General features: G+C 34.7%; 1 pseudogene; it reads left to right on the forward strand.

Annotated features, from left to right (window-relative positions):
• The first annotated feature begins 24,397 nt into the window (after window positions 1–24,397).
• On the forward strand, window positions 24,398–204,134 carry LOC149532372 (GPN-loop GTPase QQT2 pseudogene; annotated as a pseudogene).
• Window positions 204,135–288,358: the final 84,224 nt, after the last annotated feature.

A 288,358-nucleotide genomic window follows, 5' to 3' on the forward strand; every position in this document is an offset into this window, starting at 1 on the left:
ATTCCGAGCTATTTTGTAAGATCGCGTTTTGAGCAATTGTTAAATCTGCATTTTTACCCTAAATGTCAAACAGCTACAAGAGGCTATGTTTGCCATTGAATATCTTGCACCTAGAAATGTTTCATGACTTATTGCTTTGAGAATGTCTAGTGTCCATACCTAAGAATCTATGTTTAAAATTTTGAGTCATTTTGAGTCCGTTTGACTAGGCTTTAACTCCCTCAAAGTTGGTCATTTAATATTGTCATGCTGATGCAATTAGTTCAACATTCTGGGAAGCCTTGTTTGATGTGTTATAACTTTTGAACAATTGACTAAAATGCTAAAATTCCTTTGCATTGTAGACGTCAGAGACTTGTTATGTTTCAAGTTTCATCTTCTAAAAAATTCATTTGATCAGTTTTCAAACGTGATTCCAAACACATTTTCTATCTTTTACTGGTGTCACTATTTGTAGATTGTTTGGTACCCCTGTTCAGGATGTCATAACTTGAGATCCATGATTGGTAAGATCAAATGGATTGTACCCCTATGTTTTCCTTTGAAAATACTGTAAGTGTGTCAGTTTGCAAGTCATGATGAATCCATTTGCATGCTTTTCTAGGTCAATTCCATTTGCAAAAATTGATTTCTTGTCATTCTTTCTAGTCAACAAATCCAAGTAGCTCACTTTGACCGTCTGCCATTTGTGCCTAGTTATTAATCATGAGCCCAAATCAAAGATCCATAATGTCCTCATGATAGGGAATGAGTGTCCCAGTTTTCATCTCCCCATGTGCTCATTTGCCTAGTTTTCAAAGCCAAATTCGAACCTGATTTGTTGTTTTCTGACATGTTTTTGTGCAGGTAGTTCTGAAAGGTCAACTTTGATGGTCAATATCTTTTGACCTCAAATTCATCATGAGATGAGATTTGACAGGGTGCAAGAATGCAGAGCAAAGAATCAATAGGTTAGATTCTAGAGCCTGATCAGGTGTTTGGGTCAATTTTTAAGGCCAGTTAACAGACCTCCTGACGTGAAAGTGACAATTTTTAGATCAGTGGTAAAATGAGTTTCAGTTGATTAATCAGTGGTTGAACTTGGTTTTAATCAGTTTAAGGTGGTCGATGGATTAGTTTTGCAGTTCAGTTGTTTAGAAATGAATTTTTTTTTAGCCGGACCCATTTTGGGGCCCAACTAATTCATCCAAAATTGATAGGTTTTGAGACAAATAGAGGATGTTTTAAAATGGAAAATTTATTTACAATCAGATAAGAGGAAAATGCATGTAATTAGAGAAGCAATATAAAACATCCATGTCCCAAGTATCATGAGACTTTAAGATGCTTTAAATGGGAAAGTTTGAAGGCATGAAAGATGTGATAGAGCAAGTCAACAAGTAGTTTCAAGATCTAGATTTAACAAAATTTGTTGCATTTGCACTCCAGAGTTCCTTTCCCTTTATGAGATAGAGAGACTAGTACAAAAACTCACAAAGTTTGAGATTGAAACACATAATGTAATCATCAATCAAATTCTTTATCATGAAGAGGTATGTGGAGTGGAGGCTTTGAAGGAATTTTCAATTAATCTTCTTACTCCATACAAATCATGTTCAAATACAACCAATCTAGTAGAAAGTTTAGAGGAATTAGAACATAGAGTATCTAATTTGCAACTTGAATTGAAGGAAGTTGAGAGCAATCTAGGCAATACGTGGCATGAAGAAGAAACTGCAAGGGAAAAAAGAAGGGTTCCAATGCTCCTATTTTGGATTTCAATAGGAATTCAAATAGTTCTACTGGCTTCATATAGGATTAGGTTCTTGACAATATCGTGATCCCAGTTGCAAATGGATATGGACTTAAAGGTGAGTATGCATACTTGAAAACCTCAATTTCTACATATCCCACAGGTTACAGGTCTTGACTTTGCAGATGAATAACTGATAATTTCATCACAACGACAGAGAGATAACTGGAAGTCCTGCTACACAAACATTGAGTGGATTCAAGGTAATGTCTATTGTGTTGTGCATTTGACCATAAATAAACAATTGAATAAGAATCCAGTCAAATGCGCATCCATTTTACTGGCAATTGTAGTAGGATTTCCCTACCATGGTCGAGTCAAATCAATGGGAAAAGCTTTTCATTTCAAGTTGAGGAGTGTCAAATGAGAGCGTAATAGAGGAACATAGGGAAGTCAGTGCATAATAGAAAATATCACAAAAATAGCAGTCAGTCCACACCAAATGTGGAGAAGTTAAACACGCAGGAAACCAAACACATTTTGCAGAGGGCGCATCACGTTGAAAGAAGACAATGGCATAAAAGGAGAAATAAGGCATCCCATACTGCCAAATCAATGTCATGTTAGAAAGCTCCAAGCTACTAGTATAGAAAATAAAGCGCACGCAGTCCAAAAAAGTCAATGCTATTAGCAGAGAAAGGGCGCCAAAGACATAGAAGTGCAATGGAAAGAGGATTCACGCCGAACGAAGGTGTCTTGTGGGTTGTTAATAGGGGACATCCATTGTATAGGGAATATGCCATTAAATAGGGAGTCAAGGCGAAAATAAAAATAGCAGCCTCGTGTGCAAACAGAGCAGGGGCTGGGGTTTTAAAGAAGTCCACAGGTTGGAGGTAGCAGTAACAGTGAACGAGGAACCCACGCCATTCAAGAAGCCAGCTGGGAGTGAAGCTCCACACACACCATTTTAAAATGCATCCAAGCAATGAACCCACATCCAAGATAAAAAAAAAATGCAGTCAAAAGGGAAAGCAAAGAAAGCAATTTAATCCGACATTGCTTATATATACAGGTTTTGTATTGTTTAAATACTACTCATCTGCAGGTTTAATGTCTTAAGAGACAACCCTCCTTTGGAAGGGCAGTGCTCATGCCCTATGGGCCCTTGTAGCTGACCTACTTGATGACGACAGCTGGAGGGTCACGTGGAAAGAAATTTTAAATGAAAATGCATTGACGATGACATGGTGCGCAAAGTGGAGATTGTGACACGTGGCTTCATCCTGCGGTGGGCGCACGCCCGCATATCCAAGATGCTCGCCAGTTAAAGATTGCGAGAAATCAAGATTTTGCCACGTGGTAATGGGTCCCGCTCAAAGATGATGTGGCACCACAAGTTCAAATCAAGGCGGATGTATGAGATTGCACCACGTGGCCTGGATTGACGGTCAACGCATGCCCGCTTTCCAAAGTTGCATGAGATTTAAAAATTGTGGGTTTGCAAGATACTGCCACATGCTAGTGGGTCCTGTTTGTGGTGAGTTGGCACTTGATGGAAGGCCTGGCCAATCAAACAATGCCATGTGGCAGTCGATTAACAAAGAGTTGACCCGAAGTCAGAGGGTAGGGAAAATATAAAATCTTTGAAAAGATAAAATTTTAAATAAGTTTTCTCAAAAATGCACGTTCAGTTTCATTTTAAATCAAAAGGGGTCATTTTATAAAGTTTCGACTTTAGGGACATTTTAAATTTTGAAAAATTTAAAATCAGAGTTGCAGACTTCGCTGAATTTTCTAGCAAAGGGACATTTTTCAAATTAGCTTTTAGAGGGTTTTTGGTAAGTGAACTATCCGATATTATATATCGCTGGAATCGTGAGAATTTGAATTTTCTGATTCTGGAGTTAGTTTTTCACATAGGAATTCATTTGTTTGACTTATAACCAAAAACATGAATTTTGGGGCCTTCTCAGTGGAATGGGTTAAAATTCAAAATATAGTTACAAGATCAGTAACATATAGTGAGGATTTAATTTGGGGCAAATTTCGATCACATTCACTTAGTCAAAACTTAGATTTCACCAGAATCTTCATGGCAGATCAGATATTTTGATAACTCAACAAGTTTTCATCATTTCAACAAAGATATTTTCTATTTAGTTACACGATAATGATGAAACAAAATAAGATCAAAATGGTAGAGAGAAGAGAGAGGTGATTCAGTTGCTAGAAATGGAATTCTAAGTGGACACATGTCATCTTCAGATCAGATCTAGGAACTCATCTTGGTCTATATCTTTCTTTCTTTCATCCATTGTAAGGGTTCTAGTTTTTGTCACTGAGAAACTAGTTGGTTCCAATTTTTGGAGAAAAAACCACTCACTACTGTGATACCAAGTCTTGGTTCTAGTTTTTGATGTGTTCCCATGACTGTGACACCATATTTTTTTAGCATAATTCTCTCATGTGAACAACAATAGGAAGGAATATACAAATAGTTCATATTTGTTAGGTGTTTTCATGTTTTCATTTCATGCTTTTGATTGTATTGTTTCAAGAAAATTAATACAAAGAACAGAACAATTTCATTAGTTTCATTTTGATTCTCCTCTCCAGTCTCAGTGAATTTTCAATGTTTTATGATCTTTGAACAAAGAGCTTAGGTCATAGTTGTAGTCCCTTAAGGCTGTATGTTGTTTTGTTGTTGCTTATGACTCAAGGAGTTATGTAAATGCTTCAGGGAATCAACAGGGTTGCAGGTTCATTGAGAAGGATATCATGTAAGAATGAGGTTTGGATTGAGCACTGATGTTTATTTACAAGGTAAATAGATAGATTGTATATCTAAATATATACATGAGTATCAGATATCCATATGTATGCATTTGATTCATGGATTTGCCCAATGGATTAGGCACTAGTTAGTTACAGGATCATTAAAGTCTTACTGTTGCATATCTGAGGGTTTGTTGAATTCAACATTATTAATCAAATGTTCTTTCCCTTTCATGTTGAAGGACCTAAATGTTTAATGCTCACTTAGCTTTTGAGATTCATAGATCTGCATTTAGCTACTGTAGATTGATGTTATTTCATGAGTTATTAGGAGATATAAGGGTTAAAATCTGCTTAATGGATTCAAGGATATGTTTTTGCACTAGTACGGTATCATTTAAATCTGAGGTCTACCCGCCTAGGTACAATAGAGCCTGAAGTAGAAGAAGGGTTATGCCTTATAGATGGCCTATTGTCAAAAATGGCATGTTGAAAATGGGAGTTAGCTGCCCCTAGATATGTCAATTTCTCAGTGGGATAATTGAAAACACTCCAGCGTTTTCAAACACCAACAAAAGGCTTGCTATTTGGGAGAGTATACTTACACATTTGTTTGAGGGCATGCCTCACCAAATTATTTGGGTCATAGGTTCTAGGAGGGGCTATGAGAAAGATGAACTCACTAATACATGCATCTATTTCTTCTGTTGCATCTTTTCCTATCACAAAATCCTCAATTTTTCTATTCCTAGCAACAAAGGAACCTTTCTTTATTGCAGGGCCTAGATACTCCTATTTATCATAATAAATTGGTAAAAGAATTCTAATTTTCCTAATCTTTCTAGTATATATGGAGGTAATACATGAGGGGTTGAGGGCATCCATAAACCCTTATTATTAACAAATTATAAAAAAGAAATAGACTAGCCCAATCATGACTAAGTCTCCTATCCCCATTTGGGCAATCAAAAGGTCTTATCAACATTTTTACCCTCCTAGGAACCCTTTTAGTTATATCAACCAACATATTCAAAATATGAAAAATAAAATTATTATAAAAGGCAATGACATTTGAGTAAGGATAAAACCTCTTCTAGAGTCAAGTCCACAGCTGCATAGGATCATTTTCTCCATTCTCTTCAGTTGCTTCAATAAAGTTTGGACTGGTGTGTCCTATGTTCTTATACAAAATAATGTGCATCAGTAATGGATAGTGATAGAACTTGAAATTCCCCATTTCTCCTTTCTAGGCAGCAACAATCTCATTTTGCATCACATTTATTATCTGTGTTACAAAATCATATCCAATTTTGTGGTGTGAGTCTTGGATGTCTAAGGCCATGATGTAGATGTATCCAGGAGCATTCATGGTGCCATCCAATCCAATTATCTTTTCTACACTGAACATAGTGTATTGGAAATACCTATAGAAAAATTCTAGTGGCATGAAGCCTCTTACCTTCTTTGGTAGTTCACCCTTTTCCTTCTTAGCCTTAGGGATATGCATTCTCATTGCCCTACTAGTAAAAAACTTTTTTGATTGTTGAATGTCTCATTCATATTTTCTTTCTTGATAGACCTTGTCATGGGTCCCCCAAGGCCAAAAACTTCAATGAAGGTTTCCCTGTCCAACTTGCATAGGATACTCATATCCTTCCTATGGAAACCATGGGTGGTAGGATTATAAGATTTTATTAGTGCTTATATCAAGTCTACATCCACTATCACTTCTGGCATGATCAATTTTTCTATCTTCCTTATCCAAGGGTTGCATATTAGGGGCTTCTCGAACATATTGTTGTAGAAATACCAAAAAAACTTGTTCCCATTTGTATCAGCTATAGTGGCATCCCTACATAAGTTGTATGTATCCTTAAAAATATGAGAGTTCATGGTCTGTGCATGGGATAACCTTGGGAGGAAATATACCCATTCTTCAACATACAAGCTGGCTAGGTTAGGTTTGGATATCTTAGCACTCTGTGAAGCTTCTTCTACGTCAACCTGAGCAATTATCTTTCCTTCTTCCTATGCTATTGTTATGAATTCAACTTCTCTATAATCCCTACAACTAAAACTCTACAAACTCTTCACACTCAATCTCTTGGCTCTGACTTCTATGAATGTTGTAATTAGAAATCTGTTACATCATCTCTTTAATATAAATTTGACCAATAGAACAACATTTATGGTGTCTTTATGTCAACATGCATGAGAATTCTCAAAATCTTCAAAAGTATGTTGCCCCACTTTTTAGTCCCATAGTAATTTGGCAGAGTAGATGTTTCGTCATATTTGGTCTTGACAAGTCAATAAGTCTTTCCTCTTTAGGTGATGATTATCTCCATCGGGTTTCCATATTTTCCCCTTCTCGCACATTGTATAGCCGGGTGGGTTTTCCTCATGGTCATAGTTCATTTGGGTAGTCTAGATCCTTACTCGATGGAGATTCTCAAAGGATACTACCTCAGAAAAATTTACTTGCAGATTATACGAATTGAATATGAAGAAAGATGAAGGGGCAGAAATTTAGGTTTTGCCTTCTCCTTTTGTGGACTTTTGCACCTTGAAGGTAAAATTCCTCAATAAGTTTTAACTACAATTTGCAAATTTCAAAATAGAAAGGTGAGTGAAGTTATAGACAAGTTAGTTGATTATCATCATATTCTAGCACGGGAATCATTCAAAAATTGCCCAAAGTGTTCAGAAAAGGCATTGGCGGAAAACTTAGAATTGACTTCTCCTCCTGCGGACTTTCATAGTCGGAAGGTGAAACTCCGCCAGAAATGTAAATGCAGTCTACAGGATGAATTCAAAAAGAAGAGTTATGTTTTCTTAAGATCATCTAAAGTTTAGGATGTTTCAATGACGTGAATGATTTAAAACCTATTGAGATGAGTAAAAGGAAGATTTGCGAAAAACTGAAAAATAGCTTCTCCTTTCACAAGCTTTCGCACCAAGAAGTCAATTTTCCGAACAGGCATAACTAAAGAAAGTAAAGGAAGTCAGTGGGCCCCACTTCCGTTGGCGAAGTACTTTTTCTATTCTCCGAAGGCTTAAAGAAAAATAGTTAAGACAGAAAAGACTAAACGGAGGCTTCGCGAAAAATTGGAAATTGCCTTCTCCTTTGCGGAGTTTCTACCTTCAGAGGCGATTTTCTGCATTGTCTAGAAAATTAATCTTGCAGGCCTAGTTATGTAACAAATTGATCACAAGAAGCCTAAAGGATACAAGGGAAGTGAATAGTCACATTTGAAAAGGAGTCTAAATGCAGAATTGACCTGAGCGGATTTCCACCAATAGAGTACTCCATCTTGGTTTTCCGAAAACTTAAAGTGAAGGTAAAGCGGAGAAATGGAAACTAATTTCTCCTTGGTAGGTTTTCTACCCTTGAAATCTATTTTTTGCATCTGACTGAAAATCATAACTGTGAGCATGATCACAAAGTATAGAATTATAAGATTGTTTCAAGTGAAATTTAGCTAAGCAGATATTGCCCTAGGGAGTATTTCGTTTTGGTTTTTCCAAAACAGGGTTAAAACGGGAAAGTAAGTTAGTAATAAAGGAAGTTACTGTTAAGCCAATGGAAAAGTGAAAAGGCATGGAGGAACCCGTTATAATCATCAATCTAACAGATTGATCATTTATTTCGCTTGTGTGGTGCAGATCCTGAAAACCTAACGGGTAAATTGAGGTTTCTATATAAAGAACAGTATAACCGATTTTTAAATTACCATTTTCTTGCTTTGAATCGTTATGCTGTTAAATTGAACATTGCTAATATAGTACTTGCAAAGCTATTTCTCACAATCATTTACATTCTCAAGTTTCATAGTCTACATCTGTTTGATTAAATGGCTCGTTTCTCTGGATTTGATGGTTTGGGTGGAGTCCGATCAACAAGGCAGAACATCACAGATACTTCACTCCGATTTTATGATATTCTAGGTTTTCAGAGAAGGATAAGGATTGAACCAATTCATCCTATTATTGAGAAGCTCCGTGGGAGTGGACTGGTGGAGGCAGCTGGATTTCCTGTGGCAGTTCAAGCTCAGGAGTTGATTGTAGAATGTATCAATCATTACAATCCAGACACTAAGCAGATTCTGTTGCCTGATCAGAGTGTATTAATTTCAGTCGATAGGCAAACAGTGGTGAACTATTTGCAAATCCCAGAATGTGAGGAGTTCTCCACACTGACAGTTGGAGGAGCCATATCAGAATTCTCTTTGAAAAAGATGGTATGGAGGAAAGAAATCATGAAGTCTTGGTTCCAAAAATCGAGGGGAATCAAGAGTAAGGTCCCTAAAATCCTTTTTGGCACTAATCTCAAGCCAGAGATTGTGGATATTATGGTTCTTTTGCATCGACTCAAAGGTGAGGCAGATGCCTTTAATTTTGTAGAGCAATATTTTTTCTTGGTGCAAATTATTTGCTCGGATTCGCAGTATATTGACTGGGCATTTGAGGTCAGTGAGCAATTATCTAGGGCTCTCAGTGTAGCCAAGTTTTATAATTCATTTTATATGTCTTCCTTCCTGATATATATGCTGGCTTCCTTATAGTTATGGCCAGGCCTCCCTAGAATTGAGGATGCGCCAGAAAATGTTAAAAGTTATGAATTTTATCCATGCTTGCAACTACAAAATAGCTATGTAGATTTTATCAGAGTTAATGATGCATTCACTATGAGAATTTGCAGGGAACTCCAAGGGTGTTTGGAGCAGAGATTCAACCCAGAAGCAATGGCGGTAATCAGTCAGTTTGGTTGCTTTTTTATACAATTCTCATCCTTCTCCTATTTGCGTCTTGCAGCATTTGATGGGTTTCCCTTGAAGATGCCGAGATACCTGGATGACATGATCGTGTTGATGGAGATCGTGAGACAGGCTCTCCAGGTGAACGCGTTAAGTGCTGGACTGTGAAAGAAGGGATATGAATTCACTATGAAGGTTGGAGCTTACAGTTGCGAATCCAGGTCAGATGCTAAGAACATGGTGAAAACATTTGAAGGAAGGTTCAAATTACAAGAGTATGAAGTTTTGAGACCCATGTTTGATTCAAATGGGTATGCTTGAGATGTGCTTCAAATTGGAGGCACGATCAAACATATCACCACCATAGAAGACTACTGGGAAAATTGTAAAGATGAGCTGGAGAGTAGAGATCGTGCCTTTGCTAGATTCATGGTGGATCAAGTAAAAACTTATGGTATCAATTTGGATGTAGAAAGGCTAGAGGATGATGGCCAGAATATGTATAGCAATACATATTTAATGAGGTTGAGAAATACCCCAATCAGTTCATATCCCTACACTAATATAGATGATGATCTTGATGTTATGGTAGCTAGGATCGTCAAAAGAACAGGAAAATGGGTAGAGTGGACAACCAAGAATGGCCAAAGTAAGGGAAAAGCTTCTCAACAATCTCCAGCTGCTGCCACTCCCACTTCTTCTCATAGTGCCACACCTAATGTATCAATATCAGGTACTCAAGGACTAGCTATGCCTACAGGAGGAGGAGATCAACCACCTGAAAAGAACATTCCCATATCTCTGACATGTCAAGGTGGCTCTCTGCCAGTTATTGGGACCCAGTCTACTTTTGAAGAAAAAGAGACTGATAAGGAAAAAGATAGTGGTGCTCCTCCAATCTTCATTCCTCACGTTTCCCCATCTCCATCTGCACAGAATACACCTGTCCCTTCTCCTCATACTACACCACTTCCATCTCCTCATCATAGTCCTATTCTATCTGAGAAGACTCCCATTTTGTAGCCACCTAGTTCTCCAAATCAGGTAGTAGAGGTTGGAGATGGAGACTCTAGTAGCAGTGAATCCACTGAATTGTACAAGGCTGAAGGAGGAACACAAGGGGAGGAAAAAGCTCCAAGCTCATCTAGATTTCTTTCTAGAGATTCAAAGAATCCTTTCTCCGCAGAAACAATGGTGAAGACTCCAGTGAAGAAGAAGATGTTTAGCATCGAATCATTAGGAGCAGCTTCTAAGGTAATTGGAACAAAGTCCTGGCTTGAAGACTCACTGGAAAGAAAAAAGAAAAGGAAAGATGAACATGTTCTTGCAAAGGACATTGTATCTCAGGCAGTTTGTTCTGGTTCTGCCATGGTGAAGGTCAAGAAGCAGAAAACTTTGTCAATTCTTGGGCAAGATCCAGAAATAGGACATCTGACCATGGAGATTGCCAAACCCAGTAAGGCAGGGCAAATTGAAGACCTGACTCCTAGAGATTTTACTCTACATTCTATTGATGTTGGAGAAGCCAGGCACGATACAAAGGTGGGCCTATGGAGATCGGGTAATGAGATCATAGAAAATCAATTGGAGGATCTCAAGTTGTCAAAGATCAGAATGAAATCTAAGATAGAAGAGCTTAAGAGGTTCATTAGGCAGTTAGTTGTCCCATTGGCAACTATTACTGGTGTACCTGCTGCTGAAAATCCTACGGCAGAGGAAGTACAAGCCTTCATCTCCCAACTGCAAAAAGATTGACATTTCGGTCAGATCGGGAAGGAATGGATTGACAAGCTCAATTCGGATGGAGTTACATTGATTGATCAAATTGGAAATGTTATCATTCAACTAGAGACTGAGAAAGATAACCTCATATCTAATCAACATACTCTGGCCACAGAGAGAGGAAGATGTGAAGAGTTTGTTTCGCTTCTGAAGATGATTATTCAGATGAAGGAAAAAGAAGCAGTTGAAGTGAAGATTCTGAAGAAAGGTAATGAAACCCTATTTGAATGGCTTCAAGGTATGCAATTCAAATAGGAGATGATTCAAGAAGCAGAAAAGGGGCTTAAGGAAACAGAAGATAAAGTAAAGAAGACTCAGGACAAAGCTTTCGAGTTGATGAAAGGACTGCATTCTGAACCATAGACTAGTGGTCAAGGAAAGGCTTTGATTGGAATAGAAGTGATGAAAAATAACTTCTCTGTATATTTGAGTAACCTATCAAGCATCACTCCTAATAGTCAAAACAGAATAACAGATTTACAGACATTGAGCGGATGCATACATGTGGCAGCTGAAGAATTAAAAAGTCAGATGAATTCTGTAAAGGAATTAGCTCGAGATCATTCAAAATGGCTCTTAAGATTCACCAATGTACACATGTCTAGCAATGATGAGCTAATTCCTATTATAGTTGCTACCAGGGCATATAGAGTGAAAATGGAAAAGGAGAAGAGGTCAAAATAATGTCTCTTTTTCATTTTCTTTTGATTTTGTAAATGATAAATTAACTTCTTGTCATTTGTCTTCTGAGTAGATGAACCGATTGGTATTCCTATTGTAACGGTCATCTCTCATCTCTATATGTATAGGACTGAATGATTAATGAAGGGTCGGCAAATTTTTGGTGTGAATCTTGTTGCAGAGACAACTGAGTTTTGTGCCATTCCTTTACTGTCCACTTTCTTCTTCTGTATGTTATATTTCCATAAATGTTAAGTTGAAGTAATTAAGTGAACAGAGTTTCATTTTGTTATTTCATTTTAATAGAACTGGTAAATCAATCAGAGAGTTGAAACTAGTTGTGTGAAATATTTCCGTTAAGTGTTTCATTTGTATGCATTCTATCCTATTTCTTCTTAATCGTTGTGATATTCTGTTGTGTGTCAAAAGTCATAAGATTGTGAGGGTTCAAACACAACAATTATCTATTAGTTGTTTCATCTGCATAGTTAAGCTTGCATTGCATTTCATATTTACATCTATCATGATTGCTTTGTTGAGAAATTCATAAGAGTGTGAAGATCACAGAACAACATTTTTGCATCTAATTTTTGCCCGAGATTTCACTTGTCTGGGTGGTGTATATGAGCAATGTTAGTATGCTAATAGAAACCAAATTTAAATAAAGATTCTACAAACTAAAAAAAATTCATAAACTTCAAGATAGACTAAGATGAGCTCTCAATTGAGAATATGAGCCATTAATGGGCTCTCTTAATGAGAAGCTCTCTTGTTGAGTAGCTTTGTCTAAATAGATAGGATGTATGCTCAAGCTTATGCTTCAAAAAGGGCTTCAAATGGAGTTGGAATTTGGGTGTGAGTGTATGGTTTTGATGTAAAATGGCTTCTTAAAATGCCATTATGACTTTACTTCATGGATTGTGTTATTTTGCAAAGGAGAAGGATCCAATTTATAGGCAAGAGGCTTGAGGGATTGAGGGCTAAGATGCAAGGATGGGAAAAAGCTTATGGAAGGCTTAGATTGCATGAGAGGAGAGCACATGGATTGTGCTTCCTTACAACCAATCAAGGAGTGACACATGTCACAGGGTGAGAGGATGGAGGAAAGGGGAAGGATGAGTAAAAAAAGGAGGCTCAAGGGATAAAATCTTCATAAAGAACCTCATAATGGCTTGCAAGAGCAATAAAAGGGCTTGGAAGAGTCATTTATGGCCTAGTGGGCTTCATAAAGTTTTATGGTTGAGATATTTTGAAGGAGATGAGAGGAATTTCAACTTGGGCTTAATTAAGAAGGTTTTAAGCTTGCTTAAGATTGTGCAAATGATTAGAGGATGGATTAGGATGTTTTAGGATTAGCTTAGGGATAGGCAAGTGGATGGCATTTAATGAGGGTGGGTGAAGGAGGAGATATTTGTTAACTTTGTCTTGGGTTAGTAAGTTTTAACCCATGTTTAGGGAATGTGACAAGGTTAGGAGGGGATTAGGATTAGGTTTAAAGACATATTCTAGAAGAGTCTAGATTTTGGATGAGGATAAAGACTTTCTAGAATAGTCTAGAACTTCCTAGGATGAGGATGAAGACTTTCTAGAAGAGTCTAGAACTTCTTAGGATGAGGATAAATTAGATTTTTAGGAAATAAATAAAGTTTTATTTATTTCAAGGGTTTGGGTTGAGGAGATATTTATTAAAACTTTTTTAATAAACATGAGGATTAATATTTAATCTTAATTAAATATTTTGAGTTGGGATTAGGGGTAGGAAATGATGGGATTAGCCTTTAATTAAAATTAAAGAAGGATTAGAAGATTTTGGAAGAGGTTAGTGGTCTTAAGGAAATTGGCCAAGTTTTGGGCAAAAAATAAATTTTTTATTTATTTTGGGTTTTTTGGTCAATTTATTAATTAAATAATTAATAAATAAGGAAATAATGTTTAAATAAGATTTAAACATTTTTGGGAGGGATTCCTTAATTAAATATTTTTAATTAAGATAAAGGGATTTAATGGCATAAAAATAAATAAATAAATTAAATAAATAATTAATTAATAAATGATGATGTCATCAGGATCTTTTCAAAAAATAAAAATACTTTATTTTCTAAAGGTTTTTAGGTGTCTACAGGTGGAACTCGATTTTCCTCTACTGTTCTCCAGTTAAGAACATACCCCGCAGTAGGAATTAGAGATAAAACAAATTCATTGCATATCATTTCATAAGGGAGCTGTACCTTCCAATTCAAAGGAAATCTATCAATCTCATGATAGATTATCCAACTGTTGGCATCTAATTGTTCTTTCAGAATTGGGCATTTGGAGAGTTTATTTAAAAGGACAATCTGTTTACCAACAGATTTTTGGCGACTCTGCTGGGGAGATGAACAGTCACTTGATCAAAAAAACCTATGTCATGAGGAAAAATGGTACTACCTCACGAAAACATAGTTCCAGTACTCTAACCTAACCTTGGTTTTCAAGATGACCAAGAGGACATTATTTCATCCTTGAATACTTTTGTTTGGAGACACAGAAGAAATATTGAACACTATCAGAATGTTAGCTAGGTATTAGAGGAAGAAGAAAGAAGAGCTAAAGACTTGGAATGAGCTATTCAAAGGAGAGATATCTGGAGAGCAGAAAGATAACTCAGACAATAGGCTCAGAGATAAACTAAACCCAGCATCCTGGAAAGATTCTTAAGAAGTACCAAGGAACAAGGTGGGCAAGACCCCATTTTTTATAAGCTTATAGAACTTGGCTTTCCCATCCTAGAAGTTCCAAAGCAGAAAGGTGAATAGAAGAGTCAAAGTAGACCACCTTCCCCTGTTCGGAATTAGAACACTAGTGCTTCTCAGTCTACCTGTCAGGTATTGGCCTTACACAAAATCACCACTCCTTCTGTTATTAATTTTCCTCTGTTCGTTGCCAGAACAATCATGGCTACTCCATGGGCCACAGCGATAAGACCATTAGCATTAAATGCTTATCAACCACTTCCGTAAGGTTCAAGGAAGAATTTTCCTAAATTCTCAGGTGACGGGAAAGTTACTACAGATGAACACATTAAAGCCTTCTTTGTAGCTACCCATATATTAGGGGCGGGACATGAAGATGTTGCTGTGAGATTATTCGTAGAGACCATCATGAAGAATGTAGCAGAATGGTTCTACCATTTACCTAATAATTCCATAATTGACTGGGACTCGATGAGAACCGAATTTGAGGCAAGGTTCAAAACTGCAGAAGATGAACATGCCTTACTGACACAATTGACTTCGATTAAGAAGCAACCAGCTATAAGCATGAGGGATTTTGTGGCTAAGTTTAATAAGATTAATAGTAGAATTCCCGCTGCTGATAGACCCACGGCTGGTAACCTGAAGACTTTCTTCATTAGTGCTATGCCTCCGGATATCAATTATGATCTAAGAAGAGCTCATCCCACAGATTTAGCAGATGCACAAAGGAAGGCCATAGAATTCGAAGATGATCTTATTTTCGCGAGAAAATGGAAGTGAGAAATTCAAACGAAAGGAAGCTCCAACAATACTACTTCATCTAAGGAAATGATACAAAAATTATCAAATGAATTGACAGCCATGAAGAGACAATTGCCTGGGTTTAACTAGTCTTATCATAGGAATTATCAGAATCCACCAGGAAGGAACAACAATGGAAAATTCCCATAGCTCTAAGGTGCACAACCTAGGTTACAAATTGAGGCCGCGACCAAAAAGGGAAATATGTGTGTTTTTCATCTGACTACATACCATGATAGTACTAGTTGTCCAGAAACTGCACACATGAATGCAGTTGTTATCCACTGAGGAATTGAATAGTGCAAGTCCTAGTTTAGAGCCTGATCCATACTCAAATGGCGACTCTGGAAATTTATTTTTAGAATATGAATCAAATTATGAATCTAAGGCTGAGTGTTATGCAACCATTGATGGGACTTCATACACAGTGCTGACTGGCGAGCAGAGGATGAAGAATCAGTCCGCTACTCACCCTCACAAAGATAATTCCAATCCTTCTTTGAGCAAGGCACATAATGATCAAGGGACGTCCTCCACTTTAATGGGTAAAGAAAAGACATCTTTTGATTTTATTCAATTTTGTGAAGAATCAAAGGTTCAAATTTCTACTATCGATTATTTGAAATCTCACCCTGTTGAGTTAAAAAAGCTAGTAGATAGATGTAAAAATGATGTCCCAAATCTTAATCATAATGTGATAGTTGAGAAAGAAGAGGAGACCTTAACATCTGACCTATTCAATCAGGAAGATTCTACCATCTTAGCAACATTTTTGGGACAAAAACCTGAACCTTTTTATATCTCACTATATATCAATGGGTGCAAGCTAAGTAACTGCATAATAGATTCAGGTGCCTCAGATAACGTTATGCCTCAGTCTGTAGCCAAAGCCTTAGGACTCAATCTCACTAAGGTACATGGTAGGTGTTACTCCATGGATGCCAAATAGGTTCCCTTAGTTGGGCAAATTAAAGATGCTCAAGTAGCCTTAGCTGCACATCCCGAGAAGAAGCTCTTATTGACTATCCTGGTAGCTGATATCCCAGCTAGTTATGGACTATTATTAGTAGAAGTTTTTGTTGAGATTTGGGAGGTGAAATAAAGCTAGATTGGTCTCAAGCTGTGATACCCATTGGAAATAAGAAAATCAAATTGGAACCTGAAGAAAAGGCTAAATTCACAGTGTTAAAGTCAGATGATCCTAAAGCCCTGATTTTGTACCAAGAGCTTGAATTTGGTAATTACATGCTCTTTACTGAAAGAGACCTAGATGAACAAACAAATGAAGAGCAAATTGCGAAGGTTTTTGATGAAAGTAAAGATGTGTTAGGCATTTGGACACTGGAATTCGATGGAAGCTGTGCTTTTGCAGGATCTGGAGCGGGTGTGGTATTGATATCCCCAGAAGGAGAAATTGAACCTTTAGCTTTCAAATTAGAGTTTGGGAATACAAATAACACTGCAGAATATGAGGCCTTACTTCTGGGAATCATGTCAGCAAAGGACAGAGGAGTAAAGATTTTAAAAGCTTGAGGTGATGCAGAGCTTATTGTGAAACAGATAAAAAGACAATACTTTGTTAAAAATCACAAATTGAAAAATTATAGAAACAGAGTATGGGACAAAATTGAAGGTCTGGAGGCTTTTTCTATTGAAGTGGTACTGAGAGAAATGAATGCTAAAGCTGATTCATTAGCGATCTCAGCTTCTCTATTACTTCCTCATCCAGATTTCAAAGACAAAAAGTATCAGATTGAAATTGTGTATCGGTCTGCTATCCCAGATAACACGGAATCATGGCAAGTCTTCAGTGATGATAAAAGTTTGCAATTGTTCCTTGAGAATGATGAACTCAGCTTTGAACATGAAAATACGAAACGTCATCAAAACGGTGAAGTTCAGTTGAAAGGTAATATCATTCCCCCATATTTTGTGGCTTTGGAAAAACTGTTCAATAGACATGATGCTTATATAAAACAAAAGAGAATAGAAAAAGGACCTACTACAGGTGAATACGAGGGAGTGAACATTGGAGAGGTTGATGATCCTAAAATGATTAATCTTGGAAAATTTTGTACTCCTAAAGAAAGAGAAGTTGCAAAGCAACTATTTGAAGAATACAAAGATGTCTTTGCATGGAGTTATGAAGACTTAAAGAGTTATAGAGATGGGAAAGTAAAACATCAAATCCCACTTAAGCCAGATGCAGTCCCATTTAGATAGAAACAAAGGAATTATAACCCCAAGGTTGCAGATGCCATTTTTCGGGAGGTAGATAAAATGTTGAAATCAAGAATAATATATCCCATCCATCACTCCACTTGGATAGCTAATATAGTGCCCGTCAGGAAGAAGAATGGAGAGATAAGGATATGTGTTGATTTTCGCAATTTGAACCAAGCGTCTCTTAAAGATAATTTTACTCTTCCTAATATGGACTATTTACTGCAAATGGTAGTAGGCTCAGAAATGATGTCAATGCTTGATGGTTTTTTGGGTTATAACCAGGTTGAAGTGGAAGAGAAAGATCAACATAAAACAACATTTACTACTCCTTGGGGTACATTCGCATATCACAGGATGCCTTTTACGTTGATCAATGCTGGAGAAACTTTTCAAAGATGTATGAGTAAAACCTTTGCGGATATGAAAGATCGGATCATAGTTATATATTTAGATGATCTCACTATGTTTTCAAAGAAAAGGAAAAATCATATGGAAGATCTAAGGAAGGTGTTACAGAGATGCAAAGAACATAGGATATCCCTTAATCCTAAGAAGTTAGTTTTCTATGTGACAGAAGGAAAACTCCTTGGTCATATAGTTTCTCAGAAAGGTATTAAGATTGACCCTGAAAGAGTGAAAGCTATTCAGAGATTAAGCCTACCCTTAAGTAAAACAGGGGTTAAATCTTTCTTTGGTCAAGTGAATTTTCTCAGAAGATTCGTACCTGATTTTGCGGAAACCACTAAACACATAGTGGATATGATGAAAGGAAATTCAAACTTCAAATGGAATGAGGCGAGAAAACAAGTGTTCCAAGATATAAAAACTGCTATTGCCAGTGCCCCTGTATTGTGTCATCCAAGTTATAAAAGAGACTTTATTATTTATTGCTATGCTTTCAAACATTCATTGTCAGCTATCCTTGTACAGGAAAATGAGGAAGGAATACAAGCTCCCATTGCTTTCATGAGCATTCCCCTAAAGAAACATGAACTCAAATATTCCCAGATCGAAAAACATGCTTTTTCAATGGTTAAAGCCCTTAAATTTTTTTGGTTCTATATCCTGCATTCATGTTCAATAGTTTTTGTCCCAGACATAGTAGTTAAGAGTGTATTGACTCAACAAGATATAGGTTGCAATGTCAGGGGAGCATGGATAGCAAAGATACAAGAATATGAGATAGAGATTAAGCCTACTAAGCTGGTAAGAGGGAATGCTTTATGTAAAGCAATTGCAGAAAATAAAATTGCCGAGGAACCAAGTGAAAAATAACTAGTGTTAGCTGTAAGTCTCTATAACCCATGGTTTAAAAAAATCTCCTATTTCTTAACATATGGTGAATGTCCCGAAGGCCTCAATGCAAAACAAAGGAGAGACCTTAAGCTGAAGGCAGCCAAATATGTAATCTGGGATGGTAAACTTTTCAAAAGAGCTATTGATGGCACCTTTCTTAGATGCGTGGATAAACAACAACAACAAAAGCTGTTGAAGACCTTTCATGATGAGGCTTGTGGTGGACATTTTTCTTCTTCAGTCATAGCTTTTAAGATATTAAGACAATGTTACTATTGGCCCAAAATGTTTAAAGATGCATATGCTTGGGTTTCAAAGTGTGAAAAATGTCAAATGTTCTCTGGGCGTCCTCAGCTAGCAGCCCCACCGTTGAGGCCTGTTGTAATTGAAGGACCTTTTTAGCAATGGGGCCTTGATTTTATTGTTCCTATCAATCCAACATCCAGTGCTGGTCACCAATACATAATAACTGCGACTGACTACTTCACTAAGTGGGTGGAGGCCAAAGCTACAAAGAACACCACTTCTAAAGTTGTAAGTGAATTCATAAAGGAGAATATTTTAGTTAGGTTTGGGGTTCCTATCAAATTAGTAACAGATAATGCTTCCTATTTTTCTTCAATTGAAATTACAGATTTCTGTTTCAAGTATGGAATAAGTGTTGGTCATTCATCAGATTATTTTCCTCAAGGGAATGGCCAAGCTGAGTCTAGCAACAAAAACTTAGTAAATATCGTTAAGAAGCTAGTTTTAGATAATCAAAAGAACTGGCACAAGAAATTTTTTGAAGCACTTTGGGCGGATAGGGTGACACCCAAGAGAGCAATTGGTGTATCTCCTTTCGAATTGGTGTATGGAATTGAAGCAAATTTGCCTCTACCTCTAGACCTGACCACAAACAAACTCAGAACAGTGATTGAAGATGATATTTATAAAGATGGCCTGGAAAAGAGAATGCTGTATTTAAGTAAACTTGAAGAGGAAAGAGAAGAAATTGTTGACCATATTACGCAACACCAGAGGTGAGTGAAAGAACTATTTGATAAAAGAACAAGACAACAGAAATTTATGGTGGGAGACAGTGTATTGCTCTGGGATAAGAGAAATGCTCCTAAAGGAATGCATAAAAAGTTTGAAACTCTATGGAAAGGTCCTTTCACAATTCATAAAGCATTTGAGAACAATTCCTTCAAATTGGCCTATGAAGATGGTGAAGTACTACCCCTGACCTACAATGGTCAGGATTTGAAGCTTTATCAAATTTCGAATTGAAAACAGATAACCCCTGTATTGTAATATATTAGGTTTAGTGTTTTGTGTGTGCTTTAGTTAGTCTTCCCCTTTTTTTCTTTTCCTTTCCTTTGTTCTTTGTTTTTCTTTAAGTTTTGTTGTGTTGCCGCCTTTTATTTCCTTTTGCGAAACAAGAGATTTTGAGTCCCTCGCTTGGGTATTCTCTACCCAAGTCCCCAATCAGAGCCAGCTGTTGCCCCACTTTTTAGTCCCGTAGTAATTTGGCAAAGTAGATGTTTCGTCATATTTGGTCTTGTCAAGTCAATAAGTCTTTCCTCTTTAGGTGATGATTGTCTCCATTGGGTTTCCATCTTTCCCCCTTCTCGCACATTGTATAGCCGGGTGGGTTTTCCTCATGGTCATAGTTCATTTGGGTAGTCTAGATCCTTACTCAATGGAGATTTTCAAAGGATACTACCTCAGAAAAATTTACTTGCAGATTATATGAACTGAATATGAAGAAAGATGAAGGGGCAGAAATTTAGGTTTTGCCTTCTCCTTTTGTAGACTTTCGCAACTTGAAGGTAAAATTCCGCAATGAGTTTCAAATACGATTTGCAGATTTCAAAATAGAAAGGTGAGTGAAGTTATAGACAAGTCAGTTGATTATCATCATATTCTAGCATGGGAATCATTCAAAAATTGCCCAAAGTGTTCAGAAAAGGCATTGGCGAAAAACTTAGAACTGACTTCTCCTCCTACGGACTTTTGTAGTCGAAAGGTGAAACTCCGCCAGAAATGTAAATGCAGTCTACAGGATGAATTCAGAAAGAAGAGTAATGTTTTCTTAAGATCATCTAAAGTTTGGGATGTTTCAATGACGTGAATGATTTAAAACCTATTGAGATGAGAAAAAGGAAGATTTGCAAAAAATTGAAAAATAGCTTCTCCTTTTACAAGCTTTCGCACCAAGAAGTCAATTCTCTGAACAGGCATAACTAAAGAAAGTAAAGGAAGTCAGTGGGCCCCACTTGCGTTGGTGAAGTACTTTTTCTATTCTTCGAAGGCTTAAAGTGAAATAGTTAAGACATAAAAGACTAAATGGAGGCTTCGCAAAAAATTGGAAATTGCCTTCTCCTTTGCGGAGTTTCTACCTTCAGAGGCGATTTTCTGCATTGTCTAGAAAATTAATCTTGCAGGCCTAGTTATGTAACAAATTGATCACAAGAAGCCTAAAGGATACAAGGGAAGTGAATAGTCACATTTGAAAAGGAGTCTAAATGCAGAATTGAGCTGAGCGGATTTCCACCAATAGAGTACTCCGTCTTGGTTTTTCAAAAACTTAAAGTGAAGGTAAAGCGGAGAAATGGAAACTAATTTCTCCTCGGCGGGTTTCCTACCCTTGAAATCTATTTTTCACATCTGACCGAAAATCATAACTGTGAGCATGATCACAAAGTACAAAATTATAAGATTGTTTCAAGTGAAATTTAGCTAAGCAGATTTCGCCCTAGGGAGTATTCCATTTTGGTTTTTCCAAAACAGGGTTAAAACGGGAAAGTAAGTCAGTAATAAAGGAAGTTACCGTTAAGCCAATGGAAAAGTAAAAAGACATGGAGGAACCTATTATAACCATCAGTCTAATGAATTGATCATTTATTTTGCTTGTGTGGTGCGGATCCTGGAAACCTAATGGGTAAATTGAGGTTTCTATATAAAGAACAGTATAACCGATTTTCAAATTACCATTTTCTTGCTTTGAATCGTTATGCTGTTAAATTGAACATTGCTAATACAGTACTTGCAAAGCTATTTCTCGCAATCATTTACATTCTCAAGTTTCATAGTCTACATTTGTTTGATTAAATGGCTCGTTTCTCTGGATTTGATGGTTTGGGTGGAGTCCGATCAACATGGCAAAACATCATAGATACTTCACTCTTCTTTTATGATATTCTAGATTTTCAGAGAAGGATAAGGACTGAACCAATTCATCCTATTACTGAGAAGCTCTGCGAGAGTGGACTGGTGGAGGCAGCTGGATTTCCTGTGGTAGTTCAAGCTCAGGAGTTGATTGTAGAATGTATCAATCATTACAATCCAAACACTAAGCAGATTATGTTGCCTGATCAGAGTGTATTGATTTCAGTTGATAGGCAAGCAGTGGTGAACTATTTGCGAATCCCAGAACGTGAGGAGTTCTCCACACTGACAGTTGGAGGAGCCATATCAGAATTCTCTTTGAAAAAGATGGTATGGAGGAAAGAAATCATGAAGTCTTGGTTCCAGAAATCAAGGGGAGTCAAGTGTAAGGTCCCTAAAACCCTTTTTGGCACTAATCTCATGCCAGAGATTGTGGATATTATGGTACTTTTGCATCGACTCAAAGGTGAGGCAGATGCCTTTAATTTTGTAGAGCAATATTTTTTCTTGGTGCAAATTATTTGCTCGGATTCACAGTATATTGACTGGGCATTTGAGGTCAGTGAGCAATTATCTAGGGCTCTCAGTGTAGCCAAGTTTTATAATTCATTTTATATGTCTTCCTTCCTAATATATATGCTGGTTTCCTTACAGTTATGGCCAGGCCTCCCTAGAATTGAGGATGCGCCAGAAAATGTTAAAAGTTATGAATTTTATCCGTGCTTGCAGCTACAAAATAGCTATGCAGATTTTATCAAAGTTAATGATGCATTCACTATGAGAATTTGCAGGGAACTCCAAGGGTGTCCGGAGCGGAGATTTAGCCTAGAAGCAATGATGGTAATCAGTCAGTTTGGTTGCTTTTTTATACAATTCTCATCCTTCTCCTATTTGCTTCTTGCATCATTCGATGGGTTTCCCTTGAAGATGCCTAGATACCCAGATGACATGATCATGTTGATGGAGATCGTGAGACAGGCTCTCCTGGTGAACGCGTTAAGTGCTGGACTGCGAAAGAAGGGATTTGAATTCCCTATGAAGGTTGGAGCTTACAGTTGCGAATCCAGGTCAGATGCTAAGAACATGGTGAAAGCGTTTGAAGGAAGGTTCAAATTACAAGAGTATGAAGTTTTGAGACCCATGTTTGACCAGAAGGGTATGCTCGAGATGTGCTTCAGATTGGAGGCACGATCAAACATATCACCACCATAGAAGACTACTAGGAAAATCGTAAAGATGAGCAGGAGAGTAGAGATCGTGCCTTTGCTAGATTCACGGTGGATCAAGTAAAAACTGATGGTATCAATTTGGATTTAGAAGGGCTAGAGGATGATGGCCAGAATATGTATAGCAATACATATTTAATGAGGTTGAGAAATACCCCAGTCAGTTTAGAGCCCTACACTAATATAGATGAAGATCTTGATGTTATGGTGGCTAGGATCGTTAAAAGAATAGGAAAATGGGTAGAGTGGATAGCCAAGAAGGGCCGAAGTAAGGGAAAAGATTCTCAACAATCTCTAGCTGCTGCCACTCCCACTTCTTCTCATAGTGCCATGCCCAATGTATCAATATCAGCTACTCAAGCACCAGCTATGCCTGCAGGAGGAGGAGATCAACCACCTGAAAAGAACATTCCCATATCTCTGACATTTCAAGGTGGCTCTCTGCCAGTTATCGGGACCCAGTCTATTGCTGAAGAAAAAGATACTGATAAGGAAAAAGATAGTGGTGCTCCTCCAATCTTCATTCCTCACGTTTCCCCATCTCCATCTCCACAGAATACACCTGTCCCTTCTCCTCATACTACACCACTTCCATCTCCTCATCATAGTCCTATTCTATCTAAGAAGACTCCCATTTTGCAGCCACCTGGTTCTCCAATTCAGGTAGTAGAGGTTGGAGATGGAGACTCTAGTAGCAGTGAATCCACTGAATTGGACAAGGCTGAAGGAGGAACACAAGGGGAGGAAAAAGTTCTAAGCTCATCTAGACTTCTTTCTAGAGATTCAAAGAATCCTTTCTCCACAGAAACAATGGTGAAGACTCCAGTGAAGAAGAAGATGTTTAGCATCGAATCATTAGGAGCAGCTTCTAAGGTAATTGGAACAGAATCCTGGCTTGAAGACTCACTGGAAAGAAAAAGGAAAAGGAAAGATGAACATGTTCCTGCAAAGGACATTATATCTCAGGCAGTTCATTCTGGTTTTGCCATGGTGAAGGTCAAGAAGCAGAAAACTTTGTCAATTCTGGGGCAAGATCCAAAAACAGGACATTTGACCATGGAGATTGCCAAACCTAGTAAGGCAAGGTGAATTGAAGACCTGACTCCTAGAGATTTTACTCTACATTCTATTGATCTTGGAGAATCCATGCATGATAAAAAGGTGGGCCTATGGAGATCAGGTAATGAGATCATAGAAAATCAATTGCAGTATCTCAAGTTGTCAAAGATAAGAATGAAATTTGAGATAGAAGAGCTTAAGAGGTTCATTAGGCAGTTAGTTGTCCCATTGGAACCAATTATTGGTGTTCTTGCTGCTGAAAATCCCATGGTAGAGGAAGTACAAGCCTTCATCTCCCAGCTGCAAAAGACCGACATTTCGGTTAGATAGGGAAGGAATGGATTGACAAGCTCAATTCGGATGGAGTTATGTTGATTGATCAAATTGAAAATGTTATCATTCAACTAGAGACTGAGAAAGATAACCTCATATCTAATCAACATACTCTGGCCACAGAGAGAGGAAGATGTGAAGAGTGTGTTTCCCTTCTGAAGATGATGATTCAGATCAAGGCAAAAGAAGCAGTTGAAGCGAAGATTCCAAAGAAAGGTAATGAACCCCTATTTGAATGGCTTCAATGTATGTAATTCAAATAGGAGATGATTCAAGAAGCAGAAAAGGGGCTTACAAAAATGGAAGATAAAGTAAAGAAGACTCAGGACAGAGCTTTCGAGTTGATTAAAGGACTGCATTCTGAACCGCAGACTAGTTGATGCAGGAGCATCCAGAGGTATAAGGGCAATCCTGTGTCACCCAAAAAAAAATATACTTAGACTTAGTTCCTGTTTCATGTGTTTTTCATTTTTGGATACCCATTTGGGTCAAATAAAGGTTCCAACTCTCACAATTCTGCTATCAGTGAGCCAAAAAATCTTGAAAAAATAGGAGCATGTAATTAGGCCATCATTTTGGTAAACTAGAAGGTGTGAATTGGCCAGATGAATGTAATTATGATTTAGAGCATTCCAGAAAAAGAATCAAGTCAAAAGGCCCCACGGTTTGAAAGTTATTGCAATATTTTGGGTTTTGGAGACCTCCTAAGAATGCTTCAAAGTCAGGTTAGGGGCATTAAATGACCTCAAAAAGGGCCAAAAAATGGGGGACAAGAAAAGATGGTCCATAGGGCTATAGATTGCTTTGAGAGCTTTCTGAAAATGTAAACGGTTCATCAATCGAAGCTACGGTTTAGAAGTTATGCCTCCCAAAAGTTCAGTTACCATTTCTGGATTCTTCTAGATTTGTACTGACTTCTAACACAACTTCTGGAACCTTCTATTTGGTCGGTGGATGCCTACTAGCTCTTTGTAGAATGTACTCCTAGTCCTTAACCCTCCAGGGTCTATTTAAGGAGATTCCTGGCATTGTAAAAGGCAGTTCGGAGTGGAATTTGAGAGGATGTACTGAAAGGAGAAATTATCTCCAGATTTATGCTATTGTAAGCCCTTAGGGCATGTTTTGAAGTTTATTTTCTCGATACTATTTGTACTAGCTTATTTTCTCATTTAATACAATTTTCCTTTTCTGTTGTGTCCATTCTATTCTTGGGTTGTGTCCCCATCAAGTGGTATTAGAGCAAGTTTTTCTGAGTTTGTAGACAGAGTGCCGACTGTGAGGCAGTTTGCACTAGGACTGTGTGATTATGTGTTCGAGTTAGACGATTCCTCCATGAAGAGAGCGTGGCGGAAGGGCCAGAGCTATTAATCCTAAGGAGGTTAGAGCCCTCCAAACGCAGGTACAGGCATTGCAAGAGGAGCTCCGTAGAGGAGCAAATGTTGCTACAGGTGACGACAATGAGGATGACAATGAAGAAGAAGTAATGGGACCAGAAGAGGAATTTGATGGGGAAGTTTTGAATCATGCAGAGGAAAGGCTTTTTATGGCCATTACTAAGTTTGGGAAAAGACCCACAATTGAAGTGGGTGTATTTTCAGGAAATCTGAAACCAGATGAGTTGATCGATTGGATCAATGAACTGGAAGAATACTTTGAGTATGAGAATATCAGGGACCTAGATAGGGTTAAGTTTGCAAAGGCCAAACTAAAAGGCCATGCCAAAATTTGGTGGCAAGAGGTTCAATTGGAAAGAAATAGAAGAGGAAAGGAGAAGATCACAAGATGGGATCACATGGTGGACAAATTGAAGAAGCAGTTTATTCCTGTGGACTATGAGCTTGATTTGTTTAAGAAGATGCATGGGTTAAAGCAAGTAGGAAGATTAGTCCAAGAATATACAGAGGAATTTTACTGACTCTTGATTAGAGCGGGACATGCAGAAGAAAATAAGGAGAAGGTTGCTCGTTATATCAGTGGGTTGCGACCTAGCATCCAGGAGGAATTAAGTCTGGTAAGAATGACCAGTGTTGAAGAGGCATACCAGTTTTCCCTACGAGTTGAAGAGAAGCTGAATAAAAGGTTTGAAGGAAGACAAAGAGGGCACAGTCAAGGAGGAAGGGGAAGCGGTAGATCATCTGGAGGCCGTAATGAAACCCAAAAGAAAAATGAAGATGTGGGTACTAGCAAGAACCAGAGGAATGAGGGTTTCAACCGCTCCCATGATCAAGACTTTGGAAATTAGAGAGGAAGAGGTAGAGGATGTGCACAAGGAAGAGGAGGCTTCCATGGTACCTATTTCCATTGCAATGAGGAAGGTCATTGTGCCTTTGAATGCCCTCAACGACAAGGAAGGATAGATATAAGAGCTGAGGGCCAAGCTAGGGTTGCTCATGTGGATGAAGATGCACAATAATCACATTCAGAGGATGCAGAAAGAGGAGAGACCTTGGTAAATGAAAGATTCCTACTAAGTGGTGAGATTGAACAAGGACAACGAAGGAGTTTGTTTCATACCAGATGCAAGTGTGAGGATAAATGTTGTGACATGATCATTGATGGTGGTAGCACTGATAACTTGGTATCAGAAGAGATGGTCTTTAAGATGAGGCTCAAGAGGGAGAAACATCCCCAACCCTATCAGATTGCTTGGGTAAAAGATGATCATAAGGTCCTGGTAAGTGAACAATGTTTAGTGAAATTCAAAATTGGGAGTTACCATGATGAAGTTCTCTGTGATGTTATTTCGATGGATGTTTGCCATCTATTGTTGGGTATACCATGGTAGTTTGATAGACATGTAGTACATGATGGACATGTAAACACTTACTCTCTGACAAAGGATGGAGTTCGCCACAAATTGAAGCCCATGAAAAAGGAAGGTGAAAAGGTATGTAGCAGTGCTAGGATTTGTCTTGTTGATGGAAGGAAGTTTTTAGATGGCATGAAACATCAGCATATGTGCTATTCTTTGATTCCTAGGAAAGATAAAGAAGGTAGTAGTGAAATACCACTTGAAGTTTCAGATTTACTAGGACAATTTGGAGATATTATCTCTGATAATGTTCTAGATGGATTTCCACCAATAAGGCAAATCAATCATCACATAGATCTGATTTCAGGAGCTAGTTTGCCTAACAAGGCTGCTCACAGGATGACTCCTACTAAAACAAAGGAGCTAAATAGACAGGTTCAAGAGCTGTTGAGGAAGGGCTTGCTTCGAGAGAGCCTGAGTCCATGTGTAGTACCTGTAGTACTCACACCAAAGAAGGATGGAGAGTGGAGGATGTGTACAGATTCTCGAGCTATAAATATGATAACCATCAAGTACCGGTTTCCTTTGCCAAGGATGGATGATCTTATGGACTGCTTGAGTGGAGCTTAGTACTTCAAAAAGATAGATCTGAAGAGTGGTTATCACCAGATACGGATTCGAGAAGGAGATGAGTGGAAAACAACCTTTAAGACCAAGGAGGGTTTTTATGAGTGGTTAGTCATGCCCTTTGGATTGACGAACGCCCCAAGCACCTTCAGGCGGCTCATGAATGAGGTACTTAAGAAGTTCTTGAGAAAATTTGTTATTATTTATTTGGATGATATTTTAATTTTCAAGAAGACTTTGGAAGAACATTTATTGCATATTCATAGTGTCCTTGAAAGGCTAAGGGAAGAGAAACTATTAATTAACCTGAAGAAGTGCAACTTTGCAAAAAGGGAGTTAGTCTATTTGGGGTTTGTTATATCACCTGAAGGTCTCAAAATGGATCCAGAGAAGGTAAAAGCCATCTTGGAATGGCCTACTCCAAGGTCTACTACTGAGGTAAGATCATTTCATGGTCTGGTTAGTTTTTACAGGAAGTTTATTAAGAATTTCAGTGGCATATGTGCACCCCTAACTAATACAATAAGAGGGGATAGAAAAGAGTTCAAATGGACTGTAGAAGTTTTGAATTGCTGAAGAAGAAGGTAACAAAATAGCCTGTGTTGGCACTTCTAGATTTTAGAAAGGTTTTCCAGGTGGATTGTGATGCCAGTGGCAATGCTATTGGGGCTATATTAAGCCAAGAAGGTAAGCCTATTGCATACTTTAGTGAAAAATTGAATGATGCAAAGAAGAAGTATTCTGTTTATGATCAAGAGTTCTATGCAATAGTTTAGGCCTTAAAGAAATGGAGGCATTATTTATTGCCAAAGGAATTTGTTTTGTATACTGATCATCAGGCATTACAGTACCTAAATAGCCAAGGTAAATTGAATCAGAGGTATATGAAGTGGGTAGAGTTCTTGCAGAGTTATACATTTGTGTTGAAGCATAGAAGTGGAAAATTTAATAGGGTTGCAGATGCACTAAGTAGGAGACAATTGTTGCTTACAGTAATGCAGGTTGAAGTAGTTGGGTTTGATGAACTGAAGAATTTGTACCCCAAGGTTCTTGATTTTGCTGAAGCATGGAAAGCTTGTAAAGAACCTGTTGCTGTAGATAGAACTAGGTGGTTAGACTATTTGATTCAAGATGGCATGTTGTTCAAAGGTAGTCAATTGTGCATTCCAAGGAGTTCCATGAGGGAAAATTTGATTAAGGAGAAATATAAGGGAGGGATGGCAGGACATTTTGGTCGAGCTAAGACCATTGGCATTCTTAGAGAACATTATTTTTGGCCTCAAATTTCACAGGATGTGAAGAAGTTTGTACATAGTTGCCAGGTTTGTCAAGTTGCCAAGGGGTTTAGTCACAATACTGGCCTGTATCAGCCATTGCCTGTTCCATCAAGGCCATGGGAGGACATAAGTATGGATTTTGTTCTTGGATTTCCGAGGAAACAAAGGGGTAATGACTCAATATTTGTGGTGGTTGATAGGTTCTCCAAAATGGCACATTTCATTCCATGCCACAAAACTCATGATGCTGTCCATATTGCAGACTTGTTTTTCAAAGAGGTGGTAAGACTACATGGTCTTCCAAGGAGTATAGTTTCTGACAGAGATACTAAATTTGTGGGGTATTTCTGGAGGACATTGTGGAAGAAGTTGAGAACAGACTTGAAATTCAGTTCCACACATCACCCACAAACTGACGGCCAAACAGAAGTCTAGGCAATTTGTTGAGATGTTTAGTTGGGGATAAGCCCAAGGGATGGGATTTGATTCTACCACAGGAAGAGTTTGCTTATAATAGCTCTGTAAATAGGAATACTAGAAAATCACCATTCCAAATTGTATATGGGAAGAGCCAAGAACTGCACCAGAGATGAGGAAGATAGAACAAGGGGAAAGGACAAGTGCTGAAGCTGAGGAATTTTCTGAACATATCAAGCGTCTACATGAGGAGGTTCAAGTACACATTACCAAGATGAATCAAGAGTATAAAGCTAGGTCTGATCAAAGGAGAAGACATAAGGAATTCCAAGTAGGGGATCTAGTCATGGTGCACTTATGAAAAGAAATATTTCTAGCCGGTACTTATAACAAGCTGAAAATGAAGAAATTTGGTCCCTGCAAAGTTTTGAAGAAACATGACTCAGGAAATGCATATGAGGTGGAGCTGCCAGATGGTATTCACATTTCTCCCATTTTCAACATTGCAGATTTAACAGAGTATCATGATGATGGTACAGATGAGGAGCTAGTGTTAGAGCCATGTCTGATTCTTGCTTCTAAGAAGGAGGAGATTGAAGACATTCTAGATCATCGTGTGGGTAGGAGTACCAGAAATAGGCAGTATGAAGAGTACTTGGTCAAATGGAAAGGACGATTGATCGAGGACTCAACTTGGATTTCAGTAGCTGAGGTTTCCCATTTGGGATTTCCTCTACCATTCATAAAGTGACAGGGTCACTTTTCAATCTACCCTGGGTGTCTAGTGTAGGAGCATCCAGAGGTATAAGGGCAATCCTGTGTCACCCAAAAAAATATACTTAGACTTAATTTCTGTTTCATGTGTTTTCATTTTTGGATACCCATTTGGGTCAAATAAAGGTTCCAACTCTCACAATTCCGCTATCAGTGAGCCAAAAAATCTCAAAAAAATAGGAGCAGCTAATTGGGCCATCATTTTGGTAAACTAGAAGGTGTGAATTGGCTAGATGAATGTAGTTATGATTTAGAGCATTCCTGAAAAAGAATCAGGTCAAAAGGACCCACGGTTTGAAAGGTATTGTAGTTTTTCAAGTTTTGGAGACCTCCTAAGAATGCGTGAAAGTCAAGTTAGGGGCATTAAATAACCTCAAAAAGGGCCAAAAAATGGGGGACAAGAAAATCTTGTCCATAGGCCTATAGAGCGCTTCGAGAGCTTTTCAAAAATGTAAACAGTTCGTCAATCAGAGCTACGGTTCAAAAGTTATGCCTCCCGAAAGTTTGGTTACCATTTCTAGTTTCTTCTAGATTTGCACCGACTTCTAACATAGCTTCTGGAACCTTCTATTTGGTTGGTGGATGCCTACTAGAACTTTCTAGAATGTACTCCTAGTCCTTAACCCTTCAGGGTCTATTTAAGGAGATTCCTGGCATTGTAAAAGGCAGTTCGGAGTGGAGTTTGAGAGGAGGTACTGAAAGGAGAAATTATCTCTAGATTTATGCTATTGTAAGCCTTTAGGGCATGTTTTGAAGTTTATTTTCTCTATATTATTTGTACTAGCTTATTTTCTCATTTAATACAATTTCCCTTTTCTGTTGTGTCCATTCTGTTCTTGGGTTGTGTCCCCATCACTAGTGGTCAAGGAAAGGTTTTGATTGGAATAGAAGTGATGAAAAATAACTTCTTTGTATATTTGAGTAACCTATCAAGCATCACTCCTAATAGTCAAAACAAAATAACAGATTTACAGACATTTAGCGGATGCATACATGTGGCAGCTGAATAATTAAAAAGTCAGATGAATTCTGTAAAGGAATTAGCTCGAGAGCATTCAAAATGGCTCTTAAGATTCACCAATGTACACATGTCTAGAAATGATGAGCTAATTCCTATTGTAGTTGCTGCCAGGGCATATAGAGCGAAAATGGAAAAGGGGAAGAGGTCAAAATAATTTCTCTTTTTCATTTTCTTTTGATTTTGTAAATTATAAATTAACTTCTTGTCATTTGTCTTCTGAGGAGATGAACTGATTGGAATTCCTATTGTAGCAGTCATCTCTCATCTCTATATGTATAGGGCTAAATGATTAATGAAGAGTCAGCAAATTTTTGGTGTGAATCTTGTTGCAGAGACAACTGAGTTTTGTGCCATTTCTTTACTGTCCGCTTTCTTCTTCTATATGTTATATTTCCATAAATGTTAAGTTGAAGTAGTTAAGTGAACATAGTTTCATTTTGTTATTTCATTTTAATAGAACTGGTAAGTCAATCAGAGAGTTGAAACTAGTTGTGGGAAATATTTCCGTTAAGTTTTTTGTTTGTATGCATTCCATCCTGTTTCTTCTTAATCGTTGTGATATTCTGTTGTGCGTCAGAAGTCATAAGATTGTGAGGGTTCAAACACAACAAGTATCTGTTAGTTGTTTCATCTGCATAGTTAAGCTTGCATTGCATTTCATATTTTCATCTATCATGATTGCTTTGTTGAGAAATTCATAAGAGTGTGAAGATCACAGCACAACATTTTTGCATCTAATTTCCGCCTGAGATTTCACTTGCCTAGGTGGAACTCGGTTTTCCTCTACTATTCTCCTGTTAAGAACATTACTCGCAGTAGGAATTAGAGATAAAACAAATTCATTGCATATCATTTCATAAGGGAGCTGTACCTTTAAATTTAGAGGAAATCTATCAATCTCATGATAGATTATCCAACAGTTGGCATCTAATTGTTCTTTCAGAATTAGGCATTTGGAGAGTTTATTTAAAAGGACAATTTGTTTACCAAAAAAGTATCAAAATCTTCATGTATTTCTAGCCTTTCAAAATCTTTCCTTGCACTTTTTTGACAATACATCTCTTTTTAGTCATCATGAGATTCTAACAGTCACTTTTTAAATATTAATATCCTATGTTACAACCATGTAACCAATATGTGCTAATTAGCTTATCTATGACTTTGCAAGTATTTTTATCATTTTATGTTCTGGTCCGCAAGCGTGCAACTGCCTTTGGTTACCACTTTGTGGCCTATTTCTTTTCTTAAAATTTTGATCCTATGACCCAACGATCATTACATCTAAGTCTTATAGCCACTTCAAAACTTATTCCATGCTTTAAGCACTTAACCACGTGATAGAGCACCTTTGTAAACTTTGACATCTTCTACACTACTTCGCATCATCGTGCCTTGATCTTAGCATTAGCATTTCTTACTTACAACCATGAAAAACTCTTTTGGAACAAGGAATTCACAATGTAGCCATCTTTATTCCTTTTTAATCTTTTATCTATGTGACCACATGATCATGTCACTACATGTGAGTTTTTAGCTATTTTGTTGAGTCGCGGTCTTCCACTTAGCTTAGAATTTTCCCTGTGCAACTGTCAAATCTTTTCCCTATGTCGCGGCTTCATTTAAGCCTTCAATCTGTCAATAGCTTGACTACACGACTAAGCATCTTTTGATTTCTCTTTAATTTCTTTGCTAGGTCAATGCTCAAGTTCTTCACATTCTTTCTAACTGTGTGACCATGTGAACAAACACTTACTTCACTCCTCATAACTGCATCGCCTAGTCGTGACTTATGTTTCTTGTTAGCATTTAAACCTCATGATCATGTGATTGAACAATATTCAACAAGATCTTAATCTTGTCGCTTAGTCATGGCTTATTTCCTTTATTATGTTTTCAACCTTGCAACTAAGCAATCAAAGGATTTAAGAATCTGCATTGAGAGTTTCACCCTTTCACAGTTACCTCAAGTTGTTATGTCTTTTAGGTTCTAACCATGCAATCATAGTTGGTTGCTAAGTTGCTTCATTATCTTAACCCTTTAATCTTTAAACAATGAAACAACAATTGGCTCATTATCAACGTTGGTTGCATAGTCACACTATAAAATCTCTGTCATAATCTACACACCCTTTTCAAATGCATCCATATGTCAAAATGTCTTAAGTTCGCAAAGGGTTATGACTAAGTGATAACCTCTTTTCACATGGTTACTGCTTGAACTTTTGACATTTCCTTTAACTATGCGACCATGTGATTGCTGCTTCTTAAACTGCTTCTCGCTTTTGCTATATAAAATTCCCTTAAGAAACTAACCATTATGACCAGGCGATCAAAATGATTCTTGTTGTTTTGTACAATTGCACCATAAAATGCTAAGAGTTGAAAACATGCCATGACCATGTGATTACCTTGGTCGCATGGTCATGCCTTAAGAATTTTCAAAGGCTCCTTTTGAAAGTGTGAAAACAAATTTAAAACAAGAGGAAGGTTTTTGTGGAAATAAGGGTACAAACTATAAACTAGGTTTTTTCTAGGACAATCTCACTCATAAAATTTGTAAACCCTAATTTCTTAGGATAAGAACTAGATTTTCACAACACAATTTTAGGATTTAGAACAAGGTAAAAAGATAGGCCAACAAGTACATTGGTTACAATTATCACTACTTTACAACTACAACTTGCTCAATTAACTCAATCTAAGTACAATATTCCTACATGTGATGTTTCTAATCCTCTTTCATTAGATATGCTTTGTTTTGTTACCCCATAACATGTTGAGGTACCTCATCTTGAGGCTTATAATAGTAAAGAAGATCCCATAATTCATGTTAAAACTTTCTAAACTATATGTAGTGATTTTGATTACAACTATAGGCTTATGGCTAAGTTATTCCCGTGTACTTTTAGGGACAGAGCCTTGCAATGGTATTTCTCTCTACCTCCTTGTTTTATTGATTATTTTCAAAATATTATTAATGATTTCATTTAATAGTTTCAAAATAATATTGGTACTCAAACTTATTTAACTCATTTAATGCAGTGTATGCATAATGTTAAAGAAAAAGTTACTAAATTTATTGGTAGATCTAAAAATTTGTATCCTTGGATTTCTTATCGTGAGCTTGATCATGATATTCAACATACCTTTATTTATATTTTATAAAAAGACATTAGGGATAAATTCTCCTTACTGAGTATACCTCCTTTTCACACCTATATGTAGTGCTTCACCATCACCAGTTATAAGTGAGTCAACTTGAGATCTCTACTTCAATGGCTCTTATTTCTAGTAATAAGAGTGATGGTGTCAAAAATTCAAAAAAGTTCTCTAAACATAATAATTTCATCAAAATCAAGTCTACAAATAGAGTTGATGATCAAATGGCTACGATGTTCCAAGGTACAACTACTTTTCTTCTTTGTATTTCATCCTAATTTTTAGTATACTCAACTATCTGAGCCTTTTTCTTAGATGATGAATAAGTTGATTCATGCTCATGTTCTTAATCTTCCTCCTATTCATCTTGTTGATACTAATAAACCATTTCCTAAGTCTTTTGATTCAAATGCTTTCTACCAATATCACCATCAACCAGGTTATGATACTCAAAAGTGTTATGGTTTGAAGAATGTTATTTAGGACCTTATTTATTCTAAGGAAATATCTATTGATGCTCAAGTTAATGATGTGAATAAATCTGACGTACCACCTAATCAAAATCTACAGATTTACACTAATCCTTTTCCTTCTCAGTTAATGAATGATATCAATTAACCTTATTCTTTTGATCACCATATTGATTATGATGAGAAGATACATGAAGAAAATCATGCGGTCAATCATGTTGAGTAAGCACTTCAACCTTTGATTTATGCTCCACTTGAACCTAGACAAACACCTATTATAAGCTTTAGTCAGTTGGATATGTTTAAGGCACCTAATGGTCCTCTTTATATCACTGCTAGAGTTCATCATATTCCTTCTCATAGTACTTTCGTTAATCCTTCCTCTATTGTGAATGTTATCACCAAAGAACACCTTTTTAACAAATGATTGCATAGAGATACTTATGATTCTACTCCTATATGGATTCAAACTTGTAATGATTTTCTTTATCATCTTCAATGTTCTATTACTTGAAGGTTACTTTATCAAGGAAATCTATTTTTACTAACTTTTTTATTATTCCTACTTCTGATCAATTTCAAGTTGAGCTTGATATTCCATGGCTTTCTTCCATGCAAGACACATATTTTCCTATTCATAAATATCTTAAATTTCCTTGTGATGGAAACATTATCACTATTAACCATTCTCTTTATAAACCATCACATTCTCAAAATTGTGTTGAGATTGATTTTTATTGGTCATCTCATCCTTAAAAACCACCTACTAATCATAATCATCTCTATAGAAATTATCAACAAAATAAAATAGCAAAGATTATGGAGATGAGTCTTCATAAGGGTTATTCATCTACACCTATCTTGCCTAGTACTCCTACTCCTAAACTTGTTTTAACATAGGGTAATGCAAATAAAATTATACATCATGTGGAATAAAATCAACTTCAACATTCTACACTCCCTCCTTAGAGTTACATCTAGAAGCTACACATTGATTAAAGAAACCACAAAGAAAACAAGGCCAAATGCAACATATTTATAGGTGTAATTATGTAACTTCACATATAGAAAAACCACAACATGCCCCACTGTAAGGCATTCCAGGTTGTGACCTTATAAAAAATTAGAATAATTCAATCTTAGAGCCTTAGCTTGCATCTTATATCTACTACCCTCGAAGAATACCCCTTTCCTACATCTAACCTAGCTTCTTTTATATCTAGTTAAGCCACATGTTGGTTAGTCAAGAATTTATTTACAATTTGGGTCTATACTTGGAAGAGTAAACAAAAACCCACTTTAATGGTCATATGAAGTGATGTACACTTGAAAGTAGGTCCACATGTGTGTTAGGAGTTGACTCCTAACTATGCAAGATGCCATGTAATCAATCAATACCACGCCAATCAGAACAACATGCTACACAAGGTGGAAATAGAAAGAAAACATGACTGTAAAGAACAACACAAAACTCAAGAAATATAAAACATAATAATTTGTGTAATTAGGACAATGATCAAGGGTAGGTCCTCAACATGATGAAAATTGTGCATAACATGAACAAAAGAAGCAAAGAATACTTCACAAGTAATAGACTAGTATAAAAAATTTAAATATTTTTGGTTGATGCAAGATTGCTCAAAGACCCAAGACAATCCTACATCAGACACCTGGGGTTAATAAAGAACTAATTTCAACATCAAGCATGATTGATATTCTGACCTAAATAATAGAGATCAAACACATCTTACATAATCCATGAATTGGCTTTAATTGGTTTGTCTTTCCACTACACTAGGTATTCCATGTAATCTTTTCCCCTGGTGCTTTTAATTACCTGGCTACTCAAGATCTTCTCAATGATATATGTTTTCTTCTTAGGGTAATCCAAGTTACCTTTTAGCTTTTTTCCTAATTCAACATACTCAAAGATATCTGCAATGTTGAATATAGGTGAACTATCCATTTCCTTTAGTAATTCAACTTCAAAGGCATTTCCACTATCAAACTTCCTTAGAATCCTACAAGGATCAGACTTCTTCATCTTCAACTTAACGGAGGCACCAAAAAGAAATCTATTTTTCTTCAAGTGAATCATTACCTCATGACCAACTTCAAAAGATTAATTTCTCCTTCACTTATCTATTTTCTATTTATATTCTATATTACTATCTTCCAAGTTCCTTTTAACTTCCTCATGTAAAGCCTTCATGAAATTTGCAAATTCTTTAGCTTCAAAAATTCTCTTTGTATCAAGGTTCAAATTTCTCAATTTAGTAGTTCTCTTAGGATTCATTTTGGTAAAAATCTAAAAAGGTGTCTTCTTAGTGTTCCTACTCAAAAAATTATTGTATATGAACTCTTCTTGTGCCAAAATCAAGTCCCAAATAGTAGGATTATCTCCAACCAAGCATATCAACAGGACACCCAAACTTTTGTTCACAACTTCAATTCATCCATCTATTTTTGGATGAAATGTAGAACTAAACTTCAAATCTATATTCAACTTCTTCTAAAGTGTCCTCCAGAAATACCTAGTGAATTTAGTATCTCTTTCCAAAACAATAGTTTTAGGCAATTTGTTCAATCTCACCACTTCCTTAAAGAATAATTTAGCTACATGTACATCATCAGATGTCTTCATACAAGGTATGAAATGAGACATCGTTGAAAATATGTCAACTATCACCAAATAGAATCATTCCCTCTCTTAGTTCTAGGAAAACCAAGAACAAAATCCATACTGATATCTTCCCAAGGCTTATCAAGTATAGAAAACAATGAGTACAATCCCAATTTCTGAATAGTCCCCTTTACTATTTGACAAATTCTACAACTTCTTACCATTTTTTGCACATCCTTATATATCTATGGCCAAAACTACCTTTACGAAATCAACTTCACCATTTTATCAATCCCAAAATGTCTAGCAAGTCCACCACTATGTTTTTATTTTATGATGTTCTCTCTCATAGATCCTCTAGGTATGCACAATTGAATTCCCTTAAACAACATATCTTCCTGAATAAAATAATCAGTCCACTTGTCCCTCACCATCTATTCCTTACAAGATTTCCAAGGTTATGCAAAATCAGAATTAGTTTCATACAAATACTTTAAATCATTAAAATCAAAAGAATCAATAACCTCAAGTTTGACTATCCACTCTTATGTTTAAAAGAAAAGGAAAATTTTTGCAAAAAGTCAATCCACTTCATTTGTCTTTGATTCAACTTATATTGACTTCCCAAATATTGCAAAGCTTTATGGCTAGTATACAACACAAAATCCTTAGACATCAAATAGTGTCTCCATTTCTCTAGAGCCTGAACAATAGCATAGAATTCTTGATCATAGATTGAATATTTCCTCGTAGCATCATTCAATTTCTCACTAAAGAAAGCTATAGGTCTTCCTTCTTGACTAAAAATAGCTCCAATAACACTTCCACTAGCAGTACATTCAACTTGAAATTTTTTTATTGAAATCAGACAAAGTGAGTGTAGGTAATGTTGAAATATTTTGTTTCAATGTTTCAAAAATCTTTTGTTCTTCATGTGTCCACTCTAAATCCTTTTTGTCTTCTCTCATAGTCTCAAGCTTAGCATTACAAATAGAACTATTTTTTTTTATGAACTTTCTATTAATTTCAAAATGGTTTTGACAAGTGAGTGTCTATACAATTAAGTTATTTACTTAGTTCATGCCAAAAAAAGTAACATATGCTGAGCACAACATATAAGTTAGAGCATGTCAAGTAAACAGTGAGTATCGATTCGTTCAAGTACCAAGAAAATAGTATGTGTTGAGTGATTCAGGTGTCGAGAAAGAAGTGCATGTCGAGTCATTTAGATGCTGAATGACAACATTAAAGTTATAGTTAGTGCTGAGCACCAGAGACTTCAAATGTCGAGTAACATAGTTTTGACATTGTTGTTTGTATTGACACAAACTACTATGTAAACCATTTTAAGCCAACTTAAGGATTGACTTATGATATTTTACTAATAAAGACAAATCTTAAGTGGAAATCCCTATGTATTATATGCATACAATTAGTAAAAAGGAAGGTTTAAGCAGAAATATGGGTGAATCACAATCGTTGATTCATACCTAATACTAAGTCACCTAGATCTTCTTAAGGAGGAGGAACCCTAAATGTTCTAAGTGTAGAGAAGGAGAGTTTATATGCACAAATAGGAAATTCATGGTGACCAAGGTATTATGATTTGAGTTTCATTGTAGAATCAGTTAAAGAAGAAAAAAGGAAAGGAAACAGTGGACAATAGAGAGATATCTGATCAGAAAGGATCAAGTACACATCAATATAGAGGTGATTTGACATTAAATAACAAAGTGCTAATTATAGGGTCATTGCCAAGACATTCTAAAATGTGAATCAGTTAAATCTCCTAACCGAGTAGTCTGACAGGCTTTATTGAAATCCTCTAACAAGGTGCTTGCTTAATTGTGAGTTAAAGTCCTTTAATCAGACACACTTCTAATAGGGCATTGAAATCCTTTAATAGGGTAAGACCTAATAGTCTTTGTAAGCTTTTAATAGAGAAGACCTTTCACAGGGTAAATCATATTTCATTATCAAACATTGTAACCTTCATTGGATACACTTTATTACTACAGTAGTAAAGATTTGTGAGTGTCATCCCCACCCCAGTTTTACTTTCTCATTGTAGGGTTTTTGGGTAATCATATCTTGTGTCGTACATGTGTGAGTGCTTACTTATTTACATACTTTAGATGTATATGCATTATATGGTATTTCAATTTACTTTTTGAATTGTGAGATGGATGTATGGTTATGGGTAAAAGTTTGAAGCACTGATTCACAACCCCTCCTTAGAGTTTACGTTTCCTATTATAGTTTCAACAATTGGTATCAAAGCTAATTCCTTCAAAAGTAAAGCTTTGCAGCTTTGAGCAAAGATCTTGGAAATGGAAGTCTACAAGTTGGAAAAATTTATTGAGAACCAGGAGATTGAAATACAAATCATTATACATTAGTTGAATGAAGTAAGAGATGATCTAAATAAATCATTAAGAAGAAGGAAAGAAATTTCTATTGAAGAGAATGACACACAATACAAGGAGATGGACACTACTAAACTATTTTCAAATGGAAAGTCCAATGAATTTGATGCAACACTTACAGATCTAATGGAAAAGAACAATACCCTAAATGAATAGATTAAAAATCTAAAGATAGTGCCAGAATCACAAACCATAAATCTATGTGAGGTGACCAAATAGAAAAAGAAAGCTATGGAAGAAAAAGTCACGATTGAAGATGACAAAAGAGTTTTGACCAATAGACTGGAAGAGAATCATTAGATATAAATAGGATCGCTTAGAATTAGAGACAATGAATCAAGTCATGATTGCTAATCATGAAATAAATAGTAAAGACATTGAAATCACAACACTGAAGTTATAGAATGAATAGTTGATCAATGATCTACAAAAGGAAAAAGAGTTTTCTAAAAGTTTCAATAAACCTAGTGAAGCCATCAAGTACTTTGAACAATTGATGATATCCCCTAGATCTAACAGTGATACTTCTGGATTAGGATACACTGGTATTGAAGAAGGAGAATCATCCAAAAGTGGTGAAGAAAGAAGTAACAAAGGTAAGAACTCTAAACCTACTTGTCATATTTGTGGTAAGATAGGTCATGCTACTAATTTTTGTAGGAGCAAGACTGTAAATCTAAATGTTAAGCAGAAGAACATGGGTCACTGCCACAAGTGTAACAAACAAGGTCATTAGGCACATAAATGCAAAACTAAGACCATGCAAACTCAAAGTTTTGAAGGATACTACTATAACTATTAGAAATATGGACATAGAGATTTTGAATACAAATCCAAACCCAAGTGGTCATCAAACAAGAAAACAAAGGTAAAGAACAATGACAATTCTTATAATTGGGATTATAATACAAGGTATAGTTGTCACTACTATTAAGAGTATGAGCATATTACTAAAAATTGTATTAGAACACATTTCATAAGTGATTAAAAAAGGTGGTTGAGTCAAACCACATGTTTTGGATATTTGAAAACTAGTCACATAAGTAGAAATTGTCCAACAGGGTCAAAGGCACCAAGTTGTGAGTTCAAAAAGGTAAAGGAAATGTAGATATTGAGAATGTTAGAGATGAGATGAACAAGACATGGAGGAGAAAGGAGGATTGTAGCACATCAAGTGTGGATGAGATTACTTCACCCAATGGGTCAGGTGATCACACCTCCTCAAATTAAGAAATCAAGAGGTATGTGTGACTGATACTTAAAGGGATAAACTATACATCAGTTCCAAGGATTTAGTTTTGAAAAGATTAAATATGCATAAATAAAGATACAAAGTGTTGTTAAGAATCAAAAATAAATCTTTTTGTCATTTTTCATGTTACTGCCAAGCACGAAAAATTTCACTATGGTCGCCGAGTGAAATGTTAGTGGATGTTGAGCTAGAAAATTTTTTAGTGAAGGCCAAGCTGATAGTGGTTGTCAAGCATATGGAAAAAAAAATTGATGCCGAGTGAGCTATAAATTCAATTAAAGCTGAGCTTATAGCTGTGTAAGCACTTAACATTAAATGCAGTGTTTTAAAGAGCTATTTGATCGATTTATGCTCATTTGACATCCTTCAAATTTGAAGTAGAGTATGAAGAGATAAAGAAAATTTGGAGAAATTGATTTGGGAAGTTTCAAGAGACTTAAAAGCTTGTTTGACACCATTCTAGTAGGATTCACAAGGTATTTATCATGTGCTGAGCTACGCAGTTTTAAATTTTGTAAATCCTAGTTTCATGTAATGGCGTCTAGTTCTTCAACAACCAAGGTTGTAGAATGAAAAGAGGTTTTAAATATGCAATTGATAAGAAATGAAATCAAGCAACCAAATTTTAGGGCTATACCAGATATAGCTAACAAACAGGATCCCTTTGGTGCATTATCCATGATACTACCACAATTTTTGATGATACAAGATGTTAGAAACTATTATACATGCAAAATTAGAAGTATAGGTGATATGAAAATTAGGGGGACATATGGAAAACTATGTGAGAATGGAGCATTGAAGGAATAATTTAAATTTGTTGAGAAGAAAGGGTTAACCCATGCCCTAGATTTTCCCAACGTATTCAAAATAGAGTGGATAAAAATTATTTTGAGTAGAATTCATGACAACTCTGTATGGCTAGAGAATGGACCAGTGAAAATCACCAAGAAGATTGTACACAGAGTCATAGGGTATCCAACCCTAGATCAACCCAAGACAATGAGAAATGAAGCCAAGGAAACAATTGAAAGAAACACAAGGGTTGTGTGGAATAAATGAGGGATGACAATTGATACAATCACATATCCCCTAATAGATTTTTCAGTAAGGATTATAGCACATAAGTTCTATCAATCTAGAAGATTAAATAGTGTACATTGCATTGCAGTTGATGTGGGTTACAAAATAGTGAAGAAGGATTATACTTATGATCTTGCTAAGTTGCAATCACAATAATTAATTGAGAATTTGGGAGCTATAAGGAAAACCAAAACTGCACAATATAAATTTAGATATATTATTGTATGCATTTTCTTTTATGTATAGAATACATTTTCCAAGTTTGATAAAGTTGCATGGAAAGTAAAGAAACCTATTGTAGTTCAAAAAGGTGAATTTATTGAGCAACTAGGTGATAACTTTGAATTTGTCATGACAAGTTATTTTAAAGATTTCAAACAATCAATGAAGAAAAGATTGAGGATACCATTCTCACTAGTGGAGAGACATTCTGATGATGTTTGTTTCCTTTTTGACACTGACTTCACATATGTTTAGGAAACAAATCCTAGAGTGAGATGGCTAAGGCCATTTGGATATGAAATAAATGTTGATGAGACCTCTGTAACAATCACAACATTACTTGTAGAAGAAGTGGACAAAGAAGCCACAACATTTGTAAACTATGACAGGGCCAAATCAAAGATTACAATGGAATTGAAGACTTCCTTAATGATTAGGAAGAAAAATAAACTGGTTAAGAAGTTGGAAGAAAGATTTGTTGGAGGAGATGAAGAGGAAGAGTAAGAGGATGAAGAAAAAGAGGAAACACAAGCTCAAGCACCATTAGCATTAACACGAGGTCAGGGAGAACAAGAAGAAGAAGAAGTGGAAATTGTGGAAGGTGCTGAGGAAGAAGATGCTAGTGTTGAAATTATAGTAGGAAAGATAAACTTCTAGTGGGGGTGGTGAATCAATAGTTTAAACTTCGACCAATAAAAACTTTTACCACACATCCATCAATAAGTAAACTGAAATAACATGTAAAGCATATACATATAAATCATATAAGCATGTAAGTATTCACACACATAACACTAGATATGATTATGCAGAAAATCTCCAAGTTAGAACGTAAAACTGGGGTGGGGATGACACCCACAAATATTCACTATTGTAGTAATAAAGTGTATCCAATGAAGGTTGCAATGTTTTGACCATGAAACGTGATCTATCCTATGAAAGGTCTACCCTGTTAAAGGCTTACAAAGACTACTATGTCTCACCTTATTAGAGGATTTCAACACCCTTTTAGAAGTGTGTCTTGTTAGAGGACTTCAACTTACAACTAAGTAAGCACCATGTTAAAGGATTTCATATAGCTTGTTAGGACTACTTTGTTAAGAGATTTGACTAAAATCACCTATTAAAATGTCTTAGCATAGATCCTACGATTGGGACTTGCTTTTTTGATAATAGATCACCTCTAAACAATTTCTTCTTGATACTTCTCGATTAGATGTCTTAATGCTATATCCTTTAATCTAACCTCTCTTCTTCTCTAATTGATTCTACAATTCAATTTTTCTTCATACCTTCTAAGTCACCTTGAATGTTCTACTTGCAAACTATTTTGTTCCTACTTTTAATTCCTTACACATTTTCTAAATAGTTTAGGGCTTCGTCCTCCTTAAGAAGACTCAGGTGGCTTAGGGTTAGGTATGATTCTACAGCTAAGATTCATCCATTTTTCCACTTAATTCTTCCCATTTTCTAATTGATTGCATGTAAATGCATAGGGAATCCAAATGGAGATTCGTCCTTATCTCCAAAATATCAAAATATAATCTTAAGTCAGTTAAAAAATGATTTACATAGTTGTTGGTGCCATTAAAAAAAAAAATGTCTAAATTGTCTTCCTTAGCATCTGAAGTCTTTGATGCTCGGCATGAACTATTCTTTATACTGTAACTTGACACTTGCATTACTTAGAATCCACTATTTACTTGTCTCTTGAATCACTCGACATGGTCTATCTTCTCGGCACTTGAGTGACTCATCACATGAGTGACTCGACACTCATTACAACTCGAGACGATCTAATATTTACATGTTGTGCTCAACATGTATTACTAGTTCGACATGAACTAAGTAAATGACTTAAGTGTGTTGAAATGTATGGTCAACATATGGCCAAAAGGTTGTAACCCTAAAGAGACATAAAATTAGTTGTATAAAAGGGCTTAGGGTTAGGCATTTTCATTAAGGAGTGATGTGAAAATTGGTTCTTGTGGTGGTATTAAGCTGTAAGGGATTACAGATTGTAATAAAATCAAACTTACTATTTGGTCGACGTAGCCCAAGGTTTGGGTGAACCACGTTAAATCTTGGTGTCTTGTGTTCTTTTCTGTGTGATATGTTATTTTCTAATATGGGTTGTATTTTCATGTAATTATTATTTTTGTCTGAGGTTTAATCCTAACACAATCTCCCCTTTTGACATGAATGCCAAAAACACCTGGATATACAATATTATCCTTAATCTCTCAAGCATAATATATCCATGACTCGACTTAAAATTTTTCAGTAACTTAGTTACCTCAAAATTTTACAACTCCTAAGTTAATATGTTTATTTTGTATCCAAAATTTGTGCTCCTTTCTGAGTAAATGTGTCTCTACTGATACACTTTAACTTCAATGCGCTGTGTTACTGATACTCTTTCATTTGATATGCTCTCCCTTAGTTGATATCTCTCCCTTTTTTCTTCTTTCTCCCCCAAATATATATATATATATATATATATATATATATATATATATATAGATATATATATATATATATCCCCAATGATATAGCTCCCCCTTTGTTCTTAATCTCCTTTTATTCTTCTTCCTGCTGCTATGCTCCCCCTTGTTATTTCTCTCTCCCTTTTTGACACTTATGTTAAATGGGCTATACACCTATGGTGTGTCTGCCCAGAAAAGATTTATGGACATCCATCATTATCTTGAGGGTTGCATCCTAGTTATCACATGCAACATCCAATGACTTTATTTGGATTGCAAGCTCGACATCAAGGTGGACTAGACCATCTTAAGTAGAAATATTAGGGTCTTTCTTCAATAGAGTTTTAGCATAGCCTAGCTCCTTGTGCAATATTTCCATGTATGGGGTGAGGGTAGCTTGTATACTAGTCAATTTGGCTCTAATATTAGCCTCATCCACTATTAAGATAGCTAACTGACTCTGTGTCTGAAGTAATGTCCTCAAATGCTTCCTACTTTGAGCTAGATTTGTAGATAGTCTTGCACCTGATACAAATATTTGGCTTTCCAAGCTTAGAATGTGACTTCTAGTCTCTTGGGTGAATAGTGTAGGATTGTATAGCTTTGTGTACAATGAGAATATATTCTCAAGTACCTTCTTCACATCCTCAACCTTGGTTGCTAGTGCAACTTGAGTAAGTGCTATGTCACTAGATATTTTCTCATTTACTTTTGAAACTTCTTTTCTAACCATTCTAATAGTTTCTCATTTGTATCTAGGTCTTTATTACTGACCTTCTTCACTATATCCATTGGGTTTTCTATTAGTGGCTTGGTCTCTTTAGGAGTTGGCATACTAAATGCATCTAGAAAGATGTCCTTAAAGTCTTGAAGTGCTTGCTTCTGCCTGTGTTCTCTCCTAAACATTTCTTGATGCTTCTTCCTTTTTAGGGGTGCTTGATGTAAAATGATTATTTGTTCTAATGTCATAGTATCATAATGATACTTTGGAATAACAATTTCTTCATCAAGGCTTATATATCCATAATGTATTACCTTTTCAACCTTTGATGAGCTTGGGCTTGGCACCGAGATCTGTAATGGAGTATTATCTGTGCTCGACTTCTAAAGAGTTTGTGTAGAAGGAATGCCAGATGCTAGTAAGGCTACTAGTGCTTAGATGGCCACTTGTTCCCTAACCTTTGGTGTTAGCTCACTCTCTTTAGGCTTTCCTTGGTCTATCACTATGACTTAGCTTACACCTTGTACTTGTATTGTAGGTACAAATGAATCTATTTGTCCTGTAGTGGTATCTTTCTCTTCTGCTATTTTCTTCTCAATTGTATCAACCTTGTCAATTGTATCTAGCATCATTTGGATCAAAGGTTGTACATTAGTAACTGAAGGGATAATGGAAGGTAGTTCTTGTGGATTCACCTTTTCCCTTGTAACATTAGTTACTGCCTTTTGTAATTCTTCTACACTAACCAAAAATGGATTGCCACATAGTTTTTCTTGCAATGTAGATTGATCTAAGATCTTCAAATCTTCTCCAATAAGAGGATTGATTTTCTAAGATGATATATCAGAAACATCCTTTATATCTATAGTTTTAGTAGTTTTGGTTGTCATGGGGAGGACTGACACTAAGCAATTGTGTTTCATGCCTACTCTGCTCATCTTGCTGCTCAGGCTTAGCTATTGCTGTGTCATCATCTTTTGTTTTTGTCTCTCCTCCTACTGTATTGTCTTTGTCATCATCTTCCTTATCATCATCATCTTTGTTATCATCTTTACCCTCTAAAGGGTTAGTTTCTCCTTTCTTGATAGTGGTCAAACCATAAATGAGTTTTCATATTTGAGTTGATTTCTTAACAACATCTTCAATATTATTTTGGAGAATGCTAAAAGCTCAATATTTAGGTGTGAACCTAATTGCACATTTCTTGACCACCTTAGCAATCTGTCCCTTAGTCAACTTTGGCATTACTTGAGCTAATGTTGTCTCCCTAATTTGTCTTTCCAAATTTAAACAATAATACCATTTTTGCTCAACTATGTCGTATAGACTTTTAAGTATTGAATTGGAAAATTCTAGTGATGTTGTCTTAATCTTTGACATCATGGCATATAATGCCTCTTCCACTTGACTTTTCTCTTCTTTACCCAATTTATCAAAATGAACATGACTAAAACCTGATAAATCAACATTGTTCTTGACATTTTCACAAATATTCTCAAGATCTGAGAGAGGATTGTGACTCACCACTTTGAATTTGTTGTTGTCATCTGATTCTATTCTCTCTTCATCAAAATCTGGTTGAGCCACTTACTTCCTTCTTTGTCTTTTCTACTCTTGGAATCCTTGCTCTATTTGCTTGATATTTTCCTTGGCCTTTTTGGTAGTGGCATGTATGGTGGCCCTTGTAGTAGGTGTAGTGGGCTTTGGTTGACTTATTTTCACAAATTTCTTTGCTCTTGCCATGGGTTGTGCCTTAAGGCCTTCCTCTTCTTTGACTCAGTAAGAGTAAGTGCTTCCTCAGCTTCTTCTCCCTTGGCACCTTCAATCTCTTCCTCTTCTTTGTCTTCTCCCATCCCTTGAGTTAAAAATAGATGTTCTTGAGCTTGTGTTTATTCTTCCTCTTCATCCTCTTCTTCTTCTTCCTCTTCTTCCTTGACACCCTCTCTGAATTTTATTTTCAATTTCTTTACTATCTTTTCTTTTTTCTTCATGGAAGAGGTAGTCTTTAAATCCATGGTAATCTTGGATTTTATCATCACATAGTTTCCAAAGACTTTTTCAATCTTATATACTTCTTTTGCTAGTAGAGCTATAATGGCTACAAAGACATCATCTACATTTATCTCATTTCCTAAGGGTCTCAACCATCTTACCTTTGGTGTGGCATCTTGCACAAATGTGTAATCAACATCAACAAGAAAACATCCATCATGATAATGCTTCTCAACTAAAGAAATTGGTATTCTAAGTCTCTACTTCATTAACTTCTTGAAGTCTTCAAAGTAACTAGTCATTAAGGATTCAAATTTTTGTCTTAGCTGCTCAATGTACTCACCAATCTATACTGCAAATGATCTATTAGTCTTCCATCCTAATATTCCGAATGATGGGAACATGTTTTGTACATAAAATAATATGTAGATTAATATTGAACCAAACTTGCATTGTGTAGTCTTGGTTTTCTTGATTGTTACAAGGTTCTCCATTAGTTGTTGTAGTTGAAGCTCTGCTAGATCATATGTATGATCTTTCTTAAAAATATTATAACCAACATCCATATCTATGTAGGGTATACTATTTAATCTACTAGATTAATAGAATTTATGTGAGATTACCCTTACAACAAAGTTGATAAGAGGATCTAGGATTGTATCTATAGTCATACCTCTTTTATTCCAGACTGCTCTAGTATTCTTTTCAATCACTTCCTTGGAATCACTACTAAGTGTCTTGGGCCAATCTAGGGTTGGGTAGCCTATAACTCTATCAATTATTCTCTTGATAATCTTGATTGGTCCTCCTTCTAGCCATAAGGAACCATCATGAATTTGGCTTAGCACAATTCTTATCCATTCTATTTTGAATACATTTGGAAAATCTAGGGCTTGTGTTAAACCCTTTTTCTCAACAATTTTATATTCTTCTTTCAAAACACCATTTTCACATACCCTGTCATATGCATCTCTTATTTCCATGTTACCAATGCTTCCTATCTTGCAATTGTAACATTTTCTCACATCTTGTACCATTAACACATTTGGTGGGATCATTGATAATGCACCTAAAATTCTTGTTTATAAGTGATGTCAGGAATGGCTTTACACACAGGCTGCTTAACTTCATTACTACATAGCTAAACATTTAAGACTTCCTTTCCTTCAACACTTTTTGAACTTGATGCAATTGTATCAAACTAGGGTTTATGAAAATTTAAATTGCATAGCTCAGCTCTTGATAAATACCTTGTGAGATCAGATGAAATTGCAATGAGTCATTGCACAAATCTTTTATAATCACTTCTAAAGGATTTATAAATCACCTTTAGCTCTTCTTCACTCTTCTTGAATTTGAAATGATGAAAAATGAGCCAAAATCGATCGTATACCCTTTGGAAATCTTGCATTTAATACTAAGTTCTTACATAGCTGTAAGCTCGACATCAACCAATTTTAGGCTCACTCAGCATCTATTGATATTTTCATCACTCGACAGCTACTACAAGCTCAACATCAACTAGCTAGACTGCTAGCTCGATATCATCTAACATTCCACTCAACACATATAGGAAACTTTTCATACTTGGAAACAACATGAAAAACTTAAAGATTTAACTTGAATTTGTAACAACATCTTGCATCTTTATTCATGCTAATATAGCCTTTTCAGTATTATCTCCTTTTGGAATTGATGTATGATATAGCCTTTAAATATTAGTCCCACATACCTCTTATTTTCCTAGTTTAATGAGGTGTGATCACCTGACGCATTGGGTGAAGTGATCCCTTCTCCATTTGATGTGCTGCAAGCATCTTTCTTTTCCCATGTCTTGTTCATCTCATTTTTTATTATAATTACATGTTCATATTCTTGACAATAATGATACGTATATCTTGTATTACAATCCCAATTATAAGAGTTACCATTGTTCCTTACCTTTATTTTCTTATTTGATGATCACATGGGTTTGGATCTGCATTCAAAAGCTTCATGTCTATACTTCTAACAATTTTAGCAATATCCTTCAAATTTTTGTATATGCATGGTTCTAGTTCTGCATTCATTTGCTTGATAACCTTGCTTGTTGCACTTATGACAATTAATCATTTTCTAAGGCTTGACATTCTGATTTTTAGTTTTTCTTCTGTACATATTAGCAGTATGTCCTTTATTACCACAATTATGACAAGTAGGTTCAAAGTTCTTACATTTGATGTTCCTTTTGTCTGCACCTTTGGATGATTCTCCTTCTTTAGTGCTTGTGTATCCCAATCTTGATCTATCATTCTTGGATTTAGGAGATCTCAATAGTTGTTCAAAGTATTTAATGACTTCATTTGGCTTGTTAAGACTTTTAGAAAATTATTTTTCTCTCTTTAGGTCATTCTACACTTGTTCATTCTACAACTTCAATATAGTTATCTGAATGTCCTTGACATTCAATTCATAGTTGGCATTCATCATTTGACTTAGAGTATCCAATTGCATGTTGGAAATCTTGGTTAGCTTTGTTGACTTCTCTTCCACTCTATTGGCCAAAACTCTTTTATCTTCTTCAATCATGGCTTTGTCTTCCATAGCTTTCTTCTTTTAGAGAATAAGACTCTGATACCAATTGTTGGAATTATAGTAGGAAAGGTAAACTTTTAGGAGCGGGGGGGGGTGGTTGAACTAGTAGTTTAAACTTGGACCCATAAAAACTTTCACCATACATCCATCAATAAGTAAACTGAAATAATATGTAAAGCATATACATCTAAATCATATAACCATATAAGTATTCACACAAAAAACACCAGATATGATTACCTAGAAACCCTCCAAGTGTGAAGGTAAAATTGGGGTGGGGATGACACCCACAAATCTTCACTACTATAGTAATAAAGTGTATCCAATGAAGGTTACAATGTTTTGACCATGAAACATGATCTATGCTATGAAAGGTCTGCTCTGTTAAAGGCTTAAAAAAATTGTTAGGTTTCATCCTCTTAACACCCTATTAGAAGTGTGCCTTGTTAGAGGACTTCAACTTATAACTAAGTAAGTGCCCTATTAAAGGATTTCATATAGCTTGTTAGGACTACTTTGTTAAGAGATTTGACTAAAATCACCTGTTAAAATGTCTTAGCATAGATCTTGTGATTGGCACTTGCTTCCTTGATAATAGATAATCTCTAAACAATGTGTTAGAAATGCTTTAGAATAACTGAGAGGGGGGTGAATAAGTTATTCAGGCTCCAAATGTCCAATTCAGTATTTTTATCAAGTAAAGTGTGCCCATCAAATTGTTCATTCATCCAAGCATAAAATTTCATACCTAGCAAGTTACTATAAATCAAAATGCAAGCATAAAACATGAAGAATCAACACATAACATGGTGATTTACATAGAAATCCAATTTGGAAAAAACAACTAGTAACATGCTACTAAATTCTCACTCTTCTGAAGTGATGCCCTATGAAAGGACTACCCTATTAAAGGCTAATACACACAAATATATGTGACCTGGTTAAAATATTTTTCCACCCTATTAGAAGTGGGCCTAGTTAGAGGACTTTAGAACATTCACTTGGAATGACACCCTGTTAAAGGATTTACAAATAACTATTAAACCAACCTAAGTCCATAGGATTTTACCATAACTGATACAATTGCTAGAGAGTAACAATAATGGGTTTTGACATAATTACAATTTATAACTTATCTTGCAAATTTCAGATCACTCTTTAACTCATAACACTTTGTCTGGATTTTGATCTCTTCAACTCTAATAGCTTGTCCTCCTCTCAAGCTTTGTCTCCTTGTGTCTTTATGCTCAATGTACTAGTGCAATCATCTCTCTCTGACCACTTATCAAAGTAGAGTCTCTGTGCTCTGTTCTTTCTTCTCCTTGATGTTTTCTCCTTGACACCCTTCAACCACTTCACAATTTTGGCACACTAGCAACTTTAGCTTCTTGGCCTATGACTCCTTAAATAGAAGTCTGGAATTGCTTTTCCTGCTTGATTCTTTCCTTCTTTAATTTCAGTTTGAATGAATTAGGTAGGATTCATTGAATCTAATGCACATCTTGTTTCTTCTAGAAACATCCTCTTGAAGAATCCTCTTGAATTCACTCAAAAATAGTTTACATACAAGTCTGTGCCACTAGCTCATCATCCTAATCCTCCATTTGGTTCACAAAATTCAATGTAACAACTTTGTCAGCTTAGATCTGAAAAATTTTTTACTTTTTCAATAATGCAGTAGGTCGGCACTATTGAAATTTTGGTGCTTGACACATACTATATTACTTGGCATCAACTACATTTTACTGATGCTTGACACCTACTATGGATTCACTCGACATCCACTAAGTTTTTTGTTTGCTCGGATCCTTCTATATCACTTAGCACTTGAACTTCACTCAGCACCTGAAGTTTACTCAAAACACACTAGATTTTTCATTTTCTCGACTGCAACTAAAAATTTTCTCGGCACTCACTGATGAACTTAGTTTAAGCTTTGCAGTCAACCTTGTTACAATTTATACTTCTAAAATTTCTAAGTGTGGCCAATGTCTATATCTTCAAATATACTATCAATACATCATTTAACCATTATCTCAACTGATCCTTGCACTTCATTACAAAACCATCCCTTAGGTGCTCCTGTTACATCTTGTTGATCAAATCCTCTTCATCAATCAACTAAGTGATAGTACTTGGATCTTATAAGCAATTTTCATTCTAGCAAATAGTAAATTTGACATCAATGACAAAACAATGATTGAAAAACATTCTTTATCAACAATCTCGTTCTTTGCAATCAATCTTTTTCTCACAATGATCTTTTCAATTAGATTTCCAATGATCTCCCTCTTTGGCATTGATGGCAAACCAAATTAATCAACCATCAGACCAAGCTATTCAACCAAGTTATCAAAATGCTAACTAGGTGAAAATAATAAGTCAAATGCCAAAAAGAAAAATGTGTTAACATCAGTTTTCACATCTCCTTCTCTAATCTATATCTTGATTATTTTACTTTCACTTCTCCCTCTTAGCTGCTATATCCTTTCCTCTTTTATGTGGCTTACCACTTGTTCACTTACTCCTGACTTCCTTTTACATTATTACTCCCTCTGTCCATGTGTTTTGCCATACTAGTATCAGCTACTTCTGACTTTGTCCATTAGATCCTATAGATCTGATCACTTTCTACATTTTCTCCCTCTTTGACAAAAATGCCAAAGACACATTACTTCAGCATCTTATCATGGAAGTATAGCATTTTTTAGAACTTCCAATTTCTCCCTCTATCACCTTGTTTGTGACTAATTTGGAATTTTTAGTACTTAGATCACTTTAGACAAAATCCTAAAGTAAGTATCCTCTGCATCAATTCACAATATTTTAACAATCAACTCATTGGATGCAGGGTAATCTTTGTTATAGCTTAAGTATCCTTGGCTAGGGGTATCACCCCTAACTTACCTCTAAGATATTCAAATGCATCTTTAGTTAATTTTTTTTTGAAGATGTTAGCAATATGTTCCTTTGAACTGACATATTCCATTCTCACTTGCTTGTCTTCCACCAATTCTCTTACATAATCATACTTAATTGCAATATGCTTAGTTTTGGCATACATCACAGGGTTTTTAAATATGTTGATAGCATTTGTGTTATCACAATAGAGTATCACAAGTTCAATTATCTCTTCCTTCATACCTTGCAATAGATGTTTGATCCATACAATATTGGTGTAGTTGACAGCAACTGCAACATATTCAACTTCATCTATGGATTGTGAGGTACAACTTTACCTTTTTTTGGTCCAAGTAAGCAATCTTTTCCCTAAGAAAAGTTCTCCTCGACTGGTGTTTTTTCTATCATCAATGTTACCTCCCCAATTTGCATCAGTGTAGGCTCTCAACTCAAACTTTTCACTTTTCTTATAGTACAAACCAAAGTCATCAGTTCCTTTTAGATACTTCAGTATTCTCTTTACTGCCATCAAATGATTTTCTCTTAGATTTGTAGAAAATATTGCTATTATTCCAATTGCTAATGCAATTTCTAATCTACTATGTACAACACATTGCAACTTTTCAATGATTGATCTATATAGTGTTTGATTTACTTCAACAGATTCATCATTCTTGGATAGCTTATGTCATGTTACCATTGGTGTACTGACTAGTTTTGAATCTTCTAATCCAAATGTCTTGAGTATCTCCTTGATATATTTGGATTGAGTCACAAATATGCCATGCTTTAGTTTATGTACTTGCAATCCAACAAAGAATTTGATTTCTTAAAACATTGACATCTCAAACTGAAGTTTTATTTGATCAGCAAAATCTTTGCATAGAACATTTTTTCCTCCAAATATTATATCATCAACAAAGATTTCAGATATCAAAATATTTTTACCTTTTTTAGCCTTGATATATAGGTTGTTGTTGTCATCTATTCTCTCAAATCCTATCTTTAGAAGATATTTGTGCAATCTCTCATACATAGTGTTTGATTTACTTCAATAGATTCATCATTCTTGGATAGCTTATGTCATGTTACCATTGGTGTACTGACTAGTTTTGAATCTTCTAATCCAAATGTCTTGAGTATCTCATTGATATATTTGGATTGAGTCACAAATATGCCATACTTTAGTTGATGTACTTGCAATCCAACAAAGAATTTGATTTCTTAAAACATTGACATCTCAAATTGATGTTTTATTTGATCAGCAAAATCTTTGCATAGAACATTTTTTCCTCCAAATATTATATCATCAACAAAGATTTCAAATATCAAAATTTCTTTACCTTTTTTAGCCTTGATATATAGGTTTATTTTGTCATCTATTCTCTCAAATCCTATCTTCAAAAGATATTTGTGCAATCTCTCATACCATGCTCTAGGTGCTTGCTTCAAACCATAGTGTGCTTTATGCAATTTGCAAACCATATCCTTGTTGTTGTCATCAATAAATCCCTCTGGTTGTTCTATGTAGACTTCCTTTTCCAATATACCATTAAGAAAAATAGACTTTACATCCATTTGGTAGACTTTGAAACCTTTTTAGGCAACACAAGCAAGTAATGTTCTTACTCCTTCCATTCTTGCAATAGGGGTAAATGTTTCTCCATAATCCAATCCTTCTTCTCGTGCATAACCTTTACAGACTAATCTAGCCTTATTTCCTATTATCTCACCATTCTCATCAATTTTGTTCCTAAAGACCCATTTAGTACCAATTACATTCTTATCAGCTGGTCTAGGAACTAGGGTCCAGGTTTTGTTCTTCTCAATTTAATCTATCTCCTCTTTCATAGCTTTATACTAGTCATCATATTGTAGTGCATCTTTCACTATTTTGGGTTCAATCTTGCTCATTAGACATGATTCATTCCTTATTTTGTTCCTTGTCTTTGGTCTAACATCTTTGTCACCAATGATTTGTTCTACAGGTTGATGTCTTCTCACATACTTGGCTAGTCTTGGTTCTGTCCTTCTTTCCATGTTTGGTTCTTCAGCTTCAGAGTCACTATGCACATCTCTTTCTGGTATATCATCATCTCTTTCATGAGTACTAGCTTTTGAGTTAGAATTTGCATTTATTTCATTTTGCAACTCAACTTCTAAATGCAGCTTGACATTCACTGGTTGTGACTCAGCTGATATTGAAATTTATTGCTGATTCCCAACTTGATTGGCAGCTTCATCTTCAACAAGCATTCCATCATAGAAATATACAAAAGATTTGTACTCTTCTAGTTTCTTAAGATTCATCAACTTGGACTTTTGTATGCTCATCAAAATTGACATTTGCACTCTCCACAATCTTGTTAGTGTCAGTATTCAAACACTTATATGCCTTACTTCTAGTGGAGTATCCAAGGAATATGCCTTCATCACTCTTTGCATCAAACTTGTCATTTCTAGTATCTTCAAGAATATAGAATTTACAACCAAATACTTTGAAATGTTTTACATTAGGTGAATGACCATACCATAGTTCAAAAGGTGTTGCATTTGTACTTTTCTTGACTTGAAATCGATTCAGAGTGTAAACAACAGTGCTTACAACTTCTCTCTAGTACTTCAAAACAACATTTTTCTCCATCATTAATGTCCTGGCATAGTCTATCACTGATCTATTTCTACTTTTAGCAATGCTATTCTGAGGTGGAGTTCTTGGTGCTAATGTTTGTCTCTTGATTCCTTTATCATTGCAGAATATCTCAAAATCTTTTGATGTGAACTCTCCTCCTCTGTCTGATCTTAGGCAATTTAGACTCTTTCCTGTTTCCTTCTCAACTCTGGCCAAATACCACTTTAACATTTGACATGCATCAATTTTTTTCTTCAAGAACATGGCAGTCATCATCCTAGAGTGGTCATCATCAAAGAGCGTTATGTATCTATCTCCTTGGTAGCTTTGTACTTCTATTGGACCACATAAGTCTATATGGACTAGCTCTAATACTTCTTTGGAAGTGCATGTTTTTCTTTTGAAAGTAGATTTAGTCATCTTTTCTAGTTGACATTGTTTGCACATTGTATTTTTAGGCTTCTTCAGCTTAGGCAAACCTCTGACTTTCTTCTTTTTGCTAATGCTAATTAGATTGTCAAAGTTAATATGATAGCCTTTTATGTCATAACCAAACATCATCAAGTCTAACAACAAGACAAGTTGCATCTACCATATCTAGATAAAACTAGTTACTCCTAGTTTGTTCACCTTTTCCTATCAGATTACCATCAATGTCATAGATTTTGGCAGTTTTGTTTTGAAATTCTACTTTGCAACCTACATTGTCTAATTGTGATACACTCAACAAATTATAGTTCAATCCTTCAACATAGTGTGCATTATCACATGAGATTTCCATGTAAGTTTAATGGAACCTTTTCTTTTGATTTGACATGGAGCATCATATCCAAATCTAACACTATTTCTATCATATTGAGTAAAGGTAATAAACTTACTTTTGTCTCCTATCATGTGATGTGAGCATCCACTGTCTAAGATCTACTTGTCATTTTTGTTCACACATGTTACCAGTGTTGTTGCCTCATCTCCATCTGATTCATCCTTCATGGCTACATAGACTACTTCATCATCATTCTCATCAGAATCCTCTTCAACAATGTAGCATCTTTTTCCTTTTTCCTTGTAATCTCTGCTATCATCTTCCCTTTTGTTCTTGTACTTGTTTCCTTTTTTGTAGTTCTTCTATGTACACCTTGCAGCAATATGACCTACTTCATTACAATTAAAACATATGATAAGTAGCTTACCTTTGAATTTACCTTTACCTCTGTGAAATATTCTAGCTAGTAATGCTTTCAATTGTTCCACATCTTTTTCATTAGTGCTATTGTCACTGGATGCATATTTTCCTCTACTACTCTTCTTCTTTGACTCCTCCTCCTCAGTGTCTTTCAATGTCAGCTTGGCCTTGAAAGTAGATTCAAGATGCTCAGGTCTGTAGTTATCAAAATTGGATAATTCAAATGCAGTGAGTCTTCCTACTATCCCTTCAAAGGTTAGTGTGTTTCCTGGTATACATCTTAACTCATAGATGGCTAAAACTCTAATAGCATAGATAGGGAGTAGGGTTCTTAAGTATTTTCTATTGACAATATCATCTTCCAATTTGACCACCTAGACTTCTTATTGCACTCACCACTTCTTTCATTCTGGCAACATATTGAACAACATTCTCTCCTTCCTCCATTTTCATATTATCAAACTTTTCGTTGAGGCTTTCTCTTTTTTCTCTTTGAAAATCTAATCTCCTCCATAGATATATGTTAAGGCTCTCCACATTTTGAATGCAGTGTCACATATCTTGATGTCATCAAATTTAGCATAGCTGAGTGTAGAGGAAATCTCCAACATTGCCTAATTGTGCTCCTTCCTTTTGTTCAAATCATCTACAGAAAGGAGTCCAGCTGGGTCTACATGTTCCACTCCAATTGAGGTTTTTTAATAGTCACCTATTGATCCAAGATGTAGCTTTATTAGGCTTTTCCATGTAGCAAAGTTATCTCTGTTGAGCTTGAGAACTTCTCTCTTGGACGTCTTGATCTTCCTACTTCTAGTACCTTTAAACTAAATCAACAGATGACTCTAATACCAATTGTTAGAAATGCTTTAGAATAACTAGGAGGGGGCGGGGGGGGGGGTGGTGGGTGGGTTGGGTGAATCAGTTATTCAGGGTCCAAATGTCCAATTCAAACTTTTCATCAAGTAAAGTGTGCCCATCAAATTGTTCATTCATCCAAGCTTAAACTTTCATACTTAGCAAGTTGTTGAAAATCAACATGCAAGCATAACACATGAAGAATCAACACATAACATAGTGATTTATGTGGAAACCCAATTTGGAAAAAACCACCAGTAACATGCTACTCAATTCTCACTCTTTTGAAGTGATGCCTTGTGAGGCCTACCTTGTTAAACGATACAACACACTATTAAATATGACTTGGTTAAAAGATTTATCCACCCTATTAGAAGTGGGCTTAGTTAGAGGACTTTAGATCATTCACTTGGAATGACACCCTATTAAAAGATTTACAAATGGCTATTAAACCAACCTATGTCCATAAGATTTTACCCTAACTGATACAATTTCTAGAGAGTAACAATAAGGGGTTTTGACTTGATTACAATTCACGACTTATCTTGCAGATTTCAGATCACTCTTTAGCTCATAACACTTTGCTTGGCTTTCAATCTCTTTAGCTCTAACAACTTGTCCTCCTCTCAAGCTTTGTCTCCTTGAATCTTCATGCTCAATGTACCAGTGCAATCATCTCTCTCTAACCACTTATCAAAGCAGAGTCTCTATGCTCTATTCTTCCTTCTCCTGGATATCTTCTCCTTGACACAATTCAACCACTTCACAATTTTGGCACACCAACAACTCTAGCTTCTTGGCCCGTGACTCCTTAAATAGAAGTGTGAAATTACTTTTCTCACTCAATTCTTCTTTTCTTTAATTTTAGTTTGAATGGATTAGGTAGGATTCATTGAATCTAACCCACATCTTGTTTCTTTTAGAAACATCTTGAAGAATCCTCTTGAATTCACTCAAAAATGGTTTACATAGAATTCTGTGCCACTTGCTTATAATTCTTATCCTTCATCTGGTTCACAAAATTCAATGTAACAATTTTGTTGATTTAGATCTGGCAAATCTTTGACTTTTCCAATAATGCAGCAGCTCAACACTATTGAAATTCTGATGCTTAACACATACTGTATTACTCAATATCAACTATGTTTTACTAATGCTTGACACCTATTGTGGATTCACTAGGCATTCACTAAGGTTTGTGTTTGCTTGTCTCCTTCTATATCACTCAACACTTGAACTTCACTCAACACCTGAAGTTTACTCGGCACACACTAGATTTTACATTTGCTCGGCTCCAACTAAAAATTTGCTTAGCACTCACTGATGAACTTAGTTTAAGCTTTATAGTCAACCTTGTTACAACTTATACTTCTAAAGTTTCTAAGTGTAGCCAACATCTATATCTTCAAGTATAATATCAATACATCATTTAACTATTATCTCAACTGAACCTTGCACTTCATTACAAAACCATAACACAACCTTCCCTTAGGTGCTCTTGTTACATCTTGTTCATCAAATCCTCTTCATCAATCAACTAAGTGATAGCACTTGAATCTTATAAGCAATTATCATTCTAGCAAATAGCAGGTTTGATATTAATGACAAAACAATGATTGAAAAACATTTTTATCAACAATCTCCCTCTTTGCAATCAATCTTCTTCTCACAATGATGTTTTCAATCAAATTTCCAACACAATGTCTTCTTGATCCTTTTCAATTAGATGTCTCAATGTTGTATCCTTTACTCTAACCTCTATACTTCTCTAGCTAATTCTACTTTTCACTTTTTCTTCACAACTTTTAAGTCACCTTAAATGTTTTGTATGCAAACTATTTTGTTCGCACCTTCAATTCCTTACACATTCCCTAAGAGTTTAGGGCTTTGTCTTCCTTAAAAAGACTTAGGTGGCTTAGAGTTAGGTATGAATCTATGACTAAGATTCATCCATTTTGTCTCGGAATCCTTCCTATTTTCTGATTGGATGCATGTAATTGGATAGGGAATCCAAATAGAGATTCATCCTTATCTCCAAAATATCAAAATATAATCTTAAGTCAACTCAAAAATGGTTTACATAGTTGTTTGTACCATTATAAACAAATATGTCAAAACTATCTTCCTCAACATCTGAAGTCTCTGATGCTTGACATGCACTATTCTTTATACTATGACTCGACACTTGCATTACTTGGCATCCACTATTTACTCAACTCCTGAATCACTTAGTATGGTCTATATGCTCAACACTTAAGTGACCCATCACATGAGTGACTCAACATGGTCGAATATTTACATGTTGTGCTCATCATGTATTACTAGTTTGGCATGAACTAAGTAAATGAGTTAAGTGTGTTGACACTCACTTGTCAAAAATAATCTAAGATCAATAGCCAGTGAAGCACCTATAATTACTGAGAAGAAAAAGAGAAAAGAAAATACACAAATAGTGAACAAACCAAAGAAGGTTGCTAGACCTACTAAGTCTAATCCTACAACACCTACCACAAGGGCTAGCACTAGAGTCACTGCACAAAAGGCTAAAGAAATAGCCAAGTCTAAGGAGAAGAAAGATGAAGCTCAAAAGAAACCAAAGAGGAAATATGTTGCTCAAGTTGAATCTAATGAAGAGAAGACTGAATCAGATGACAACATCTAATTTCAAGTGTAAGTCATAATCTCTCTTCAAATTTAGACAATCAATGTGAGAATGTTAGGAACAATGCTGATTTATCAAGATTCTCTCATATTAAGTTTGACAATCTTGAGAATATTGAAAAGGACCAAGTTGAAGAGGCAGTATATTCCATGATGGAAATATTCAAAAAGACTCCTTTAGAACTTGCCAAATCTGTACCTAAAAGCTTGCATGATAGAGTTGAGAAAAGTGGCATTATTGTTTAGACATTGAGAAACAAATTAGGGAGAGAACTCTTGCCCAAGTTATGCCAGAATTTAGTAAGGCTAACATGACTAAATCCATTAAGAGGTATGCTACAAGATTTGTGCCAAAATATAGGGTATTCAACATATTGTAAAACAACATTGAGGATGTTGTATAGAAGTCCAAGCAAATGTGGAAAATAACATATTGAATATCAACATTTGGGGAAGCTAAAAACACACCTATTAAGGTAGGTGAGTATGAAGAAGATGATATTGAACAAGGAATAGTTGAGGGAGGCATAAATATGAGCATTGACACCTAGGCACAAACTAAAGAAGAGCAACAAATAGAACATAGTGTACAAGATACATAAGTGCTGAGTGTTAGCCCTCTAAAAATTGAAATTGTCAAAGTTAAGGATGTCTCTGAGACTATTTCTTAGAACATCAATCCCCTTACATAGGATGATTTGAAAAAGATACTTGTTGAGACCACTATCCAGACCAAACTATGTGACAACCCTGTACTAGTGAGTGTAGATGAAATTTAGAAGATAGATACAATAACTACAAGGGAGGAAGTGCAAACACTAGATACAACTACAGTCACTCCTCAAGTCACAAGTGTACAACCTTCACTACTTATAATGGTATATCAAAGGAAGGAGACAACAAGTTCCACTATCAGTACACTTATACAAGACACTCCAGTCTCAATGAATATGCAAGAAACTGAAAAAGATAAGGATGACACAATTGGAGAAGACAAAGTAGAGACACGAGAGAATGAAGGCACTCAAGGACAAATAGGTTAGGTAGATACACTTGCATGTCAAATGCAACATCAAGGTACAAATGGAACTATAGAGGAAGAGAAGGAAAAGAATGAAGAGTTAAGTTTGATATCCAAGCCAGAGGAGAAACTAGTAATTGAAACATTGGTGACACTACCAGAATTTATTACTACTTCTAGTCAAGATCTTTAGAGGTTGAGCACAAATGCTACACCATTGCAATTTTCAAGGTTGAGTCCTCACTCATCTAAGGGAGAAGAGGTAACTACATATTGTGATGTTAGCCTAGATGAAGAGATTGTATTGCCTAAATTTGATTTGGCAGCAATCACAATTGAGTAGATGGGTATATTACAAGAGGCTGTAGCAAAGAAGAAAAATCAAGAACTGCTCAGAAGGGAGCATAGGTAGAAGAAATCTTTTATTGACATCAAAGAGCTTTTCCTAGATGCATTTAGTCTACCAACTCCAGATGAAAATAATCCTATCATTGAAAAATAAACCAATATAGTGGAAAGCATTACTGATATAGACCTAGATATAAATGTAAAACTATTTGAATGGTCTAAAAGGAAGTTCCAAAATAAGGTAAATGAGAAGATATCAAGTGCTATTACACTAAAATAGGTTGAGCTAGCAACCAAGATAGAGAGTGTGAAGAAGGTACTAGAGAACATTTTTTCTTTGTACACCAAATTGTGTAATCCTATTCTCTTCACACAAGAAATAAGGAATCACATCCTGAGTTTGGAGAGACATATACAGTCATCTAGTGCTACTTTTCCCAAGTCTCTAACTCAAAGTGAGAAATACTTCAGGTACCTCTTGCATTTCCAGAGTCAGTTAGCATCTTTACAAGCAGATGAAGCCAACATTAGGGCTAAACTAATCAACATCAGTTCAACATTGACTCCACACATGGAGATATTGCACAAGGAACTAGGCTATGTTGAAACTCTTATGAAAAAAGATCCTCATCTTTCTACACTAGAAGGCTTAGTCCACCTTGTTGCCAAGCTAACCATCCAAATCAAGTGTTTGAAGGTAGCTTGTGATAATTAGGATGCAGCCCTAAAGATTATACTTGAGGTCCATAATTTTTTTTTGGATAAATACACTATAAGTGTATAACCCATTGACATAAGTGTCAAAAAGGGGGAGTAAGAGTAATTGGGGAGCTAATGGGGGAGCAAGTAAAGTTAGACAAAGAGAAAAGAAGGAACAAAACCTAAGGGGGAGTAAGAGACAAAGAACAAAGAGGGAGTAAGTGAACAAAGCAACAAAAGACCAAAATATTAGTTTATGCAAATCTACTTAGTAGGAGAAAGATTTTGATATAGAGTACATAACAAAATAGAACAATCAACTTAGGGGGAGTTATGAAATTTTGAGGTATGACTGATAAGTCAGGTATTACAAAATTTTGATATTTTGAATTTTTTTATAGAAGCCAAATAGATATCTGTGTTATGCTCGTAAGGATAAGATCATTAATGCATGACCAAGTGTTTTTGAAATTCATGTCAAAGGGGGAGATTTTTAATCTCAGATTATTTTGACAAGTGAATGTTTATACACTTAAGTCATTTTTTTAGTTCATGCCGAACAAGTAACATATGCCAAGCACAACATATAAGTTAGAGCATGTCGAGAAAATAGTGAGTGCCGAGTCACTCATGTGCTAAGTCATTCAAGTGCCAAGAATATAGTATGTGTCAAGTGATTTAGGTGCCGAGCAAGCAATACATCTTGAGTCATTAAGATGACAAGTGAAAAAATTGAAGTTATAGTTAGTGTTGAGCACTAGGGACTTCAAATGCTAAGTAATGCAATTTTGACATAGTTGTTTGTATTGGCACAAACTACTATGTAAACTATTTTCAAGATGACTTTAGGATTGATTTATGATATTTTTTTGATAAGGATGAATCTTAAGTGTCAATCCCTATGTATTACATGCATCCAATTAGTAAAAGGGAAGTTTTAAGTGGCAATATGGCTAAATCACAATCATTGATTCATACCTAATCCTAAGTCACCTAGGTCTTCTTAACGAGGACAAACCCTAAATTTTCTAAGTGTAGAGAAGAGTTTGTATGCAAAAACAAGACATTCATGGTGACCAACATATTATGATTTGAGTTCCATTGTATAATCAGTTAAAGGAGAATAGAGGAAAGGAAACAATGGATAGTAGAGAGACATCTAATTAGAAAGGATCAAGTACACATCAGTATAGAGGTGATATGACATCAAGCAACAAAGTGTTAATCAAAAGATCATTACTAAGACATTCTAATAGGAGAATCACTTAAATATCTTAACAAAGTATTTCTAACAAGGTGCTTACTTAATTGTGAGTTAAAGTCCTTTAATTGGGCACACTTCTAATAGGGTGTTGAAATCCTTTAACAAGATAAGACCTAACAGTCTTTGTAAGATTTTAACAAGACAAATTTTTCATAGGGTAGATCATGTTTCATGATCAAACATTATAACCTTCATTAGATACACTGTATTACTGCAGTAGTGAAGATTTGTGGTTGTCATCCCCAACCTAGTTTTACCTTCTCATTGGAGGCTTTTTGGATAATCATATCTTGTGTCATAGATGTGTGAGTGCTTACTTGTTTACATACTTTAGATGTAAATGCATTATATGATATTTCAGTTTACTTGTTGAATTGTGAGATGGATGTAAGGTGAATGTTTTTATGGGTAAAAGTTTGAAGCACTGATTCACCCCTCCACAACACCCACCCCCCCCCTTAGAAATTACCTTTCCTATCCAACACTCTCTATAAAAAAATGAAAATCCATGAGAGGATCTCACCTCTCCAACATCATTTAGTGTATGCCAATCAAGAATAACTTGTACCTTCTCAAGATTGATCTTCAAACCATTACTTGAAAAAAAAAAACCAAGATACACAATCTCTTGCTTCATAAATGAACATTTATTCAGGTTAATCAGTAATTTATCCTCCTTCAATCTCTGCAACAGTTGTCTAACATACTCAAGATGCTCTTCCATAGTCTGATTGAATATCAAAATGTCACCCATATATACAATCACAAATCTACCTAAGAATCTCTTTAAAACCTCATTCATTAACCTCATAAAAGTACTAGGTGCATTAGTTAAACCAAAGGGCATAACCAATCACTCATATAATCCTTCATTAGTCTTAAAATTAATTTTCCATTCATTCCCTTCTCTAATTTTGATATGATGATAGCCACTTTTTAAATAAATCTTGGTAAAATACTTTTCTCCACTCAAACTATCCATGATGTCATCCATCCTAGGCAAATGAAATCTATATTTCATTGTTATCTTGTTTATAGCTCTAGAATTAGTGCATAGTCTCCATTCCTCATTCTTCTTAGGTGCTAATACAACATGTACAACACAAGGGCTAAAACCTTTTCTAATTTGACCCTTCTCAAAAAATTCTTGGACTTGCTTATTTAATTCAATCTTTTCATCATGTATCAATCTATGTGGTGTTTTATTAGGAAAACTAGCTCCAGGTCTCAAATCTATACAATGACTTATACTTCACACAGGTGGTAAACTATTAGGTACATTATAAAAAATTATGTCTTGAAACTTTTCTAACAAAGACTCAATCTCGCTTGCATATTCTAGTTCATCTTGTTTTTTAGTCTTTCTAAGAATCAAAGCAAACCATACATTTTGTTCCTTCATATCTCTAGAAATTTGATTACCTTCAACCAAACATACTCTAACTATGGTACAATGATTCTCTTTAGGTTTCTCTACTAAACATAAAAATATTTGTTTCTTTCCATCTACCCAAATAGTATAATGATTCAATCTGCCATCATAAAAGGCTTGTCTATCATAATCCTATGGTCTACCCAAAAGAATATGACAAAAATCCATAGGCACAATATCACATAAGACTCCATCATGATAATTCCCAATTTTAAATTTAACAAGTCATTTTTCATTACAAGTAATTTATGCTCCCTCTGGATCTAAGCAACATGATAAGGCTTAGGATGTCTCAATCTCTACAACTGTAACTTGTTAACTAGCTCCTCATATGCCAAATTGTTAGAACTTCCACTATCAATGATTAAATTACAACATTTCTAGTTATTTGACATATGGTTTTGAACAAACTTCTTCTTAAAATAGGTTCTTCTTTGGTTTCCTCATTCCACAAGATTCATCTTGGTATTAAGTTCTCACCATTCTCAAGTTCATTAGGTATTTTAACTTCTTCACAAGCCAAAGTACTCATGCTATTACCTCTAATATTCTTTCTAGAATACATTAGAAATCCCATATCCTTCTTCTCTGCATTTATAACAGTTACCTTTAAATCAAGATCTTTCTTCTCTTTTTCCACCATTATTATTCCTAGTGTAACTTGTATAGCTACCTTTAGTGTATTTACCTCTACTTCCAACATGTTCTTCCTTTCATTTTGATTTTCCTTTATCTTGCATTGTATTTTCAGATCTTCTACCTTCTCCATATGTTTTTAACCTCTACTTCTCAAAAATCCTCCACCTCTTCCTCTCTACCTTTGATCATGTTTCTTTGCTAATCTTCTTCACCCTTAAAAGTGTATTGATATGCTTCTTCCACATTGTTCATCTCAACATAGCTGATCTAATCTTGAATTCATTTCCTCATACCATTCAAGTATCTTACCACCTTCTCAACTTCATCATCTACATGCTCAGATCTGATATCTAGTCTGTAGAATTCCTCAGTTTAGTCCTTCACGCTCATGTTCTTTTGTCTCATATTTTCCATCTTTCTCAACAAGTTAACTTGATAATCACCAAGGAGAAGCTTCTTCTTCATCTTTCCAATAATATTTTCCCATGTTTTGATCTTTTCTTCTCCCCTTTTCTATCTCTTAGTTTGCAAATGATCCCACCAAAGTGAAGCATGAAGGTTCAACATTGTGACTGTTATCTTAACCTTCTTATTATCAGGAGTACCTTCCTACTCCAATTATTTATCCATCTTAGCAATCTAATATAACAAAATATTAGTTTGAATTCTTCCATCATAGAAAACAACTTCAACAATAGGTCTAGCATTCTCCCTAGCAAAAAAATCTCAAAAGTCTTTCCTCAACTTGTAAAAGTTTAGGTTTAGGATTAGGATTCAAAGCTGCCTCTTCATCATCACTAATATATTTAGGATGTACAACTCTTCTTTTTATTATTTCCACAACTTCAAGTCTCGCTGCAATCTACCTCAACATGTCCATAATTGTAATATCAACATTTCCTCTACCATGAACTATCTTCACAATAGTTCCTCTAAGATTATAACCTTCTGCAAGCTATAGGCTAGATCTCATATCTTCTACCCTACAACCAAATTCAACAAGCTCTCCATGGTCCAAGACTCAAGATAGAAATAAATTTGATACCACTAACATAGGGTAATACAAAGAAAACTATACAATATGTGGAATAAACCCAACATAAACATTTAGCACACTCTTCTTAGAGTTCCACATGAAAGCTACACATTTATTAAAGAAACCACATAGAACATAAGGCTAGATGCAACATATTTGTAGGTGTAATTATTTAACTTCACATATAGAGAAACCACAACATGCCCAGTTGTTGAAATTTCTAGGTAGTGACCTTATACAAAATCAAAATTCTTCAAAATTAGAACCTTAGCTCACATCTTATATCTTCTACCCTATAGTAATTACCCTTTCCTACATTTATCCAAGCTTCTTTAATAGCCAGCTAAGCCACAAGTTAGCTAGTTGAGCATTTATTTATAATTTGGGTCCATACTTGGAAGAGTAAACAAAAACTAATAGATATGGTCATATGAAGTAACACACACTTTAAGGTAGCTCCACACATGTGTTAGGATTTGGCTCTTAACTACACAATATGCCACATAATCAACCAAAACTATGCCAATCGAAAAAATGCTATGCGAGGTAGAAACAGGAGGAAAACTTGACCACAAAGAATGACACATAACTTGAGAAATATAGAACAAAATAATTCACATACTTAGGACAAGAATCAAGGGTAGGTCCTTGACATGATGAAAATTGTGCATAACATGAAAAAAAAAGTAGAAACAAATACTTCGCAAACAACAAACTGGTACCAAAAAAATTGAAATATTCATGGTTGATGCAAGATTACTCAAAGACCCAAGATGCTCTTGCATCATGGTCTTCCATATACATCTACTCAAACTGTTGATGTTCCTTGTCTAGAACCTATGGTATTTGATCCTAATCCTTCTATCGTGTCTCATAAGAATATTCATATTCAACATTTTTGTTAGTATCACAATAACTATCAAGCTAAAGCTAAGGCTACAACTTGTTCTCTTTCTTCTCAACCTTTACCTTCCTTTGATCAAACTATGTGTAAGTTTTTGGAGGAAGTTAAACAAGTTAATATTTTGTATTTGGATAGATGTGATGATTTTGTTCATATTTTAGATTTTGTTAATCTAGATATGGAAGATACTTTAGATGAAAGTAGTGATGAAGATTTAATTGTATGGATAGTGATTTTCCTAACATATTTTTTATGCATCTTACAATTACTCCTAGTAATTAGCTTAGTGACTTTCAAAGTCCTTTCTTAGAACTTGTTGTAATTCCTACTACAATAGATATTGTTCCTCTCACGAGTCACCACCCTTCTCCTACCATTTTAGATCAAGATGGTCAAGGGGGGCACGTAGAACACTTAGTGTGGACTTTATTTGTTATAGTAGTCTTTGTATTTTCCCCCATGTCATGTTTATGTTTTGCCTTTTGATTGCTTTAGAAAATTTGTGTTTCTTTGTTGAGCTCAAGAGGATAAAGTAATTTCTCTATCGTTCACATTCTTCTATTTGTATCTCTTTTATTTTGTGTTGTTGTGTGTTATGTCATGCTTGTTCTATTATTCATACCAGTGATCTTTTGTAGTCTTCTTGGCCACTTATGATATGATAGTACCGATTCTTTTTGTTCTCCATGTTATTGGCCCAAAAATACTTTTCTTCGTAGCTATTATGTGTATTTTCCTCCATTGTGGCATAGTTCTACCTCCTTTTTGGAATGATGGTATTTTCATACTTGATATAATATAACATGTTATCATATTATCTTACTGACCCCAAAGTTAGTAGATCCCTTTGTGCTTTTTTTTGTGTGTTCTCATTTACCTTGATATGTTTCTCTTCTTGGGGGCATGTTATAGTGAAAACATTGTTTAGTGGATGCATTCATGCTTCTATTAAAGCTATTGCTCCTATTAACATGTTTGCAATTGCATTAAGGTGGAGGCATATACTTTTCTCATCCTTTGTCTATAGAATATAAATATAGAGTCTATGTATGACATAGAGTACTTATTCCTTTATTATTTCATGTTTATCCCTTCTCTTTTCTTTTTCTTCTAGTTTCCAAGAGTTGTTCCTAGGGGCTTAGTATTTTTCTTTTTGGATCTCTCTTTAAAATATTGATAATTTGGGAGGCCTATTGGAAATTTGGATAGGGTTATAGGATGTGATGTTTTCATTTATGGTAACATATAGTTTAGATTAAGTCAACAAATCTTGGAGATAAAATTTTGGGTCAAAGACTTAGAAAATTGTCTATGTATCACATAGTGTGTCTATCAACATAGGAACATTTTTGGTCAAGGCATTTCTAGCATGTCCACACTCACCTAGAGGAAGTATAGTATGTTAGGATGATGTGGCACATGATAGTTTTGTCAGTATAGATAAATATATTTTAGTTTTATAGTGACAATGTTGAGCAAATAGAACATGGTAAAAGATATTAAATCAAATATAAAGAGATGAAGGCCAACATTTAAGGAAACAAGGTAAAAGGAAAAGATTTTGGATATGAAATTGTGTGAACTTTGAAGGAAGTATAATATTTTGTTTTTTTAGGTGAAACTTTATATTTATATTAATAATAATTGGTTCAAAAATATCTCTCAGAGAAAAGAACCAAAAAAGAAAAACTCTGGTCATTTCCTGATACAAAAAGGATGCATAAGAAGAAATATTGCATCCAAAGTGAGCATCTATCAACATAAATGATTCTTGTCATTGTGAACCCTAAATCTAGAACATTGTGATTAAAAAAGAGCCCAAAACTCACATGAAGATAATTGTTAATCTAATTATTATTTGGTCTCAGAGAAAACACCAAGAGCCAAGCCAAAAACTATCATAAAATTTTCCATCATTGATCTTCATCCAAAATTCCAATTGAGACCATGATATTGGTAAAAAGTCATTCGATGCAAGTGCAAGCTAAGACCCTAAATTGCATATAATATCTCAAAAGATGAAGTGAGATCCATAAAAGTAAAACATTTGAAATCATATAGAAGTCATCATTTACTGTCAATTAATATTTGGGAAGTTAAAGAGTTAATATAAACCCCATCAGTACTAAAATTATCCAAATAATTAGCTAATAGTTTTCCTTCTCTATAAGTATACATAATGTAACATTCAAAGATTGAATCAAGAATAGACCAAACTTGATGCAATATATATTGTATGGACCAATTATATGCACAAAATTTAATACGAGCATTAATAATAATGGTTGAATCCCCTTCAACATGTAACTTAGATATAGATAGTGATTTTGCAATTTCCAAACCAAAAGCAAGGCCAAGGCCTCAATTTTGTTATTAGTACCCGAAGGGAGAGGAGATAATTTTTCTACAATCATATGACCTTTAAAGTCTCTAATGACTATGCCATAGCCAGAGTTACTTGGATTTCCTATAGAGGCCCCATAAAAATTGAGTTTGTAATAACCCTTACTTGGGGGGATCCACGTAGGTTGTGCTCAGATGAGAGGAACCTTGGATGGACACAATGGAACATGAAGATAAGGAAAAAGTAAACCCTTCCACCATTGAATAACATAGCCATCCCAAGAGAAAAAATATGTTTACCCTTATATTTACTTATTATAGCATTAATAAGCTCAACAATTGATCTCTCCAATGCTTGAAGAAATTGAGGGATTAGAGATGACGTATGTTTAAGAATTGTCTTATTTTTCTCTCACCAAATGACCCATACTACAGATTCAGGGATGCACTTGCAAAGAGATGAAAACATTGATGTAGTATGTAAGATTGGCCATGCCTGGAATAAATCCTACAGAGAGTTAGGTAGTGATATAGATAAATTAAGCTTATTAAGAACAAAATGTCAACAATCTTGGGCCAAAGGGAAGTTTAAGAGGAGGTGATATGTTATTTTCACAAATTGTTGATAGAGCACACAATTAAAGGGATAAGAAATGTTCAATCTATGAAGTCGATCACTAGTTAAAATTTGGTTCTTTAATGCAAGTCATGCAAAGTATCCTACTTTTGGCAAGACTAAACTGTTCCAATAGGATTCAAAAGTAGGATGTGTGGTCTAATTAAACTGATTGTGTTGGAGAGCTAAGTATTCTTGTTTAACATAGTATTTATCATCTTTACCCAAAACCCAAAAGAGGAAATCTAGTTGATTAGACATAAAAACATTCCTTTTAGCTAATACTTGTTTGAAAGAAGCAACCCAATTGTGGAAGAAAGGAAGAATTAAGGAGTCTTTCCTAATGACCAAGCCTGTGAATCTATGTAAAGTTGAGAAATACTTAGAAAAAGATGTTAAAATAGATTGAATCACTATGTTTGAGAAACCCTTTAAGGAATCAATAGTGGCAAGATAGGGAGGCCATTCCATGAATCAAACCAAAAATTAACACTCTCCCCATTATTCACTTCCCAAGATATGAATGAAGTAATAACTTCCCAAGAAGCCATCATGTAATCCCAAATGACACAACCCTTTGGTGGGTCCAAGATAGTAAAAACCTTGGAAGGTTCCAATTTATCTAAATATTTATCTTGTGATAGGTGATACCATTTGCAAGAGGATTTTTCATACTCTTTCCAAACTAGTTTAGCACCAAAAGCCCTATTCCTATTAGTAATGTTGTGAAGATTAACACCTCCTGTTCTTAAAGAGGTTGACATGGCATGAATATAAATTAGAGATATTTTCTTATCATTCATATTTTCTAACCAAAGACAGGTATAGATTAAAGTTTCAATTTGAGAGATGATACATTTGGGGTCTTGTAAAATGGAAAATTAAATATTTGGAATGACATAGAAAACAATTTTGATAAGAATTTTTTTACCAGAGAGTGTTATCCAATGAACCTTCCAAGCACCAATTCTATTTTTGATACAATCTCCCATATATTTTCAATAAGAGGGTTTGTTTAATCCCATTAAAGAGGGAACACCAAGATAAGTAGAAGGCAAACGATCAAGGGGAAAACCAAGAAGATGGATTATTCTTTGAGTAACCAATTGGGATGTATTACAAACATAAATTTTATATTTAGTTGCATTGATACATTGTCCCAAAACTTGTGTATATAGATCAATGACTTTCTTCATATTTTTTGCATCTTGATATGTAGATGATCCAAAGAGTAATGTATCGTCAACAAAAAAAGAATGAGTTATGGTGGTGCAAGAGCACCTCAAGGTCTTTAATACATTTTGGCTTGTAGGTTGCTTTGGGCCAACCACTAGATAATAAGGAATAAATTGTAAAGTCTGAAGGGTTTATGTGTGCGTGTGATCAAGTAGGGTTTGAATTAAGTCAAGTGTTTTGAGTAGTTTCTAGGATCTAGGTGTTGAGAACCTAGAAAGTCAACCAAAGGTCAAATTTTGACCAAAGACCTCAACATGGAATGATTTTTGAGATTTTGATATTTTTAGGTTATTTAAGGTCTTATGGGGTGATTTGGAGTCAAGTTGAACCTTTAGGACTAGTGGTGCGACAAAATTGCCAAAATTACAAAAGATGCAAAAGTTGCTCATGGCAACTTTACAATTTTGCGAAAGTTGTCATGACAACTTTTCCTAAAAACTTGGAATTGGGCTTAGGGGTATTCTAAGCCCTACATAAGGGTCCAAACATGTGGGAATGAAATATATAAGGTCATCCAAAGCCACACCTAACAGTTAGTAGGTGGATTGTATGGATTGTGAAATTGAAAGGAGCAAGAAAAGTCCAAAATTTTGTGATAGAGATTGGATCCAATGATTAATGGATTGAAAGAACTCAGTTAATGCATTAAGAATCTAGTAATTGTTGTGTACTTACTTTATATAGCACTAGATTTGTTGATTTGTTAGCTTAGTCATCTTTTTTTTAAAATTCTTGTGTATTGATAATTCATTGCCTAGTTTAGAACCAATTGTGCAAAAATGACTCATCCTTGAGTTCTCGTGGTTGAAATTCCATGGACTCTTGGAATTAGGTAGGAGACCTTGTAAATAGTGTAAATACAAGTTTTGGGGTCATGGGTTATAGAGTATCTATTTTTAATGTTGATCCCTAGGTGAGTGTAGAGGCATTATGGCTAGGTGCTTGTTCAAAAAAATAGCAAGAGGGCTTGTTGCATGGATTGGAAGTGTCAATCTAGGAGTGTGGAAGTGAAGGGGAATTTTTGTGGGACATGTATAAGCAAGGAGGAGTGCAAGGAAGACCTTTTAAGAACTTTTTGAAGGCAAAGGAGTCAAGCTGGTTCATATGCCACTAATACATTTGGGTCCCATTTTCAACCTATATTTTCAACAACAGGCCAATTTGGCTTGTCAAATTTACTTTTTTTTTAAAGATGAGCCTGAAAACATAATTTTTTTTTGATGATACTTGAAATGTTTTTCAAAACCTTGATGAGACTTCAGTTTTCTATCGAAAGTTCGATGACACTTAAGTACTTTCATCAAAGTTTTGATGTTGTCGAGATATAAAGAAAAAAAAAGTGAATCTTCATTTCATTTTGACATAGGAAATTAGGGGTGCGGAAGGTTAAAGGGGAACCACTACTAATTAGATAAGTTTTATTTGATTATGTTAATAATTTTTCTTATATCTAGCCAAACAAAATTCCATTTTGATTCCTGCTGTTGATGATGGTTTTCACATATGATTTTTTTTGAATTAAGTGGGAACCCTTCTATTATCAAATCATCATAGATCCATGAAGCTCCATGTTCCTTATTGGTCATACTATGGATCTAATAAATAGGCATAAAGCATTGTATCTACACTTGAATTGACCGGGTATGGATTTGCCTAAAATTTTATGATAAAACCATAGATATATAGGGTTGGCTTTTGCATGCCCATAGATATAGGTGGAGCTCAGTCTAGAACTTACATTGTAATGAGCTATTGACCTACAATAATTTCCACCCACCTAGTAACCTCTTCAATCGGAACTGGATCCACTACTATATCCAATGGCAAGTTTTTCTAGTGACTAAAATGAAACCTAGGGTTCACAAAAAAAGGTTTAGCAAGCTGTACAATTTCTTGGCCTCTAAACATTTTTGTCAATCCTTTCACAAAATCACCCTCCAATAGTCAACACTGCCCTACATTCTTCTTTGCAAATCAAAATATATTATGTCCATCTTTTGTTGACCACACACTTGCAACCATCAGCACTGTGTTGAATTTTCTTATTTTGGTGAATATGTATGTGTCATAATGTCACTTGTATGTTGAAACTTTATATAATAGACATCTTGCCTCTTATTCTACCAAGATAATTTGGAGCTTTTGTATAATTATTTATTTTGTGGTCATCATCTATTATAACTTATCACTATTGCTTATTTGCCTTCAAGAGATAGTTACTATTCATTGTTGTCTCACTTCCACATATCACAATATAATGGTCATCCTCCCCTTCTTCACTATTAATTCAACAATACCTATTAGATGAAACCTATTAATGTAAGAATTTGAGCTTATGTGTCCTTAGAAAAAGAAATCCAAATGACTAGAAAATAGAGTTTTAGTTGAATTAGTTGGTGAAAATATGGATATTCCTTAATTACGCCATTCATCTAGGGTCTAAATTCAAGTGATATAAAAAATAGATGAAAAACATAAAATTTTTATAAAATATATTGAAGAAGTATTAAAGAAAACTTGTGAATGATATACATTCTTCTATTAAAAGACAATATTAAAAGTAGAACTATCAAATTTTTTGTCCTCAAAGATATGCATGTATTTCATGAATTAAAGGCTTGAAGCAATGTTTACATTGATTAAAAAATTTGCAATGATTTGAGCTGGTGTTTTTTGGTGTTTGGTAATTTTAATATATGAATGGAGTGAATATAATGATATAAGTGATTCAAAGATAAGTTGTATGCTGATTATTAATACCCTCCCCATAGTAAATCTACTATTTCATCCAATACTGCAACTCACTATGTTAAATTTCTTTGTGTAGCTCTTCAACATGACTAGCAAATCAATTTTGTACATTCCCTTTTACATGAACATATGAAGAAAGTTTAGAATTAATCAAAGTATAAGAACTATTTTTTAACAAGAAAGAAATGGTCTCAACGAAAAGAGTTGGTAAAGATTTCCAAGACATAAAATAAAGTATTATAATATAATGGCTATGAGCTATTTTCTAATTTGTGCAACTATAGCTATTAAGTTACAATATCATAATCAAGAAATAGTGGGAACAAATTTTCATCTATACATGAAGGCTATCTGATTAAATAATTTTCAATTATATTTCAAGAAGATTTCCATGGACTTGGGAATGTTCTAAGAAAATATTTTCATCTATCCATGGACTTGGTATCATCTCAGACTACTTGTGAGAAAAAATGGTATGCCATCAAGTTCTAGAAGAATTACTTCAGACCGTAGTGGTGTCCCTTATAGTTTAGTATAGATTCTCCTTTTACAGTTATCATATCACATCAATAAATACCTTTCCTCTCAGCCCATGCTAAACTAAGAGCTTTAGAGCAACATGGTGGTATTTATTTTTGATAGTGATAGTCATTTTATTTGCAAGGATTTCACCATTTGAGTGAGCATTTGTTCCAATGATTTGGAAGGCATTAGTTGTGATGGGCATTATGGTCATTTGCTTCTTTCCTATTGATATTACCATGGAATTTCTCCTTGTGTACTTGGATAGAAATTCCTATTTGTGGTAAGAAAAACCCAAGAAATTTTCCATCAAGTATCAAAGAGTACATTGTTTTCAAATTAGTATATAGGGTATTATTGCTAGGAATACTACCCATATGTCTGTTGATAAAACAATCCAGTATTTGATATTCATGAGACACTACCCATATTATTGCTAGGTTATTTAATTATATTCAAGGATTTTAATAAGATATATAATTGATTTCATATCTTATATATGTTGCTTCTAGCACTACTATATCTTACCCCATTAAAAGACCACCCAGAAGGGCAACTAAAACTAATAGAACTCACATCACTGACAAAACTATGGTAGAATTCAATGTCATTGAAGAGCAAGAAGAAGTAGTAGTGATCATATGATCAAAATGAATATCCACATTGGTAGCCATGAATTCTAATTCTACTTCTTTTCTCGTACACATCTCATGACTTGTTTATAATATGCATTGGAAATCTGAAAAGGAACAAGATGGGCTCGATTTAAAAATAGAGAAAATCCAAGGCAAAGAGAATCTAGTTAAAATTTAGGGTGGGTTTAATCAATGAATCAAAGAAAAAAAAAACCATTGACGATTATGTTGAAGAATAGTGCTTGCCCGACTTAAAATAATAAAAAGGGCAGATACAAAAAAATTATGGGCTTGCAATTTAAGCTTTGGGATACACGCATAGCTATCTGGGGAGACATTAATCCTCCCTTTCTCCTATCTTTTTCTTCTTTCTCTCACGTCAAACTAATTCAAACAGATCTTTCACTGCATTCATGAAAACTTCCTATGATTTCTGTAACTCTTTTGGGAAGCTCAACAACATGGGGAATGTATGAATCATCATATATATAATGGGAATGTATGAATTATCATAGCTTTTTAGGCACCAACTTTTCTTATTATATATATATATATATATGTATGTATATATATGTATATATATATGTATATATATATGTCTATATATATGTATATATATATATATGTATATATATATATGTATATACATATATGTATATATATATATATACATATATATATATACATATGTATACATATATGTATACATATGTATATGTATACATATATGTATACATATGTATATGTATACATATGTATACATATATGTATACATATGTATACATATATGTATACATATGTATACATATATATACTTTTCTTATTATATATATATATATATATATATATGTATGTATGTATAGTATAATTTATTTGATTTATTTAGATGCCACCCTTAATGAAGAGATAGTAATATTTAATTATCTTATTATTATAAGTTATATACAAGAAACTACTAATGCTTGTATGTTTATATTTAATATAATTTTATAGCTCGAATATTTTCCTATGAAGAAAGTTCATTCCTAACAATATGAAACTAGAACAAAATAAGGTGACAATTGCTAGATTCTAGTCTCAGTTTAAAAGAAAAGGTGATGGAAAGTGTTATTTTCCTTGCAAAAAATGCAAGGGCTTAAAGAATTGAAGAATTCTAATCACAACAACTTAGAGACATTGTAGGCAACATGATCACATTGAAGGGGAAAAGGATTTTTGTCCTTTGGTGAATGTGGATTTTGAATAGGTGGAACATGGAGGTGTGAATATTGAAGTAGAAGGTAATTATCCCATGGAAGAAGATGATCCTAAGGAAAAGAACATAATTGAAGATGTTGGTATTAGTGTAGTTGATAATGTGCCAGAAAACAGGATTAAAGAAGATGTTACTGACGCAACTGATGAAGATGATGAAGACGATGATAGTCATGCATCTAATGATGATGAAGAAGAAAGCTTTGATATACCTATCATTGAAAATACATATGATCCCCTATACCAAGGCTCCCAAATAATGCTTCTCTCTATTGTATTGCTATTGGTAAACTTCAAGGTTATGAATGGTATATCCAATGTACCAATCTCATGTATGCTAAGGTATAATGTCATTTTTTTCATCTCCTATATTAGTATCCATTAATGTTCTTTATATTAACAATGTTTTTCCATAGGTTAATAGGTGAGTTTTTGTTACCACCATCAAAGATTCTACCTTGCTCTTACCACAAATTAATGACCATTATGAAAGATATTGGAATGGAGTATCAAACAATACATGCATATTTGAATGATTATAGTATATATCATAAACAACATGAATTTGTAACATAGTGCCCTAATTGTCACATTAGTACATATTGATCAGATCAAATAACCAAAAAGGTGCCTCACAAGGTTCTTTAGTACATTCTCATTATTCCATGTTTGCAATAATTATTTAGGTGTACTAGCTTGGCGCAATTAATGGATTACCATGCATGCAATAGAAGTCAATAAGACATTATGTGAATGCATGTAGATGGTTCTGCATTTAAGGACATAAAAGATAGGTGGCCAATATTTAAAGAAAAAACTTGTAATCTAAAGCTTTCATTGGCAATAGACAGTGTCAATCCATTTGGAGAGATGATCTCTGTTTACTTGGTTTAGCCTATTTTTGTTATTAACCATAACATTCCTCCTTGGATGTCCATAAAGAGGGAGCACATAATGTTCGAAATGATTGTACCAGGTAATTTTCCATTTAATAGTCATCTAAATTAATTTATAAACACAATATCAAAATAGCCATAATAATTATGTCTTGTTTATGTTCATTCAACTAGGTAAGTACTAAGTGAAAGATATGATTGTATATATTGACCAATTGGTGAAAAACAATTTCAATTCCCTGCAATGCCTATATGGACAATACATGATGCACCTGGACTAACACATTTTTGTGGTATGTAAAACTATTAACACATATTTTTGGTATTTAATAGTGTTAATGCATTTTTGTTATATGTTTAAGTTGTGTGTGATAATTGTAAATATGAAACTTCTAGTACACATGTCATCCAATTATACATGATCTTGTCATTCAAAAAGTTAAGGAAAGAAGATGTTTGATGATAATAGACACTTTCTCCACAAAAATTTTAAGTATTGAATTATTGAAAAATATATTTTCAATGGGAAAGAAGAGACAACATCAAAGCCACAAAGAATGACACCTCACATATGAAAGTTGAAATACAATAGAATGAATCATCAAGGTAATGTCATTCCATCTGATGTAGGTTTTAGTATGAAATTAAAATTTGGATACTGTCTTTTGTTTAATAATGATATAATTGATGCTCATGAGGGTCATCAAGGAATTGTTGAGCACCTTCCAAAAGGATTTAAAATCTATCCTAGATAATTTAGTAGGTTGTTGTACTATGAGAACCTTCCAATCATCCATTTGTTTGATGCTATGCATATTAGAAGGAATGTAACATAGAAAATATGGAAAATATTGGATGGAAGGAATGACAAAGAAAAATTTGTCAAAATTTGCAATGACATTGATGAATCCAATCATGCATTGAATTTTTTCCTTGAATCAAATAGCAATGGAAACTAGATTAACACGAGTGCCATTCCTTGATTATTAACATAGTGAAAAACTGAAGCCATAAAAAAATAAAATTTCCCACAAGATTTTCTTCAAACATAAGCAATCTCATATCAGAGAAAGGTGATTTTGGGTCAGAGTTGAAAATGCATGATTGGCATACCTTCATCAAAGTAAGTCATGTTCTTCTCTATGTATAGTAAATTTGTAAAACATCATGTAATTTTGATTGTTTTATTTTATAATATATTGAAAAGATCATTTTATTATTACTGTTAGAATAAATAATAAATAATAAATTATTTACTTTAACACCCCCCCTTAAGTGCAACTTAGGGAAATGCCATAAGCTCACAAAACTAAGAAATGCAGAATGGGCCCGACAATAAGGCCATGTTAGGTACCCAAGTACAATGCAACTAAATGTAACCTCTATAAAATGGGAAAAGAGAGAAAACCACGTGCAAAAAACCCTCCCCAAAAAGAGGTAAGAATATAGTGAAGAACTTAAGAAGCCTTCAACTAAGGGAATGTCCCCTAAAATAGGAACAAGGAGTGATCATGAAGAGCATCAGTGAAGCATGTAGAAGCTGAAAATCTACCAAACTGCTGATCTGAAGTACCACCAAGGAAGAAGATGGCACAAATCGAGTGTGTCTATATGGTAGATGATCCATCTCACCAAAATGCATAGGTAGCCAGCCACTGCAATCGCCTTGTATATAGGATCAACCACTGCATACATAGCTCACACTAATAAACCATCAAACCAAGGATGCATTAGAATAGAAACATAACCCCCCCTTAATGCAGATAGGGCAAGATGTTAGGAAACTAAGAAGGTGGGCCGAAAATCTCCTACAGAAAAACCAAGAATGACGAGAGAGGAAGAGGTACAAACACCTATAAAGACATGGTCACAATGACACTGCATAGGGCTAATGTCATGGGAGGGACACTCACTTGACAAAGGGAGAAGGCCTAAAACAATAAACAACTATCCCCCCCATGGTGCTTTATAAAAATAGTGCATGTACAATTGACTCAAAAACAACATTCATGACCCCTAAAATGCAAAAGTGGCACTTTATCTCAGTGTGATACATAAAAGTGCTTTAAAATGATAGCTACAATGATCAAAACCAAAACCAGCTGCAAAAAAACATAGTACAACCTAAAACAAAAGAAACCATGCCAGGAAAATGATCTTCGAGCCTCAAACACTCAAGATATCCACCATATAGCAAAAATGCCAAAAATATGATATAAAGAGCATGGGCACAAATCTAAGGAAAAAGTCCACATTTTTGAAAAGATGACAAAACCAGCTTTCCAAAAATATAATGTTTTCAAAAAAATAACATGGGATGCAAAAGATAAGCTTGTTGGAGTCAAAAATACAACTTTGGATTTTAACTAAATAAATGGGCAATAAAAATGCACCAAAATCTAAAAATACGTACACCAATGTCTTTATCTCAGAACTAGCTTTTTGGCACTTCTTTTAGATCAAAAAAATACATCGGTATGCTCAAGTTATGGCCAAAACACTACAAGTAGGTCTAAAACTAACCCTGGAGATGTGAAAGCAAGGTATGCTGATGTAGTGTAGATGTCATGCTAATTTCAGCATTTCACAGGATTAAAATTGATGGCTTGAAGGACGTCACCACAACAGAAGATGCCACATGGATGCCATGTGGCAGGATCCATGTGGCAAAGTGCCACGTGGTAGACCTGCCACGTGTCACCCATAGACTGGGTGACTTCTGCTGACTGTGCACTAACGTAGACAAGTGGTGGTGACTAGTTTGGAGTGAAGCTATGGTGGAAATAACTGGCGAAGGTAGTGGATCTGGCAATTGCATTGTACTTGGCTACCTAACATGGCCTTATTGCCAGGACCCATTCTACATTTCTTGGTTTTGTGAGCTTAAGGCATTTCCCTAAGTTGCACTTAAGGGGGGGTGTTAGAGTAAATAATTAATTATTAATTATTTATTCTATTTACTTAAGCTTACTTAAGTTAATGCATTTATTTATTAGTTGTGGTCTAGGAGTTAGCTATAAGTTGTTGACAATACGGGAGTTTTTTTCTCTCCTAAGTCATACTTATCCTCTCACCTTGTTCAAGGACTTTCCACCTCATGTGGATGTATGCTTAGTTGTTACACTTATCTCCTAGCATCTTCTAGCTTGTTCTAGGAGATTCCATGAGGCCTTTATAAGCGGTCTCTCTCTCATTGTATTTGAACAACAATATCATCACTTATTGCATATTGTAAATACATATTTTCTTGTGTTGCAATATCTTCTTGCCTCTCATGTTCATTTAGGGTTGTTCCCTTGCTCCACACTCTTCCTTCCTTGGCTTCTCTTTGACAGGTTTTCGCATGCAAGTGATCTTGGGCATCTTCGGAGTTGGATTTCATCAACTCCAACAATTACTACAGTGTGTTCTACCTCTATCTCTCCCACATAACTTCAACAACATGAGTGTCAAACATGTTATATATGATCTTGGAAAATACATGAGGTTAGAAGTATTATTTGTTAGATTTGTTGTATATAACTGTCATTAGTCTCGTTAATATATTTTTGCATGATGAATATCTTCTAGGAGTTTTTCATTTAAATAAATTGATAAAAATGACATAAATCATTGGAAGAGAAAAATTCCTCAGCTTTTGTGTGAGATGTAAAAGTGTCTACCTTCAACTGTTTTCAATGCACAAGAACACTAAATTAGACATCTAGTTGAGGAGATTGAATTGTGTGGACTTGTACCAACTAGGTCAATGTGGATGGTTGAGAGGCACCTAAAAATTTTGAAGGGCTTGGTTCGATAGAGAGCATGTCCTGAGGGTTCCATTGTCGAGGAATATACGGTCTACCAGACCATGGTATACATTAGTGAATATCTTACCAAGTTTGCATCAAAGATCTATGTAGATCACATTTGGTCCCAAATCCATTAATGTATTCAAAGGGGAGTACTTGATGAGGAAAGGTAGATTGAGGAAAGTGAGAGGTAATTATAAGATTTTATTATAGTTAATTAATTTTTATCCATCATCAATATAAGTTATTTCTGACTAGTCTATTTATTTTATATAGGTGCTCAGATGCACTTCATTTGTATATTGCAAACAATCTTGATTAGATGATGGTATGGATTGAAAGATCTCAACAGGATGGTCTCTCATTAACTTGGGAAGGTGTTGCTTCATTAATTAAAGAAGCTCATCGTAATGGAGATACCAATGTTACACCAATGGTAATTGATCTAGAAAATAGGTTAAAAGGTGGAAAGGTAAATATAAGTTAATATATTATGACCCATTTTTTTAATATCAAATCAAAGATGGATGCATAATTTTGACATGTTTAAAAAATAATAGGTCAAATGCCACAAAGATATGTACTACAATGGTTGTAAATTTTGCATGAAAAAGGTGGATGAAACTAAGAGAACTTGTGACTCTGGGATGATTGCAGTCTTCGAGGTCACTAATATTTCATCTAGAAATGACATGCATCCTCAACAATCTAAAAATAGATACTATGTCATTTTGGACAATATAATTGAGTGCGAGTTTAATTCCTTCAAACTAGTTCTATGTGTTGTCAAATGGTACAAGCTATGACTAAATCAAAATGATCTTGATAGAACTATTATTGAACATGATGATGGATTTACAATGATTAATACAAGGTCATTTGAGCCAGTTGGAAATGATCCTTATGTTCTTCCAAGCCAATGTGAGAAATTGTTTTACTTTGGTGTTCCACATAAACTGGGTTGGCCATTTGTCATTAAACACAATCCAAGAGGAAGATCAGTAAAATATAATGTAATTAAAGAAAAAGATACGAAGATGATGTAGATGGTGATGATGGCAAAGATGAAGAAGGAGATGATGATGATGATAATGATGATGACAATGATGATGAAGAAGATGCTCATGATGATGGTGATGGCATTGATGATAATGATGATGATGGTGGTGGTGGTGGTGATGGTGATGGTGATGCTGATGCTGATGTTGATGATGATGACAATGATGATGATGGTCATAGTGACAATCATGATGATGATAATGGTCATTCTGACAATTTGGATGATAATGGTGATAATGATGATGTTCATGATGATATGGATGAAGAATATGATCAATGACATGATCAATGGAAATGTAATAGGTGCTGATTAGGTTGAAATATTTATTATGATGCTCAATTATTGGTGTTTATTATTTATAGTATGTTTTTTTGTAGAGGTAACCAATTAGAAAGTATACAATGATTATGATGTGTGCATATTGTCCATTTTATGTTTTATGTAATTTGTAGCATAACTGTCATGTGCTTTGTAACTAACGTAAGACAAATGATTTACATATGCAAGAAAATATACCCCTTTGACAAGGATCGTACACGATGACATGGATCAGGAGTTATAAGTTTATTACATGCTTGCTTTCTCTTTAGCTTCATCATTAACTTTAGGCAAACTTCATCAATATTAGCCTCATTTAATAGAAAAATATTTCTCTCCTTCAACTATATCTCTCATTTGTTGGGCTAAAGGTACCACCAAATAGGTATCTATTAGATTTGTCTTCCTCGAGTGAGGGAAATGCGGGAATAGAAGAGGATAGTGAGATATGTAGTAGGTCTAAAAAAGAGAGACAAACTAGAGGTCAAAAGATTAGAAGAAAATTAAATGAACACATGCAATTTTTCCTTGCTCAATGGGGGTCATGTTCTTATGATGATGAGACAAAGGGTGACATCAAGGTTCCCTTGAGGTACACACATCTTGAGAAAGAATGGGTACCTAAGAAATTACCTCCAATTAACACTAATTTTTGTGTTAACGAGAGGATATATCACATAGCTCCATCATCCTTACATGTTTGGGCCTATTTACCATTAATGGATAAAGGTCAATTATAACAAAGTTGTTGAATTGATGGAGTATGTAGGACCTTGTTACAATTATAATAATTGAATGCAAATAGTTCAATATAAAAAAAAGTATACGTACATATGCACTGTCAATAAATTATCTAAAATAGAAATAAAATGATCAAAGTAAAAGACTTGTGTACATTGATGGGAGGCCAAAAGCAATAGGGAACAATACATGTTTTATAAATAGCACATGTCTTGGGTCAACTAATGAGTGACCCAATTGCATTTTTGAGGCACGTGAAGGAAATCATGTTTTTGTATGTGTGATAAAATCAATAAGTTTAGGAGAAGAGCTACTAATAGATTACAATTTGAATCACATAGATACAAAGAAAGTTACAATCATGGGACATGTAAGTACTATAAATGTAATATTTAAACTAATTACTTCCAATTAGAACTCCAATATACAATATACCATTTTATTAGTAAGTGTTTTTGCTAAGTCAACTATTCCTTTCATTATGTTGATGTTTTTATATATATTCTCTGTCATAGGGCGACATGGCCAATCCATCAGATGACAAAGGTAGGGACGTTGCTCCCACCATTTCTCTAGCGCAAGTAAACCTTTTGTATAAAAATTTATACAATTGTAATTTTACAAAATGTCATATTATTATGTTATTAACTTTGTGCAAGGATAGGTACACCTTCTCATGATGATAGGAAAAATACTAGTACTGATGATAATTTACCAACCTAGACTAGAGAAACCTATGTTACTTCTATTGGATCATTGGAGACATCATTGTTGATGGCCGAGAAAGATATGATTCCCTTAAAATTGCCCAATCTTTCAAGTACTTTAAAATTATAATTATTTAGAGTGTAATTGTAGTTTACTTATTCATAATTCATTTTCGACTAATGATCCCATGATGATTTTGCAAGAAATGATATTTGTTATGAAACTTTTTATGATTTAACATTGAAGATATTTGGGCCCACATTACCTAAAAGGTATGTAGCTTGATATAATTGGTTGCTACATTTTTCCGTTCATCCATTTGTTGTAATATATTTAAGGTATTTAGCTTGAACTAATTCTTTCATGTAATTTTTTTTTTGTTAAAAGGTGGAATGAGAAAAGCCATAAATTAAAAGATCAACTCATAAAACTATGGAGGAGCTCTTTGGTCAAAATATTTTGAACAGAGTCCAAATTCTTAAAAAAGCTTCCAAACAACTAAAGAGTGTGAGAGACCAATATAGAAGGGCTCTAAATCTAAATCCAAAGTAGAAGCATACTCTAATGGTTCCAAAGCTAGAGTGGAATGAAATCATTGAAGATACAAAAGAGATAAGACTAAGAGATAAAGGAATTAACCCACCACTCGACAAAAATAGGTATGTGGTAGTATTAATGTAATTATGCACAAATTAGCAAACTTTATATTTGTATAATCTAACATATTTCTAACACATTTTAAAGTTTACATATACAAGCTGCAGGACACATAAAAGGCTACACATGATAGGAAAAAGAAGGTTGGTCAACACCATATTGGCTCTGATGGATATATGAAAATTCACACACACCTTGTAAGTAGCAGTAAATGAAATTTCATATCAAATTTTTATATAAAATTACAAATAAGAAATACATTCAATATTGACTATATTATGAAAAAAATGTAGGGCATTGAATTTAATCTAGCACCCACAAAAGAGGACAATTAAATTGGCTTCAAGCAAGGCTATAAAGCAGTGATTTCCCACCACCGCATAGATTCCAGTGGCCAAAAAGATGTAGAATATTTTGGAGCACCGGTTCACACAAAGGTAAATAGGCCTAATGAATAATAACAAAAATTGAGAAGTCCATGAAAAATAATCTATTTGATGTTAATTTCGAACAATGTTAACAAAGTGCACGTGACATTTCACTACAACCTTCTACTCCTGACATAGATCTTAGTCATGACAACAAAGGCACATATCCTACACATGGCGAAGGACTTGATGTGCATCATAATGATACAGGTATATATTCAATTTCTTTTGAAAATTAATTATCTAATTATTAATAAAATTTAACATCTTAAATTGCAATTGGTATAACCTTTAAGTGATAATTTTTGAGTATGTGGAGCATGATGTTAGTGTTGAACATGTTGAGGTTGAGGCTAAACAAAATGTGTCATGTCCCCTTTTCAAATAATTAAAAAAGAAAATCTTTGCTAAGGCAGGCAGGCCCAAGAAAGTGAAGTTTCGGAAAAAGGGGGTTAATCTTTGGAAACCGTTGGACTAATAAATGAAAATTATGATTAAAATAAGTTTCATTAACCTCTCTTGGACGTGAGTTACAGTTATGCCCTCTTTTAAGGGGTTTGGAGGCATTTTGGGCACATTCCAGAACTTGATTTTTGCTCATTCTTTGTTATTCTTCAGAGGCTGCCAAACCTGTGGAGAAGGAGACCCAAGAACAGGAGTTTGCAGGTTTCCAGGGAGACCCAAGAATGAGAGTTTGTAAGTTTCTAGGAAGGCTAAGGATGGGAGTTTGAAGCCATTCCATGTGCATGCTCATACAGAGTTTGCCTTTGTGCTGAACAGTGCAGATTTGTGAGTTTTCGGGTGTGTTTTTGTATGAGTTTGGTGTTTACAGTTGAGTATTTCATATCAGTTTTGGTTGCTGCTGTATATCAGACTTTTAAATGTTAAAATAGAGCTGAATATATATATTGGGATGTGATTAAACTTCTGAGATAGATTATTAGTGTTTTTGTGGTGTTTTCGGGCATATTTTGTGCTATTTCGGGAGCCTGATGAGCATAGTTTTGGTCCTACATTTTTGAGCTGTTGTGTAAAGGCTATACGGATCTGGAAATGTCAATTTGTAGGCTGTTATGCTGTTGAAAGTTTTGTAAAAATTTCCATTTTCAGATTTATTAATAATTTGTGAAGTTGTGAAGCTTTTAGCACTATTTTCAGCATACCCGATTTGGGGTTTCTTGAGGAATTTGGTGGATCTTTGGGATATTAGTTGTTTGATCTTAAAGATCTGATTAAAGGTTGGAAATATCATACAAAATCAGAAAAGGGACATTTCAAAATCTGATAGTAGATGATATGGCACTATTAGGTAAAGAAAAATTCTGATTATGTTCTTTAGATTAATGAAATACTTATAACATTTTAAAAAATGTTTAGAATTAAACCCATTTATTTCTTATTGGAGGGGCACATCAACCTTGTCCTCAAAAAAAGAAGAGGAAGCCTCATGTCATAAGATCAAAACCACAAGAGCCATAGGAGAATACCTAAGATAGTCACGATGTGCCTATTAGCCTTTTATCTTCAACAAAAGAAAAGAAAAAAGGAGAAATGAATGTTAAAAACCTTGTTTGATGATGAATGTGTTGATGAATTTTTATGAATGATGCTTATTAATAAATTTTATGTCATTTTATTGAATATTGTAATGTGATTATAATGATTGATGTGTTCACGAATTATTAATGAATGCTTATACATATTAATGAATTATATGTCATGTTAATGAATGTTATGTGAATATAATCATTGATGTGTTCACGAATTATAGATGAATGTTTATACGTGCAATTATTAGTTGTATATCGTTTTAATGAATTTTATGTGATTATAATGATTCAATGATATACTTCTAAAATTAATGAATGAAATATTTACTTAGTTGTTAATGAGGAATTTAGAGTGATTATAGGGGGGGAGAGAGGCCAAATGAGCTTCCACCTTCACGTGACTGGCCTTGTTAAGCATAATATGAAAGGATTCTCAAAAGTAAGTGAAGCTCAAACTAAATCTATCAAAACTAAATAACAATATATGGTCTTGTCAATTCTTCCAAAATGCCTTACCAACTTGACACTCAAATAAACCTTCATTAAATCATCATAACACCTTCTTAATAGGATCAAATGGATCAAACTCATTTGTTGATTACAAAGGCTTTATGAACAAACTCCCAATGGAAGCTTCACCATTTCCATCACAATCTGATTTGAATGTCATACTATGATTGTGGCATAATAGTGACACATGAAAGGATATAAACCTTCCCAATGCACACTTCAAACCAAATAAATAACCTCAATGCACTTCAAGGTAAATCACAATGTTTTGTTCCCAACCATACATATCTAACCTTTAATGAATCAATATATTACTATCATTGTCACTATGATGGTCAAGACAATATGATAATGTCTTTTCCACACAAAGACTCAAAAAAACTTAAAAGCCATGTCCATCCAATGTGAGGGTTCATCTCATTAAACTTCAAGAAATAATAGGAGACTGTCATTTCTTCCATGCCGATGTAGACATGTCTAGTTGACTATCATTTCTTCCATGTTGTAGACGTGTCTAACATTCTTCCTTAGCAATATTGTGAACACTCCATCCTACTCACTACTCTTCACCTAGTCAAATATCTTCATTTTCATCATCCCAACTACATACATATGTAAACTCACCCAAGTATGCCACCCAAAGACACTCTTCTGTCTTGGTAACAACGACATATCCAATCTCTGTTCTTGGAGCATAAACAACCTCCATGATCTTCTCATAACCCATCACCAAAACCATTAATGCATCATTTTTATTGATATCATTTCTTCTACAAAATTTTCACTTACCTCATGTCATTCCTTTTAGCATTGTAAGTCTTCATTCACCATCAAGATTACATCATTAGCCTCATTATCTCTCTTTGTTGGTAGTATAGCCCTACCTCCTTTCCTCATAAATTTTTTTCCTCTTCTCATCTTGCTCTCTTTTCTTCTTTTGATTACTCAATGATCCCTTTAGTTCATTGTTAAATCAGTCAAAGCATATAAAATTCTTTAAATGTTGATGATAAGTGTAATTTTCTTTAGAATAGAATTCCTTAGTGACTTAAATGTAGAAATTTAGGAATGAAATATATGATTTATGGAGGGTCCTCTTGTGTGAGGCATTTTTTATTTGTAGGTTGTTCCCAAGGATGGTTCCATTCATATATTTTAGCTTAAAATAATGAAAGTATTCTTCTAAGATTTGGAAATGATTTTTATAAGATAAATCATCTAGATAGATCTGGATTGTATTTTAGCTTACACCATTTTTGCAACTTTAACATGTATTTCTTATTCTATTACATCAAATAGCCTCTTATTACCCCTTTAGACTCAAAAATCAACTAAACTCTAAAGCTATCCTTGAACCCATCTATTAGCCCTTGTTAGGCCTATTTACCCATATTGGTAACCTTGAACATTTTGACACATTTTTAAATTCAAACTTCATTCAAATGGCTCTAATGGCCATGGTTACTTTGGATCAATTTTGTAAAATATTTTGAAGAATGTGTGGTGAGGCATGTGTTGCTTCTCTTTCCCAATTACATTTTTAAGGAGATTGCATTTAGTTGTTGATGATGCTATCAAGCAACATTGAAAACCTTTTGCATTTTGCAACAAATTACACCCAAACCATTTCAGACCTCATACAATAGGTGCAATATGACTTGAAAATGTTCCCAACACCTAAGAACACCAAATTCTACCCTTACCCCCTTCACTAGTTTGACCATGATGTCTTATATATGCAACTCAGACTAATGGTTTTAGAATTTAGGTCATTATTACATATCACTTGTTCCATAAATCTGTATTTTGCATTAATTTGTTTCATCCATCTTGGTTTTAGGAAATGTACAAGGAGGTCCTAGTTGAATACAAAATCTTAATTTATATGCATAGGACGTCAGGTGGAGCTGAAAAATACAACATGTTTGCATTTTTTATATAGGTCATTAATGTAAATGTGTTGGCTTTTTTTAGCCCCCCCTATTGTTCATGCATATGGAACGTTGTTGCACACACATTCTTGATTCAGAGTGGTTGAATATTATTTTGGATGGGAGGTAGAGAAACCAAAGACAAATGTATGCTTAAGTGGCTACATACAATAATCCTTATCTATTTACATTCTATTGTTGAGTTCCTTTTTTTGACTATTGCTACATTCTACATTTTGATGTTATCAAAAGTAATGTTGTGTTTCTTTTGTTGAAATATTCCATGCCTTCATTCACTAAAATTGATCTCTACTAATTGCAACCATATTGGTAACATGCTAATCTTAGACTTCTTAATTTTTTTGTTATAACACTAATTGATCATGATTTCATTGTATTTGGTTGCAAGGTACCGAGCAACAAAACTAATAAACTTAAGTTGGAGTTCCTAAGTTTGAAAATATTGATACTTGAGGTTTTTCACTACACTAAAAGTCCCTTTTATTAATTTATGATTTGGTTAAAACATTAGTGGTTTTAATTTCCCTGTTAAAAGCATTTTAGTTATAACTTATATTTGTATCATGTCATTATTGTCTTCCATAGGCATTATTATCATTATTGTAGATGGGGATGGTCAAACTTTGAAGTCTCCAACATGGTTGGATCACTTTTGTAAAATTATAGGGATAAATCACTCTCCCCATAAAAATGTTGAAAGCACCATCATTACACGTTATCTTGTCTTTAATCAATATATCAAAGAATGTGTGGTGAGTCATGTGTTGCTTCTTAGAATTTTTATTTCGCTTACTCTTTCATAGAAATCTTGGTTTTCTTTGGTAAAAATAAATTATCTTGAAATATGTACAAGCTTTTATAAAAATCATAAGGTGAATATATGCTTACTAATAAGGGCCAGGTTGGAAGAAGCTACCAGAAGATGTTATTTCTAGAAGATGTTTATTCATCCTGATTCTTCTCAAGTAGAATTTAATTCAAATTAAATATGATTAGTAATTGAGTCTAATCAAGTGCTTGAGTCTAATTTTCCATTGAAAACTTTTTTAAAAAGTATACAAAAAGGTGTTTTTTGACCAAATTCATGCATTTTAATGTTTATTAGGAGTCTTCTATGTTTTGACATGCATTTGTAGGCATCTGAAGGCATTTAGAGTGAGAATCAATAAAATTTGCAAAATTGACAAAAAAAATTTTGTCATGAAAAATATTTTGTTGCTAAGCAACATTATCCTTCCCAAAAAATTGTAAATCGCATGATAACTTTTTTTGTCAAGTTTGCAAATTTTGTTGATTCTCACTCTAAATACCTTCAAATACCTAAAAATTCATGTCAAAACATAGAAGACTCCTAATAAACATAAAATGAATGATTTTGGTCAAACCCTAGTATTGACCAACATTGACTGACCCAGATCTTAACAAATAGTTTTGATAGAGACATCATAACCATTCAATGCTACGTATTAGTTACGTAGATTGATGTAGACTACACACAATAGAAACTTCCATGACCTTGGTTAATCTTCCAACATGCACAAATGTACCATTGAGTGTAACAATAATCACTAAATATGCAACTCCAATATTAATTCAAACTTTTACTTTTCCTTTCCTAGGTTTCCCTTTTACTCCTAAGGTCTGCCTTCCATGATAGTCACAACAACACTCAAAGAGATGACTCAAGTCCTAGGGTACTCTAGACTTGTTCAAATGATGGGTTTATAACAAATATCAATAATTAAAACTCCTTGCAAAGTTTGGACAAACAAACTACAATTTTGTGGCTTTTAGCCTTCTTTTCAACTAGGTCTCTCCTTGCAACTTTTCCTCTAAAAAAAGGGTAAGGTTGTGGACTCAAAAGGCCCAAGAAATCGAGGGTTGTGGTGGACTTTGATAAGAATGTCCTCAGAGAGAGGCACCAAGAGAGTGACTACTTTGAAAGTTTGTCATTTAACAATAGTTGCATCTAATTGATGCCCAGGGGGTGAAGGATGTCACTCAAACCAAGACTACTATATTGGACTATTCATTATTATCAAAGATGAGCTCATGTGGTTCATTTGAACTTCTATTTATGGAATTTGGGTCAACAAATTTTACTTATAATCTGAACAATTGACTCCTAATATGCTTGTGAGTGCTCATTTTTGGTATAAGCAGAGAAGTTAAAAACTGTTGTATTGTTTGATATTGCAATAATGTAGAAGTAATTCCTTTTGGTTCCTCTTTTGGGCATCCTTGGAGAATTATAATTCAATCATCTAGATGTTACATTGAAATATTGATTAAACTCATAAATGTAGCATTGTGGTAAAAAATAATTATGTATTTCTTGATGATAAATAATTGGATGTCAATGATGAAAGAGAGAAGATTGATAAGGAGAGAGGCTGAGCCAAAAGGTTGAACAAAAGAGATCAAGTTGTGTTGAGGCTGATAGAAGAGAGATTAAATAAGATGAACACAATTAAAGGAGTGGAAATGGACTTAGAGATAGATGGAAGCTAGACCCCATGATTTAAGGGTTTGTGGAGTATTGACAATGAAGACATAGTATACATATATTAATTGCCTTAACCAAACATTACTATTGATGACTTTGATATGCCAATAAAATATGTAACAATAATATGATTTTTGACTCAATAGGAACCAAGGATCTACACTCATATGACTATTATTATCTTGACATAATTATCCCATTTAATGGCAATATTATAGTCACCCATGCTCTATACAATGATAAGAAATCACAACATATTTGGTGAATATAGAATTCGATCTGATCATAGAATATTTGACTTTTTTTGAAAAATCTATGACTTTCATCAAAATTTCAATGCCTAATAGGCTTTATTTTGATGACACTTGTCATTGGTGATATGAAAAACTTGTCAATAAAAATCTCAATGTTGTCGATATTATGATGTGCCTCGTCGTTAAGGGTATGACAAGCTCATCGATTATAGTTTGCTAAACATTTATCTCTCGACGTGAACGCTCATTGATAACAATTTTGGAATTATCAAATTTTTGAAATTTCCTACTAGTGGTCTGATGCTAGCCTATCACAAAGATTGGGATGATTACATATATCTTTTGACAAGAATGCACGTCAATAAAAAATTCATTATTGTCAAACTTTCGACGTTTCATACTAGTGGTCGACGTCACCGTATGATAGAGATTGGGGTGATTTTCAACGGAGTGGTCTATTGATATATGGACAGCCATGGATTATGTCAAAATTTTGATGCAATTATAGTGACAATATTTTTCAACCTTTAAAAGTCAAAATTTTGACTAACGCTCATTGAAAAATAGGTCCAAATTTACTAGTGTTCCCTAGAAACCCTTCAAAATAGGGGTTTGGTGGAAACCTAGTGTATAGATAGTATCAAGACCTAAAACCTTAAAAATCCTTGAGTCTTGATCATTGGTAGAAAGAATCCATAGTTGATTTAGGCGGTTGTTAAGGAAGTTTGGTGAGAAATCCAAGAAACCTAGTTTCTACGAGGCCTAATTGGGGCAAAAAGGCTACAAGATCTAAAACTAGAAAATAAAGAAATTGATAAGAAACCCAAGAGAAAAACCATTAGGATGGATCAAGGGGGATTTAAATCTAATAAAGAATAAGGAGGAAACCTATTCCTAGTTCCAAGAATAGTCTAAGAAGAAGAATGGCTAATTGTGCCCATGAGTGCACTTGGAGGAAATTGTGATTGAGTTTAGAGTTTGAAGTTGGTGGAGAGTTATAAATGGGAATGAGTTCTTAGTAGTGATCTCTGAGTAGGGCAAGAAAATTACCCTAGCAAGGCCAAAAGATAGGTCTTGGGAAGAGCTAGAAGGGCTCTTGTGGAATAGTAAGATCTCCCCATCATATGGACTAGGATGTAACCACAATGCGGATACCTTTCCATAATCCCTTTTTATTAAAAGAGTTAACAAGTCTACTAAAGGCTTCCACAATAATGATAAACAAGAATGGAGGAAGAGTCAAAAAATCTCTTGGCACTCCATTAATGGGAATAGAAAAGTGTGCACTCAAAATGCAAGCTTTAATCCATTTATTGTTATAAATTAAAGTCCACCAAGATAACTTGGGGGGGTGGTGTGAATCAATTATCCAACTATTCAAACATTTATCAACCGTATTAATCCTTAAGCATGTGATTTTATATAATAAAAAACCATAAGAAGATACTCATACACAATAACACCAGATATCTTAACTAGGGAAACCCTTGATCAGAGGGAAAACCTTGGTGGGTATTGTTGTCACTTAGGTTTGCACCCTTGTCCAAAGCCTATGCATGAGGACAACCTAGTGAAACATTGAAACAACCTCCAAGTTGTGGGACTTGAACTATGAGGTTGAGTCTCCAGAGAAGGCCGACTTCTTCTTACTATCAAGATGCACCTAACTACTCTTGGAGAGGAAAAGGGAGAAGGAGAGCATGAAAGCAAATCTACCTAATCTAATCTAAAGAGGTGATGCACCAAAATAGAGTGTTCAGACCAATCTCTGCCCATGTATGCACTATTGAACTAGAATGAAACTAAGGATATACACATTCAGACTTTCTTTAATCAACTAACCATATGCAGATCAGAAAACCAAGATGAATGACACAAGGAAGAGACATTCACTTATATTATCATTCATAGGCCAGGGAGATACAGTCATGTAGATTACTGATTTCTACAAAACACTAGTGGAGGCAAAGAGTTCTTGCACTTCACACAAATGGCTAAAAGAGATAAGACAAGAATCATATAGTTTAGAGGCAAAGGGAATTTTACACTAGAATTGCAGAGCAATAGTAAAGAACAATAGAGAATGATCAACCTTTACAAAATTCACAAAAATTGCCTTTATAGTTCAAGCATAACTAAGATTTTCCCTCCAAAACCATCCTGCAACCACCACCATCAAGGCTCTGTCAGGAACAATCATGGGGATCTGAAGAAATCTAATCCAAGTATAGCGTTAGGTACCACGAAATCTGATTTTTAACTAAAACAGGGCCTTGAGAAGACAAAAGTGGTGCCATAATTGTGCTCTAACCAAGTAGATAGGTTGGATTGGGGGATAGAGTGTTCCTCCCTTGTTCAACATTCACTTTTGGTGGTTGGAATTGATCATGAAGATCAGATTCATGTGAAAACCCTTGATTTCCCCTGTTTCTATCTTGTGAATCAACAAGGTTAGCAAATCAACCTATCTTGGCATTGGGATGAGCCACGTGGACCAATAGTCTTTTATCTTTTTGCCACCCTACAAAGTCTCCCCTAGTTGACCATGTCTTTCATTACTAACTACAACATCTTCTTAAAAACCTAACTATGACAGCTACAACATAACTGCTAGCCCTTTATTGTCAATCTTGGTAGGGCCTATAGAGACACATGTCACCTAGGTGCTATGTCACTATGCATATATATCATGCAATTTTCCATAGTGCGATAGTGCTTGCCGTAGATCCAGACAAATCTGACGATCGTGAAGACTCACCAAATTATTGTGCTTTGCCCTTAAGATCTCTGGGCCCATGGACCACTTGGCATCTGAATTGGCTTGAACTGGTACCATCCCTATAGTTTCATAACACTCGGCCTCATCCTGCTATGTGTCACTAAGGCGCTATGTCACTATGGTTAAAATTCTTGCAGCTTTCCATAGTGAGATAGCGTCCATTGTTGATATCCATGAGATCAACAATGGTACAAGATTTGGGCTTGCCTCCATAAGGTTTCTGATCCATGAATCCACTTGGAAGCCACTGGCACATCCTGGCATATCTATCCTGGTGAGACCTAGCCCCACTGATCCATGTGACGGAAGGGCGCTATGTTGCTATGGTTAAAATTCTTGTAGCTTCCCATAGCGAGATAGCGCTTGCAATGGATTTCCCTCAAATCTGATGATGATTAACGAAATCACATTAGTACACATTGAGTTGGCTGAGTGGACCAATGAAAAATTGCCACCATACTATGACCCATCTGACAACATGCTACCAAGGATGAGCCGTAATATTGCTTTGGAGAAGGGTGGGCCCATTACGTCATCCATGCCATGCGTCACTAAGGTGCTATGTCACTATGGTTAAAATTCTCTCAGCTTCCCATAGAGAGATAACATCTACTATTGATTTGAACGAGATCTGATGGCATGCAAGATAGATCTGACTTATCAGTGTACCAACCAATAGAAATTGGCCATGAGCCAACTTGTCTGACAACCCTCATTTACGGCTTGCCAAGTGAAGCAGGATCCACATTCTACACAGTCATTCTTTAGCCAATGAAAATTGATCAACTGCCAATGTGTCTGACAAATTCATCACTGGTATCCAATGGGGCATACCTGGGACCCACCGTGTTTTTGAACTTTGCCATAGTAACAATTTTTGTCTTGATGCTATGTCACTAACGGTGAGAAGAACAAATTTTTTGATAGCATCATAGTGCCCACATACTTAGCAAAATCTGATGTCGAAGAAATAATCAGGGAAAGGGAGGACCCACCTGACACGCGAAAAAAGGGTACTATGTTGCTAATGCAAAATGACGTGCAACTTTTAATAGCGACATAGTCCCAATAGTTGATCGTGATTGATCCAACGATGAGGAATTCACGGGCCCACAAAAATGTTAAAATGCACAAGGAAGAAACATCATAAGGTTAAGCATAAAGTATTTTTTCGATATTCCTTTGTATGTTTAAAATAATATTAATACCGGGAAGTGACCGTTGGCAGGTAAGCATTTAAAATTCAAATTTTTGTGGGGGCACAAAAATAAGCATCATTTCTGGCGACTCACAGGGGATGCGAGCCTGCTACGCATATGACCAGTGGCTTGAAGCATCCATTGGATTACAAAGTCAAAAAGATGTGGATCCTAAGCACTGTGAAACCCTAACCCTACCTCTGAGAGGAAAACCTTGAAACCTTTGTCTCTGCAACTGGAACCAGAGATGAAACCTCCTTTCTACAACCACAAAACTTTGAGAAAATTGGTTGTCTCATGAAGACAACTATGCTCATGCACTTCTTGGAAAAGTAGAGAAAAAAATGGAAACAAAACTAAGCTAACTATATACATGGAATCTCAAACCCTCAGAAACATGGCTTGAGATAGATCCCATTGACTGGGATAGGTAGAATCTCACCACCAGGCTTGCTTAATTGGAAAGCATTAGCCTACTTGCAACTGACAATTAGATAGGGACCACTCCATAATGCATCAAACTTTGATTGTCTTCCTAGTTTTGCCCTATATGCATCCCATTTTAGAACTAGGTCTCCCTCTCTAAAGATTCTGACCCTAGCCTTCCTGTCAAAACTTCTTTTTACTTGCTGTTGCTGTGTCTCTAGGGTCTGCATGGCCTGATTTCTTTTCTCTTCCAGCTCCATTAATTTTTTCATTCTCACTATCATGGCATCATCTTCAATCAACTCCAGCTGATGAGCTAGCTCTAGGGATGGGAACTCCAACAAAATTGGAAGCCTTGCTTCTCTGCCATATACCAACATGAATGGTGAGTTCCCTATTGACCTTTTAGGTGTTATTCTATTAGCCCACAGTGCAGTCTTTAGTTTTTTATGCCAGCAACTCTGGTTATCTTCTATTGTCCTTTTCATGATCCTGATCAGGTTCTTGTTGGAGGACTCAGCCAAACCATTACCTTGGGGCTAATAATTTGAGGATGTACTCAAATAGATGCTATGGTCCACTGCCCATGCACAAATCTGAGCTCCAACAAAATATTTTGCATTATCTGAAATAATGGTTGAAGGGGCACCAAACCTAGTCACAATTCCATCAAGGAACTCAACAACTGAAGATTCAGTAGCATCCTTCAATGCAACTACCTCTGTCCATCTTGTGAAGTAATCTGTAGTAGCTAAAATCCATTTGTGACCAGAACTGGAAGAAGGATTGATAGGGCCTATGAAATCTGATCCCCATTGAGCAAAAGGCTGGTCCACTTGAATAGGATGAAGGGGAAGATCTGCGAGTCTTTGTTTGCCAGAGAAGAAGGCACATTTTTCACACTTCCTCACATATTTATGATAGTCATGGAACAAGGATGGCCAATAATAACCAGCCCTCGTGATCTTCATTGCAGTTTTCCTTGCTAAGAAATGATCACCATTAGGACCATCATGAAGCTCTTTGATCATTCTTTCAGCCTAGACTGTATCAAGGCATCTTAATAGGGTTCTGTTAAAATATTTTCTAAAAAGGATACCATCAACTATGACATAAGGAATTGACTATAATCTATACTATCTCCTTTTAGTTCTATCTAATCCTTGAGGGTATCCATTCCCTAATAAGAAACTCTTCATGTCATCCATCCAACTCCTTGGGTCACCATTTCTTACCTCTTGTTGCTCTGTCAGTATCATAGCAGCTTACTCATCAAGTTCTTGAGATGATAACATCTATTTGCACAATATCCTCCCTCTTACCAGCTTGGTAATCTGAATTTCAACCTCATATTCCATTACTTTAGTAATCCAGCCAACTCTTTTCTCACTAACATCTTTGTTTAAAAGGAAATCCTTCACACTGGTATGGGGTACTAACAAATGAATCTTATTATGAGACAGGAGGTGTCTAAATTTGTTTAAAGCTCTGATGACTGCAAGGGCTTGCTTCTCTACATAGTTGTACTTATCTTCATATTCCTTAAACCCTTCACTAAAGAAAGCTATGGGTTGCTCTTCATTCTTGTCATTCTTTTGAGTCAAGAGAGTAGAGATACTTGACTCACCACCTAAGGTATAAAGAATGAAATCCTTCTCAAAATTTGGATTCATGAGAGTAGGGGCTGAGGCTATGGCTATCTTAATCTCTTCAAAACTTTCCTTCCCTTCCTTGGTCTATGCAAAGACCATACCTTTCTTGAGCATAGCTATAAGAGGTTTCACCATGGTAGAAAGATTAGGGATAAACCTTCTCACAAAATTTATCCTACCAAGGAAACATTCCAACCCTTTCTTGTTTTTAAGAAAAGGAAGGGCAAGTATTGCTTTTGTTATCTCTGGATCAATGGTTAAGCCATCCTCAGATACAATATGTCCTAATAATTTTCCTTGGTTAGTAGCATAGACACACTTTCTTGGGTTAAGGGAAACCCCAAACTCTCTACATCTTAGGAATACCTATCTTAGATGATCAAAATGATCTTTTGCATCATTAGAATACATTGTAATATCATCAAGGTAAACTAAGACAAACTTGTCAATCAATCTTTTGAAGGCCATCTCCATTGTCTTTTGAAATGTAGCACCTACATTGGTTAGCCCAAATGGCATCTTACAATAAGCATAGGTAGCTCATTTAGTGGTAAATGCAGTCTTGTATCTATCAGACTCCTTAACCAGCACTTGATTGTAGCTAGAAAATCCATCAAGAAATGAAAATCTCTTTGAACCATTGACCTTGGACAAAATTTGCTACATAGAAGGGAGATGATGGTGATCTTTAAGGGAAGCTTGGTTAAGGTCCCTAAAGTCCACACACAATCTAATTTCTCCATTCTTCTTCCTAACAGGGACAAGGTTCGCTACCCATGATAAGTGTTTGATGGGAAAAATTATATTGGCCTCAATCAATTTGGATAGCTCCTTTCTCATTAAGGGTTCAATTTTAGGATTAACTAACCTCTATTTTTTTCTTACTGGTTTTACATCATTAATTAAATCTATGGTATGCTGGAAAAACCTTGGGTCAAAACCCTTTAAATCATCATATGTCCAAGCAAATACATCATTAAATTCTTGACGTAGATGAATAAAATTTTCTTGTTCAATTTCAGAACATACCTTCCCCATGTTTAAGGATTTTCCATCATCAACCATGACTAGAGTGTAGTCACTTTTATTAGCAGCTAGGTTCATGGCCCTGCCTCTTGCTTGATCATTAGGATTAAAAGCACTCTCTAACGTAATGAGACCCTTAGGTAATTTTTTAGAACTGAGATTAATGATTTGGTCACCATACTGATCCTGCAGTCTTGACTGATTCCTCTCTAAAAATTTTGCCTAATTCTACAAGAAGCTCACAATTTGCTCATTAGACTCAAACACCTGCCAAAGGATGTTGTTATTAGGGATAGTAGGCCTTACCACCACTTTGATTTGTTGCTTCTTCTCCTCCTCAAGATTCCCTAGTACATCATAAGATACACCTATTGTTGCAAGTCTATCAACTCTATTTTTCTTTCTAGGGATGCTTTGAATATTAAATACATTGAAACCTTAAATACATCATTGAAACCATTCTTGTTGGTATTCTGATTTCTCACTTGATTAACCACCAACTCACTGTCTCCATACACCCTTAAGGCTTGGATTCCTCTTTTTTGAGCAAGTAGGAAACCTTGAATCAAGGATTCATACTCAGCTACATTATTAGTGCAACTTAATTGGAGCCTAAAGGAGAAGTAATACCTTACTTGTGTAGGAGAAATTAACATCACACTAGTCCCTGATCCATTCTTATTCCTTGAGCGATCAAAGTGCATACTCTATATCCCACTCATATCTTCTTTATCACCCACAAGATTGGGAACTAGAGCATCTTTTTCCAATATACAATATGTACTGAGACCTGTCTCAAGGATTTCTAATGTAGAATCAAATTGATATGCATCAGCCCATTCATCCAAGAAAAAATCAAGTATCTCTACTAGGGGAGTGGTGGACTCATTCACTATGTCATTCTCATCCATCTCTAGGATAGGGCAATTCATGTTGATGGAATTAGGGGTGTAAGATTCAGTATGATGGAGGGCTTAAGGCTCTACTCTAATTGAAGCTTTGGCTCCATATCTTGTTTTAAAAAACATATATGACCAATCAGAAGATATGTAACCACTTATTTGGGCAGTGAAGTCTCTTGACAGATAGATGGCAAAATATGGCTTGACATCAGCAACAGAGATATCTTGGGTTATAGTACAACCAGGGCATGCATGTAAGGCCATCTCCACATTTCTAAGGATCCCTATAGTCTTGATAGTACTACCATCTAACTGTAATGCATCCCTAACAATGGGCTCATATTTCATTCCCAAAGCATCAGCAACACAACTAAGCATCACTGAACTGCTAGCCCCTGAATCAATCATGCAATTATGGACTAGTTTGCCCTCTATGATTAGAGAAACATAGAATGGAGGAGGTCTAACCTTTTTACTTGTTTCTACCTCCCTTGATGGTTGTACTAATCTTGTGGCACTTTCCATGCTAAGTGTCTAATCCTTTGGTTCAATTCTTTCCAACTCTTGCTACAGCAACCTCTTTTGCATGGGTATGGTAGCAACAGCATCCCACATGGAGATATTCACCATTTTTTTTCTTCATTTCCTCTACCAAACTGAATGGCATAGTAGGTGTTTTGGTAGAAGCTTTGGGAGCTGAAATTGTATGAGGTTGAGATGGAATAACTTGAGGACCACTTGCATCCTTTTTGCCATGATTTTTCCTTTGCTGCTAAAAGGTACTTGGTTGATTATTTGTTGCTTGCTCATGAGATATTGCATTTGAAGTTGAGGCCTGATTGGGAGGAGGGATAGCATTTTCCATAGTTCTTCTTTTGCTTCTAGTGTTATGAGCAATGGAATCCTGGTTTACATTACAATGCTCCTCTGATGATTCATAAAAGAGCAATCACCCTATCTTTGCATATCTGAGGCATCTTTAGATTGGTCCTCTTTGTATGATTGTTTTGTTGCAGGTTCTTGGACTATCAAAGCCATAAAAGATTTAGCCTTCTGACACATGCAATAGGCATAGGAGTAGTTACAAGAGGGACAAAAATCTTGATCTTGAGCCATATTGTTTTGAGAGACTATGGCCCTACTTTGGTTTACATTTGAGGTTCAAGCATGGCCACCCTACCTACTCTGATCAAAAGAATTATTCTAATGATTAGGATTTGGAGGCCTTCCACTACTTGGAGTTTGATATTGCAATTGATGAGGTTTACTACCTTGAGCTTTTTGTCTTTCTAAAGCCACCACCTTGTTGCTCATTTTCTGCATCATAGAGAAATTATCCTCCAGCCTCTTTCCTTAACCTTCTAACTTCTTCCCTTGATCTTGAAATCTTTTATTAAGGTTCTTCTCCCTTTTGTCCATGTTCTACATCAGAGATTGCATCATCTCTTTTATTTCATCTATTCCATTTGAAGATGTGAAAGCTTGAGGGACTAGGACAAGAGATTGTGATGTAGAAGTTGTGGGAAGAGGAGCCATTACTGGCTGATGATTTGGAACATTAGGGAAGAAAGGCATAGGAGGCCTTGGAGCTAGTTTACCTCCTTGTATTAGGATATTCTCTAATTTTATTGCTATGTCATAAGCATTAGGCAAGGTATCTCCTCCCATAGTTTGGATTGTAGTGCCAATATCACTATTAAAAGCTCTACGGTAATGCAAGAAGGCATTACCAGGGGTAGGCTTCACTAAAGTAGGTATTCTATCTCATGTCTTTTGAAACCTATAATTAAAACCAGTCATACATTCATGGGGGGCTCTTTTTATAATGGTCAACTATTCTAAAAGTGACAAATAGTCACTCTTATCCTCAAAATGTTTGCACAATCCTGCTCCTAATCCATCCCAATCTGTTATAGAACCATGACCTAAACCTCTATACCATTGTAGTGCTTTTCCTTTCAAGGATGAGGCTAGGAGTCTAACTACAACATCATCCTCTATAATACCATGGATATTGTAGACCTTTGCAACCTCTTGAATGTGTTCTGAGGGGGAGATAGAAGTTTCACTAGTAAACTCTAGTAGACTTCCGAGGGCAGCTACTGGTATGTCATGTCTTTGGGCTAATAAGAGAGGGCTCCCACCATTAAAAGTGGAAAAAGTATGAGCTCTAGGTAAAGCCATATAGACAAGTGATCTATTAATATGTATTGACGGCAGTCTAGGTTGAGATCCAATAGCAAGAGGAGTAGAGATAGATCTTGTAGGTATATCAGTTACTATTGTATTCTCGATTTGTGATAAAGATATTCTAGTCCTCCTTCTTCTAGGGTTCAAAAATGAAAGCTCTTGATACTGAAACTTACCTCTAGAAGATGCCCTTGTTTCAGCTCTGGGCATGAATCACTACAACTTTGGTCTGGAACTAGATACGTATTTGAACCTCAGAGTCACCAAGTACTTTAAAGAATGAGCCTATTGAAGGTTTAAACATTGAAGCCAGTACTATCTCCTCGGTATTGATCTTGAAATCTTCTCTTTTGAAACTAGTAGGTTTGAAGTTTTCTAAGATGTTGTCCCACCAAGCGTGCCAAAAACTATTGTCACTTAGGTCTGCACCCTTGTCCAAAGCCTGTACATGAGGACAACCGAGTGAAACATGGAAACAACCTCCAAGCTGTGGAACTTGAACTGTGAGGTTGAGTCTCTGGAGAAGGCCAACTTCCTCTTACTATCAGGATGCACCTATTCACTTATATTATCATTCATAGGCTAGGGAGATACAGTCATGTAGATTACTGATTTCCACAAAACACTAGTGGAGGCAAAGAGTTCTTGCACTTCACACCAATGGCTGAAAGAGATAAGACAAGAATCATACAGTTTAGAGGCAAAAGGAATTTTACATTGGAATTACAGAGCAATAGCAGAGAACAATAGAGAATGATCAACCTTTACAAAATTCACAAAAATTGCCTTTATAGTTTAGGCATAACTAAGATTTTCCCTCCAAAACCATCTTGCAACCATTGCCATCAAGGCTCTATCAAGAAAAATCATGGGGATTTGAAGAAATCTGATCCAAGTATAGCTTTAGGTATCACGAAATTTGATTTTTAACTAAAACAGGGCCTTGAGAAGACAGAATCGACACCATAACTGTGCTCTAACCAAGTAGATGGGTTGGATGGGGGGGTAGAGTGTTCCTCCCTCATTTAGCATTCACTTCTGGTGGTTGGAATCGATCATGAAAATTAGATTCGTGCAAAAAACCCTTGATTTCCCCTATTTCTATCTCGTGAATAAGCAAGGTCAACAAATCAACCTATCTCGACATTGGAATGAGCCACGTGCACTAAAAATCTTTTATCTTTTCACCACCTCACAAAGTCTCCCTGAGTTGACCATGTCTTTCATTACTAACTACACAATCTTCTTAAAACCCTGATCGCGATGGCTACAACATAACCGCTAGCCCTTTACTATCAATCCTTGCAGGGCCCGTAGAGACACATGTCACCTAGGCACTATGTCGCTATGCATATATATCATGTAGTTTCCCATAGCGCAATAGTACCTACCATTGATCTAGATAGATTTGATGATCATGAAGACTCACCAAATTACTGCACTTTACCTTTAAGACCTCTGGGCCCATCGACCACTTGGCATCTGACTTGGCTCGAACTGGTACCATCCCTATAGTTTTATAACACTTGGCCCCACCCTACTATGTGTCACTGAGGTACTATGTTGCCATGGTTAAAATTCTTGCAACTTTCCATAGCGAGATGGTGCCTGCCATTGATCTCCATGAGATCATTGATGGTGGAAGATCTGCGCTTGCCTCCATAAGGTTTATGATCCATGAATCCACTTGGCATCCACTTGGCACATCTTGGCATATCTGTCCTGATGATACCTGGCCCCACTGATCCACATGGAAAAAGGGCTCTATGTCACTATGGTTAAAATTATCACAGCTCCCATAGCGAGATAGTGCCTACCATGGATTTCCCTCAAATCTGATGATGGTTAACGAAATCGCACAATTGCACACTGAGCTGGCTGAATGGACCAATGAAAAATTTCCACCATACTATGACCCAGCTAACAACATGCCACAGAGGATGAGCCATAATATTTCTTTGGAGAAGGGTGGGCCCATTACATCATTAGTGCCACACGTCGCTAAGGTGCTATCTTGCTCTAGTTAAAATTCTCGCAGCTTCCCATAGCAAGATAGTGCCTGCTCTTGATTTGAACGAGATTTGACAGTGTGCAAGATAGATTTGACTTATCAGTGTACCAACGAATAGAAATTAGCCACGTACTTACCTGTCTAACAACCCTTGTTTACGGCCTGCCAAGTGAAGCAAGACCCACATTCTACACAGTCATTCTTTAGCCAATGAAAATTGATCAACTACCAACATGTGTGACAAATTCATCACTAGTATTTGATGGGGCATACCTGGGACCCACCATGTTTTTGAACTCCGCTATAGTAACACTTTTCGTTTGGGCGCTATGTTGCTAACGGTGAGAAGAACAAATTTTTGGATAGTGCCATAGCACCCATCGTACTTAGCAAAACCTAGTGCCAAAGAAATAATCAGGGAAAGGGAGGACCCACCTGACACATGACAAAAGGGTGCTATGTCGCTAATACAAAATGATGTGCAACTTTCAATAGCAACATAGTGCTAACTATTGATCGTGATTGATCCAACGATGAGGAATTCGCAGGCCTGCAGAAACATTAAAATGCATAGGGAAGAAACATCATAAGGTTAAGCATAAAGTATTTTTTTAATATTCCTTTGGATGTTTAAAATAATATTAAAGCTGGGAAGTGACCGTTGGTGGGTAAGCATTTAAAATTCAAATTTTGGCGAGGGTGCAAAAATAAGCAACAGGTATGGTACCCAAAAAATGATATACTAATATAAAAGTTCCTTGTTAGAGGATGGAATATATTAGGATCCAATGAAATACATTTAATACATATTAGTCCCTGTTAGGAAACTTTGAATCCCTATTAGGAGTTGTAGAAGGCAGATGTACCCACTATCCAAATAAGTTCAGGGGCAAGACCACCAAACTAACTATCCAACTAGTCTCTGTATTATTCCTTGTAGAATAATAGAAATGTACTTCTCTATCCTCTAACTAGACCAAACCTCTTCTGATCTTAATACCAAATCACCAACTTTGCATCCAATAATTCCTAGGATCTTTTACTCACATTTACCAAATAATTTGCATATCACTCTTCAATCACATATATTATAAAAAGGAAAATATCCTTCCTTTATACCATATTGTCAAAATTATTTTCTTGATTCAACCTTGGGGCTTTCCCAATTAATTATAATATGACCTCATTAATTACGACAATTATTTTACAGTTACATAGCATTGTCAGCTCACAATCTTTACAACTTCTCACATGTGCAACCTTAGACCTTGTATACTCATTGACATCATCATCAAGATTTCTACTATCACTATTCAAATTCATATATCAAGATTCTATATCTATTAGGAGATACAATCCAAACATCATAAATTGCTTCTCAGGTACTCTGTCTATATATTGTCCTTTGTAAATCAGTCATATCTTCTTCATGTTTTCAATTATTTGCACATGCTCTTGTCCACTTCATCAAGAAATAATGTAGAATACATTCTCAACTACACTTGACCTAATCATCAATACTCAGTCAATATGACCTTGTTCTATATCTGCTACTCTACTAGTCTTTACATAAATAATGTTATGTTGACATCAATGACAAACTTGGCCATGAATGCAACATTATAATCATGATAACAATCTCCCCAAGTGAAGATAGTAGCTAAGATACATTTTAGGGATTTTTTATGGCTAAACCTTGGACTATAGAATATGGTAATAGGGTTGAATGCAAGGTAGAGAAATGCTTATTTTGTAGCGAGTTGGAACTCACTAATCTTTGAATAGAGGTCAACTTGTATGTAGTGCCTTTGGGCTCATATGATGTCATCCTAGGTATCAATTGGTTAAGTAAACATAATGCCTTAGTTGACTATCAGGATAAGGTGCATGTTCATCAACTTGCAAGGATGGTTGGTGCTATGTTAGGCAAGAAATTGTAAGGGAAAAATCTTACAGGAGGTACTAATCCTGGTGGGATAGGAGATCGAAATGTGGATATTCTGGCAAACTCTGTAGGGTTTATGGGTTCTAGTTCTACATGTGGGGTCCAGAAAACCCCTTTGGATCCCTTACCTGCAAGTCACATGCCCAAACAGGAACTCAAGATTGAAAAGAGTCCTTTGGAGAATGTGGAGGAGACCAAAGAAAGGAAAGTACAAAACTCGCTAAAAGGGTTAGGAGATCAAAGGGCATGGTCTTAACTATTTGGTAGGAAACCTAGAGGAAAATAATCTTTTCCTCCAGTCATATTGAAATTTTTCTAGGAGAAAGGTGAGCTTCAAATCTTTATTCTAGACACGATTTTTGATTTCTCTATCTCTTCTATGGAATTTACTCTTGTTGGTAAATTTATGGGGGCTAGACCAGATATAGATACTTTGAAAAATATGATAAAAAAGAAATGGGTTATCTATGGTCAAGTTGATATAGCTCCTATGATGAATGGCTTCCTTTCATTCATTTTTAACTACAAGGAAGATATGAACATGGTCCTGTGGTCATTTGGAAAAAGCACCCTCACTATAAAAAAAATGGGAGCCAAACATGGACTTATCTAATGTCTTCTTCTTAACTACCCCTATTTGGGTTAGACTTCCTAGCCTTCATTTGGAATTTTGGCATGAGGATACTTTTATGGGAATAGCTAGTTCCTTTGGAGAACTAATTACAATGGATAATGTTATGACTTTGAATTCTAAACTTCAGAGCACAAGATTATATGTGAAAGAGGCAAACTTGAATCACCTTCCTAAAAAGGTGGAACTAATTTCAAACCTTGGAAAAAGGACAAAAGAAATTATATATGAGGATCTTCCAAATACTTTTTTTCTTGCAAAAAAAAAGGCCATTGGGTAAAAATTTTCCCTAACAAAAGCAAGAACTATACTAAGACTGATAAGGAGGATAAAAATAAAGTAGAAAAAACCTAGAAAAAAGTTTGGAAACCTAAAGCTACTCTTGAAAAGGCTTTGAAGGATAAACTGAATCCTAAAAATTAGGATACTAGTATGATGTCAAATGCTACCTTGAAGGATAACTCGAGTAGTGAAAATTAGGAGATTAGAGTGTTGTTAGATTCTACTTTACCTGAGCAAAATAAAGAGAATATGGTTGACATGATGAAACAATTAGTCATCTACCAGAAGAATGATATAATATGGGAAGATCGTGTAGAAATGGGGGAAATAGAGGAGGGAAAAACTTTGGTAGATAGAAGTAGATCTTTGGTTTTAGGAGAAACCCCAAATGTTGATTTCCAATCTATTGAAATTTGGAATGTTGTTTCTCAGCCTCTTGAGACACTTTTGTGCAAAGAAATTGTTCCCTTTCGGAATGAGTTTGAAGTTGAGGAGAGGAACTTAGAAGGGAAGGATTTGAAGTAGAAATAGAGTCAAAGGAAAAAGACTAAAAATAAAAGTAATAGAGCTCCTAAAGGAGTAGAGACTCGAATTAGTACACTGGAGCAACAATCTAAGGTGAAATCAAAGGTTGGAACTCAGAAGAAACCTGAAAGAAATCTTCTAGGAAAACTAGAGAGATAGAAATTTTATAGAATATTGTTGATGGAAGATAGGAAACTATTTTGGATTTTACCTCTAAAAAATAAACATGAAAATTATCACTTGGAATATTAAGGGATTGAACAATAGTCATAAATTAGATGTTCTAATTTTTTTTAGGGAGCATAAGTTGGATATTTTGTTGCTTCAAGAAATGAAAATGGAAAAGGAGAGAGCTTAAAAGATTAAGTATTTTAATGATTACTGTTTAAGGCAAGTAGTTCAGAAGTATTTTTAAGAGGTACTATGATGTTATGGAAAAAATCCTACTTCTCAGGAATTGTTTTGAATGCTAGTAAACATTTCATGGTGGTCAAAATCACTAGCATTGACCAGAATAATGAATGGTATATTGTCAATATGTATGTACCTAATATTAAGAACTCTACAAAAAAGGTATGGAAAAGTCTATCTAATATAAAGAGTAAATAGTACTATGGTAGATTGATCTTCATGGGGGATTTTAATGTCCCTCTTTATGACTGTGAAAAAAGGGGTGTAATGTGAGTCAACTGGATGGGAGACTAGATTTTATGGATTTCATTAGTAAAGAGGGTTTAATGGAGCTGAATCTTCATGGTATATAGTTTACCTAAAGTAATAAGAGGTCAGATGATGATTGTATTTAGGCTCCATTGGATAGAGCTCTTATTTCTTTTGACTAGACTAAAGATTTTGTATGCAAGTTAAGGGAATTACAAAAAATTAGGTCAAACCATTTTCCTCTGATCTTTACTACTAATAAGGTTAATATAAAAAAAAACTTCCCTTTTAGGTTTGAAAAGATGTGGATGCAGCATCCACAACTTGAGCATAAATTGGCTGAATGGTGGAATATAGATATTAATGGAACTACTCTTTTTTAAATGGCTTCTAAACTAAGAAATGTCAAAAAGGAGGTTAAAATCTAGCAAATAAGATGTTTTGGTTATATTTTTGAGAGTAAATCAAATATCAAGCAAGAACTGCAAAATATCCAAGATAGGATACAGAAGGAAGGATACACTCTTGATCTTATTAAAGAAGAAAATAAAAAATTGGTGGAGTATCATGACATTATTACTACAGAGGAAACTTATTGGAGGCAAAGATCTAGATTGGTCTAGCTAAATGAAGGAGATAAAAACAATAGCTTTTTTCACCTTTCTACTCTGAAGCATAGAGCTAAAACTCATATCTCAAATCTTAAGAAAGGAAATATGAAGATTATAGAGGAAAAGGAAATCTCAAAAGAGATGGTCTCCTTTTTTCCACACTGATGACATCTGGCTCTAACATTGATTCTATTCACCAAGCATAACTTTTAAAAGTTATTTCATCTCTGATTACTAAAGAGAAAAATAAAATGTTAGGCACTATTCCTAAGAAAGAGGAAAATTTTAAGGCATTTTGTTCCTTAGGAGGGGATAAGTTTCCAGGACCAGATGGTTTTCCTATGTTCTTTTTCCAAAAAGAATGGAAACTGGTTGGAAAAGATGTGTGTGATAATGTTAAATAATTTTTTGGGGCAAAACATATGCTGAAGGAGATCAATTCCACCTTAATTTGCCTTATTCCTAAAAAGGTTGGGGCTGATTCTCCAGACCAATTCAAGCCTATTAGTTTGTGTAACTCCTTCTATAATATTATCTCAAAAGTTCTCACTTCTAGGCTACTTCTGGTGCTACCATCTCTTATTGTTGATCAACAAAATGGTTTTGTCCCAAGTAGACAAATTCTTAACTCTATTATTTTTGTGCATGAGAATATCCACTCTTTATCTTGTTCCAATAATGAGGGTTTTATTATGAAAATTGATATTGCAAAAGCTTATGATAGTGTGGAATGGGCTTTTCTTGAAAATATTTTATTGGCCTTTGGCTTTAGTAATAGGATAGTAAGGGTAATTCTTCAGTTGATTTCTACAACCTCAATTGTTGTATTGGTGGATGGGTATTCCTTTTAATTCTTTAGCCTTTCTAGGGGATTGAGACAAGGAGATCCTTTATCCCCTATTCTCTTCACTATAATGGATGATTGTTTGGGGAGGTATATTGGGAAATTTGTTTTGCAAGGGGATATTAAAGGTCTATAGCCTTCTTCTTGGCCTCTAACCTACTCTTATGGACAATTTGTTGATGACACTATTTTCATGGGGAAAGCTAAAGTTAGGGAAGCCAAAAATCTTTAAAAAGATCTCAGCCTCTACTCTTCTAATTTAGGTCAGTTAATTAACTAGAATAAGAGTTCTTTGTTTTTTGTTAACACCCTAGCTTTAAGATGAAACAAAATTGCTAAAATTCATGGGTGCTCAATAGGTTCTTTTCCTTATATTTACCTAAGTCTCCCTTTGGGGCCTAAAGCTCTAGATTCCTTTTGGGATGATCTCATTAAGAACTTTAATAAGAAACTTGATGGCTAAAAGGGTGACCTTTTGAGCCAAGCTAGCAAAATCACTCTCCTTAAAGCTTGTCTCCAAAGTATCGCTACTTATGCTTTGAGTCTCTTTAGAATTCCAACAAAATTTGTAGATACTATTGACAAACTCCAAAGAAATTTTCTCTGGTCTGGCACTAAGGAAAGGAAGAGAATGACTTTGATAGCTTGGGATCAAATTCGTAAGCCTATCAGGGAAGGTGGTCTAGGAATCAGTTCAATGCAAAGTATGAATAAAGCTCTTCTTTCCAACTAGGGATGGAGAGTTTACCATGATGATAAGGAATGGATCACTATATGGAAACATAAATACCTTTTTAATGCTCCTTCTTTATCTAATTTTATATCATCTCCTATTGTTCTCTCCCGTTCTACCATTTGGTATCTTAAGTAAAGGATGTTCCTAGAAAGTTGGAAATGGGAAAAATGTCAGATTCTAGGAAGATGTTTGGATCTTGGATCACCCTCTGATTGAGGAATTTGAGGATAGGACCTAGATTGATAAATGTAAGCAATTGTATGGAACTCTTATGGGACATTACTGGTATAATAACAAGTGGGTTAGCGTTATTGATATTAACTAGGATTTTCATAATATCTAGATTATGTTGAATGCCTTTTGTTTGTATCACCATAAGGATGATAAAATGACATCTATGGAGTGTTGATGTAAGTGGTTGTTTCAAAGTACCATTTATCTTCAAATTTGAGGAGAAAGATGCTTGCCCTTTGTGGACTAAAGCTTGGATAAAAGGTCTAACTCCAAAAATAAATATCTTTTACTGGATATTCCTTCAGAATAAAATTCTTACTTAGGAAAACTTGCAAAAGAGAGGCATTAATGAGGTTAATCAGTGCAGCCTATGTAAAGAAGGTTATGAAGATAGAGATCACTTGTTCTTAAATTGTACTTATAGTCAAAAAGTATGGAGTTCTATTGTCAACTTCTGGAATATTACTTGGGTCTACCAAAACAACATTGAGCACTATTGTCAGAGCTGGAATTTCTTGTCTAAGGATAATGATGTTGGTTTCTTGTGGAAAATTAATCTTCCCCATCTTTGGTGGAGAATATGGAAAGAAAGAAATAACAAAATCTTTAGAAACAAAGAAATGCCTGAGTGGGTGCTTGGCCAAAACATTATTAGAGCAATAAAGGAAAACTTCAATTCCCAAAGAAAGTGCAATGAAGATTTCCAAATTGGCAATCCAATGCACACTAAATGTTCTAAAATGAAGAAAGAAGATCAAAGACTGAATACTAAGTGGAAGGCTCCTCCTTTGGGATGGATCAAAGGGAATTTTGATGGTGTTGCTAAAGAAAATACTAGAAAAGCAAGCTATGGAGGGGTCTTGAGGGATCACACTTGTAATATTATAAATGCTATTGTTATACCTATTGGTACTTCTACTAGTCATAAAGTTGAGGCTACTGCAGCTCTTTATATGATGAGGCTAGCAATGGAAACTGGTTTCTAGTACCTCTAGATGGAAGGAGACTCTTTGAATATCATAAATATGCTTAATGGTAAAAGTATGATTACATGATTTATTGAAGATAGTGTAACAAAAATTAAAACCTTAATGGATAAATTTGATAAAGTCATTTTCTCTCATTCCTACAATGAAGGAAATATTGTGGTTGACTAGATTGCTAATCATGTTGTCCAACGAGAACATAAGATGAGTTGGGATGATGACCTCAGTAGGAGCATGGATTTGAAAGCTCTAATTAATTATGATAGAACTCACACGATGGAAGGCAAGATTTTCTAAGATTGGAAATTTAATAATAAGTGGAAGTGGGGTTACAGAGGACAGTGTTATATTCCCTAGGAAGTACCTAAAAGTGATTATTACCTCTGCTTAGCACGTAAGTGTTTTAATGAGCACCTTGGTTGTTTTAATGAGCACCTTGGTTTTTCTCAAATCTTTATGTCTCCTAGTCTGCTCTACTTTGGCTTTTCACACAGAAATGAAATTTTTGGAAATGGGTGGGCAACCAAGAAAACAGGAACCAAAGAACTGTAAAGAATGGAAGGCCAAAGCCTCTGTTTGGAAGATTCTAGAGAAGGGTAATGTTACTACTTACCTAGAGTGCCTTCATGGCTACAAACCACATATCATAGAGGCTTTCTTTCAAAATTGGTTTGAAGATAGGGTTACCATGCATGGTGTTACGGTTCACTTGACTAAAAATTTCATTGTCGATGTCCCGAGGCTTCCTAAGGAGGGCATAAAGTTTAGTAAGGAAACTAGTATCTCTAATGCTACATTCAAGAACTTTTTGAAGACAAAAGAGGAGGAAAATAATTTGGAGAAAAATGGTGACTTTTATGAGCTGAGTCAAATAAAAGTTATTTGGCGAGATGTTCTCTCTTGCATCCGTGAGTACTTCATTTTAGATGGTAGGGTAAAAAGAGTTCATAAATTTCATTTTGTGTTTCTGAATCATTTTTGATATAAGTATAGGATCTCTTTTCCATTTTATATGAGGTTCTCCTTGCTTAAAATCCTTCAAGCCCATAGGAAAAAGGATTTCGATATGGTTTTACATGAAGGGCTAATCCTTTTAATTGAGAATTATTATAAGAATAAGGCTACTGTATCTTTCCCACCTTTTGAGAAAAAAGAGAGGTTCTATTAGTGAAAAATACTCAAGAAAGAGTAAGGAAGATGAAGGGGTAAGCATGAAAAAGAAGAGTTTGAAGCAGGACATGCCTTAGAAAAATGATAAGGAAATTACTGAGTCTAAGAATTCAGACAAAAATGATGAAATGAATGTGGAGAATGAGGAGAATATGGATATGGGGGACTTTAGTTCAAACTTGGAGAGTTACCCTGGTAGTAAAGGTGAGCCTGGAAAGGATGAGGCTGAGGAAAGTTATGACAAAAATATAGGGTCAGAAAATGTTTGAGAAGAGGATAAAAACTAGAGTGAGCAACCCCAGAAACCTAGGGAGAAAAATTTTAGAGGAAGACACAGGGAAGGAGAAGGATGACCTCACTGATAAGGGTGCTATGAGTGTGGAGGAAGATATGGGGAAGGAGAAGGATGACTTAATTGGTAAGGGTGAAATGCTTTCTTTCCTTCAGACTGCCAAGCTCAAGGTAGACTCCTCTCTCCAAGGTGATTCGTAGATGTATAATGAGTTAATCAATCTAAAAAAAAGAATGGGAAAAATGTAGCAGGACTAGGAAACTCACCAGGCTAAGATCATTCAGCTAGAAGTTTAGATTGGCAATATCCCAGAGAAGTTAAAGGAATATGAATGTGAGCTCCATCTTTTGATCAAAGAGAGTGGTAACAAGATGGAACAGGTCACTTCAAGCATATGTGTGGTTGCTGCTAGCTTAGGAAAGAGAAATAATGAGGAAATCATGTCTTCTGGGGACCAAGCAAAAGAATAAGATAGAGTTCAAGGAAGAAGGTGGTTGAGGTAACTGGGGGATCTACTACTAATATTATCCATAACACTATGGAGGCAAGCAAGGAGGTGGTGAAAATGATCAAGGAGTTGCAATAGCTCTTGGTGGTGGTTCTAGTAACTGGTCTCTGGTTTGGGTTTCTTAACTGGTTTTGTTCCTTTTGTTTAAACTCTAGGTTCTAGGTCCTTATAAAAGCTAGTTTTATTTACTAGTCCTTTTTTGTGGTTTCAAGTCCCTATAAAACCTAGTTTTGTAACTTTCATACTATAGGTTTCAAGTCCTTGTAAAACCTGGCTGTGCTTATTTGAATATCTTTTGTTTTTCTATTAAGGGTTTTGAGTCCCTTCAAAACTTGTTTTTACCTTAATCTAAAACAATCTCCCCAAGTGTTCTAGTAATGATTAGGATATTACCTAAAAGGAATACCATCAACATTCATACTAACATTTACATCACCCAGAGGAGAAACCAAATTGATAAAGGACTAGGAGAAGATAAGACCAATTTAGTTTATCATATGCCTTCATCATACCTATTTAGGCAAAAAAAGGTTCAATATTGTGTTCTTTGATGGTATGAAGGGTCTCATAAACTATTATTACTCCCTTAGTTATTTCTTGACCTAAAAAAAAAAAAACCTTGTTCTGTGGATATAAAGGAAGTCTAATGTTATGTTTGTGAAGAAAATTATGATGTATGATGAGAGTAGCATGGCTTGTGATAAAGTTTTGTAAAGATAAGAAAAGGAAAATATACAACATTGATGATATCAATAGATTATATAGAGGTTTTTGTATCTATCTCTTATACTGAATAACTTCATTATATATTATATATTACATGCTTTGTATAATGTAATAACAACTCCTAATAGGGTTGAGGCTTCTAACAAGGCCTAGTCCTCTGACAAGGACCGAGACACTATACAAGTGTTACAAATTCCTAACATGGTCAATATATTTCACAAGATACTTTGGATTAGTGGATCATTTTGTGGGTACCATCTCCTCCAAGGTTTCCCTACTTAACAAACTATGGTTTTATGAGTTACTTTACTTTATGGTTGTGTTTACTACTCAACATAGTTAGTTTAATTTATTATGCAAGTTATAATTTTGTTAAAGATATCCTTGGGAAAATTTTTGTGAAATACTCATTCAACACCCCCACCCACACCGTCCCCCCCCCCCCCCCCCCCCGTATATTTCATATTTCTAACAAGTGGTATCAGAGCTTGATCAAAGGTTTAAATCCTTAGACCCTCGGGTAACGTTGAGGAGGAGATTGCTAGAAATTTGTTATCTGCTCCTCTTAGAATTTGTGACAAGGGATTAACCACCTCCGATGTACTATAAGTTGAATGGTTGTATCGAGCATTGTTAGGTTAGTCTTTTGGTGCAAAAATCCAAAAGTGTTGTGTCTAGCAAAATAATAGAGGTAGATCCTCAAGAAAGAGATAAAAAATTGACTAAGGATTTTGATAATAAGTTATATAGTTATCAGAGGTAGTAGCGAGACATGCACAAGTCATACATGATGCACAACTATTTGACATAGTGTGCAAGACTATTAAAAATGACTTAGCAACACTTGACTCTTGCATAAAAGAGTTAAGAAGAAGATGTATAATAGAAGGAAGGACATTGTATCGACAAAACACCTTTTCATACAATTTCATTAGATATGTGAATGATGAGCTAAGTGAGAAGTAGAAGGAACGATAGAACCTTGTGAATGAGCTTTAACAACCTCAAAAGAAGATTAAAGACTTAGAGACATGAATTACAAAGATTTATGATGTTACAAGTCTAATTGAGTTGAAAAGAGAAAGAATCACAAGAGGTTCTCATTATTGAGAGAACATTTGACATTGAATATTAGCAATGTGCAGAAGAAATTTGAGGAATGTCTTAAAGCTAGGACATCATTTGTAGGGATAACTTTAAGAAACCCCCTCCTCAAAAAATATATAAATTCGTGGCGAATCCAACATTACTTTTGGGGGGAAATTTTAATTTTTGTTGGAAAATTTTTTTCTTGATGTCATGAAAATTTTAATGTTAGATGTGAATTTTCTTTGACCATTACAAAATTTCATAAAATCGAGGCAATTTTGTCCCTTTTGATACAAAGGGTATATATTGTATATGACAATTTTTCCCATTCATTGGAAAAATATATATATTGCATTAGGCAATTTTTCCTGTTTGTTGGAAAATATATATATTGCATTAGGCAATTTTTCTTGTTTATTGGAAAAAATATATATTTGATTAGGTGATTTTTCCTTTCTATTGGAAAAACATATATAATGCATTGGTAAATGTGGCTAGATGACACGTATGTGGAATGTCCAATTGCATTTATGGCATGGTGGAATCTGTTTGAAAAAACATTCTTTAAATTGTAGACATCCTGCTCAGTGGTTTCCATTATCAAAAAAGTAGTTGGTTGCCAAAAATGGAACTGGCTGTGGAACAGGGATCGTCAAATCAAAATATAAGCCCTATTGTCAACCCATATTTGTCTGTGGAGGAGGGTGAGGAACAAAGTGATCTTACTACAGGGCTTATTGGAGATTCACAAGTTTTCTCTTGTAATCATAGGGATGCTATCAAAAATCTTGAAAAGGAGATGGAAAACTTAGACCTCCAAGTGATGTTTGTTGAAATGGGTCTCAACTCTACTAATTTTGAAGATCAAATTGAAATTTTGGTTGAACAACAAAACTAGAACTTCAACACTTTTGGGATGTTTTGAAGGATAAAAGAACTGTTACACGAAGAATCATCAATTTAGTTAGGGTTTATTTTTTAAAACATATAATCGAAAGTGTATGAATTTGAAATGTAAAGGTTCAAAGATTTTTCGCATCTATTTTTGAGGGAAACTACAACCATTATAGGTATACTATTGTGTGTGTGTGTGTGTGTGTGTGTGTGTGTGTGTGTGTGTGTGTGTGTGTGTGTGTGTGTGTGTGTGTGTGTGTGTGTGTGTGTGTGTGTGTGTGTGTGTGTGTGTGTGTTATATATATGAAGATGAAATGTAAAGAAGATGCAAAGAATATAATACAAAACTTAAAACCCTTTTTGTTGACATTTGATATTTCAATGGGCATGGTGTTTTTTTTTGGGCTCTAGTTATTTTACAATATTCATAAATTTACTTTTTAAACTTGTGTGAATTGTAATTTCACTTTCTAGTAAGTACTTACTTTTTAGTAGTAGTACATAGTACATACTACACATGTTGCATGCGACTAGGAATTAATGTATGCAATAATGGATTTTTGGGAAATGTTTCTAATGTCATTTCATATCTCAAGCATGTGTGTGTAGAAAGTAATATCCATTTATAGACTATCATCTATTGGATGATAATATATCAATGGTTGAAGGTTTATTTCAGGCTAAATGTCTAGAATGAAGCCTCAACCTTGTTCAAGTCTCTGAAATGGAGGCAAATTTGCTTCCAGCCTATACTACTTGTAGTGGTTAGTACATACATGTCTTTTTCATTGTTAGTGGAATTCCCTCTTTCATCGGCTTTGTGAACATAACAATTTTTTGGCATGAACTTGCATTTATGTTGAAGATTTGCAAAGATTTAATAATTTAAAATAAATGAACTAGAAGCTAAATGGACAAATATTTAGCGAGTTAGGACCATCTCTTAGCCACTTAGCTTATTTATAGGAAATTGAGTTGCTTCTTTCACCATTGCTCATCTCATTTTTGGTAGTCAATAGTCTGGTAATAGGTATATACTTTTAGTGCTCATTAAATTCTAGTATGGTTTACTTGTAGGTAGTCTGGTAGAGTGGTAGGCCTTGCTCTATAGTCAAGATGGCCACTCTAATTCTCCTGCCATGAAAATTAGAAGAGAAATAGAAAGCCTTTTTAGGTGAAGTCCCTGATGAAAACCTCTTATCAATCTACAATGAGGTTGTTCCTACTACAACTACTGTAGTAAACTTCATTATTCATGCTATGAAAATGGTTTTGGGGCATCAATTTTTGGAGAATGAGAATAGGTACCATGTCAACACTAAAATTACATCCCATTTTCTAGCCTCTCTATTTGACATCGAAGAAGCAAGGGTCAACATTTTTCTACTCTTGATGAAGACTTTAAAGCAAAATATTTGGGTGATGACATTGATATTGTTGCTCATGTAGGATTTAAGGATGGGGATCCCTTGGGCAAGTGAAATCCATAAGCTTTTGGAACCTGGCTAGAGTGTGGCCCTACAACCATTTCTATTGGGCTTAACTGTTGGGTAATTGAAGCATCATAAGAAATGGGCACGAATTGGCTTGGATTTTCTCCAAAAATGGTATAACCTAGACGAAGTGGCATAGGAAAACCCATGGATAGAAGAATTCATAACCTTGGTCTGATCTTGTGGTTTCTACAATGACTAGTACAGTAGTACTAGGGTTTTACCCTAAAGTCTGGTTTCACTTTCCATTTTGTTTTATCAAATTACAATCACTGTACAAGCCTCTAGAGTCTCTAGACTCTACTTCAAATTGTAATTTTCAAGTGACAATGAATAACAATGAAAATTTTGGAGTTCCATATATAACCATATTTCATTGTTATGCTTATTTATGCAATATTTTGTCATTTTGCAATTTTTCTATTAAATTGTAAAGAAAAAAATATAACGTTTAACATTGAATTAAAATTAACTTATTGAGGTTTCACCTTTAACAGTCAATTTAGTCAATAGTTACTTTTACAATCAGATTTAACTCTCCATTGGATAGGCTTATTTTACAATCAAATTTAAAGTATCATTGAAAAACTATTTCATTTTTAAAATTAGAAATATTCTGATATATTTAAGAACTATGTTACTAATATTATAAAGCTAAAAGGTGATGTTGTGATGACTGTTGGATCAAAAAAGATCAACGAATTTAGATGGATTTTGGGCCAAATTTGGCAACAACCAACTAGCTTTTCCAAAAGTCCCAGAAAGAAGACTTAAGAATTTGGTATAGCTCTGATACTATGTAAGAATTTTCCTTAGGCAAGAATGAAATGCCAAGATCTAGAAGCTTAAAAGATAGCACAAGAGAAACATGATATGATCAAATGCGAATTGATAAATTAGATAATTGGATGAATACATCATAGAAGTGCCTTGTATATAAAGGCAACTGATATTTCTAGGAGTCATATAAGAGATAACCATAACAACTAAGCACATGTCCAACAAGAGTGGATTATCCTCCATTATACATGAATGTATGTGCAACAATGAGAGGATAAGAATACAAAGATGTATCCTTGAAGAGATATAGTAGACAACATGTGCTCAATTAGAGTGCAAACTACTATGTTATCAACATGACAACTCATATGAATATGCAAACTCCTAGGTGTCTACATGACAACTAATATGAATATGCATTATCCTAAGTAAACTTAAGTAAAGTGTAAATAGTAAATACTTATTTTCAGTAACCCCCCGCCCCCCCCCCCCTTAAGTGAAACTTAGGGAAATGCACCTATGCTCACAAAAGCTAGATTATAATACAATATGGGTCTCAGCTACTTAGCCATGTTAGGTACCCATGTGCAAGATGCAAGTGCAAAAATAAATGCAATGCAATCTTTCATAAAGTGGAGAAAGAGGGAAAAGCACATGGGAAACCACACCCCCCACCCCCCCAAAAAAAGAGAGATAAGTACAATAAAATAAAATGATAAAGAAGACCTCATGTGAGGAAAAGATACCTCCCATAAGAGAGAAGTGGAAGAGAGACCAAGTAGCCTCCCCCAATGTAGAATGTACACCAATGGTAGATGCTCCAGGTTTAATGTAGAAATTGCTCCATAAGTGTAGAACAATATTTCTCCCCTTAGGGAGAAACAAAACCAAAGGTGCATCAATGAAGCCTCTCCCATCTGTAGGAAGAAACCTCAAAATATATGAAATCTCTAAAACCTTCCCAAGTGTCCCCATGTCAATACTGAAAGGTGCCTCCTCCAAATTATGTGTACCATGCCACTTTTCTGAAAAAGAAAAATCAGGATCAACTGAGGATGAAAGTAGAACATGTATTAAAGACTCAAATATCTCCTCTGAAGATAAAGTGACCTCCTCCAATTGTTGTATCAAAGGATCTACCATTATGTCAATGTCAGAAGACTGACCAAGTAGAGAATGGAGATGAGGGTCAGAGTGTTCCCCTACAACAACTAAAGAAGAATCATCTTCACCAAAAAGAAGATGAATGTCATCAATAGTGTCTCCCAAATCTACAATTTAGGACTCCATAAACAAATTGAAAATTTATGTCAAGTAGTCATCTCGTGCAAATGAGTCTAGAAGAAAATGAATGCCTTTCTCCACTGAATCATCTAAATCTATAGCTATGTGAATACAAGAATCAAGAACAATAGTAGATGGAATATCAGTAGGAGGAGAAGCAATGGATGGCTCAAGAACTTGATCACATGTAAGAACACCCAAGTTCAAGTAGCCAAAGTTCTCCTCAAAATAGGAATCATCATTGGATATATGATCAAAATCTGTTGAAAAATCACTATCATCGTCATGACCAAAGTCTAAAAAGAAGTATAGCTGAGATACATGATCAACCACCCCTGTAGCAATCATTTTTCTAGTCTCCAAGTCTCTGATAAAAATTGAATTAGGTGTGAATTTCATAGTCCTTCTCCTATCTCCATGAGTGATTTGATAGATGGAAATAACATTATGATGTAGATGAGGTATGCACAACACATCTTTAAAGTATCCCTCCCCTTTATCGATAGTGCCTTTCCCAATAACATTCATATAAGTATGATTTTCCATCAAGATAGGTGGAGTATGACAAGGATAAAATGATGAAAACATAGACTATGAAGATGCCATATGATGAGAAGCCCCTAAATCTAGAAGTAATCTCTCTAAATATTGACTTGAAGTAGCTACCGATGCTTGATCTTTGCCCATGTGATCCTTTCCTTTATCAAAATTTGAATGTAGAGAAGAGGGTGAAGTAGTTATTCTTGAAGGTAGACTAATTTGATTCTTCTTGAGAAGGTTCTTGAGTTCATCAATTTCCTTCCTGTAACAATGATTTCTTCATGTCCATTCTTCTTGCAATATGCACTAAGTGTGCAACTCCTTCTTGGATGATTTAACCTTCTTATTGGAGTTGTCTTGTGGTAAGGAAGATTGTTGTGTGGAGACTGATGTGTAGAGGAAGATTGTTGTGTCATCTTGTGGCTTAGCCTTCCATTGCTTTTGCTTCTTGTTGGAACATTTACCACCTTGATTCCTTTGATTCCACTTATTAGCTACCAAGGCTTTGGAATTGAAAGACTAGAGAATTCCCATACTCACTAACTTTTGATGTTCTAAGACCAACATTCCTAAAAATGACTTGAATGAAGGCTTAATGAAGGAACTTCCCATTGTTAACTTTGTTGGTGTAAATACGTAATTTACTATTTACACTTACTTAAGTTTACTTAGGTTAATGCATTATTTAATTATTTTGCATTATTTTATTATTTTTATTTGTGAGACACTTAGGAGTTTGCACACCTTTTGAGTTGTCATGTTGACAACATAGGAGTACACAACTCTATTTAAGCACATGGTGTCTACAACACTATTTTGCGTGTCACACCCTTGTAGGCTTATCCTCTCATCACCGCACTTACTTCTGTGCTCAATGGAGGATAACCCATATTTGGTGGACATGTTCTTGGTTGTATGACACATCATGATGCTAACTTCTATGCATTCTAGATGTATCTCAGAGGCCTTTATATTCAGGCACTCCTAGTGTACTCTAATGAACAAGTTATTGAATACATTGTTATTCTGATCATACTCTGTCTACTCTGGTCTATTGTGTGCTTGTGTTTGAGTTCTTAGTTCTTGGGTGAATTTTTTCCTTAGAAAAATTCTTACATGGTATCAGAGCAACTTGGAGATTTTTTCATCACATAGCCATTCGAGACCTCGCTTGCTTCATCACCTTAGCCTGAATCTGGAGTGCTGCAAAAATTGAAAGTGTCTAGAGCCAGATCTGACCTCGCTATTGCGTCCGAAATGCTGAACCAGTGAAATTTGACTATAAAATCGGCTACCTTGGCCCAAAGTTGACCGTGAGGCAAATTTTTTTTTGCAAATTGGACCCCGGAGGCCCCGATTTGCATTATGGGTATGGTCATTTGCAGATCTTATTGATTATTTTCAGATCTGTCTTTTTTTCTCTATTTTTTTGAATTATTTGCATGGGCATTTTTTGAATAATTTTTGTATTTATTTTTACGAAATATTTTTAGAATTATTTTTTAGCCTATAGCAAAGAAATTTTTTACACAAACATGGGCAGTGATACCCCAGATCTACGATTTGGAGGATTTATTTTATTTTTTGCAGAGTTTATTTAATATTTTGTAGTCACATCCTGCGACGTGACCCTGTACATTCCAACGTACAAGATTTGGTGGCCCAAGGTCCATGGTCGGTGCAAGCCTCACATCCTGGTGATCCTCTTTGTTTTTATTTCCATCGACTTTTCCTTTTAAACAGCACAAACAACACTCGCAGAGTAAATGTGGCACTATTATTGTGATTTTCAGCGCCCTTAAAACTCCCGCCCGTGCTATGAAGTGTTTTCGACACACAAAAATCTACATCAACCATTGCAGCATTTATGGTTAATTTTTGGCACTAGGTACAAAATTTTGTGAGGTTTTTGAATGTCGGCAGGATTTATAAACTTCGACGATGTTGCTCAACATTCCAGCAAAGGCTTGCACACATTCTCTGGCAACTGTGTTGTTTTTACCTGCCCGCACAACACAGATTTGACCTTGTTGTTTTTGGGGAAAAAATCTCCATGCCTCCATAGGTAGCAACCACGTGTCACCAGTCTGCAATAGTCACACTGTGACACAGTACTAGCTCAGCGGCCACACGGGCGAAGGGTGGAAGCCTTGTCACTACTAAACTGGACACACAACAGTGCACAAGCTTCTGCCACGTGTACTTACTTGACACAACAACACATCCATTTGGTATTGCCATGTCATAGTGTGGACAGCCAGTCATTTTTTGTTACGTTAGCATATAGATTGACATGTGTGAGTTCGTATAGTACGGACAGACAGGTCATCTGCCATGTCACCCCAGAGTGTGAAATTTTTGTTGATGTCAGCAGAACGCAAGGTTAAATTTCATGGTTGTTTGACCATCATTCCTAGGTGTTTTCCAACTACTTTGACAGTCATTTGACCATCAAATTTAGACTCATAGTTTTCCTTCTAGACCCCTCTCTAGATTGCTTTTCAGTTTGGTAGCCTGACTTCACGAGCTCGTAACTCGAACATCTGGACTCTAATTCAAGTGCAATTTTTTTGAAATCAAGTAGAATTTCCTGAATTTTTTAGTGGTGTTGTTGTTTTCTAGTTTTGGTGCACAAATTTTGCAAAAATTACATTTTTTGGTGACTGTACCAACATAATCCTACATTTTGCAACTTCAAAAGCTCCGTACGGGCACATCTGGTCACTTTTTTAGGTTTCATTTTTTCTTTAAAGTATGTATTTTTTTTTGTCTACTTTCCAAATCTGAAGTTAGATTCTAGGGTTGTGTGGACTAATTTCTCACTTTCAAAATTAGGCCTTCTTTTGCATTGTAAAGCTTTGATTCTTTTTCAGAATTGTTGTAAAAATAAGCTATAGTGCTTAAGTGATAGATTTCAGCCTCATAAGGCAGTTGTAAAAGAAAAATTAGAAAGTCGACTTTGTTCATTTTGACAAGTGGCCCATTGTAAACACACTACTTATAAAGTGCCAATAACATCTCTTTTGGGGGGTTCTTTTGATTGAGTGAAAAGGGGGGGTGGTGTATTGTGTTACTTGTGTCTCTCTATTTTGTGCTCTTTTCATTTCTACATCATGGGTTTTAAATGTCCTCCTCTAACTTCACACAACTATTCTACATGGAAGGATATTGCATGGAGTAGATTAATGAAAAAAGGATATAGTTTATATGTTGATGGTACAATTACCAAACCTACTGATGCTAAAGAACTCATTGATTGGCAAAGACAAGATCGACAAGCTTTAGGTGCTATCAGGAGTTGTGTACATGGGGATCTTCTCTTTCACATTAAAAATTGTTCAGAATCTAAGGAAGCTTGGGATAAACTTGAACAGTTGTATGGTAAAGTTGATGAAGAAAAGGGATTTCAAATTGAGGATGATCTACTTCTCTTGGATCCTAAGAATTATGACACAATTCATGATTATATCATCAAAGTCAATGAGTATAGGACACTTATCAAATATTGTGGGAATACCATGAAGGATGATAGGTTGATTCATCACATCCTGAAGAAGCTACCTTCTGAGCATGCCAACTTTGTTTCAAGTTTTAATACTCACAGGTTAACCATGGGATCTTCTTACCAGAAGCCTTCCTTTGATGGATTGGTAGACATGTTGATTGTTGAACAATCTCACTTGGTGTATTTTGGCCTTCTCAACTCATCTAAGACCAAAGCCTTAGTGGCTAGTGATGATCCCAAATCTAGTCAAGGGGGAAAAAGAAACAACAAGAAGAAGCAGTGGAAGTAGAAAACACAATCTAAGACACAACATAACTCCTCTCAACAAGGTGGTTCTTCTTCAAACAAGAAAGGAAGTAATGGAAAGAAGGACAAACTCTTTTGTGCATACTGCAAAAAGCCAAATCATGACGAGCATCATTGCAAGATAAAAAGAATCGATGAGTTAGAAAATTTACTCAAGAAGAACAAGATTCAAGTGCCAGGTACTTCCAAGGATTCTACTCCTACCTCTTCAAAATGTAAAGGTCAAGCACTTATTTTACCTATGGAAAACACAAATTCTTATTTTAAATTGATACTTGACTCAGGTGCCTCTTACCACATGGGTTCTTCAAGGGAAGACTTTTCTTCATTGAAGAAGTCAAAGGTACCACACATCTTCATGAGAGATGATACTAAGATGGAAGTTGAAGGGAAAGGACATGTTGAAATGGAAAATGGGGAATTCAAAGATGTTCTCTACGTTCCAAAACTAAGCTCTAATCTCCTATCAGTTTACCAAATCACTCACCTTGGAGATGGTCATAAGGTTGAGTTCCTTCTAGATTCAGTGATGGTGCGAAGTCTCAAAGATGATTCATTGGTAGTAGTGGGGAAAGTTAATGATGACAAGAGGCTTTACTCCTTCTCCCACTTTGTGCCTAAGAGTCCTTCCCAAGCCTTGTTAACTCACTCACATTTACAAATCCACTTATGGCATAAGCGGTTTGGTCACCTTGACTTCTGCTCTCTTCAGCAACTTTTCTCAAAACACATGGTCAAAGGTCTACCTAATATCAACTTTTCTAAGGGAGAGTGTTCATCTTGTTTAGTGGATATGAATTTCAAGGAGAGGTATGATAAAGGGAAGTCTTCTCGAGCTCCAGTTGTTCTTTAGCTAGTTCACATGGTATTAGCAGGACCCTTTTCAGTGACTTCAGTCAGCCAAGGCTGCTACATACTCATATTTTTTTATGACATTTCAAGATTCACTTGGGTATTCTTCCTTCATCATAAGAATGAAGTAGTTCATAAGCTTCAAGACTTCAAGGCTCATGTTGAACAAAAGTCAAGCAAAGCCATCAAAGTATTAAGGGTGGACAATGAGAATAGATATGTTGACAAAAGACTTAAGAACTTTTGCAAAATTGAGGGGATTGATCTTCAAAACTTACTAGCATTTAGTCTGCACAAGACGGATGTTGTAGCTATGAGGATTAGGACTCTCAAGACCATGGCAAGTTGCATGATTAAGACCAATTCTCTTGATCCTACATTTGAAGTTGAAGTCATTAGCAGTGCTACTCACATACTTAATAGGTCTCCTCATCCAGCCTTAGATGGCAAGACTCCTTTTGAGGCATGGTGTGGCAGAAAACTAGTTCTGAGTCACCTTAGAGTCTTAGGTTGTCCACCATGGGCAAACCTATCTTCCAAGAGTTGCAAGGCACCAACACCTAGGCCTTATACCTTTATTGGCTATGAAGAAAATGCAAAAGCTTATAGACTTATGGATCCAGAGACTCATGAGATTTTTGTGAAGGATGTTAACTTTGAGGAAAGTTCTCCCAGCTTATCCTCTACTCCTCTCTACACATCATACACAATGGAAACTTATAGTGACACCAGCGATAGTGCTTCAACAGGTTCAAACACATGGGGTTCTATTGATAGTTGCAGTGAGAGGTCACATCAGTCCAGTCCATGTGCCTACATTGCCATAGTGAAAGGTCCATCATAGCATGGTACATCTCATCTTCCAGCTCTAGCTTTAGTTGACTTAGGAGACAAACTTGAGGACTTACATCTTCTCATTGATGATGATTCTTCTACAGTTGTTGCGAGGGCTCACTCTCACCCTCATGTCCATTCTCTACATGATCAATCTACTCAAGTTGGCGTGATTGTGGATCCTTATGAAAAAAAATTATTGGAGGGCTCTTTGTCAGTTGAGGAGACATATGGTTTAGTGGAACAAGTTCAATAGACATCCTTGACCGATCTGCATTCGTTCTTTTTAGCATAGTTGGAAGGGGTGAACCTTAGGATCAATATAGGGATACTTGAGAAGGTTTTAGGGCCACCATATATCTTCAGGAGTGTATCTTGGGCATTTTTTCTTCCTAAGGGGAGGAACACCTTTTTGCATTCATGGACCAGCTTCTTCATCGGAGCAGCTTTCACTTGTCAGCATTCTTCTTTTGGAGGGGGGGGGAGCCTATTCTGTCTCTCTTCCTTCTCTCATTCTCTTTTGTATATATTGGATGCATGTCATAATGGGGGGGTCTTGATTACTCCATCCATCGATGCATCCTTACTTATCTCTCTTTTTGGGGGAGGGTTTTTTCCACGAGGTTTTCCCTCTTTCCCCGCTTTACGAGAGATTGCATTTTCATTATGTACTTGGGTACCTACTATGGCCTAGTAGCTAGGACCCATTCTACATTTCATCCTAGATTTTGTAAGCTTAAGGGAATTCTCGTAAGTTGCACTTAAGGGGGGGTGTTGGTGTAAATACGTACTTTACTATTTACACTTACTTAAGTTTACTTAGGTTAATGCATTATTTAATTATTTTGCATTATTTTATTATTTTTATTTGTGAGACACTTAGGAGTCTGCACACCTTTTGAGTTGTCATGTTGACAACACAAGAGTATGCAACTCTATTTAAGCACATGGTGTCTACAACATTGTTTCACATGTCACACCCTTGTAGGCTTATCCTCTCATCACCGCACTTACTTCCGTGCTTAATGGAGGATAACCCATATTTGGTGGACATGTGCTTGGTTGTAGACACATCATGATGCTAACTTCTATGCATTCTAGATGTATCTCAGAGGCCTTTATATTCATGCACTCCTAGTGTACTCTAATGAACAAGTTATTGAATACATTGTTATTCTGATCATACTCTGTAGATACTTTGGTCTACTGTGTGTTTGTGTTTGAGTACTTAGTTCCTGGGTGAATTTTTCCCATAGGCAAATTCTTATAGTGAGTATTATAACTTGAAACAAAAGCCACATATTTAGGAGGAAAATGAGTCATCACATGTTTGATCAATTTTTCATCCTTGATGGGTTCACCACAATCCTTAAGTTGTGCCCTATACATGTCTACTTGGATAAGATAATCTTTTATGGTGTCAAAATTCCTAGGATCTTCTTAGGCTAGATCTTTATCTACTATCCAATAAAATGCTTCAAGTTTATCCCATACTTTGATTGGATTGGTAATGTTCCTAAGGCCATCTCTTTTTTTGATTCCCAGTCTTCTTTATGAGACTCATTAGCATCATCATCAGGTTTCTTTGCAGCACTAGTTACATAATGTAGTAAACCTTTTTCAACAAATGGTTCCTTAATATTTTCTTTCCAAGTGGCATAATTATGTGGTGTTAATTTAGCAAAGGAACCCATAATGCAAAAGAAAGAAAACAATATCAAAGAGACTGAAAAAGACAAGACATGTCCCCCCTTTTCACTCAATCAAAGAATCCCCACCCCCAAAAAAATGATTTGGCACTTTATATTTAGTGCATGTACAATTGACCACTTGTCAAAATAGACCGAAGTGGTCTTCTTTTTTTGATGGATACAATAGAAAATATGAAGCTATATCTGACTCAACAAGATAAGACACAAGACCTCTCAAGGATCTAATTAATTACAAGTGCCAAAATAGGCCAAAAGTGATCAAATGCTAAAAGTACTATGTGCACTCAAAATTACTCCAAACTGATACTAGATCTGGAAAGTAGACAAAAATTATGCACTTTCAAAAAAATAGCACTTGAATATGTGTCCATATGAGCCCGAACAAAGCCTCTAAAGTTGTAAAAATCAACATTTTCTATTTGCAGAAAACTTTAGGAATAGAGATCAAAAACAACCTATACCAATTTGTAGATCACGAAATTCTACCCCAAAATTTAAAAAAATTGCATGGAAAAAGGAGTCTATATGAGAGAGATATCATTGTTTGAAAATCACCTCTGTAACTATTTTTCCTAAATTGCCATCGTCGCACCTCTAAAAATCAAATGACTCTAGATTTCACCTCATATGTTTGATTTTAATGAAATTAAAAGTGATTTACAAGTTTTTGTACCTTTTGAATGTGATTCTAATATCTTATTTGCACTAGCAAGCTTCAATCTTGACCTACAAAAAAAATCTCTCCAATGGCTAAGAAATGATGCTCCTATAGCTCTGATACCATGTAACAATTTGGTATATCTCTGATACCATGTAAGAATTTTCCTAAGGTAAGAATGAAATGCGAAGATCTAGAAGCTCAAGAGATAGCACAAGAGAGACAAGATATGATCAAATGAGAACGGATTAATCAAATAATTTGATGAATACATCATAGCAATGGCTTGTATATAAAGGCAATTCATATGTCTAGGAGTCATACAAGAGATAAGCATAACAACTAAATACATGTCCACCAAGAGTGGATTATCCTCCATTGTGCATGAATGTATGTGCAATAATGAGAGGATGAGAATACAAGGTGTATGTCGTTAAGAGATGTAGTAGATAACACATGCTCAATTGGAGTGCAAACTACTATGTTGTCAACATGACAACTCATATGAATATGCAAACTCCTAGGCATCTACATGATAGCTAATATGAATATGTGTTATTCTAAGTAAACTTAAGTAAAGTGGAAATAGTAAATACTTATTTACACCAACAAAGACATGTGGCAAACATGATCAAGTGTGAAATCACTATGCACATAGTAGCACCTTTTGATCAAGTTAGATCAAAGACCAGAGATTCTTTTCGAGAAAATGTTGGGCACACTCAATCAGTTTTATAAATGCAACCAAAAAAAAGACATGTGACATCTCTAGTATCTAATAACTAATAAATATGCTATATAAGAACACTCAACTATTCATATTGTAATCACTTTTTAATTAAAACTTCAAGTATGCTATATGAATTAGAATAATTTAACTATACTATATTAGGTCCTTAAAGTTAATTATATTTTAAGCATCTTCAAAAGCATAAAATAAGATTATTATTTTTATAATGTAAATGGTTTAGTTTGAAATTCAATGCACATTGCACAAATGCACAAGTGTTAATAGAATCTTGTTTTTATTATAATATAATAATAATTAATATTATAATTATAGTTTAATATGATGATACAAGTATCAATATAATAAAGGGGATCCCACCACTACTATTGGATGAGCAAGGATCAATGGCTCGAGATGTATTTCAAGCTTATTTGGGCAACACTCAACTTGTTTTCCCAAATCACTTCGGAGAGAAGACACGTCGCATACATGTAATACCAGTGACTATTCAATAACCATTTTGATATGGGTGGTGGATATAATATTGACACGCAAGATAGGGAATCAAGCTGACCACCATTCAATCAACTTAGATTAACAACTCCAAATGAATTTCGAGCCAATTTCAGAGACAATCGACTTATATTCACATATTCCCCCAGAAGAGAATATGTGGTATCCTTGACATAACACTTATTGTAGCATCCACATCATTTATAGAGATACACATGATTCGATCAACAAAAATTGAATGGCCCTAATTGTATTTTGGGCTGATTTCGGCTAGAGTAGTCTTTCTTTCTCAAATATCACAGAAAGAAGACACGTTCCATACATTAATCAGGTCAGAAAGAAGACACATGGCATTGATGTAGACCATGGTGTAGTAATAGGACATGTAAAGATCAATAGCTAACACTATTGGAGCATCAAAGATTGACAAATCAAGATTTATTTCGAGTCGAATTTGGCTACCTTCAATTTTGTTTCAAAATTTCTCCCAAAAAGAAGTCTTCATAAATTAGCGATAATGATTAGAGTTAATCCTGAATTATACTATAACATCATACATTTATGGTTTCATGAATATTTATAATAATAGTTGTCCAATGTACAAGTTATGTTAGAATCATTCAAACTTGGATTTTTGTTGTGTGCACAAATTACCAATCCAAGGACCAAGATTCAATAAAAGCAATGGAGTTGCAAGCATAAAAAACCTAGTCTTCTTTGATAATTCACAATGTCAGAGAAAATAGTTATCAATTACAGTTTCAACTTTTTGGGTAAGAACTAAGATCTTGATTCCTGAACACATTTTTATAGATAGTTTAGTAACTAGTATCAACTGTAAAATTCAGCATTTAATTTCCAATTTATCATGCATTGTAAGCCTAAATTGTTTACTTTTTAGTGACAAGGTAACTTGAAAAGATAAAAATTACAAATACAATTTAGGGTTTAAATGTTATTTGTGTCTGTAAATTGTATTTTTTTTCTGTGTATAGTTCTATAAATTTTTCAACGATGACAAAAACATACAAAAGGAGTGGCACTGGCAGTGGAATTGCAACCAAAAAGAAAATATAGGAGACCCAGAAACTAGTTTTTGATTTGCATAAACTTGTTAAAATGCCGGGTTTTACTAATGAATTCCATGATATTTTGGATCCTATTATCTATGGAAGGAGTATAAGGGCAATATGATATGCAATTGAAGATAAGTGGAATGATGCACAAAAAGAATCAAAATATATTAAATCAAACACTATGATAGGGATCATTGTAAACAAAGTTGCAACGTGGACTGGTGGAATTGCCCACTTGGGTTTCCCCCAAGTATTCCTTTATCCAGAATTTGTAATAATTTGTGCTAAAAACTATTATGAAAATAGAAAGGTGATGCAGGAGCATCCAGAGGTATAAGGGCAATCCTGTGTCACCCAAAAAAATGTACCTAGACTTAGTTTCTGTTTCATGTCTTTTCATTTTTGAATACCCATTTGGGTCAAATAAAGGTTCCAACTCTCACAGTTCCACTATCACTGTGTTTGAAAATCCCAAAAAAATAGGAGCATGCAATTTGGCCATCATTTTGTTGACCTAGAAGGTGTGAATTGACCAGATGAATGTAATTGTGATTTAGAGCATTCCATAAAAAGAATCAGGTCAAAAGGCCCCACGGTTTGAAAGTTATTGCAGTTTTTCAAGTTTTGGAGACCACCTAAGAATGCTTCGAAGTCAGATTAGGGGCATTAAATGACCTCGAAAAGGGCCAAAAAATGGGGGATGAGCAAAGCTTATCCATAAGGCTATAGAGCACTTCGAGAGCTTTTTGAAAATGTAAACGGTTCGTCAATCGGAGCTACGATTCAAAAGTTATGCCTCCCGGAAGTTCGGTTACCGTTTTTGGATTCTTCTAGAATTGCACCGACTTCTAACGCAGCTTTCGGAACCTTCTATTTGGTTAGTGGATGCCTACTAGAACTTTCTAGAATGTACTCCTAGTCCTTAACCCTCTGGGGTCTATTTAAGGAGATTTCTGGCATTGTAAAAGGCAGTTGGGAGTGGAGTTTGAGAGGAGGTACTGTAAGGAGAAATTATCTCTAGATTTATGCTATTGTAAGCCCTTAGGGCATGTTTTGAAGTTTATTTTCTCTGTACTATTGTACTAGCTTATTTTCTCAGTTAATATAATTTTCCCTTTCTGTTGGTTCCATTCTATTCTTGGGTTGTGTCCCCATCAAGTGGTATCAGAGCTGGTTTTCCTGAGTGTGTAGACAGAACGCTGACTATGAGGCAGTTTGCACCAGGATTGTGTGGTTGTGGGTTTGAGTTAAGAAGATGCCTCCATGAAGAGAGCGTGGCGGAAGCACCAGAGCTATTAATCTTGAGGAGGTTAGAGCCCTCCAAAGGCAGGTACAAGCATTGCAAGAGGAGCTCCATAGAGGAGCAAATGTTGCCGCAGGTGACAACAGTGAGGATGACAATGAAGAAGAAGAAATGGGACCAGAAGGGGAACTTAACAGGGAAGTTCTAAATCTTGTAGAGGAAAGGCTTTTTAGGGCCATTACTAAGTTTAGGAAAAGACCTACAATTGAAGTGGGTGTATTTTCAGGAAATCTGAAACCAGATGAGTTGATTGATTGGATCAATGAACTGGAAGAGTACTTTGAGTATGAGGATATCAGGGACCCAGATAGGGTTAAGTTTGCAAAGGCCAAACTGAAAGGCCATGTCAAAATCTGGTGGCAAGAGGTTCAATTGGAAAGAAACAGAAGAGGAAAGGAGAAGATCACAAGATGGGATCGCATGGTGGACAAATTGAAGAAGCAATTCATTCCTATGGACTACGAGCTTGATCTATTTAAGAAGATGCATGGGTTAAAGCAAGAAGGAAGATCATTCCAAGAATATATAGAGGAGTTTTACTGACTCTTGATTGGAGTGGGGCATGCAAAAGAAAATAAGGAGAAGGTTGCTCATTATATCAGTGGGTTGCGACCTAGCATCTAGGAGGAATTAAGTCTGGTAAGAATGACCAGCATTGAAGAGACATACCAGTTTGCCCTACAAGTTGAAGAGAAGTTGAATAAAAGGTTTGAAGGAAGACAAAGAGGGTGAGGTCAAGGAGGAAGGGGAAGTGGTAGATCATCTGGAGGCCGCAATGAAGCCCAAAAGAAAAATGAAGATGTGGGTACTAGAAGGAACCAGAGGAATGAGGGTTTCAACCGCTCCCATGATCAAGACTTTGGAAATCAAAGAGGAAGAGGTAGAGGACATGGACAAGGAAGAGGAGGCTTCTGCGGTACCTATTTCCATTGCAATGAAGAAGGTCATCATGCCTTTGAATGCCCTCAATGACAAGGAAGGACAGATAGGAGAGCTGAGGGCCAAGCTAGGGTTGCTCATGTGGATGAGGATGCACAATCATCACATTCAGAGGATTTAGAAAGAGGAGAGACCTTGGTAAATGAAAGAGTCCTACTAAGTGGTGAGATTGAACTAGGACAACGGAGGAGTTTGTTCCGTACTAGATGCAAGTGTGAGGATAAATGTTGTGATGTGATCATTGATGGTGGTAGCACTGATAACCTGGTATCAGAAGAGATGGTCTCTAAGATGAAGCTCAAGAGGGAGAAACATCCCCAGCCCTATCGGATTGCTTGGGTAAAAGATGATCATAAGGTCCTGGTAAGTGAACAATGTTTAGTGAAATTCAAAATTGGGAGTTACCATGATGAAGTTCTCTGTGATGTTATTTTGATGGATGTTTGCCATCTATTGTTGGGCAGATCATGGTAGCTTGATAGACATGCAGTACATGATGGACATGCAAACACATACTCTCTGACAAAGGATGAAGTTCGCCACAAATTGAAGCCCATGAAAAAGGAACGTGAAAAGGTATGTAGCAGTGCTAGGATTTGTCTTGTTGATGGAAGGAAGTTTTTAGATGGCATGAAACATCAGCATATGTGTTATGCTTTGATTCCTAGAAAAGATAAAGAAGGTAGTAGTGAAATACCATTTGAAGTTTCAGATTTACTAGGGGAATTTGGAGATATTATCTCTGATAATGTTCCAGATGGATTGCCACCAGTAAGGCAAATTAGTCATCAGATAGATCTGATTCCAGGAGCTAGTTTGCCTAAATGGGCTGCTCACAAGATGACTCTTACTGAAACAGAGGAGCTAAATAGACAAGTTCAGGAGCTATTGAGGAAGGGATTGATTCGAGAGAGCCTGAGTCCATGTGCAGTACCTGTAGTACTTCCACCGAAGAAGGATGGAGAGTGGAGGATGTGTACAGATTCTCGAACTATAAATAGGATCACCATCAAGTACCAGTTTCCTTTGCCAAGGATGGATGATATTATGGATTTCTTGAGTGGAGCTCAGTACTTTAGAAAGATAGATCTGAAGAGTGGTTATCACCAGATATGGATTTGAGAAGGAGATGAGTGGAAAATAGCCTTCAAGACCAAGTAGGGTCTTTATGAGTGGTTAGTCATGCCCTTTGGATTGACGAACGCCCCAAGCACCTTCATGCGGCTCATGAATGAGGTACTTAAGAAGTTCTTGGGAAAATTTGTTATTGTCTATTTGGATGATATTTTAATTTTCAGCAAGACTTTGGAAGAACATTTACTGCATATTCGTAGTGTCCTTGAAAGGCTAAGGGAAGAGAAACTGTTAATTAATCTGAAGAAGTGTAACTTTGCAAAAAGGGAGTTAGTCTATTTGGGGTTTGTTATATCACCTGAAGGTCTCAAAATGGATCCGGAGAAGGTAAAAGCCATCTTGGAATGGCCTACTCCAAGGTCTGCTACTGAGGTAAGATCATTTCATGGTCTGGTTAGTTTTTACAGGAAGTTTATTAAGAATTTCAATGGCATATGTGCACCCCTAACTAATACAATAAGAGGGGATAGAAAAGAGTTCAAATGGATTGCAGCAGCTACGAGAAGTTTTGAATTGCTGAAGAAGAAGGTAACAGAACAGCCTGTGTTGGCACTCCCAGATTTTAGAAAAGTGTTCCAGGTGGATTGTGATGCTAGTGGCAGCGCTATTGGGGCTGTATTAAGCCAAGAAGGTAAGCCTATTGCATATTTTAGTGAAAAATTGAATGATGAAAAGAAGAAGTATTCTGTTTATGATCAAGAGTTCTATGCAATAGTTAAGGCCTTAAAGAAATGGAGGCATTATTTATTGCCAAAGGAATTTTTTTTGTATACTGATCATCAGGCATTATAGTACCTAAATAGCCAAGGTAAATTGAATCAGAGGCATATGAAGTGGGTAGAGTTCTTGCAAAGCTATACATTTGTGTTGAAGCATAGAAGTGGAAAATCTAACAGGGTTGCAGATGCATTAAGTAGGAAATAGTTTTTGCTTACAGTAATGCAGGTTGAAGTAGTTGGGTTTGATGAACTCAAGAATTTGTACCCTAAGGATCCTGATTTTACTAAAGCCTGGAAAGCTTGTAAAGAACCTATTGCTATAGATAGAACCAAGTGGTTAGACTATTTGATTCAGGATGGCATGTTGTTCAAAGGTAGTCAATTGTGCATTCCAAGGAGTTCCATGAGGGAAAATCTAATTAAGGAGAAACACTGTGGAGGGATGGCAGGACATTTTGGTTGAGATAAGACCATTTCCATTCTTAGAGAACATTATTTTTGGCCTCAAATTTCACAGGATGTGAAGAAGTTTGTACAGAGTTGCCAGGTTTGTCAAGTTGCCAAGGGGTTTAGTCACAATATTGACCTATATCAGCCATTGCATGTTCCATCAAGGCCATGGGAGGACATAAGTATGGATTTTGTTCTTGGATTGCCAAGGACACAAAGGGGTAATGACTCAGTATTCGTGGTGGTTGATACGTTCTCCAAAATGGCACATTTCATTCCATGCCACAAAACTCATGATGTTGTCCATATTGCAGACTTGTTTTTCAAAGAGGTGGTAAGACTACATGGTCTTCCAAGGAGCATAGTTTCTGATAGAGCAATTAAATTTGTGGGGTATTTTTGGAGGACATTGTGGAAAAAGTTGAGAACAGACTTGAAATTCAGTTCCACGCATCACCCACAAACTGATGGCCAAACAGAAGTGGTAAACAGAAGTCTGGGCAATTTGCTGAGATGTTTAGTTGAGGATAAGCCCAAGGGATGGGATTTGATTCTACCACAAGAAAAGTTTTCTTACAATAACTCTATAAACAGGAGTACTGGAAAATCACCATTCCAAATTGTATATGGGAATAGCCCAAGGACTGCACCAGAATTGAGGAAGATAGAGCAAGGGGAGAGGACAAGTGCTGAAGTGGAAGAATTTGCTAAACATGAGGAGGTTCAAGCACACATTACCAAGATGAATCAAGAGTATAAAGCTAGGGCTCATCAAAGGAGAAGACATAAGGAATTCCAAGTAGGGGATCTAGTCATGGTGCACTTATGAAAAGAAAGATTTCCAACCGGTACTTACAACAAGCTGAAAATGAAGAAATTTGGCCCCTGCAAAATTTTGAAGAAACATGACTCAGGAAATGCATATGAAGTGGAGCTTCCAGATGGTATTCACATTTCTCCCATTTTCAACATTGCAGATTTAACAGAGTATCATGATGGTGCAGATGATGAGCTAGTGTTAGAGCCATGTCCAATTCCTGCTTCTAAGAAGGAGGAGATAGAAGACATTCTAGATCATCGTGTGGGTAGGAGTACTAGAAATAGGTATTATGAAGAATATTTGGTCAAATGGAAAGGACGACCGATCGAGGACTCAACTTGGATTTTAGCAGCTGAGGTTTCCCATTTGGGATTTCCTCTACCATCCATAAAGTGACAGGGTCACTTTTCAATCTACCCTGGGTGTCTGATGCAGGAGCATCCAGAGGTATAAGGGCAATCCTTTGTCACCCAAAAAAATACCTAGAATTAGTTTTTGTTTCATGTCTTTTCATTTTTGGATACCCATTTAGGTCAAATAAAGGTTCCAACTCTCACAGTTCCACTATCAATGCGTTTAAAAATCTTGAAAAAATAGGAGCATGCAATTTGGCCATCATTTTGGTGACCTAGAAGGTGTGAATTGACTAGATGAATGTAACTGTGATTTAGAGCATTCCATAAAAAGAATCAGGTCAAAAGGCCCCATGGTTTGAAAGTTATTGCAGTTTTTCGAGTTTTGGAGACCCCCTAAGAATGCTTTGAAGTCACGTTAGGGGCATTAAATGACCTTGAAAAGGGCCAAAAAATGGGGGACAAGCAAAGCTTATCCATAGGGCTATAGAGCGCTTCAAGAGCTTTCTTAAAATGTAAACAGTTTGTCAATTGGAGCTACGGTTCAAAAGTTATGCCTCCCGGAAGTTCGGTTACCATTTCTGGATTCTTCTAGAATTGCACTGACTTCTAACACAGCTTTTGGAACCTTCTATTTGGTCAGTGGATGCCTACTAGCACTTTCTAGAATGTACTCCTAGTCCTTAGCCCTCTGGGGTCTATTTAAGGAGATTTCTGGCATTGTAAAAGGTAGTTGGGAGTGGAGTTTGAGAGGAGGTACTGTAAGGAGAAATTATCTCTAGATTTATGCTATTGTAAGCCCTTAGGGCATGTTTTGAAGTTTATTTTCTCTGTACTGTTGTACTAGCTTATTTTCTCAGTTAATATAATTGTCCCTTTCTGTTGGTTCCATTCTGTTCTTGGGTTGTGTCCCCATCAAAAGGCAATTGTGAATCAAAACACATAAGAGGTAATTTTATCTATCATGCAAAGTGAATTTGGTAGACTATTGGACCTAGGGTTTGAAGAACAAAAGCCAAACTACATTGACCTGGAAAAATTGGTAGAAACATATGAAGTTAGGTTCAAATAAAAAAAATTATTATATAAGAGGGTTAGAAAATGCATTAAATCTACCTCATGGTCATAAAAATCCTTATGAATTGGATTTTTTTTGTAGTGGGTTAAGGATATTGTATCTCAGCTATCAAAATGTTTAGGTTTGGAAAGTAACGAGAAAGTGGGTGCTAGCATTTTGGAAATGATTTTCAATAATCATTGTCCAAAACAACCCACAAGATATAATTATATTGGGCACACATGAACGAACAATTGTTAATGATTAAAAGAGGGGTAGACCCACTATCACAGAAGACATTTAGATACACAACCTACTTGTGTTATCTTTTTTTATGAAGGCATTGTCAAATTTTTGAAACAAAGAAGCTTCAAAATTTTAGTAAACCAATATTTGAATGGACAACTATAATTAGGATGGGTGATCCCTAGGGGAACTAAAACCACTTTGTAGACTTCTTTTTTGCACCACTTTATCATAAAATTATGGGCACTTCAATGCCTAGATTGTCTATATCTTGTGAATGATTAATTCAACTAGGAAGTCAAATTCAATTGGCCAACTTGTACTTTATGGAAGAGTACATTGAATTGAGATTTTATGGTTTAGTTGTAGAACCCTACAAACTTCCTATACATGTGACAGAGAGGGAATTTGTATTGGAATATGTATGATAGATGAAAAGCACAAATGTATTATTTCATGGTTAGCAAAAGAAAACCATTTTTCCTTCCTTTCCTATCGAATGCAGAGGGTTCACGTGTGAGAGGAGAGCATTCAATGTGGTACAAGAATTGTTTGCAATTTTTAAGTTTGATGTTGCCAAGCACTGACAGTATGACCCACAAAACATAATTGGTACAAAGCTTTTATAGAATAAGAACTCCACAAGAATATTTCAACATGAAAGTGAGACATTGATTGAAAGATTTAAAAATATGGACTCATGGGAAAAATTCAAAATAGAGATGGAAAATGCTCTAGTGAAAAAAAAAATTCAATACATGAATTGTCAGCACAAATTAAAGAATTGCATAGACAGAAAGAAAAAGTGCAGCCTATGACATCCTATAATTTCTACTAGAAAGCAGATCATCCAAGTAAAAAACATCTTCTAGATGCCATAAATCATGATTTCACAACTACAAAGTGGTGTTGATAAAAAAAATTAAAGTGTTTTAGGAGATGAGGAAGAATCTTGATGAACCAAACACCTATGTAGATTTTGAAGACTTTCCTGAGGATGAAACATTTAGCAAATTATGGGATAATGAGCATCCGGATGCAGTAGCAACACAATGTGATGCAGCTGATAAAGGAAATGAGTATGATTTTTTTAAGGATCCTTAATCCATAGCCATAAGCACTACCACTAGTTCCACATAATGCACTGCTCCAAGTAGTAGTACATTTGATTCAACTGGAGCTGAACAATATGTTGTACTTAATCAGCAGAGAAGGAGAAAATATGGCATAAGGAAAAATATGATAGAAAAAATGGGTTACCCACGTGATGGTGGGTTGGGAATAATAGGTCAAGGAAATTGATATCCACTTCCAGTACCAAATGTACCAAAGCATGGTCATAAACCAAACATTGGAGATGAGTCAAATGACCCATCAAGTTCAAAAAATGCTAAACCCAAAGAATTTTTCATCCCAGGTGGATATATATCCTCCCAAGTTGTTTCATCTAGAAAAGCTATGATGTGAATGAAATTTGACAAGATCCATGCCCTTGGAGTTGAAGATCAATGTGCAAAGAACCAAAAGGTTTTTGATACTGATACTGATATAATGTTAGTCTCAACTCCCTCAGCAAAAAACCTTAAGAAGAGTCCAAAAACTCCACTTGTTAGTGGCAGTGGGGCAAGATTAGGAAGGGGTGATGTCATTGGTATTGGTAATCCTCAAAATGCAATTATTACAACCTCAAGCATTGGTGGAGACAAGTACAAAGTTGCAAGTTCTCTTTCTGCTATCAAGCATCATATTGTATCAGCAAACTCAAATTTTGAATTCAATAATTTTTTATCAAATTTTCAAGAAACTACAAAGATGAATAGAAAAAATAATAAGGCATTCAAGAAGGATGTACTTGAGGTGGTTCAATCTCAAGAACCTACATCAAGTAGGATATTTCCAACATATAACACTAATAAAGAAATGATGGAGTTTATGATTCTTTGTCCCCCATAGGTAGATAATAATCAACCAGAGAGTGAGATATATCCATTAGATTTTCATATTAGCGCACTATTTATGGATTTATCCAAAGATAAAAATGTGGACAAAGATAGTGTAGCAAAAAAGGAAAACTTTGTGGTGTAAAATTCACTATTGAAGGTGGAGAGAGAGAAAAAAGGGTTGTAGTAGTAGATAGAAGGTGCAAAGAAATAAAGAAAAGGATTACAAGTGCTTCCTCTCAAGGACCAAGTGCACAGCCTCAGCCAAAAAATATGGAGGTAGAAATGAAAATTTTGAAGGAACAATTGGAAGAAAGAAATAAAAAGTTGTCTGATGTAAATGTAGAGAGAGAAGTAAAACTCAAGATGTTGAAGGAACAATTGGAATAGAGCAATAAGAAACTCAGTGATACTCTGAACCATGTTAATATGGAAGCCAATGAAAAACTCAAAGAAGTCAGGGACAAATTGCAAGAAACAAATAAAAAACTTGAGGATGAAAGAGCATCTGTAGTAGATATTTTCAAAAAGTTGGAGCCTAGTGGACATACAATCAGTAAGATAAATAAGGAATCGAACAATGAGAAGGAAAAAGCAAAATAGTGGGAAGAGAAAGCAAAGAAAATAAAGAAACAAAGTGAAAATTAATTGTCACAAATGGTGCAAGAGGTACTAAAGGCTAATAAAATTATCAAAAGCTTGGAGAAACAACTTCTTTGAGTCAAATGAATAAATAAATAAATTTAGTCAAGCTAATTAAAGAAAAAATGTGGGGGGAAATTATGGAAAATACTGATAGGTTGTATAATTGGTTTGAATTGCATCAAATTTTTTGAGTTATTTGTGAGAGTATCAAAGAGCAGATTGAGAAGAACAATGACCTCTTTAAGTTTGAGAAGGCTGCAAGATAGATTATACACATAATCAACACACATAGTGATAGGTATTTGGCTAGCCAAGGAGTTCATGACCACATTAGTGCATCAATAAAGACATTAGCTATCATTCAAAAATGCCAGAGTATAAGGGAAGGAGAGGAATATTTGAACTTAGTTGGGAGAAAACTCATGAAGATGGATGATAGAGAAAAATTAATGATAAGTCTTGTAATGCCCCACCTGGAGATCCTTGGAACAAGGATTCAATACAAGCCAAGATTTTTTTTTTTTTAACAAGTATGAATGCACATGACAACATCATACAGGGATCACAAAGATCACAAGAGAAGACTTTACCACAATCTCGACAACCAACAAACCTCCAAATGCAACTACCCAAACTAACACACACAAATAAAGCCAACAACGACAATGCACATGATGAGGGCTCGAAGGAATGACCACACAACAACAAAACACCAAGTTGGGATAAAATGTAGAATCCTGAAATTTGGCTAAGTCTGAAATCCTAAAGCCCTAAAAATTGGCTAAGTCTAGATTTCTGAAGCCCTAAAATTTTCTAGAATCTTTATCTTATCTCTGAGAGGTTTGAAACCTATCTCAAAAGATTTGTCGCATTTATTAAAATATATCTTAAGTATAAGGAATTAAATATACATCAACTTATACTTCAACGATGTATTTTAAACCCCCTAGAAAGACTATTTTGAACTAGAAAGGTGCAAAATCCAAAAGGGTGTCCAAAACCAACCTCCTAAACTTCTTCGGCCAAGCCTAACTGCCCCTTGTTTCTCACGCAAGAAACTGCATAGCTTCACACAAAGATTTGTTGCACACCGTGCGAGGATTTGCATACTCATGCGATGACTTGCATTCTCGTGCGAGGACTTGCATTCTATCGCGAGGAACTACCTTACCACATAAGAAAACAAATCAATGTGACAATAGAATAAGACAAAAAAGCATAAAAATAAGAAAACCTCCACACCAAGGAGAGCCGAATCCACATAAATTGAGGAATGAACACTCGAGAGCATAAACAACAAGGAAAGAGAAGAATCTATCCATCTAAACCATAGCAAAAAGAACATACTGAAAGAAACATCACAGTGTACAAAACAACTAACTAAGTACACAGTTCCTCCCAACTGTCAATAGCATCATAAGACCATCATGGATCCTAGCCATCCCCCGCGCATAACATTCCAAGCCACCAATTGAATCATTAGTACTATTGTAACAGGGATGTCACTACTAAAACATGCTACAATATAAGCATAAGGAAATCTAACATGCTAGTAATAAAGCATAAGATAATCCTACCAGTAGATAACATCACCTATCACATGTTAATCAACATAATAAGAAAATCCAACATGCTAACCAATAAGCAATAGATAATCCAATACAACAATTCACATCATCAAGTCATATGCTAAACATCATAATATGGAAATGCATCAAATAAACTAACATCATCTAAACATGATATCCAAGAATTCCAATGAAAGCATAAATCACAAGAAAGCATACTCCAGAACCTGAAACATGAAGTGAAAACATCTAGCAACAGTCACACTAGGACAAGACCATCTCTATACACTGGTCCCTAGCAGTGGTAGAGGTAGCTATGCCTCCCAACCACGTGGCACCCATAGGTCCACAACCACCATGTTGATGGAGATAATGATCCAACCACAAACACACAAAACAACATCCATGGCTAACATTCATGCCAAATAGTATGATGGCTATGACCAAGAACCTAAGAGAATGCAAGGAGTATAGGTCCTGGTCAGACACTCAAAAGGATACTAAGTAGGTGCTAACATCATGGAGAGTCACTTGGCATCAAAAATCCCAAGCTTGGATCATGCAGATTCAGCATCCCTCAATGGAATGGCTAGGCACAACATTTTATTATTTTAAGTTTTATTATCATTCACACATTTTCTTTAGTTATCACTTAATCAAACTCCTCTCTGCCATACCTGTGGCGTCATCATCGCTGGGCTGCAAGATAGAAGCTCCCTCCATATGCTACCCTACCCTACCCATGCTCATCCTATGACAAGTGCCCATGGGCATGCATACTCCCATCCCAACCCCAATGATCCTAGCTTTCAAAAGTACCATGGAAGATTGGGACTCACAAGTCACATGAAAAATGTATGTGCACGTACTCGTGTGTGCCACACCACCATCATGAAGATCAAAACACAAGGACGAGATGAGAACATGATGCAAAACAAAACACCCAACCAAAAGCAACATAGGAGGATAGATTTTACGTGAATCCCAAAGCCAATAAAACCATACATCATGAAATCACTCTACCGATCTCAATTTGAGAGTATGGATTCTACACGAATCCCAATGATGCAACAAGACCAAACATCATGAACTCACTCAATTGGCCTCAATGCGGGAGCATGGATTCTACATGACTCTTAGTGTCCATGAAACAAAAGCAAAGGTCCAAAAGAAGCCATAACACTAGGTATAAAATCACTCAACCGAACACAAAGTCAGGAGTATAGATGCAACACACATCCCAATGCAACATAAAAGTGCAATAGTGGTCTAACTAATATCCAAATGGATCATCTAGATCCACGACCCACATTGTGCCAAGAAAACTCGAGAAAATAGGGCGGCATACAAAACAAGGTAAAAATCCCAAATTTTGGAAAAACTTCAAAATTAAAACACATTTGGCCTTTGGGCACAAAAATCCCAAAAATTCAAAAATAATCAAGTTCAAACATTGTATGCAAAAATGACCAGCATAACAATGTAAAACCTCAAACCCTCATCCCAAAAAATAGGGAAATGTTCATACCCACCCAACCGAGTAGAACTAGCATACAAAAATGGAGGGGAACACTAGTTCTCAACCTCCAAATGAACGGCTACCAAAAATAGAAGCAGAAACAAAGCCGAAAATATAAAACAAGAAAGCCCTACCTCACAGCCAAAAGGGCAAGACTAGAATCTGAACCATAAAATAAATATCCCACAGAAGTAGCTAAAAATTGCAACAATCCAAAGTTTCCCCGAGCTGGATCCAATGAGCCCAACCTCACGACGATTTCATGCTCGTAGCTCCCACAATGAAAAAATAAGTAAATCCTCATGAAGAGGATTTTGGGTTTTACCCTCCAACTTTCTAATTCAAAAGTGAGAAGTCTAGAATTAAATTCCTTTTTGGATATTTATTCACTTTTCAAGTGAATAATCGATTAGGGAAAATAACTAGCCAACCTAGTTAAACCCCGAATCGACCCAAACGAAAACAAGCTATTCCTATGAATAGAAATTCATCTATGGAAAACCTACCAAAAATGAAATTAAATCAATTTAAAAGCTCAAAAACTCAAAAACACATAAATTTCCTTAATAACATTCGCGACAATGCGAACCTCTAAATGCACCGACATGCTTACTGGTCTAATCACATAATGCAAATGAGGTCGGATTTAATAATCACCAAAAGTTTTAATTAAATAAATAAAATAAGGATATGTTGATCATACAGGGATGACATTGGTAAAAAATAAATGGCTAAATCACTAACTCCATGTGCCACTACCAGGGATATAAATCCCGCACACTAAACAACACGATCAAGTGCAATTGCATATAATAACATAGCTAAAGCAATAAATGCATTAAATCACCTAATTTAACCATTTATTTAATTATATTAAAATAATCTATTTACATCACTCACGTTTGCATAAAGCATAACAATGCAGGAATGAAGTAAATAACCATAGCATTAAATCCATCACCTAACTTAATCAATGGTATGTCCAAATACCAGATAACTATATATCATAAAAAAACAACACACTGTCATCTCAAAATGGCATCTTCATGCGATATGATCAACTGAACAACATAGTAGTCTAAAATCTATGATTCTAAAATCAAGGTATAACATCTGACCCTCAGGTTCTCTCAAATATAAAACATCACATAAGTAACAGATATCTCTCAGATCAATATATAACAAGGTAAATGTCCGCCACAACACATAACCAAACAATCCAACATGGACAATCCATTTCTAATTACTTAAGCATTAAATAATGATTGTTTAAACAACATTAAAAAGGCACTTAAAACACATAAACAACCACATTCATAAACATGACTAACCACTGCTATAGGAACCTAGTCCAATGTAGCATGGTAATAGCACATAGTGCAATCTCTGCACACATCTCAAGGTAATCATGGAACAACCTCATGTTACCACATCAATCTTGGTAAGCACTGGAACCTCAGTGAACCATAAATCAAAACATAATCTCAAAGATCAATCCAAAGCATAATCAAAGCAACCGATCTAGAAACATAAATCCAAACACCTTGATGGTGTAGATCACTCATGGTCATAATCATGATCCATCACAACAAAAAATCAACAAGGTTGCATCCAACAGGATGACTTACAGAAGTCAAATAGGAGAGGCACTACAAGTCTTGGTTTTCCTACTCCTTGCTCTAGTAATTCATCAACAACATTCATTGGCATATAAGCTTACCAAAAAAGAGTTGGAGGGTAAAATGATGTCTGAAGTAGTCAAATTTCCTCAGGATTCAACTCCTGAAGGAATTTTGAATTGCATCAAAGCGTAAATTTGATACTAAATTTGATGCTAGTCTAAGAGTTTAAGACTCTTCCAATGAGGAAAAATGACCTGAAGCTATTGTTGCTCCCTTATTTCTATATTTGTATAGAAGGGAATTCAGTGTCATTTGCTAAATGATATAGTTGTAAATTTAGTACTTTTAACTCATGATTATGAAATAGGGCATTCAGATTTAACTTTTACAGATTGAAATCATTGAATTTTATCATTTGATTTTCTATATTTTCACAAAAATCATCAAGGATTGTCGTTGTACCATAACAACATATCATATAAGCATAATAATGCAAATAAAAAATAATAGTAATGGTAAAATTTGAATGAATCTTGATTCATGAATCATGGCATCATCTAACTTAAAATGTACTTGTTTGTTTGATATTAGACATTTCAAATATCATATAACTTATTATGCATGATAGATGAATCATGACTAGATTCATATAATAATTTAGAATTGACACATCATACCATAATTGTTAAACTTTCCACATCATCTCATCATCTAAATCTTTTGATTCCTCGACATCAATATCAAACAATCCATCATGCTCCATGTTTTCTCCAATAGGCATACCTTTGTCATCGTGATAGTAATCCTCAACTTCAACATCAATGCTACCACTACCAACACACTACCTGAGTTACTGATCTCATTGTTTGAAATGTTGCCTAAACCTCTTCTTTCACATTTCTTTGTCCATAATTTTAATGCCCTTTCATAAGAAAAAGTATTTATTTCATATCTAGATGTTGTAATACCCCAAAATTGGCACATTTCCATGTTAACCAATTCTGGTCTATTTTGATCAACCCTAAGTCCTAGTTTACTAGGAAATTATCATTCTGATTATCGCTACTTGACATAATTGTCAAATGTATAAAATCCTAATTTTCATTAATCACATTCTCTATTTAATTCCTAAGTATTGACTCGAATTAGATGCATTAAACCTATTGATTAGATTTAATTTAATTTAAAGTGTTCATACTTTGGTTAAATTAAATTATCTCTTAAAGCTAATGTGCAAAGGAATTAAATTTATTTTATTTAATAATGTCATTATCTTAATTATTGGGTTTAATTACTCCATTAATTAAAATATGCATTTATGAGATCATATCTCATTTTATTAAATTAAAATAACCTTTTAAATCCTTCTCTTTAGTTCAAGAATAGGAATTCTAAGTGATCTATCTCTAGAATTGGAATTGACTTAATCAACTTATTCTCACACTCAGGTGAATTTCAATTAACTCTTCATTATACTCAGGATCTAAGTTAGTTAACCTCACCTACAATCTTCCATCCTAACTGAATCTCAGCTTCAATCCTGACCATTCATTCGAGTTGATCTCAACCATTGATTGATTTTAGTAATTCTATTTAAGAGGCTTCTAATTCCTCATTTCGGGAGGTTGGAATTGAATTGCATTGAATTACTATCAAAATACTTACTCACTTGCTTAATATTTTCATAACTTTCTTTGGTTAGCATTAATATCATATAGATTAAAATGCACTCATATAGCTTAATTTTCTTTTATCTATTATTAGATTAAGTTGCATTTTCATTTAGATTAATTGCACTATCATACAATTGCATAAATCCTTCATACTAAAAGGTTTGGTTGCCCGCTTTGTTGAGATAATGGGTGTTGCACACATTGCATAATATTGTTATATTTTATTATGTAATGTTGCACCTAGATGGATGTGCAACATGTAAAGAACTCCATGAGATATACTTGATAAGTTGTATTGTAACATTGTGATAATATTTCATGTAATTATTTAATAATGGGGAAAGAATTAAAATTCCAATATTAAATGTGGGGTCAGTGGGTTAGGTAGCACATGGTTTATGTAATACCACTTGGTGGTTTTGTGCGACTTGCTACTATATAAGAAGCCACAAGGGTAGTTGTTGGTGTGTGAGAAGAAGAAGATAAAAAGGAAAAGAGTCAAGTGGAACAAGGCTTGACAAGTTATCCAAGGGAGCATTTGTGAAGGTTGGAAGCATGACATTCCACATGTGGATTCATGCTTGTTCACATAGATTGCTTGGTTGTGGCTATGGCTTTGAAGGCTTCCATGGTTGTATTGCAATGGTGTTTTTGCTAAATAATATATGGTGATGGATGCTTTTGGAGGCTAGATTTTTTACTCAATGAGGGTTTTCCAGGGTATATCTTGTCTCACATTTTTGTGAGTACGTTGTCTATTCTCTTACATGTGGATTTCAATTGCATATTTATTTCATATCTATATTATGGGTGCTGTGGAAATGGTTATATTCTTTGTTGCAAGTTTCCTTACATACTTCTCGATCTGAGAGAAAAGGCAAAATCCTTCTACTTAGAAGGCAATAGGTCATGCTGATTAGATTACTCAAATGGACAATTCAATGTTCATTCTAGGATGATCTCTTAAGTAAAGACCATGTTGAAGTGTGTGTCAGGATCTGAGGCCCACAATTCACATATACATTTTTGGTGCCCATTATGGGGCTAAGACATCAATTTTTCTAGCCTCATCTACTCTATTTTCTGTTCTTATAATGGTTATGTCATATTCGTCCATACATATTTGTAGATTTTTGCATGAGAAATCTCATTTTCATGCAAAGATTTGAAGATTTCACCCCTTTAATTGCACTTCCTTGTGCGAAAAAGTGCATAATTGTGTAGTTTCTCATGTGGTGCACAAAATTTTCTCACACGAACCTATGCAGGATTTTACACAAAATTTTGCAATAGCATACAAAATACAATTTTTCAAAATTCAGTTTATCATTACATTTGACTAACAAGTTTTCTCTAAAGCATTTTCTTTCAAATTTTTTGTTTTCTATAGGATAAAAGTGGTTTTTAGGATGTTTTGAAGAAGACACATTTTTATCTAAATATTTCAAACATATATTGACTGTGTGATTGTAGGATGATTGCTAAAGAAATGCATGTCAAAGACCAACTTTAAACCCACTCAAAATTATCATGTCTTTCTTTTGCTTACTGCACATAGTATAATTAGGGCTTGTGAACTTCGTAGGGTGCAAGATAGGGGAATAGAGGAGTATGATCTTTACCACTTAGAAGTCATGACCAAGGGTAAATCATAAACCTAAAAGCCACTAAAAGATGACATCTAAGGGAGGCAAGCAAGTTAGTAGTTCTCTAGTACGAGTCTGCTTCTATGAAGAAATGATGATTTCCTTTTAGGGAATCAAAATCTTCATAAAGGAGAAGTCTGGATCAATTAAGCTAACTTGGTGATTAACATGTCTTATGTGTTTGGGTGAGGTGACAAGGTAGAGGAGTATGCTCTTTCTCCTTGAGGGAAATTAGAAACTCAGACCCTTAGATCCAAACCATGAGTCTGAGTAAACCCTTAGAGGGCTTGCCGAAGTGATCCAACCTCTAGGAATGACCCAAGTGAGCACACTCCTTTTGCCAGATATTCCAACTCACTATAATAAAGAAGCTTTGTAGAGAGAAAGACTCCAGATCCATGTTAATTTCTTCCTCTTGATTTCTAATTATTGCATATCAAGAGAAGGCTCTATCTGTTGCACTGGTTAGTGCCAACCCCACTCTTTCTAGTCAAGTGTGTGCACTTTCAAATGCTGGTGTAGGATACCAATCTTAACTTCACTTGCAAAGCCACCAGGGATTAATATGAATGGAAGCCAAGTAAAAACCTTTTGGTTAGTTGCTACCTGGTTCACCTCTGAAAGGGGGCATAATCTTTGTGCAAAGAGGGGGAAGAATCTTTCCTATAGAACTCACCATAGGCATGTACTTGGGTGTTGGAAGGTGGCATACACACTTGACCCCTGCCACAAGGGTATTCATTTAGTGTATATGTCCCTTGGAATACACCAAAAATACAGGCGCCCTCTAGTGGGGTGACACATCTGTGTGAGGTGAATGCATGCACATAAGTTGTGGGACAAAAAATTTTCTTCCTCTACCATTTTTGGTTATAGGGATAAAAGTGTGTTTGTTATCGAGTCTTAAAATTGTCCAACCCTATAAAAAAAAATTGAAAGTCAAGACTCCCTCGTTGCTCTAAGTTTCTTATCCTTGGTTGGATTGTTTGCCACTATTGCTTGCTTCCCATGTCTTTCTAAAAACACGTCTTGTTCAAAAACTTGAAAACCATCTTGCTATCTATCTAAAATCTACAAAAACAACCAACAATCTATCTAGAACTATCTAAACCTTGTAAATCTCTTCAAAATTATGTCTCGGTTGTCAGTCTAGTCCCTATTTTCATGCCCAGTTTTGAATATTTTTTTGCGCGAGAACCTTTTAGTCCACACTTCTTCATGTGGCTTTGTACAAGTCCTCCAGTGGTCCCGTAAAAATATTCACACAAGATCTTGCAAGTCTATCCTTTTGTGTCTAATTATTTTTCCTTTTGTCAAACTAGCAAATCCTAGTGTGACTTTGATCAAGTCCTCATGTGATAAACCTATCCAAAATTTGTTGTTCGAAGTCTTCACCTGGTTCTTTATACATTCTTGTGTGGCTCCCTAAGAATCTTCACATGAAATCTTGCCTTAAAATTGTCGACCTATTATGTCAGAGCTATCTGCACTCTAAGTCTAGTCTGTTACCTACAATAGTTTACCTCTTTTATGTCTACAAACAATTTCAAATAGCAACATCTTGCTTAGCTGACGACTTGTGACCTATACTTAAACTAGTCTCATCTTTTAGTTATCTTGTTCTTTTCCTTTAATTCTTTCCATACTCTATGTCATTATAGTCATAATATTTGGTTGTTCTATCAATTACTCAGACTACTCATAGCTTAGTATACAACACCCTTATCTTGCTTTTTTGAGACTACGTTCTAGTGTGGTCCTTGTCTAGGTTTTTCTTTTTTGTCCTTGTCTATGACTGTGGCAACAAGAAGTGGAAACATGTTTCATCCCCTTAGGCTTAGACAAGGTAGAGCTAGAGGTCATAATCATAGCAAGGGTCACTTTCCAGTTCATACATGGTCTATGTCCAATTCATCTAGTGAGGAATCTTTATGATCTCCTTCAATTGTCAAATCACCTCATTTTTAGAGAATGTTCTCTATAAACTTACAATAAAGCAGGAAGCCTTTGTATCAAGAGGATTATGAGACTAGAAAAGGTCATACATCTCCAAAAAACACAATAGAATTATTATTCAGAGGACCTTTCCAACCAAAACATACTAAAATCATTTGCATTTCTAGAATGGTTGATCAAGGACCTAAATGGGGAGAACATGGTAGAGACCAAGATTAAAACAGAAATGAAAAACATAAGGAACCTCTTCTTACTAATGAGAATGAGGAAGAAGTAGAAATACTCCCTGAACACATCAAAAAATGTTGTACAGACAAAAACTTCCCAAAGGTCATGTAAATCTTGCTTAACGAAGAGAAAGAGAAATACTTTCTCAAACTTGCCCAAGTGGGAGCTAAGCTACCTCATCACTTCAAAGTTGAAACTATCATTAAACCTAAAGAGGAAACTAAAACATCCAAATTAAAAAAATAGTTGAAGATCATGCAAGACCAACTAACCCAAATGATGTGTAATAAAGACAAACCTGCAAAAACATATCCCTTAGACACTCTTTGTCCATTCCCATTTGACAAGAGTATAGACATGCCTCCTTTTCCAAGAGGAGTTGAATTACCTAAGTATGAAAAATAATTTGGAACTACCAATCCCCAAAGATCATTTGTAGTAATTCAAGGCCTTGTCTATGGAATTTATGCATAATCAGACATATCTCATGTGTCTATTCCCAAGTGTTAGATTAGGTGAAAAACTAATCTCCCAAGAACACTTGCATGCATAACCCTGTCACATGGATGAAGCAAAGAACAGAGGCAAGGAAAAATCAAGGAGGCCAAAAAGCCAGATCCATCTTATGGACATGCAAAGAGCAATATCTCATATAATCCAATAAGTGAATGAATAAAATACAAAGAGGTGAATCCTTATAAAGGAATCACGAAACCTGAAAAGGGAAACTAAAGCCTTAAAAAGCTAGGGTTGCACAATATAATTAATAAAATATTAATTATATGCACCTACAAGATAGCTTAAGAAAACTAGAGTAATAGGCAACTTAATTAATTAAATCAAAGTGATTTAATTAATAAGTTAGAACAAATAATTACTCTAACACCCCCCCTTAAGCGAAGCTTGGGAGGAAGCTAACCTAGCACAGCTATGAAGGAGAATTCGGTCCCAGCAACAAGGCCAGATCAAGTACCCAATCACAAAAAAATCTCTATAAAGAGGAGAAATAGAGAAAACCACATGGTAAAAACCCTACTCCAAAAAGCGATAGCAAAGAATGTTCCAGAAGAAGGAACAAAAAGATCAGACGAGAATCATTGAAGCATGAAGGACCACAAAACTCTATCAAAATGCTGATTTGTAGAACCTCCATAGAAATAGAAGGCATGAACCATCAACCAAAGAAGCATAGAACAGAAATATAACCTCCCCTTAAGGCAGGTGAGGTGATAGGCGGCTAAAAAGATGGGCCAAGAATCTCCTACAACACAGGTCCCAGGATCGAAACCTCACTTTGATACCATGTTAGATTAGGTGAAAAACTAATCTCCCAAGAACACCTGCATGCATAACCCTGTCACATAGATGAAGCAAAGAACAGAGGCAAGGAAAAATCAAGGAGGCCAAAAAGCCAGATCCATCTTATGGACATGCAAAGAGCAATATCTCATATAATCCAATAAGTGAATGAATAAAATACAAAGAGGTGAATCCTTATAAAGGAATCATGAAACCCGAAAAGGGAAACTAAAGCCTAAAAAAGCTAGGGTTGCACAATATAATTAATAAAATATTAATTATATGCACCTACAAGATAGCTTAAGAAAACTAGAGTAATAGGCAACTTAATTAATTAAATCAAAGTGATTTAATTAATAAGTTAGAACAAATAATTACTCTAACACCATGAAGTCTAGGTGGTGAGGCTATGGAGTGGTTTTCACACTTGCCTACTGGTATCAAAATATTTGATGAGAGTGCTAACCTATTTGTCCAACAGTGCTCTCACAACATCCAACACTCGGTTAACATTCGAGACTTGTGTAACCTTACACAAAAAGTTGGGGAACCTTTCCTCACATTCCTTTAGAGATGGAGACAACTTTACACCAAATATTCATGAAAGATTCCTAAAACATAAAAGCTTGACATCTTCACTGATAATATCCTACCTAATTTTTGGTATAGAGTCCAACTTCAAGGTCCATGCATCTTCGAAGACATGGTCACACAAGCTATCTGTATAGAGGAATTCATCATCAAAAAGGGTGAACTAACCCTTCAAAAGGACACAAAATAAGGATCCACCTCTAACAAGGACAAATCCAAGTATGTGAACAAAAATTGAGAGGTTGTGCATGATGGAGTTGTTGACAACATTACTCCTAAACATACTAAGGCAACCTTCAATCTTTTAGATGATCTCAAAGAATCCAAGAATGTTGAGAAACCTCCTTCTGATAATAAGATGTTTGGAAAAAAATTGAAGAACACCTCTTGGGTCTCACACCCAAAATGAGAATATACACTTCTCGGTGAACCTTTGGATGTGGTCTACAAGACCTTGTTACAAAAATGGCTCATTTCTCCATTGGATAACTCTCAACCTTATGATCCACAACCACAACCACCATGGTGGAATGAAACTACATTTTGTGAATATCACCAAAACAAAGGTCACAAAACTAGCAACTGCATAAACTTGCATCACAAAGTCCAAGACCTGATTGGTGATAGTGACATTATTGTGGACAAACATAACAAGAACTCAAATCACAAGGCTTTCAAGGAGCCATTCTCACCTTATGAAAAAGGAGAAAACTTAAAATAGAATCCTCACAACAACATCAACTATAAATACTCTAATTATGACAATGATGAGATAGTCCAGATGGTTGAACCATTGGATGTTGAGTACTATGACATTATCACCATAAAGGGAAAACATGAAAAAACTAAAATTAAGAAATCATTTGTCTTAAAGGGCCCTTCTTCCAATACATCTAAAAATTAACCATTGCAATCTTGTGCTAATGTTGTTACATGTTCTTGTGCTAAATTGGTACTCAAAGGCCCTGCACCTTCTACTCCTGATCTCAAACAACACAAAGAAAAACCTATTGCTGGTCCTTCTGGAAATGGAACAAAACTTGCAACAATCTCTATGGCTACTAGCTACAGTATCCTCAATCAGTTACAAAAAACTAATGCTCAAATCACAATCTTTGAGCTTCTCAAAATCTCACCCGCTCATAGGTAGATTCTCAACAAAGCCCTCACTGAGGTGAATGTACCTCAAGATCTTGATTTTGAGAGGGTCCAATCTATGGTAGGTCATTTGACCTCACCTTACTATATGTCCTTCTTTGAGGATGATGATAATTCATTGAGTCATTCACTTAATCAACCTCTACACATTGAGGTCATGATACATCATAAACGTGTCTGTCATGTGCTCATCGATAATGGAGTTGGTTTAAACATTGTCTCTGCTACTTAGACAATTGGACTATTCTGAAGAATCCATTGATACCCTTTGTAGCATAACTATCAAAGCATATGATGAAGTTGAGTGAAAATCTTTAGGACTGATGGTGTTGCCTCTCTATGTTGGTCCTATAGAAAGGGATGTCACTTGTCAGGTCCTCGACATTCCCTTGGTTCACAATACTCTGCTAGGAAGACCATGGATACATGAGATGGACGATGTGCCATCCACTTACCACCAATGCATAAAATTACCATTTCATGGCTCTGAAGTCACCATACCTGCAAGTACTAGCTATAACTATAATATGTTGAAAACTTTGTACCTATTAATAGGGAATCTATGGATTACCATGATAATAAGCTAAAGCAAATTGAGCAATCACTCAAGCTGAAAGAAACTAGAATGGGTGAATACCATATAGAACCAGTTCTATCTCTGACATCTCTTCTTGAGTCTCCCCATCACTATGAGAGATCATCTAAAGAAAAGAGACCTTTTGTGTTGACACCTCAAAATAAGTACGATGTTACTTTTGTCAAAGCTATTGTTCCTCTCAAGGAGGAAGCTGAAAATAGAGCTATTGTTGCATGGATCTACAAAGAGGAAATTTTGGTTGACCTCACTAAATAGTCTTGTGAAATTACTCCTAAGAAGTATGGTCCTAGCCTTAGACTCGTGAAACACTTTGGCTACAAGGGAACTAGCCGTATTGGATGCAACAAAAAAGGTCTAATTGATCCTATCAAAGTGATAGCTAGAAGGAATCCAGACACATCTAGTCTAGGCTTCAAGAAGATTCCCTTCCATCTAGGGGTTAACAAATTCATACCAAAATCTGAGAGTTCATCTAAACATGAGTCACAAGCTAAGTTTGGCAACCATGAAGATAATTTTGACGATGAGGATCCTTGTTCTTACCTAATTCCTGATGATATGGCTAAATTCTTTGTAGAACCAGATGACTTTGTACCATGTGTCAGCACCATGGATGATGATAGTGATTCCTTTGATGATACTACTAATTCACATCATACCCAACTAGAACAAGGAGAGTCTAGTCATGCTTAACACATTGAGTACCTTTGCAAAAATCTAGATGCTGAAAGAGAGTTTGTTCCTGTTACTGTTGGGGAATTCTAAAGTTTGTCTTCATGCAGTACAAATTCTCAAGAGTATGAATTTGACTCTCTCTTAGAAGAAACTATAGAAAAAGACATAGATCAAGTTCATGTCTATGAAAACCTCCTCGAAGTAGGTGAATTGTCTAGAGTTAGGTCAGATGAGTCCTATCCAACTAGTGTCCTTGAGCCTTTGATTAATGACATTCATGCTCAAAGGAATTTGAACACACTTGTGGATGAAGCTACTCTAGGTCTTGAATTGCTCATCGAAGCATTTAATGATTATATCATGAATGCAATTGAACCCACCACATTTCTTTCACTCACCTATCCTAAGCTCATAGACTGGAATTCCAATGCATCTAGTGAAGTCCTCATATTTCGGAACAACTATGCTCTTTCTTGCTACTTAAATGATATTAAACTAGTAATGTCTTCCACTAGTGAATAAAGTGTCAACATGACTAAAGCTGACATCAAATATCTCAATCATACAATTAAAAAGAAAAAAAATAGAAGGTTTGATGGTGAAAACCACATTGTGGTAGTGTCAGAACCTAACAAAGTAAAAATAAAAGAAGTATCCAAGGGTGAAAACCTCTTTGAGGTGCCTGCGAATGAGATATTTGATGCACTTTCTATTCATTTTTAGGAAAGATCATCAGTGTTGATAGAGCCAACATAGCCAATCAACTTGGGAATAAAGGAACAACCTTGCATGATACATCTTGCACAATCACTATCTCTAGAAGAGAAAGAGGAATTCATTTCTTTCTTCCAAGAGAAAAGATTAAACTTTGTGTGGACATACTCAGACATGCTAGGATTAGATCTTGATCTCATTATGCATCACTTGTATATTGCACTAGGAGTTAAACCAATCAAACAAAAACTTAGGAAAATGCATATTAATGTTACATTGCTTGTCAAAGTTGAATTGGAAAAGCTTCTGAAAGCTAGTTTCATTTGTGCTATTTATTATAGTGAATGGATATCAAACATTGTTCCAGTCTCCAAGCATGAAAAATATATCAGAGTCTGTACAGATTTTCAAGATCTAAACTTAGCATGTCCAAAGGATGACTTTCCATTCCCTAACATTAATATGATAGTGGACATGACAGTAGGATATGAGATGTACTCACTCATGGATAGTTTTTCTAGTTATAATTAGATCAAAATTGCACCAAAAGACCAGGAAAATTTTTCTTTCACTTGTGCATGGGGAACCTTCTATTGGAACATGGTGCCATTTGGTCTGAAAAATGCTAGTACTACATATCAGAGGACAATCGCTATAATTTTTCATGAAATGATGCATAAAATAATGGAAGACTATGTCAATGATACTCTAGTTAAGAGTGAAAAATTCAACACTCACCTTCAAGATTTGGGACCTATCCTAGATTGCATAGAGAAATTTAGTCTAAGACTCAATCCCAAGAAATGTGCATTTGGCATAACATTAGGGAAGCTACTGGGCTACATTGTGTTTGCATAAGGAATTGAGGTTGATCCAAAGAAAGTTCAAGAAATTATGGATATGCCTCCACAACATAATATTAGTCAGATGAGGGGCTTATAGGGAAGACTTCAATCCATTCATAGATTCATCTCATAGCTCACAGATAGATCACAACCTTTTACAAAGATTCTATAGAAAGGTGTGAAATATAACTGCAGCCAAGATTATAATCAAAAGTTAACACAAATAAAGTAATACCTTGCTAATCCATCGATCTCAATGCCTCCTATTCACAAGAAGCCTCTTATTCTATACATCTCAGCAATAGAGACATCTCTATGTATCTTGCTAGCTCAAGAGGACAATGATAACAAGGAAAGAGCCATTTACTATCTGAGTCGCACACTGATCTCCTATGAAAATAAAAATACAGTATCATCAAGAAGGCTTGCTTGGTAGTCATTTTTTCTTCCCAAAAGTTTAGACGCTACATGCTTGCCCATACTACATGACTAGTTGCTAAAATTGACCCAATAAAGTGCTTAGTCAGTGAGGTAGCTCTAACAAGGAGATTGGCTAAGTGGGTCATGATACTAAGTGAGTTTGACATTTAGTATGTTGAATGAAAGGCTATCAAGGGACAAGCAATTGCTGATTAGCTAGTAGAAGCACCAATGGAGACGCTTCTCTCACTAAAAATTGATTTCCCTAATGAATCAATTCTAACATTTGCACACCAAATTTGGGTGATATTTTTGATGATTCCTTCACACAATAGGGATTCAATGCTAGGTTACTCTTCATAACACCATAAAGGTATTCATTGCCTAAAGAATACAATATTTTGTTTCCTTGTACCAACAATATTTTAGAATATGAGCTTCTAATTAATGGCATGAAGATTGTAGTTGAATAGAGAGTAGATCAATTGAACATCTTTGGTGATTCACAACTCATAATCAACTAGGTCAGTGATGTATATCACATGAAAGATGAGAAATTGATCCCTTATGAACATATGGTGGATGATTTGAAGAAATACTTTACTCATATCACTTTTCAACAAGTTCTTCAAGCCAACAACAAAGTGGTTGATGAAATGGTGACTCTTGCTTCCTTGTTATAGATGCCAGATAATGATCTCTGACATAAGTTCCTGGTGGAAACATTACTCTACCTTGACTATGATACCCCTAAATCTTAGATGATATGTTCTATTGTAGGAAACTATTCATCCCACTACCACCACATATATGCCTATCTACATGACCAAACCATTATGGATGGTCTAACCTAGAATGAAAAATATTACCTTATCCATAATGCTTCATGGTATGTCATTATTACTGATGACTTGTTTAGGAGAGGTCTTGATGAAACACTCCTTAGGTGTCTAGAACCCGATGAGTCCAAGTGCACATTAATAGATGTCCATGAGGGCATTTTTGGATCTCACTCAAACAGCTTGACACTAGCTCAAAAACTTATTAGAGCTAGTTACTATTGGCTAAATATGGTGCAAGAGGCAATCAAATATGCCAAGTCCTGTAAACAATGCCATCTCCATGGGAATCTAATTCATGCTTTAGCTAAGGAGCCAATTCCATCTATCACACTGTGGTCATTCCAACAATAGGCCTTCGATATTCTAGGTAAAATTCACACATCTTCTTCAAATGGACATAAGTTCATTATTACAGCTATAGACTACTTCACTAAGTGGATGGAGGTAGTCCCTCTCTCTATAGAAAATGGAAAAACTATAGCTCTATTCATTATGAATTACATCATATGCAAGTATGGTATACCTTCCTCCATCATTATCGATAATGGAGGACAATTTAAAAACAAGGATCTTAAGAGTTATGCAAAAAGTTCAAAATTACACAACATTGGTCTTCTATCTATTAACCCCAGGGTAATGATCAAGAGTAGGCGTCCAACAAGGTGATCCTTAAGATCTTGCATTGTACAATTAGTGAATTTGGAAGGGATTGACACCTTTAGATTAATCTATCTTTGTGGGCATAGAGAACAAGTATCAAAAATCAAACAAGTACAATGCCCTTTGCTTTAGTTTATGGAGTGGATGTTGTGCTTCCAATTGAGGTTGAGATTCCTACTCTAAGAATCTCCATGAAGGGCCTCATTACTCACGATGACTACAAAATATCTCAGCTTTAAGAGCTAGTCTTGTTAGATGAACATCAACAAGTGGCATGTGATTATCTTTGAGCTTATTTGTAGCATATGCCTAGAACTTACAATAAGAAAGTAAAGCCACATGATTTTCAACTAGGTGACCTCATTTTGAGAGAAAACTCTAAGAATCAACAACAATGGGTACAAAAAGAGAAGTTTGAACCCAACTGGCTTGGTCCCTACATAATTACTGCAGTGTTTGCATATGGTGCTTACCAACTTTTTACAGTCGAGGGAGAGGTGCACGAGTAGCCTATCAACACTCTCCATCTAAAGCAATTTTATAGCTGATATGTTGTCAAAAGCTTTCTGTATATATCTAAATGTCCTGAAAAAATCAAAGATTTTTTTTTGCAAAAAGTCCTAAAAATTTCATTACCTTGGTGAAAACATAGCAATAGGCACCTTGGTAATACCAAAAAAATTGAAAGATTCAAAAATAAAAAAATACAAAAAAAGAGAAAACTACAAACAAAATTGAAAAAGAAAAAAAGTGTCATTGATGAAAACTTAGCAAACAGGCATCATAGTAGCAAAAAAAAGAATCTCTACCAAGAACGTGAAAACCTGGTAAATAAGTGCGCACATCTTCTGGCTCATGTATAGTTCCTTTCCTACTTTACTTTTTTGCTTTCAATCATGTATCCATGGATTAAATCTTGTCATAACTCAGGGGCAACAACCTACAGTGTCACAAGAGTCTCTTTCGTGACAGTCACTAGTTGTTCTAACTGTGTCTACCTACTATCACTAGTGTCACTTTTTGAGATTCCTCTCATGGAATATCTCTCATGAAAGTCACCAGTTGTTCTAAATATGTCTTCCTACTATCTCTAGTGACACATTTCAATATTCCTTTCATGGAAGATCTCTTACAATAGTCACTAGTTGTTGTAATTGTGTCTGCCTACTATCACTAGTGTCACTTTTTGAGATTTCTTTCATGGAAGATCTCTTGCGTCAGTCACTACTTGTTCTAACTATGTCTACTATAGCTCAATTTCCTACTAAGATTCTTCTTACTAAAGATTCCTCTTTGACTTTAGTCACCAGTTCTTCTAACTATGTTTGTCTACTATTGCCACTTAACTAAAGAGATTTTTTTCATCCATTTTCTAGACATTAACACTTGACATTAATCATATAACACAAAAAATGAACTCAAAATAATAAATTTATTTGGGATAATTTGATATTTTCTTTGTTTTTTTTCTTTTGTTTCATCATGTCTCTTCGAGCAATTTGATGATGTATCTTTTTACTAGAGAAACGAGGACTGGGAGCATGATCTTTTCTTTTCTTTATGTCTATGGTTTAGTTCCAACTATCTAGAGCATCCTTATAAAGGGGGTGTCCACTATAAGAGCCTCCATCTTTCATTGGATGGTTGTGTGTACCTTGACTCCTTTTATATAGATAACTCAGTAAGGTTGGTTCTTTTCCTTGCTTTCTCAAGTGAATTCTCTATGCTACAGTAAATATTGATACTCGTCCTGCTAAGTGAACATATGGGTCATTGTGAGTATACTTAGCACACTTCTATCTCAGGTTACAAACATAAGGATCATTATAAATAGAATACTTACTAATTACTTAGCATAAGAAGGATATTTCATGTGTCTGGTGTGTCTACACACAAGAAACATTCTAGTCATCCTAGAATTTATGCTCTAATATTTATGTTAACTTGCTACATTAAAAGAGACAAATGTTCTGGTCATTCTGGCTTCTTGTGCCTCGTATGCTTACATTTAATCTTGAAAAAAATAGAATAGATGTCCTATTCATATTCCTATGATTGCAATGTGTGGGGATTGTATGACATCTAGGGTTTCACTATACGCTCAGTGATGATAATTTCCAAAGCTTGGTAACCAGACCTAAGGTTGCATCTAGCCTAAGACTACATTTAGTATTGGCTTGCATTACATAAGTACATGGTTCAATGACCAATTCACCTACATCTTTTTTCATGAGGGATTTTTGGCCTCTTCAAAGTATCATGTTTCTTCAAGGCTACACAAGTGCTCGGTCATTTGGTTCGTCCTATCAATCTTCATGAGATGCCTGTCACTATCAACAACAACAGAGCACCACATGAGATGTTAGTTCATTCATATTTTTCATTTTATACATGATTCATATCATTATACACTACATTCATACATCAAAATCAAATTTTCATTAATACATCAAAATCAAATTTGCATTTATACATCACATCATATTCGTGTTCATAATCAAAGAATAAACATCTCATGTACAACAACCTATAAAAGGATAGAAAGTGACACATGCACATAGTACTCGACTCAAAAAATTGTATATATATTTATCAAAAAGTGTACATCTTTGCAAAATTGGATGCTACTAAAGCGTTGTCAAATAAAAAATGATACAAAATGGTGTTGGCACACTAATCGATTCAGAGCTAGAACAAAATCAAAGTAAAAAATGTGTAACTAACTCTCTCCTTCCCCCTCGCCTCTTAGTGGAAAAGGAGGAGGTGGAGGAGGCATATCATGTCTCGCTATAGGGTGCGCACCTCCTGACTCTTGAGCATATCATGAAATTCTAGGCACCTACTCTGCCTCATCTAGCACAACTATTATATATGCTACAAAATAGTATGCTTCTCTAGCTGACTGTAGCCAGATCTCATCTTGTTGTTGCTCCAATTTTTGTGCATCTCATTCTACCTGCTCTCGTAGTCCATAGATTTTATGCTCCCAGTCTATGATCCAAGAGTCTCTAACAACCACCTAGATCTATAGCTCTCCCAACTATCACTGCACAACTCGTACCCTCTCTCAGGCTCTCCTCAATACATCTTGAGTCTATACAAAGAGATCTCCACCCTAGGCTCCCATAGCAAGCTGGTCCTTCATCTCCTCATCCCCTTGCTTAGCCAGTTGGTCGGTTGGCTACTACTCCTTTGTGTGAGCTCTCTGTCATCGTGTCTTACTTGTCCCACTCCCACTAGCATCTGGGTCTAATCCCATCTTCCTAGGATGGATCTACACCTATCTAGTCATGTGCCTCACTACCTCCTACTAGGGCTATTGTGGTGGTCCCTGTGGTGCCTGCACTAGTTGTCTAGGAATGACCATCCCCACTAGATCTATAAATTGTTGAAAGAGATGACTCACAAACTAGGCCTGACACATAGGAGTCATCCCTCCATCTACTACTATCGGCAAGTAGTCCCACTATGTCACAACCAAATTATGCACATCTATCATAGATCTTCCTGGATCTAATCTCAGATCCCACCCATGGTCAAAGTTTGTAGCTAGTCGTGCATAGAAGAAATACTCCTATGAGATGTCATGAGGCCTCTCATATTGTCACCACATGTGAGTCAATCAGAATCTCTCCACTATCTACATAGATTTACATATCAGTGGTTACGAAGCAAACATATGACTTAGCTCCCAAGGTGCATTGTCCTAATCCTTTGTCTCTCGCCAGGGCCACCATACTACAAACACCAAATCATCAAGTTGACCCCTCCACTGCTTAGTCTTCTCGAGAGCTATCTAGGTAAGCTAACCTCTATATTTGCAAATGTAAGGCCCATGGGCTACCTCTTGTCCTAAAAAATGGGCCTTGTAACTAGTAGGTGCTCTCATGCCTAGATCTAGAGAACATAAACCCCAACAGACATGCTCTTATGCTCATGATATACAATCTCATGCACCTCATGGAACATGTGCGTAAGAATGCACTATCCCCACCCATATCTCTTTGGGGTCTCCAACATCATTTGCAACATCTTGCCCTATCCAAACTCTAGTCTGTGTTGGCCTCTATCAAGCACTAGGAAACAACTAATAAATATACCCAATACTACTACCAATTTGTGTGTGTGCTCGTAGGTATGTACAAGCTCATCCCAAGTGATGGCTCAACCCATGATCAATGCCTCAAACACAGCTCTCAATGCCTTAATGCCTATCCATGGCACTATTTTGTAGACCACACTTGGCCCATGGAATGGTATGTGAAGAATCTGGTAGATGTCCTCCGGTGTCATTCTCATCTCTCCCTGTGGCAAGTGGAATGTGTTCATCTCTTAATGGAAATGCTCCACTAGAGTTGTTAGAAGATCATGATTCACCAATACTGGCAGAATCTAACAAAGATATGATAAACCCAGTCTATCTATATGAGCCATATCGGTGTTATTGAGTCTCCACAATAAAGTTTCAGATGGCGGGTAGTGGGATCAAAATCCAACATTTTAAAATGTAACATATACAAATGAAAAAATGCAACATGCAACCGATTAGTCTCTACTTGACAAACAACTACAACAAAAATAAGTGCAAAAATTACAATTAAAAATCAAAATTCAAACTTTTAAACTTGCAATTAAACTAGAATCTCATGTGAAATATCATGTCCTCACATGGCATTACACATCTTCACATGAGGATACAATTCTTTTTGTGAGAAGTGGTCATGTATTAAGTGAAGAACACACAAAATCAAGGGTTTCTTGCATGATACGTGGGCATCTCCCATGTAAGAAAACTCACTAAACTAGGCGAAGAGGCACATGTCTGGTACTTCTTCACACGAGAAGAGACTGGCTTCACATGAGGAGAGACATCCTCATATGAGAACCAACAAGGAAAACTTAAAAACACCTAAAACATGCTAAAAACTACCTCAAAATGCATACGAAGCAACATTATCAACTACTCAGTGGATGCCCACAGTCTGCCAATCAGGTATGTCATCGAGAGTGCTCATATCGATGTATAGACAAGGGGACCACCATTTTCACCTCAGAGCTCTATTCTCCACAAAAGAAAAAAGTGCAAATGATTTGAAAATGACCCTTTGGGCCCTTATATAGGCTTTTATCTAATTTTTCAAAGTGCTCTGATTGGTGTGAAAATCATCCCTTAGCTAATTTGATTGCTTTGAATCCATTCACTTAAGCAGCTCAAAAATGCATTTTAAATTTTTGGGAGCAATGCTATTGAACGCTTGTGCAATCCATCTTTCTGATACTTTGTGCATCTTGGAATCTTTTTCAACAAAAAATTTATGGAAAAAGTCAACTCTAGTCAACTCTAGTCAAATTATCTTCTGATTGTTCTAATCTTTTCTATATTCTTTGAAATCTCCAATTTCTTACATATTTCTCAATATACTACTCTATATCATATTTCTAGTGTGTCATCTTTCGATTTCACTTTTGAGGGGGTAAGATGATTACATCATTAAATCTGAATTCCAACTCAATCTGAATCTTATGTCCTCATCATTTAGGGCATCTCATCACTTGGGGAATCTTGTTCCCCTCTATCTAGCATCATTTGTCATCTATCTCATTTTTTGATTAGCTGATCACATCTTGTAGCAGTTCTTATCAGAGTTTGATGGACAGGTATTGGGACAGTCTAAACCTTGACTCCTGAAGGTCAAGCCTCATTCTGGGTATGATTCTATGACTCATGATCGGATCTTGTTATCTTTTATCAATCTAGGTTTCTAGGTTTTCTATCTGGATCCCTTAAGGTTAAGCTTCATTCTGGAGATAATCTTTAAAAACTTATCAATCTAGGTATCTAGGTGTTCTATCTGGATCCCTTAAGGTTAAGCTCCATTCTAGAATAATCATTAAAAGCTTACCAATCTAGGTATCTAGGTGTTCTATCTAGATCCCTTAAGGTTAAGCTCCATTCTGAAGATAATCTTTAAAAACTTATCAATCTAGGTATCTAGGTGTTTTGTCTGGATCCCTTAAGGTTAAGCTCTATTCTAGAGATAATCTTTAAAAGCTTATCAATCTAGGTATCAAGGTATTTTATATGGATCCCTTAAGGTTAAGCTCTATTCTAGAGATAATCTTTAAAAACTTATCAATCTAGGTATCTAGGTGTTCCATCCAGAACCCTTAAGGTTAAGCTTTATTCTAGAGATAATCTTTAAAAGCTTATCAATCTAGGTATCTAGGTGTTCTATCTGAATCACTTAAGGTTAAGCTTCATTCTGGAGATAATCTTTAAAAGCTTATCGATCTAGGTATCTAGGTGTTCTATCTTGATTTCCCAAGGTTAAGCTCTGTTCTAGAGATAACCTTTAAAAACTTATCAGTTGGTCCCCATATCATCAATTTTGGAACCAATCTCATTTCTTGATCTTCACATCATACTTCTGATTTCTTTGAATTGAACATGTTTCTCACACATTCATTCAAATAGGAGCAAATGTAATACCCCAAAATTGTCACATTTCCATGTTAACCAATTCTAGTCTATTTTGATCAACCCTAAGTCCTATTTTACTAGGCAATTCTTGTTCTAATTATCGCTACTTGACCTAATTGTTAGATGTAGAAAACTCTAATTTGCATTAATCACATTCTCTATTTAATTCCTAAGTATTGACTTGAATTAGCTGCATTAAACCTATTGATTAGATTTGATTTAATTTAAAGTGTTCATACTATTGGCATAAAGTTATTTTCCATTAGTGACAACACTCACAGTTCAAACTGAGTAATACAGTTTAGACCGAGTGATGGCAACACAGTTCAAACCGAGCATTGGAGACACAATTCAAACCGAGCATCAAAGACACAGTTCTAATCGAGTAAAGAAGGACTTAGTATTAACCGAGTGAAGATGGACTTAGTGTTAACTGAGTGAAGATGCACTTAGTATTAACTGAGTGAAGATGCACTTAGTGATGACCGAGTAAAGAAGGACTCAGTGATAACTGAGCTCAAGAGGTTAACGAAGAAATTAGTTTCTACCGAGTGACACTATATCTACCGAGTCACCAATGGCTACCGAGTTCCAGGCAATGTTGTATGACTAGTATGAACCAAGCCCCTACCTCTACCAAATGCATGACGATGCTGAGTAACGTAGTGGATGTCACGTATCAGAAGGTCATCAAGTCTGTCTGAAGAACCCGAGTTTATTTTACTATTTGGCCAACTCAATTATATTTTGTTTACTTGTATTTGGCCAACCTTGCATGAATAATTATTGGAATGGTATATATATGTAATTTATTATATCATTCAACAGATAGATTGATACAAGGAAGATATAGAATATTGCACAAAAGAGGGACATAAGATATGATATGTGAATTCATTAGCAGTAAAGAATACTCAACAAGGTCTACAAGAAGCAAAAATGATTTCATCAATCACAGAAGGTGATCTACAATAAAGAATCTAGTCAAGTTGTAAGTTGATCTGTTGGTTCATCCTAACAGGTGAATCATTCTTGTAAATCCTTTAACAAGGTAGACTTAACCATCTTTATTAAAATCTCCTAACAGAGTGCATACTTGTAAAGTATGTTTGTAAATCCTCTAACAAGGTGGATCTAGCAATCCTATATGCTCCTAACAGGGCAGATCACCAGAAGTGATCATTGTAAGCCTTAACCGGCCAACTTCATACTGCAGTAACAAAGCTTTGTGGGTATCATCCCCACCCCATTTTTACTTTCTATTTTGGAAGGTTTCTAGGTCACCAAATCTCTGTGCATATATGGTTTAAATGTTTAATAGTTCTTCTATGCAGCAGGCTAGATGAGTGAATGTTGTATATGGTTATTCTGAATTGACTTAAAAGTTTTATTGTTACTAATTCACCCCTCCCCTCTTAGTAACCTATTATATCTTGAATATTTCCAACAATTGGTATTAGAGCTTTTTGGTTCTCAGGACAAAGTTTGACAGCTTGAGCAAAGATCTAAGATATGGAGATATTCAGACTGGAGAAAGTTATTGAAAATGAAAAGTTAGATCTAGAAATGGCCATGGTTCAACTCAAAGAAGCAAAGGAGCATCTTTCTCAATCCCTAAAAAGAAGAAAGGAACTTGCAAGAAAAATGAATGATCATCACTGGGTTGAAGAAAAGATTGAAGATTTGTTACCATCAAGTAGTTCAGAAGAAGCTGACAAGGCAATCAAAGAACTTCTAGAAAAGAATAAATCTCTACAAGAAGAGGTAAGAAAGCTTAAAAGAGAGCAAGAAATACAGTCAATTAGGCTATGTGAAGTTTTGGAACAAAGAAACAAAGCACAAGAAGAATTGGAAGATAAAAGCCATAATCAATCCCATCAGCATGAAGACCTTATAGACCAACTCTCTAATGCAAATGAAGAAATCAGGATTCTCAGAGTACAAAATGAAAGCCTACAGAATGATTTAAGAACTAAGAGACAAATCAATGAAAGCTTGAAAAATGATCTAATCTCTGAATGGCAAAGTCAATGAAATAATGATGAAATCCCAAGCAGATATGAATCAATTAAATCAACAAAATGTGGAAAATCTTTATAGACATAAAGGTAAAGCTGGTCTTGGATACAAGGAAGAAGGTGAATCCTCCAAACAAGGTGAACAAAGGAATCAAAAACCCACTTGTAATCACTGTGGCAAGTTAGGTCATACATCAAACAAATGTTGGAGCAATGGAAAAGCAAAATTCAATGGTAAATGCTTCAATTGCAATCAGCATGGTCATAAAGCAAATGAGTGCAAGGAAAAACCAAAATTTGAAGGCAACTGTCACAAATGCAAAAAACATGATCACAAGGCATTCCAATGCAGATCCAAATCATTCAATCTAGCTGAACAACTTGTCAAAGCCATATTTGGATGGGACTACAACACCTGGTGCAGATGTCACTATTGTGGAGAATATGGACATACTGGCATAAATTGTGCAAGACATCACCTAAGGAAGAAGGACACTACTGTAAGGTGCTATACATGTACAGAGCTTGGTCATATAGCTAGAAATTGCATGAATATAGAAAGAATTGAAGATAAGAAGAAAATCAAAGCAGACAACATTCGAAAACAAATGAAGCAACAGTGGATTCCAAAATCTACTGAACAAGATAAGTCAAGCAATGGCAATATCACTCAAGAAATGAGTGACTCCACCATTTCCAATTAATATTCATAAAAGAAAGTATGGAACTGCATCCTCTAAGAATTATCCTAAATAGTTCCACAAGAAGAAAAATGATCAGAATAGTATTCAGATACACTTTGATCCTAGTCTTAACCGAGTTTGGTCGAGTGCAATAAAGTTTCATTTACCAAGTTATATCAACCGAGCAAGGTCAGTTCGTGACCTTACTGAGTTAGGTTGGTACATCAATGTTTTCTTTTGATCACCGAGTTGATAGTATCTATCGAGCAAGTGGATGAAAACCTATCATTTCATCTACCATCGTACCAAGCATTTATGACAAATTTTTCATCAAAAGGGGCAAAATTTGATCTCATTCTTCACTACAAACTTTGAGCTAAGTTATCTTCTGTGATTCCAGAGCAAGCTTAAAGCAATTTCGAGCAAAATTTCAAAAGGGCAAAGAATCTGTTCAAAATTTCTCTTCACTTACCGAGTACCAATGACATCTGGAAATAGTAGGTCCAAGACAAAGAGAGGCTTAGAAATGTTGGTTAAAGGTGTGGAATGGAAGGTGTCGAACTTCAAATTGGCACTAGCAATTGCAGAATCACTTGACCCTAACGGTGCTCAGTCTCGAATTCCTCCAAAGGTACTCCTTATAAATGACATTCGCTCTCATTTCAAATGTTCCATTCAAGAACTTGGAAACCTAGAAATTGGTAATGCCATAGGAGAAATGAGCGTAGATGGAAATTTGAAACCCAAGCATAAACATCTTGAAATAGAAGGGTTAACTCACATTTCACATTTGCCAAGGAATTTTCAAATTAAATGGGTTAGGTATGTACTCAGTCGAGTTCACAATGGGAAATTATGGTTAGAGCAACCAGTGCTTATCACAAAGAAAATAATTAACAAGATTACTTGCCTTCCCATGTTGAGAAAAGCTAAGACTACCAAAACCCTAGGTTAGGAAGAATTGCAAAGGCTAACCCAAGCAGAATGGGATGGTAGAGGACTTAAGCTCAGTACAGTAGCTGACGCTGAATTAAGATTTGGTATTCACATCATTGCTCATAAAATTTATAGTTCCAGCCGTCCAAACAGTGTACCTTGCAAAGCAGTAGATTTAGCATATAAGGTAGTAAAGAAGAATGTTGAGTTTGATCTGTCTGAATTGCTTTTGTCTCAATTTAACAAAAATATGGAAAGCATAAGGACTTCAAAGAACAACTCCTGTAAATTCGGTTCACTTTTGATTTGTTTATTTTTCTATGTTCAAAAGTCTTTTCCATCAAAAGGATCAGTAGTATGGAGAAAAGAAATTCCTGTTCTTTATCAAATGAATGAGTTCATTGCAGAGTTAGGTGAAAATTTTGACAGTGTCTTGGATAATTACTTTGAAGACTTTAAGGAAAGAATGAACAATAGTTTTTGGATTCCACCTAAACTGGTTGAGGAATACAAAGAAGATGTATGCTTTATGGTAGATTATGATAAAGTATACATACAGGCAGTCAGGCCCCGAGTTGCATGGGTGAAACCTCTTCCTTATGAGGTTAATATTGATGAAACTAGAGATATCATAGAAGCACTAGTGAATGAACCAGTAGATCCAAAGCAACCAGTTTTTGGAACTTATAATGAAGCTAAAGCCAAAATTGAGCTTTCAATCAAAATCCCTCAGGTCATTAGCAAAGGAAAGAGGAAGATTGCAAAGCTAAAAATAGAACTTGGTCCTCTGATGATTACTGAAGGGAAAGGAGAATATGATGAAGAAGAAGAGGAAACCGAGTCATAAAAAGAAGAGGAGCCTCAATGGAAGAAAGGTATGGTGATTATCACCAAACCTAAAAAGCAAGCTACTGCAGTCTTCTCCAGGAGAACAAGATGGCGAAGAAGGAACCTGTACTTGTCAAGCCTCCACTCACATTTGAGGCAAGGTTGAAGTGATTAGAAGAAGGTATGAGCTTCACAAACTTCAAAGCACTGAAGTTTGAAACAAGAACAGAACAGGAGAAAATGCAAATTGAAGAACTGGTATTGAATAAAATGGGAAGATGGAAATACTCTCCAGATGAGATTGCCTCTCAGATCCCTAAAGAGCTATTGGAGAGGTTGCAACCAAGATGGGAAATTGCAATCAAAACTATCAAGGATATCTTTGAGCAAACCTTGAAAAATCTCCTGCCAAGTCTCACTGATGCAGAAGTGAAGAAATCACTGAAAGATCATGAAGGAAATATGATGATTAGATTCCACACTTTTTTGATACTAATCAAAGACATTGAGCATGTTGTAAATGATGCAACAAACATGTTGAAACATATCTATCATCTACATAAATCTAGTGAAGATATTATTGAAATCAAGGACAATGACAGTAGTGATGATGATGACATTGAAGATATTCCAGGGGATCTGCATTCAATGATGATAAATGTTGAGGAAGAATTCAAGGAAGATGAAATGGAGGAAGAAGAAGCTGAACAAGCTAAGGAGGAAGATGATCCTGTAAAAATTGCAGCCAAAGTCATTGCATCTCTTCCTCACTCTCCACCTAAAGCAGCTACATCAACTGTGGAGATAGCCTCTACTGGTGAGATTGTGTGCACAACAGCTTCATCAATTGCTCAATCTTCACCTGTCTCCTCTCAGCTCTGGGCACCATCTATGCAAGTGTCTATCACTTCATCAACTAAGCTACAGCCATCTTCATTGACCAAGGCATCATTAGCTACAGCAGTAAGTTCATCAAGCATATCAACTTTTACTGCAGAGTGTACAATAAATGTACCCATTGGTACTTCAATTTTGACAATTTCATCTACTACAATTTTTGCATCTATTAGTTCTCCCATACCAACCTGTACATAAATCTTGGGAAGAACATCAATTTTTTATACTGTTAGCACTTTTATCAATTTTCCTCTAGCTAGTCCTATTCTAGTTTTGTCATCTAGTCCAGCCTCATCAACTATTGTTTCAGATTCAAAGGGAAAAGGTGAAGTCACTGCAAGAAAAGAAAAGAGATACATGATTTCCAGCAAGGTAGTGAATGAGGAAATAGACTTGGATAAGGACATTGTCATTCCCAAGATAGATCTGGATAATGCATCAATTGATGAAATGAGAATTATTAGTCACCTATTAGATCAGAAGGAAAGGCAAAAAAAACTGAGGCATGAGAGAGACCAGGAATATAGTATTATTGAAAGTGCTAAGAATATTCTAATAGAGGCTATAGGTGTTGAAGTAGATTCTACTCAACACATTTTGATTCAGTTAGAAGAGGCTGTATATAAATTCAATGAGGATACCTCCGGCCAAGAAAAATTGATTGAAAAGGCAGAGAAGAAATTTAACAATAAGGTGCTTGAGCACATTGCTCAGCATATTGCATTAAAATAGGTAGAATTGTCTACAATTTTGAGTAATTTTGAACATTCTTTTAATAATGTAACTTCAATTTTTGGAAAAATTTGTGATGTTACCGAGTATACAAAGGAAATCAAAGAAAAGTTGAATAAAATTGATGAGGATATGAAGGTCAGTGCCCAAATGTTGCAGCTTGACCACAGTTCAAGTTCATCCCATCATCTCAGAATAATATTTTTGTCAGAGAAATAGGCAAAATTGTTGAGAGAGGAAGCAAGGATCAGGTGTACTCTGATTGACATCCAAAATATGATCCTTCCTGTCATGGACACAATGCAGAAGCATATTGCCCATTCCAAAACATTGATTCATGGCATAAACTTCTCAATTGTAGATCATCTGATTGAACTCTCTACAGAAGTTCAAATAGCACTCTCCACTAGTAAACTTTTACAAGAAAATTGGGATAAGACATTGGCTCTTATTCTCAAGGTACATTCTGAGTTTATCTCTCATTTTGGACTCTCTGTGTAAATATATATTGTTTAATTTGGCATTATTGTCAAAAAGGGGGAGATAGCACACTCTGAAAGATAATAGATAATTGTGCAAGAAATATGTGTAATGACTTGTAAATACTGTGCATACTGTATGGGGGAGATACATATAAGAAAGATATATGTAATAAGACTTGCAAAGAACAATTTTGAAAATTCAGAACTGTATGTCAATTTTTGCACATAAACTTTGAATCATAATTGTTTTTGTCACTAATGCCAAAGGGGGAGATTGTTGGCATAAAGCTATTTTCCATTAGTGACAACACTCACAGTTCAAACCGAGTAATACAGTTCAGATCGAGTGATGGCAACACAGTTCTAACTGAGCACTGGAGACACAGTTCAAATCGAGCATGAAAGACACAGTTCTAATCGAGTAAAGAAGGACTTAGTATTAACTGAGTGAAGATGGACTTAGTGTTAACCGAATAAAGATGCACTTAGTGTTAACCGAGTGAAGATGCACTTAGTGATGACCAAGTAAAGAAGGACTCAGTGATAACCAAGCTCAAGAGGTTAACTAAGAAAGTAGTTTCTACCAAGTGACAATATATCTACCAAGCCACCAATGGTTAATGAGTTCCAAGCAACATTGTATGACTAGTATGAACCAAGCCCCTACCTCTACCAAATGCATGATGATGCTGAGTAATGTAGTGGATGCCGCGTATCAAAAGGTCATCAAGTCTGTCTGAAGAACCTGAGTTTATTTTACTATTTGGCCGACTCAATTATATTTTGTTTACTTGTATTTGGACGACCTTGCATGAATAATTATTGGAATGGTATATATATGTAATGTATTATATCATTCAATAGATAGATTGATACAAGGAAGATATAGAATATTGCACAAAAGAGGGACATAAGATATGATATGCGAATTCATCAGCAGTAAAGAATACTCAGCAAGGTCTACAAGAAGCAGAAATGATTTCATCAATCATAGAAGGTGATCTACAATAAAGAATCTAGTCAAGTTGTAAGTTGATATATTGGTTCATCCTAACAGGTGAATCATTCTTGTAAATCCTTTAACATGGTAGACATAACCATCTTTATTCAAATCTCCTAACAGAGTGCTTACTTGTAAAGTATGTTTGTAAATCCTCTAACAAGGTGGATCTAGCAATCCTCTGTGCTCCTAACAGGGCAGATCACCAGAAGTGATCATTGTGAGCCTTAACCGACCAACTTCATACTGCAGTAACGAAGCTTTGTGGGTATCATCCCCACCCCAGTTTTACTTTCTATTTTGGAAGGTTTCTGGGTCACCAAATCTCTGTCCATATATGGTTTAAATGTTTAATAGTTCTTTTATGTAGCAGGCTAGATGAGTGAATGTTGTATATGGTTATTCTGAATTGACTTAAAAGTTTTATTGTTACTGATTCACCCCTCCCCTCTTAGTAACCTATTATATCTTGAATATTTCCAACACATACTTTGGTTAAAATAAATTTATTTAATTTAATAATGTCCTTATCTTAATTATTGGGTTTAATTACTCAATTAATTAAAATATGCATTCATGAGGTCATATCTCATTTTATTAAATTAAAATAACCTTCCAAATCCTTCTCTTTAGTTTAGGAATGGGAATTCTAAGTGATCTATGTCTAGAATCAGAATTGACATAATCAACTTATTCTCACCCTCAAGTGAATTTCAATTAACTCTTCATTATACTCAGGATCTGAGTTAGTTAACCTCACCTACACTGTAGATCTTCCATCCTGACTGAATCTCACCTTCAATCCTGATCATTCATTTGAGTTGATCTCAACTGTTGATTGATTTTAAGAATTCTATTTAAGAGGCTTCTAATTCCTCATTTCAAAAGGTTGGAATTGAATTGCATTGAATTATTGTCGAAATACTTGATTAATATTTTCATAGCTTTCGTTGTTTAGCATTAATATCATATAGATTAAAATGCACTCATATAGCTTAATTTTCTTTTATTTGTTATTAGATTAAATTGCATTTTCATTTAGATTAATTACACTATCATATAGCTGCATAAATCCTTCATACTAAAAGGTCTAGTTGCTCATTTCTTGGTCTAAGAGCAAACGACAAATTCTTCTAGTTAGAAAGCAACAGATCGTGCTAATTAGATTACTCGAATGGACAATTCAATGTACATTCTAGGATGATCTGTCAGGTAAAGACGGTGTTGAAGTGTGTGTGAGGATCTAAGGCCCACAATTCACACATATAGATGTATATAGCCTTAGACAGTTTTCCAAATTGTTGTCTTCTTTATTTCTTACCTTTGATTTTAAGAACCCCAAACCACTAAAAACTCTCTCATCCTCCATAGACCCCAATATCATGCTCAAACATAATTCAACAAGCTTAAAAAAATTTGATATTGAATCTCACAACACTTCACTCTGAGCTAAATTTGTCCAAAGTTTGGTTACTGATCCTTCTTCTCTAGGGTTCCACATAAGATCATAGTGTTCCATCATTTTACAAGAAAAATGATGCGATTGCTCTCTCAAATGAGATTCATCTAAAACATTATTTACAGTCACCCCATTGATTTCTTTGCTTTTGCAAAATTGATCTATCAAAACCATTAACTTAACTCAAAAATATTTAGCACTTCTTAAACTCTAGTAATGAGGAAACACAACACACATTGATTCAAGCAATTCGTGTTGAGGTAATATTTCTCTAATTTTTGAGGAAAGATTATAAGAAATATCCTTCATAGAATTCATTATAGACTCAACAATTTGTTCAAACACTTCCTTTGTAACAGTTAATTTTTGCTATTTGGGTTTCTTTCCTTTTCTCATGGATATGGGCCTTCCATAGTAGTGCATTCGTATCTCAACACCCCGTATATTGGCACATAATTCTCCCTTTGTATCAATCTTTAAAAAGTTATCAGGATTATCCAAATTTGTGATTCTCATCCACCTTGAAAGTTTTTCATCCATAGAAAATGAATCTGAATTTATATAGAGATTATCGAGGGCCGCTTATGTCATTTTATGTAGTGTATTATATTATGTAATATACATATATCTTTGTTAGATCTTCTTCACTATATTTCACATTTCCTCTAGCACGAGGATAATGGCTGCTAACGTTAAGAGTGTCTCTACATTACTTAACCTTTCAAGAAGATCACCATATTTTTGTTGACCACCTTGATTGTCACAAGTTGATTCCATTGTAACAATGAAAAAACTCGATGAGTTGATCCATCCAAAGACATCCATCTAGTATCATTATCCTTAAGCAGCATTCTCCGATTAGTTAGGCCATCATCAAACTATTGAAATTCCCTAAATTGTTTAGGACTTCGACAAAAGTGCTTATAGATCTCTTTGATTAAAACTTCAACTCTGTATATTTGTGAAGAGTTGCTGACAATTCCAAAAGCTAGATTCATTCTATGGGCCATGTAGTGAATGCCAACAATGTAAGGTGCAAAAAATTCTTTTAACTTTGTGACAAGACCATTCTTGTGGCCTTGCAATACTAAAGCTTTATCTGCTCTAGCACACACCAACTTTTGGGCAATAGTTATTTCATCTATACCTCCATATTCAATTAGGGAACTCTTTACTAGTTCAAATATGCTTTTTGTCATTGAATTATCCTACATTTTAACAACAGTTAGTAGGTTGGGTTGGAGGACAAAATTGTGTATAGTATAGACATGCATGCATACCTAGGAAGTATTTTCTATTGTTGTCACCTCATCTAAAGATAATGCAATAAAATTTAACTCTTTAATTTTTTCTTTGATTTCTTCCTTTTCAACCTCAACAAGACAACTTTCCCATTCCCATTTGTTTTTTATTGACCAATGACTCCTCGCATAATAACAAATCTTTGCAAAGTGTAATAAAGTACTCAATGATGGGTAGTCTATCATGGCATCCCCTTTGCTTAAAATATAGAAGACAACACTTAACTGAAGAAATTTACTCATTTCTTAAACTTCCATTGCTTTTCCAATAAGAGATTCCATAGAGCCCCTTACTTCAGTAGGCTTCATCTATATTTTCTCCTAAAATTCTAAGATTTCTGAATTCTTAATATATTGACATTCCTCCTCGGTTTTCCATCTTGTAACTAATTTTTCCACTCCATCTATAATTTGCTTCTCATAAACTTTACCCATATGCTTTTCTATGGTGTTAATTTCTAGCTGCAACTTCTTTTTATTTTTATTTATCCTTGAGCATATCATACATCTACATTCTACCGGAGGCTCACCTTCTTTTGGATTGCATACAAGTTCAATGAATGGATACTTTGAGACCCAGTCTATCTGAAAATTCTTGATTGATACATCCTAATGTCAATTTCTGTTGGATTTCGCATCAATTTTTGCATTGTATTTCCTTTTTCCCTTCCCTAGTCATGCACCATCACCATCTTTGGAATTATCATCCAAGTTTAATATTATTCTAGCTACTTTGGCTATTTACCTAAATATTTTCTTCAAGTTCATCATGATCAAATATATCAGGTCCGCCAACTTCTTCAATATTTGCTAGTGGAATTGGTAGTGGTAGTGGTTGGGAATCTTGTAAATGCACTAATGATGATGTTTCTACTTGATTTTTGCCACCAAAATATGATGCCAAGGTGTGAGTGCTCTTGGCTAGCCTTTCTTCACTTCCACCATATGTAGGACTCTCACCCTTGTTCATGTTCGACATCTCTGAAGAAATATAGGCTACCATAAAATTCAAGTTATTCAAAAATTGACAATCAACTATAGCCTATTACATATATTTATCTAAATAGTATTCATTGGTTGTATGACCTACACTTGAAAATATAGATGTCCTAAGTTTCCCTAGTTACTATACCGGTCCCAGTTGATAATTGACCACTAACAATCTAACTTGTATCTACTATCTATAAGAATAAACTAAAATTACAAAGAATAGATAGATAAGGGTCTAAGTTACTTACCTTTGGCTAAAATGTAGTCATTGCACTCGTAGCTCACCCGGCAATGATCTCGACAGTATGAGAAATTGAGTCTTTTCTATTGAATACTAATTGGAATTGAGACAGCCTACTTATCTATGAATGTATGTATACCATTATTTTGTGGCAAAATCCATGGGAATATTATAGGGCATACCAAATATTTGGTGAATCTTGCATAAGAAAAACCTATATTCTGGAATTTTCAAGGCAAATATGGTTCATCTATTATACAGCCATGCATAATATAGATGGAAAATTTGAATTTTTGTCTACACACATTCATATATTTGGGGGAAAATTCCATCCCTCTCCTAAAATATTTTTTAAAACCAAGGATGAATTGAGGCCATCTAAAAATATCACATGGAAAATCATAGGCGAAGGTGTTTAATTTGTCGTGTGCCAAAAATATTTCTGATTAGCTATTTCATTTTGAAACATGATCTGATGACATAAATCCTCTGGCGATGGGCCCAAGGGTTTGACTTATATTTGGTAAACTTGGGGCAACACACCAACCTGCATATGTGTAAATTTTTTGCTAAATCGACATTGGTCGCTGGGCAACAATCATCATTTTGCAATTGTTTACCACTATAGTGAACCTTGATCATTTGAGAAATTTTGTATATTCAAATTTAAATGTATCAAATGTAACATCTTATATATTGTGTGCATTTATCAGTGTGTTTGAGGTAGTAAAAGACACATGGAAGAAGGAATTTGAAAACCTAAAAGCAAGATTTTCTGATTGTATTTCTATAATATCAAAATGAAGGAAAAGGTAACAAAATTTTGAGTTGTATATAAGTTTTGTCACTATCTTTATCATTGATATCAAAGGGGGAGTGAATAAGGAAAATTGAATGTAGGTATGTACACACACACACACACACACACACACACACACACACACACACAAGAGAGAGCAATGTAGAGAATGTAATATAGAAAAGGATTATAATCAAAGGGGGAATTATGTTGTAACTAGGAGATATAAGCAAAATATGGTATAAATAATAATGATCCATAAGTTTTGAAAAAAATTTAATGACCATGTAATTAATATTGAAAATAGATTGATATAAGCATGAGAATGTATTTCAATCATTGTTTTGTCACTGATGTCAAAACTACTTCTTGCTAGTAAGACAACTGCTTAGATGATTTGAGTACTATCATTTGTTTGATTAATTAGGAGTTTTTGATCAAATGAGATAACAATAGCACCTATAAAAAAGGTTGATTTATCATATGAAAAAGAAGTACAATGATCAATTAAGATAATGATATTATAGTGCATTGATTATCTACTTAAGGTTGCAAAGGTTGGATACACTGATTAAGTCTAAAAGAACAAGTAAGAAGAAATAAGTTTTCCAAGCTTGAACAAGTGGATAGTAGGTGCCAAGAAAAGCTAGTGTAAGCCGAGGAGAAAATCAGTTGGAACCAAGAAAAGTCAAAATTTAGTGTATGCCAAGTGATAGCGTGTAAGCTGAGTAAAGTTTAGTTGATGCCAAGCATCAGTAAAATTTAGTGTTTTCCAAGTGATCTAGTTGATGTCGAGTGGAAGAATAGTATGTAAGCCGAGTGAGAACATATTGATGTTGAGTACTAGTATTTATGTTAAATCATGGATTTGATGAATCTGAGCCAACTATTTTATTTTCTTGAATTTTGTGAAGCATGTGGAAGATAGCTCTGATGAGTTGGTGGCACAAAATTATTGGATACAATTGATTAATTGTGTGTTTTCTTTGATGTTACTGTTGGATACAATTGTTCAATTGTGTGTTGTCTTTGATGTCACATCAATCATTAGATAGTGTCTACAGAGCTCAGAAGGTCAGCAAGGAAAAGGATAGTGTCTACCGAGATTAGAAGGTCAGCAAGGCAAAGGATAGTGTCTATTGAGCTCAGAAGGTCAGCAAGGAAAAGGATAGTGTCTACCTAGCTCAGAAGGTCAGCAAGGAAAAAGATAGTTTCTACCAAGCTTAGAAGGTCAGCAAGTCAAAGGATAGTGTCTACCAAGCTTAGAAGGTTAGCAAGGCAAAGGACAATGTTTATCAAGATCACTCGGTAATCAAAGAAAATATGACAGTAACAGTTCTTACTAAGTTCACTCGATCATCAAAAGAAATTTGGAAGATTCAATTCTTACCAAGCTAACTCGGTAGCTAAAGGATTTTAAGGATATTGTAATGTTAACCGAGTCAAGAAGGTTAATTCTAGAAATTCCTGGAAGCAGTACTTATCAAGCAGGGTCAGCCAGTAAAGGATTTCATTGTCTTATGAAATAACATTTATTTGATTAAGATTAATATCTATAGTCAACTAATAAATGGATTATTGATAAATGTAACATGTAAATGGGCCAACTTGACAACTTGAATGGTATAAGTAAGAAGTCAAGTTGTGAATTCAAAGTAGCATGATGTGGAGATATGAGAAGTTAATATGATATGAAGACTGATTATTGTGGAAGTGAATTTGAAGGATGATTAGAGATTATTGAGGAGTAGTAGAGTCATATTTTATCAAGGAGGATCTAATGATGCTCAACAAAGAGTTGCATCTTGTTCAGGTCAATTCATTGTTGCTTTCTAACCATTGTAGCATTGATTTCAAATCTCTTAACAGAGTTGGTTTAACAGCCATTTTGTAAATCCTCTAACAAGGTGACAGTTCAGTTGAATTTTTCTAAAGACCTCTAGCAAGGCCACTCCTAGAAAAGTGATTAAATCCTCTAACAGGGTCACACCTAATAGTGTGTATTGTAACCTTTAACAAGGTTGGTTCCTAACAGGGCTCACTTCAGAAGAGTGAAAAATTGGTGACTAGTTACTTGGTAGTTTTTTCCATATTGAGTTTCCACGTTAAATCTAGTGTCTCTTTTGTTCACTTTATTTTCAGTTACATGCATGAATGCTTGAAAAGAAAGTAATAGTTTAATTTACAGAGTTACAACAGTTGTTTATCGAGTAAAAGTAGTAACTAGATCATTAAGACATCTAAGGGATTTGTGGATTAATTTTTGTGAGTAACTAATTCACCCCCTTCTTAGTTACTCTATCTTTAATTCCAACAATTGGTATTAGAGATTTTGGTGCTTACAAGAAAAGATTTCAAGGATCTAAGCTAAAGATCAGGATGTCTTACAAAAGGAAAATTCTAAGACTTAACGAAGACAACTTCTGAGCATGGCAGGATTGATGAGGCTTCATTTGGCTTCCATTGGTGATACAGGACTACAATACCTTGATGAAAAATAAGAAGAACATTTTGGTACATTATCTGTCAATGATATTGTTGAAAAGAAGACTCACAATAACATGATGATAGATATAGCATCTGCTCTAAGTTATAAAGAATTTGATGACATCAAAGATTGTAAAACTGCCTTTGAAATGTGGAACAAGTTGAAAGAAATCTATGGAGGAGATGATAATGTAAGAAGAGCCAAAGAAAAAATTTTGAAAGGACAATTTTATCAAATGAGGATGAGAGAGGGTGAAAACATTGCAAAGTATGTTGAAAGAATTAAAGCATGTGTTAGTGCAACCAAAACATCTGGAGGAGATATCAGTGAGGAGACAGTTATAAGTAAAGTTCTTAGAACTCTACTTCCTATTTATGCAATCAGAGTCTCTGAAATTCAAGAAAGGAGATGTGAGGAAAGTCATAAAATAAATTTAGAGGCCATAGTTGGAAGATTGACTGCATTTGAGCTAGACAACTATGACAACTATGTTCCAGCTGCCAAGAATGTTGAATCAAGATTTGAAGCCAATCTTTCACTCAAAGAAAAAGGGAAAAAGATGAAGGAACCACAATCAAAAAGTGATGAAAAATTAGAACAAAGTTTAGATAGTGATCTTGAAGTGGTTGAAGCTCTACTAGCAAGAAAATATTCAAGAGGCAAAGGAAAATACAAAGGTAAATTTCCTCTAATCTGTTTCTCTTGTGAAGAAATTGGACATATTGCTGCTAGGTGCCCAAATAAGAAAAACAAAGATGAGAAGAAAGGTTACAAGTAAAATGGCAAGAAAGACTTCAAATCATTCAAGGATAAAGGTAAGAAAACATGTTTTATGGAAAAAGATTCAAATGATTCTGATAATGAAGAAGAAGATGAAATTGTCTACATTGTTGTAAAAGATGAATCTGATAATAATGAGAAAATGGCACTAATTTCTCATATGAGAAAAAATGATACATGGATCATAGATAGTGGTTGTTCTCATCACATGACCAGTGATAAGACTAAGTTTGAATACTTTGAAGACTAAGATGGTGGCAGTGTAAGATTTGGTAACAATGAACCTTGTTGTATAAAAGGAAAATGAAGAATCTCACTAACCAAGGAACTTGTATGTGATAATGCATATTGGGTAGAAGGACTAAAGCACAATTTGTTGAGTTTGGCATAGCTACTCAATAATATATTCAAAGTAGAATTCATGCATGAAAAAGTAAGATTGTTGGATGGCAAAGGAAAGATGATTGGATCTAGCACTCAAACAAAAGGTAACTTATTTTATCTTGAACTTGGTGAATGTTCATGTTTCATCGCTCAAATTGAAGAAAGTTGGTTATGGCATAGGAGGTTGTGTAATGTAAACTTTGACAACTTAATAAAGATCAATAAATTCAGGAAAGTAAGAGGTATTCCTAACATAAAGAAACCTGAGGTTGGTCTATGCAAGAATTGTCAAATTGGTAAAATGGGAAAGATTAGTTTTAAAAGCAAGAACTATCAGACTAAAGAAGTTCTAGAAATTGTGCATACTGATCTATGTGGACCTATTGGCATTGAAAGTTATATTGGTGAAAAATTCTTTATTCTATTTGTTGATGATTATTTAAGAATGATGACTTTCATGTACCTTAGAGAGAAATTAGAAGCATTTGAAAAGTTTAAATGGTATTTGGCCAAAGTAGAAAAAGAAACAGGAAAAAGACTGAAATTCTTAAGGTCTGACAGAGGTGGTGAATTCATTTCACATGAGTTGAATAACTTTTGCATTGAAAGAGGAATCAAAAGATAGGTTTTAGCACCTAGAACTCCAGAACAAAATGGAATAGCAAAAAGAAGGAATAGATCTATAATGGATTGTGCAAGAACCTTAATGATTGAGAAAGGCATTGCTATCAAATATTGAAAGGAAGCTATCAGCACTACAGTTCATACGTTGAACCGAGTACAGCTGAAAAAGGACTCATTCAAAACACCCTATGAATTGTGGTATGGCTACAAACCCAATGTAAGTTATCTAAAGGTATTTGGAAGCAAATGTTACATTTTGAAATAATCTAGAAAAGGTAAATTTGATGTAAAAAGTGATGAAGGAATATTTTTGGGATACTCTTGCAAAAGAAAAGCATATAGATGTTTGAACTTATCTACTCACAAAGTTATAGAAAGTGCACATGTGAAACTTGATGAGTTTGCAGAAAGAATAGAAGAAGAAAACAAGAAGGAACCTGAAGACTGTAGAAGATTTGTTTACATTGAACCTAATACAATACCAAGTATACCAATCAATTAGGAATCTTCATTAACCGAGTCTTCATTAACTGAGTCGCAAGAAGTTCAAACTGAGTCAGCATCTACCGAGCTGCAAGAACTCAAGTTGCAAACAAAAGTTACCGAGTTAGCATCTATCGAGCCTAAGCAACCAGAATCAAAATCAAAAGTTGAGATACAGAAGGATAACAATGCAAGTCATTCAAAAGGAAAGGAGCTTGTGTTAGCCGAGTATGTCAGAAAGCATCATGCACAAGATCAAATCATTGGTGATAAATCAGAAGGAACAATGACAAGAAGTAAGTTGAAAGGCACTTGTTTACTTGCTGATTTTGAACCTAGAAATGTCAAAGATGCACTAGACAATGAAAGTTGGATTGAAGCTATGAATGAAGAGATAGAACAAATAGAGAGAAAAAAAACATGGACTCTTGTACCTAGATCCAAAGACAAGAATGTGATTGGAACAAAGTGGGTATTCAGAAACAAACTAAATGAAGATGGTAAGGTATCAAGGAACAAAGCTAGACTAGTATGCAAAGGATACTCTCAAGAAAAAGGTGTAGACTATGGAGAAACTTTTGCTCCTATTGCAAGATTGAAAGGTGTCAAAACCTTAGTTGCATATGCTGCATACAAAAGATACAAAGTTTATCAGATGGATGTCAAGTCAGCATTTCTCAATGGAATATTGGAGGAAGAGGTTTACATTGAACAACCTAAAGGTTTTGTTAATCCAAACAAGAATGACATGGTTTACAAATTGCATAAAGCATTATATGGTCTGAAACAAGCCCCTAGAGCATGGTATGAAAGATTGCATAACTATCTTATTCAGATTGATTTTCAAAGAACTAATGACAACAACAGTTTGTACATAAAGGAAGGACAAGATAATAATATTGTTTTGGAAAAAATATTTGTAGATGATACTTTGTTCATAGGAAATGATGATCTTTGACAAGAATTTTCAGAACAAATGAACAAGGAATTTGAAATGTCAATGTTTGGTGAGATCAAATTCTTTGTTGGTCTTCAAATTCAACACAATTAAAATGGCATCTACATCACTCAATCTAAATACATCAAGGAGATACTGAAAAAGTTTGGTATGAAAGATTGCAAACCAGTTGGGACTCCTATGTGTACTAGATTAAAACTCACCAAGGATGATGAATCAAAGAAAGTGGATCAGACATTGTATAGATCTATGGGTGAACCCACAATCGTTGGTTACACTTTTTTGGAGGAAGAAATTCCTCCAAAATCACAAAAGATGATTTTTTTGCCTTAAAACTTTCAATAGGAAGTACCCATATAGTTTCTATCGAAACTAATTTGCACCCTAGTTTCGATCGAAACTAAGTAAATGGAAGAAAAGGGTCCTAAATAGTTTCAATCGAAACTATTTAGGAAAAAAATTAACCTAAATAGTTTCGATAGAAACTATTTAGTTTCTATCGAAACTATGTAAAAACTTTCAATAGAAAGTTAGTTTCTATCGAAACTAGAAAACTAGATGTCTTTTGCAAATTCTATAATAGTTTCAGTTGTTTTCATGGCTTCCAGGCTCAATTACTAGGTCCAGATGGAGCATTGAAATTATGTCATTTTTCATGATAGAAGTACTCTAAACAAGCTTTCTAATGACTATGAATTTGATACATTTTGAATTTGTTAGGTATACATTTTTGCATGTGAATTGAACAGAGGTTCATTCTAAAAAATAAATCTCTATATTGAATGCTCATGGAAAAATAGTAACTAAAAGAAAAAAAAAAATTGGAAAATAACTACAGTCTTTGTATTCAAGTCCTCTATCAATCAAAAAAAGAAAATTTGAAATTAGGTAAATATATAATAAGTTACATGTGTCAAAAGCCATGTATGTCCAGATTCATGTTAGGTCAACTTTAAACGCTAATAAAATATTAAATACTAAGGATAAAAACATCAGATCACCTCTATGATTTTGGTATGGACGTTAACAAACTAAATTTGAAAGAATCACATTGATATCTATTGTAGAAAAAAAGTTATGTGTGTCAAAAACAATGTGACTTTTTAAAAACCAGGTTTTTGATAACATACCAGTTTTCATGGGAGAAAAAATAATTCAATCAAATCAAGTCAAATTTTTTTTTTTAAATATATTTAGATTTTACACAAAAAATCCTAAAAGACTCTAGTTTAGTTCATCTTCAAATTCCTAACCGTTAAATGGCAATTTGCATCCGAAAGTGAAAGTTTTCTTGAAAATTCATAGTTCATTGTCAATTTAGGAAAAAAAGTGTAACCCACTATTGTGGGTTCACCCCTATGATTGGAAAGTTGCAATATGTAGTGCAACTAAGACCAGACATTGCCCTTGCAGTAGGGATTGTAGTAAGATTCTCAGCAAAATCAAAATAAAATCACATGATGGCAATCAAAAGGATCATGAGATACTTAAAAGGACTGAAGAATATGGATTATGGTATAAACTCAGAGGAAAACTAGATTTAAAGGTGTTTACTGATGTAGATTGGTTAGGAAATATTGATGACAGAAAGAGTAAAAGTGGAGGAGCTTTCTTTCTTGGAAAAAGGTTGGTTTCTTGGACAAGAAAAAAGCAGAATTGTACATCTCAATCCACAGCAGAAGCTGAATATGTTGTAGCAACAGTAAATAGCTCAAATATTGTGTGGTTTAAACAATTATTGAAAGGTATGGAGCAAGAAATCATAGAACCAGTTGTTATGTTTTGTGATAACACAAGTGTAATTAACATCTCCAAGAATCCAATGATGCATTCAAAAATCAAACATATTGCCATAAAGTATCACTTTGTTAGAGAATTGGTGCAAGAAAAGGCAATAAGATTGGAATATGTGAATACAAAGGAACAAATTACTGAAATATTCACAAAGCCTTTACCTAAGGATTCATTCTTGTATCTAAGAGGCAAGTTAGGGGTCATTCCCCTATCTGAAGCTCACTAAAATACAGTTTTAGTAATGCATCAACAAGAAAAGAATTGAAGATCTATCAGTTGATGCAGCAAATCAATGAAGACATTGCATATGAATCAGTACATCAGGTACAATACTATTCAATTTTTTTGAGTTGTCTTTGGCATGTTTTTTCAAAGAGGGAGAATATATTGTCAAATCTTTCTGAAATTTGCAAATAATAAGAATTTGTGTAAGAGGGAGAGATTATTATGAAAGAGGAAGTTTTGTATTCTGACATTAAAATACTTGTTTTAAAATTTCATTCTATGACATGTTGTGTTGCCATCAATGCCAAAGAGGGAGATTTTTGGATACAATTGTTCAATTGTGTGTTGTCTTTGATGTCACACAAATGTCACATCAATCATCAGATAGTGTCTACTGAGCTCAGAAGGTCAACAAGGCAAAGGATAGTGTCTACCAAGCTCAAAAGGCAAAGGATAGTGTCTATCGAGCTCAGAAGGTCAGCAAGGCAAAGGATAGTGTCTATGGAGCTCAAAAGGTTAGTAATGCAAAGGATAGTGTCTACCGAGCTCAGAAGGTCAGCAAGGCAAAGGACAGTGTTTATCGAGATCACTCGATAATCAAAAAATATATGACAGTAATAGTTCTTACCGAGTTCACTCGGCCATCAAAGGGAATTTGGAAGATTTCGTTCTTACCGAGCTAACTTGGTAGCCAAAGGATTTTAAGGATATTGTAATGTTAACCAAGTTAAGAAGGTTAACTCTGAAAATTCCTAGAAGCAGTACTTATCGAAAGGTTAGCAAGGAAAAGGATAGTGTCTATTGAGCTCAGAAGGTCAGCAAGGCAAAGGATAGTGTCTACCAAGCTCAGAAGGTCAGCAAGGCAAAGGATAGTGTTTACCGAGATCACTCGATAATCAAAGAAAATATGACAGTAATAGTTCTTACTGAGTTCACTCGATCATCAAAGAAAATTTGGAAGATTTAGTTCTTACCAAGCTAACTTGGCAGCCAAAGGATTTTAAGGATATTGTAATGTTAACCGAGTCAAGAAGGTTAACTCTAAAAATTCCTAGAAGCAGTACTTATCCAGCAGGGTTGGCCAGTAAAGGATTTCATTGTCTTATGAAATAATGTTTATTTGATTAAGAGTAATATCTGTAGCCGACTAATAAATGGATTATTGATAAATGTAACATGTAAATGGGTTGACTTGACAACTTGAATGGTATAAGTAAGAAGTCAAGTTGTGAATTCAAAGTAGCATGATGTGGAGATATGAGAAGTTAATATGATATGAAGACTGATTATTGTGGAAGCAAATTTGAAGAATGATTAGAGATCATTGAGGATCAGCAGAGTCATATTTGATCAAGGAGGATCTATTGATGCTAAACAAGACCTATATCCAACAAATTCAATTGCATCTTGTTCAGGTCAATTCATTGTTGCTTTCTAACCATTTTAGCAGTGATTTCAAATCTCTTAACAGAGTTGGTTTAACAGTCATTTTGTAAATCCTCTAACAAGGTGAAAATTCATTTGAATTGTTCTAAAGACCTCTAGCAAGGCCACTCCTAGCAGGGTGATTAAATCCTCTAACAGGGTCACACCTAACAGTGTGTATTGTAACCTTTAAAAGGGTTGGCTCCTAACAAGGCTCACTTCAGAAGAGTGAAAAATTGGTGACTAGTTACTTGGTGGTTTTTCCCATATTGGGTTTCCACGTTAAATCTAGTGTCTCTTGTGTTCACTTTATTTTCAGTTACATGCATGAATGCTTGAAAAGAAAGTAATAGTTTAATTTACAGAGTTACAGCAGTTGTTTACCGAGTAAAAGTAGTAACTAGATCATTAAGACATCTAAAAGATTTATGGATTATTTTTTGTGAGTAACTGATTCACCCCCCTCTCAGTTACTCTATATTTAATTCCAACAGTTACACAAATTTCATATCATTATCAATTAGTATATGTTGAGCTCACTCAAGAAATTAAGATAGTTTTCTATGTCTATCGAGTGTTATTATGATTTCCTAGTTTAGAAGGTAGTGTCTACCGAGTTCACTTAGGTGTCAAAGGAAATTATGCAAAAGATGAGTGTTAACTGAGCTCACTCAATTAATGAAGGAAAATTGGATGGAACTAGTGCTAACTGAGCTCACTCAATTGCCAAAGGATTTTCAAAAGTTTGCAGTGTTAATCGAGATTCTGTTGGTTAACAAAAAAATTTTGTTTCTGAGTTAGTTTCCATCAAGTTGGGTCAGCTAACGAAGGATTTTCTTATTTTTGTATATTAAGCTTAATTGATTTATCTAGTGTTTCCAACTGACTAAGGTGATGCATATTAATTATTATAAGTTGTATTTGAGCCAACTTGACAAAGTGAAAGATATAAGGTAAAATTGTGATTTTAAAGTGTGAAAAAAAAAGTATGAAGATGTTATTGAAGATTTAATGATAAGAAGAGGATGCAAATTTGAAGGATAAGAAAAATATCCTTATGGAGCTAAAAAGCTATATTTGATCAGGAAGGATCAAGTACAAGCCAAAACAGAGATCTGTAATCAACAATTAAGTTGCATTCAAATCAGGTCATCTCATTTTTACTCTCTAACCATTGTAGTAGTGATCTAAATCTCTTAACAAAGTTGGCTTAACAACTATTTGCAAATCCTCTAACAAGGTGGCAATTCTATTAAATTATCTAAAGACCTCTAACGAGGACACTCCTAATAGGGTGATTAAATCCTTTAATAGGGTCACACCTAACAATTTGTTTTGTAACCTTTAATAGGGTTGGCTCCTAACAGGGCTCACTTCAGAAGAGTGAGAATATTAACTAGTTGCAATTGGTTGTTTTTTCCAAATTGGGTTTTCATGTTAAATCTTGGTGTCAAATGTGTTCATGCTATTTTCTTTTATGTGTTTGCAACTAAGTTAAAGTAATGGTAATCATAGATAACATATAAAGTTTGTATGGTAAGGATTTTCCAAGCACATTTAGTTATCACTGAGTCACAACATTTTATATATGTTTACCGAGCATCAGCAATATTTAGTTTTTAGTTTGTATTTTGTATTGACATCTAAGGGATCTAGAATTTATTTTAGTAGTAACTGATTCACACCTCCCCTCTTAGTTACTCCTCTTATATTTCCAACAATTGGTATTAGAGCTTTTGGTTCTTGCAAAGAAGGTTTCAAGGACCTAAGCTAAAGATCAAGATGTCTTATAGAAGAGAGATCTCCAAGCTAAACAGAGACAATTTTGCAGCATGGCAAGGACTTATCAGGTTAGACTTAGGATGCAAATATATTGATGCTGAATACAAGACTCCCATTGGAACATTATTTGTTGAAGATATTGTTGAAAAGAAGAATCATAACATCATGATGATTGATATTGCATCTGCTCTTAGTTATGTTGAGTTTGATGAAGTCAAAGACTGGAAGACAGCTCATGAGATTTGGATCAAACTAAAAGATATATATGGATTAGATAACAATGTAAGAAGGGCTAAGGTTGAAAGTCTTAGAGGTCATTTTGATCAGATGAAAATGAGAGAAGATGAGAACATTGCCAAATATGTGGAAAGGATCAAAGCAAGTGTAAGTGCAATTAAAGCATCTGGAGGAGACATTCAAGAGAAAATAGTTGTAAGAAAAGTACTTAGAAATCTTCTTCCTATTTATGCAATTAGAATATCTACTATTCAAGAGATGAGATGTGATCCAAATAGTAAAATATCTTTGGATGCCCTAGTTGGAAGATTGACAACTTTTGAGTTAGATAACTTTGATAACTATGTTCCTAGTTCAAAAGTTATTGAATCTGCTTTTAAGGCTAAACTCTCACTCAAAGAAAAGGGTAAGAAATCAAAGTCCAATCACTAGTAGAATTTGGGTAAATAAATGACTAACTGACTAAAAAATTTAGTCACAAGACTAAATTTTTTAGTCACGTGACTAAAAGTGATCAAATTATAGTAATATTTTACAAATGATAAGTACAAGTGACTAAACAAATAACTAATTTGGTCATCAGATAAAATCACAAGGTTGGACAAAGATAAGTGACTAAACAAATGGTCAAATAAATGACTAAGTAATTAGTCACCCAAAAATGACCAAATTAATAATCAATCAATTATTTATCATATTAATAGATTCTTTTACTTTTTCATAACTTTTATTACTCACATATGGATTTTTTGTCATATCAATACGTGATTAGCAATCAACTTCCTTGAATATCATCCTAACTGATATTGAACTAGAAATGAACTCAAAATCACCCCAATATGCATTCAGACTCTTCAAAATCTATTTTTGAACTTCTAGAGAAAATTAAAAACCTTCCATGCACACAAAACAAAAATCCAAGTTTATCTCTACATATCAAAAAGATTAATTATCAATAGAGTATTTTATAATCTGAATATATAATTTCTATTAATGACATTAATGTCATGTAATAACTATCTTAAAAAATAACATTATTCTATCATTCCTACATTTAATATATTTTCTTTAAACCAACTTTATTCATTATTCCTTTCTAATGTTTTTCTTTATTTATATGTAAACTGTAGAATAAATTTTTTGTTAGGTCCATCAGACTCTAAGAAGACCACTTTTCTTTTTTCTTTGGCTAGAAAACTAGGAAATAACTTGAAGGTTTTCATTCACAATATTAATATTTTATAAAAAATAATCAAATATTCATTTTTGACATTGTATTTGGGTAAAATTACTCTGTCTGAATAGGTGAAATGATCTATGACATACAATGAGTGTAAACTCTATGAATGTGTTTCCCAAAAGACATCTATATATCTAAGTAGCCACAATCACTTGCATATAAGATTTTTTACTCGTCATGAATCTTTGGATTTCTCTACATGATGTCAAGATAATAATAATAGATATGATAATGAATCTAATATATATAAACATCTTATAGATTTCTAAATTTTACTTTACTAATTTAATTTATATAACTTTAATTATAATATTAATTTTATGTTATATTTAGTTAAGTTATACAACTGGATTATTAAAATATAATTAAAAATTCTAGTTAACATTCACAATGCTATTTTGTAATGTAGTCTTATAACATGATCTTATATTTGCTAATCAAACCTTCCTATCTTCAAAATTTAAAGATGTTATTAGTTCTTGAGACTGATGGTAACTTATGCATCCATGCCAACACATATTTTATTTGGACAATTATTTTTACCAATAATATTTCAAATTTTTAAAAAATAATATTATGTCCTATAGTTTTACATTTATGGATAGTTTTAAAAATGATAAAAATTTAATCATCTTTATTTTTATTGATTTAGAGTATATATATATATATATATATATATATATATATATATATATATATATATATATATATATATATATATATATATGGACTTTATTACTTCTCAGCTAATCTTGTAACTATTATCTTATTTCAAGATTTATTTTATCTATTCTAAGCACCATTGTTCTGAGGTATGTGAGATAGGCAGCAGAGGATTTTTGACAAGCGCTCTTTCTCTCATTGCTTCTAACCGAGGATGATGTCAAATTACCTCAGGAGAAATGACCATGTTCAATGGAAACAAGGGATTCCACACATTATCATTTTTTATGAGGATCGAATTATTCTGCTTTCCTCACTAGGGATTTGACCAGGGATCCTACATGAAAGGGACAGGTGCTATCAATTGATTCTAATTCATTGAAATTTTTTCTTAACTAGGGCTTCTCTCAAGGGCCAATCTTTCTAAATTAAGACTTCTCTTGCATAATTAGGGTTTCTTTCGCTTAATTAAGGTTTCCCTAGGGTTGAAATTTCTCTCTGGTAACATAGGTAAGAGGAAATACTTACAAATTCCTTTGTTGTATTGTGCCATTTTTTTAGTCGAACAATCATATTGCTAAACTCAAATGTAATTATTTATATTTCTATAGTTAGAATTCAGAATAATATTTTAATATTTTAAAAATGGTTATTTATCTCTTCTTTCATTGGCACTCTTTATTTTGAAGGTATGAACTAATTTTTAAATTCTTAGACAAGAACAAACTTTGACTAGTTTTGTCAAACATAGATTTTTGTTCTATTATATATCCAATACTAGACAAAGTTACCAAATGCATGGATATGGAGTATAAAGCTCCAACATCAATTGATTCAAAGTTATACCGCAGTGTAGAGGAAGTAAATCCTTGGATAGTATGGGCTTACAGGCCTCATATAATCTCCTTATTGTTTGTAGGTGCAATTCTTTTAATGTGAGTCTAACTCCATATTTTTTTCAGGCAATTACTTTCTTCCTTGGTGTACTTAATTTATTTTACAAATATTTTATGGTGGATGAATAATTTCAACTTATATTTTGATTTAAGTTGAACATGCAGATTTAGTAATGTTTGTTATGGTATGTTACAAGAAATTACATTTTGTTTGTAGCACTTTAAAATGACATTGAGAACTCAACCTCCATACACTATCAAACATATGAAGTTTAAAAAGAGCAAGATAGACCAAACAGAGTTATTGAGTAGAGTATTGATTTTCTACTCAAAGCTTATCTGGAAAGAACACATAACATGAGATTCTAAGGAAAAAGAGTTAAAATATTCAAACTATCAAAAATATATGTAGTGGACACAAACATGCAATACATTATGGCATGCACTCCTACAATTGTATTTGAACTAACTAATTGGACAAGTTTAAAGGAGAACTTCATGCTTACTTCCTCCACTATGAAAAGGCTAAATTGAAAAATATGGGAAATTTGCAAAAAAAAGTAATAGCATGCGTATAGAAACATAGCATCTATAGCCACTTATTAGTTCCTACTAATGCAGGAAACTATTGTCAAGGGAAGTGCCATAAACTTTGATTAATGTTCTCCCCTACAGCCAATAGCGTGTTTGAATTTCTTTATTTTGTTATGGTTTATGTTAGTTTCCTTGGTATAAAATGCTTGGAGGTTACCCATGTTCTCATCAAATGCAAGGTGTCACCATGTCTACGTACACTCCTGGGACCCTCGTAGGCTTCTATACAAGAGAAGGCAGGGAATCAACGCAGATGTGTTGGGGTTGATGTTTCAGCAGGCCTCCTTACTAGATGGTGGCTTACTAGAGGGGTGGGCAAAATTTGAACCTTCTACTTTTAGCTCTTCTATCGGTATTTTGATGACATTCTTGGGGTTAGTATTTGTGCAGTTGAGCTTTCCAAATGCCATTTTTGCATGTTTCTCTGCATGCACGGTGCCATGTGTAGGTTTCTTAGGGTTTCTTTCACCTCAACTTTGGGTATAGGACAAAGTAATAAAAATGACAAAACGTTGTTAAAATTTGAAACTGTCATCTTTTAAAAATGTTTTGTAAGAGTTTTCTACAGTCAAAGGCAAAATTTTCCCTGGGGGACAGGAGGTTGGAGAGATTTGAATCAAATTTGGCTCTTCCTTTGGTTACTTTGTGTGTCATTCCTAACTTTTGTGATGTTTGTGCTACAATTTGCATGCCCTGCCTATACGCATATATAGATAATTGATAGTCTAATGAAGTTTCTGGCCTTAAAGTAGAGGAAGACTTATCATGTGGTCAAGCTTTGTTAGAAGCATCCTATTAACCCGATAGCCTCAAACAGAGCCAAAAATTTTACACAAATCCATAGGGAATGAAAAAGCCTCTGGTGATAGTATGGTTTCAAGTCTAATTATTCATTCATATTCTACTGTCGATACCATTGGCATGTGACATAAATGTAAAACAATTGCATCTTTATTATTTAAGGGTGTCTGGACTGTAAATTTAGTAATTGTTGCTGAAGGGTTGTTCTCTCTACATTGCCTCCCCCTTTTCATTGTTTGATTCAATTGTCATTTGAGAAACCATATTCATGACTATTAATTTCATTGATTATTTTTTGAGACACAAATCTATATGTTCGTAGGTTTTAGGGTTTCAATTCTTGATGTTACTTAGCTCTAATCAGTCTTTCTTATAAGAACTTCAACTTGCAGATTTAAATGACTTATCATGTTATATATCTTCTTAAAATTTATTCCATCATTGCTTCAAAATGAAAAATATTTAATCTCTCAGCCCTTATAGGGCATTTTGTGCATTCCTACGTTCTGTTGGTTCCTATTTAAGTGTGTCGTTGAGCTCTTAAAGGAGATGTGCTAAATTGGCAATTGTTCTATATTCTTAGGTTAAACTTGGTTCACCTATTTATCCTTTCCTATAGTAGCTCCCCCATCTACTTGTATAAACTATGTGCTTGAAGAATCATGTGTTTCAGATTTTATTTTTAGAAGAGATGATCTTGGGAAAAAAAACCAGCAAAGTCATGTGCTCTTGTTTTCAATGGCCCTCCATAAGATTTACATTCATGATGGCTACATAAACATCTCCCATCATATAGAACCACACCCTAATAATACCCTAATCTCCCTGGTGTGAACAAAACATCCAATGAATAGTCAGCACAGTGAAATAGAGGTTAGTTACATATTCTAGTGACACAAATATAATGATTTTGGCACTGAAGTAAATTGTCTTATGTTTTTCTTATATGTTGCATAGAGTTTTCCCTTTTAGTTCTAATGTTTTATATGCTATATGAAAAAATAACCAAGTATAAATTATGCACTACTTATAAAGGTTGATTACAGACATATCAATAGACGTATCCCTCTTTATGAGCTTGAATATACCCTAGACAACTCAATAGGGATAAAGAGAATCTTATCTATAGTTACTATTGCATCTAAAATAATATTATTTATTCAAGATTGCCCATTTAGATAGTCCTTAGAAGCCTCTTTTTTCGAACACTCAAATGCTATTGGAATAAGTGCTTAATCTTTTTGATGAATTAAGTTAATCTTTGGTTACTTGTTTAAATTGTTTCAAAGAAAACTGTGACAAGAGTTCCTTTTGCATCCATGCATCAGATCACATTGAAATCAAGATTAAATGATGAAGAAGGTCCATCTAACAATCGTATAACAATATTCACAATTTTGGTAGTGAGAACCTACTTTATTGAAGTGTTATTCCATAATATACCTACTACTGCTAAATAGAGGTTGTAACACACTTTCCTATAATCCTTCTCATGTCAGCAAACTGATGACTCTAAAATCTTCAATGATATCAACATATCGTTCATTTTTCTTTATTTTGGCATATTGGCAAGTCTATCTCTAACTATGCTCTATCCTTTTAATTGCCAAATGCTTCCATCTATCAGATGTGATTGTGGCCTTAAGATGTGGTGGTAAAAAATTTTGTATTGGTTCTATATCATCTGGTTTCATGGTTCTTAGGGACAACCTTCTTGTAAGATATCAAAGCTAAAATTTATAAAATTCAGAATACACATTTGAGTTGTAGCTAATCCAATACGCAAATCTTCTCTTGAGGAATTTAGTAATCTTTAGATTGTTGCTGGCAAATTACTTCAAGTAGAAAAGAAAAGGTTCCATCCATCCTATTTGTTAATGAAAATTAGTTTAATGATGTTTTGGTTAGTCTTGAACTTACAGTGATGTGAAGAAGAATTCGCAAACTTTGAAATTTTTCTAAACCTGAATTTATAATGTCACTAAGCCAAATATACACTTTAAAATGCTACTATTTCTATCAGCATACTTCCATGATCAGGAGAAACAACAATCTTTTCTAAATCTTATAAATTTGGACTATGTTTACTGTCACAAAATAGATAAAATAGAGCACTAATATGCTTCCATGATACAAAGATTCGTACGACAATGCTTCACCCACATTTGTATCACTCTTAATATAAATATCCCATTCATTACCTGCAGTTATGATGGAGAAATATAAAGGGAGGAAACCTTCTTCAATTCAAAAATAAATACTTCCAAAACCAAATGTACAACACAAATTGATAACATACACGCACACACACCTTGCAACTATCAATGTGAATGAAACTCACTCTTGAAATCACAAACTGTCATAGTGCGGACTTATTATAGACCCGTAATCAGAGAGTCATTTCTTTTACCAAAGACTGAATTAGGAAAATCGCTTCGGTGCAAATGTGTAAAATTAGGTTCCGCCAAACATATCAAAAACTAAATGAAATCCAATGGTGACAAACAAAAACAAAGTTATGGACCCCGTAACAGAGACTATTTGACTGTTCTAGAAAAATCAGAATTCGTTGTGCTCTTATAAAACTCCCATTCCAAAGTTGACTTATAACTATTTGACTATTATACTCTTCCTTTGAAAATTCAAACAAGACAAAAACTTACATCCAAATCCATAGTAAAAAAAAAAATGAAGCCCAAGGCACTTCCCCAATTTGATAGCCGATTCTTGAATAGGTTTCTGGACTGTCATTTCAAATATGTCTAGGATTTTAATCAACGCAAACAAAAACAAATTAGATTCTTAATACCATAGATCACCTCTGAAAACCATTTCTTTTCAATTCCCACCAATACCTAAAGAACTTATTACCATAAAAAATTAGTACCATGACCAACAACCAATTTAAATCGATTCATGGCATGGGAATAGAAACTTAATTCTTGGAATTATTTTGTGGATTCAAGTCAACAATACATTGAACCGAAACCATGGGTCACTAAATGCAACCTAATATCATGTAGCCTTAACAATCTATAATCTCTACTTGCAAATGACCAAAATGTAAGGAAGAAAAGGTGTGCGAAATCGCTTCCTACGCTAATCTTTGAGAGGACAACTATGCAAATCAAAGTAACTATTGCAAAGATCTCAAGAAATGCATAATAACATAATCAAAATAACAAAGAACACAGAACACAGTGATTACCGTGGGGAAACCCTTTCAGGAGAAAAACCCCACCCTCCAAAACTCGCACAATGTATTATCAAACCAAGATGATTAAAATACACTTGCAATGCAAGTTCTTACAGGAGCGCATCACCACAACTCGAACTTGGAGAGACTCCTTCTAGCACCAGTCTTGCAAACTAAACTCAATTACACAAACACCTCCCCAAGCCCTCCTTTTATAGTGATTTTACAACCTGGAAACCACTTATAGTTTTACAAAACCATGAGCAAAACTACCATGCCACATGTTACCCATTTTTGACATTTACATTTCCAATATGGAAAAACAACCAGGTTAAAAATAGTAATCCCGTCCACAATTTTATCTCTTAGTCTAGACCCCCATAAAAGTCACAAAATGAGTCATCAAGGCTCTAAAAATAGCCTACCTATATTTTACTAAGGACAAGACTCATTTAACAACTCACTAACCACTTTCCAATGCATAAACAAATGGAAAACTCCCACAAACTAATTTTGGAATTTTCCAAGAAAAGATTGCAAGGTTGAGACACATGTTTCTCAACATCTATAAATGCAACCTGATATCATGTAGTCTTAACAATCTATAATCTCTACTTGCAAATGACCAAAATCCATCATGAAATTCTTAGAGGGGAATTTTCTTATGATAGTCTATAATATAAAGTGATTCATTTTTATTCTCCATCAATTCTTGAATCGAACCTTTAAAATTTGAATACCCTGTTTCATACAGGAAAGGTACATTTTCACAATATTGGAAAAATCTCAATTTGCTCAAATTAACCGATAACATTTCATTGAAAGAACCAATTCCAACTTCTAGAAAACAAAACATTTTCCACCCATTTACTAATAGTAATGCAGAACAATCTGACACTATTATTTCTAAGGCATGCAAACCGATTCATATAAGTGGTATTAATAAACAAGACTGGTTCAGTTAATTAGCTCCATATTATATAACTGACAATGTAGGATTAAAATTGAATTTGTTTAAAACCATGTCCATTTCCATAAATTGAACATTCTAGTTATAGTCAAACTGAACCATATATATATATATATATATATAAAATAGGGACATCAGAAAAATATCTTCATGTCATCTGATTGCTAACTCGGTTTCTCTACCTAATGAAAATATTTACTATTTTCTCTTCCTAATGAGAATATTTACTATAAAAATTGATACCACTCAGCCTAGTTTGAAATAAAGATAAAATTATTTTCAAGAACAATGAGACTTGAATTAGTTTTAAATATCAGGGCCCTCAAATCAAACATTCCCACATGGCCATTACAATTAGGCTTTAGAATATGCAAGAAAGACAAAAAGCTTTATTTTACACACAGAGAACTCTATTTTTCTCTCTTAGCCAAGATTGGCTTCACCCCCTTTTTAAAACTACTAACAAAACATATATGAAGTTTCCTTTATCAAGTTAGTTAAAAGAACTATTGAAACCAACTATTATTATCCTTCTAATTTCATCGAACTACTACCTTGGGAAAATGTATTTGATAATTTTAATACTTCACATTATATTATTTTATAAGTGGATTATTAACCATATAATGTCCAACTTACATTTTTTCACAAATTGCCAAAGATTTTCATATTTTTGATATTGAGATATTTTGTTGTGCTGGATAACTCACTTCAGCTAAAATAGAGACACTAAAACCACCAGGAGCTAGACCTTTATTATATCAACAGGTGAAGCATAGTCATTGTCTACCAGACTTTACTAGTCCATTATTTCCTCATGTTATAGGTTTTTTAAAGTAATTTATCATAAACATATTATTTAGTTCTTTGTTACATTTATGAATTGGCACTACTTTCCCTATTACTTGGATTAATTTTAATTATAGTGCATTGATAAAAACTTTCTTTTCATGTGCCTTATTTTTATCAAATTCCTATGTAATGTTTTTTGTAGACTAAGGTTGAATAAATGTCAACGTTAGGTGTAATAAACACTTTTAGCACCCACCTAAGCATAAGGAAGAGGAAATATATGATCATTTGATAGCTCCATGTGTTAAAAAGTGAGTATTTCAATTTATTGTCTTTCAGTTTTTTAATTGATGTGATTTTTTAATGGGGTTTGATATTTTTATTTAATGCAAAGGTCTATTTTCTTGACATAAATTGCATAATCATTTGTATCTTTCTTCTGAGAAGTTAGCACAAGAAACAATACTTGTGTGTGGCCAAAGTGCTTCAAATTATATTTTATAACAGTCTATCACTACAATAATTTAGAGAAGTGTAATTGACATGAAATATAATTTTAAAATGCTTGAACAAAAGGATTTAAAATTGTTGAATTGTTATTGATAAAGATTTAGATTATTGTTTTTCATAATAACTAAAATTTGTGTTATTTGAGAAGAGTATATCATGTTACAGTGACCATGATCATGGTAGATCTAATGTTGGGAAGACAAATTTGTGATTTTTTTGCATTATTCTTTAAAGGGTACTAGCTCAATGGAAGAGCACCTGCTTTATAAGTAGGAGGATGGTGGTTCAATTCCATTGTGCCCTAATATGACTAAATTAATGATTAAATAAACTACCAAATATATTACTAAATGTACTATATATACTACCAAATAAACTACCATATATACTACCCAAAAAACTACCAAATATAATACCAAATATACTACCAAATATGTTACCATATATACTACCCAAAAAACTACCAAATATACTACCAAATAAACTATCAAAATTACCACATAAACTACTATATAAACTACTAAGTAACAACAATAAGTGATTAAATCAATGACCTAATCAATTATTAAAATAGTTTAGTCATAAATTTGGTTGGGAGATAAATGTCTGGCAATAAACTACCATTGGTCATGTGATCAAAATTAGTCACATATCTACAATTTTTAGTAGTTTATTTAGTAATATATTATTGTTTTTGTACTAGTGAATCAATCAAGAAGTGAAAAAGAATGAACATTAGAAGAAAGTTTAGACAGTGATCTTGAAGTTTTCGAAGCCCTACTTGCAAGGAAGTATTCCAAAGGCAGAGGAAAGTACAAAGGTAAAGTTCTTTTGATATGCTTTTCTTGTGAAGAAATTGATCACATTGTTGTAAGGTGTCCAAATAAAGACATCAAAGATGAAAAGAAAATAAATAAACACAAAGGCAAGAAGGATTCCAAGAACTACAAGAACTACAAGGACAAAGGTAAGAAATCTTATTTTATAGCTAAAGATTCTGATAACAATGAAGATGAAATGGTGTAAATTGATGTGAAAGATGAATCTGATGATGAAGGAGATAAGATGGCACTTATCTCTCATGTTAGAAAAAATGATATATGGATTATTGACAATGGATGTTCACATCATATGACTGGAGATAAAAAAAAAAATTATGACATGGAATATTATGATCATGGAGATAGTGTGAGATTTGGAAACAATAAACCTTGTAACATAAAAGGAAAAGGATGTATTTCATTGACTAAAGAACTTGTATGTGATAATGCTTATTGGGTTGAAGGTCTAAAGCACAGTTGAATAATGTTGGATTCAAGGTAGAATTCATGAATGGATAGGCCAAACTACAAGATGGAAAAGAAAATCTGTTTGGATTTTGCAAGAAAAAAAAAGGTAATCTATTTTATCTTGATCTCAATGATTGTTCATATTTTATTGCTCAAGTAGAAGAAAGTCAGTTATGGCACAAAAGACTATGTCATGATAATTTGATTAAGATAAGCAAACAGAGAAGAGTAAGAGGCATTCCTAGTTTGAAGAAGCTTGATATGGGTCTATGCAAAAATTGCCAAATTGGTAAGATGGGAAAGACTAGTTTCAAAAGCAAAAATTATCAGTCAAAAGAATTTTTAGAAATTGTTCATACAAATTTATGTGGACCAATTGGGATAGAGAGTTATAGTAGAGAAAAAAATTTCATTATTTTTGTTGATGACTATTCTAGAATGATGACTATAATGTATCTAAAAGAAAAATTAGGAGCCTTTCAAAAATTCAAGTGGTATTTGGTAAGAGTAGAAAAAGAAACTAGAAAGAGGTTGAAATGCTTAAGATCAGACAAAGGTGGTGAATTCATCTCCAATGAATTTAATAATTTCTGCATTGAAAGAGGAATCAAAAGACAAGTATCAGCCCTTGGTACATGACAGTAGAATGATATAGTTGAAAGATGAAACAAATTTATCATGGATTGTGCAAGAACCCTAATGATTGAAAATAATGTTGCTCTCAAATGCTAGAAGGAAGCCATCAACATTGCAGTTCATACCTTGAATAGAGTATAGTCGAAGAAAGACTCAAACAAAACTTCTTATCAACTATGGTGTTTGGACTCAAAATCGAAGCCTCGATTTTGAGTATCATTGAAAAAATTAAGCCCTTAGCACTTTTTAATGCATGTGTACCCAGCTGTACTTGTGAGGCCTAACAGGTGTTTAATGTTTCTAACACCTTGCATTCAGTGCATCTATGTGTTCCATGATGATAAATTGTCATTTTGAATCATTCTGTGAAGTTTTGTTTTGAGCAATGTCCAATTCTGCATTTTTGCCTAAGTTTCAAATAGTGACAGGATGTTCTGTTTGCAATTGAATATCTCACACCTAGTAACATCTCATGACTCTCTACTTTGGGAGTGTTTAGTGTCCATACCAAAGAGCCTATGTTTCATATTTTGAATTGTTTTGAATCCATCTAACTAGGTTTTGAATCCCTCAAAGTTGGTCATTTACTGTTGTCATGCTAATGCCAAATGTTTAGAATTCTGGGAGGCCCTATTTGACTTGTTATAAATTTGACCTAACTGACCAAAATAAGAAAATTTCTTTTGCATTTCATTCTAGAGGTCAGAGATATATTATATTTCAATTTTGAGCTTTTGAAAAATTTGTTTGGTCAGTTTTCAAACGTGATTCCAAATGCAATTTCTAACTTTTTATTGGTGTCAAGAAAGGCAGATTTGTCGGTACCCTTGTTTGTGACATCATATCTCAAAATTCATGACAGGTAAGATCAAATGGATTGTACCACTATGTTCTTCTTTGAAAATACTTTAAGTGTACCAATTTTCAAGTCTTTGCAAATTCGTCTACATACTTTCCCAGGTCCATTCCATTCACAAAAAAATGCTTTTCCGTGATTGCTTCCAATCTACAAATTTTGAGTAGCCTACTTTGATCATTCGCCAAATGTGTCCTATTATTCTTCATGAGCCCTAATCAAAAACTTACACTCTCTTCATGGAAGTGAACCAACACCCCAGTTTTTGTTTTCCTAAGTGTCATTTTACCTAGTTTTCGAAGCCAAATACGAATGTGTTTTATGGTTTTCTGACTTGTTTTCTTGTAGGCAATTCTGGGAAGGCAACTTTGGCAGTCAATGTCTTTTGACTGAGAATTCGTCATGAGACAAGATTTGGTAGGATGCAAGAATGTAGAGAAAAGAAATAGTAATTTTGATTTTAGAGCTCAGTTAGAGTTTTGGTCAATTTTTAAAGCTGGTCAAAGGACCTCTTGGAACAAGGTTGACAATTCGCAAATAAGGTGTGAAATGAGTTTAAATGGATTGTTCAGTGGTCAAACTTGGTTTTAATTAGTGTGATGGGTTAGATGGATCAATTTGACATATCATTCATTTGAAAATGAATTTTTTTTTAGTCGGGCCCACCTTGGGGCCCGGCTAAATTCCATCTGATTGATAAGGCGTCATGGAATTTTCAAAGTGACTAAAATGGTTTATAATGAATTTATTTTATTGAAATGTCATAATGCAAAGGAAATAAATGATAGTGGTATTGAGTACAATAAAGGTTGCACTGACAATGGGTAATCATGTACATAAAATGCATTGAAAGTTGAAAATCCACATGAGAGTTTCCAAATTGGGGCTATGTTTTATCAATGTATGCAATATTTCTAATATACCAACATCCATATATAGGCCTATTTTCAAGCACATCCCAAGTGGAGCATGTGGAAAATGACCACTCATCAAAGTCATAACATAGTGGAGACTGTCTTTCAATGGGCATGTGGTTGTCCTAGTACAATCCAAGAGAGGAATTTGGATAGTGACGATGATGAATTTTGTGATAGGGATTATGATGTGTTAGCAATAGAAAATAATTTAACTAAATCTTTTTGTAATGGCATGTTTGAGAGTGAGGGTATTAGAAAGGTTCATGGAACCAATGGCATAGGTGATAAGGATGTCTTTTTTGAGGATGAGTCCTCGGAGGTATTGTCTTCTCTTTGCTTGGCTAAACAAGATAGTATTCAGTTGAAAGAAACAATGTTTACAAATTTTTCACTGGTTTGCATTTGAAGATGAGGAGTCCAAGGAAACATTAACATCATTTCTAGCTTCCTCACCTATAACAATGGATGATGATCAACTAAACATCATGATGAACCCAACTACCATTGGCAATAGTAGTGGAAGTGACGATAAGGTTGTGGTAGCAAAAGATGAGGGTTTAATTGATATTGCAACTTCCAATGATTCCTCATTAGGAACTACCTTTGATGCCAATATATATAGTTAGCTTCCAAAGCTAGAGATTACATAGGACACGTTGGTCAAAGGGCCCATTTTTTAATAGAAAGAATTGTAGTTGTTGAGAAAGCATGAAAGGTAGCAAAGACAATGGATGTGGAGTAACATGACAATTTTGTTGAGAAACAGTCCACGGCTCAGCAAGATAGTCCATGTTGAAGGCAGAGTAGTCCACATTAGAGGGGAATCCCACACATAGGATGTGGCCGCAGCATGAGGAGGAAGTGGTAAAACAAATCTATTGCATCACCTTGTTGCACACACAAAGATGTCCAGAATCTAAGGATATGTTCTGAACCTGGACCCTACAGTAATGACACTACCTTTTGGTGCTAATATTGATATCCAAGATACTATTAAGTACAAGGAAGTTATGAAGGAGTTCAAACTAGGTGCGACTGGTGGAATTCTAACATCCTTGAACTTATTTGCCACTAAATTTGATGAGGTCATATTCAGCTTCAAGGGCCATAATAACAAAAGCTTTTGATTCCACTTTCCCCACTATAGTGGCCTATGTCATTAATACTCCTCTCTCAAAAAACCCAATCACTTTTATGAGCAATATGCTTTATGCGTGCATTATACTCTACAAGACACATCTGCCTCTTCTTCTTGCATTTAATAAGATTGATGTTTCTTATCATAAATTTTTTGTAGAGTGGATGGAGGATTTTGAGGCATTTCAGGAAGCAATAGAGAATGATAGATCATACACTTCTACCCTCAGTAGAAGCTTATGTCTTGTACTGGATGAATTTTATCAAAATCTACAAATTTTTGGGGTCTCAGTAGTAATAGGTGTTGGGATGGATGATTTCTTCGCAACAGTTGAATCGAGTGCTAATGAGTACATGGAAACCTATAAGGTGCATCTAGAGAAATGATGCATAGAAAAAGAACAATTGGAGGAGGAATAGAAGAAATCCATATGCAAGGTGTATCCCCATGTTGTGAAGAAAAATGGAGCAGAAGTTGTAGGGCATGGGGTGGATCTAGTCTGTGGAGAGCATGGTTACAGAAGAGACCCTTTGCACCATTTCAATCCATGTCATGTTGTGCAGATGAATGGAAATTTGCAAGAAGTAGAGAGAAAACAACTAAAAAATGATATACCCCACCTTGAGCAGGTTGGGAGATGTTTTAGTATTTAAATCCAAAAGAACTCAATAGGTAAGTGTCTTCAAGACACGAACCTTTTGAAAGGAAAGCCTACATGGTGGGGTCTGTCGTGGCTAACTAGATGGCGTGGAAAATGAAAATTTGACAAATGAAGTGAAGAAGGTGCCAGACAAGTTAAAAGATTCTGGTGACCACCATGTCGCCACCAAAAAATGGGAGGATCTCATCGGTACTAACATGGCAACCTCCAAGAAAGTTGAGAAATCTAGCAGAGTTGTGGGGCTGCGAAGATCAAGGTGATCGCTCAAAATTTTCCATGTGGCTGCATTTGAATGGAGAAGGAAGATATTAAGAACATGACGCTAGAAAAACTTGCCAGAATCTGGTGGTTACCATGTTGCCACCAAAAAATGGGAGGTTTTTCAGCAAGCAACATGGTGACATCCTAGAAAACTTGAAATCTACCAAAGGTTGTGGGACTTGACAGATGATGATGTGGTGAAGAGGTGTCATGTTTAACTAATTAAAGCATGTCATGTGGCACAGGTCTGGCGCCCAGATGGATAAGAGCTCAACAAAATATAAAATTTCAATATTTTGTTTAGAAAAGCAAAAAAAGGAAATGTCCATTCATAAATGAATTTTAAAGTTATAATTTTAAAAAAATATATATAGTTTATACTATAGCGGGTTTTTAAATTTTCTTTTTTTGCATTTTAATGTGCAAGGCCATAGTTGGAGCCTGAAACTTCAAATGGCCACCAAAGGGGCTTTTTTTGTTTGAAATATGCACTCCAATATACCATTGGAATCGAGATGAGATGAATTATCTGAATATGGAGTTAGATTTTGCATAGATGTTTAGTGGTTCAGTTTATAATCAGATTTGTAATTTTTGGGGCATTCTTAGTAGAACGGGAAAAATTCATCGTTGAGCTTCAAAATTAGTTGGAGGGCAGATATTGAAGTATGTTGAAGCTTGAATGTGGAGAAAAATTAATTCTAAAAAGTTCTCTTGCCTTTAGAGGTCATTTAACTAATTTTTACCTTTGCCTTGATCTCAGATCTGACATCAAAATCAATTATGTTTTTCAATCAAATTTTTGAGATTTTTATGCTTTTGGGAGGCAAATTGAGTGAGGATTTGATTTACCGATTGAGGGGAGAGATTAGAAAGATGCTTTTAACTTCTTGAGGAGGTTTTCTTAGTGGACACATCTCAGACATAGAAAAAATCTAGGAATTCATCCTCTCCTATATCTTTCTTTCACTCATTCAGTTTAAGGGTTCTAGTTTTTCATTGTGAAACCGGTTGGTTCTAGTTCTTGATATGTTTTCATGATTGTGATACCATTTCCTTCAACAATTTCTCTTGTAATGAACATCAAGAAATAAGAGTACAGATAGTTTTAATTTGTTAGGTAGTTTTGCATTTCAATTTCATGCATCTTATTGTATTTGTTTCAAAGAAATGAATAAAAAGGCACCAGCAAGTTAGTCTTCATTCTGATAACTTGTCTCCCATTCATGTTGTTTGTGATCTTTTATGTTTTGTAAACAAAGATTATGAAACTCAATTGCAATTTGTTGGTTATATATGTTGATTTGTTTTGCTTATGACTCAAGGAGTTATGTAAATGCTTGATTTATCATCATAGGATTGCAGATCTCATAAAGGGATAGATCGAGTATGAGGTTCAGAAAGATGCAGATGTCTGGTTTAAAAAGTGGATAGATAGATCAGTAAGTCCTGGTGTATGGCATATGTCAATGACTTTTAGGGATGTGCATTAGGGGCTTGTGTGACTGCCCAAAAAATAAGGCACTAATCATTTTGAAAGATCATAGGAATATGTTGTTCATGTCATGCTTTCCTAAAATTAGTATCATTAATCAAATGTTATTTCCTTTAATATTGAAGAACCGAAATGTGATGCCCTCACTTATCTTATCAAGTTATTTGGTCATGTTATTAGCTATTCCATGTTGGAGATCCTTGCATAAGTGTTAGAAGATTTAGGGTTTTTATCTGTGGTTAATAGATTCAAGAATATGTTTAGCACCGGTACCATATAAGTGAATCTGAGGTACACGTACCTAGGTTTTGTAGAGCCTAAAGTAGAAGAAGGGTCAAGCATTATAGTTGGCCCAGTGTCTAAAAGGGTATGTTAAAGATGGGAGTTAGTTGCCCCTAGATGTATCTTATTCTCATTAGGGTAATTTGAAACCTATAACATCTCAAAACACCAACATATGGTATGGCTATAAACCTAATGTAAGTTACTTGAAAGTATTTGGAAGCAAATGTTATATCTTGAAAGAATCTAGAAAAGGCAAATTTGATGTAAAAGGTGATGAAGGTATATTTCTAAGATACTCCTATAGAAGTAAAGCATATAAATTTTTGAATATGTCTACTCATAAAACTATAGAAAGTGCACATGTTAGAATTGATGAGTTTGTGGAAAAGAGTGAAGAAGAAAGAAACAAGGATCCAAAGGATTACAAAAGATTCATTTAATATGAACTTGATACCTTGCCAAATCTATCTAAAAGAAAGGAAGCTTCATCTCCTAATTTCCCAAAATCTCCAACAGTGACCAAGTTGCAAATAGTGCAACTTGAGTTGCAGTCTGAAGGACCTGAGTCACAGTCAGAGGCTATCGAGCTAGTTCAACCTGAGTCTGAAGGACTTGACTCACAAATAGAAGGACATGAGCTTGAAACTAAAGTTCAAAATGAAGATAGTGGAACTCATTCAAAAACTAAAGGGCCTATGTTAGCAAGATATGTCAGAAGGCATCATGCACCTGATAAGATCATTGGAGACAAATCTAATGGAACAATGACAAGAAGCAAATTAAAAGGTACATGTTTACTTGTTGAATTTGAACCTAGAAGTGTTAAATATTCTCTAGATAATGAAAGTTGGATTGAAGTAATGAATGAAGACATAGAATAGATAGAAAAGAACAAAACTTGGACTCTTGTTCCTAGACCCAAGGATAAAAATGTAATTGGTACAAAGTGGGTATTCAAAAATAAGCTTAATGAAGATGGAAAAGTTTCAAGAAAAAAAGAAAGATTGGTGTCCAAAGGCTACTCTCAAGAAGAAGGTATTGATTATGGTGAGACTTTTGCTCTTGTAGCAAAGACTAGAAGGTGTTAGAACTTTTCTAGCATATGTAGCACATAAAGGATTTAAAGTGTATCAAATGGATGCTAAATTTTCATTCTTCAATTGAATTCTTGATGAGGAAGTCTACATTGAACAACTAGAAGGTTTTGTAGATCTTATTAAAAGATACATGGTTTTCAAGTTACACAAAGCATTATATGGTCTCAAGCAAGTGCCTAAAGCTTGGTATGAAAGACTTCATAATTACTTGGTAAAGATTGGATTTCAAAGAAAAAATGATAACAGTAGTTTGTATATCAAAGAAGGCCCAGACAAGAAGATTGTGTTGGTAGAAATATTTTTTGATGATACTCTATTTACAAGAAATGATGACTTGTGCAAAGCATTTTGAGGAGAAATGAGTAAAGAATTTGAGATGTCCATGTTTGGTGAGATAAAATTCTTTTTTGGATTGCAAATACAACAGAACAAAAATGGGATCTACATCACTCAATCTAAGTATATCAAAGAGATACTAAAGAAATTTGTAATGGAAGATTGAAGACCAGTTGGAACTCCTATGTCTACTAGACATAAGCTCTCCAAAAATGATGATTCCAAAGAAGTAGATCAAATCACATACTGATCAATGATTGGAAAATTGCAATATGTAGTACATACAAGGCCTAATATTGCTCCAGCAGTTGGAATAGTGGCAAGATTCTCAAAAAATCCTAAGAAAAATCACATGATGAAAATCAAGAGAATCATGAGATATCTAAAAGGCACTGAAGACTATGGATTATGGTAGAAACTTGGAGGCAATTTGGACTTGGAATTATTTACTCATGTTGATTAGGTAGGAAGTATTGATGATAGAAAAAGTACTAGTAGTGGAGCATTCTTTCTTAGTAAAAGACTAGTATATTGGACAAACAAGAAGCAAAATTGTACATCTCAATTCATAGCAAAGGCAAAATATGTGGTAGCAGCAATTAATTGTTCTAACATTGTTTGGTTCAAAAAACTATTGTAAGGAATGAAGATAGAGATCAAGGATCCTATATTCATATACTATGATGACACCAATGCAATGAATATATCAAAGAATCTAGTGATGCATACTAAAACAAAGCACATTGCTATAAAATATCACTTCTTAAGAAAATTGGTTCAAGATAAAGAAGTCAAATTGGAATATGTTAATTCAAAAGAAGAGATTGTAGACATATTCACCAAGCCATTACCTAAAGATGCATTTCTATATCTAAGAGGTAAGCTAGGTGTCATTCCCCTATCTAAAGTTCATTAAACAAAGCTTAGTGATGCATCAACAAAAGTTAAGTTGAAGATCAATAAGTTGGTACAGAATTGACAAGGGCATATTGCAAATGAATCAGTACTTAAGGTACACTAATATTAATGGAGTTGTTGTCTTTGGCATGTGTTGTCAAACAGGGAGAAGTTTACTATCATATCTTTGAGAAATTTTTTGGATCAAGAAATAAAGTAAGAAACTAAAAGAGGGAGAAGTTTACTGAAGAGAAGTTTGTTGTAAGAGGGGAAAATTATGTGAATGAACTTGGTAGTAGTTGTTATAGACAGAGGAAGAATCCAGTAAAAGGAAGAGCTCATACTAACAAAGGGAGTTCTCAAGAATAAATCCAAATTTTCATTATGCTATAACATATTGTGTTGCCATCAATGCCAAAGAGGGAGATTGTTGGATACAATTGATTAATTGTGTGTTGTCTTTGATGTTACACAAATGTCATATCATTATCAGTCAATATATGCTGACCTTACTCAAGTAGTGAAGATAGATTTCTGTGTCTACCAAGTGTTCTTGTGACTGCCTAGTTCAGAAGGTAGTGTCTACCGAGTTCACTTGGGTGTCAAAGGAAATTATACAAAAGATGAGTGTTAATCAAGCTCACTCGATTAATGAAGGAAATTTGGATGGAACTAGTACTATCTAAGCTCACTCGATTGCCAAAAGATTTTCACAAGTTTGTAGTGTTAATTGAGATTATGTTGGTTAATGAAGAAAATCATTTCTGAGTTAGTTTCTACCAAGCTAGGTCAGCTAACAAAGGATTTTAGTATTTTGGCATATTAAGCTTAATTGATTTATCTATTGTTTCTAGCTGACTAAGGTGATGAATATTAATTATTCTAAGTTGTATTTGAGTTGACTTGACAAAGTGAAAGATATAAGTATAAGGTCAAGTTGTGATTTCAAAGTGTGAAAAAAAGGTATGAAGATGTTATTGAAGATTTAATGATGAGAAGAGGAAGAAAATTTGAAGGATAAGAAGAATATCCTTGTGGAGCTGAAAAGCTATATTCAATTAGGAAGGATCAAGTACAAGCTAGAATAGAGATTTGTAATCAGCAATTAAGTTGCATTCAAATCAATTCATGTCATTGTTACTCTCTAACGATTGTAGCAGTGATCTAAGTCTCTTAACAGAGTTGCCTTAACAACTATTTGCAAATCCTCTAACAAGGTGGTAGTTCTATTGAATTGTCTAAAGACCTCTAACAAGGCCACTCCTAACAAGGTGATTAAATCCTTTAACAAGGTCACACCTAAGAGTGTGTTTTATAACCTTTAATAGGGTTGGATCCTAACAGGGCTCACATCAAAAGAGTGAAAATAATAGCTAATTGCAATTGGTGGTTTTTCTCAAATTGGGTTTCCATGTTAAATCTTGGTGTCAAATGTGTTCATATTATTTTCTTTTATATGTTTGAAACTAAGTTAAAGTAATGGTAATCATAGATAACATCTAAGGGATCTAGGATTTATTTTACCCCTCCCCTCTAAGTCACTTCTCTTTTATTTCCAACAAGAATTCATGATAAACCATTTTGAGACAAATTCAAAGAGGATTGAAGGATAATTTTCTAGTAAAGATGGGTAGATTCATTGAATCTTACCTAATCCTACCTAACCCTAAAATGGATGATAGAGGTTGAACAAAAAAATATCTTAATTTTCTATTTATAGAGATGGCTAGTCAGAAGAAAAAGTTATCATGTGCGAGAACATAAGGAAGACAAGGAGTCTAAGGTATTACTTCATTACTAACCAAACAGAAAAGATTGATATTGGCAAGTAGAGCAAGAAGGCTTAAGGCTATGGATGCTTGAAGGGTGAAAAATCTATTAGAGTTGAAGTGTGTAAATGCCAAGCAAAATGGAGGATGATCTATAATATGCAAAGTGAGTTTTAAGTTGTTATCAGATCAAGCCTTACTATTAATTTCTAATCATTTTACCAGTCTAGGTTAAATCCTTTGGATTAAGGTTGACCTAACAGTCATTTGTAAATCCTTTAACATGGTGACATTCCAAGTGAATGATCTAAAGTCCTCTAACAAGGATCACTCCTAATGGGTGATTGAAATCCTCTAACTAGGTCACATTTAACAATGTGCATTGTAATTTTTAACAAGGTTGGCTTTTAACAGGGCATCACTTCAGAAGAGTGATAATGAGTAGCATGTCACTGGTGGTTTTTCCCAAATTGGGTTTCCATGTAAAATCTAATGGTTCTACATGGTTTTTCCAAAAGTTTTATTTGTACATTTGGAGCTTGGATAACTGATTCACCCCCCTCTCAGTTATTCTAAAGAATTCTAACAATTGGTATCAGAGCCATCTGCTTAAGAGGACTAGTTTGAAGGTACTAGACGAAAAAAGATCAAGATGTCAAAAAGAGAGGTACCCAAGCTTAATAGAGATAACTTTCTTGCATGGAAAAGTCTACTAAAGCTACACCTAGGACGTGTTGGAGATCATGCCCAATCTACCATCATCATTGAGCATGTTAATCCTATTGGAGCCCTAACTGCTAAAAATCTAAAAAAGAAGAAAGAACACAACAAGGAAATGTTGGAGATTGCCTCTGCCCTAAGCTATGTCAAGTTCAATGATATCAAGGGTTGTGATAATGAAAAGAAAATGTGGGATGTTCTTCACACCATCTATGGAGGTGACACAAATGTTATGAGAGCCAAATTTGAAATTCTTAGAGGTAAGTTCGATGATATCAAAATGCAAGAAGGTGATAATGCTGCTCAATATTGCTATAGGATAAAAGATGTTGTTAATGCAATAAGAGGATCTACTAGTAAGATAGATGATGAGATTGTACTAAGAAAATTTTTGAGAACATTATTTCCCATCTATGCTATTAGATTTTTTGCAATACAAGAAATGAGATGTATACTAGGTTCTGATTTGACTCTTGAAGGTTTGGTAGGTAGGCTCACTATTTTTGAGCTATCCAATTTTGATAACTTCAAATCTAAAAATGTTCAATCTTCTTTCAAGGCTAAGTTGTCATTAAAGGAAACTAATGAGAAGAAGGAAAAAGAAAAGGTAAAATATGTTTCCACTAGTAGTGATACAGATGAGGAGGATGTAGAACAACTTGAGGCACTACTAGCAAGGAGATTTCAGAGAGGTAAAGGAAAATTCAAAAGTAAGTTACCTATCATGTGTTTTAATTGCAATGAGATTGGTCATATTGCTGCTAGATGTTGAGAGAAGAAGAACTACAAAGGTGGAGACAAGTACAAAAGTAGAAGAGATGAAGACAACAAAGATTACAAAGACAAGGGAAGAAGTCTTGCTACATTGCAAAAGAGGAAACTAAAGATGGATCTAAAGACCATGATGATGAAGTGATGTATGTTGCAATGAAGGATGATGAGGATGAGGATGAGGCAATTGCACTAGTTTCTTTTGTGAATAAAAATGACAGATGGATCATTGATAGTGGGTGTTCACATCACATGACTAGAGATAAAAGTAAGTTTATTACCTTGAATTATTATGATGGAAATAGTGAAAGGCTTGGTAATGATGAACCCTATCTGATAAAAGGAAAAGGTTATATCAAACTCATAGAAAATATTTTATTTGACAATGCTTATTATGTTGAATGACTTAACTATAATTTTTTGAGTGTGTCACAACTGAATAGTTCAGGTTGTAAGGTTGAGTTTAAGAACCAGATTGCTAAGATATATGATACAAATGGAAAACTAATGGGGAAAGATGATCAAACTAGAGGTGATATTTTCTATCTTAATATGGATGATGCTACTTGTCTAATTGTAGAATTTGATGATGTGTGGTTATGGTACAAAAGGTCATGTCATGTTAATTTTGATAACTTGGCCAGTATTAGTAACATGAGATGACTAAGAGGTTTGCCTAAGTTGAAGAAACCTGACAATATAATTTGTAAACAATATTAGTTAGGCAAGATGACAAAGTCAAGTTTTACTTGAGTAAGACTCATACCTCTAAAGAAAATTTGGAGATTGTTCACATTGACTTGTGTGGACCAATTGATGTGAAAATCCACAAAGGTGATAAGTACAATATGTTATTTGTTGATCATTATTCTAGGATGATGACAATTATGTTTTTGAAATAGAAATCTGATGCTTCACAAATGTTTAAGTGGTACTTAGCAAGAGTTGAGAAGGAAATAGGTAAAATTTTGAAATGTTTGAGATCCAATAGAGGAGAAGAATTTACATCAAATGAGTTTGAGATGTTTTGTAATGATAGAGGATTCAAAAGATAAACATTTTCCCCTAGAACCCCTCCACAAAATGGAATTGTTGAAAGGAGGAATAGGTTTGTAAAGTATTGTGCTAGGACACTGATGATGGAGAAAAATATTACTTTGAGATACTGGAGAGAGGTTGTAAGTACAACTATCTATACCTTGAACCATATGCAAGTCAAGAAAGGTACACATTCAAAACCTTTTGAAATATGGTACAGATACTCACCCAATGTAAAATATTTTAAGGTATTTGGAAGCAAGTGGTATATTCTCAAAGATTTTAAGAATGGAAAACTAGATGCAAAAAGTGAAGAAGGTATATTCCTTGGCTATTCCAAAGGAAGTAAAGCTTATAAGTGTTTAAATACTAATACTAACAAAGTTGTAGAAAGTCTAAATGTGAAATTTGATGAATATATAGAAGTACATGAGGTTGAACCTATGAAGGAATCAGAGGAATACAAATCATTTTTATACTTTTATGAAGGTATGCTTACTAAAGAAGATGTTGTAAATAAATTTTCAAATCAATAGCAAGTTTCAATGACTACCAAGGCATATACTATGAATGTCGAGTTACATTCAGGAACTGAGCTACAATTAGGTGTCAAGTTAGAGAATGAAGTTGAGGCATATTCTGATTCTAAAATTAGTGTACATGAAAGAGATGTTGAACTACTTGATAGAGAAGTAGATAGGGATTCAAAAGTTGAGATACCAAATGAGGAAAACAAGAAGAACCTAGACTATCAAAGTATGTCAAAAGACATCACCATGCTGCATAAATCATTAGAGATAAAGATGCATGACCAATGATAAGGAAAAAGTTGAGAAATGATATATGTTTTCTTAGTATGCATGAACCTAAAACAATTAAAGATGTCGTAGAAGATGTGGACTAGAGTAAAACCATGAAAGAAGGAATTGAATAAACTAAAAAGAATAAGACATGGACTCTAGTTCCTAGACTAGAAGATAAAATGTGATTGGCACCAAGTGGGTGTACAGAAACAAGTTGGATGAAAATGGTGAAGTCACAAGGAACAAGGCAAGATTAGTTTGCAAGGGGTATGCACAAGAAAAATGGATAGACCACAGAGAAACATTCACTCCTGTTGCAAGATTTGAAGGACTAAGAAATTAGCTTTCTTACTCTGCATACAAAAGTTTTGAAGTTTATCAAATGGATGTTAAATCTACATTTCTGAATAGTATATTGGAAGAAGAGGTTTATATAGAACAACCAGAAGGATTTGTTGATCCTAACAACAAAAACATGGTATGTAGACTACATAAAGCTTTATATGATTTGAAGCAAGCACCAAGAGCATAGTATGAAAGGCTTCACAATTGAATTTGAGGGGACTGGTGATAACAACAATCTATACTTGAAGGAAAAGAAAGGAAAAGGTATTTTACTATCTAAATTTTTTGTTGATGATATCATATTTGGAGGTCAAGATACTTTATGTAAAGCTTTTGCAAATGAAATAAAGAAATAATTTGAGATGTCTATGTTTGGAGAAATCAAGTTCTTTGTGGGTTTGAGTGTACATTAGATGAAATATGGTATATCACTCGGTCAAAATATGTAAAGGAGGCACTAAAAACTTTTGGATTGGAAGATTCCAACCCAGTAAGTACAACTATGGTAACATGATACAAATTGTCAAAGAATGATGATTCAGTTGAGGTTAATCAAACATTCTACAAGTCTATGATTGGAAAATTACAATATGTAGTACATAGCAGACTTGCTATTGCATTATCTAGTCAAATAGTTGCAAGATTCTCTGCTAATTCTAGGGAGAATCATTTGATGGATGTTAAGAGAATAATGAGATATTTGAAAGGAATAGAAGACTGTGGTTTATACCACAAGAAAAATGAGAAATTTGAGTTGAGAGCCTACACTGGTGTTGATTGGGTTGGAAATAATGATGAAAGAAAGAGCACTAGTGGAGGAGCATTTTTCTTAGGAAAAAGGCTGGTTACATGGACTAGAAAGAAATAAAAATGCATATCTTAGTCTACTGTTGAAGTTGAATATGTTGTTGCTATAGTAAATTGTACAAACATTGCATGGATCAAACAACTACTAAAATGTATGAAGGAGGAAATCACCAAACCTATAATACTTTATTGTGATAATGCAAGTGCTCATTGATAGACTCATTATTGAATCCTTTTTTGGAACCTATTATTGAATTCAATGATAGACTCATTAGGTAGCCTCTTAATATTACTAAATTCAATTAAGATATAGCTCTGATTATGCTTGTCACCATATTTCTCTTTAAAACAATATTCAATATCTTTCCAATCAACAATAGATAATTCTCTAGCATCTTTAGTTAATGAATGAACAAAGAACTTCATAATAACATCTTCAGCCTCAACCTTATAATCACTCATCATATCAAGAAAACTCCTCAAATGGTCCTCACAAGTGATAGCATTGTTACCAGCAAATTTAGGAAACCTTTTCCTTATTTCTTTTGGGATGGGGTTGAGGTAACTAGGGATTCCATCAAAAAATATTTTTCTTTAACCCTCTAAGTGGACAGGTCTCCTTTGTAAATCAATCTTAGGATGATCATCAATATATTTCTTAGTGTTATCCACAATATTACTAGTGCTAGCATCACCAATAGATTTGTTAAGATCTACTTTATGTGAAAATGAAGATAAGAAAGTAACAGGTAACTTAGTAGTATTTTGATTTGCACCATTAGATCCACCATTATCTTTAAGCATAACTACAGACTGCCTCCTAGCATTTTACAAGAATTTAATCTTGTTATTTATCTCAGCTATGGCTGCTTCATTTCCTGCAATTTCTAACCTCTTAAAAAAAGCATCCTTTTCTTTCCTTTTCTTCTCCAACTCAATATCATAAGGTGACATGGAATCATGGATCTGAACAATCTTTTTGGTTCCTTAATCTTAACACCAATCTACTTTTGTTTCCCTTTATCTTTAGCCTCAATAGTGTGCCCTACATCTTTTGATTTATTGTTGTTAGCTTCTAGAACACTATAGTTCTTAATCTATTGTATTACAGGCCCTTCTAGGTTCATATTCTAAGTTTCCAACAACTTTTGTTCTTTTATCTTAAGTTGTTCAACTTGACCTATAATCTCTGGCTGCCATGCATTGTTTTCTATTTCATTTTTCTTCTTTAGGGAAGCAATTCTCCTAAGTAATGTCTACTTTTCTTCAAAAGCTTTCATAATCTTCTCTTCCCTCTCCTTTTTCAGTTTCTTATTTATGGCTTCTTTCTTAGCAAGCTGCATTCTCAGGACCTCAATCTCATCAAGATCAAGGATAGTAAACTCAGAACTAGTAGTTTTTTCATCATTAAAACCCTCAAGATCTAGGTGTTTTGGTCCTACTTCTTCTTAAGAATAATCAGATAGGAAAGGGTTCATACTTCATTGAAAAAGATTGTTGCTATTTCTTTTGTCTAAACTAGGTGTATTGTGCAGCACTACAGTTTCTTGACATATCACTTTGGGTGTGCTAAAAAAGTCATCACCAAATAGTCTAGGATGGGATCTAGAACTTTGACAAGATGATTCCCTTTCCATAGCATAAAATTGAACATTCTCTCCCCTTATTACTTACTCTTGGGGATGGTCTTCTCTATGCATCTCAGATCTTTTCACAGCCGAATTCTATCTTCGCCTAAGAGGAAGATCAGTCTATAATTTAATTCCTAGGTTTTTCTTCACATTTTCCCGTGTGTTCCTTTTATTTTCCATAATTTGGGACACAATTTTCAAATATTGACACAGGTTAAAACCTTATGAGTCACCACCCACCCTATCAGAATGGGAATAATTGTTGAATAGATCACAATTACTTCACTAATAATCTCACACAAAAATGTAAATAACCCTTAAATCCATGGAAAACTTCACGTGAAATACCTAACTCAAACTCTACCCAAGGAAACCACAGATCTTAAATGACACACTTGTTCATGGCAACATAAAGTGTTATCCCTAGTAGAGTCACCATTTTGTTGGTGTTTGAAACTACTAAACAACAAAATGTCCAATACTAGAGTGATAATACTCACATAATCTAAGGATTAGCTACTTCCTATTGACAATTACATGTGCAAACCACTTGGACCCAACTTCAATAAAACCAAGAATGGTTTTCTACTCTTTAGGTTCTGCAAAACCAAGGTGGGTGTACCTAGGGGATGATTCACAAGGATACTACTATATGAGAATTAATTTACTTTCATTTTGATTCTCATCTTCTATTCCGGACATATACATAATTTATCCATTTCTTGATATTCTTTGATTCATACGCATCCCTCATAAGAAGATTTGGTCACAATTCTCCTTAAGTTCACAAATATTTCTGTAAATAGTAGCTACTTAAGACTCAGAAATAAGATATAAATGAGTGCTGACCAATATTACAACCTTGAAAAAAATGGAATAAAAATGATTTTGAATTTATAATTGATTTGACATGTAGAGGTAGAATTTACTCTCAATCATTTCTGATTAATGTGACCAGTGCCTTATCCATGGGGGCAAAGAGTCAACTATTGGCAGGAGATCTGGTTCAAATAACTTGTAAATGAATTTATCAACTGTAATCACCCCTTTCTATTCTTATGAAACATCCCTTTTATAAACTCATGAATTCTACTGATTCATTGAAGTATTTACATAATTCCTTGAATCAAAAGCAACAATAAAACCAATATACAACCCATCCAGACTACATTCAATCAATTGAGCCTTATTCAAAAGACCTCAAAATTAACAAACTCATAAAATGGAGAAATAAATTGGTGACAGAAATCTAGTGAAAATACCCTTTTGCATTGTCCTTTTAGATGACTAATATAATAACCAATAGAAACTCAATGAGAAACCCAAAATATCTTGTTGATTCTATAATTTCTATATATCATCAAAGAGTACATCTTTGGAAGTAAACTCAAAACAACTACATATAACTAGACTAATTGTATCTTTCTCAAAAGTTGAAAAATATACAAGTATTCAAACTCATCACAATGCCTTGAAAACTCATTTTTATAAGCATAAGTTGCAAGAAGCAAAGGGAAAATGTGACTGACAGGTGTCTTCTTACAACAAGAAATACAATTACCCTTTTCAAAATATCCTTGACACCTTAACTCAAAAAGAAACAACAAAAACAATTGTAGATGACAGCTAGAGCATCAAATCTTTAATTTTGTCTTTTTCCTCAACTACCCCCTATTGGTAAAGCCTTTATTTCTACAATTGCCTCCCATACAATGACTTCTCTTTTGCTGAGCCACTCACATGTTTTGGTTGTTGCTAATTCTCCAACAGACTTCTACCATCTAGCATTTGTAATCACTTTCCCCTCTGTGATAAACCTATTCATCTCAGTTTCAATTTTGAATAGGGTATCAATGATTTCATTAAAAACAAATTCATCAATATCACCTTCAAAGAGGGATGCCACTTGTGCTAGATTTACAATATGGTCAAAATAATTAGACCATTCATTTAAATCCTTTATTTGGTTGTCAAAATCAAGAACAGAAAGAATTAAAGAATAAAAACCATTGGCCATCACTTTCATCTTATTCTAAATTGTTGCCAATTTCCCTATGAAGAACTAAAGTAGATCTTTTACTTTTTCCATGCCCTCTTTAACAACAATAACCTTATCAGGAAGGTCTCACTTCTTAGCTAGCAATGGTATTAACCTATCAAAGAACTACATGTAAGGTCCCCATTGTTGGAAAATTGGATCAAGCCAAGCCACTACTTCTTTGCACATCTGTTCTATAGCTTGCAAGTTGATGAATGCATTATATGCATCTTGAGATATCCTCTTCAAGATGCTTATCCTATGACTTAGCATATTCATCATCACACTTTTCTTTGCTACACTATCAGATTGGGATACCTTTGCATCCACACTTACTATAGGCATAGGCATTGTCACCCCTATAGGTATGTCTTCTATTTGGGCCTCTATTTCCACAGTGTGCCTCACCTCTTCCCCATTTCCATGTGCATGTTTTGCCTCCACTGTAGTCTTGAGTTGGTCTTTTAGGGATGCTTCTTCCGCTTCTAGGCTCTAAATTTTCCCTTCCAACTCCTCTATCCTTTGCTTTTGCACATAGGTCAGCTTGAGCTCTTCCTCATACAGCTTTCTAATATCTAAACATTCATTATATGTAGCAGCTAGCCTATCCTCAATTTGATCTACCTTTTCCTATTCATGAGTGCAAAGTGTTTGACTAGGCTAGAGATTTATTTTCCAGTGGTATTATCGAATGTCCAAATAATCATGTTTCCCTATGCAGTCTCCTATATATCCATCATTTTAGGCTTCTTGGTGTTAGGGGCAACACTCCACATAGCTAGGGTCTTAGTGTCTATGCTAAATCCTAACCCTCTCTTCAAGCCCTCACTGCTACTGGCTTCATAGCTAATTACTTTGTCTTGTCTTCTCATCTGGTCCAAAACAAAGGTTTTCTCTATATCCCACCCTGGCACTAGAATCATGCCACTTCTATGAACCAATTCCCTAGCTTTTGCAGTGGTCATTGTCTCACTATCTAGATCATAAGCAACGGTTTATCAACCAATTCTTTGTTCTTCTCAAGATCCTCTCCTGGCATGAGGAATGTGAGCTCATTTTGTTTTATCTTATATAAAAAACTTTTAAATTTTGATGATTTAATGAAATCATCATCCTCCATGAATTTTTCAAATTGGATGAGTCTATCATCCAATCTAGAAGCTACAATTTGTAGATCATTGGAGGCCCTTCATGCCTCTATTGCCCTTTGATGCAAGTAATTTTGCCTGATGTCAGCAAAATATTGGTCATTTCCTGACATTACTTGCAAGGCCTTGCTTACCACCCTCTTTGGGATGTGCATTATTTTTTGCCTCTTGTTTCCTTTTGGCAACTATGTTGAAGATGATGGTTGCTTCTCCTCAACATCAACCTCCAATTACACATCTGGCTCAGGGGATTCTCTGTTTGTAGTTGCTTCCTCTCCCTCTGCCTCATTGGGTATTTGAGACATGATATAATCAAAGTTGTCTACCATCTTTCTCAAATTACTAGGATATGGAATCTCTAAATAGAAACCTTTAAAATCTGGGTTGGTCCTTTTTAAGGCCTCCTCCACTTTTCTAATTTCACAATATTTTCCTAGCAGTTCATTAGCCTCCCCTGTTGCTACTATGTTAGCAATCAAATCTTCTACAGGGATCGATTTTCTTGGAGATAGAATGTATCCCCTGATGGCTTTGACCTCATTTGTTATGTAATTTTTTGGGTCATACATTTTAAAAGGTCTAGTAGCAAACTTATACTAACCTAGGTATTCACTCAGTACTTCACATGCATTCTTCCCAATTTCAAAATCTCCTAGCTCAAAACTTCTACAAATAAATGTGGGTTTGTGCAGAGAAGGAGAGATCATCTCTTTTTTCATTAATAGAAACTGCCAAAAGAATTCAATAATAGCTAACCTAGGGGGTAAATATTTAGGCAATATGTGAGGAGGTTGTGGGCATGCATATACTCTCATTAATGTGCACTCCTTAAACAAAAATATGTCTCCCCAATTATGATCCAATTTAGTTTTCTCATTGAAAAAAAAAGGTCTAAGCAACGTTTTCAAAACATTTGGGGCCCTAAAGAAAGTATGGTCCACCATCCTCATAATCATAGAACTAAACAAATTGAAAAATACATTTGCATTTGAATAATGAAAATTCTTATCCCAAATGTGAGTCCATAGTTGCATAGGTAACTCACCAAATTCATCAGAAGTTTGATCGCTGAAGTCCTAGCTAATGTAACCAATGTTCTTGTACAGGATCAGGTATATTAGTAACGAGTAATGGTGGAATTTGAAGTCCTTCATCTCTCCCTTCTTAGCATTCACAATCTAATGGTGCATGTTGTCAATGATGAATTCCACATAATCATATTCTTTTTTGTGGAAAGGGTCTTGTATGTCACATGCCATCAGAAAAAAGGAAATACACACACAATCCTCTGCACCATCACTTCCCAGAACTCTGTGTAGCCCATATACTGTATTCTTGAAGTAATTTTTGAATTTGCTCAATGGCACGTGATCCTCTACCTTCTTTGGAATCAACCTTTCCTTTTTAACATTGTAAGGGATGTGGGGTAGCATCACATTTTTCATAAAATAGGTCTTATTCCTCCCAAATTTGCTTTGTAAATCTACAATGTCTATGGGCACTTCCATTTGTCCCTCCAAATCAAAAGCTTCTATGAAAGAAGTCCTATCAAGCATGCATAAAATACTCCCATTGTGCCTATGGAATGACCTTGTAACTAGATTATAAGAATTTATCAGAGCCTTCAATAGGTCCATGTCAACAAACACCTCTAGGAATATCAATTTGCCCATGTTCTTGTTCCATGGGTTGCATACTGGCCCATTTTCAGTTCTGTTTTGATAGAAATATAAAAATAGATTAAAACCATCAATCTTATGGAATTTTGCATCCTTGACCAAGAAGTAAGGGTCTTTGAAAATATGGTCATTCATTGAAATTATGTTGGATGACCCTGGAAGAATTTTCAACCAGTCCTCTACATGCATGTTTGTCTTTCTAACCCTTGACTTCTTCATTGTTTTTACTGCACCCTTCTTCTTTTTTCCTTCGGTTGTAACCTCTATGACATCATCACCCTCATCTTCAATTTCCACCTCTTCAACCTTCATGTAAGCCATTTTTTCTATAGACTCACAACTCGACTCTTGTAGCAAAAGCTCATAAATTTGCAAAGTTATGGACACCTTTGAATTCTCAGAATAGAAAACATGAGCTCTTTGAAATGGAAAATATTATGATCATTCAATCAAATATTTATGGTTTAATCATGCAATCTACCAGCTTTTTTAATAAATTATGCATGCATGAGCTTTAAAACAATCCCTACAGGGTGTCAACAAAAAATATCAACCATGTAATTCGATCCTGATGTACTTTTTAGCTTTCTATTTTACTTGGCCATAGTGAATTTCTCTTTTTTTCTAAACTAGCATGACACCTTAGTCACTCCTTTGTTTTCAAATTTAGTCTTCTGCTTATATGTTGAATCAAAACTCTTCAACCTTTGTAACCTTGAAGATACAAGAAAAGCTTTATGTTTGTCTAGTGATGCTTCAGAAAACTTCAATCATAGAAGCGTTAGGGTTCTTTAAGCACTGCATTGAAATATCTTTTACACTCTTACATGGCCCCTTATACCATAGAATCTCAAGCCTTCTTAATAGATCCTTACATGCTTATGCTTCAATACTTTTCTCGTACCAGTGTAAAGCATTGGTCACACCTTTCACTTTACCCTTTATGCTTATACGTACATGTACTGCTGGGCCCTTTTAAAAATTCCTTTACGCTCTTACATTTACTTCAATTTTTGAAGCATCATAATACCTTGCAAATATATCCTCTAGCCATTGGCTTAAAACTTTACCCATGGCATCGTAATGCTTTTCACCTTTTCTTTATTCTCCTTTATGCCTACATGGGTTATCTCATCCTCATAACATTGGGAAACCTTTACAATTTGCATCTTGTTCTTACATTTCACCCTTCTCGTACTAGCGTAAAGCCTTCTTTTCATTCCCCTATCTATCTTTTATGCTTATATGCTTAGACCTAGCTCGTAACCACAGAGAAAGGGATGAAACAACTCTTTGTTCATACGATATTCATGCAATTGTAAGGGCATAATGAGAATTTCTTCTTTTCAACAACTCAATGACCTAGATTAGATCTCAGAAAAATAGAAAAAGAATGTTGTCATTGATTTTAAGCACATGCAAAATGAAAAACTTAAGTCGTCTACTATACAGGCTAGGCCCATCTGACATATATGATGTGTCATCATATTATTTTCTTTCATCAGGGCCCATCTAACAACTCAATAGGTCCCATACATCATAGTCTTCTTTATAAAATCACTTTATAGTTGTCTGCACACCAAAGCAGTGAAGGCTTGTAGAAGAGTTTAGATCTTGTTTCGCTCTTACAAGTCTCCCTTGTGCGTATGAACGTAAAACCCACTATCATTCTCATAAGACATCCTTTATGTCATCATAGGATTTTATGCCTTTATACTATTCAATGAAAAAAAAGTGTGTGAATTAAAAAAATCCACTTTTCTATCCGTCTACTCAGTTCATTACTCGTATCCCCGTAAAATAGCAGACATGGTCACTTTTATACTTGTTACATCCATACACTTAAAAGAACAACATATGACTAGAAACACTTTAATGAACTACTTTTGCTTGCCTACTCAACTTATCACCATGGAACCGTAAGACCATCTCCAAAGCATAAAATCCCTTTATGCCTCTCTGCCCAAGGATTAATCATATGATTGAAGCACCCCAAAGTGGACCGCTCTTCTATTATGGAATACACAATCGTATCCCCATGAGACTTGAATTCCTTTATGCCTTTACACCACTTAGTGAAGCGTGACCACGAAAATAGAAACAAGGAAGCATTTCTCTTTGACGGGAAACTTGAACACCATAAGGCCGTAAAGAGAGGAAATTAAGCATTTTACAAACCCTTTCAAAAATTTGAGAATAACCTAGGGTTTTAACATACTTAGGGAATCTTAAAGACTGTATTGATGACAAACCTTGAGAATTTAATAAAATTCAAGAAACACAAACAAGGGCATGACTAGGGTAACACAAAATTTGAGAAATTGCAAGAGCAGAAACCCTAATCTACATGATACAAGGATTAAATGATTTTTTCACCAAAATTTTAGAATTTCTCCGCACTGTGAAAAATTAGACCAACATGTCTCTTCATAGTTTTTTCCTTCTTGCTATGAATATCCTTTGCACACAAGTCTAGCCTTATTCCTTACAACTTTTCCTTACTCATTCATCTTGTTTCTGAATACCCATTTCATTCCAATAACATTCTTGTGTTTAGGCCTTAGAACTAATTCCCATGTTTCATTCTTCATAATCTAATCTAATTCTTCCTTCATTGCTTGAATCCAATGATCATATTTATAGGCTTCATTTGCACTCTTAGGTTCAACTTGAGAATTCAAACATATCTCTTTATTAAATATGTTTCTTATCATCACTATTTTGATTATCTGCTCTAGAGGGTGATTCTTTGTCATACTCCTATTAGAGATAGGAATTTCTAGCTCAACTCTTTTCTATTCCCCTAGTTCAGATATTTCTCCTCTTTTCTCAACAATTTTCACATCATTCTATAGATCACTATTAGTCTCAAAGAAAACTTCTACATTCTATCTAATGATTCTAGAGTTATCCTCTATATAAGAATTGTAATCCATTATCTTTTCCTTAATTCCAAACTTTTCATCAACTTTTACATTTGTGCATTTAACTGTAGTCTTAGTTCTATGGTTAAAACATTTTTAAGCTTTACTTTTTAATGAATAAACAAGAAACATACCTTCATCACTTATTGGATCAAACTTACCAATGTCATCATCTCTCTTTATATAAAATTTGCTTCCAAAGATTCTGAAATACTTCATTGAGGATGAATGACTAAACCATAATTCATAAGGAGTTTTATCCATACCTTTTCATATTTGTACCCCATTCATAGTGTATGCTGATGTACTAACCACTTCTCTCCAAAATGTCTTGAATACATCATTTTCAAACATCATTTCTCTTGATGCCTCTACTACTGATCTATTTCTTTTTTCAACAATCCCATTCTGTTTAGGTGTCTTGAGTGAAGATAATTGTCTCTTGATTCCATTCTCTTCACAAAACATGTTAAAATCTCTAGAGGTAAACTCTCCTCCTCTATCAAATCTCAAACATTTTATCTTAACACTAGATTCATTCTCAACTCTATTCTTAAATAACTTATCAAATGCTTCAAATTTCTTTTTAAGGAATGCTACCCACATCATTCTAGTGAAATCATCAACAAAAATCATGAAATATCTTTTTCCATAGAAGCCTCTTGTCCTTGAGGGACCACTCAAATCTGTGTGAACAATCTCTAGCTTTGTGAATCAGTTTCTGGATTAGATTGTGTGACAATTTTTACCATCTAATCCAGAAACTGATTCACAAAACTATGATGGATTGTGGAAACTTGATCACATTAATCTCTAGCTTCTCTATAGTAATGAACTTCTTGCTAAGAAATGATACCTTCTTCTGCTTAGCCAAGATACATTCTTTGCAAACAATATTGGTAGGCTTTATAATCTTAGGCATATCTCTAACTGCAAATGTGCTACTAACCTTCACAATGTTATCAAAATTTATATGGCAAAACCTGCTATGCCACAGCTAACTGTTATCCACTTTAGAAACCAAACATGTTATTTCAGTAGGATTCAACTAAAATACATTACCTCTTGACCTTGTTCCAGTTCCAATCAGCTTACCATCTTTGTCTTTTATAATGCAAGTCTTCTTTGTGAATTGCAATAGATAACCTTTATCTACCAACTATCCAAAACTCAACAAGTTATGCTTTAATCCATCAATAAAGTAAACATCATCAGTGTTAGTATTTCCATCAAGAGTAATAGATCCTATCCTTGTGATGTGACAGGCTACATTGTTACCAATTCTAACAATACCTCCACCATGAATCCTGAATTTGAAAAACTTACTCATATCACTAGTCATGTGACATGAATATCCATTGTCTATTACCCAATCAGAATTCTTTTCAAATTAGGAAACTAGAGCTTTTTCCTCTCTAATTTCTATGTCAAGATCATCTTCCTTAATGGCTATGAATCCTAGCTCATCATCACTTTCACTCTGAACTTTTTTATTAGATTCCTCATCTTCATTTGCATATAGACAATTTCTAGGTCTTCTAGGCTGAAACTTTCCCTTATATTGTTTCTCTCTTTAAGGACATTTAGATGCATAATGACCAAATTCATTACAAGTTACCACCTAGTTCTCTTCTTACAAGAAAGTTTATACCTTCTTCAATCTTCTTGTCTTCATTAGATATGGTTCTACTATTGCTAGCAAAATCTCCATGTGTGCTAACCCTTCTAGTCAGATTAGGCTGACACTTAAAGCACTGAAAGTTGTTTCAACTCTTGTGAATTCTCCAAACTGTGTCAAACCTACTTTTGCTGATTCCAATATTCTAAGCAAGATTTCTCTAGAAAACTTCTTAGTGTAGACACCTAAAAACCTTTAGAAAATAAAGTATTTTTATTTTGTAAAAAATTCCTGATGACATCATCATTTATTAATTAATTAATTATTTAATTTATTTATTTATTTTTATGCCATTAAATCTCTTTATCTTAATTAAAAATATTTAATTAAGGAATCCCTCCCAAAAATGTTTAAATCTTATTTAAACATTATTTCCTTATTTATTAATTATTTAATTAATAAATTGACCAAAAAACCCAAAATAAATAAAAAAATTATTTTTTGCCCAAAACTTGGCCAATTTCTTTAAGACCACTAACCTCTTCCAAAATCTTCTAATCCTTCTTTAATTTTGATTAAAGGCTAATCCCATCATTTCCTACCCCTAATCCCAACTCCAAATATTTAATTAAGATTAAATATTAATCCTCATGTTTATTAAAAAAAGTTTTAATAAATATCTCCTCAACCCAAACCCTTGAACCCAAACCCTTGAAATAAATAAAACTTTATTTATTTCCTAAAAATCTAATTTATCCTCATCCTAAGAAGTTCTAGACTCTTCTAGAAAGTCTTCATCCTCATCCTAGGAAGTTCTAGACTATTCTAGAAAGTCTTTATCCTCATCCAAAGTCTAGACTCTTCTAGAAGATGTCTTTAAACCTAATCCTAATCCCCTCCTAACCTTGTCACATTCTCTAAACATGGGTTAAGACTTACTAACCCAAGCCAAAGTTAACAAATATCTCCTCCTTCACCCACCCTCATTAAATGCCTTCCACTTGCCTATCCCTAAGCTAATCCTAAACCATCCTAATCCATCCTCTAATCATTTTCACAAGCCTAAGCAAGCTTAAAACCCTCCTAATCAAGCCCAAGTCGAAATTGCTCTCATCTCCCTCAAAATATCTCAACCATAAAACTTTATGAAGCCCACTAGGCCATAAATGACTCTTCCAAGCCCTTTTATTGCTCTTGCAAGCCATTATGAGGGTCTTTATGAAGATTTTATCCCTTGAGCCTCCTTTTTTGACTCATCCTTCCCCTTTCCTCCATCCTCTCATCCTATGACATGTGTCACTCTCTGATTGGTTGTAAAGAAGCACAATCCATGTGTTCTCCTCTCATGCAATCTGAGCTCTCCATGAGCTTTTTCCCATCTTTGCATCTTAGCCCTCAATCCCTCAAGCCTCTTGCCTATAAATTGGATCCTTCCCCTTTGAAAAATAACACAATCCATGAAGTAAAGTCATAATGCCATTTTGAGAAGCCATTCTACATCAAAACCATACACTCACACCCAAATTCCAACTCCATTTGAAGCCCTTTTTGAAGCATAAAGCTTGAGCATACATCCTATCTATTTAGACAAAGCTACTCAACAAGAGAGCTTCTCACTGAGAGAGCCCATTAATGGCTCATATTCTCAATTGAGAGCTCATCTTAGTCTATCTTGAAGTTTGTGAATTTTGTTTAGTTTGTAGAAGCTTTATTTAAATTTGGTTTCTATTAGCATACTAACATTGCTCATATACACTTAGTATAGGGTATTAGATGTTCAACTATCTGGGTTGCTTGCTTGAATGGTGGTGTCAAGGTTTTTAAGCCCTTCTACACAACCTCATCTTCTTCTTTGGATCCACCATATGATTTGATTCCCACACCTATCTCAGATATCCTACCAACATAGTTGCTTACAAATTGATCTTCCATCATTTTAACATTTCAAAATGCACATATCCAATTGTGCAATCTTATTCTCTTTGTATGAGTATCATCATCAAAAGTAGATTCTAATGCTTTCCAAATCTCATAAGATGTTAGTAGAGACTCTACCTAACTATATTCATTCTCTAGAAGGGTTGATAGTAAGGCTTCTCTAGCTTGTATATTGCACATAAATAGATCTCTTTCTACTTCACTACATTCTTCAAGTTTTTCTTCTTTTACAATTTCCTTGCTACTTTTCATCAAAAGCCATTAACTTGAACCCATACACAACAGATGATTCTTCATCTTATCCTTCCAACTATCATATTCTACCCCCATAAAATTTAGGACTATCCTCTCTAAAAAGATTTTTTTATTTTATTGATCTCCCAAAGTTGTTAAGCATTTTCTTCCAGGATTTGATGCTCTGATACTAATTGTTAGAATATATAGTCTACCAATATAACTAAGGGGGAAAGGGGGTCGAATTAGTTATCCAACTATTATCACAGTTATCAACCTTAATCAATCTTAACCATGTGAATAATATAATCAAAAACCATAACAAGATACTCATGCACAATAACACCATATATGTTAACTAGTGAAACCCTTGATCAAAGGGAAAACCCTGGTGGGGATGGTACCCACAAGATGATGTACTAATATAAATATTCCTTGTTAGAGGACAGACCTTGTTAGGAGTCTATAACAAAATTCAGTATATATCAGTCTCAATTGGGAGACTTTGAATCCCTGATAGGAGATTCCAACCTTGTTAGGAGTTGTAGAAGGCAGATGGACTCATTGTCCAAATAGCTTTAGCGGTAAGATCAATAAACCCACAATCCAAATGATCACTATATTATTCCTTGTAGAATAATAGATTTGAATTGTATTTCCTTCCTCTTTCTCTGTCATGTCAACTGGACCTCTTCTCCTTTTGATCTTGATACCAAATCATGAACTCAACATCCAATAATCCCTTGGATCACTTACTCACATTCACCAAAAACTCTGCTCCTTTTTGCACTTCTCATTCAATACTTGATACATGCATACTTTTACAAACAAGGAAAACATCTTTCCTTTATACCCTTTCTTCAAAATAATTCTTCGAGTTAGCCTTGAGGCTTTCCTAATTAATTATGATAAGATAATTAATTAATTCATAATGACAATGGCACTCTCAGCTGATTGTATATACAAAACTTCACACGTGTAATACTAGGGCTTGCACACTTGCTAATGTTGCCATCAGACTATCTTCTTGCACTGGCTGACTGTGCATCACCATATTATATCTTTATTAGAAGAAATAATAGGATCATTAGAAAGTTCTTTCCATGTACTCTGTCTTTGCACTACTCTTTGTAAATCACTTATAGCTTCTGTACATCTTTGACTTAGACTCTGCACATTTAACCTCATCATCAACACATAAGGTACAACATTTCCTTAAATGTCCTCCACTTTTACATCAAAACATTGTCTGTACAAGTATGATCTATGTCTACTATTTTGCTTATCTTCATAGACTTACTGCTATGTTGACATCAATGACAAACACAATCATGAATGTAAAATGCCAATACTCTCTGATGCTTAGGATACTCCCCCGGAGGAATACCATCAGCATTCATGCTAACAGACACATTAGAATAGTGATGTCGAGTAATAGGTTTGAAGATATTGATGTGATCATAGATTCAAAAGAATGTAGAATAGATCAAAAGAGCATGTAGAAGATTTTGAGTTGATTTAGAGTGATTTCAAGGTCTATTTGACCAAGTTTTAGCAAGTTTGACTAGAGATTAATTTGAATGAAAAAGTTGAAAATTTAGAAAAAATGTTGATATGATGAGATTTTGAGATGAATATTGGATCAGAAAGATGTACTACACAAACGTTCAATTGTGTCAGTCCTAAAATTTTAAAATGTATTTTTGATTTGTTTGTGAGTGTTAGATTTTGATTTTGATCCCAAATATGAGTCCAAGATAGTCAAATTATTTAGGGTGGTGATTAATTGATCACTTATGTATTCAAGATGAAAACATGATACACAAAAGAAGCCTTCTGCCTCTCAAGTTGATGAATGCAATCAAATCAATTACTAAGACAATGTCAAAATACAAGTCTAAAATGAAATACAATCCTATGTTAGATGCAATCCCTAGGATTTGGTTACTGAATCCATACAATATAGTTTTCATTATAGATCATTTTATTAAAGCCATCGAATATTGTACAACCCTCACTAACATTGAAATCATGAGAAGATGAATATGGAACGAGTCATAAATTTATTAGAATGAGATGTAAGCATTAAGGCACTTGTCCATCCTGGCATATTATCTCCTTTCTTCATCTTTTATCTTATCTTTTCTTGCTCACAAGTGTCATACATAGGGTATTCTAATCCATAGCTTGGACATCTTGTGACAAGTTTTCAATGCTATCTCTTTTTATGCTTTTTCACTTTGGACAAGTAGACACTTTTCTTACCTTATTTATAAATCAAAGACACTTTAGTTTTCCTATAAGATTCTTCTAGGTTCCTTTATGCTTTAATTTCTATCTACCGCTATGGGTTTTGAGTCTTTTTCTTCCAAACCTCAACCAAGTAAGGATAATCATGAGCTCCTACATTACACTCAATCATTTCAAGACCTATATGCTTGATTCAAAGAACTAGATGAGATAGATGATCATGCTTACCTTCATCTCACTAGGAGCATAGTAGAAATGCAGTCTAAACTTGACAAAATGTTAAAACAAAGACTAGAATTCTCAAATGAATCTTTATTAATACATTTACATGCCTATGAATCACCTTCTTCATGTTCTTCTTCTTCTTCTAAGTCTACACACTCGGTCTCTCCAAGACACAAATTATCTTAAGGCTTTTTTAGAAAATAAGCACACAATACCTCCTTTGAGCCTATGTTTTGATTTCATGATAACCCTATCTTTGACCAATATGATGAAGACATGGATGCATACTATGCACTTGAAAAAAAAAAAAAAAGATCCTAGCCACACTTTGTAATGTCCCCAATTAGGACATTAGCGTTTTAATTCCAACTGTGCATATCTTTTCCCTTTTTCCTCTGTATGAACTTCGCAATCCTCTTATTTGTATAAAATTTGATAATAATTTGATATGATACCCATCTCAATATTTTATATTATATAAATATATATATGTATGTACATTTCAAATAGTCATGTCCTTCCATTAACATTAATCATATTAATGATAATATAATTAATTATATATTTATATTAATAAACTTAGTTAATTAATATCATTATATATACTATTGCAATTGCTATATTATAATATATATTATTTTAATAATATATTAACTATATACATTATAATACTTTGTATTAATAGCATTTTCATATCTTAATTATTATAATATCATAATATTACTATTTATTTATAATTATATTAGATTATCATTTAATGAATTTTATACTTCCATATTGTTATTATAATGCGATATTATTACTTATAAAATATTATTACTTTAATTCTTATTTATTATTTAAATTATATGTTGGAGTGGGGACATCACAATCCTCCCCTCTCGAATTTGCTTGCCCTCAAGAAAAATCTTTTATACACAACAAAACATATTTGCATTCAAAAGACAAGAGATATTTATGAAATATGAATGAAAACACAAAGCATACATGAAGTAGACACGATGCAAATAGATGAAGACATGAAGCAAACATGATGCAAACACATCATACATTATTTTTCACAATGAAGTAGAGAAAAGAGAATAATTTATGAAATATACTTCCTAGTAAGCTTTTTTATCATAGATCCTGCAACACAAACAATTATTAGCATGTACATGTATATAATAGCTTCAAAGAAAATATTAGTCATGATAAATTAGTCCTAAACCAATATCCTACCAAGCCCAAGAGCGAAACTTTGGGCCTCTTGGCCTTGATGGTAGCCATTGACATCCATCAAGGTGGTCTACTTGGAAAATTCTCAACTGAATAGAGTTGACATGATGTCAAGTCTTTAATCAATCTAAACCCAGGAGCAGAACTTTGGCCCTCCTGGCCTTGATGGCAGCCATTGACATCCATCAAGGTGGTCTACTTGGAAAATTCTTAACTGAATAGAGTTGACATGATGTCAAGTCTTTATCAATCTAAGCCCAGGAGCGAAACTTTGGCCCTCTTGGCCTTGATGGTAGCCATTGACATCCAACAATGTGGTCCACTTAGATGGTAATCTTATTCTTCCTGCCTAAGGCCAAGAGTGGAACTTTGGCCCTCTTGGCCTTGATGGTAGCCTGTGACATCCATCAAGGTGGTCTACTTAGGAGGTAATCTTCTTCTTCTTAAATATCCTACCTAAGCCCAAGAGTGGAACTTTGGACCTCTTGGCCTTGATGATAGCCTGTGACATCCATCAAGGTGGTCTACTTAGGAGGTAGTTTTATTCACTAATTTATAATTCATCTTGTTAATACATATATGTATTACATACATCTTGTAATGTCTCATTTCAGACATTTTCAGATTTTCCTCTTATCTCAATCAATTTTATAATATTTTCTATATTCCTAATATTCACTCTATTCATAATCACATTAAACATTATTTACATTTTTATAAAAAAAATTAAAAATTAAAAATTAAAATAGCTTACCTTAGTAGGTGGGTTCATGTTGTACTGATGGCCTACTTTACTTACCTTTTTACTTGTCATGCTTAGTGGTACTTATGTCCTACCTTGGTGAAGTTCATGTATATTGATTATGGAAGTAACTCACATTCAATTATAATCATCTCCGATCAACAATAATGTCACCATTTATGTTTGCAAGTATGTGATGGCCAGTAGTAATATTGCTATGGCATATATAAATATTCATTATCTAGAGTGGTTGTCCAATGTATTGGGCATGCTTGATTTCACATGCCTGATCATATTGTCCTTAAAGGCATCTTGCATATGTGTAATGCCACCTTGGTATGATCACAGGTATCACTCGTAAAAGATGGTGTTTGTCACTTCCCTTGGTTTGAAACTCCACATGCCTTCTTTTACCATTTTCTATGTTATGATTTGATGGCTACATACCTCACAAGTTTTGGTTAAATGTTAATGGGCTTTAGTGTATTCAAATATTCTAGATTTCACACCTTCTCAAAATGCTTCCAATACTATTCGATATGCTCCTTATCTTCGATTCACATCCTCCTTCTGTATTGAATGTCTTAATAATTTTCTAATAAATGGTTGTCTTGTAGGTTATTAAACAAGACCCAGGGTACTTTGATGGAGATTGATGCAATACACTATGTACCTATTTTTATGTTCTGACTTTATTGTTCCTCTATCTATAAAAGTGTTGTCTTCTCTATAAAAAGCAATCTGCAGTATCATCTATTTCTTACTGTAATATTTTGATTGAATGGTGACCAGATCATTGAGTGACAATAAACATTTTTTATTTGTGTTGTATTTGACATCTTCAATAATCAACATGTTTTCTATATCATGGCTTCCATAGTCACTGAGATCTATTGAAATTGGATTCCATTATCTTGTGGCTTTTCTCATTGCATATTGGAATCACTCTAAATCTTATAGATTTCCATTGCTTCCATCAATTTTGTCCATGCTATACTTCTAACTTCATAGGTGCAATAATTACTTCTTTATAGCTTTCTCTTCATATTACATTGTCTTAGAATTGCTTGTTTGACCTTTGTCTTTACACGTTTGTTCGTGTCCAAGGATCTTTTAACATCAATGACAAAAAGAATTTCATCACTATTTGCTAATTAGAGATTCAGATCGCCTGCTTCAAGACAAAGGAAGATGTGCATTAGTATGGTTTTAGCCTTTCTTTATATTCAAATACTTCACAGTATTGTTCCTCCTTTCAGTGCTAGGATTAATAGTTCAATAGTAGAATCTATTCCTTCCATATCAAATTTAGTTTTCCATTGAAAAACATTCTCTGTTTGATGCCTTCCTCTTTTATGATCAGACTCTGAGACTTCTTAATTTGCAGTGGATAACCAATTATTTCTACCTGTTGATAGTATATTCATCCTCAACACAAAACATAGAATGTTTGATTTATTATGGAGATGTCTAAAGCTAAGTTTGGTCCGCCAAAATATAATATATGTTTGTTTAATGTCTTCTTTTTAATAATTCTCCTTTTGTGGATAATATTTTATTCTGTGCATTGGTAATTAAATTTTAATTTATCCATCAATGATATAGTAACATGTGAATGGCACAAAGTAGACTACAACTGGAAAATCTGAAACAAGACCAAATGTTTATTTGTTACGGACAAATATATTTGTAGAGTTTTGTTTGTTTGGAGCCACACCTGAAGACTAGGGTTCATATATTATTCAATAACATTGTTCATAATTAGGAGCTATAATTTCTTTGTAGTGATTGTTGAATTCTGTGATCAGATTGAAAGTTAAAGTTTCATCCAGATGTGGATCAGCTATGTGTATGGTTGAAATGTCAAAGCATCCAGTAATTGAAATTTGTGTCTATGACGACCAAGAAAAGTTGAAAGAATAATAGCATTAATAGAACCGTAATTAGGTTTTAGGTTTCTTTTTATTTGCATTATTATACACAAGTTGGTAGGATATGTGCTCTGATACCACTAGTAATGTCCACAATTACGACATTAGGGTTTTAATTCCAATTGCGCATATATTTTCCCTTTTTCCTCTGTATGAACTTCACAATCCTCTTATCTGTATAAAATTTGATAATAATTTGATATGATACCCATCTCAATATTTGATATTATATAAATATATATATGTATGTACATTTCAAATAGTCATGTCCTTCCATTAACATTAATCATATTAATGATAATATAATTAATTATATATTTACATTAATAAACTTAGTTAAATTAATTAATATCATTATATATAGTATTGCAATTGCTATATGATAATATATATTATTTTAATAATATATTAACTATATATATATTATAATACTTTGTATTAATAGTGTTTTCATATCTTAATTATTATAATATCATAATATTATTATTTATTTATAATTATATTAGATTATCATTTAATTAATTTTATACTTCCATATTGTTATTATAATGCGATATTATTACTTATAAAATATTATTACTTTAATTCTTATTTATTATTTAAATTATATGTTGGAGTGGGGACATCACACACTTTTGAGAGGACTCTTACTCCTTTGGGGGACTCTTGTGACATAATTTTGCAAACACTACTTGAGAATGAGCTCATCGCATTGCCTAAGTCTAGCTCATATGGACTCAATTGTGCAAATACATTCTTGGAAATCTATTATTCTTATCATCAACATAATGAACATAGTACTCAAATTGCATACAGTTGAAACATAAAGTCCAAGATCTTATTGATGTTGGAACTCCTAGTGACTCATGTGATGAGGATACTTCTCGTGAGAAAAATCATGTTGATGAACCTATGTCTAGTGATGGTCTTCTTGACACTCCTACTTATTCCAACACTCATGAACTTCCTAAAGCTTCAAATATTTCAAACATGCCTCCATCAAACAAAGAACCTAATGCTTTCCATGTTGACTATACCTATCCTCTAGGGCTACCTCTAAAAGAAACTCAAGCTAATTTACACTTAGTTGCAAACCTTTTCCATAATAAAAAGACTAAAGATTTTCAACCTTCATGCAATGTTATGCCTAATATGCATAATTCAACTAGTATTATATTCTACCTTCAAGATCCCTTATCCTTAGAAGTGGCTCCATGTTAAGAGGACCCTAAAAAAGATGAAGATATAAATGTCAAGAAAGATCAAGATCAAGAACCCTCTCATCTCCTACAAGATATCACTCTTCCATATCCTATGTCTCTCACATCTCCTAAGTATGGTCAAGATAGCACTTCCACTATCCCCATTGGGATTACTCAAAATAATGAGGAAATCACTACACCAATGCTATCCCAAGAAACTTTTCAAGATCAAAGTATTCCCACTTATCAACTATCCCTTTGCATCTCCTAAGTCTATCCTTTGTCCTTATCCATCTAAGCTAAAACCTTCAAACCTTCCTTCCATATTAGGGCTTTATGTTCCTCCATCTCCAACTTCCACTTCTATCTTACCATCTATCTCTCCTATCACACCTCAATATCAACAAAGATACTCGTCCTTGAACATTATTTGTCCAACTTTCCATCTAAACAAGTCATATCAACCTTATTCATCCACCAGTCCCAAGTCTTCTGGAAGCAATTTGGATGATCAACTTAAGAATAAACTCAAGAATCCATTTACAAATGAAGGTCACTATGTCCTATCTAATCGACATGTGAATAGAAAGGGAAAAGTACAAACAAATTGAAATATCAAAAATAAAAATAAAAATAAAAGAGAGAGAGAAAGAGAAAACTACTTTTAAATTTAAAAACAAGAAAAGTGTCATTGATGAAAACTTGGCAAATAGGCATCATGGTAGCAAAAATAGAATCCTTACCAAAAGGTTAAAACTTGGTAAACAAGCACCTCTTGTTTCAAATGCTCCACTTTTGGCTTTAGTACAACCACTTTCTTACTTTAGTTTGTTACTTTCGCTCATGCATACACTCTCAATTATCTTCGAGACTCTGCTCAAACCTACATGGATTGAAACTAGTCATAGTCTAGGGGACAACACCCAATGTTCTCCAAGAATTTTTTTTGCATCAGTCACCAATAATCCTAACTATGTTTGCCTACTATCATTTATTTTCCTAATGATATTCCTCTCAAAGAAGATCTCTCTGGCATCAGTCACCAATTGTCCTAACTACATCTATCTACTGTCATCCATCTAGTGAAGGGATTTCTCACGAACAGTCTAAACTTCAACATTTGACATCAATCCACTAACACTAATTCTAAAATTGAAAACTTAAATTTTTTGAGCTATGTTGAGCTTTTCTTTGTGTGTTTTTATTTTTCTTTTTCATTCCCCTTTGAGTAAATCTAGGATGTCTACTTCGACTAGAGGAGCAATGACTAGGTGCATGATCTTTTCTTTGTTTTATGCTTGATGTTTTAGTCTCAATGATCTAAAGGATCCATATAGAAGGGGTGTCTACTATAAGAGCCTCTATCTCATGTTGGATGGCCATGTGTACCTTGACTCATTCTATATGGCCACTTTGGTGTGGTTGGTGTTAGAATCGATAATCTTTCCTTAGTTGTATTTATTAAATGGGATAAACCAAGGTATCCCTTATGTTGTTTGTCCTCTAGTCCACATGTGAGGACAAGTCTATTTTGTAATTCCTTTATTAAGGAAAATAGTTATTCCTCCTTAAGAGGATTATGACACTTGTTATGCACACACTTATGAATGTGGCAATCATTCACATGGGAGTTACAAATAACTCCTCCTCTCATCTCTTTATAAGAGATGCTTCTCTCTCATTCTTAACACACAATCACTATGTAGTTCTTGTAATGAGCCATTGGCTCCATTTTTCTCTCTTCTCTCTCCTTCTTTCATTCTTTAGGCATTTGCCTCATTCATATTATTCACAAGGGGTTTTCTTTGCTTTCCCCTTTCAAATCTTTGTCTCCTCTTGTTGATTCATTGGTGGTTGTTCATTCTTTCACCCTCTCTTTGGATCTGAGTTTATGGTAACTCTTTTCACAAACTCTCTTGGATTAATTGATAATTCTTTTATCTTAGTTCATTTCGATGTTATTGTCTCTAATAGTTGGTTCTTCTCCTTGTTTATTTGAATAAATTATCTATGCTATAGTAAAACACTGATACTCATCAAGTGAAGTGAACATATAGGGCACCGTGAGTATTCTTATAACACTTTTGTTGTAGGTTTCGAATGCAAGGGTCATTGTGGACATAATACTTATTGATTACTTAGAATGAGAAGGATCTCTTGCATGTCTAGTGTGCTTAAATGCACAAAACATTATTTTCATCCTAACTTTTATACTCTGATGCTTATGTTTTCTTACTAATTAACAGGAAAAGATGTTTTGATCATTTTGGCTTCTTGTGCCTTAATGCATACATCTAATTCCAACAAAACTATGATTGTTGTTATATTCATATTCTCATGATTGCAATGTCAATGAGGGTTGTATGACATTTGATGGCCTTAAAAAAATGCTCTGTGATGATAATGATATCTTACACATTCAGTAACTAGTCCTAGGGTTTACATCTAGCATAGGATTGCACTTCATATTAGACTTGCATTAGGGCATGATCTCAATTATTTAGTCAATTATATTCCTCAATCTAAGAGGAAGAAGGCTTCCTAATGTGTATCATGTTTTCATCTTGACTACACAAGTGTTTGATCCCTCAATTTATCTTTACAAAATTGATGGAGCACCTGTCATGAGAAACAATGGTGAAACCTACATGAGATGTCAGTACATATCCATTTTGCATCACCATAACATCTTTACCACTTATGCATAATCAAATCATGTCATAAACATACATTATACATCTATATCTAATCCGTTACATTTTCACATATATGCATGTACATCACATCACATCTATGCTATGCATTCATACATCATAAAAATTTGCATAAATCATCCATCTAGGAACATCTCATGTATGAACATCATAAAGAAAAACATGACACATGCATCCTTCCCCCTCATTCCCTAGTGGAGGAGGAGGAGGCACATCTACTCTAGCAGGAGGATAGGCATCCTCCGATGCTCTAGCATACTCTAAGAAGTGGGGCACCTACTATACCATATCTGGTACCACCTGAACATATGTTGCATGGTAATAAGAAACTTGAGCTATCTATACGTGGGCCTCATTGCATTACTTCTCTAACTAAACTCAAAGCTCCTAAATCTCTCAATCACACATCGCCAAGTGTGCATCTTACATCACAACCTGGATCTATAGCTCTCCCAGTTGTTGTTGCACTATCCTAACACACTCTTGTGACCGTCACAGTGCATTTTGCGTCTGTGCTAAGATATCTCCATCTTTTGGTCTATGAGGAGGTTGGTCCTACATCTCCTCATCACTACCCTCTGCCTCTACCTAATGTGGAGGTTGGTCCTCCACTCTCTATCATCGTGCATCACCACTGATGGCACCCAATGTTCCCATCTCTCTCATGATCTCCTCTTTCTAAGTCTACTCTCATCTACGCTTAGATCTCTCTTTATCTATCAAGGAGGAATAGGGACCTATGTGGACCTTTTTTAGGGCCCCTCCTTCTATGGTTGTTGATGTTGTTGCACTACCTACATAGGTGCTTCCATACACACTAGATCTATAAAACATGGGAATGGGTGGATCACAAAATGGTCCTTAAACTTTCGAGTCATCCCTCCATTTGTAACTATGGGCAAGTAATCCCAATGAGTGAGTTTCAATCATTATATGTCTATCATAGTCTAGTCAGGATCTAATCTTTCTGACCACCCCTTCCTCACCTCTTCAGTGAAGTGGGCATATGAGAAATACTCCTATGATATATCTTAGGATTACTCATACTATCTCTATACCAGTTTCAATTACAACCTCTCAATCACCTAAATGGATAGGTCAATCAATAGTCATGATGTAAACATGTACCCTAATTGTGCTCGGGTTTCATTCCATGCCTCTATCTCCCTCCAAGGTCTCCACACCACTAGCACTATGTCATCTAACTGAGATCTCCACTTCTCAGTCTTACCCATTGTTAGTTGGGTTATATGTCCCTATATGAGCAAATGTATGACTCATGCGTCTATCGAAGATCCTCAAAAATTAGTCTAGTAATGGTAAGGTGTTCTCATGCCCACACCTATAGCACATAAACTTTTTCCACCATACTCTTTGTCTCTTTGTAGGAGATCTCATGTATCTCATGGAGCATGTGTGCTAGCATGCACTAGCCCTAACAAAAATTAGTAGGCTTCTCTATCATGCATTGTAGCATCCTCCCCCAATTGCACTCCAATCCATGTTGACCTCTGTTAGGCATCTACAAGCAACTAAGGAAGGCACCCAATACCACAACTAGTCTGTGTATCAGACCATATTATTGTATCAACTCCTCCCAGGGGATGGCCCTACTCATAATGATGTCATCCTAGAATATTTCTCTCAATGCTAAGGTCTTAGGCCTCGATTGTGCGTCATACTCGATGTATGGTCCATGAAAGGGAATCCTAAGAATTTGGTATATATCCTTGGGTGTGACTTTCATCTCTCTAAGTGGAAGGTGTTTGTCTCTGAATGGAAATGCTCTACTAGTGTTGTCAACAATCTATGATTCACTCGAATGTTAGGGATATCACATAGATGCATAAGGCCCAATGTGTCAATATATGCTAACTCTACAACATCCAACTCTCTCACTACGGCCCCAATGGCTAGATAATGTGATCGAAAACCAACATCTAGGAAGTCAACCTGTAAATAGTCGAACAACATAACATAATCAATAGGTGACCAATCAGAATGATATATCTAAACACTACACAATGATGTTACAACTACTCATGAATATCTTACAATGACCTGCGATGACGCTAGAATGAAAAAATCATGAAATTTGGCTTTCAATTTATAAACATATGATCACATGTCCACACAAGAAAATACATTCTCATGCCTAGTATACACATTCTCATGCAAGATAAGATCTATTGTCATGTGAGATATGGGCATGTCTCATGCAAGGTTTTTCCTCTAGGTTTGGATGAGATTGTGCTTTCATAACGCTTCTTTGTGTGAGGACTCCTATAGACTCACATGAGAAAATGAGTTCTCGCACAAGGACCTGATGCTAAGTTACCTAAACTAACTCAAAATGAATAAAAATTCAACCAAAATACATAAATTTTGTAATCAAAATGAGGTTTATCAACAACTTACAGGTGGTCTATAGTTCGTTGGATGACTGTAATGCCTGGATTGCTCAAATCTATGAGTTGGCACAAGAACCACCATTTTGGCTTAAAGCTCTCTCCACAAAAATATAAAAGTGCAAATGATTTGAAATAACCCTTTGGGGCCTTATATAGGTTTTGACCTAATTTTTAAAAGTGCTTTGATTGGTGTAAAATTCATTCATTGGCTAATTTGATCGCTCTGAACTCATTTTCAGGATCAAAATCAAAATTTGACACTTACATAGCTCAAAATCGTGTTTTAAATTTTTTGGGACCAACACAATCAAATGCTTATGCAGTTCATCTTCCTAATGCAATATGCATCTTAGGTTTTCATCATATCAACATTTTCTCAAAATTCTAAATTTTTTCATCAAAAGTCGAATCTAGTCAACCTTGGTCAAATGGACCTTGAAATCACTTTTAATCAACTCAAAATTTTCTGATCTTTTTTCATCTGAATCTTTGATTACATTTGTATCTTTAAATATACTACTTTACATCACTACTATGATGTGTCATCTTTCGATTTTGCTCCCGAAGGGACAAAATGATTATATTATTGAATCAAATCAGATCTTACTTCAATCTGATCTGAACTTAATGGCCTCATTTCTAGCAGCATATCATCACTAGGGGCATATTTGTTACCTTTATTTGGCTTCATATTCTATCTATCTCATTTATCAATCAGCTGATCAAACTTATAACAGTCTTTATCATAGCTCGATGCATATGTATCCGGTCATTCTTTCTGAACTCCTAATGGTTAAGCCTCATTCTAGGGATGATCCTACTATTAGAAATGTTTAGAATAATTTAGAGGGGGGGATGAATCAATTACTAGGTCCATAAGTACCATTTGAACAATTAAACATAAAACACTCACTGTTCTACTTTTTATGTTGTTACTCAGTCTCTATTGTACTAATAAACAAAATAACTATCTCAAACATAATATGCTTTGTTGAATATAAATTTTTGAAATGTAAAAACATATAAAGAATTCAAAACACATTTGACACTAGAATTTTTATGTGGAAACCCAATTTGGGAAAAACCACCAGCAACATGTCACCACTTTGTCACTCTTTCAAAGTGAGCTTTGTTAGGAGCCAACCTTATTAAATGTTTACAATACACACTATTAAATGTGGCCTGGTTAGAATATTTCATGATCCTTTTTTGAGTAGCCTTGTCAGAGGACTTTGATCATTCCATTTATATTATAACCTTGTTAAAGGATTTACATAGACTGTTAAGTCCTTCAAATGATTATTAGGTCAACCTTTGTTAAAAGAATTTCAATACAAACTATTCACAATGATTAGAAACAAAATAGTAGGGTTTTGATCTATGTGATTACAACTCACTTTTTCAGTTCAAATCACTAGTTGGTTCATGTGTTGACTCATTGATAAGCTCTTCCACTATCATCTATGTTCTTGATTCGCTTGGCCACCCTTCAAGCAATCAATCTTCTCCTTCCAATAAAACTTAAGCCATATGCTCAGATTTCACTTATCAATATCAGCAGCATAAGTGCAAGCAATCTCCTTTATCTTCGCATTCACTCTCACACAATTGTGTTTAGCTTTGTGTGACTTTGATCCACCTTTCTCTATGTGTCTCTTCTTCTCTTTCATCTTAATTTTGGCTCTTTACCTCTTTAAATAAGCAATTCTTGCTTTACCATTTTTCATGATAATTGTAGATATTAGCATTTACGATTAGGTTCAATATAATTTATTGTATCTTTTGATCTTCTTAATCATCCTCTAGAAACTTCTCTAGAATTTTTCTATTAGGTCTTTACCTAATCCTCACTTTGAATTTAATGATCCAACTCATCAATCTTATCTTCAACATGGTTTACATCTCCCAAGAAATCAACTGAGTTAATTGGGAGTCATGATTTCCTCAAATTCCTTCTCAACATTGTTACTCAATAATCACTAAGTTCTGGGACTTGGTCATTACTTAAGCACTCGATCGCTGTAAAAATCTTGGCTCAGTATCATCTATCATACTCAATCAATACTAATGCTCGATCAACACTAGATTTTCTCGGCACATATTGTGGCTCAATTGACACTGGCATCACTTAGTATTCCTTAACATTTTACTCTATTTCTTGGCTTAGCTTAACTTTCTTGATATAAACAATCACTATGTCTTATAAAAGTCTAACTAATCAAATGTCCATTGTAGCTTCCTTTTCATAACACAACCTTTCCTCTAGGTATTATTGTTATGAGCAACTTCTCAAATCCTCTTCCTTAATCAAATAGATATGACATTTAGATTATGTAGCAATTTATCTCATTAGTAGATTTGGCATCAATGACAAAACAATAATTGTTCCAATTGTAAGTTTCCAACACCTATGACTTGTAATGGGTCTTATTATCTCTTTTTATGGACCAATATTTAGGTGTTCTATCTAGACTCTAGAGGATTAAGCTTTTTTTGGAGATAATCCTAAAATATCTTTCAATCACCTTTTAATGGATAAGTATCGAGGTATTCTAACCCTGACTCCTGAGGATTAAGTCTCATTTTGGGGACAATCCTATGAACTGTGATTGATCTTGTCATACGTCAATGGACAGGTATCTAAGTGTTCTACTTATACTCCAAAGGATTAAGCCTCATTGTAGGGATAATCCCGTGATTCATATCAAGTTGTTGTTGTCATCTTTTAATGGACATGTATTAGGGATATCTAACATTGATCCCTGAGGATTGAGTCTCATTCTGAGAATAATACTATGAATCATGACAATCTTTTCTCTTTTAGACTAATATCTAGGTGTTCTATCTAGATTCTAGAGGGTTAAGATTTGTTATGGAGATAACCCTAAAGATCTCATCAATTGGCCAATCTCTGTTCTTATTCTACGCTTCAAACTTTTGATATCTTTGGATCAATGCACTGCTCGTACATCAATTCAAAGAGGGGCAAATTAATTCCCCAAAATTGGCACATTGGCATTCTGAACCAATTTCAGTGCATCAATCTTACAATACCAATTTTGTGATCATCAAATTCCTATTTTACTAGGCATCTCTAACCAATTGTCTCTACTTGATATGAGTATCAAATTACAAGAAATCATTAATTTGCAATAATCACATATATTACTTAATTCCTAAATATCAACTTAAATTGGGTAAATTGACCTTCTAATTAGATTAATTTAATTATAAGTCCTAGTAATTAAATTAAATTAAATTTTCCCCCTTTAGCTAATACACATTACAAAAAGAATTAAATGTATTTGATTTAATCAGATACCCTCATCCTAATTTTTGAATTTAATTATTCAGTTAATTAGAATATTTAATTATGAGGTCATATTTAATTCTTTAAATCAAATATCTTCTACAATATTCTCTCTTCATTTTATAATTGGAGACATTGAGTCAACTGAAATCAGAAAAGGAATAAAACCAGTTAACTCCTCATTTATCTCCAAAAGCAATCAGTTAACTTTTGCAATCAAGGAAACTTTCTAGTTGAAATCACCTCTCTTCAAATCTCCATCATTCATCTAACTCAATCTCAATCATTGATTAATCATGAGATTTTATGAAAGGAACCTTTTGCCTCTCATTTCAAGGGAGGAATGTTTTTGTTGAGTATCAAAACATTATAAATTTGAGAACTCAACTTTCTTGCATTCATCTAGCTTTCTATTACACTTTTTTCTTAGATTACACTCATCTAGTTTACATTGCATACATTTAGACTAAATTTTCTTATCTTGTTCTTAGCTTAAACTACATTTCATCTAGATTAAATCATCTACTTGCATAGATTAATCTTGCATTTGCATCCATTCAAATCCTTCATTCTTAGTTGGTTTGGTTACCGAATTATTGATTTTGAGAGCACATAGTAAAACAGCGTCTAGGTAGAAGGCAACATGTCACATTGTGTAGACATTTGAGATGAACAACCTCATGTCCATTCATGGATGAACCTAAAAAGTAATGACTATGTTGAAGTATGCAGTTAATTCAGAGGCCCATATTTAATGCATATAAGGACAACTAGTGATTGATGCAAAAGAGATCTTCTAAGAACATAGGGTGTTGCCCCCTAGACCAAGTAGGTTGCCTCTATACTAGGACCAATTTCAGTCCATGTAGGTACAAGAAAAGTCTTGAAGATAATTCTGAGCGATGAGAGCAACAAACTAAAAGTGAAAAGCAAAAAACTCAAAGTAGGAAAGTGATTGTACAAAAGCCAAAAGGTGTGCTACTAGATGGAGCATTTAGAACAAGAGGCGCTTGTTCATCAAGTTTTCACCTTCTTGGTAGAGATTCTATTTTTGCTACAATGATGTTTGTTTTCTAGGTTTTCATCAATGAAACTTTTTCTTTATTTTTCCTTTTTTTTGTTCTTTTATCTTCTTCTTCTTTTTTCAATTTTTTATTTTTCAATATTTTTGGTATTATCAAGGCACCTATTGCTAGGTTTTCACTAGGATAATAGAATTTTTTAGAAAATTTGTAATTTTTGGACTTTTTTAAAGATAGTTAGATATGTAAAAAGAGCTTCAAAGAATATCAACTATAGAACCTTTTCAAATGAAGGTTGGTGATAATCTCCTTGACCAGTTATCCTTTAGTAGTTGAGAGTTGATAAGCACCTAATACAAATACTGTAGTGACTATGTATGGACCAAGAAAGTTTGGCTCAAACTTTCCCTTTTATACCTAATGTTGTTGATTCTTAGGGTTCTCCCTCAAAATGAGGTTACCCACTTGGAAGTCCCATGGTTTAACTTTATTTTTGTAGCTCTTGGGCATCCTCTTTTGGTAAGCTCTTAGATGATTGAACGCACTTGCTAACATTCATCCAGTAGTTCTAGCTCTTGTAACTAAGATACTCTATAGTCATCATTAGTAATGAGGCCCTTTAGAGAAACTCATAGAGTAGGAATATCTACCTCAATTGGAAGCACAAAATCTACTCCATATACTAAAGAAAAGGGCATTTCCCATGTAGGTGTTCTCATACTTGTTATGTAAGCCCATAGAGACAGATTGATTTGAAGGTGCCAGTCTCTTCCAGACTTGTTAATTGTGTGATGTAGGATTTTGAGAATAGCCTTATTGGATGCTTTCGCTTATCTGTCATCTTGGAGGTAGTAGATGCAAAACCAATGTTGCATGATTTTGAACTCTAAACACAATTCTTTCAAATCTTTGTTTTTGAATTGCCCCTCATTGTCATTGATAATTGAGGAGAATACACCATACCTATAGATGATGTAATGGAGAATGAACTTAGCTACAATTTTTCCATTGGCCTTAGTAAGAGGTACTACCTCTATGCACTTTATAAAGTAGTTTTTAGCTATGATAATAAACTTGTGTCCATTCAAGGAGGAAGGATGAATCTGACCCACCAAATCAAAGGCCCATTGCTGGAATCACCAAAGTGTGATGCATGGAATTAGCTCCCTAGCTAAAGTGTGAATCTAATTTTTGTGGAGCTGGCAATTCTTGCAAGATGTAGCATACTTGATTGCCTCTTTCTCTAGTTCTAGACAAAAGTAACCAGCTCTAATAAGGTTGTGAGCTAGTATCAGGCCATTTGAGTGAGATCCACAATTGTCTTCATCTACATTAGCTAATGCACATTTTGACTCTTTGGGTTCTAAACACCCAAGGAGAGTATTGTCCAAACCTCTTCTAAACAAGTTATTATCTATGATGACATACCATGAAGCATTTCAGATAAGGTGGTGTTTTCCATTCTGGGTCAGAGTATCTAGAACAATTTGGTCATGTAAGTAGGAGTATATGTGGTGGTAGTGAGATGAATCATGTCCTATGAAAAAATAGATCATCCAAGATTTAGGAGAGACATAAGCAGGATAAGGTAATGTTTCCACAAGGAACTCATGTCTAAAGTCATTTTCTGGCATTTGTAACATGGAACCTAGAGTGGCCATTTCATCACTTGCCTTGTTATCTACTCAAGGAATCTACTGGAAAGTAACATGTGCAAAGTACTTCTTCATATCATCAACCATTTTTTTTAGGTAATCAAATTTTCATCATTGGTTTGATAAATGGCATTGACCTAGTTGATCACCAACTATGAGCCTCTAGAGATGTTCAGTTTGTCTACCGTCCATTCAATGGAGATATATATTTCATTGATTAAGGCTTCATATTCAACAATGTTATTTGTACAAGGGAAAATAATCTTCTACACCTTGGGTAGAGAGAAATTTTGTGGTGTGATGAATAATATGTTGGAAACTATAATTGGAACAATTGTTATGTTGGTATTGGTGTCAAACCTTATTGGTAAGACAATTTTCTATATGATTTGAGTGTCATATCTAGATGATTGATGAAGAGGATTTGAGAAGTTGGTCATAATAATAGAACCTAGAGGAAAGGTTGAGTTATGGAAAGGAAACTACAATGGGAACTTGATTAGTTAGACTTAGACAAGATAAAGTGATTGTTAAAATCATGCTACAAGTAAAGAATATAGTTGTACTGAAGTGTTCAAGAAGTAATCAAAGATTGAATAAATGCATAGGCTTGATCGAGAAAAAGAGCAAAAGATTAAGGAACTTGAAGTGTATGCAAAGTGATGCTAGTGTTGATCGAGCATCAGTATGTGCAAAGTAGAAGTAGTATCAATAGAGCATCAGTATTGACTAAGCATTAGTATATGTATTGAACAGAGAAGATAGTAGCGACCAAGTAACCCAATGATGACCAAGCATCAAAAAAAAAGTTGGTCGAGGGACAACATTTTAACCATTTATGATAAAATTGTGATTTCCAACCAATAGAGTTAATTTCTTGGAATATGTAAAGCATGTGGAAGATAAGGATGGATGACCTAGAATATTTAATGTAAGGATAGGGTTTGATAAGCAATCAATAGATTAATTTTAAAGATAAGTTTCTAGAAAAAGAAAAAAAAGAGGATAAACAAGAAGATGGATAGATTCATCGTATGTGTTAAATCTGATTGAAACCCTAAGATCTAAGGTGGTGTTTAAGTGGAAAAAGATTAGAATTGCCTATTTAAGGAGGTACAAGGGCTAACCTAAGAAGGTTGGAGCAGCTGTTGATGCTATTGATTGGTGAACTTAAGCAAAAGGCTAAGAAGAGTTGTAAAGAAGTGAATAGTAATTGCTTGTAGGGTTGCCAAGCGAATCAAAGATAGAAATGAAATTGAAGGGCAGATAATGGATTAACATGTGAGCCGAATTGTGATCTGTATTTGTAAAGTGAGTTGTATTTGTATGATCAAACTCTAATGTTACTTTCTAACCATTGTATCAATATTGAAATCCTTTAATCAAGGTTGACCTAATAGTCATATGTAAATCCTTTAATCAAGATGACATTCTAATGGAATGTTCTAAAGTCCTCTAACAATTAAGGCCATCACTAAAAATGTGATTAAATCCTTTAAGTAGGTCACATTTAACAACATCTTTTGTAACTTTTAATAGGGTTGGATCCTAACAAATCTCATTTCAGAAGAGTGAAATATTGGTGGCATGTTATTGGTGGTTTTTCCCAAATTGGGTTTCCATGTTAAATCCTAGTATCAAACTTGTGTGGATGTTATTTGTGATGATTTACTATTAATATTTGTATTTTGCAAGTTTGTTATAATTAGGATAGTGGACTGGCAGTTGATGTTATTAATAATCTTCTATAGAATTCGAGCAAATGGATGTTAAGATCTAAAGTAGTTGAAGTGTTTATTTGTTCAATTGGTACATCTAGACCTTGGATAACTGATTCAACCCCCTCTCAGTTATTCTAAATATTCTAACATAGTATTCTAACACTAGATCCTTGTTGTGTGAATGATCCATCAAAGAACATAGTCCATGTTTGGAGTGTCAGAAGTAGAATGGAGTTGTTAAGAAATTTAACATTTAATGATTTGTGACTTTGTAATGGTGCTTCTACCAGTTGATCAGTGATTGTTTATCCTTTGATGGCTTTCCTTTCCACATATTCAAGGTCAAACTCACTCAATATCATGATCCATTTTTCTAGTCTTACTATCAGCGTAGCTTTTCTTAGTAGATACTTTAATGGATCAAATTTTGCAATCAATCTTGTAGTGTGACAAAGCATGTAGTGTCTCAGCTTCTACGAACTAAAAACAACTTCCAAGAAAGATTTCTCAATGATACTATAATTCATTTCATACGAGACTAAGGTATGCTTGATGTAGTAGATAGCTTGTTCCTTACTATTGTAATCTTCTTGAGCTAGCAAGATGCCCAAGGATGATTCAGTTGTAGAGATGTACAAAATAAGTGGCTTCCCATGAATGGAAGACATTACTATAGGTAGGTTTGAAAGATATTGCTTTATCTATGTTAATCTCCCTATAGTCCTCTCATCTGACTAATGTTTCAAGGTGGAGGCATTTTCATTATAGCTTAAAACTTTTTATTATCCACCTCTATGCCTTTTGCAAAAACAATGTACCCTAGAAACTTTCCTAATGTGATGCTAAATGCACACTTCTTTGGATTCAGTCTAAGACTAAATTCTTTCATGTGGTCTAAGATAGGTGCCAAGTCTTTTAGATGAGTGCTTCTCTACATGCTCTAAGGAAAAGTATCATCAACATAATCTTCCATCATTTTGTGCATCATATCATGGAATATTGTTGTGAAAACTTATTGATATGTTGTGCCAACATTCTTTAAGCCAAATGATATTATGTTCTAGTAGAATGTACCCCATGCACAGGTGAAGACAAACTTTTCTTGGTCTTCTGCCGCAACCTTGATTTGGTTATAGCCAAAGAAATTGTCCATTAGTTAGTACATTTCATACCCAACCATCATGTCCATTATCATGTCAATGTTAGGTAGTGGAAAATCATCCTTTAGGCATGCTTTGTTGAGATACCAAAAATTAGTACAAACTCTGATAGACTTATCAGGCTTAGAAATTGACACTATGTTTGATATCCATTCAACATAGTTTTTGCTCGAATGAATTCAGCTTTTAGTAGTTTTTCTAATTTGGCTTTGACCAAAAGTACTACATGAGGGTGCATCTTTTAGAGTTTTTGTTTAACGGGTTTTACCTCTAGTGCAATGGACAAGTGATGCATAATAAGGTCATGATCTAAACCTAACATGTTTGACTATGTCGATACAAAGTTGATTTTCTTTTCCTAGAAGAAAGCAATAAACTCTTTTTTTTTCTTAGTTGATAATGACTATCCAATATGTATGATGTGTGGATGTTCTTTAGTACCAAAATTTATTGTCTACATTGGTTCTATTAGCATTGATGATCGTTCCTAAAATTGATTTAAAAGTGCACCAAATATCCCATCCTTAGGCACCTCACGAAGGTTTTCACCTTCATACATGTCTTTTCTTTTTACTATTTTAGGCTCTAGTACAAACACAATGTGGTTTTCACCATCAAAGTGCTCATTCTTTTTCTTTTTAATTGTATGATTGAGATATTTTATGTTGATGAAAGATGTTCCCCTTAATACCACAAACACATAATGAAAACAAAGAACTAACAATAACTTACGAGAATAAGATATGGGATTCTTATTATCACCTCAAACGTGGAATTATAGAATTTTGAAATACAATATCCAAACCCACATGGTCACCTTGCTTATAATAATTTATAACACAGAGCTAGTAACTATCACCCAGAGTTGTCTTAGATAATGTACGATCATTCCTTAAATAGACATATTTACACCACCTGAGAAGTTTTTAGACATCAAACTCTAACCCTTGAGACCAACTAACTCTAAAGTTACATATAGAGTTGGCCTGATACACCTTTGATACTAATTTTGGAAATTTTGGTTGGCCCAACTTCAGAAGGCCATAAATTTTGAACACTTTCTCTAATTAGCTATTATGACTTCTTAGAATCCTCAGCTTCTGATCTATAGGGCCTAACTTGTGCAAGCTCTAGTTAATCCCATTTTGGAGCCCATCATGGGCCTCTAAGGTCTTTAACAATGAACATAAAGCTTTTATACCAAAATTACACACCAAAAATCCATAATAACTCTACTAATACTCATGATATGACATTGAGCCTCAACTAGTAGGTTGATATATCCAAGATGAGTATGCAAAAACTTACTAAGTAGCAAGCCTCCAAAAACAACACTCTGCACTAAGACAACCCTTATTCAAGAAATTAAAAAGAAATATTTTTGAGTGATGCAAGATTTCTCTTACACCCAGGATTCTCCTACATCAGATGTTAGCTTTAGTCATGTTGACACTGTGTTCATTGGTGGAAGACATTATTGGTTTAACAACATTTAGGTAACATGCAAGATTGTAGTCATTCTAGAACATAGGGACTTTGCTAGATGTAGTGTTTGAGTTCTAGTCCATTAGCTCAAGATAGGTGAGTGAAAGAGAAATGGTGGGTTCAAGTGTGTTCACAATAAACTCATCAACTATGCAAACAAGTAAGTCAAGGCCCAACGTTATTTCATCCAGAGGTATAATCAAATTCCTCTAAGTCCTAATGAAATCAACCAAAGATAGACCAACATTAGTGGAGTTAGACTCATCAGACCGAACTCTAGATTGCTCTCCTACTTTGAGTTAGTTTTCATATGTGTGTATCCTATCTACATCTTTATCAAAAGTTTCATTAGAGAAGGAATCAAATTCATACTCTCAAGAATCAATAATACATGGAGGTATATTGAAGTATCCCCCTATAGTCATCGGTACCCATCATCCACTTTTAGCGTCATCTTGGTTTTGGATAATTCTTTCAATAGTAAGAACATGACTAGACTCACCCTATTCTAGTTGAGTTAGGGGAGTATCAATAGTATTCTTAGTAGAATTCATGTCACTTTTGGAAATATTGAAATGTGGTACAAAGTCATTAGACTCTACAAAGAGTGTAACAAGATCTAGTGGAATAGGATAAGGAAAGGTATCCTCATCATCAGAACTTTCCTCCTAATTTTTTGAATCAGATCGATATTCAGGTTTAGATGGACTATAAAAATCTGGCACAAATTTGTTGATTCCCAAGGGAAATGGGACTTTCTTAAAATCTAGGCTTATTGTGTCACAAGGCCATGTAGATGTAGCTTCAATTAGATATATCAATCCTTCATTTTTGTGTCCTAAATGACCATTACCTTTATAGAGAATTTGTTTCATCAATTTGAGACCTTATCCATATTTTTTAGGAGTTATTTCACAAGACTAAACTGTGAGATCAACTGGGACTTCTTTCTACAACCAAGAAACAATGGTTTTTTTCTTATCTTCATCTTCTAAAGGTATGATGGCTAGTAGAAAAGTGCCATTTATCTTAGGTGATACAATAGAGGCTCTCTTTTCTTCCAATGGCCTCCCATAGTGATGGGGATATATAGGAAGAAATGTTAGAGATAACACTGGTGTAATTTGATACTCTCTCATGCTAGTTTCTTTCAATTTGAGAGTTTTTTCCATTTCTTTCAACTTGTGAACATGATTGTCAGTAGAATCTTGATTGGTCATAACAAAAATATCAATAGATTTGAGGATGTTACAAGTGTATCTGGTGTTGGTAGATATTGTCATCTCCACCCTTTAGAATGAAAATTTTACGCATTGATGATAATTTGAAGGGACTGCTGGCATATTATGAATCCAAGATCTTCCTAACAATATGTTATATGTCAAAGGGATATCAAGAGTTTAACAAATGACATCTCATTCTATAGGTCCTACTCTGATAGGTAGCACAAGAAAAACCTTAGATTTTTGTTCTATATCATCATATACCTTGATGGTAATTTTTTTGTGAGGATCAATGAACTCCTCATCATAGCCCAATTGAGTAAGGAAAATAGTAGAACAAATGTTAACACCAACACCAATATCTATAAGTACACCATAGATGCATTTCTAATGAATCATGACTTCTATATTCAACATTTGGTTGTGAGGATGACACAAAGAACTATCATCCTCTTTAGAGAAGTACAGGTAGTGAGGTGAAGTCAAGTGACCTACCATGGATTGAAATTAATCAAGATCAAGATCCTTAGGTACACTAGCCTCAACAAGAGCTTTGTCAAGAATTTGCCTATGAGTAGGTGATATTTTAAGTAGTTCAAAAATGGTTATCTGAGCATTAGTGCATTGTAACTATGCAAGTATGTTATAGTTTGCAGTAGAAGAAGATGTTGTAAGTTATGTGTTCTTGGTTGTTGGACCAACAACAGTCTTGTCTTTGAATTGTTCAATTTCAGGAGTAGAAGGTGTTAGAATATGTAGTCCATTGATATAACTAAGAGGGGGGGTGAATCAATTATACAACTATTATCACAATTCATAATATTAAGCAATCTTAACATTATGAGTAATGTAAACTAAAAGCACAACAAGATACTCATACACAATAACACCAAATATGTTAACTAGGAAAACCCTTGATTAGAGGGGAAACCTCGGTGGGGATGGTACCCACAAGATGATGTACTAATATAGATATTCCTTACTAGAGGATAGAACCTATTAGGAGTCTATTACAACATTTAGTACATATGATTCCTTGTTAGGAGACTTTGAATCCCTATTAGGAGATTCCAACCTTGTTAGGAGTTGTGCCAACCCTATTAGGAATTGTGGGAGACAGCTAGACACACTACCCAAACAACTTCAAGGGCAAGACCAATGAACCCATTATCCAAATGATCTTTGTATTATTCCTTAAAAAATAATAGAACTAAAATGTACTTCCTTCCTCTATCTCTGTCCTATCAACCAGACATCTACTTCTTCAGATCTTATAGCCAGATCTCAAATCTTGCATCCAATAATCCATTGGATCACTTACATGCATTCATTAAGCACTCTGCTCCTTTTCACACTTCACACTTGAATGATGATCACAATACAAATCACACTTTTCAACCAAAGAAAACATCTTTCCTTTATACCATATCTTTATAATAATTTCTTGAGTCAGCCTTGAGGCTTTCCCAATTAATTAAAAAAAATATAATCAAATTAATTTCAATTACAATAGCACAGTCGTATCACAATCTATAAAAAAATTCACATGCATGATACTAAGGCTTACACACTCACTAACATCATAAAATGATTGTCCTCTATCACTACCTGACTGCGCATCACTTCATTACATCTGGGATGTAAGATAGACAATGATCATCAGGGACTAATTTCCCAATACTCTGTCTCTAAACTGCTCTCCGTAAGTTAGGTACAACTTGCATATGCTATTGACTTAGAATCTATTCACTTAACAATGTCATCAAGACACTATGCTATACATGTCCATAATTGTGCATGACCAGACAATCAAGCCATTGTCCATACCATCAAGATTGATATCTGGTACTCTACTAGTCTTTACAAAAATAATGCTATGTTAACATCAATGAAAAACACAATCATGAATGCAACATATCAATACTCTTCAATGCTCAGGATACTCCCCCAATGTGGTATCATCAACATTCATGCTAACAGAAGGAGCAGGTCCTTTAAGCACTATTTTAGCAGGGGACTATGTGACAACGTTAGCACAAAACTATGATTTTCCTTGATCAAATTTGAGAGATGTAGCCCCTCTAAGGAAAAATGGAATCTTTGGTTTTTCATTGTCACTTTTCCCTTTGATTATGATAACATCCCAATATTTAGAGTCTAGAGGCTCAACCATATTTATTATGTTGCCATTATTGGTATATGTGTAGTTGACCTTGTTATTTTTTGGTTTAGAAGTTTCTCCCTTTTTATATGGAGGAAACGGTTTTTTGAAAGCTTTATGATTAGAGTTCTTGTTATGTCCTCCCACAACTACATCACCATCATCAATAAGATTCTAGATCTTGTGTCTCAAATTAATGTAGTTATTGGTTTTATGACCTTTTTTTTGGTGATATTCATAGTATCCATTTATTCTACTATTTAGGTCTTAGTTGTGGATCATATGGACGAGAATTATCTAGAGGAGTCAGAATCTGATTTTGAAGAAATGTCTTGTAGACCACTTCAAGAGGTTCATCTAGAGGCTCCTATTCGTGTTTGGGTCTAGAAACCCAAGATGTGTTTTTAGCGTTGTTTCCAAATGTTCTAGTATTTGCAACAACTTTCTCAGTGGCTTTGGCTAAGTCTATATTGTCTATGATATTGAAATATTTTTAGGAGGCTTAGGAGTGATATTATTCACTACTCCATCATGTACCGCATCTCAATTTTTGTTAATGTATTTGGGTTTATCTTTGATAGAGTCGTATCTATGATAGGGTTTGTATAGTTTTCTCCATCTCTAAAGAAATCTCAAGAAAGGTTCTCCAACTCTTTGTTTGAGGTTACGAAGATCTCTTATGTTAACTAGATGTTGGATGTTGAGTGAGTATTATTGTATGAACATGTTGGAAATTTTGTGAAAAAAATTAATTCTACACTAGTACATTTGCACTTGTTTTTCTACCAAATCTTTTCACCAAAGCTATGATTCCTTTTTTTTTTAATGTTTTCATTCACGCATTGGTCAAAAATAAAAATTCTATGCCTGATTTGTTTGAAATTTGGACCAACCTATGTTTTCCCAAGTTGAATTTCAACCACAATGTTATAAGAAATGTTTCATTCATTCGTAGGTAAAATAGAAAAAAATTCATTCATTTGCGAGGATGAGCATGGGCAACAGCAAAATTGGGATTCATTTGCATGTCTGTTGGGATTTTCTCATTTTGGCTTTGTGTAGATTCGATTGTATACACTTAGGCTCCTTGCATGCAGGCCTAAGGCAAAGAATGGTATGGGTAGAATAGAACTAGGCCCCTACACTACAATGACACTAGGACATAGCCAAATCTGCCCGCCACACCCTGACTATCAAACTCAATCTACAACCTGTCACTCCCTTTGCATTCATGCATTGAAAATTGTGGAATAAGAGTTTTGTTTCATTTTTGGGCATGGTTTTAGGTTATTCAAATTCTCTAGAGATTCTCTTGTAGATTGCACACAAATTGTTTGATATGTCATCAAAATAAATTATTGCCTATGCTTGGATGATGCAATAAAAACTAGAGAATGTTTCTCTAAAACATTTTATGGCTTTTGACCAATTCCATTGTCCACAACTATGAGCTCATTCTTCTAGCATTGACACATAAAGTTTAGGGTGAGCAATATCCCTATTGGTATTTTCAACATCATTTTATTCAATGGAGAATCTTTGTTCATTTTCCCTATGTTTGTAGGTTTTCATTATCTCTTCAATTAGAAGAAAAATAATTTAGATTAATTTTACCATTTCTTTGATTCATCTCTTACTATTAATTTTTGTGGGGGTTTCAAATAGATAGATCTATGTCTAATGTGAATCACTGATTTAGCCAAAGTGTTTAATTTAAATTATGGATTTTATTGTACCAGTTTCCTCTCTATTTCAATCATGGGATACATGCAAGAAGTTGGCTGTGAAAGTTATCTTGAAATAATTTGTCTCCATCTTCCTCTACATATTACAATTGAAATAGTAGGGGCAAAATTGAGTTCCTAGTTCAAGTTCTATAACCCTCTTGTTGTGCCTTGTTCTGATCAGCAACTAGAACCCCACCCGCAACAAAATCTTTCTTTTTCTCATCTTGGATGCCAAGATTGGTTATTGAATGGAAATCCTATGTATTAGGAACATCAATTTCTAGAAAATAATGAAAATAGTTGCATTTTCAAAGCTTCAAAGGGCTATAAGAATCTATTACCCAGACAAAGGGTCAACCCATTTAGCTGGCACAAAAATTGAAAAACTATTACTCTTAAAGCATAGAGTTGACAACAACAACAAATTGATTAACCAAATAGGAAAATTTAGCCATGAGGATTTTGACAGGAAAAAGAAATCTCTAAAAAGATTCAACTTATTCAATTTATCATCATGCATGGTATAATACTACCAAATACTAGAAGTCCCCCAAAATATCTAATAAGAAAGCTATCTGTAAATGTCATACTATCAAATGTCATATTTTCTAAGAAATAATATTGTGATTGATAGCTCTACTGTAGGCAAGACCAAAATTAAGAGATCTTATAGGTTTATTGAGAATCAATATTGTATAGAGGATACTGACAATAAGTGTGGAAGACTAAGAAAATCAAGATGTATATTTTAACAGGGGATATTCGGCATTGGGACTCTAGGATAGAGATAAATAAAAATCTTCAAGAGATATTACATCAATAAAAATATTAATAACCTTGACTGTGAGGCTTGAGGCAACTGGAAGGAATCTAAAAAGCATGCAGACAAACAACTGCTAGGATGTCTCCAATGCTAGACATGGAGGAGGTTAGAATGAATAGAGAAATGCTCACTATACAAGACACACTAGTAGATGAGTTTTAATGATAACTTTTTCTTTTGGTGTTTTTTTCTAATGTAACAATTTGTATTTCCATAGTTTTGAAATTGAATGTTTCTCCTAGCTTTTGATTGTCTAATTATTACATTTTCCAAAGAATTGTATGAGCTAGTTATATGTAGCCAATCATGGAATATATTATATTTTTATACGAAACATGTGTTTTTGTAAATTTGTGGTAAGACTGCTAGAACCAAATATCTTTTGTAAGATCTTGCATTGTACTTGTTTTTTTGCAGCCCATGAGACTTCATGTTTTTTTCCTATTTTAGAACATTTTTCCTTCTATTTTTTTGTCTTTGATCTCCCTTACACATAACAATAGAACCTAGACAATAATTTCTTAATTCATTATATGACCATGCAATACATCATATGTAATCAACAAAAAATGACGTACATCCAAATAATGCTCCTAATACGAAATATCAAATTTCAACCAAGTTTCAATTGTGCATGTATAATATCTGGATTTATCTATAGTTAGAAATGGTAAGACTTATATGCTAAGCATGTATTAAAGTGATAAACTTTATGTCATAGATGTTGTAGATATATAGTTTATCTCTATGGTAGTTTTTTTTAAGTTTTGAAACCAATGGTTATTTTTCAGATTGTGCCTTTTCTTATGCTTGCCCAGGAACTTCATCTCAAGTTGATGTAACAAGGATTTCATTTGATCGAAACATTTGTCATGAATGCAATCTAGAACCAAGTTGTACAATTAATATTATTGATGATGGTGATGATGATTTGACTCCTTATAAGGTTAGAAATGTTGTTTCTATTGTTTTAATGCAATATTTATAATACTCATATTGTCCTAATTTTTCAGCTAAATTTCTATTGATTCATTAAGAATCACTTTTTAGAATAGCAATGTAGCATGCAAAAACATAGCATGCAAGTATAGTTTTTTTTATCATTTATGTATATAGTATATGTTTATAAAATTTGAGGATGCATTCTCAAGTTTCTACATTTTCTAGGATGTTACTGATATTAGTTGTGTGAGAAATTATCAAACTGGTTCCATCTTGATCGATATGCTTAAAATTAAGAATAGTCCACAATGAAGAAACTACCACCAAATTCTTGTCCTATCATATTTAAAATGAATTTTTATGATTTCCATGTGGCATTTTCTATTTATTATTATAGTTTTTGATGTGACATTTTATGACAATCAAACTCCTTTAGTAGATTCCCTCAATATTTATAAACATTGATATCAACTTTATATTTTCTTTAAAATTATGGCTCCAGCAAAATTTTAAATCACTCTTCTATAAGGAAAGTTGAGATTCTGCACTGGAATGAGAGTCAATAGTCAAGGCTTTGTTCTTAGACAACTTATTTAGGATGTAACCAAAATTATCTATTTGGCTTGTAAGAAACATAAATTGTTGACTGTATGCTATGCCTTGGCAATTGACTAGTCATGTTGAAATCCAGTAGGTATTCCATACTAGAGTTCTTTTGACAAAATCAAACTAGCTATCAATATTGTGGTATCTTTAGGAAGACAAACAGAACCATGCTTGGGGCACAATTTCTCTTACAAAGTAGTGCAATTTCTATTTATTATTATAGTTTTAACTTTTTGATGTGACTTTTTAGTGACAACAAAACTCCTTTAGTATATTCCCTCAATATTTGTCTAACATTGATATTGACTTTATGTTTTCTTTTAAACTATGGCTCCATCAAAATTTTACATCACTCTTTTATAAGAAAAGCTAACATTCTGCACTGGAGTGAGAGCCCATAGTCAAGGCACAGTTCTTCATAATGGTTGAAAGTTGTCTTCAAAATTCAGGATGTGCCCAATAACAGCTATTTGGATTGTAAGTAACATAACTTTTTGACTATATGATATGCCATGACAATTGATGGGTCAAGATAAATTCTAGTCACTGTTCAATGGGGACACATCCCCTATCCAATTTCCTCCACCCTCCCATCCCAGGGATAGTATGGGGATGTTGGGATGCGAATTTCTTGTCCCAAATGCTCCTCAAAAAATACAAAAAAAAGGAAGCATCCCAAAAATGGCATGTCACGCAAAATGGGGGACTTGGGGACACTATTAGGTACCAAGGATGGCCTACCTGTCTTCTGACCGTCCCCAATACCCAATGGCATTCCCCTTTTTCCAACCTAAAAAATGTCCCTATTTTGCAAAGTCACTTTTTAAATTTTTTTTAAATGTGGGTAGAAATAAAAATTAAAAATTATGGAACACTATTTGGAGGTTAAAAAGGTGAAGTCTTGATATCTTGATTTCAACCAATCTTCTCAAGAAGAAAAAGCAAGAACAGTACCAGGAAAGTTTTCATTTTCAAGTACAAGAGGAGGGCTTTCAATTTTTTTTACTTTCTCTATGGTGAATGGTTTATCAATGTTATGATATGCAATGTGCATATTTGAAATCTCTCTTTATATATAAAAATTCTTCTAGTTTTTTAATAGTTATCCCCTATCGTCTCCTAAAAATTGGCACTAAACCTTACCCATATGAGAAATGCATCCCCATTCCAAAAACTTTGTGGAGCATAGATTCCAGTAGGCATCTATGTAGCAGTTTTACCTTATAGTGATAACTAATATCAATACTAGTAAACTACATGTAACCATAATCTTTTTGAGGAAATCAAATCAGCTATCAGTATTGTGGTATCTTTAGGAAGACAAATAGAAGCATGCTTGGGACAAAATCTCTCTTACAAATTTTTGATATTTGTATTTATTATATAGTTTTTGATGTGGCATTTTATGACAATGAAACTCCTTTAGTACATTCTCTTGATATTTATTTAGCATGGATGCCAACTTTATCTTTTCTTTTAAATTATGGCTCCATCAAAATCTTAAATCACTCTTTTATAAAATTATAAGAAAAGCTGAGCTTCATTCTTCATAATCGTTGGAAGTTGCCTTCAAAATTCTAGATGTAACCAATAATAGCTATTTAGATCATAAGAAATAGAACTTGCTAACTATATGCTATGCCATGTTTATTGATGGGTCATGTTGAAATCCAATAGGTATTCCATATAGTAGTTCCATCTTAGAGTGGAAACTAATGTCTATATTTATAAACTGGATACAACTAGAGTTCTTTTTGAGGAAATCAATTCAGCTATCAATATTGTCACTTGTAGTATCTTTAGGAAGACAAAAAGAAGCATGTTTGGGACAAAACTCTCTTACAAAGTTGTCCATAAAAACAATTACTCTTGAGATTAAAAATTCTAGTACGTGTGGGAAGCTTGTTGCCATGCTATGTATTGATCTGAAGGTTGTTATAGAGTATAAATACATCTACCATTTCTTCAAGTTTATTTTTATCTTAGATTATTGAAAACCATTATGGAGTTCTTTTTCACCTAGTATTTTATTCTAGCCAATGTAAATTGGTCATGTTGTAGATTAGATCCATATTTACATTTACTAATGGATCAGTTCTCCACTTCAATAACTATGTGAAGCATGTTTATGTTTAAAGTCAATTTTTTATGCTTTAAGTGACAAGGATCTTGATTTGTGGATATCTCTTTACTTGTCACTTTTCTATTTTTTTCCATCAAAACAAGAATGTTATTTTTGCATTGTTGTAACTAGTTAATGCTAGTTGTGATTATTTTTTGAGGCATAATCATCTAAAATTTTCCATTTGATCTTTACTATATTGTAAGAGGTGTTTGCAAACATTGGTTGCAGTTTATTCTATCTTGAAATGTTGGACAGTGTATTTTTTTTGGTAATTAAATAGTTGTTAGGGTGAGGTCCCTTTTCTATTGATCAAAATAAAAGTCACATAGCAGATATCCTCAAGTTTGATCATTTGAGACTTCCCAAGGTACAACCCATGAACCAAAACCAAGCATATCAGAAGCAAAATTGTTCAAGTGTTCCTATCTAAATCTAACCCCTTAGCCCCATGTGTGCAAAAAAAGAAAGAAACATAGAAAAGTTTAACCCTTCCAACCCATAACCTGCTATAGTTGGCCTTCATACAACCGCTTCATAAAAACATGAAAATATACAAAAAGATGGTCAAATCAACTACCTTCAAGACCAAAGGTGTAGCCACCACATGTTTGGTCCAAGAACCACTAACTTGCACATCCTTAGATCCCACATCCTCTGGCAGCCACTAGGCTTCCTTGATGACACCATCCTTGTTAGACTTCCCTTCAATGTTGTTGTCAAAGCTCTTACCATAAATGTAGTTTTTGAGCCATCTACACCCCTCATTCAGCATCAAGCCAAATAGTTTTTTGGGTATATAACTCAAGTAGGAGTTCCTGATTAGCCTAAACAACTACTTATCTGGGTATATTTGACTTGCAATAACATTTAACATCAATTTTTGTCATGATAATTTGGGTTCAAATATACTTCATAAATCATTGATGGTTTATTTACATTCTTATTTCTCATGATTGCTTGGGTTTAGTTTTCTTTTCTTTTTGTATGACATTTTTTTACATCTTTTGTTGTGATTTTTTACCACATAATGCTATACCAATTTTGTCAGACATAAAGTTGTATTAAATGTGTTCTCACAGTTGTGAATATATTCTTGTTTCATGCTTATTTACTGCATGCTTTTTCTTATTATGTGTGTCCTTTCTTAGGATGTTTTATGTGTTAGATCAATTTTGGTTTCTTTTTTTCCTACTTTGGTATTGTAGATTTATTATTTTGCTTATATATGTCTCATTCATAGAGGAGGAGGCAAGGGTTTGCGTCAAGCAGCAATAATCCACCTGTTCAAGTAAATGAATTGAATCTAAATTATCCCATATGTATGTATTCAATGAAGCAATAATTTTAAATTTCTAATAATTTTTATCAAATCACAATTACAATAGGGGCTTCCAAGTTTTATGTAAATTGTTATAAAATTGGTTCTCAGGTTTTCCATGAGTTTATGAAGACTTGGGATGGGTGTCCATGTTGATGAATGTTTACCTCTACACAGGTTTTAGCTGGGCTAAGGGTTATATGTAAAGGAATAGTTAACAAATATCCTCTGATGTGATCATGTGAGGAGGACCGAAGATTATAAGTGGGGAAAATGTTTTAATTCATTTTCTATAGATGAAATTGCAATTGTGGCTTAGGGGTTGCATGTTTTTTGGTTGAACTATTATAAAATTAGCTCCCAAGTTTATCATGGTTTTCTTAAGACTTGGTCAAATTGCTTTATTCTATGAACTTGTTGTAAGTATTTTTTTGGGAGTAGGGGCACACGCAATTTCTTTGAATTATTTTTTAATGTAGCTATTTGTGATGTTTACTCATTGAATTAATGCATCTTTTGTAGATAGTTTTCTAATTGTGTGGGCGATCTATTTGTCACAATAATATTCTATTGGTGTATAGAATATAGTTTAGAGTATCAAAATGTTGCATGGATTTTTATTTCCTGGGGTGACTCCTTCAAGACCTTCTATTATATCTTTTTTAGAAATCTCCGGTTTATTCATAAAGTCTCTAGTTAGTGTTTCATTCAATCATGCCATACATGTAAACCATTTCATAGATTTACTTTGTTTTTCACTGACACATCTAGGATATTATCATGCATATTACTTCTCAAGTTAAATTTATTTCTTGATACTCAATTTCATATTGCTTCTATTGATTGTGAAACATCATGTCTATGGTCCCTTGGGAAATGGAGGGGAAAATGTTGAACACGTCTATTTATCATAATATAGCCTCTTTAATTGTGAGAGGTTGTGAAGCCCTCTTGTTTAAGACATGCTAAGACTAGTGAGTTTGAAAGGAAACCATAGAATAAATAATATTATACAAGGAGATATCTCAAGGCATTCTCTTTAGGTATTCAATCTACTTGTCAATGTAGCTTGATTTCTCCTAGATTTGTTTTTGAGTTTCTTGGCTAAGCATGCTTGCATCTTACATGGATGATGGATGAGTATATAGGTTGTTATTAAGATGATAACAAGGAGATAGATTGCACAAAAACTCCATAACAAAGAAAGAAAAGAAAACAAAAGCAAAGAAAAAACTCTTTCAATACACAATAATGGCCGGTCTGCATATGGATTTGCAAATGATTTATATTAACATTAAGTTGCAGTATTAGCTAAATAGAAGTTGATTCACCCTGGTTAGATGCACAATCCATGTCTTGAGTTTATAGATGACACTTAGCTACAATGCATTATTTAGTTGCCACTGCTAGCCACATTCTACCCTTCCTATTTTATGCAAAAAATTTGGTGCAAAAAAAAGAAAAGATAATTGAGAATAAAGACCTTGACAAATGAAAAATAGGAATATTAAGCCACAAATTGATGATAAATAGAAAAATATTGTTTGCAAGTATATTTATGCATTTTTTTATAGTTATGCTTTCATTTATTTTTTCTGCTTCACCTTCTACATCAGCACTCACATAGGGGATAGGAGCCCTCAACAAAGATGAAGACCGTCGATTTGTGGTGCAAGTTAATTAGTGATAAAGTGGATAGTGAAGAAGTGCCCTCTCGACAACCCTTACAACCACAATGTCGACCTTGTGGAGATTAGAAAACTTCTATTAATTAGTGGCTTTGACCCAAAAAAATCAGCTGCATCTACATCACTCACATAATTGATGGTGCCCTATGCATAAATGTCCATTTGTTCCATACTATATCAAGCAATTATTTCTTATCCAAGACATTTAATTTTCAACCTTTTAAATCTCTAGAAAGATAAAGTTGGAGCAAGAGAATTTGTCTTCTTAAAGGTTTCCTCTAATTGTAAAGCATCCATTCCATTTTCTATTGAACTAGATATGTCTTATTTGTTGAACAGATAATGGAATGGATGCTTTACAATTAGAGGACACCTTTGAGAAGAAATTTTTCTTGCTCCAACTTTATCTTTGTGGAGATTTAAAAGGTTGCAAATTAAATGGCTTGGATAAGAAACAATTGCTTGATACAGCATAAAAAAAATTTGACCGAACATTGGTGGAAATTTTGACCAACTCTTGATAGTTTTCTACCAAGAATTGGTCAAAATTCCCATCAATTATATAAAAAAATAACCAAACATTGGTGGAAATTTTGACCAATTCTTGATAGTTTTCTACCAAGACTTGGTCAAAATTTCCACCAATTATTAAAAAAATTGACCAAACATTGGTGAAAATTTCAACCAACTCTTGATAGTTTTCTACCAAAACTTGGTTGAAATTTCCACCAATTATAAAAGAAAATTGACCAAACATTGGTGGAAATTTCGACCATCAATGAAAAATCAGAGCTGCCAAAATTTAAAAAAATTCGACGAATGTATTGGTTGAAATTTCGATGAGAAAAATTCCCATGAACTCCTTGGTAAAAATTTTGACCAACCTGGGTCAAAATTTCAACCAAAATTTGTCAAAAATTGAGTTCAAATTTACTAGTGCTAGTGGGCAATCGTGAGAACCACTCCATAGCTTGGCCATCCAAACAACATGGGAACAAGTGCATGAGGTATGTTTGGTCATATATGAACTCCATGGATAGGGCACTTATTGGAAATATCATTTAGTCAGTTGATTACTTAGTCAATTTGGTGTTTTCATTTATGGAAACATATATTTTGGTATTTCATTGTGTGATCAGAGAGAAAAAAAAAATTTAGTTTTAGACGATTTGCACTAGCGCAGAGATAGATTATGTTAGTATGGATGATAGAGTCAGATTTGACTTATGCACAATTGAGGAAGGATAGTTGACAATATCATGATGATTTGTGCCAATGCACAGATGTGTACAAATAGTAATACGATAGTTACAAAGGATTTACCAGTACGGGTAATTAGCAAGGCAGAATAGAGTACAATAGAAGATTGAGTATTATAACTTAAGGAATTATTTTGGTAATAAAATTATTATTTAACTATGATGGGAAAACATCCTAGATATTAACCTAAGTTAATTTTATAATTAGCCAAAAATGTGAAAGCATCAAGGCTGAGAGGACAGAGTTTTTGCTAAATGCAATGTATAAGTAAAGATCATATCTTGCGCAACTAAATGTGAAATATAATGAGATGCAGAATAATGTGAAGGATGTAGATGCGATTTGTGAGCCTTGTATAATGAGATATCTAGTGTATGATTAAAGGAATTGTGAATTACAATAGTGAGATAGTATTGCATGTATATCCATTTTTGTAAAGAAGCTTAAATGTATATTGCATGTTTGGGTAGTGGGCTCATCTTACATACATTGCAATTGTTCTACCAAATCTTAACAAGGTTGAAGCAAGCCTAACAAGGCCGAGGATTTTAACAAGGCCTAGTCCTCTAACAAGGACTTGAGACACTATCTATACTTAATAGATTTCTAACAGGGTCAACATCCTTAACCAAATTCTTTTCTTTAGTAGATCATCTTATAGGTACCATCCCCACCGAGGTTTTCCCTTGGCCAGGGTTTCCCTAGTTAAAAAGTAATGGTGTAATGAGTTCTCTTTTTGTATGGTCATATTTATTGTCCAACATTATTGGTTTACTTTCTTATGCATGTTGCAAAGTAATTAATAATATCCAGTTGTGGGCAAAAGTTTGTAGAATATTGATTCACCCCCCTCTCAGTATTATCTATTTCTAACAATTGGTATTAGAGCATAGTTACTCAGAAGAGGCTTAACAACTTGAGTAAGATCCCTATGGATATGGAATACTTAAAGATAAATATTGAAGAATCTCTTGAGAAAATTCATCTTCTTTTAGAAGAAAGAGACAACCTAAAAGATAGGTATGAAGATGCAAAAGATTACATTGGTAAACTAAAAGATAAGATTGATAACCTAAAATCTAGAAAGGAATCAAAAGAAAAGTTTAGTAATAATGATGAAGTAGGAACCCTCAAGAAAGAAAAAGATATCTTGAAACATGAGTTGAAAATTGTTGAACTAAAGTTGAGTCTTCAGAAAGATGATAGTAATACTGAACTAGATCTGAATTCTAAAAATGTAGACCTAAGATCCCATCTGACTCAAGTAACATATGAATTAGATACAATAAGGATAGATCATACAGAATTAGAAAAGTACAATATCATTTTGAAAGGAGAATTAATACAAGCTAAACAATAGTTAGAGAAGATTTATTCAGCTAGTAGTGATAAAATTGACAAACAATTACTTTTTCAAAGACCTTCTTATGATAAGACAGGTCTTGGATATCTTATTGGAGAGAAATTATCCAAGAAAACTAAAGTTGGGAAGGAACCAAATCTAGTTGTTGAAACCCATAAGCCTAAAGAAATTGATCAGAGTAAGACTGAATCGAGCATATCTACAAAAGTATCTAAAGAAGTTGAGCAGGTTTATCTATCCGAGAAACATGATGAACCTAAGAAAATAGAGGCAGTTGAATCACCTAAAGAGGTTAGAAATGAAATTAGAAGTAGATTTTTTTACATGAAATGAAGTTGTTCATATGAAGAGAGATTGCACAGGTAAGTCTTTCAAACCTATCACTAATTTCTATTATTATAATTGTCATGGTTTTGGACATAAAGCAACATATTGTAAGAAACCTAAGTTTGATAGTAATAATGGAAATAAAAGAATGTTTAGGAATACTAACCCTACAAGAAATGAAAGAAGGAGATCAGAAAGCAGATCGAATGATGGAGAAAGGAACTAGATTATGTTGGCAACATCGTCAAATAGATGTCTTGATAGTTGTCACTTATGGCAACATGTTTCAGAATTTCATTCATGCATTTAGAGTTAGAAAATTGTCTAAGTGTTAAACAATTTGCAATAGCACAGAGATAGATGTGATGTGTACAGATGACACACTATGAATCAACTTATGCATAGTTGAGGATAGAATTATAAAAATGTCATGATGGTATGGTTATGTGTGTAGATATGTATGGATAGTACAACTCGAATTATAATTGAAATACCAATACGAGTATTTGGTAGAGTAGAACAGAGCATAGCAAAGAATTGAGTTATACAACTTAAGGAATTATTTTGGTAAAAAAATAATTACTAAGTCATGATGAACTGAATTTGTGGATTTTAATCCATAAGTTATTGTATATTATGTCAAGTGTGTGAAGACATGAAGGCCAACTGAGCAGAGATTTACTAATTTGCGAAGTATAAGTAGAGATATGATCTTGCATAGATAAGTGTGCTATGTGGAAGTTGTATGATATGTGAACTATTGTACAGATAGCTTGAAAGATGTGTGAGCCTTATGTGATGTGAGATCTAATGTATGATCAAAGAGAGTGTGAATTAAAACAGTCAGAAAGTATTGTATGTATATATATTCTTGTGAAGAACTTTATTGTATAAATGCACGTTAGGGCAGTAGGCTCTTCTTGCATACATTTTATTTGATCTACCAACTCCTAATAGGGTTGAGGCTTCCAACATGGACTTGATACACTATATGTATTTCATAGAATTCTAATAGGGTCAATATCCTTAACATGATTCTTTAGTTTAGTGGATCATCTAGTGGGTATCCACCAGGGTTTTCCCTTGGATAGGGTTTCCCTAGTTAACAAATAATGGTGTTATGATTTCTCTATGTGCATGGTTATATTTATTGTTTAAAGCATTGTTGGTTTACTTTCATTTGCATGTTATAAAGTAATTAACAATATTCAATTGTGGGCAAAATTTTTAGAATATTGATTCACCCCCCACCCCGCCCCCCCCAATATTATCTATTTCTAACAATTGGTATCAGATCCCAGTTACTCTGAAGAAGTTTAATAGCTTGAGTAAGATCCCTATGAATATGAAATAGTTAAAGAAAAAACTTGAAGAAGATCTTGAACAAATTGACCTTCTTACAAAAGAAATAGATAACCTAAAACACATATATGAAGATGCAAAAATCTATATTGGCAAACTGAAAGACAAGATTGATGATCTAAAATCTAGTAAAGAATCACTTGAGTAGAATAGTGACAATGATAAAGTAAGAAATCTCAAGAAAGAAAATGAGATCTTGAAACATGAATTGAAAATTATTGAACTTAAGTCTTAAGAAAGATGGTAGTAAGAGTGAACCTGAACTGAAAAAATGAGAATGCAGACCTTAGATCCTAGTTGAGTCAAGTAACATTTGAATTAGATACTAGCAAGATTGAGCATGTAGAATTAGAAAATTACCATATCATTATGAAAGGATAATTGACACAAGCAAAGCAACAATTAGAGAAACTTTATTCTAGTAGTGAGAAGATTGATGAACAGATATTTCACCATAGACCTTCTTATGATAAGACATGACTTGGATATCTTATTGGAGAGAAATCAACCAAGAAAGTTGAAATCAAAAGAGAACAAAATTCATTTGTTGAATCCGCTAAAGAATCTAATTTGAGTAAGGTAGAATCAAGCACAACTACTGAACTATCGAAAGAAATTGAATTAGTTGATTTGTTAGTGAAACATGATAAACCTAACAAAATAGAGAAAGTTAATCAACCTAAGCAAGATGAATTTCCCAAAGAAGTAAGATATGAGTTCAAAGATAGATATTTCATATGCAACAAAGTTGGTTATGTGAAAATAGATTGCAAAGGTAAGACTTTTAAACCTATTACTAATTTATATTGTTATAATTATCATGGTTATGGACATAAAGCAGTAGATTGTAAAAAACCTAAGTTTGATGGTAATAATGCAAATAGTAGAATGTTTAGGAACACTAACTCTGCAAGTAATAAAAGAGCGAGATCATAGAGTAGATCCAACAATGGAGAGAGACCTAATGGAGAAAAGAACTAGTTTGTGTGCTACATTGCAAGAAATTGCAGAGTACCTGAAAGTTAGAATGGAACCGATCAAAGAAGAAATGCACTGGTATGTCAGTTATGTAATAACTTCAGACACACATTGAGATATTATAGAATGGATAGAAGAAACTTCAATAGGAATCTTAACTATAGAAGGAAAGACAACATAAATGACATAAGGAATGGAAATCATAGTGATAACAGTCAAAAGGAAGCAATCAAGGAACATGTTGATGAATTCAAAGAAGAATTTGTGAAAGCTAAGGATCTAGAAAGCTCTTATACAGCTTTGGAGGAATAGTATTTTGATGCACCTGATGAGACATTGAAGTTAGCAACAACTTGTGACTCGTCCTTCCTAAATTAAGTAGTTTTAGAAGAGGCAGAGCATCAATTGGTTAGAATTGATGTTAGAGAGCGAGTTGGAAGTTGCTTTGATGCAGGAGCATCCAGAGGTATAAGGGCAATCCTGTGTCACCCAAAAAATGTACTTAGACTTAGTTTCTATTTCATGTGCTTTCATTTTTGGACACCCATTTGGGTCAAATAAAGGTTCCAATTCTCACAGTTCCACTATCAGTGTGCTAGTAAATCTTGAAAAAATAGGAGTATGTAATTGGGCCATCATTTTGGTAAACTAGAAGGTGTGAATTGGCCAGATGAATGTAATTTTGATTTAGAGCATTCCAAAAAAAGAATCAGGTCAAAAGGCCCCACGGTTTGAAAGTTATTGCAGTTTTTTGGGTTTTGGAGACCTCCTAAGAATGCTTCAAAGTCAAGTTAGGGGTATTAAATGACATTGAAAAGGGCCATAAAATGGGGGATGAGAAAAGCTTGTCCATAGGGCTATAGAGCACTTCGAGAGCTTTCCAGAAATGTAAACAGTTTGTCAATCGGAGCTACGATTCAAAAGTTATGCCTCCCGAAAGTTCGGTTACCATTTCTAGATTCTTCTAGATTTGCGCCAACTTCTAACGCAGCATCTAGAGCCTTCTATTTGGTCAGTGGATGCCTACTAGAACTTTCTAGAATGTATTCCTAGTCCTTAACCCTCTGAGGTCTATTTAAGGAGATTCCTGGCATTGTAGAAGGCAGTTCGGAGTGGAGTTTGAGAGGAGGTACTGAAAGGAGAAATTATCTCCACATTTATGCTATTGTAAGCCCTTAGGGCATGCTTTGAAGTTTATTTTCTCTGTACTGAATGTACTAGCTTATTTTTCAATTAATACAATTTCCCTTTTTCTGTTGTGTCCATTCTATTCTTGGGTTGTGTCCCCATCAAGTGGTATCAGAGCCGATTTTCCTAAGTGTGTAGACAGAGCACCGACTGTGAGGCAGTTTGCACCAGGACTGTGTGGTTGTGGGTTCGAGTTAGAAGATGCCTCAAAAAAAAGACCATGGTGGAAGGGCCAGAGCTATTAATCCTGAGGAGGTTAGAGCCCTCCAAAGGTAGGTACAGACATTGCAAGAGGAGCTATGTAGAGGAGCAAATGTTGTCGCAGGTGACGACAGTGAGGATGAAAATGAAGAAGAAGAAATGGGACCAGAAGGGGAACTTGACGGGGAAGTTTTGAATCATGCAGAGGAAAGGCTTTTTAGGGCCATTACTAAGTTTGGGAAAAGACCCACAATTGAAGTGGGTGTATTTTCAGGAAATTTGAAACCAGATGAGTTGATCGATTAGATCAATGAACTGGAAGAATACTTTGAGTATGAGGATATCAGGGACCCAAATAGGGTTAACTTTGCAAAGGCCAAACTGAAAGGCCATGCCAAAATCTGGTGGCAAGAGGTTCAATTGGAAAGAAACAGAAGAGGAAAGGAGAAGATCACAAGATGGGATCACATGGTGGACAAATTGAAGAAGTAGTTCATTCCTGTGGACTACGAGCTTGATTTGTTTAAGAAGATGCATGGGTTAAAGCAAGCAGGAAGATCAGTCCAAGAATATAAAGAGGAATTTTATCAACTCTTGATTAGAGTGGGGCATGCAGAAGCAAATAAGGAGAAGGTTGCTCGTTATATCAGTGGGTTGTGACCTAGCATCCAGGAGGAATTAAGTCTGGTAAGAATGACCAGCGTTGAAGAGGCATACCAGTTTTCCCTATGAGTTGAAGAGAAGCTAAATAAAAGGTTTGAAGGAAGACAAAGAGGGCATGGTCAAGGAGGAAGGGGAAGCGGTAGATCATCTGGAGGCCGCAATGAAACCCAAAATAAAAATGAAGATGTGGAAACTAGCAGGAACCAGAGGAATGAGGGTTTCAACCACTCCCATGATCAAGACTTTGGAAATCAGAGAGGAAGAGGTAAATGGTGTGGAAAAGGAAGAGGAGGCTTCTGTGGTACTTGTTTCCATTGCAATGAAGAAGGTCATCATGCCTTTGAATGCCCTCAATGACAAGGAAGGAAAGATAGGAGAGCTAAGGGCCAAGCTAGGGTTGCTCATGTGGATGAAGATGCACAATCATCACATTCAGAGGATGCAGAAAGAGGAGAGACCTTGGTAAATGAAAGAGTCCTACTAAGTGGTGAGATTGAACCAAGACAATGGAGGAGTTTGTTCCATACCAGATGCAAGTGTGAGGATAAATGTTGTGATGTGATCATTGATGGTGGTAGCACTGATAACTTGGTATCAAAAGAGATGGTCTCTAAGCTGAAGCTCAAGAGGGAGAAACATCCCTAGCCCTATCAGATTGCTTGGGTAAAAGATGATCATAAGGTCCTGGTAAGTAAACAATGTTTAGTGAAATTCAAAATTGGGATTTACCATGATGAAGTTCTCTGTGATGTTATTCCAATGGATGTTTGCCATCTATTGTTGGGTAGACCATGGCAGTTTGATAGACATGCAGTACATGATGGACATACAAACACATACTCTCTGAAAAAGGATGGAGTTCACCACAAATTGAAGCCCATGAAAAAGGAAGGTGAAAAGGTATGTAGCAGTGCTAGGATTTGTCTTGTTGATGAAAGGAAGATTTTAGATGGCATGAAACATCAGCATATGTGCTATGCTTTGATTCCTATGAAAGATAAAGAAGGTAGTAGTGAAATACCACTTGAAGTTTCAAATTTACTAGGGGAGTTTGGAGATATTATCTCTGATAATGTTCCAAATGGATTGCCACCTGTAAGGCAAATCAGTCATCAGATAGATCTGATTCTAGGAGCTAGTTTTCCTAACAAGGTTGCTCACAGGATGACTACTACTGAAATAGAGGAGCTAAATAGACGGGTTCAGGAGCTATTGAGGAAGGGATTGATTCGAGAGAGCCTATGTCCATGTGTAGTACCTGTAGTACTTGCACGAAAGAAGGATGAAGAGTGGAGGATGTGTACAGATTCTCGAGCTATAAATAGGATAACCATCAAGTACCGGTTTCCTTTGCCAAGGATGGATGATCTTGTGGAAAGCTTGAGTGGAGCTCAGTACTTCACAAAGATAGATCTCAAGAGTGGCTATCATTAGATATGGATTCAAGAAGGAGATTAGTGGAAAATAGCCTTCAAGACCAAGGAGGGTCTTTATGAGTGGTTAGTCATGCCCTTTGGATTGACGAACGCCCCAAGCACCTTCATGCGGCTCATGAATGAGGTACTTAAGAAGTTCTTGGGAAAATTTGTTATTGTCTATTTGGATGATATTTTAATTTTTAGCAAGACTTTGGAAGAACATTTACTGCATATTCATAGTGTCCTTGAAAGGCTAAGGGAAGAGAAACTGTTAATTAATCTGAAGAAGTGTATCTTTGCAAAAAGGGAGTTAATCTATTTGGGGTTTGTTATATCACCCGAAGGTCTCAAAATGGATCCGAAGAAGGTAAAAGCCATCTTGGAATGGCCTACTCCAAGGTCTGCTACTGAGATAAGATCATTTCATGGTCTGGTTAGTTTTTACAGGAAGTTTATTAAGAATTTCAGTGGCATATGCACACCCCTAACTGATACAATAAGAGGGGATAGAAAAGAGTTCAAATGGACTGCAGCAGCTGCAAGCAGTTTTGAATTGCTGAAGAATAAGGTAACAGAACAACCTGTGTTGGTACTTCCAGATTTTAGAAAGGTTTTCTAGGTGGATTGTGATGCCAGTGGTAGCGCTATTTTTTTTGTATTAAGCCAAGAAGTAATGCAGGTTGAAGTAGTTGGGTTTGATGAACTCAAGAATTTGTACCCTGAGGATCCTAATTTTGTTGATGCATGGAAAGCTTGTAAAGAACCTGTTGCTGTAGATAGAACCAAGTGGTTAGACTATTTGATTTAGGATGGCATGTTGTTCAAAGGTAGTCAATTGTGCATTCCAAGGAGCTCCATGAGGGAAAATTTGATTAAGGAGAAACACAGTGGAGGGATGGCAGGACATTTTGATCGAGATAAGACAATTGCCATTCTTAGAGAACATTATTTTTGGCCTCAAATTTCACAGGATGTGAAGAAGTTTGTACAGAGTTGCCAGGTTTGTCAAGTTGCCAAGGGGTTTAGTCACAATACTAGCCTATATCAACCATTGCATGTTCCATCAAGGCCATGGGAGGACATAAGTATGGATTTTGTTCTTGGATTGCCAAGGACACAAAGGGTTAATGACTCAGTATTCGTGGTGGTTGATAGGTTCTCCAAAATGGCACATTTCATTCCATGCCACAAAACTCATGATGTTGTCCATATTGCAGACTTGTTTTTCAAAGAGGTGGTAAGACTACATGGTCTTCCAAGGAGCATAGTTTCTGACAGAGATACTAAATTCGTGGGGTATTTCTGGATGACATTGTGGAAAAAGTTAAGAACTAACTTGAAATTCAGTTCCATGCATCACCCACAAACTGATGGCCAAACAAAAGTGGTAAATAGAAGTCTAGGCAATTTGCTGAGATGTTTAGTTGGGGATAAGCCCAAGGGATGGGATTTGATTCTACCACAAGCAGAGTTTGCTTACAATAACTCTATAAATAGGAGTACTGGAAAATCACCATTCCAAATTGTATATGGGAATAGCCCAAGGACTACAATAGAATTGAGGAAGATAGAGCAAGGAGAGAGGACAAGTGCTGAAGCGGAAGAATTTGTTGAACATATCAAGCGTCTACATGAGGAGGTTCAGGCACACATTACCAAGATGAATCAAGAGTATAAAGCTAGGGCTGATCAAAGGAGAAGACATAAGGAATTCCAAGTAGGGGATCTAGTCATGGTGCACTTACGAAAAGAAAGATTTCCAGCCAGTACTTACAACAAGCTGAAAATGAAGAAATTTGGCCCCTGCAAAGTTTTGAAGAAACATGACTCAGGAAATGCATATGAGGTGGAGCTGCCCGATGGTATTCACATTTCTCCCATTTTCAACATTGCAGATTTAAGAGAGTATCATGATGATGGTGCAGATGAGGAGCTAGTGTTAGAGCCATGTCTGATTCCTGCTTCTAAGAAGGAGGAGATAGAAGACATTCTAGATCATCGTGTGGGTAGGAGTACCAAAAATAGGCAGTATGAAGATTATTTGGTCAAATGGAAAGGACGACCGATCGAGGACTCAACTTGGATTTCAGCAGCTAAGGTTTCCCATTTGGGATTTCCTCTACCATTCATAAAGTGACAGGGTCACTTTTCAATCTACCCTGGGTGTTTGATGTAGGAGCATCCAGAGGTATAAGGGCAATCTTGTGTCACCCAAAAAATTTACTTAGACTTAGTTTCTGTTTCATTTGTTTTCATTTTTGGACACCCATTTGGGTCAAATAAAGGTTCCAACTCTCACAGTTCCACTATCAGTGTGCTAGTAAATCCCAAAAAAATAGGAGTATGTAATTGGGCCATCATTTTGGTAAACTAGAAGGTGTGAATTGCCAAATGAATGTAATTGTGATTTAGAGCATTCCAGAAAAAGAATCAGGTCAAAAGGCCCCACAGTTTGAAAGTTATTGCAGTTTTTTGAGTTTTGGAGACCTCCTAAGAATGCTTCAAAGTCAAGTTAGGGGCATTAAATGACCTCAAAAAGGGCCAAAAAATGGGGGATGAGAAAAGCTCTCCAGAGGGCTATAGAGCACTTCGAGAGCTTTTCGAAAATGTAAACGGTTCGTCAATCAGAGCTACGATTCAAAAGTTATGCCTCCTGAAAGTTTGGTTACCATTTCTGGATTCTTCTAGATTTGCGCCGACTTCTAACACAGCTTCTGGAGCCTTCTATTTGGTTGGTGGATGCCAACTAGCACTTTCTAGAATGTATTCCTAGTCCTTAACCCTCCAGGGTCTATTTAAGGAGATTCTTGGCATTGTAGAAGGCAGTTCGGAGTGGAGTTTGAGAGGAGGTACTGAAAGGAGAAATTATCTCCATATTTATGCTATTGTAAGCCCTTAGGGCATGTTTTGAAGTTTATTTTTTCTATACTGAATGTACTAGCTTATTTTTCAGTTAATACAATTTCCCTTTTTCTGTTGTGTCCATTCTGTTTTTAGGTTGTGTCCCCATCATGCTTAGTTAACATGAGGCAAATGAAATAGAAAGGAAGCTATGGTCGAGTGTGTAAGCTTAGATATGATTACAATAAGTGGGAATTTAGAAAATGAGTTTACTGTTAAATAGGGACAATATTTGAATTTATGGTAGATATAAATTTAATGCACAGTTTGATTTGAAATGATTTAAGGATCGTAAACAAGATTTTTGGTACCATTTGTTTGAATGCAAAGTGTCTTGAGCGAATTGAAGAGTGATTTGACAACAATTTGAAGTGCGAAAAGAATGCTATAGATCAAAGCTAAAAAATGTCAAAGATAGTACCATTGATAGAATGATGAAGAGTTTCTAGACTAAAATGAAATAGAGGTACAAAATACCACCCTCCATGGTAGAGAAGTACAAGGATGATATATGCTTCATGGTGGGGACAAACACCACATGCATGGAAGATGTGGAACCAAGGGTTAAGTTCATAGAGCCCATGGGATATGAGATAAGAATAGAGCTTATAGAAGGGTGTGTGTAGTTCATACTTCAATCTGAGAAGGACATTGAGCACCCTAGATGGTGAATCTATGATGAGAAGATGAGAATAATTCATTCCAAACTACACAACAAGGAAAGCAAGAAGAAAGTAGAAAAGGTAATTGATTACATCCTTAAGGAATTAGGTATGACCCATGAAGAATTCAATGAGGTAAAGGGAATTGCATTAGAGATGAAGATGAGTGGGTAGTCTAAAGTGATGGCAACAACTCCTATTTTTGTTGTAGGACCTTTGGAAGGTGTAACCATTGCACCACCATGTGCATAGGCCCACATTGATCCATATACAATAGTTACGCAAGTGCAACCAACATAGACAAGAAGTGATCAACCTAGAAGGTAGTTAGAGGTGGAAACACCTATTGCACAAAGGAAATCAGAGAGAGTGGTGAAGTTTAATCAAAAACCTACACCATCCACCAAGAAAAGGGTCAAGCAAACCACCAGTAGACCAGGAAAGAGAAGGAAATGTTGTAAGTCAATGAATCTAAAGATTTTAAGCATGAAGATGAAGATAGACCTATTGAGAAAGCAACACAAGAAGGAAGAACTCTAGCAGGCAAGAAAGCATGGAAGCCAAAGGTAGAAAACCTTAACATGCAAATTTTCAATGATGACAATTTTGTACGCTTGAACAAGCATTATAGTTTGTACAATAATGTGGATAGAAGATAGTTAGAGAATGCCATAGTAAGGAATATGATACTACTAAATAAGAGGTTTGATAGTATATAAAGTAAGATTTCAAAAGATCTACTTAATAGCTTGTTAAATAGAAAGAAAAGAGTGTTAGAAGAAGACAACAATTTGAGAATAACAATGATAATTAAGTTGTGTGAAATTAAATCCAAGGAGGACTTGGATAGAATTTTAAAGGGTATTGAGCCCTTGCTGACGAATAAAAGAAGAGAAATTCTTCTGATGGGAGGCAACTATGAGAATGTTAGGAAGGAAACAAAGGAAACAAAGAAAGAAGAAGAAGAAGAGCAAAGGAAGAAAGCCAAAGAAGTAGCTGAGAAATTGGAAGAAGAAAGGAAGGTCGAGGAAGAAAAGAATATTGTAGTTATATCCACTCCAATTGTAACTCCTATGGTAGTAGCAGCAACAACAACAATAGCAACAAAAATAGTAGCAACAACAACAATAGTAGTAGCAACATCTGATGATGATGATCAAAAGGGACTAATGAGTTCTTTGAGAAAATTGCTCCAAAAGAACAAATTAGTAAAGTTTGTGGAGAAGACACTAACTAAAGTCTTGGATAGAATGCAGAAGGCAATTATCACAATTGTAACTATTCTAGAATTACATTCAAATGCCAAGGAACTGGTGAAAACCTTTGATGAGGAATTCACAACTTTAGTTGAGGCAACGTCAGTGCAAGCTCAACCCAAGCATGATGCAACACTATTTGACACAGTGTGCACAAACGTGAGAAATAATTTGAAGGCACTAGATGTAAGCATCAAGGAACTTAGGAAATACATTGATGAAGGTAATAAATTTTATGGATAGTGTTCATTTTCATACAAGTACGTAACAAACTTTGAGAGTCAGATAAAGGGTAAGATGAGTGAACTTGAAACACTCACTACAAAAGTACAACTCCCTAAGACCAATATTAAAGAATGTAGAACAGAAGTGGAGAAGATCTATAGTATGATTAGAAGCTTGGAATCTAATAAGGAGAAGGAAGCAAAAAGGTTCTTTAGTCTTAGAGAAGTCTTGTCTCCAAAGATCAGCATTTTGCAGAGGCAACTAGAGGAATGTCTTTTACCAAAGACTTCCTATGACAAGTTTTCCTATACTGACTTGAGCACAGTTGAAGTGGCATCTTATGCACTATGTGCACTAGTCAGTATCTCTGATAAAATAAAGGAGAATTGGAAGAAGGAAGTGGATAGGCTAAAAATTTCTTATGCAGATTGTTTTTCCAAAATAACAAGTTGATCAACAATAGGCCACCCAATTTTTGGATACAATTTTTGACACCTTTGTCATTGATGTCAAAGGGGGAGTAATATGTAAGGAAAATTGTATGTATGTATGTACTAAGGAGGATACATAATATATGTAAGGAATTGTATATGTAAGGGGGAGCACACTTATGTATAAATGTAAGGAGAGATAAGGAATGTAATGATCCATCAAAACATGAATATAATTATTATGTTTTGAAGGCAATTTCATGTAGTTACTTTTATTTTCTTTTTATTATGTATGACATCATTTTGGGACTTAGCCAATTTTTCCAAATGTTGCCATCAATATCAAAAGGGGAGATTGTTGGCAATATGGTCAGATAGATGTCTTGATAGTTTTCATTCATGGCAACATGTATTCAACATTTCATTCATGCATTTAGAGTTAGAAAATTGTCTAAGTGTTAGATAGTTTTCAGCAGCACAGAGATAGATGTGATGTATACGAATGACACACTTCGAATCAGCTTATGTGTAATTGAGGATAGAACTATAAAAATTTGTATTAAAAATAATTTATCAATCATATATTGTCTTTGATGTTACACAAGATGTCATTTTTTCCAATCAATGTTTGTCAAGCTCACTCAAGTAACATAGATAATTTCCTGCATCTACTGAGCATTCCGATATTTACCAAGTTCACTCAAGAACCAAAGAGAAGTTTTCAAAAGTTCAGTGTTAACTAAGCTCACTCAATTAAAAAAGAAAAAATTGGATGGAACCAGTGTTAACCGAGCTCACTCGGTTACCAAAGGAAGTTTACGAAGTTGCAATGTTAACCGAGTTCACTTGGTTAACATAGGAAAACCATTTCAAGGTTAGTATCTACCAATTTGGGTTGACTAACAAAGGATTTTCTTGTTTTGGCATATTGAGTTTAATGGATTTGTTTATTGGTTCTAGCTGATTAAAGAGATGAAGAATATTGCCATAATTTGTATTCAAACCAACTTGACAATGTATATGATATAAGTATAAGGTCAATTTTAGGATTGAATGTGTGAGAATGTGTGGAAGATAAGAAGATACTTAAAGGAAGTGAATTGGAAGGATAAGCAGAATATCCTTGTTGGGCTACAAAGATTAATCTGACCAAGAAGGATCAAGTATTCAAGCCAAAATTGAGATCTAAAAGTAGCAATATAGCAACATCAGCAATTAGGTCATATCATTGTTACTCTCTAACCATTGTAGTAGTAAATTAAATCTCCTAACAGAGTTAGCCTAACAACTATTTGTAAATCCTCTAACAAGGTGGCATTTCTAGATTGAAGTGTCTAAAGACCCCTAACAAAGTTACTCCTAACAGGGGGATTAAATCCTCTAATAGGGTCACACCTAATAGTGTATTTTGTAATCTTTAACAAGGTTGGCTCCTAATAGGGCTCACTTCAGAAGAGTGAAAAATAGTAACTAGTTGCAATTGGTGGTTTTCCCAAATTGGGTTTCCACGTTAAATCTTGGTGTCACTTGTGTCCATGTTATTTCTTTTATGTGTATGCAACTATGTTAATTAAGGTTAATCACACTTAACATCTTAAGATCTGCATGTTCAATATTTACTTGGTTACAATTAATATTTTAGTACTTGCCAAGTTATAACATATTAATAGTGTTAACAGAGTGACAACAATTTCAAAGTTTATGTTTTGTATTGACATCTAAGAGATCTAGGATTAGGATTTATTTTTGTGCTAACTGATTCACCCCTCCCCTCTTAGTTACACCTCTTATATTTCCAACAATTGGTATTAGAGCCTTTGGTGGTTACAGAGAAGGTTTCAAGGACCTAAGCTAAAGATCAAGATGTCTTACAGAAGAGAGATTCCCAAGTTGAACAAAGATAATTTTGAGGCATGGTAGGAACTTATGAAGCTACATCTAGAAACCATCAATGATTCAGGTTTGAAATATTTGAATACCTAGTATAAGGCTCCTACTGGAACTTTGATTGTGGAGGAGATTGTTGAAAAGAAGAATCATAACATTATGATGATTGACATTGCATCTACTCTTAACTATGTTGAATTTGATGAAGTCAAAGAGTGTGGTACTGCTCATGAGATGTCAACCAAGCTAAAAGATATCCATGGAGGTGATGATAATGTGAGAAGATCTAAGACAAAAATCTTAAGAGGTCAGTTTGATTAGATGAAGATGAGGGAAGATGAAAACATTGCAAAATATGTTGAGAGAATCAAAGCCAGTGTAAGTGCAATCAAAGCCTTTGGAGGGAAAATTGATGATGTGACACTTGTAAGAAAGGTACTGAAGAATCTTCTTCCTATCTATGCAATTAAAGTGTCAGTTATTCAAGAGATGAGATGTCGTCCCAATAATAAGATAAATTTGGATGCTCTAATGGGAAGGTTGACAATATTTGAGCTAGATAACTATGATAATTATGTTCCTAGTTCTAGCAATCTTGAATTGGTATTTCAAGCCAAGTTGTCACTTAATAAGAAACTACAAAATCTAAAGGCAAAAAATCTAAAAGTGAAGAGGAAGATAGTTCTGATAGTGATATTGAGGCCATTAAAGCCCTACTTGCAAGAAGATATCCCAAAAGCAAAGGAAAGTACAAAGGTAAAATTCCTCTATTTTTTTTTTCTTGTGAATAATTTGGTCACATTGCTGCAAGGTGTCCAAATAGAGAAGACAAAGAAGAAAAGAATAAAAGCAAGTAAAAAGGCAAGAAGAATTTCAAAAACTACAAAAACTACAAGGGTAAAAGTAAGAAGTCTTGTTTCATGGCCAAAGATTCTGATAGTAGTGATGATGATGAAATGGTTTATATCATTGTAAAAGATGAATCTGATGATGAAGATGATAAGATGGTACTTATTTCTCATGCTAGAAAAAATGATACATGGATTATTGATAGTGGTTGTTCTCACCATATGAATGGTGATATAATAAAGTTTGAACAGATGGAACACTATGATGGTGGGAATGTAAGATTTGGAAACAATGAACCATGTTCCATAAAAGGAAAAGGTTTTATTTCTCTAACTAATGAACTCAGATGTGATAATGCTTATTGGGTTGAAGGACTGAAGCATAATCTACTGAGTGTGGCATAGCTGAATAACATTGGATTCAAGCTAGAATTCATGAATGGGAAGGTCAAGCTACTAGATGGAAAAGGAAATATAGTTGGGTTTAGTAATCAAACAAAAGGTAACTTATTCAACCTAGATATAAGTGAAAATTCATATGTCATTGCTCAAGTAGAAGAAAGTTGGTTATGGCATAAAAGATTGAGTCATGTGAACTTTGATAACCTAATCAAGATAAGAAAAAACAAAAGTGACAAAGGCATATTCCTAGGATACTCCAGTAGAAGTAAAGCATACAAATGTTTGAATCTAACTACTCATAAGATCATAGAAAGTGCACATGTGAGAATTGATGAGTTTGCAGAAAAGAGTCAAGAAAAGATCAACAAAGAACCTAAAGACTACAAAAAGTTTATTTACTTTGAACCTAATATATTTCCTAATCCACTTGGAAGTCAACAAACTTCACCTCCTAAGCCCCCAAAATCTCCGAAAGCACCTGAGTTACAGCCAGTGCAACCCAAGTCAGAGTTTGAAGGACCCAAGTTGCAGTTAGAAGCTACCGAGTTGTAGCTAGTGCAACCCAAGTTTGAAGAACCCAAGTCACAAATAGTGGGACTTGAGCATGATGAAGAAAATCATGGCGAGGTAAGTGAAAAAAGCTCTAAATCCAAAATACCTATACTTGCAAGATATGTCAGAAGGCAGCATGCACCTGAGAAAATCATTGGAGACAAGTCAAAAGGTACAATGACAAGGGAAAAAAATTGAAAAGTACATGTTTGCTTACTGAATTTGAACCTAGAACAGTTAAAGATACTTTGGATAATGAAATTTGGATTGAAGCAATGAATGAAGAGATAGAATAGATAGAAAGGATTAAGACCTGGACTCTTGTTCCTAGACCCAAGGACAAGAATGTAATTGGCACAAAGTAGGTGTTAAGAAATAAGCTCAATGAAGATGGAGAAGTTTTAAGAAATAAAGTGAGGTTAGTATGCAAAGGTTATTCTCAAGAGGAAGGTATTGATTATGGTGAAACTTTTGCTCCTGTTGCAAGCTTACAAGGTGTTAGGACTCTACTTGCTTTTGTTGCACGTAAAAAAATTAAAGTGTATCGGATGCATGTGAAATCTACATTCTTGAATGGAATTCTAGAAGAACAAGTCTACATAGAGCAACCTGAAGGTTTTGTAGATCCTAGCAAAAAGGATATGCTTTGTAAACTACACAAAGCATTATATAGTCTCAAAAAAACTCCCAGAGCTTGGTATGAAACACTTCATAATTATTTGATGAAGATTGGTTTTGAAAGGAAAAATTATAACAATAGCTTATACATCAAAGAAGGACCAAATAAGAAGATTGTGTTTGCAGAAATCTTTGTAGATAATACATTGTTTCCTGGAAATGATGATTTGTGTGCAAATATTTTCATAGGAAATCAGTAATGAATTTGAGATATTAATGTTTGGAGAAATTAAATTCTTTGTCAGCTTTCAAATTCAATAGAAGAAAGATGGTATCTACATCACTCAATCTAAGTATATCAAGGGAGATACTGAAGAAGTTTGGAATGGAGGATTCAAGACCAGTTGGAACACCTATGTCTATAGGACATAAGCTTTCCAAAAATGATGATTCCAAGGAAGTAGATTAGACCACATATTAATCTATGATTGAAAAACTTCAATATGTAGTACATACTAGGCCTGATATTACTCTTGCAATTGGTATGGTGGCAAGATTCTCAGCTAATCCTAAAGAAAATCACATGATGGCAATGAAGAGAATCATGAGGTATCTAAAGGGTACTAAAGATTATGGATTATGGTATAAGAAAAGAGGAACTTAGATTTGAAATCCTTCATTGATCCAAATTGGGTATGAAGTGTTGATGATAGGAAGAGCACCAGTGGTGGACAATTATTTCCTTGTAAGGGACTAGTGTCTTGGACAAGTAAGAAGCAAAATTTCATCTCTCAGTCTACAAAAGAGGCATAATATGTTGTAGTAGTAGTCAATTGTTCCAATATTGTTTGGTTCAAACAACTATTGGCAGGTATGAAGGTAGAAATCAAGAATCTAGTAGTTATCTTCTATGATAACACCAAGGTAATCAATATATCAAAGAATCATGTGATGCATACCAAGACCAAGCATATTGCAATAAAATGTCATTTTTTGAGAGAATTAGTGCAAGAAAAAGAGGTGAGATTGGAATATGTGAATACTAAAGAACAAATTGTAGACATATTTACCAAGCCATTACCTAAGGATGCATTTTTGTATCTAAGAGGAAAGCTCATGGTTATTCCCCTATCTAAAGCTTACTAAACAACATTTAGTGGTTCATCAACTGGGTATTCTTGAATACCAAACAAATTGATGCAATAATGAAAGGGAAGAGTGCATATGAATCTATACATCACGTACACTAAAATTCACTAAGTATTGTCTTTGGCATAAAATGTCAAAGAGGGAGAAGTTTTCTTTCATATCACATAAATTTTGTAAAGAAAGCGTTTACTATATTAGAGAAAATTTTATGAATGTTTGAAGATGTCAAAGAGGAAGAGTTTAATGAAGAATAAACTTGGAGATTTTGCTAACAAAGGGAGAAATTGAAATCAGAGGGAGAGATTGATGTTAGAGGGAGTTTACAATGATATAGGGAGTTCTCTTGCATGAGAATCAGATTGAAACTAAGGATATTATCCTTACTTTTATTTTTCTCTAAAAGTTTCATTGTATTACAATAGTTTGTGTTTCCATCAATACCAAAGAGGGAGATTGTTGAAAGCAATTGATCAATTGTATATTGTCTTTGATGTTACACAAAATGTCATATCTTTTCCAGTCAATGTTTGTCGAGCTCACTCAAGCAATGAAGATAGTTTCCTATATCTACCAAGCAATCCAATGTTTACCAAGTTCAGAAGAGAGTGTCTACCAAGTTCACTTGATCACTAAAGAGAAGTTCACAGAAGTTTGGTGTTAACTGAGCTCACTTAGTTAATAAAGGAAAACTTGGATGGAACCAATGTCAATCGATCTCACTCTATTACCAAAGAAATTTTACAAAGTTGCAGTGTTAACCAAGCTCACTTGGTTAACATAGGAAAATCATTTCAGTGTCAATATTTACCGAGTTGAGTTAGCTAACAAAGGATTTTCTTGTTTTGGCATATTGAGTTTAATGGATTTGTTTGTTGATTCTAGCCAACTAAAGAGATGAATTATTATTATTATAAGTTGTATTCAAGCTAACTTAACAATGTATATGCTATAAGTATAAGGTCAAGTTTAGGATTGAATATGTGAGAATGTGTGGAAGGTAAGAAGATTCTTAAAGGAAGTGAATTGGAAGGATAAGCAAAATATCCTTGTTGCGCTACAAAGCTTAATCTGACTAAGAAGGATCAAGTATTCGAGCCAGAATTGAGATATGAAATCAGAAATACATTTGCATTAGTAATCAGGTCATATCATTGTTGCTCTCTAACCATTGTAGCAGTGAATTAAATCTCCTAACAGACTTAGTGTAACAACTATTTGTAAATCATCTAACAAGGTGGCATTTCTAGATTGAAGTGTCTAAAGACCTCTAACAAGGCCACTCCTAACAAGGTGATTAAATCCTTTAACAAGGTCACACCTAACAGTGTGTTTTGTAACCTTCAACAGGGTTGGCTCCTAATAGCGCTCACTTCAGAAGAGTGAAAAATAGTAACTAGTTGCAATTGATGGTTTTCCCAAATTGGGTTTCCATGTCAAATCTTGGTGTCACTTTTGTTTATTCTATTTCTTATATGTATATGCAACTAAGTTAATTAAGGTTAATCACACTTAATATCTTAAGATCTACATGTTCAATATTTACTGAGTTACAATTGATATTTTGATACTTGCCGAGTTACAACATATTGATAGTGTTAACCGAGTGCTTGTGTGTTAACTGAGTGACAACAGTTTCAGAGTTTATGTTTTGTATTGACATCTAAGGAATCTAGGAAATATTTTTAATGGTAACTGATTCACCCCTCCCTTCTTAGTTATTCCTCTTATATTTCCAACAATGCCATGACGATGTGGTTATGTGCACAAATGTGTACAAATAGTATGTGATGCAGGAAAGAGGAGTGAATAACTAGGGCCAAAGGCTCACCCAGCTATCCAAACCACCCTACAAGAGTTAACACAATAGAAATGAACACAAAGAATAGCAACCAAAGGAGAGAGAAGAGCAAATAATTCTATTGATTCATCAAAATATCTTCATGTATGCCCAGCTGTGAGGCCTTCTGGGTTACGACCAATTACAATACATTCAGTTACAAAGATCCAACAACAAATTCTCAATTTTAGTTCTACTCCCTCATCTGCTCTCTCTGAAGCTTATTTTCTTTCATCAAAAATTGCTTAACTCTAAGCCTAAACTCTCTATTTATACTTGCCAAAATGGCTTACAGATCATTCTAGAATCATTACATAAGAGGAAGGCCGACACAAGATCCCATCAATAAATTCATGATTGAAATTAAATACACAAGTCAGCTCCCACTAAGAACCAAAATAGACAACTTGGCACCCACTAGATAACTCAACACCCACTGGAAATTGGCACTCGGCATCCACTGGAAACTAGCACTCGACATCCACTAGAAACTGGCACTCGACATCAACTAAAAACTGGTAACTCAGCATCACTTGGCATCCACTAGAAACTGGCACTCGGCATCAACTGGAAACTGGCAACTCGGCATCACTCGGCATCAACTGGGTAACTCGGCACATGAAGGAATGCTACAATAACTCAGCACATGAAGAATGCTACAGTAACCTAGCACATGAAGGAATTGCTAGGTACATGAAGGAACTATTAGGTGAACAAAATGAGCAGGATAACAAGGCAACCTAGGATGCTCCTACATCAATATGACACGAGTTATAATTGAAATACCAGTATAGGCATTTGATAGAGCAAAACAAAGCATAGCAAAGAATTATTTTGGTAACAAAATAATTACTAATTCATGATGAGCCAACTTTTTTGATGTTAATCCATAAGTTATAAATTATATTATGTCAAGTGTGTGAACTCATGAAGGCCAACTGAGTAGAGATTTACTAGTTTGTGAAGTATAAGTAGAGATCTTATCTTGCACATATAAGTGTGCTATGTGGAAGTTGTATGATATGTGAAATATTGTACCGATAGCTTGAAAGATATATGAGCCTTATGTGATGCGAGATTTGATGTATGATCAGGGGAAGTGTGAATTAAAATAGTTAGAAAGTATTGTGTTTATATCTTTTCTTGTGAAGAGCTTGATTGTATAAATGCATGTTAGGGAAATGGGCTCTTCTTGTATACATTGTATTTGATCTACCAACTCCTAACAGGGTTGAGGCTTCTAACAAGGCCTAGTCCTCTACTAAGGACTCAAGACACTATATATATTTCATAGACTCCTTAACAAGGTCAATATCCTTAACAGGATTCTTTTGTTTAGTGGATCATCTAGTGGGTATTATCCCCACCAGGGTTTTCCTTTGGCCAGGGTTTCCCTAGTTAACAAATAATGGTGTTATGAGTTCTCTATGTGCATGGTTATATTTCAAAATTGTTGGTTTACTTTCATATGCATGTTATGAAGTAGTTAACAATATTCAGTTGTGGGCAAAATTTTGTAGAATAATGATTCACCCCCCCTCTCAATATTATCTATTTCTAACAGATCGTATGTTACAAATATAACAACCCTAGACATATTGCAAGAAATTGAAGAGCACCAGATAATTAGAATGTAACCAATCAGGGAAGGAATGCACCTATATGTCAGTTATGCAATAACTTCAGACACACGATGAGATTTTCTAGAATGGATAGAAGAAATTTCAATAGGAATCCTAACTACAAAAGAAACAATAATAGAAATGATAGAAGAGATGATAATGGCAGCGATAACAGTCAAAAGGAACACTTAAAGAGCATGTAGAAGAATTCAAGGAATTATTTTTCAAAGCAAAGGAACCATCAAGTTCACATACAGTATTAGAAGAAAAATTATTTGATGCACCTGATGGAAGATTGAAATCAACAATTGTTTGTGACTCATCATAATTGAATTAAGCATTTTTAGAAAAGACAAAGCATCAGTTGGTTAGAAGTAAAGTTAGAGGTCAAATCAAAATTTGCATAGTTAGCAAAAAGGTAGAAGACATAATGAGGAAGTTATGCTTAAGTGTGCAAAAAATTTCATGATCACAACAAGTCATACAAATGAAAACAATCTTACTACTAATCAGAAACAACTTTTGCAAATGAAGTAGATGCACATTTAATGCAAAGTTAATTTTAAAATAATTTAATGATTGTGAACAAGATTTTGAGTACCATTTGATTGTGTGAAGAGTCCTAGAAATTTGTGAGCAATTTAATAGTGAATTAAGAGTGGATTGAAGCATTTGAAAATGAGAAGTTGAAGAAGCCCTGATACACGATAATTACGGTATTTTATGAAGCTTTTAGTTGATTTTTTCAACATAAACAGTTAACATAATGGCAAGCCAGTTTTTGTGTGATGTTAGTGAGAGAACAAGGTATAAATTTAAGAAGCACCCTTTTGTTTCTCTAATTGATGACCCCTTGGGAGCGTTTTCACAAATTCCACAAAATTGGCTTTACATAGAAGATGTTAGGAGCTACATTCACTATAAATTTGAAAGTATTACAAATGAAGAAATTCATAAGGATTTAGGTATTATATGCAATGGAAACCTAACCTTTAAACCTAAGTTTTCATACTTGAATGAGTTGAGCCTAATCAAGTATATGTTCTGTTGGCGCTCAAAATTGTAGCCTGAATTTTGAGCACTATTGAGAAAGTCAACCCTTATGAATGCACATAAATGAGATTGTACCTAGCTGTACTTTTCAACCCCAACAAGTGTTTAATGTTTCTAACACCTTCCATTCAACCTATCTAAGTGTTCTGTGAAGACAAATTGACGTTCTGAGCCATTACGTGAAGTCTCATTTTGAGCTAGTTTCAAATTTGCATTTTCACCTTAGTGTCAAACAACAACAGGAGGGCATGTTTGTAACTGAATATCTCACAACCAAAAATGTTTCATGATTAACCACTTTGGGAGTGTCTAGTGCCCATACCTGAGAACATATGTTTTAGATTTTGAGTTATTTCAAATTTGTTTGACTAGGTTTTGAATCCCTCAAAGTTGGTAGTTTATTGTTTTCATGCTAATGCACATTGCACATAATTTTGGGAAGCCTTGTTTGATGTCTTGTAACTTTGACCTAGTTGACCAAAATGCTAAAATTCATTTTGTGTTGTATTATAGATGTCAG

The sequence above is a fragment of the Cupressus sempervirens genome, chromosome 10, assembly GCF_028749045.1.
Source record: "Cupressus sempervirens isolate cs-2001-9-10 chromosome 10, ASM2874904v1, whole genome shotgun sequence".
Lineage (NCBI taxonomy): Eukaryota > Viridiplantae > Streptophyta > Pinopsida > Cupressales > Cupressaceae > Cupressus > Cupressus sempervirens.